This window comes from Spodoptera frugiperda, chromosome 3 (genome assembly GCF_023101765.2).
Source record: "Spodoptera frugiperda isolate SF20-4 chromosome 3, AGI-APGP_CSIRO_Sfru_2.0, whole genome shotgun sequence".
Classification (NCBI taxonomy): domain Eukaryota; kingdom Metazoa; phylum Arthropoda; class Insecta; order Lepidoptera; family Noctuidae; genus Spodoptera; species Spodoptera frugiperda.
Window position 1 is genome coordinate 6,681,365 of NC_064214.1, and position 212,703 is coordinate 6,894,067.

General features: G+C 42.1%; 9 protein-coding genes and 3 long non-coding RNA genes across 21 annotated transcripts; 6 read left to right on the forward strand and 6 right to left on the reverse strand.

The window, feature by feature from the left end:
• Window positions 1–13,562: 13,562 nt before the first annotated feature.
• LOC118274175 (cytochrome P450 6B6-like) lies at window positions 13,563–16,081 on the forward strand. The gene is made up of 2 exons (XM_035591604.2): window positions 13,563–14,987; window positions 15,497–16,081. The coding sequence occupies exons 1-2, from the start codon at window positions 13,622–13,624 to the stop codon at window positions 15,676–15,678; spliced, it is 1,548 nt and encodes a 515-aa protein (XP_035447497.2). The 5' UTR covers window positions 13,563–13,621; the 3' UTR covers window positions 15,679–16,081.
• Window positions 16,082–23,932: 7,851 nt separating this feature from the next.
• LOC118274094 (cytochrome P450 6B6-like) lies at window positions 23,933–25,966 on the reverse strand. The gene is made up of 2 exons (XM_035591457.2): window positions 24,531–25,966; window positions 23,933–24,397 (listed from the first exon to the last, which is right to left on the reverse strand). The coding sequence occupies exons 1-2, from the start codon at window positions 25,891–25,893 to the stop codon at window positions 24,204–24,206; spliced, it is 1,557 nt and encodes a 518-aa protein (XP_035447350.2). The 5' UTR covers window positions 25,894–25,966; the 3' UTR covers window positions 23,933–24,203.
• A 641-nt stretch (window positions 25,967–26,607) lies between these two features.
• Window positions 26,608–30,275, forward strand: LOC118274251 (uncharacterized). The gene is made up of 2 exons (XR_004783466.2): window positions 26,608–28,656; window positions 28,743–30,275. It is a non-coding gene; the product is annotated as an uncharacterized LOC118274251 (long non-coding RNA).
• LOC118274249 (hemicentin-2) lies at window positions 28,763–43,773 on the reverse strand. Of its 4 annotated transcripts, none has more exons than XM_050706917.1 (7): window positions 43,603–43,773; window positions 36,586–36,641; window positions 33,533–33,681; window positions 31,486–31,690; window positions 31,199–31,374; window positions 30,940–31,099; window positions 28,763–28,887 (listed from the first exon to the last, which is right to left on the reverse strand). In XM_050706917.1, exons 2-7 carry the CDS (start codon window positions 36,632–36,634, stop codon window positions 28,763–28,765), a joined length of 864 nt encoding a protein of 287 aa, XP_050562874.1. In that variant the 5' UTR covers window positions 36,635–36,641; window positions 43,603–43,773. The 4 variants fall into 4 exon arrangements, with proteins under 4 accessions (XP_050562874.1, XP_035447580.2, XP_035447579.2 ...); XM_035591687.2 differs by having other exon boundaries at window positions 43,590–43,772; XM_035591686.2 differs by lacking the exon at window positions 43,603–43,773 and adding an exon at window positions 43,434–43,583.
• A 2,565-nt stretch (window positions 43,774–46,338) lies between these two features.
• On the forward strand, window positions 46,339–52,289 carry LOC118274125 (poly(U)-binding-splicing factor half pint). 4 transcript variants are annotated; one of them, XM_035591505.2, is made up of 8 exons: window positions 46,339–46,563; window positions 49,242–49,440; window positions 49,869–49,925; window positions 49,999–50,218; window positions 50,469–50,672; window positions 50,773–50,913; window positions 51,002–51,912; window positions 52,100–52,289. In XM_035591505.2, exons 1-8 carry the CDS (start codon window positions 46,555–46,557, stop codon window positions 52,207–52,209), a joined length of 1,851 nt encoding a protein of 616 aa, XP_035447398.2. In that variant the 5' UTR covers window positions 46,339–46,554; the 3' UTR covers window positions 52,210–52,289. The 4 variants fall into 4 exon arrangements, with proteins under 4 accessions (XP_035447398.2, XP_050562743.1, XP_050562750.1 ...); XM_050706786.1 differs by having other exon boundaries at window positions 46,342–46,447; window positions 49,248–49,440; XM_050706793.1 differs by lacking the exon at window positions 46,339–46,563 and adding an exon at window positions 49,560–49,655 and having other exon boundaries at window positions 49,294–49,440.
• Window positions 52,290–85,582: 33,293 nt separating this feature from the next.
• LOC118267535 (uncharacterized) lies at window positions 85,583–86,795 on the reverse strand. The gene is made up of 3 exons (XR_004782957.2): window positions 86,399–86,795; window positions 86,086–86,174; window positions 85,583–86,004 (listed from the first exon to the last, which is right to left on the reverse strand). It is a non-coding gene; the product is annotated as an uncharacterized LOC118267535 (long non-coding RNA).
• A 3,064-nt stretch (window positions 86,796–89,859) lies between these two features.
• LOC118278919 (putative uncharacterized transposon-derived protein F54H12.3) lies at window positions 89,860–99,152 on the forward strand. 3 transcript variants are annotated; one of them, XM_050706756.1, is made up of 2 exons: window positions 89,860–90,399; window positions 90,613–99,152. In XM_050706756.1, exon 2 carries the CDS (start codon window positions 96,872–96,874, stop codon window positions 97,799–97,801), a length of 930 nt encoding a protein of 309 aa, XP_050562713.1. In that variant the 5' UTR covers window positions 89,860–90,399; window positions 90,613–96,871; the 3' UTR covers window positions 97,802–99,152. The 3 variants fall into 2 exon arrangements, with proteins under 3 accessions (XP_050562713.1, XP_050562723.1, XP_050562707.1); XM_050706750.1 differs by having other exon boundaries at window positions 90,613–94,941.
• A 19,001-nt stretch (window positions 99,153–118,153) lies between these two features.
• On the reverse strand, window positions 118,154–124,150 carry LOC118281523 (uncharacterized). Its single transcript, XM_050706907.1, has one exon. It carries the CDS (start codon window positions 123,781–123,783, stop codon window positions 122,569–122,571), a length of 1,215 nt encoding a protein of 404 aa, XP_050562864.1. The 5' UTR covers window positions 123,784–124,150; the 3' UTR covers window positions 118,154–122,568.
• A 143-nt stretch (window positions 124,151–124,293) lies between these two features.
• On the reverse strand, window positions 124,294–131,290 carry LOC118274095 (uncharacterized; the record flags this gene model as incomplete). The annotated part of the gene is made up of 14 exons (XM_050707561.1): window positions 124,294–124,575; window positions 124,794–124,891; window positions 125,887–125,982; window positions 126,073–126,175; window positions 127,472–127,598; window positions 127,667–127,776; window positions 128,611–128,811; window positions 128,894–128,999; window positions 129,256–129,371; window positions 129,460–129,607; window positions 129,689–129,809; window positions 129,956–130,052; window positions 130,433–130,724; window positions 131,041–131,290. Coding segments are annotated over 14 exons (2,070 nt in total), but the record flags the coding sequence as incomplete, so codon positions are not given.
• Window positions 131,291–145,987: 14,697 nt separating this feature from the next.
• Window positions 145,988–158,137, forward strand: LOC118274309 (WD repeat, SAM and U-box domain-containing protein 1). The gene is given in 13 exon segments (XM_035591771.2): window positions 145,988–147,868; window positions 147,871–148,125; window positions 148,844–149,260; window positions 149,344–149,453; window positions 149,525–149,706; window positions 149,781–149,949; window positions 150,906–151,093; window positions 151,168–151,322; window positions 152,504–152,998; window positions 153,072–153,191; window positions 153,362–153,465; window positions 157,075–157,198; window positions 157,951–158,137. Coding segments are annotated over 13 exon segments (2,688 nt in total). The 5' UTR covers window positions 145,988–147,600; the 3' UTR covers window positions 158,052–158,137.
• A 101-nt stretch (window positions 158,138–158,238) lies between these two features.
• Window positions 158,239–202,168, reverse strand: LOC118273985 (lachesin). Of its 2 annotated transcripts, none has more exons than XM_035591289.2 (9): window positions 201,938–202,168; window positions 179,016–179,105; window positions 161,037–161,176; window positions 160,704–160,844; window positions 160,430–160,523; window positions 159,780–159,973; window positions 159,580–159,685; window positions 159,237–159,456; window positions 158,239–159,157 (listed from the first exon to the last, which is right to left on the reverse strand). In XM_035591289.2, the coding sequence occupies exons 2-9, from the start codon at window positions 179,083–179,085 to the stop codon at window positions 159,124–159,126; spliced, it is 999 nt and encodes a 332-aa protein (XP_035447182.2). In that variant the 5' UTR covers window positions 179,086–179,105; window positions 201,938–202,168; the 3' UTR covers window positions 158,239–159,123. The 2 variants fall into 2 exon arrangements, with proteins under 2 accessions (XP_035447182.2, XP_035447183.2); XM_035591290.2 differs by lacking the exon at window positions 201,938–202,168 and adding an exon at window positions 201,688–201,923.
• LOC126912821 (uncharacterized) lies at window positions 176,722–188,929 on the forward strand. Its single transcript, XR_007707468.1, has 2 exons — window positions 176,722–176,941; window positions 188,489–188,929. It is a non-coding gene; the product is annotated as an uncharacterized LOC126912821 (long non-coding RNA).
• Window positions 202,169–212,703: the final 10,535 nt, after the last annotated feature.

Sequence of the window (212,703 nt, forward strand, 5' to 3'; positions counted from 1 at the left end):
TTTCTTACATATTTAAAAAAACGAAGATGTTAGAGAACACTGTACATTTGGTTTGTGAGGTCCACCACAGCCGCGTGCAGTGAGCGCACCACGCGCTCTCTATTATGTTAATGAGGAAGGTTCGGACAAACAAGCGACGCAAGCAATCAATTACTTGCTGTGCCACACTGTGCCACACTGTGCCCCACTGTAGCTCGCATGCACTTTAATTAGCACAAGGTAAAGGAGGCGGACTACATACAGTCACAGAGGACAAACTCCATCAATACTGCGTTATGACCCGCGACCTCTACTGCACTGTGCTGTGTTGTATATGTATTCATAAACGCAAACTTAAACTTATTAAGTGTACAGTACTACCATCACACGCACCACTGGTGTTGTTCCTGATATCTGCACGACACTAGGTAATCCTACAAGCGACACCTACTCGCGCCACTCAATATGATAATCATTATGGTTGCTGATTGACTAGAAATCTATCAATTGAAAATAAAATCGTTCTCTGGGAATTCGATCCATGATCTCATGAAATTAACGACATTTATATAATTAAAATGAAAAGTTCAGAGGTTTCTCAGACAAGGTATGTTTACATAACCGATAATTCATTCTCTTACTTCTACAAAAGGTGAGAGAAATATGACAACTGAAGACGCGTATGGCTTGAATGATTTTAGTATTTTATATACAATAGTATACATACATACATACATACTACGTATAAATATAAATATGCTCATATTATTCATTTGTGATGTACATGTACTAGCTCCTGCCGGCAGCTCCGTCCACATTCAGACGTATTGTGTAGCGCACGGAGTGACACCACTATTGTGACCGAGACCGTGTCACCATAATTACATACAATTGTCGGTGGCTACTGAAATAAGCATACTACATGAATGGCCGGACAAATGGAAGGTTCCGCTAATTTAATAATGAGTGCAATTTCAACACGAGGCCGTGCAGCGAGCAACGGGAGCTTGTGCCACGCGTAGATACCGCGGGACACAGTACAACCAATACACCAGTGTATCCTCTGGTGTTCCAAAACATCTGTAATAACACTAACACTGGAAATGTACTTCGTGTACATACAGCAACGGGCTCGCGCCCCGTAGTATGAACATTAACATGGCTGTAAAATTTTGTATAAATATCTTTAAATATTTATAGTTAAAATATTTTATCATATGCTACTTCTCTATGACTACTTTGTGACTACATGACAATGAGCATTGAACACATTACTTTTCCTACAGCAATACTCCGCCGTAGGCTGTAGCTGTGCATGAGTGTGCATGCAGTGTGCGCGCGGCCTAAACAATCACAAGGCAATTAGCACGTGTACGTACAACTACCGCACACAGTCACTGAAGGGGGGGTCCTCCCCTCCACGCTGTGCTAAGCTGCGCGACGCCGCCAACTGATTTACTACAAATTATTCACAGTTTTAGCCATGAGAGGGTTAATTGGTAAACAATTGTGTTGCCTTAGCATAGATTTATTGTGAGCCCGCGATTATTCAATGTTCCAGCGAACAGGCGAGCGCGCGCTACAACACACGGCACCAATTAACTGAATGTGAAAACTATTTATTACTCACATCATAAGCATTTGATTTATGATTACTGAGTCAGGGACGCGGCGGTCGAGATCTTTCGTAACTTGACTGTGACAGAACTCGTGCTGAGACTACAACACTGTACGAGGAGAGGAGCGCGCTGTCCCCTGTACCTGAACGTCTACAATTACGCATATGACTAATTTATCTAAAATGTCGATGCCTGTGGCTTTGTTTGCCGGAGTTTTGTTTTTACGGGAATCACAAAGATTATTTGATAGCAACGGTAAATAATAAGGTTCTAATCCATTGCAAGGACTGACGCTTGTATCTGTTGTACCAATGAGACTACACATGCTTATGGAACAAAAAACGAAATGTACAAATTTTAGGTTATTGGCTCTTAATACCGGAACAAAGCTGGAGTCTAAGGTTTGGCATCAAAGTTCCACGTGTTGAATGATATATTCACAATGTCGTGTAATGCGTGGTGTGTCGGAAGAGGCAAGCTAATTGAATGCGTCGCCTGACATCTGTCATTTACATAATGAGACGCAACGGCTCGCTGTTACCTCGGCCGTGGCGCTGGCAGACTGCAGTCACGCGGCGCGGTCAGCAGCGGGCGACGCGACGCTAAACGAACTACAACACTTCCACGATCTTGTTTCTGAATTAGTGTCCTCTAGCCTCTAGGAAGCAACAGCTTAATAGCTTGCCAAACTAACTCTGCAGTCGCAAGGAGCCCTAATACTACAGAATAAAGTTGAAAGTTCTCTGTGTGAGTGGCAAGTATAGTTTGGAGGAATTATCTTGAGTGGGACGTCATCTCAGAAGTTAGGTTTAATTAAAGTTGCCACTGAGAGCCGGTCGCCACTTAAAGTCTCCGATTTCTAGTTTAGAATTGCAGTTCGGTAACTATTTGCATTTTGTACCATTCTCATTTATCTCGAGGTCGCTTGTTTACGTTGCCAATATCGAACACGTTCACTCAACATTTGCGACCAACTCACTTCTGCCATTACACAATCTTAGCTTCAATCAGACCATTTGGTGTTAGCGGCAGCAGGGAGCCAGTTTTCATCTGAGAGACCATGAAATTTTGTGACACCTAGTCCATTGTCAAATATGTATAATTGTGCTGGTGTCAGGCTTATAGTAGTTAACGAAATAATAGAAAAATTGTGATTCGTTTATAAATATATGCAGTACAGTCTGTCGCACTAGTAACAGTAAATGCAAATATCGTGGGAGGCAATTAGCGCACGACAGTATTATATTAGTCGCGCAGGATATCCGGCGCGCTGCCGTCGACATACAATATATGACGCTACTCGTACTCGCGACACTAGAGGGCGCGATACACGCGAAGCGGGACAGTCTGATCTAACTTACGTAAAGTAAATAATATTTTTGTAATAACTATCGTGAGACGTACTAAATTGACTAAAAATCACGGTTGACTCACGTACATTAATGGAGAAAAGCTCTACTAGTTTCAAGTCACGGAGGGACTCTTCATCGTGAGTAGCGTGCGCAGATGAAGCGACGTCACGAAACCTGTAAGTCAGCCACTTTATGTAACTCTCACTGAAGAAGCGGACAAAATACTGCTACTCCAACTGTAAATCAAGAAGAGAAGATAGACTTAAGGTTTGGGCTAATGGTGCATGTGATTAAACCACTGACAGATACCCACTCCGCATCAGCTCGCACGATGCTAAGGTTTGTCTCTAGTGATATAGTGTCTATACTGCAAGTATGTGAAGGTGTCAGCCGGACCCCGCTGCCGCTGCATCGACTACTGCTGTACCACCGGCGGGTTTGTTATTGTTTCTAACCCTTTATCTAAGTAGAGCACATACAATGTCTAGACAGAATAAGTTCGCCGGCTGAGTACTACTTAATGATCACAACATTACATATGTTTACCAAGGGTTATACAAATAACACTCCGTCTTACATGACGCCCACTTCACGCTCATTATGTAATTGTGGATACAGGCCACTTTTACACATTTATAAATCTATCAGTAGAAAGTTTGAAACTGAATCAGATCTATTTACTTTTTTAATAAAATGGATCTATAAATGCAAGTCTATTTGTTTTTGAAAAAAATATGATGGCTTCTTTCATGAAAGTGTTTCCTTTAATGGACTATGTATCGCAGGTATTTTAATGACATCCAACATTATTGTAAGTACGTAGCAGTCAACGCTAATATAGAGTATTAAATAAGTGGTAACAAATATAATTTGTCTCAAACCGCGACCACTGGGTGATATCTTAGAAGAATTTTAGGAAAGCTATTTCCTGAACAAAATATTCTAATAAAAGTAAGGAACTGTAACAGATAATTATGAGCATTATCAAATACATGATGATAATATTCAGATATTTACAAATGTAAATAATCAATTAAACTAAATATCGGATTATTACTTCAGACATTCCAATTTTTCCTGTCAACCACCGATAAGCAGTAGCCAACAACCTGAACTTACCGTTATCTCATCTAATGCTGGGGCCACACCTGACTCAACCTGACTCAATTACCTTGAATATCCCCATTCTCGGAATCCTCAACAATCCTCAAATTTCTAACCCCAAAATGCCCGCAACGCACTTTTGTTCCGGGTGTCCATGCGCGGCGTCGATTGGTTACCATCAGGTGATACGTGCGCTCGTTTATTGGTTTATCTCATAAAAAGACTAATGTGTTGCTTGTGTGTAGATGTGGACTCAACCTTATATATTATATATGTGTGATATTATGTCGGTACACATCCTTCACCTCGGCACAGACCTCCACCCTCCACAACCCGATATTGGTGATACCCACCACTATTCTCAATTAGAGATATTGTTCGATTAGTATCATCACGTGTGGTCTGTACCGGGTGCACACAGAGTGCAGACCATTATGCAGCCAGCGTTGCATATATCTGAGGTTGGCGAGAGTGAGTACAACCTATCATTGCGAGTAATGAAACAACTGACTTCTTCTATTTTACGACTCTTTTTATTTTGTTTATAAATGTAATAATTAGCTATCTCGGTGTTTTAGGTAATTAGGTAAGTTGTTGTTATTCTAGTTTAGCTACATCTAGACCAAAGATAATCCCATGTAATGCTTTGCAACTAGTTCCAAGTGGGTCGTCGACCTGACGCCTGACACACCGATATCTGCTGAAATATTTCGCCAAACAAAATGATTATAATTATGACGTACCACATCCACTTCCACATTTGAAACCTAATTAAGCAGATTAACGAGATAATCAATTAAATTACTTTGATTAAGTACAAGGAAACCAATGAAATGAGCACACATAGTAGGTAATTACAAGAAGCACACAATGTATTGCAGCATGATGTCGGCGGGAGCGGGGCCGCGGCCGCGCCGTAACGACCACGCAGGAACACGTGAGCGACACTTAAACTCCTATTATCACAAATAACGTGAACAATCCGCTAATGTCACACCCCCCCCCCCCCCGCCACGGCCCCGCGGCTCCAGATTTACATATAATTGCGCACGCGGCGTCATCACCCTCACCGCTGAGCACATTACGAACGACACTCCAACTAATGAACTTCGTACTACACACACACACACACACAGACAACGTACCGTGGTCCGTTCTCAGGAAAATGTCCGGCGACCCCGCCACAGACCCCGCGGTCTCCCAGTGGTGCCGCGATGTACCCTGAGCGTGTGTGCGCGGCGGTCGGCGGCAGTAGTTGGCGGAGTACGGCGCGGTGTCACAAAGTGGGCCCTGTGTGCTGTGTGTCCGTGTACTAGTGTCCGCGGCGGCGGTTATTGTGCCGGCCCTGAAGAGTTATGTGCCGCTACATGTGTCGACGGTTTACAACACAACTGTCTAACAGTTTACGCAATAAGTGGCTGTTACTTACACCCGGACCCTCCCGCGGCCGCAATGACGCTGTGTTCGTATTCATAGATACGTTGCTTTTTGGATACTTAACAATGTTGTCGTTTTCATTATTATTTTCTGTTGCAATTTCCGCCAGAATAACACACGCCTGATGTCAGGGCCTACATATTGATTTTGTTAACGTTCGGAACTCAGACGATGATGACGACACGATGACTGCTGGTAGTGCTGGTCCTACAAACTATTCTATTTACCGACTACATTCAATACATTTGTTACTCCATGATTTAAGAGTTGTATTAGTTAGTGAATGTGTATGGTGCAGTGAGTAGATACATACATATAGTATTACATAGACTCACCAGATAAATGTGCCACGTACTTACTACGCGTGTTGACTAGCGGCTACTCTAACCTCACACTTCATTATATCCGCGCCATTTTCATTTAAATATACAAACGAGTGCACTACACATTGCATTCAACGCCAATGCTCACTTAGTAAGGATCTGCTTGTTGTGGCGAAATATATGGAACCCACGAAACATTTAGTTAATAATGTTCATTTATAAATGAAGATCAGGAAGTACCGACGGGAAGAGATTATCTGTGAGAAAGTTCTGAGCCAGCTTTGTAGTTGATGCGATCTGCAACTCGGCTCCTGGCAGTCCATTATTATACAAAGTTATACAGTTAGCAAGCTCATTTAATAAAATAATAATAACTCCCCACAAGTGCAGTAGCAATGTTGGTGCACACTTGTCATATAATTACCCGCGCCATGTTCTTACTTCCACCAACCACGGCTTGTTCTCCCCTAAAACACAAGCACAAGTCGCATTACCAGAGCATTAAAAATAATGAATAATATTTCAAGCAAGTATCGAGTACCGCTGTGGAACGCACTGAATGGTCATTAGTGGATGTAGCATGCAGCAATAAGTACGTCAGCCGCGGGGTCGTGTAGACGCCGGCGGTCGGGAGATTACGGTAACTAGGTTGGAGCGAGTGTAAATAGCCGCCGCGCCCTGGGAATAGCCGAACGAGACCTCTTCGGAAATTGGAGTTCCTCGTGGAGGTCTCGTAAATTAGTGGAATCCGAAGCGATGGGAACAATCAGCATAATTTGCATTATAAAGGCCTCGCCTCCTCCGCTGCGGGCTCCTGGCTGCCGGCTCTCGGCGAGAGATTGGGAATTTTTCTTATTTTCTCAGCGGAGTTTGCTAAATCACACCTTGATCCGCGCAATGAGTTCGCAAATTACGTGGATATTCCATGCATACGAATAGCTGGCACGTGGCAGGCGATGACAGTGGGAGGGGGGCTGGTAACGACTGCGTTGGTGTACCATCAGGAGAATCACAGCTTTTCACACTCCAACTAGTGGACGATATTGATAAAGCACCGAGACAGTGCACAACAACGTGCCAACACCAGCCGCTAATTAAATCACTCTGCTCTCTCAATAATATAGTCAACATATATATACATTCTGTAACTATATCCATTTAACCATATAACTGCGTTTTTACATCTTTACACTCGAGTATAGTTAGATGTTTGCATCGTACGATCACCGCTAGCATTAATTTCATCAAAAACTTAATCCCACCTCGACACATAATGAAATTGCCGCGGAATTAATTTCCAGAGAAACTATTTTATCCCGGTATTGTGAGTTATTGTGCTGAGATAGTGTGTAGCGTGTACTATATGACATACTCTCACACCTTAATGTTCAGATTTATTTTTCTTCTGCTGGAGATCGACGTCCAGCAGTAACGTCCACGTCAACGAGTACAACAACAAACTATATAATAATATACCTTTCGTACTCGTCACAGTGAACCTCGACGAAATAGTTTGTTTTAAGACAAAACGGAGCACAATGAAGGTGTAGAGCATAGACGCGGTTGCGGCACGGCGGCGGCTCAGCTGCGGCGCGGCTGCGACACCGTAGCGTGGCACCGGCGGCAGCGCGGCGGCGGCCCGCAGCGCTTATAAATCACGCCACTTTATCGTCTTATATTTTTATGATATTTCGCCACAAACAAAGCCACTTCGCATTTGTCTTCCGCGCCGTATCTTTGCTCTGTTATTTTTCGTGAACAATGGCCGCGTGAAATCAAATGATAATTTAAAATTTGAGTGAGCTGGGTATGTGCGGGTGTGCGCGGGGCGGGGGCGCGGCGCCGCGGGGCGCGGAGGCAGGGGGCGGGTCTAAATAAATTGTTTAAGATAGAACATGAAGTCGTTGGCGGTGAGTTATGGCGACGCAGCCATTGTACAACATCTCGCAGTGCGCACACACACTACTCTCTCCGTCTCGAGACACAGCCACTCGTGTCTGCTGCGGGCAGCGCCTGCCGCGACACTACAATACTACACTTTACTGCATACAGGACCATAGTCGCGAGCCACGCGTTTCTACTTCCAGCAAAGAGTAGGAACGGTGTGCTTTTTGGTCGGTAAGAGTCCGACTCTCTCTCCCGCCTCACCCAAGGCAGGAACAGTCTATACGAACTTCTTACATACTATACGATCTCATTAACATTCCGGTGTTTTAAAACAATACTCTGGCAATATACTTCTCATACACATTATTATTTATATTCAAGATATTATCAACAGTTTCAGTAATCAGTTACCTAATTACTAAATATATCAGTTCAGCCGCTTTATCACTTGTTTCTGTGAAATACTGATGATTCATCATCGGATATACCTAATAATCACATTACCGGATTAATCAATAAACACAGCGTGTAGCTCGTCATCCTGTTCAGCTTTACATGAATATGGGTACCAGTGACCCTTTGGGCTGTTTCCAGCAAGTAGTGGCTGCAGCCTGAGCCTCCACGGGAGCAAGAGATTACATCACTTACAACGCAGGACTTGCTAATGTACAATGCAGTTTTATGTTGTTGGGGCTGCCTCGATTCTGTAGCGCATCGGGGATGTTTGCGCTTTATCTATTACACCGACGGTTTCAATGCCATCGTGCGCAAAAAGTCGGCTTCCCTGATGTACAGAGTGCGGGACGGCCAGAATGAAATCCTGAAGACGATAGCAAACAGGCTCTCATCCCCGCTTTGGAGGCCATTGATTGAGAGGGTGCTTTAATATTGTTATTCTTTTTCTTATAATTATGGGAGGTGTAAAGTCTTTTATATGTACATAATAACTTATAATCATATTTATAGCATATCATAAGCTATAAATATAATTATAAGATATAAATGTTTATATTGAAAATCGGTCCTCGTTACGCGTATACTGGATACAACGTAATCATTGTAATAGTGCATTTAGTATCAAGCAAAAGCTTTGAATTCTTCCAAAACTACATGTATTGTCATATTACTAATATGTATACTAAATTATCGATACAATACACCAAATTAAATAGATGACTCAGGGTTTGAGGAAAATTTAATTATCAAGTAACGGATACAATGCGTCATATAATAGTTTTATATTATTAGATACTTATCACAAATCATAGAACACTTATTTACTATTAACTCTTATCGTGAATTATAAAATCTGTGCCTTGTCAACTTATCGCTAATATCTTCGTTTTATCTTTCTATTATAAGTGAATACCCAAATCATCGGAAATAGCTAGTATTTGGGGAAATCACTCCATATCACTATAGTTGATATGTAAAATAATTGAGGAAAAATCTAGCAATATATTAAGTAACATCAATAGCGCACAGATCGCGGCGAACTGGTACGTTCACACGTCGGTAAAGTACTGTATTCTAAGCACTCTCTGCTAGGAGTTTGAGAGTAGGAGACACAATGATATTGGACTGATTTCTTTTAACACGATTTTAGCAGACTAGGTACGAAACGATGCGTTCACTTACATTCATACGACTACAATAATCACGATGTCTTAGCTCTTTGCACTATTTTGGCTCCGTGCTACGCCGGCTACGCTGCTACGCCGGCTACGTAGCTCTGAGCGCTACGCGTCGTAGGCCATAGCATACAAAATAATGCAACCGCGTATAATCTACGACGCAATAGTTGTTCGATTGCACTAGCGCGGAACCGAGTGTCACCAAAAGTAAAGAGAAGTTCTCTCGACGAGCGACAGGTGAGAGCAATAAATACTGAACGCAATAAAAGTTGCACACGGCATCGCGCGCGGCTCCACTGTACAGTTCCCCGGCCATGGGGAGGGAGGCCTGTCTTTTGTTGTGTTCAATGACAAAATCTTACACACGTTTGTCACCCAAAGCACACAAATACTGATAGTTAACTACCAAAGAAAATATTCAGAAAAGTATTTTTTTAATAATTGTACCACTGGCGTATATGGAGCCGCGCTCGCCGTCGTCGGGTCAATTGTCACTATTTAAAATATCCAACACAAAAAGAGGGGTATTATAACGAGCAGACGTATCACCTGATAGTAGCCGCCGCCCATGGACACTTGAAACACCAGCGGCGTTATAAGTTCGTTGCCGGCTTTTTGAGGGTCAGGAATTTAAGGGTTGTTGTTCAGAAATCGGGGATTGGGAAGATTGGGAAGGAGAGAATTGGGCCTCCGGTAACCTCATTCACACAACGCAAGCGTTTCACGTCGTTTTTCTGTGAAGCCGTGGTATCACTCCGGTCGAGCCGGCCCATTCGTGCCGAAGCATGGCTCTCTCACACTTAATTACTACGTTACATAATTATTAACACTTATATATCTGTCTGTCTATGTAATGAACTAATTTGAGTGTTCTTTTTTAAATCAAAGGTCTTCAGAATTCTTATTTAATTTTATCTATGAAGCATGAAAATTGGATCAGTAATTTAGAAGCTACAAAGACCATGTCAAGACGCAAGGTGACAATATATATAACGTGTTATTTCAACGACGCTTAGTTTGTTAGTGTTACGTAAACGTATTCTATAACAAGTTAGACTTGATCTACGGAAATGCAGTGACATGACCTTGAGATGGCGGCGCAGTGGTACTCGTGTTGGTTAATTTCCTGCTCGTCTCGTGACGTCACCCTGTTCCGGGATCACGCTCGTGTTCTGCCGATCTCATCAACTGTCTGTCTTCTATACATGTGCTGCTCCAAACTGCCAATGAATACATAATTATAATAATAAATAGATATAGCGAGAGTTTTACCTCTGTAGAGAGCGGCGCTAAGCTTGTCTTTCAACTACGCACCATGAATTTGGTAATGAAAGTCCACTTGAAGTTTTGTCTCATACGTTCATATAAATCCCAATTCGATACAACGATACTATCCTCAGATTAATGGCCTGTTATCGCGCAGCTGGCAACTCTTCTTATCTTTAATGTTCCAAAAAACACAGATTTCCCGATAAACACATTAATATTTATTGATACGTGAATCTTGATTCGCGAACAATCTACGAGTAGTGCTATAATTGAGTAAGTCCTTACTCTTTGTATACTCACAGACAGTGGACAGATACCTCAGCGCCAGGATTCATGTATTTTTGTTCTAAATGTCCTTTTGGAATGTATTTATATAAGTAGATACTCGTATGTGGAACATTATTACTAACTGTAATCAGATCGACAATGGCGGTTTGTTTCATTGAAACCTATCAATCGCACTTTGTTAACATAATGTCAGATTGCAGTAAAATAATCTGCTACCACCACTTTATGGTAGCATGTCGCGAAAACTCTTTACTTTGTGATTCACACCCACTTTCATCCTGAGACTGACTGATATCCGCTATTTGGACACATTTCGTACATCCTTCCCTTCTGGATGTACAAAGAGCATAGTGTTACGCCATGAACATTAGAATTATAGTAGTGGTGAATGTAAGCCACTCCTTTTACATGGGAGTCTAGATTACTGACGAGCGTGAGTGTTATGATTAATGTAAAGTCTTCCTTAAATATGTTATGAACATTGTAGCTATACTTAGTTTCTCGGCTCCAAAAAACCCAGTGTCAGTTGTAATATGATGAATAATGCGAACCTTTATCCGATAACATAATCATGTAATAATACTTATTTTTTGCTAATGCTACTTGTTATGTCACAACTAAATATAGCTATATCAACTGAATCACATGTTGTTGAACACACAGCTAGGTATAAGTGCTCATCGTTTCCTGTCGCATACTGGGACACAACTCCAGATTCCACGCTACTTCCGAGAATTTTTCTGAAAAAGTAACAAAAAAGTTCCAATATTTTTTTTCCTAATCCAGGAATCAATCATTATAATATCCTTTATTATCAAGATTCATGATTTTCTTTAATATCATTGCTATGTACTGAACATTCAATATTTTAAGTGTGAGAGATCCATGCTTCGACGCAAGTGGGCCAGCTCGACCGGAGTGATACTACGGCCTCCTTGTGTGAGTGAGGTTAACGGAGACCTAATTACACCCTCCCCAGTATTCCTAATTCCACAACCACCAAATTTCTAACCCCCAAGAGGCCGGCAACGCACTTGCTAGCCCTTTTTTGTTTGGGGTGTCCAGGTGATCCGCATGCTCGTTTACCTACTTATGCCATATAAACAAAAAGCCGTAATATATGAGTAAATAAAAGGAACAAGTAGTTAATGCTCTCTCCACGAATTGATTTAATTAATACAAATTGATTGATTGTGTTATTCCTTCAACGATGATAAGACAGGACACATACAGCCGTGACGCTGAGACAGGCAGCCGGCGACACCCGCGCACCTGTCACTGCAGCGGGTGCCACCACTGCTGCAGCCTGGAGACACATCTATACGGCATGGAGCTGTTATACACATGCACCCTCGTGACGGCAGATAAGTTATATTTACAAATCCAATACTCGATGAAACCTAGTATCTGATCCTTTCACTCACGCAGGATGGAATCGTGCCCTTCGCACCAACGAGGAAACAAGCCGTTATTACTCGTGACTCAAGTGTACGCTATCTATTTTAATTCAGTATATTTTTACAAACATGATTCATGTCACAGTCTGTGGTTATCATTGTTATCGTTAATATATGTTTAGAACTAAGTAGTACGACATATTTGATGGTCATTGTTATTTTTGTATGTATTTATATTTAGCCGCAAGTAGGATGCGTCACGCGACCCTACGACACTACACTTTCGTAAGTACAAGGGACTCAATAAGTATCCATGAGCAACGAGTGCGATCGTCGCCGACAAGCCTGCTCAGTTGTAGAGCTTCTCTCAGTCATCAAACCATTACGTAAATTAATCAGTAGGTCTCGTGATATTTATTATTCAGAGTTCCCGAAATCATCATCATTACGTATATTTGGTAAGATTATAATGACACAAGCAATGAATGGCGACACTCGACACCGTCGAGGAACGTATTACCTAGGTAAAGGTAAAGGTACCTTGTTTTAAAATAGGACCTATTTTTCGTACGAGTCACAATTAATTTTTAATTAGTTACTGTAATGAGAAATCTTGCTGTATGATAAAGAATGTGACAAAATGGACAGGTACTAAATAATTGTGTTTTACGGCTTATTCGTGTAACCGATTGACAATGTAACTCGACTAGATTCAAGCTCACGAGTTTGTAGGTAAATTGTAGATGTGTGCTGAATAGATTTAAAGCAGAATTATTGTTTGTGTTTCAGGAAACAAATATCATCCATTATAATGAACCATCAGCCTGTCCCGGTACATGCACGGACACCACTTAGATGTAGTTTGTCTCTCAAGTCAGACAGACATGTCTAGTAACTTCACACAAAATTAATTCTTAGAGTCTTAGAAGCTGGCGCCTAGTTCTCGAAAAGTAAAGCTTTACAAATACACAATTGGATATGTTAATCAACGCAGTGATGTCTATGACTAATTATAAAACATTATCTACACATTACATCTCTAGATTGTAGCGACATATCAGAGCGCGCATTACTCATTAACAAATATCAATTTGAGCGATCAGTTTTTATTGCAATCACTTTTAAGTCGACTTTTCCTTGGCACATGATTCTTTGTTTTATGAACGCCCAATATTAGGAAACCCTTCCAAATAATATTTTCTAGTGACTGTGTCGTAACAGTGCGTGGTAGGCGGGCGCGCGGCGTTATCGGATCGTGCCGGATACAGAACACTATTTAATCAGCGGCTTGATTGGATTGAGGCATTCGCTAGTTAGCACTCAGCCAGCAACATGATCGTAGTAGCGCTCTTACTCGTGGGAGTGGTGGCCCTGTACCTGTACGGGACTCGCAACCATAACTACTGGAAGGAAAGGGGAGTCAAACATGACAAACCGATACCAATCTTCGGTACCGATGCGAAGCGGTACCTTCTCCAAAGCAGCATCGCACAGAGGGCAGCTGACACATACTGGAAGTATCCTGGAGAGAGGTTCGTGGGGTACTTCCGCGGCTCTATACCCGAGCTGGTGATCCGCGACCCCGACCTAGTCAAACGCATCATCACCACAGACTTCTCCTACTTCTACTCCCGCGGTTTATCGCCAGCACATAAAGTGATCGAGCCTCTGCTGCGTAATCTATTCTTTGCTGACGGCGACCTCTGGCGCCTGCTCCGGCAGCGCATGACGCCTGCGTTCACGAGTGGCAAGCTGAAGGCGATGTTCCCACTGATCGTGGAACGAGCTGAGAAGCTGCAGGCGCGGCTGCTCGACGCTGCCGCCGCTGGCCGCCCGATAGACGCCCGCGAGCTCATGGCGCGCTACACCACCGACTTCATCGGGGCTTGCGGCTTTGGTCTCGATGCCGACTCACTTAACGACGATAGTTCACCCTTTAGAAAACTCGGCATGAAAATTTTCAAAATAGACTTAAAGCGCTGTATCGTCATATTCTGCAAAACTATTTTCCCCGACATATTTAAGTCACTTAAGTTTTTGGGGCAGGAACTCGAAGATGATATTTTAGCTCTCGTAAATCAAATTCAAAAACAAAGAAATTATAAACCGTCCGGCCGTAACGACTTCATAGATTTCTTGATGGAATGGCAACAAAGAGGAAAGATCCTGGTGGAATCCCTCGAAGAAACGAACCCAGACGGCACACCCAAGACTGTGGAACTGGAAATGGATGATGTACTGGTGGCAGCGCAAGCGTTCATCTTCTTCGCGGCTGGTTTTGAGACTTCCTCGTCGGCTACAAGCTTCACGCTGCACCAGCTTGCTTTCCACCCAGAAGTGCAGAAGAAGGCGCAGGCCGACATCGACCGAGTGCTCGCCAAGCACAACAACCGCCTCAGCTACGAAGCGGTCAAGGAGATGACTTACCTGGACTGGGTGCTGCAGGAAGGCATGCGCATCTTCCCGTCCTCCGGCATGTTGCTGCGGCAGTGCGTGCGCCCGTACACCATCCCGGGGACGGACATCACCATCGACAAGGGCGTCAAGATAAACATCCCTCTAGTTGCACTACACAACGACCCTCAGTACTTCGACAACCCTAAAGAGTTCCGCCCCGAGCGCTTCGAACCGGAGGAAGTGGCCAAGAGACACAAGTTCGTGTACCTGCCCTTCGGAGACGGACCTCGCTCTTGCATCGGTGAGTACTGCAATATTTAGCCAAGTTATTAGACAGATACAAGCACCAAAAATATATATTCCTAGTTCAATATTGCAAGGCAATAGTTTAGTGATTGCTGTGTACCTGATTGACCTGATTCTGTACCTACTCTACTAAAAGTGACATTAAAACTGTCAACACCAAATAGACCCATTCCTTCTCAGCTTACGACAAAAAAATCACACAAAGATTTTTAGGCCCACATTCGAACCCAAGGCAATAATATTAACCTTTATTTTTTTTTTAATCGTAAACTTTGCAAAGTGACATCTGTAAGAAAACGTAGGAACCATTTTAAGCACATACTGAGTGCGTTTGGAGTGGTTCATTCGACTTCCACCAGATGTCACTTTGCTAAATTGCTAAGTTTGAACTAGATTATCGTGTAATATTTACAAGTAAGTAAGTAAGCAAAATAAAAAACAATAAACAAATTTATATTATCCACGAAACATGGTTATTGACGATTTGGTTTGTTTGCTTTCCAGGAGGCCGGCTGGGTCAGATGCAGTCGCTGGCGGGGCTGGCGGCGGTGCTGGCCAAGTTCTCCGTGGCGCCGGCGCCGGACACCAAGCGGGAGCTGGAGTCGGACCCCACCTCCAGCATCGTGCAGAACATAGTGGGCGGCATCCCGCTCATGTTCCACGCGCGACACGCGCCGCCCGCATAGCTACTGCTACTCTAGTTACTGTTAGTGCGTATTGCGACTGAAACTATTTATTTATTTAGTTTAGGTTTAAGTTTGTTTTGTAAACTGATCTTCTCTTATGCTCGACTAAAGATCACAAATTAGATTATGCAGAAAAAATAAGTGGTAGAACAGAAGTCGGCGAGATCTGTGGCAGACGTTACAAGCAGTCGGAGGGGGGGGGAGTTTGACGACAGATCTAAGTAGACAAGATATACGTAGGATTAAATATTGTGTAGCTGTGATACGTGTGTAAATGTAGACTATGTGTTATGTTGCTGTAAATAGATAATTATTATTTTTTGTTCTCAGTGTTTAATCTCTTTCGATAAGGTGTGTTATGACTGTTATCTTCTTAAAAACAATAAATATATTTTTTAAATTATACTTGTGTTTATACTACTACCCAAAACTTAATAAAATGTATTAATTGTAGCCGCAATGACATAAACGTATATGAACGAAGCACGTTGTGACACCATATTATCATATGGTTTTTCGTTTCTTCATTGTACATTGCCATCCATGGGCACGGCTGTCAAAATCCCTTCGTTTATTTTAAAGTCAAACAATTTATTTCAATTAATCCTTAATAGGCATTTGTCTGTCAGTCTGTCCGTCAGCGAAGCTATGTGCTCATTCCAATGCTTAAAAAAAGCTGTTGTTGTCCCAATTTACAAATCAGGGAGTAAAGACCAAGTGACGAATTATAGGCCTATTTCCTTACTGCCTTCTATATCTAAAATATTGGAAAAGATTATAAACAATAGGCTTTATAAATATTTAGAGGATAAATCTATTCTATCTAAGCGGCAGTTTGGATTTAGACCTAAAATGTCTACAGATACACCATCTAACCGCCTATCTAGCTCAGGAACTTGATAAAGGTAACCACACAGTAGGAATTTTCCTGGACCTCGCCAAAGCTTTTGACACAGTTTCTATTCCCATTTTATTGCGCAAGCTTGAAGCCATAGGCATCAGGGAAACTCAGCTGAAACTATTTAAGAGCTATCTAGAAGAACGTACGCAATGTGTAAAGATTGGGAATATTATTAGCGATGATGAAGAAAGCACAGCTTACGGAATTCCTCAAGGAAGCATTTTGGGGCCGTCACTCTTCTTAATATACATAAACAATCTCTGTAATATAAATTTAGATCACGGCCATATCGTTTGTTATGCCGACGACACTGCACTTTTGTTTTCGGCTGACTCGGAAGAAAATGTCTACAAGTTTGCGCAACACGGATTCAATGTTATTAATAAATGGCTTCAAAATAATTATCTAACCTTAAATGCTGACAAAACAAATTACGTCAAGTTTTCAATGCGCAAGCAAAAACTAACTAGCACTACCACAACATTATATGCTCATAACTGCACATTTAGCATAAATAACCAATGTGTTTGTCCTAATATTAAAATGTCTAATACAGTAAGGTACCTTGGAATTATAATAGACGAAACACTTTCATTTAAACATCATATAGAAGCTGTAAATATTAGAATTCGTAAATTGATATTTGTTTTCAGAAAATTACGAAACATTGCAGACCCAAAAATAATTAGACAAGTGTACTTTGCTCTATGCCAATCGATACTAACATACTGTATTACCACATGGGGTGGAGCAGGTAAAACATTGTTACTAACTACCGAAAGAGCCCAGAGGGCAATTCTCAAAGTGTCTACTTTTCGGCCTTTCCTTTTTCCCACTAACCTACTATACAAGAAATGTGAAGTACTAACGGTCCGACAGTTATTCATAATGGGTATTGTATTAAAGCAGCACTCAGATCTAATATATAGCACGGATGTTACTAACAAAAGACGTAAAGATCAAGTCTGTCCTCAAAATCACACCAAACATGCTTTCACATCGAAATTTTACCTGTTTCTTGGTCCTCTACTTTACAATAGATTGAACGCGAAGGCAAACATTTACTGCTTAAATAATGTTAACTGTAAGAGAATTCTTAAGGAAACTCTTCAAAAAATGTCCTACGATGATACAGAGAAGTTACTACTTGTGCTAAAGTGATTTTGTTTTTATTTTGCTTTTTTAACAATTATTGGATTTTTTTGTGTTTTTAGACAATTTCTAATTTAAAAATATTGTTAATTAAGAATGTAGAAGTTAAGAATTGGTAATATTATTATAATAGTATAAGATAACTTGTCCACGTTTACAGATCATTTAATTTATTGTATTATAGAATCCTTTTGATTATTTGTTAATTTTAAATTATTTTAGCTCTTCTCGCCTGAAACACAGGATTTCCTAGTTCAGGCATGTAAGACTCGGATTTAAGTTTAATATTTAAGACTACATGTAATTTATCCTGTAAAGAATTTTTGAATAAAAATTTATTATTTATTATTATATTAATGTAGCTTTTAATGGAGAAGAACAAGCAAGAAACTCCATAGTTACTGTTTTCAAGAAAACATTTTTTTTACCATCTCACTGATACATTATTTGATCCTTCACCTTTACCTATGAGAACAATGTATCGACAATACAGCGTCAAAAGTTATGGGAGTACAAAACCAATTCTAAAGACGAGGTAAAGAAACAAAATCTAAAGACGATTGTTTCGAACATAGTGTGTTGTACACCACCACACATGTACGCTTACAATTTGAAATAATGCTGCTATACCAATCAAAATCTTTGTATCTTTCGAATCGAAAAAGAAATGCTAGGTGCCATAGGATACCTGGTTTACATTGGAAATAAATATTTTTTAAGTTTATGTAACTACTGATCGTATTTGCGTATTGTCTAGTGAGCGAGTGTCCAGTGGAGCCGGACCGACATGCTGCCAAGCATTTTTATCATCAACTAGCTGCCTCGGCGAATTTCCTTCAAACCTTCTCCTCTTTTAAACCTTCCCTGGACTTCCACAAATAATTCAAGACCAAAATTTGCCAAATCGGTCGAACCGTTCTCGAGTTTTAGCGAGACTAACGAACAGCCATTGATGTTTATTTATATGTTTATAATGTGCCAGTTTACATAGTTCACGCTTTATACAACTTTTTTTTTCAGTTAAGATTCAGTATAGTACTCGGTAATTTATTAAAGATTATAAGTACATTTAAGATAATTATAATCCCATAAAGGATTTCGGCACTTTGGACAATCGGAATTGCGGAATAGCAACTTATTACCTCTCGTAATAAAATTGTCTCTGTCGCTTCTTTTTCAAAAAATTGAAGATTATTTCCCACGTACACAATTTTAGTATATGAATTGAGAAGGCACTGTAAGGATATTATTGTTTTAAATAGTTCTCTCAGAGATTTGCGACGGAGTGGGTAAGTTATATATTGCTCGAATAGCTCGCTTTTGCAAAATAAAAACTGATTCTATCCGTGGCTCGACCCCACAGCATAATGCCGTAGGCCATATGCTATTCACGTCCGTGAGCTGCCTAATAGATCTCACTGCTTAAGCAGCCGAGCTTAATAAGTCCAATAGTACAACAAGAGACAATTTTAGAAGTTAGTAAAATAACAATGTTTTTGTGTATCGGTAGGTACTTTACTACTCATTCGATCCCAGATGTAGTGTCCAGGTTGTGAGGGGAAGGGGTAAACAAGGAACAAACTTCATAGTTCTCTGTTCACACAGTTCCACGATGGGGGCTGTCAGGTGGCGCTATAATGGCGAGAGATCTACTTCATTTTGTCCAATCACCGTAACTGTCAAAAAGCTAACGTCCAATGGGGGACGGAGACTGGCACTGATGTGATACTATAATTAGTGCCGTCTAGTGAACAAAAATAACCGACATTAGAGGTTATATAGATGATTCTGTTAACTACCTACATTATCTAGTCATACAGTACTTAAAACTTTAAATAAAACTTTGAGCAGAATTAAAGTTACATCATATTTATAAAAGCAATTTGCCATAATCTCCACCGTTGGCAAGGGGGTTGGAGATCGCCGTCTAAAAGGTTTCTATGTTGACTCTTAACACCTCCGGGAAGAATATTATGGAACAATGGCAAAGTACTTGCAACCGCAACCCCATATTGCAGGGAATCGAATGATGTATTGCCCGTGTCACTGCTAATACAACTTCATGAATGCGAAAGTATGTTTGTTACTCAATCATTTCAGAACGGCTGAAGAGGGTCGGGAAGAAATTTAAAATCGCCGAAGCCACTGGCAGAAGTACATTATTATAGTCTGGAATAACACATGGGTAATTTTTATGCCCGAGGAATGGCTATGACCAAATATTACGCTATGACCAATATCAGCCAAGCAGAGCGGGTGAAACCGTATGGAAGTAGCTAGTAGTTATATAGTTATTAGAAAGTGTAAGTTTAATTTATCCACTTTTTGATGATATTTTAAATGAGGTCCTTACACAGAGGCCTCGGTATCAGATTGATTGACTGCGTGACTGGGTGACTGGCGGCATGAGATACGACACGCCTGCTGTTATTCCGGCGGCAAACGACGTGCGCACGCTTCATTGCGAGTATATCCTTACATTTTATACCTATACATAAATATACAACCTATACACTAGCAATGGGAGTACCTGCCTGGGTGGAATGATGGTATGTTGTTATGAACACATACATATAAACAGGTGAACCTGTTACTGGCCTAAAATCTGAAAATAACTATATATGTACCTACATAATTCGATGGCATTAAGTATCATATTAGATTGTTAAATGAGCAAATTCTAAACTTGCCTCGAGCAAAAACATTTTTTTCCATTTCGTTAAAGGATCATTGAACATTTTCTAAAAGAAAAAAAAGAACGATATTAAAGTAAATTGTTCACGACTTTTATAATTGATTTGATAAATAATGGTTTTAATTTTAAGCACGTAGTGACACCTGTCGCCATACTAAAACAATATAACAAATAATTTGAAAGCGATACCGATAGATGGCATGATCGTCGTCATTAATCATCTTCATATTCATCGTCAAACCTCAAAATAATTGCGCAGGTAAAATATTTACGCCAAATAAACATAATACAGTATACATTAGTATAGTTATATTATATATACCTCCGAGGCAGTACCCACCAGACACGAACACCTTTACAGAGCAAGGGGAGGACTCAATAAGAAAGAGGAAAGAGTTGGACACAATACATTATTTTTGGAAACAATTGAATTGAATTTATTTTTATCTGTCTCTTGCCTATATATTCACACATCACGCATAAACTACCGATCCGACTACGATTAAACTTGGTATAATTATACTTTAATATCCTGGGCGCAACACTGGGTACTTTTTATCCAAACAGACTTGATTGTGCGGCTCGATCCCCTTTTTTGAGGGGCATAATCATCCAATGACTTCTCCCGCCTTGGGTGAGACGAAAGGGAGTGTCAGACTCTTACTAACTAAAAACCAACCTGTTCCTTCTAATGCTTTGAGCCGCAGCCACAGAATACCGCAGCCCCGTTAACCTGTTACGTAGTCCACAGCTCCGGATTAGACATCCGCCCAGCTGGGTCCCATCTGTGGTGGTCTTAGCGCAGCATGCACGGGTCTGATTCTGGTCGGGCGGCGAGCTACCCTTGCTCGCCGTCCGCAGACCCGCACTTGTCTCCTTCACGCGCTCCGATTCCTCCTTAGCTAGCATGATTGCTTCGCTGAAGAAGGAGTCGGCGGCCCATTCCCATGACTTGGACCAGAGCCGCGAGAGATTAGCTTCGCGAATCACAACCCAAATGACGGCGTTGCTCAGTCTATGCAGCCTCCAGCATATCCTAAGGGTGATCCTCGCAATAACGACACCCGGGCGTTTCCTCCCGCCGAATACGAAACAGGTACCTACCGAAACTTCCGGTAAGCACCTGCATCAGGCGGTAGGTGAGGACAGCAAGCCTAGCCCTCAGTGGCTGTTGCTTCCATTCCGCCATGAGATCGCGCCGGAGCTCGTCCCGCCACGCCCTTATCTGGCGGCGGCTCGATCCCTAGAGACGATTACTGTAACTTTTATTTAACGAATCATTAATCTGCTGCGTTATTAAGCATCGCGGTAACTTATTATCATCCTAATTTTCATTGGATTGGTTGAGAGTGGTGTCACAGCTTAATTTATCGAAACCAAATTTTGTGTTTTAATCTGCAGAATTGTTAACGTTTGGTTGAGGATAATGAAGCCGTTAACATTGTGTGATTTTTTCAGAAAATCACCCACCTACCAAACGCCAATATACATTTGTCGAATGTTAGAACTTTACGCTACAACTATAGAGCCGATATGATCGAAAGTACCTTAAAACGTTCGCAATACATGCGTGGTGCGGGACACAGCGCCAGGGACTGTCCATGTACTTTGACGTCTATGTCGCAGGAGAATTGTAAAATCCGCCAGTTTACATATTGGATGTCGGTTTCGAGGTTTTCAAGGTTGGTAAAACAGATGGTGCTGACAAATGTAAACCCAAGATGGCCACTGCACGGATTTAATACTAGTTTCAGGTGGGTCAAATATTTTCTCTTTTATTGTGTTTTTTTTTATTTATTTAAGTTTGGCATAGGTAACATGAGTGAGGATTAATATCCAACTTTCGTTGAAAGTTGTGAAACACAAAATAGGTTTTTATCCCAGAATTCCCGCGAGATCGAGATTTACGCAAAAAACGTTACTACGCGTACGAAGTGGCGGGCACAGCTAGCGATGTAACATTTGCCCACTCACCGATATAACAACACGTCACTGATTACTTGATAAGCCGCCATTGACAATGTTGCACGATATGGTGCTCACTGTTATTGTAAACAAACGGATTATTAACCTTTGGACCGCAGTGAGTGACCGCCGCGGCCGCGCCGTGATGTAGCGTTGCAGCTCAGCGGTAACCCGCGGGGAGACACCACGTGCGTTGCTGAAACCTACGCTGAACTTTAAGATCAAGAACTAAAAGAAGAATTAATATTTACAGGCGCCGAATTAACCACGGAGCAAATTTACTATTTGCTATGGGCGCATACGAAGGGTCTACACCGCAGATGAGCCCAGTAGGGCTGCTGCCCGATCTGGAGCTGCCGACAACGTAACTGGAATAACAACTAAGAACGGGATGGTTTTTAATTAGAAAAAGTTTGACACTCCCTCTCGCCTCAACCAATGCGATGCGGAAAAAGTAAATAGATGATTTTCCCCTCCCAAAAATATTAAATAAAAAAAGAAAGGTGCTTAATTGCCGGACTCATTGTCATCCAACCTAAGAACCCAACCGAAGAAACACTGAGGTCACGGCATGCTTCCACGGATATTGTATAGGATTGGTCGCCGTCTCTCGCAGTGCACTGCACGCGGTGGCGCGGGAGTATTCTGTGGCGCGGGTGGTAGTAGGAACCTCGTCGAAGAATATGTCAGACAGTGTTACATATCTACTCTATTTAATTATATTCTCCAAATGTGTTATCAGTACATTTGTCGGTGATTACAATGCTGTGTGATATCGTTATCATAATTACAAAGATATGAGATAAGAGGAATGCCTCCATACTACACTGTACCTTGTTCTGTACAATTCGGTGTAAACATGTACTTTGCCCGCGACTATAGACTGCAAATACTCTCAATCTATGTATCTATATTTTATACTTATGTTTAATTTCTAACAACAAAACCCATTTCTTTCTTGCCGTGTAGAGTCTATTGAAACCTACTATTTTACTATTTATTATTCAAACCTAAAAAACTGTAATGTTACGTTAATCATGATAAGACTTCTTATTAAAATTAAAGAAACATGCTTGAATGACGAGCTCTTCTCAGACAGGGCATACAAACTTTGACTTTAAAAAGTTATTTTACAATTTTAACGTTAGACATCGTTAGTCAAGCATATAGCATGCCCAACCGATGTTGGCTTTCTGCAACCAGGGCACAAAACATTCACGTTTAAAATCGATGTTGTACTCCAACAGATTGCTAATACCAAAATACGGTGCATCCACGCACCTCGGTCTGCTGTAGCACACGCTGACTCCACCTTTGACTTGACTGAAGAGGCAGGAACAAAGGAATTCCAATGACGCATACTCTTTGTTGGCCAACAGGGAGACGTTGCACGTGGAGGTTTTCGACAGTTAATGTAGTAGAGCGAGCCGGCTGTTACAGTGAAATATAAAATGTGTGAGACGTGGTAGCCTCCTCGGCTTCTCATCAAGTTTTGTTCATCAACAATGTTTGTAGTGGTAAAGTATAACACAATGAAAATATTTACTTCTGTGTATAAGGTAAATTATTTATTGCAATCATGATACACTATATACAATTGTTATCACTATATACATTATTATTTATAACATTTTCATCCATCAACATTCAGACTTCCTCGAATCTTTCAAAGCACATAGAAACACGCCAATGATTAGACTGCAACCACTTTTACAAACACTATAAACGACTATACTCCACACAATATATCACCCTGTCTCACACATAGTGTCCAACCCCATTGTCCATCCCTGCCACTACCCGGGAGTACCATCACACTGTCGGCGCCACTGACGCGGGGTTCCTCGCTGTGAACGCGAGCGGCAGTCCGTGTTTGATGCTCTGTACGATGCCGGACTTCGGCTCCACCACCGGGTGGCGCAGCGTGGAGGGGCCCGGCGCCACCGTGAACCGGGACAGCAGCGCCGCCAGCCCCGCCAGCGACTGCATCAGGCCCAGGCGAAGCCCTGCAACACGAGACAACACCACATGAACTCCGGGTCACTACATAATAAAATGTTCTATATATTGTTAAAATATATAGGTAACAATATCTAAATCAGATAATGAAAAATAATAATAGCCAAGAAAAACACTCACCTATACAAGCCCGAGGGCCGTCCCCGAAGGGAAGGTACACGAACTTGGTTCTGTCGTCCACCTGGTCGGGCAGGAACCGCTCGGGGCGGAACACGTGCGGCTCCTCGAAGTACTGCGGGTCGTTGTGCAGAGCTTGCAGGGGAATCACCACATTTACATCTGGATCTATCGTGAGATCCAACTCTGGGAATGTATATTTGCGCGCTGCTTGTCGCATCAAAAAGCCAAGGGATGGGAACATTCTCATGCCTTCCTTGAAGGCGCACTCCAAGTATGTCATCTCTTTGATAGCGTCGTAGCTGAGCTTATTGTTGTGTTTCGCCAGCACCCTGTCTATCTCGTCCTGCACCTTCTGCTGCACCTCCGGGTGGTACGCCAGCTGGTGCAGTGTGAAACTGGTCGCGGAGGAAGATGTCTCGAAGCCAGCTGCGAAGAACACAAACACTTGCGCCGCGATCAGTTCGTCTGTCAACTCCATGGAAACTGTCTCCGCACTACCATCGGGGTTAACTTTTTCTACAGATTCCACCACCATTTTTCCTTTCTTTTTACACTCAAGCAACAAATCAATAAAATCGTTCCTACCCACTGGCTCGTAATTCCTCTGTCTTAGTATTGCTGTAACCAAGTCAAACATCGGCTTTTCTAATCTTTCTAAATATTTTAAATTCTTACACGCTTCCGGGAACATTTCTTTAAGCATGGCTACAAAAACATCTTTTGCTTTAAAATCAAATATGGACACTCCCAATTTTCTGAAAGCGGAATCTTCTTCGTTGAGTGAATCAGCGTCTAGACCAAACCCACACGCGCCGATAAAGTCAGTAGTATAGCGCGCCATCAGGTCCCGCGCGTCCATCTCGCGGTTGGCGGTGGCGGCGGACAGAGCGCGCGCCTGCAGCTTCTCCGCTCTCTCCACGATCAGTGGGAACATCGCCTTCAGCTTGCCACTCGTGAATGCAGGGGTAATGCGCTGCCGCAGCATCCGCCAGAGGTCGCCGTCGGCAAAGAACAAGTTCCGCATCAAAGGCTCAATGGCTGTCTTATGCACGTTTAAGCCTCGAGGATAGAAGTATTGGAAGTCGGTTATAAGTATGCGTTTTACTATCTCTGGATCACGAATCACGAGCTCTGGAGACGTAGATCGATAAAATCCCACTACCTTCTCTTTTGGATATTTCCAGTACGCATCGACAGCCATCTGTGTAATACTTTTCTTCATGAGGTAGGCTGGCGCGTTGTTCCCGACGAAAGGAATCGGTTTGTCATGTTTGACTCCTTTCTTCTGCCAGTAGGAGAAGCTGCGCGTGCCGTACAGGTAGAGCGCGGCGAGCGCAACCAGCGCGATGGCGACTGTGATCATGCTGAGCGGCGGAGCGGCGGCCGGCGTGTGAGCGGAGTGTGCCGCGGCTGTGCAGTGTGTGCCGCCGCCGCGCCGACCTGTGCTTATATCACTCGCTACTCGGCGCTATCTCGCGATTCGCTTATCATCAATCTTGCAATAATACCTATGTATTGTTACTGTAGGTGGTAATTAACAATAGAATAATATGGAGTGCATAGAGTGATAAACTAGAAATATTTTTAAGACAAAGTTTCTAAACTAAAATGGCACCAATAATATAATTAGAACTTAAAACGGGATATTTACCATGTTTATTAGTTTTTGAGAGTTTCCGATATTTCGGCACTGTTGCAAGTGCCATCACGGATGAACTCACTCATGCGCCATGATAATGCCATGAAACTCACAAAAACTAATAAACGTGGTAAATATCTCAATTTAAGTTCTAATGATGCGTTTAAGACAAACCTACTTTATGTAGATACAATACTTGTGTATATTTTAGTTATAGTTTGACTTGTTACCAACAGATTGTTGCGCGGGAACATGTTCCAAGCTATCGGTGGTTAGGACTTAAGAAACCTCACGTTATCGTGTTGGAAGAACTGCCTTTTGTATCAGGCCCTTGCATTCGTCCATCGACGGCTTCCCGTGTAAAGAGCCTTGATTTATTCGTATTACGTCAGTAAGACTCTGTTGTCATCATACTCGTCCAATTGCATCTAATCTCGTTTTCATATTATGCTTATCTTAAACTTTCCATCTTGTTGTGAATTGAAAAATAAATAATCCCTTACACTATAGCAGTTGTAACTGTTCGTAGAAGTCTCTCAATTATTACAAGCACACGTGTAAAGCTGTTGCCATCAACTTCTGCCGAAGGTAATACATCCTGCATAGTACAAGCACTGTGCGCTACTGTACTTGAATACTAGAGGGGGGGGAACACATTCCCAGCCCATGCTTGTGTATATTTCCTCACATAGGCAAGTAAGTTCGGGCACCGGGCACTAGGCGCTACGCATTGGGTGCAAAGTAAATAAATCAGAAGTATAATATGACTCCACAGACAATTTGCTAGCCGCTGTTTCATTGAGTAAGTACTTTATTTTTAACTTTTTTATCTAATCACTAATTATGTTATTTCTTTCATAAAATTGAACGCAAAATCTCGTGATAACAATGACTGAGCAAATTATTAATTTATATTTGCCCTTTGGAACGTGAATCAGCGGTACGTGCAATCTCAGTACAGCTTGCATCACCTGCCAGGGCAAAGATTGCGCCACATACTAAAACCACTTTAACTTAGACCCCGTGTCCATGTGGTTTCGGTTTCCATTTGCGGGTCAGAAAAGTATTATTTTAGTTAAAAATATAATTGATGTATAATAATTTATGAAATCATTATTAAGTAATTTAATATTGTACAAGCATCGGAGGTAACACGGCTACGCGGCACTCATTATACAAAACTGAAAAAGGCATACAAAGATCAAATTAATTGAAATTGTCTACCTATCTACATCATGAAAATACATCGATGGTATGTACATAGACATATACATATTGGAATTGGAATAATAAATATACCTACGCCTTACGGACTACGTGATACGACCTACGAGCTACGCGCTACGCGCTACGAGCTACGCGCTACGAGCTACAGGCCTCGTGGTGCGCCATACGAATTACGCGCTATTGTCAGTTAATAATAAAGTAATTTTGTTGAAATCACCCCCTATTACATGGAACTTATAACACAAATGGTGAAAAGTGGGTGTATAAAATTTATTTCGTTACAAGTGCGTTGCCGGCCTTTTGGGGGTCAAAATTTGTACCTATGTTTAAAAATAAATGATGTAGCCCCTAGGCTGTAGTCAATATTTGAACGAAGCTATAATCATGGGAGACGGCAAAGCAACAACCGCTAGTTCCCTGTAACTAATAAAATGTTAACTACTTTGGAAAGTAAACTAAGCTACATCAATTTTATTGTAAAATAGATTGATAGAACAAGGGAGGAGCGAGTGTAACATAGTATATTGTACAGCAGTCGGACTTTGAGCCCGGTCCGCCAGTCACCGTGACCAGCCAGCATGCAACGACCTTCGAGCGATGACGTTTGACGATTTAGTTTGTTCATGCTTTGCCCTGACGATGTATTGCCGCCAAGAACTACGCACATGGACCTACATGACCTGCGCCCCGCCTGGTGCCTGCTGTCCACGGGGTCTCCCGGTCCGTGCTCCGTTGGCGCCGCAATATTTTTCCTCATCAGTCGTCTTTGGACGTTGCATCACACACTTGTTTCGTTTCCCAGAATCAAGTTCCGAAGGTTAATTATTTGTTGTTGTAAAAAGTGCTAGCTCAGTGTTACAGTGCGATTTATTTTTATTTCATTACTTTACCTGGTACTATCTCTCGCGCGAGATATTGGAATTCAACCTACTAGATAATACAATCGATAATATGTAATAATGAGTTGATTATTATTTTAAAAATAACATCAGCTCCGCGATATTGAGTGCAGATAAGAGTATTAAGACTGAACAGTACAAAATATAACAAACAAGAGCACGCGGCAGTGCTCGCGCGGACACACAGACACTCGGAGCTATTTATATTGTGGTGTACGTGCGCTGTGCAGTGTACGGGTCCTGGCTGGTTCGTGTCCCATGTGCCGTCTACTGTAGAATCAATCTAGACAATCAACTCCATCACTGCGCATGTTGTAAATATTTGGTGACAAGTGCCTGGCACGGGGTCTCGGCTCTCGAAGTAAGTAAATGTAAACGATTGTTTCACTTGTCCACTGAGTATATTACACATATATTTACAATATTTACAAGACTCAAAATATACAGAATGCAAGACAGTTCCTCCATCAGCGCAGCAGCAATAGTATCACAAGCAGTGCGCCGCACCGCGCGCCCCCAAATGCGCCCCCGCCCCCTGCGCCCCCGCCCCGTGCTGCCTCCTGGTCCCGCTGCATTGCCTCAGCTCGATCGTCTGCAAATAAGTATAAGTACTCAGTATTTAATTTAATACACGATTACTTTTGTTTTTTTATTTTTTTTACTTTTCATCATCAATTCAAAGATTCAATCAAATGAATTGGGAGCGTGGGGATGAGGGTAATAAAATACGTGTTGTCATATACAAAGTGAAAGTGCTCCATGTTTCGTCTGTCGGCATGCAATGTTAAATATCTTGAACCTCGTCGTCATCGTCATTCTTCTTTTCTGCGCTGAACATTTGGAATTTCTAAACTTTTACAAAGTAAGTATACAATTATATAAACTTTAACGTTCTAATGCGATTCTATTATTTACTACTATTTCAGCACGAGTTAATCTCGTTTCCAACCGTTTTGTAACGTAATTGACAAATACATAATTGCACACATTACTAGGCATCTTGGAAGTCTCTTCATATTAAGTATGACGGTATGTATATAATCGTGCATCGTCATCTAATTTAGATAAACGTATGTAAAAGATATTAAAACTTCTCTACATCTCCGATATCAGGGAACGTCACAAAGAGGTAATATGTTATCCTACTACTGTAGGTACAATTAGATACATGATATAATTGATAGCACAAGTAGTGAGACGTTTGTAAGTACTCGTATATGTACTTATACTTAGGTATTGTAGAGAGGTGTTAATATCTACATCTATACATAGTATAAAACAAAGTCGCCCATTTTGTCTGTAGTCCCTTCGTATGCATAAAACTTTAAAACTACGCAACGGATTTTGATGCGGTTTTCACTAATAGAAAGAGTATTTTCTCCGACAGGTTTTTATATATAATTGAAATACATTAAAACTATATTAGCTGAGTTATAGCGATTTATGTCCAAGAAGTCAGAAAAAAATCTAATTGAAGATTGCATTTGTGCGTGCGCCGCTTATACCGTTGGATACAAGTAAGAACAATGTATAGCAAAAACATTGGTCTTTATTAGTTCTACAAAAAAGTCCGCGATGACATATATCCAGCTTTTTTATTTAAGTCACAAAAACTACTTTTCTGTATTAAAAAAACATTTAATTCGTTGGGTGATGTTTAACTGGTGATATAACCAATAATACATATATCCTTATCATAATAAGTAAGTTCATCATCACGAGCATTTAATTTAGATTATTTTTGCAGTTTACAGTGTGTTATTTAGACATATAGTTTAGGAGATATCACGATATTAGTATTGCGGCACGGTACGGGCCGGCCGCGGCGGCGGGGGCAGCGTCCCTATAAATAGCGCGTCGGCGGCAGCGGCTCCCCATTAGCACTTTGAAATTGGAAGCGATCGGACGCGTTTATTTATCGCAGCTCTTTGAGAAAAATAAAACGTGCTTTTCAGCGCGACAACAATAATTGTATGATAATAATAGGTATTGTATTCTAAGGTTAGTATTAAATCGCATTTATTTTTGATATTTTCTATTAAGATTTTGGTTAAAATTTAAAGTTAGGTCAATTTAATATTAGGGAAATAATTAAAAAAAAAATCGTAATTTAAGGTAAGATAAGTTCAGAAAAAGAACTTAATAGAATAGGTAGGTACACAACGTTAATCTTCTAAAAATTAATTGTTTTAAGTAAATAAAAAGTAAGTAAAAGTAATAAAATGTAGAATGTAAATAATTTAAAAAGTAAACAAGAAAATAATAGTTAGATGTATATGTATAACAAAAGTAGGTAAGTACATAAAAAAAACAAAAAATATAAAAAAACGGTACATAAAAAATAAATAATATTAAAAAGTAGGTACTACGACTTTGATCTATACATATAAGACAAAAAAAATCTGTACATTACTTAAATATTTTTTCCAAAAACTGATAGGGGGCGATCAAAGAAGAGTCACAGAAACCAAAAAACATTTTAATATTTTAAACGCGGTTAAGGGAAAGAGAAGTTATTGTGAATTGAAAATTAGTATCCAATATGTGTTGGTGCGTTGACTGTATTTGTCGAAGTAGCGGGATACACGCAAACGAAGTTGCGCGGGTCAGCTAGTATTTCATAAAGTAATGAGACAAGTCTCACCATCGCCGAGGCCATCGACGTGCAGCGTGAGCGAGGCGGCGCGGCCCGCGGCGCTGCACGAGTACTGCCCCGCGTCCGCCGCGCGCAGCGCCGCCAGCGTCAGCCGCGACTCCACGCGCGCCGCCCACCGCGCCGTGTCCAGCGCCACGCCGCGCCCGCCCTGCACACACAATTATAAGTAAACCTGCACACACGACGCTCGGTACTCCGCTCGCCTCGCACTGCTCGCACGCGTGCTCACTCTATAGTCTATACGGACCTGTAGGCTGATGGGCAGATTTCCCTTTTGCCAACGAATGTCAAGGTCTGGCAGCGGCAGCTGCTGCGGCGGCGGCTCGTACCGCGCCTGGCAGGCGAGCGTGGCGGCGCCGCCCGCGGGCGCGCGCACGCTGCCCGCGCCCAGCACCGACACCACCACCTCCGGCACCGGCTCGTCTGCAACACACGCACCCACTAATATTGCCCTTGCATTTTAAACTTCAACATGAGATTGGCATGTATTATGTTGTTGTACCGACCAATATAATCATGGCAGACGGAACTCACCCACTACAGTAAGATTGAAGAAGAGGCTCATCTTGGGCTCCGTGTTGACCTGGCACTCGTAGCGGCCCGCGTCACTGGTGCGCAGGCGCTCGATGCGCAGCGAGTGGCGCGCGCCGGCCGCGGCCGCCGACACGCGCGCGTCCGCCGTGAACACAATGCCCGCGTGCGACAGGATCTGCAGGTCCCGCGACCGCACCCACGACACCTGCACACACACACACACACATTACAGGTCACTGTACACGTTGAGCACGCCGACTTAAATTAACACTTTAAACGCCACGGGGGTCACCGGTGACCGACGTTAGCGGAGGATTTGCGTTCAACAGTTGTCTATTGGCAGTCAAAGACATATTTTTTTTTATTTTTTTAGAGTATCTACCCTACATGTACAATGGGAATGATAATATCTTTTTTATCTACACCGCAGTGAGCGATATTGTTAAATATTAATTTTAAATATATGGACGCGTGGAATAATGTACAAGTTGACACTACAAGTGTAAAGTTCTAGTCGACTTATATTACATGTCTGCTGGCGCTATATCTGTCGTCAACTAATGGAACTATAAAGTTCCAGCAAGAGATGGATTAAACCTAGCGCCCTGCAATATAAGCACGGCAATGGCAATTTATTTTGGCAGTGTAACAAGGGCAATATTAGCTCTGTAACCTGTAATTTAATGGTGATCCCTTACAACCCTACAACCTTAGACCTTACAACTCCTGCAGCAACTATTTTCGGAATAAAATGTTTACTGAGGAATAGTCTAAGTAATTATCATCATAAATATAGGTACCGCACTTAAACGGATTTGACTTATTTAAAAGTTCCTATTTAAATTGATGAATGACGCCTAGCGCCATCTATTGACCAGATAAGTCGAGCGAGTGACCAGGCGCTGAGCGGCAGTTGTATCTGCTATAGCAACGTTGTACCCACCCACACGCTTCATGAGTGTAGAAAATGATCAAATGATCTCGATGTTACTCCGTGCCGGCCTCACTGTAGTGTAGCCTCACTTGCGACCTCCTCTCACCCGCATTTATTTATTATCTTGTTATAAACAATTTTGCCGAAATGGTTTCTTTAAAGCTTCATAAGAATTTGGAAGATTAAAGTTTATGATAGTGATATAGTGAGCGGTATTGGCAACGCTAGCTTCCGGGAGCGCAGCAGTAGGCGGGCGGCGCGTGCGCAGCGGTCGCTGGCGCGTGCCGCGTGCCGCGGGGGAGCGAGTCGATGACCGGCATTTTTGAAATCGCTCGCGATCACTGTCAGGAGGACAGTAATAGCCGCGCGTGACGTCACGCGAGAATCCATCGCCCACACCCCGCACAGCACGGAATCATCGAGCGTGGTGTCATCGCGCACCGTCGGCAATTCATTCCGGTGATATTTCGAGACCACAAATAAAATTGTTTACGATACGATCGGCCTTATTTCATTCGGAACGAGTAATACGCCACAATGTCGCATTCATAAATATATAAGTATTATATTGCTACGAAAAAAATGTATCGTATTTATCGCAGACAATGTGTACTTAATTCATTCTCATAAAATTTATTTAGGGTTACATGCACATTTCATATTTTTTAATTTAAGTACTATTACTTTTTTTAAGTACTTCAAAGGGGAATATCAAATAATTTTATGAACCCAATTACACCCCAGCGCGCCACTGCCTGCCCCTCGCTTTACATTCCACACAACATTTGGTCACACAAACTTGCACCAGTACGTACACCAGAGTGCGTCACATCTGCTGGCCTCTGCCAGAACACTGTTCTAACTCTATTAAATTAAACGTAAACACAACATACTTATAACAGACATATGCATAATTATTATATCTTGTCTGTAGTTGATCTTGTTGTGCTGTTCTTCGATACAAACCGTTGACAAGTTCGCGCGCTTCTTCTTATTTGTCATTGGAAAGACGAAAGTTGACAACGAAGTTAATACAACGATAAGTACCAGTAAATTAATTTGTAATCGTATTTCATGAATGTGTAGCGGCAGAGATGGAAGGCATGCACTGACCGACTTGTCACGCAGGCGCAGCACGCGGCAGTCCAGCGTGGCGGCGTGGCCGGCCGGCGCCAGCACCGCCGTGCGCTGCTGCGGGGCGAAGGCCGGCCCGCCGCCCTCCAGCGCCACCACCTCGCCCTCCGCGCACCATCCGCCCTGGCCTGCGAACCACACATCAATGTCTTTATCTCCACTTCTCCTTTTATAGAGTTTCGTAGGCAACAAGGAACCGTAATCGTTTCTTCATGCTTAGCTCACCACTATTGGAACTAGCGAGTGGTAATTGGGCCTGAGTACACGTTGATCACCCGACATAAAGACTTACTTTATTTTAATATAGACTGACTGCACGGTTGGTGCGGTGGCTGGGCAACTGGCTGCCGCGCAACGGGTAGCGGGTTCGATTCCCGCACGGAGCAACTCTTTGTGTGATCCACAAATTGTTGTTTCGGGTCTGGGTGTCATGTGTATGTGAACTTGTATGTTTGTAAACGCACCCACGACACAGGAGAAAATCCTAGTGTGGGGCAACGTTGTTTAAAAAAAAAAAAAAATATGGTACAGTAACTCGCGCACTCAGAGTCATTTAATGGTTACTTAACCTAGTCCTTAGCAATTGTTTTCCATACAAAATCGTTACTAAAGAATAGTTTAAGTAAGCATTAAATGACTCTGAGTGTGGCAGTAAATGTAAGAACCTAGTCGTTCTTTCTGACGTGTCACGTGTCGTACAGTGTATCTAAACTATCATCAACATGTTCGTATCCTCCATGTGGCCTGGCGCCGCGCAGCAATCCATGCGACATTCAATTTAGTATATTCAGAGTAGTTCCAAGAACCGCATAGTTTACATTGTTCCCGGCGAGTGAGGGCAGTGAATCAGAGCCGAGCCATCTGGTGGGCAGTCGGGCCGCGCCCCGGCAGGAGTACGGAGCATGACGTCACGGCCCATTCACGGGCAGCGGATGTATGTCACATGCATGTGTAGGTAACTACTTGCTTACACGACTGTAATACATGCGAAATGCAGGCGAAAGTATTTTTATTACGGATGCCGCGAATATTCCGCGACTCACGACTGAAACTGCGGCAAAACATGCGTAGGTGCTGCGTCATGTGTGGCGGTCGCTACATGCAATACTAGGCACGTTGATGGTCACATATTGTCATCAGAAAATTGTGTCGCAAATCAGATTGACTCTTATTGAAAACTGTTTCCCTAGTACTCAGATAGTTCACATACCTAAAGAAGTGTCAAGAGTTACCCGGAATTAACTAGCTGATCATCAATAAGGGGTCGATTGCTGGTGCATTCAACAGCTGCAGTTATATGCACGTGCTCTAGCTGAGTGAGCACTGAGTCAGGCGGATGCGGGCGCAGCACACGTGCGCATGCGCCCCGCACGCTGCAGGTGCATTGTACTGGTACAGCGACAGGGTAACGGTGCAACAATGAACAGCTGACACATCGAAGTGCTCTGCATACGGAGGGTAGCAAGGGTGCAAATTAAATAATTCATAGAACTTAATGAAATTGTTGGCTTTTTCCAAAACGTTTGTCTGTCCGTCAATCGGACATGTCAATGTTACTAGGTACGAGTGGGTATCTAGTATTGTTTATGGACTGGGCCCTAACCCATAAACGTAATTACCGCAACAATTTCAAATAATTTGTGACCGATCTCGTATTTTTTCTTACACATTATTATAACATTAACCTTAGGTAGTTAGGCCTGGTCGTAAGTGGCGCCAAAATAGAAGCAATTAACCGCATTGTGACATTGCCGGTTCAGATAGTGGAGTAACCGCCCGAAATAACGCCACGACCGCGTCGCCTCCGCAACTAGCACCAACTACGAGCGCCCAGCGACCAGCGCCCCGCTACACCTCACCACACGAAGCACTATGTTACAAATATAACGTATCACTTATTATATTAAAAGTGAAGCCACATTGTATGCAATTTAATTATAATTCATATTATAAAAAATATATAATATATAATGAAAGAAGAACAAAAGAAACGCGGTGAAAATAGTATGTGATGATTTGTCCGACGACTTACACCAAACATGTTGAAGGGATATTTCAGGTCACAAAGTTTACGTGTATAATTCCGTCATTTGTGATGATAATTACTCGTATATTTTGGCACTTTCGACATACAATCTACGACTCCACTGAATAGGGTGCTTTGCAAAGTAGCTTAATTAATAAAGCTGGACGAGGCACAAAGATGGATTGTAATCTGGAAAAGCATTTTTGTATGGGATCGACCGTTAAACGAACAGACGAATCAATGCAATTAGGCGAAGCATCGCAAGAGTAGTTCCACGCCGGTTTCTGTGAGGCCGTGCTCACTTAGGACTTATACTATGTTAGCCTGTTACCCGAAAGGAATCTACTGCTTACGGGGCCGCCACGTCGCGACATCGGTCCCTTGTGAGCCGTGCGTGACCCACTTCACCCACTTCTAGAAACGTATTTCTCTGTTTTGTGATAGAAACTACATACCTATTACTTGTAGGTACATAATTTCTACAAGTGCCTATAATAATATTCCACAACAAGGCAATGGTATAACTTAACAACCTAAAAAGATTAGCACATAAAATAAGAACTCATTTCTTCGAGCAATACAAAGACAACACGGTGAAGATGAAAGGAGCGCTAGCTAAAATGTTTACACGCAGACATATTGCGGCGCCAGCGCCAGCGGCACACTTTGGAACTAATGCTGTGCCGACACTAGTGTGTGATGAAACCCGCTGTCACCAGTGGGGCGGAGCGGGCGGAGCGGGCGGGCAGAACTAGTGTTCATTGTATCAGGTTCAAACATATCTGTGTTATTTTGTTACATTCTTCAAGTGTGAACAATCAAGAAACCTTGTACCTAGCTAAGTTTTTAGCCCCTAAAATGACCCACTGACCAAATAATCAATACTAATTGATGTAGGTTTTCTAAGGCGTGATATGCGATCAATGACCGCGACCACTGACCTGACTACAAACAAGTTGGATCACTCGCTAAGGGTGCATGCATGCAGTATAAGTGGCGGCGGTACCTGTGAGCGCCGGCAGCGCCGCCAGCAGCAGCAGCGTGGCCGCGCACATCCCGCACCTGCACACACACACACACACATCACGTGTTTATGGAATACGAGCACACTTCATGCACTTCTTTACACGTCACACGTAACGAACAGATGGGTCCCTGCAGATAAGCAATCGCACTCACGCATAGACAACCACAACACCATAAAGTTACCTACAAGTGCGTTGCCTGCTTTGTAAGGGTTGGGAATTAGTTACGATTTTTCATTTCTACTTTTTGTATATTTTTTTTTAACAATCACTTACTTACACATTACGGCACGTGATGCCGCTATACAATGTATACCCACTTTTTCACCATATGTGTTATAAGTCCCATGTAATAGAGAGTAAGCCTATTGCCATATACCGGGCACATTTCCAGACTCCGCGCTACTACTGAGAAATTTTCGAAATACCGAAAAAAGCCCAGTAATACTTTGCCCGACCCGGGAATCGAACCCGAAACCCCTCTTCCGGCAGTCGCACTTGCGACCACTCGACCAATGAGGCAGTATACAATACACTACTTACTTACAGTGTACAATACTTTTTGTAGGTATATATCTTATATTAATGTTGAATAGATAGGCTATAATGAAAAAATATTATAAATCTGCGTTTAAAAAAACCGACTTCTAAAAACCAAAGAAATAACTATTATTAGTCACTGATAATCTGATAAGTTACCCACCCACCATAGCATACTATGCACCCACTGATAGGTTACAAGTCGGTGCCACAAGCCCCTTACAATATATATGTCGCAGTAAGTTTATCAATTTACGAAAATATGGACGTAAAATATTACAATTTATCACCCGTTTAGAAACCTACGAAAGTTTATAAACCTTCTAGTAGATTGATAACCATACGGATCTTGTTATTTTCCGGTGACATATATAAAACTTAGAAAATGGTCACAGTCACAGTGATACTGTGTGATAGAGTTGTATACAGCTCAATATAAGGTAACTATTCCATGTTGCACGAAATGGAAAAGGAGTGGTGAACGTTTGTACGATTGTTGAAGGTGACGTTGATGAGAAGAATGAAGATATTTCTACAGTCCGAAGTCTCTGTGCTCGCGAGTGGACACTGCTTTAATTACCGCCTCGTCCGAAATATATACATCCCACAAAAACATTTCATGTTAAATGTTGCCAAGACGAGACCATATAGCTCGCACTGTCAAAAAGTAATCAGATCCCGTGTAGAGCCAAGTTTCTAACCTATAGGGTTAGAAACTTGGCTCTACTCTCTCTCTTTTGAACTGGCGAGTCGGCCGCACGGACTTTTTGCTATTCGTCATATGGGCTTGAGCTTAAAAATCTATTCAATCTTCTAAACTCTTTCCGTGCGGCCAACTCGCCAGTTCAAAAGAGAGAGAGAGAGAGCCAAGTTTCTAACCCTATAGGTTAGAAACTTGGCTCTACACGGGATCTGATTACTTTTTGACAGTGCGAGCTATATGGTCTCGTCTTGGCAACATTTAACATGAAATGTTTTTGTGGGATTTCATTTCTTTTTGTAGGTTGCTTATGATAGAAAGATAAAATGAGCGACAAATTCACCTACTAAACTACTAAATTTATAAGAAAATTGCAAACGTAATCCTAATACTTTTTATCAATGAAAATTAAAACACTAGTATCTAAACCTTTACCTACTAAACTACTAACAATTAAATATTAGGCAAATGGTTTTTTTCTCCGCGATAGCAAACTTTTAAATCACCGAAATATTCCGAAAACTTTTCATTCAACGAGACAACCGTCAACGACGTCTGCCCTCGCGCGTCTGCCCGCGTTCGGGTGCCGCGCTCGCTGACGGGCCGATTATTTTTAGCTACTGCGCGGGGACGAGGAGGCAGGCGGCGGGCGTTGGCGCATACTATACTTACGATGCTTATGTTCAAAAGTATAGGTTGATTAATAAACACTTACCGAAGTGAAGTGTAGTAATATTATTCATATCTAAGTACTTATGGGTAGGATAATGTTTTGATTTGATGTAAAGTTTGTGTTCTATGTACTTGTGTATAATTTTCAGATCTCAAGCAGGAAATAGGGAATTAAGTTTCCCTATTTCAGATTTTTACCCTTCCGCAGCCGCATTCAGACCTCTAGCGTCAAAAGTTGCGGAAGTCTCGAACAAACTTTCACCCCCTAGTTTAAGGGGTTGGGGGGTAAAAGTTCCAAGTTTTAGGATTTTTTTGTTGTTTGGGTACTAATACTAGCTTACATACCAAATTTCAGTTTTCTAGGACTTCAGGAAGTACCTTAAGAATTTTGTTGATCATCAGTGAGTGAGTGAGTGAGTGACGAAATCGGGGTATTTTAGATATCAATAAAATCTAAAGTATAAGAGCTATGCAATTGAAACTTAGGAGGTTTATTAAGTCTACCACTGACATTATATCCTGAAAATTTTGTTTATCTGGTATAACCCAAACTCAAGTTATGAAGGTTCAAAAATACGACGAACCGCTTCGAGAAAAGGTAGGTAGTGCCCTTGCGCTTGCGCTTCGCTTGGCTCGTCTTGGCGGGCACTACCGTGCCCCCAGATTGTTACGCAGCACGCAGCTTGAAAATTCGAACACCTGCACCAGTTCTTCAAAAGTCTGGCTTCATTTAGGAATTAATTTGAATTCAAATCGTAACAAATCACAGCAAACTGAATGGGGGCCAACAAGTCCTGCGTCAGCATCGACTTGATAACGGACAGTATGGAAGCAAGTATTTCAAGTAACAGGTATAAATCCCGTGACAATCCTGTTGACTTTCATGAGAAAATAGTGAATAAGTGACGTTTTATAAAGCCTTTTTTCTCTGTAAATGTCCCAACATATGTCTACTCAAATTATTTTTAAAACTTTCTTCGTTTAAACGTAAATCCCTGTAATGGTATTATAGTGAAGCGACGGGACTACTTGATGGAACTACGAGAGCAACCGCAGCAACAGCACGGCCGCGCGGTGGCGCCAGCGCCCGATAACGCGATGTTTACGACCACACTCGACACTCGACACTCGACACTCGACACTCGACACAGCTCGCATGGGAAGCTCGTCGGCCCTTTACTACTCATCTCTCTGTCACGACAGAACACTATCTAGATGGATCTCTGGAAGGATGTCATTATTGTAATCACATTGGTTTCAAAACCACGTCATTAATTTGTTTTTAATATGTATTACGTGTTGTGGTTGTGGACTAGCTTCTGCTCGCGATTACGTTCGCGTATAAAAGTGACCATATGATACATAAGTATGTACATACCTACACTTATGCAGATTTTTCATCTACCTTTGTTAATTTCACATGCAAGAGCCATACTTCGTCATGAATGGACCGACTCGACTGAGAAGACACCTCGTGTCTTATAGAAAACCACTGAAACAACAATTGTGTTTTGTGTGAGTGAGGCTGAGGGTACCGGAGGGTCGGGCATCCCCATCATCATCTCGGAAGTACCTAATACAGTTCCTCGTCAGTTAAGAGTTTGCAAGTAGTATTTTACCTGACTGTTTTGATTTTTAGGTTTGCCATCGCCCGTATTCTAGTGCCACTTATGAGCTTACCTACATATAGGTAATGACGTTTAGCGTCCTGTTCGTTTAATTACCTTAAACCGGTATTACGTGAGTGGCAGTAGTGTGTGTGTGTGCGTGTGCGTAGTGTGTGCGTGGCGGGTGCGCGTGCCGGCTATTTCAGCGCCGCTATCGGAGGGCCTGCAAATAGCGCGCCCAGAATACCGCGCAAAGGTTAGCTAAATATCGCACACGGCAGCGTGCCACGCGCCCGCGCCCCACGCGCCCCGCGCCCCGCCCGCGCCCCGCGCCCGCCCGCGCTGGCACGTACACTGCTGAAGTTCCGCCTGCTTCCGCTACTACACCTACGCGGAACGCTCCACACGACGTTTACGTTCGTTTGCTACAGTATTTACTACGAATCTCATCTCATGGACTCTACAAAAATGCATAGAAAATAATGAGTACCATTGCTGCTACTCGTATAGAATATAATAATCATGATTACATACATAGTATGTGTATTGTGTGTATCATGAATTCATGATTTCATTTTGGTCGAACCTTAGAACGGTACCAAATCCATTTCTCTCAACGTTGCCTTTTGTGAGATTTACAGGTCACCAAACCTCACGAGCAAAATGTAGAACTAATTACAAGATTTAGGGACGTGGGATTTTAATGTATACTGAGCCGCTTGTTTCATATGGAGACAAACATTAAGAAGTTTGAGTAGATAGTATTTGCTAATTGTAATACGCCTTGAACTGGATCACGCAACATTAAATAATTTAGGACTACAATTGTTTGGGTCGGTTGTAGTCGATGATGTTAAGCTACGCTAGGTAGGTACCTATTAAACAATTATAGTCAAAGTCAAAACTATATCTGCCGGTCAGTCCTCTACTGTATCTTCCAAAGTGTAGATTCCTACGGAGAAGAAGGAGCAGCGCTCCATACGTTACCTTTTTTCAATCAGGTTCACAATACAATTGTTTAATTAATTCCTGTCTCAGAGGTCGTTACACCCCGGCCACCATACAACCATCTCTCACTGATGATACTATGGAAAGCCAACAATCTACATCGAGTCTACTCTTAGTATGAAGTATGGGTACCGTAGGTACACACAACCCAATGTATGTATAGTCCTTAAATAGCTGTGGAGCGCAGATGGCAGTCTCTCTAATAAATATATTTTAATGTAAAACAGAGTTGGGAAACCGCCAGGAGAAGAAGGAAGTAGTTTCTACGAGTGTGGGAGGACTGTAAGCGTTTAGTGAGAGTTGTACGAGTAACGACATTATTTATCAGATCTCCTCAGACTCTATCATCCGATAGAGGCATTTCTTAATTTTCTAAATTACTGAATGTAAACAAGTATCTATCTATATCGAATGATTTTTCCCGCCCTATCTCTCGACCCTCAAAGAGTGGACTTATCTATTCTAACAGCAGCCCATGGTTGGGGACCCTTATAATGACGTAAATTTTTCTAAAGTTGCTGCCAACTTTTGAACGCATGCTTTACGTGGGAAAAAAGGAGTCGATTATTGGACTTTTGTAATTTCTGCCCCCACGGCCAGGGGGCCTCGTATAATTGATACGGCAGACTCGGCGCTAGCTTCGCCCCTGGGTTTAGCTAATAGTGTTGTATATGTGCCAACTAACTAACTACTAACCAACCACTTCAAAATAAAGTATACATGAGAATTAGTTATATTTTTACATCGATGTGTCTTTTATGCTACCGGTCTAGTCAGTCCACGAAAACGGTGGGGGTCGTTATTTGCAATCCTCATGGACGCACCTTTGCTTTGAGAGGATGAAAAAAGAACATTTGACCCCTACTGGGTCTACGTCAGGCTGATAATAATCTGGGGCTGTGGACTACGTAGCGGGACTTCGGTTCGAAAAAAAGGAACGGGGTGGTTTTTAGTCAGTAAGAGTCTGGCACTCCCTCTCACCTCACACAAGGCGGGAGAAGTTATTAGATGATCCCCCCCCCTCGAAAAAAGGTTGATAATAGTGTTTATAAAATTAGAAGTACTTAGTTACTTCTACGCCTAGTGCAATAATGTTCAAACAATATTACTGTCGTTACACTATACCTGTCCCTATTGCTGACACATAAGTATTACTTTTAATGTCCAATAGTAGAGTAATAAAAGAAGAACTTGTAATTTTTCCCCAGTCACTTGGATGGGCTTGTAGAGTTATTCAGATATACATACACAATACGCATGTCATATAGTTAATTTATCATTACCATTACCTAATCTCATTTATTTTATTGCTTTTCTTATAACAGGTCTCGACTTGTGTTAGGTGATGTGATGTGTGATCCTTTCTCCCCGCGGCCTTTCTCTACTCGCCGACTGTGGCTATTACATGTGGAGCTTGCTGCACTCCTCCCCTGATCGCTCGAGATGCAATGATACAGGCCCCGACATCAATGTTTATAGCCTAGCTCTCTACAGACATTGCACGACTCAAGCCCGGCAGGTAGCAGCCCCTGCTAGTGCACGCGCGAAGAGCCTCCTGCCTGCTCGCGCTCGGAGTGCACGAACTAGTACGGCTCTTCTCCCGGTCGTATCGATCCACAGGTTCATACGTGCGTGGACATAGTGCGAACAAGTTACTAGGAGTTCAGTCATCAGCCAAAAGATCCGACTCCCCTTGCTTGGCAGTCTCACTTGATCAACGAGGCAGTCAGCCAAGCGTTTTTGTTTTTATTTTCAGTTTTTTGCAAAAATCTCAGTAGACAACAGCTCGGAGAGTGGGATTGTGCCATTATTACCATATATAATAGGCTCTTCCCCTATTACATGAGACTCGATAACATAACTGGTAAAAAGTAAGAAGGGGTGAAAGCCTTTGCCGATCTCTTTAGTCAATTGTTGTATTTTTACAAATTTAACCCAACGAACACCAAAGGACCGCGGCAAGAGGAATGTCTGCTAAACCAATCTGTCCAACCACTCCTAAATTTAAGGAACGCCTAAGCTATGTCACATATAACAGTACGGGATTAGTTTAGGTGCTACGACACGCTAACGCTAAGTAACTTTTAGTTATGGTTTGGGGATGGTTAGTGAAAACGGCCATAAGAGTTTTTATAGACAATAGTATGCTTCGTATATGGAGCCGACTCGCTTTATGTAATTGTCAAGCTCTTAGAAAACCACGTATACCCGCCAGATACAATGTAATAAAGTGTATTATTAATTTATTGCCTTACACTGTAATGTAGTGCTAAACTTATTAATTTACGTTTGTATTGTTTACCTTATTAACTGTGGGTACCGAGTGTGCCACCGCAATAATCACAATTATCCATTCACACTTCGTTTGCACAGATTTTTTTTCAATTTGAATGTTTCGCCTGACCAACAAAGTAGGCAATCCACTTGGAACCCGAGCGTCGCGCAACACATTACTCACAGATAACATTTACCGGATCGCGCGCCCGCGCAAGCTCCGCGCTCCACGCCACTAATACGCCCGCTCTCGCTGCCCGCCGACCCGCGGCCCGCGGCGCACGCCCGCGCCCAGCCGAGCGAGCCACTAGCAAGTAGCTGTCCCGCTTACACCCGCTCGCACCGCGGCTGCACGACACTCTGCCTTGTCTTCGCAGTTACGACATACTCGACAACAGCAACACCCTTCAGCTGAACTGTTAGGCATCTAACATTAATAATTATATACATCGCGCATTTCGTGATGGATGAAACAACCGACGTTTGGCGCCCGACCCTCCAGCATGTAGGGATAGGTGCAGACCTGGCAAACCGCAACATAACATTTTCCGAGTTACTTACCTATACGTTCAAGAGAAATAGTGGCTTCTGGTAGAGTACGGGGCTTTTAACATAATTACTGCCTTTTCTAGGACTAGTTATTCTATGATTGTATAAAATGTCATTAGAATCGATGCAGCGCTTATATTATCTTATTGTGATACAGAATCACGTGAAAAGACTAACAGAGGTACAACTATTCGTCCGTTTTCGTCTACTGCTACAAATGGGCCTCGAATATTACATCACTTTTTATCTTTTTGCTATTAAATTATTTCAGTGGTTTAAATTTAAATAAGGATCCCAAATTGTGATCTATTGCGATCTCAAAAGTTACCTATATTGGTCCTAATAAAAACAAAATAATAAGATATTTTTGTGATATATCGTCGGCTAATTGCAACAAGTCATTATGTGACATATCCACAATACTGAGATAAACGGTATTTTAGTTTGAATCAGTTAACTATTGGTTGGTTGTTGATTTGCCCATATTATCCTAAATGTACTTACGTTGATGAAATTAGATTTTGTTTTGTCCACTATAAATAAAAACGGATTAAATATTTTTTTGCAGTTAATGATTTCTTGCTTCTTCTAGCCAACGATATTTTCGATGTAACAAAAAGGGGGTATACATATCAAATGCACGGTTTCTAGATAACATAACAAACGATACGGGAAGGGTTTTTTAAACTCATGTTTTCATGGTACCAAGTTATGAAATTGAAAATTCTATTTGAAAACAAGCGCTAAATGGCATTTGGCTCATAGCACATACCTACGTTAAATAGAGTCTTTTTTACCAAAAACTTAGTTACACATAACTATGTTTAGCAAAACTTAAGTTTAAACACCCGCATAAATCCGGGTTTACGTCAAATCGATTTCATCAGCGGGCGGCACCATCACACCTAAACTAAATAACAACAACTAGTTAGTAATAATAATAATAAGTCCGCAAGGCAGCTTGTGGCGAGCTGTTGGGCAGTGGCGACCCCACGGACCTGACTCCTGGGAGAGGCCCTACTTTTTAACTCCGGTTAGTACTCGTGACTATCCGGAGTGGCCTCTCCTACCTCACTCTTGCCTTAACCGGTTGGTTTGAGTGGAAATTCGCAAGAGTAGAGTTGCCTTCAGCTCCACTTGGGGGAAGGATGTATCCCAGTAAGATGCTGGTAGGGGTCTTGACCGTACTTCCGGGATTGCTCTGATAGCCGTGGGATGCCTCTCCTTCCTCAAGCAGCTCAACGTATGTTGCCCCCTTGTCGCTACATGCTAGCGGCCGTTTTCGGGGGCCCAGTAATTGAGTTTGCGAGTCACCCCCTGCCTGTTTATCCGTATGTATCAATATTGGTCAGGGACAGGGGCCATAGTTAACCGGTTAACTATTCCACAGCCACCTACACCCATATCCCTATCAATTCTTTTTACCATATCTCACAATAGTCCTGCATCAACCGGGAATTGTCCTTTGGTGTACTTCCATAGTGCATACAGGGATAATCGCCGGCTGATGTCCCATTACATTAAGATTAAAATTGTTCAACGGGCCTCTGCGAGTTGGCTTCGGCCCCTCGTACGCCTTCCAAAGGTCCGGGACCCTGTGGTCCCGTGATTATGTAAAGAACAAACATAATAATAAAAATAAATCTTTATTCGCCGAAATATGGTACAAAAAAAGGTGGTAACAGAATAATAAGAGAAGAGAATACTTAAAATGATTAATGACGTTTAGCGTTTTGTTTTTACAATAATTATCAGCAAATTCAGCGACCTTCTGCGGTTTTCAAATACATATATCTATTTCTAATTTTACGAGTAATAACGAAACGGACTGTCATTTATTCACAGTGTTACAAGCTCACAAAAAGTTTGCATATGAAGTAGGTAATACCAAGGTAATACAATACAAGGTAATTCTAAAAATAAAATAGTATATCATCTAATGTTAGGGAATTATATATAATAACGCCACGCTATATACTATGCTTCTTTGGTACTATGTAACTGTTACAACCACTTTTCTGAAAACCGCATTTAAATCTGTATAACCAAACGCTAGTTAATTATTGACTAGTCAAATTGAGAAAATCTTTTTTTAAGCCTGTTAAAATTATGAATATTTTTAAAAAGAAAAATGAGTGCATTTCTAAAGATGTAAATGCTTATTTGCTTTAATGTGTTTTGAATATTTTATTATAATACTGTATGTCTGGTAAGCAATGAATAATATATAAAAGTGATTTTTAAATATAATATTTGCATGCCTACATTTTTTTTGTAATCCTGTTTTTTTGTTTCTTCAAGTTGGCAACATTGCTTCCGTAATTCTATTATCTGTAATTCATTCATTCGATCATTCATTCGGTCATGTCATGTCATTGATCATTATTCAATTCATTTCATTCCCTACCTGTGCGTTGTACGGTTGTTGTATCTCGTAATAATTATTTGCTTGGGTCCGGTGTGGCATCGGTGTGGTGTTGTGAGCTTAGCGTGGTATTATTTTTTGATGAAATCAAAATTACATTTGGTGGATTTATAGTTTTGTTTGTAAATTAGTGTTTATTGTGAATCACGTTACTAATAAAGCCTTATAAACAATTATGGAATTGGTAAGTAAACTTCAGGATTATTTAGTTTGACAGATCCAAATATTAGTGACTCTTCATCAATGCCATCAATTTGGAAGTTACTAACCTAGAAAAGTGATTATGTTGTCTTTTCCATTAATATTATGTATGTCTTTTGGATGGAAATCGCCCGAGTAAGAGAATAGGTTAATGAGAACTGTAAGTGATGCTTAAATTCACACAAACAGCTAATGGTATATTCTGCATAGTTTTACTTGGTACAGAAGTCTCTTTGGTTTCACAGTAATTTAAATTTATTTGTAAATGCCTAGCTCGTGCCGGTGGTGGCGTCGTTACTTCTGTTAAAGCATCATGTGTTATTATAATTTTTGGTTGTACGGATTTTCATTCTAATGTGTTTACGATTTTGGGTAAATTCTGAAATTGACAAAATATTAGTATAGATCACATACTATAACAAACTTGTTCAGTAAAATTTCATCGTTTTCTATTTCATTGCACAAGTGATAACCTACAATTAGGTTAACTGTATATTTTGCTAAGTACCTTATTACTACTAAATATACCACGCATGTTTTTTTACTACAATGAAACATTTCGTAATAAGTCAAAAAGTGAAATCTATAACAGTACTCAAGTTTATAAATAAATATTATAGATTTGAACATTGACAGCTAATAAGTGTTGAATGGTTAAAGCAAGTTGTTTGTATGTCCCACCTATTAGTAAAATAACTACTCATGATGAGTTACTAGCAATTTCAAAGTAAATTAAATATTATAGATGACTAGCTGTACAATGTTATTAGGTGAAAGATAAAATTTATGTTTTATTGATACTTGTCGTTCTATGTGGAGGACCAAGGGGGAGGCCTTTGTTCAGCAGTGGACGTCTCTCGGCTGATGATGATGATGATGATACTTGACTTACCCGGAGAACATAGTTTTACCATTTGAGCTATTGGAATGGAGTTCAAGTTATAAGTAGTTAACATAGTGGAGGAGTTTTGCTACAAACATTGTGACACAAGAATGTTTGAAGTGTAGATTTATTCAGACTCTTTAGTTAAGATTTATACTAACTACTCCTAGTTTCACCCACTGCTCGGCTTCTAATGATTGTAGCATGATGTTTCATAGCCAATCTATGAACAGAATTATAATTCTGTCAGCAATGCTTGCTATAAACTCAGATATCTATGAACAATTTTTTTTAATTACCAAAGTCATTGGCAAAACATGCTGTTTGAAAATATAGATTTCTATTATCAATACTTTCTGCATTAAGTTGTGTTAAAAAAATCAATTTCCAGACATATATGTTAGTTAACTTCCATACTCATACTTTTCATAGAAAATCTGGCTATTATAAGGGCAGGCACTAACTGCCAGCATGAAACAGTATGGTACGGCAAAGTTGTAACTTCTGCAGCAGTCATGGCAGTTGTGGTATTTTAGCAAATTGGCATGATATATACCATGACACACCTATACATACGACATTTTTTTCAGGCTTACTTTGGCATGTCGTCACATAATTCGGTGTGCCCCGCTGGCCAGTCAGTGAGCACCGTCACTTCATCTACTACTCAGTTTCTAGTAATAAAAGTGTGATGTTTTAGCCTATAATAACCATCCTCAATAAATGGGAGTACATAATACAAAAATTAAAACTAGAATGTGTTGTGCAGTGTCTGGCTGTAGCTTATCATCACCATGAAATCAGCCACAAGTTTAAATACCACAAACCAGAAACTAGAATGATTGCATTATAGTCAGTAAATATTTTACCTGGATTCTGTATTTGTATTATTAATTACCTATTTCAATAATTAGGTTAAGCTCTTTAGCTTATATAAATGATGTAAACTCATTTAGTTTGTTTCTTTGAAATCATTTGTTTAATCAAATTAAATATTCAGTATGCTATGATTTTTTACCAGTTACTTTTTGTAATTTTGTTTTGTAGATAAAGTTATCTCGCATAGCTAATTTCAATATTTTTACTTTCTAAGCATTGGTTACTTTTTTGTGAAGTACCTATGTAGCACAAGCAGAATAACTTTGTTCATTGACATATACATTTTTAGGCATAGACTGAGAATCCTAGACACCAGCAATGTGTGTCACTGAATGGGACAAAAAATCTATGTCTCTATGATGTCATCCATAATTCGGGGTTACTGCGATACTATAGAAAATGATACATAATTATGTAAACTGAAAAGAAATAACCTACTACTTCATTGATTTTATCAGCCTAGTGTTAACATGTACGGGGATAATTAACACTTAATTAGTTATAACAATAAAAAGTATCGAAATAGTTTTCGAATTTATGCACAGGTTGATTTTTATTTTACATAATGGAATTAACTACTGGTTTGAATTGAAACATTATTTTTGAGTTGGATACTTAGTTCGTTTATCGAGGAAGAAGCTTTTTATCATTACGCTGCCATCAATAGGAGCTGAACAGTAGGTGGGTGGAACTGCATGGGAGTAGGTAGTCGATGAATAAAGTTTATTTGAATTAAAGCCTAGGCCCGGATTTTTAGCCCGTGTACCTAATATTCACGAATCACATCACTTTCACAGTTGTGAATCGTCCAACATTAAATCGTCCAGCATATTGGAAAGAGTTTAGTTCATTCCTGTCAGCTTCCTGTCACCTTCAGTAAAGTGTGTCGTTGTTTCCAGTTGCAGGGCGGCAACCCCGGAGCGCTGCAGCCGCCGCTCCCCCCGGGGATGATGGCGCCACCCGCCGCGCCCGGCCTGGCCGTGCCCGGCCTGGCGGGGCTACCCACGCTGGCCGGGTTGCCCGGGTTGACGGCCGGCTTGCCCGGGCTGGCGGCCGGCCTGCCCGCCGGCCTGCCCGGCCTGCCCGGTGGACTGCCCGGTGAGTAGCGCCCGCAGCGCAGGAGGCGGGCAGCGCGGCCTCGGAGTCTCTCCCGAACCAATTCGTTGTGTCGATTCGAAACCGTCCTCAGTGATCAGTGTTTCTGCTTTCTGTTTCAGGCTAGATATAAGTTAGGTTATTGCTATACGCTAGGGCGCGCCGGTGACGCGTCGGCAGCGGCTGCGGCGCCGGCTGCTCCTCGCCGCTCTCACAATGTACCTACTTCATTATACCGCATTGTTCCCCGCGAGCCAGGGCGCGCGCCCCGCGGCCCGGCGGTACACCCGGCCAGTGCGCCCGTCCATGTCCGCCCGGCCGCGGGGCGCGCGCGGCGTGCCAGCGATGTGTGTCTGCGCGAGTGCCTGCGTCCACTACTGTTTGCCACTTGGACGCAATCGACACTGACTAATCGAGATTCGCATTTACAGGTGGCTTCCCTTCGGCGCCCATCTACGACTTGCAGCAGGTCGGAGATGTGTTCACAGGTGAGTGGTCGCGGATAATGAGAACCGCTCGCGTCGGGAACCGTGTCGCATTCTAAACGTTACGCCGTTGCAGGTCCGGGCGCGAAGTGCTCGACGCTGCCCGCCATACTGGGCGGCTCGCTGCCGCGGCTGTCGTCGGAGCAGGCCGAGGCGGTGGCGCGCGCCAAGAAGTACGCCATGGAGCAGAGCATCAAGATGGTGCTGATGAAGCAGACCCTGGCGCACCAGCAGCAACAGATGGCGTCGCAGCGGACGCAGGTCCAGAGGCAACAGGCGCTCGCTCTCATGTGCAGGTAGATATATATTTATATATATACAGTGTATGTATGTGTATATTATGCGCGTGTGTGTGTATATTATACACATACACGCGCGCGTACATATGCACAGATTAGTATGATGACAGCGATATGTTAGAGGTTCCCGCTATGGGCTGGTCGAGCCTGTGATTTTTTGTGCTGAAAAGATCTGACTACAGTTTGATAATGATTATGGGTAAAATACTTAATTCGTGTAATTTCAATGTGCCATGTTTTTCTTCAGAGTATATGTGGGCTCGATATCATTTGAGTTGAAGGAGGACACGATCCGGCAGGCATTCCTTCCGTTCGGGCCGATCAAGTCGATCAACATGTCGTGGGACCCCGTCACACAGAAGCACAAAGGTTTCGCGTTCGTCGAGTACGAGATCCCCGAAGCAGCGCAGCTCAGCCTCGAACAGATGAACGGAGTCATGCTGGGCGGCAGGTGATTACCACTTCTACTTAACTCATACACATAACTACATTCTGTTGTAAACAATCTTGTCCTGTTAGTACTGTTCTAACCGAATGTCTTGCTTCGCCAGGAACATCAAAGTGGTCGGCCGACCCTCGAACATGCCGCAGGCGCAAGCTGTCATTGATGAGATCCAGGAGGAAGCCAAACAGTACAACCGCATATATGTTGCATCCATCCACCCGGAGCTCACTGAAGATGATATTAAAAAGTAAGTAACTTTTTTACAACTTTTGTGTTGATCATAACTTGTGGAAAAAAAAAACAATTTAATCAATATCTATTTAATTTTTTCGTAGTGTTTTTGAAGCTTTCGGGCCGATCACATATTGCAAACTGGCGTACGGCGCGTCCGCGCACAAGCACAAAGGTTACGGGTTCATAGAATACGCCACGCTGCCCGCCGCGCTCGAGGCCATCGCGTCCATGAACCTGTTCGACCTCGGCGGCCAGTACCTGCGCGTGGGCCGCGCCATCACGCCGCCCAACGCGCTGGCCGGCCCGCCGCAGCCCTCCGCCATGCCCACGGCCGCCGCCGTCGCCGCCGCCGCCGCCACCGCCAAGATCCAGGCCATGGACGCCGTCGCCAGCAACGCCGTCGCGCTCGGCCTCACCAAGCTCAACGCGCTCGGCGTGTCCCCCGCCGCCGCGCTGCCCTCGCTGGCCGCCGCGCTGCCCGCCGCGCTGCCCGGCGCGCTGGCCGGGCTGCCCACGCTGCCCACGCTGCCCACGCTGCCCGCGATGCCGGCCATGCCCGCGCTGCCGGCGATGCCCGCGCTGCCGGCGGGCGCGGCGCCGCTGCCGCCGCCGGGCGTGGTGATCCCGGCCGCGCCACGCGAGGCGGGCGGACCGGGCGGGCCGGGCGGGCCGGCCGGGGCCGAGGCGGGCCAGCAGGCGGCGCTGCAGCGCAAGTTGCTGGACTCGTCGCCCGACACGCTGCAGCAGCAGGAGTCGCTGAGTATCTCGGGGCAGTCGGCGCGCCACCTGGTCATGCAGCGCCTCATGCGGCGCCGCGCCTCGCGGACCGTGCTGCTCTGCAACATGGTGGAGGCCGAGGAGGTGGACGAGGCGCTGCACCACGAGATACAGGAGGAGTGCTCCAAGTGGGGCCGCGTGGAGAGACTCGTCATCTACAACGAGAGACAGAACGAGGACGACGACCCCGCGCACGCCAACGTCAAGATCTTCGTACAGTTCGCCGAGCCCGACGGTGAGTGCCACGTACATCGATATTATTCAGTGAAAGAGGCACATGATAGTCCTACTTTTTATTTTCATATTGAAATTTTCTGAGAACCACACTTACATAATTCAGAAATGTTGTACTAGTTTAGTGTAGCACTCGTATTCATGAAACATTTATGTACGTCTCACAATAAAGTTTGATTGTTCCACAGAGGCCATGGCGGCGGCGGGCGCGCTGAACGGTCGCTACTTCGGCGGGCGCACGGTGCGCGCCGCGCTGTACGACCAGGACCTGTTCGACCACGGCGACCTGTCCGGCTAGCTACGCCCGCCTCGCTACCGCGGGGACTATACATAACTTCTAATGTGATAATTCTTTCGATTAAATACTGCTCATTTGTATGCCTCGCTTTTTCTTTTCCTCATCCCTGGCCTAGACATAGTAGTATTTCCTGCCAACGTACGTGTACATGTAGCATTTCAATATTCCCTGTGAGTGAAACGAAAAAAGTAAAAAAACAGATATGATATTATGATAATGAAAATATGACGCGATTGTTTTAAAGTACGTACTCACACATGAGTACTTCGAGATAGCACGATCGATGACGACTGTTAAAAATGACATCTGTTAACATGACAAGAACATCTGTCATCAATGACATCTGTCAACAACGAAATCTGTCATCAAAAACAACTGTCAACAATGACATCTGTCATCAATGACATCTTGTCAACCAGAACTTCTGTCAAAAATGACATCTGTCAAAAACGACATCTGTCAACAATGACAACGAAATCTGTCATCAAAAACAACTGTCAACAATGACATCTGTCAAAAACTATATCTGTCAACTAGAACTTCTGTCACCAATGACAACTGTCATCAATGACATCTGTCATAAATGACGTCTGTCAACTAGAACTTCTGTCATCAATGACAACTGTCAAAAATGACATCTGTTAACATAATAAGAACATCTGTTGTCAATGACATCTGTCAACTAGAACTTCTGTCATCAATGACATCTGTCAACAATGAGATCTGTCAACCAGAACTTCTGTCATCAATGACATCTGTCAAAAACGACATCTGTCAACAATGACAACTGTCAACGTTACAAGAACTTCTGTCATCAATGACATCTGCCACCAATGACATGTGTCAAAAACGAAATCTGTCATCAAAAACAACTGTCAACAATGACATCTGTCAAAAACTATCTGTCATCAATGACAACTGTCATCAATGACATCTGTCAACAACGAAATCTGTCATCAATAAAAACTGTCAACAATGACATCTGTCATCAATGACATCTGTCAACAATGAGATCTGTCAACCAGAACTTCTGTCATCAATGACATCTGTCAAAAATGACATCTGTCAAAAACGACATCTGTCAACAATGACAACGACATCTGTCAACAACGAAATCTGTCATCAAAAACAACTGTCAACAATGACATCTGTCAAAAACTATATCTGTCATCAATCGACATCTGTCAACAATGACATCTGTCAACAATGACATCTGTCAACAATGACATCTGTCAACTAGAACTTCTGTCACCAATGACAACTGTCATCAATGACATCTGTTAACATGACAAGAACATCTGTCATCAATGACATCTGTCATCAATGACATCTGTCAACTAGAACTTCTGTCATCAATGACAACTGTCAAAAATGACATCTGTTAACATGATAAGAACATCTGTCAAAAACCATATCTGTCATCAATGACATCTGTCAACAATGAGATCTGTCAAACACGACATCTGTCAAAAACGACATCTGTCAACAATGACAACTGTCAACGTGACAAGAACTTCTGTCATCAATGACATCTGTCACCAATGATATGTGTCAAAAACTGTCATCAAAAACAACTGTCAACAATGACATCTGTCAAAAACTATATCTGTCATCAATGACAACTGTCATCAATGACATCTGTCAAAAATGACATCTGTCACCAATGACAACTGTCATCAATGACATCTGTCTAAAATGACATCTGTCACAAATGAAATCTCTCATCAAAAACAACTGTCAACAATGAGAGCTGTCAAAAACTATATCTGTCATCAATGACATCTGTCAACTAGAACTTCTGTCATCAATGACAACTGTCATCAATGACATCTGTCAAAAATGACATCTGTCAACAACGAAATCTGTCATAAATAACAACTGTCAACAATGACATCTGTCATCAATGACATCTGTCAAAAATGACATCTGTCAAAAACGACATCTGTCAACAATGACAATGACATCTGTCAACAACGAAATCTGTCATCAAAAACAACTGTCAACAATGACATCTGTCAAAAATTATATCTGTCATCAATGAAATCTGTCAACAATGAGATCTGTCAACCAGAACTTCTATCATCAATGACATCTGTAAACAATGACAATGATATCTGTCAACAACGAAATCTGTCATCAAAAACAACTGTCAACAATGACATCTGTCAACTAAAACTTCTGTCACCAATGACAACTGTCATCAATGACATCTGTCAAAAATGACATCTGTCACCAATGACAACTGTCATCAATGACATCTGTCAACTAGAACTTCTGTCATCAATGAAATCTGTCATCAATGACATCTGTCAACTAGAACTTCTGTCATCAATGACATCTGTCAAAAATGACATCTGTCAAAAACGACATCTGTCAACAATGACGACTGTCAACGTGACAAGAACTTCTGTCATCAATGACATCTGCCACCAATGACATGTGTCAAAAACGAAATCTGTCATCAAAAACAACTGTCAACAATGACATCTGTCAAAAACTATCTGTCATCAATGACAACTGTCATCAATGACATCTGTCAAAAACTATATCTGTCATCAATGACAACTGTCAAAAATGACATCTGTTAACATGATAAGAACATCTGTCAAAAACCATATCTGTCATCAATGACATCTGTCAACAATGAGATCTGTCAAACACGACATCTGTCAAAAACGACATCTGTCAACAATGACAACTGTCAACGTGACAAGAACTTCTGTCATCAATGACATCTGTCACCAATGATATGTGTCAAAAACTGTCATCAAAAACAACTGTCAACAATGACATCTGTCAAAAACTATATCTGTCATCAATGACAACTGTCATCAATGACATCTGTCAAAAATGACATCTGTCACCAATGACAACTGTCATCAATGACATCTGTCTAAAATGACATCTGTCACAAATGCAATCTCTCATCAAAAACAACTGTCAACAATGAGAGCTGTCAAAAAGTATATCTGTCATCAATGACTTCTGTCAACTAGAACTTCTGTCACCAATGACAACTGTCATCAATGACATCTGACAAAAATGACATCTGTCAACAACGAAATCTGTAATAAATAAAAACTGTCAACAATGACATCTGTCATCAATGACATCTGTCAAAAATGACATCTGTCAAAAACGACATCTGTCAACAATGACAATGACATCTGTCAACAACGAAATCTGTCATCAAAAACAACTGTCAACAATGACATCTGTCAAAAATTATATCTGTCATCAATGAAATCTGTCAACAATGAGATCTGTCAACCAGAACTTCTATCATCAATGACATCTGTAAACAATGACAATGATATCTGTCAACAACGAAATCTGTCATCAAAAACAACTGTCAACAATGACATCTGTCAACTAAAACTTCTGTCACCAATGACAACTGTCATCAATGACATCTGTCAAAAATGACATCTGTCACCAATGACAACTGTCATCAATGACATCTGTCAACAAGAACTTCTGTCACCAATGACAACTGTCATCAATGACATCTGTCAAAAATGACATCTGTCACCAATGACAACTGTCACGAATGACATCTGTCAACTAGAACTTCTGTCACCAATGACAACTGTCATCAATGACTTCTGTCAACTAGAACTTCTGTCACCAATGACAACTGTCATCAATGACATCTGTCAAAAATGACATCTGTCACAAACGAAATCTCTCATCAAAAACAACTGTCAACAATGACATCTGTCAAAAACGACATCTGTCATCAATGACATCTGTCAACACCGAAATCTGTCATCAATAACAACTGTCAACAATGACATCTGTCAAAAACGACATCTGTCATCAATGACATCTGTCAACAATGAGATCTGTCAACCAGAACTTCTGTCATCAATGACATCTGTCAAAAATGACATCTGTCAAAAACGAAATCTGTCAACAATGACAATGACATCTGTCAACAACGAAATCTGTTATCAAAAACAACTGTCAACAATGACATCTGTCAACAAACATTTTTGATGACAGATGTTCTTGTCATGTTAACAGATGTCATTGATGACAGTTGGCATTGGTGACAGATGTCGTTTTTGACAGATGTCATTGTTGACAGTTGTTATTGATGACAGATGTCGTTTTTGACAGATGACATTGATGACAGAAGTTCTGGTTGACAGATCTCATTGTTGACAGATTTTGTTTTTGACAGTTGTTTTTGATGACAGATTTCGTTGTTGACAGATGTCATTGTCATTGTTGACAGAAGTTCTAGTTGACAGATGTCATTGATGACAGAAGTTCTTGTAACGTTGACAGTTGTCATTGTTGACAGATGTCGTTTTTGACAGATGTCATTGTTGACAGATGTCATTGATGACAGATATGGTTTTTTTATGGAATAGGAGGCAAACGAGCAAACGAGTCACCTGATGGTAAGCGATCAGCGCCGCCCATGGACACCCGCAACACCAGAGGAGTCACAGGTGCGTTGCCGGCCTTTTAAAAAGGAGTATGCTCTTTTCTTGAAGTTTTGAAGGTCGTATCGGTTCGGAAATACCGCCGACGACAGCTCATTCCACAGTTTTGCTGTGCGAGGCAGAAAGTTGCGCGAGAAGCGCACAGTTGTGGCCTGCCAACCATCTATATGGTGGGGATGGAAATGCTGTCGTGTGGGTCGATGGCGAAAAGAAGCGGCATGAATAAGACCAAACAATTCCTCAGAGCACTCCCCGTGGTATAAGCGATAGAAAATGCACAACGAAGCTACATCTCTACGCATTGCCAAAGTGTCAAGTCGGTTTGAAACTTCCTGACACTCAACAATCCGAACCGCACGCCGCTGAACGCGGTCCAGAGGATGAAGCTGGTACTGGGGTGCCCCCGCCCAAAGATGAGAGCAGTATTCCATATGGGGCCGAACTTGCGCCTTATATAGAAGCAGGCGATGGGCTGGAGTGAAATACTGCCTCGATCTGTTGAGCACACCAACCTTTTCCAAGGCTAATTTAGCCTTATCCTCCAGATGACCACGGAACTGGACGTCGCTCGAAATGTTGATGCCAAGTATTCCAATACCGGCTGAGGCAGTCAGAGGGGTACTTTGAAACTGAGGTGAGACGACCAACGGTAGTTTCTTAGCGGTAAACACGCAGACCTGTGTCTTAGTAGGGTTAAACTGGACCAGATTAAGTTCACCCCAATCTGAGATTCTCTGCAAAGAAGTCTCGATTTCTGACACAAGTCTGTTTCGGCTTTCGATGACGTTTTCCCGAGAAATGTTAGCGCGGCCGGTATAATAGGCATCACCTGTACTGTCATCCGCATAACAATGAATTCCGCTGATTTGCAACATATCATTGATATGGATGAGGAACAGGGTAGGTGATAGCACGCAGCCTTGAGGGACACCTGCGTTCACAGACAGAGAGTCGGAGCATTCCCCGTCGACAACGACCTTAATGCTTCTGTCTGTAAGGAAGCAGGAGACCCATTCGCACAATTTCTCGGGAAGCCCATAGGAAGGAAGCTTCGAAAGAAGCGCTTTATGCCAAACCCGGTCGAAGGCTTTCGCCACGTCCAAGCTCACTGCCAACGCTTCCCCCTTAGACTCGATCGCCTGTGCCCAACGGTGTGTCAGGTAAACCAGAAGATCCCCAGCCGACCGACCTTTACGAAAACCGTATTGTCGGTCATTGAGTAGTTGGTGATCTTCTAGGTACCGCAAGAGCTGGCAGTTAATAATGGACTCCATTATTTTCGAGAAGAGGGAAGTTATGGCTATCGGTCTGTAGTTGGACGGATTTGTTCGATCGCTTTTTTTAGGGATCGGGTAGACCAAGGCCGTCTTCCAGGATTTCGGTACTACGCCTAAAAAGTAAGAGAGCCGAAAAAGACGTGTTAAAACTGGTGCCAACTCCGGAGCGCACATCTTTAACACAAGGGGTGGAATCCCGTCGGGCCCACTCGACTTTTGGACATCAAGGGACAGGAGCGCCAAACGCACCGAACGCTGGTGGAATCGGATGTCTGGCATATGCCACCCACACCACGGCACGGCAGGCGGCCCACGCCCCCCGTCATCCAGTGTCGAGTTGGACGCAAAGATTTTACCCAAAAGTTGGGCTTTATCCCTTGCGCCATGAGCCAACGAATCCCCCCATGTGCAGAGGTGGAAATGACGGCCTGCAGAAATTGCCTTCGATAGCTTTGGCGAGCGACCAGAACGCACGAGTTCCCGAAGGAAGGCGTTCAAGCTTCTCGCCAATTCTACCGATGTACTGAGACTTAGCCCCTGCAATAACTCTTTTGAAGGACTTGGAAGCAAAGTTATACTCCTTTTTAAAAGTGCTGGTATTTACATCCCGTGCCACCACCGCATCGGCCCAGGCTCGATAGGCTTTACGCTTCCTGCGTGAGGCCTTTCTGGAAGACGAATCAAACCAGGGCCGATACCTGCCACCGACAGGGACCAGAGAGGACGGGACGAACAGCTCCATCCCCTGTAGCACCACATCGGCGACAGAATCGGCAGCGGCGTTGGGATCATCCTGCAAGAAGTAAACCTGTCTCCAAGGATAGGATGCAAAAAAGGACCGCATCCCATCCCAGTCTGCCGACCTATAGTGCCATACGCGGCGAAGACGTGCATCTTCTAGACGCGGCGAGCGCGTCCAAGATACAGAGCTCCGGACGAGACAATGGTCCGATGAGCCTAGGGGAGCAACAACGGACACACTGTAGCCGTCCGGGTGAGAGGTCAGCAGAAGGTCCAACAGTGAAGGCCTCTGGTCTTCCACATCTGGGATGCGCGTAGGCGCGGTAACCAGCTGTGTCAGGCCAGAAGCAAGGGCTAGGTCGTGGACAGATCTCCCCGCGTGGTCAGTTCTACTAGAACCAAGCCAGTCGGCGTGGTGGGCGTTAAAATCGCCAAGTAAAACGACTTCTGCAGAGGGTATCTGCCCTTGTACAGAGTCTACAGCCGTCTGGATGTGTTCCATGAGTCGGTCAGTCTCGCTATCACCACTATGGGACCTGTATAGGCACGCATAGACACGGGGGTGGTCGTCGTTATCTACACGCAGCCATAAGATGGAGAGGTCCCTACCTTCAAGATTTCTGAGGCGACGAAAGCTGATATCGTCTCTAATGTACACGCATACCCCGGCCCTAGGCAAGAAGGAATGCTCCAGTCCATACCCAGGGTAGGTGAGGTACGATGTGTCCAACGGAGACGATATCTGCGTCTCAGTTAAAAAGAGCAAGGCGGGCTTTGCTGTCTCAAGATGGTAGTGGACAGCGTTAAGGTTGGAATGGATTCCCCTGATGTTGCAGAAGTCCACATTCAGCGTGGCAGGGGTGCCGAAGTTATTTTGCTCTTGCCTCGAGCTGTAATGCGCGCAGTTTTGCCCCCCCCAGAGTACGATGTGGGGCGGCCTAGACGTCCACGCTCAGGGTGGTTAAACTCTGAGTATGGACGTCCAGAGAGGGATTCTCCAGTGTAGTTGGTACCCTCCTGGGGTAATCGAATTGAGTTGAACTGCGCCATTATGTAGGGGGGATGGTGGGCCTCCGGTACCCTCACTCACTCGGTGAAACACAACGTGAACGTTGTTTCACACCGGTTTTCTGTGAGGCCGTGGTATTACTCCGGTCGAGCCGGCCCATTCGTGCCGAAGCATGGCTCTCCCACGGTAATAATGGTTTTTGACAGATGTTCTTGTCATGTTAACAGATGTCATTTTTGACAGTTGTCACTGATGACAGAAGTTCTAGTTGACAGATGTCATTGATGACAGATGTCATTGATGACAGATGTCATTGATGACAGATGTTCTTGTCATGTTAACAGATGTCATTGATGACAGTTGTCATTGATGACAGAAGTTCTAGTTGACAGATGTCATTGTTGACAGATGTCATTGTTGACAGATGTCATTGTTGACAGATGTCATTGTTGACAGATGTCATTGATGACAGATATAGTTTTTGACAGATGTCATTTTTGACAGATGTCATTGATGACAGATGTCATTGATGACAGATGTCGTTTTTGAAGGATGTCATTGACAACAGATGTTCTTGTCATGTTAACAGATGTCATTTTTGACAGTTGTCATTGATGACAGAAGTTCTAGTTGACAGATGTCATTGTTGACAGATGTCATTGATGACAGATGTCAATTTTGACAGATGTCATTGATGACAGAAGTTCTGGTTGACAGATCTCATTGTTGACAGCTGTCATTGATGACAGATATAGTTTTTGACAGATGTCATTGTTGACAGTTGTTTATGATGACAGATTTCGTTGTTGACAGATGTCATTGTCATTGTTGACAGAGGTCGTTTTTGACAGATGTCATTGATGACAGTTGGCATTGATGACAGAAGTTTTAGTTGACAGATATCATTGATGACAGATTTTGTTTTTGACAGATGTCATTGTTGACAGTTGTTATTGATGACAGATGTCGTTTTTGACAGATGTCATTTTTTGACAGATGTCATTGATGACAGATGTCGTTTTTGACAGATGTCATTTTTTGACAGATGTCATTGATGACAGATGTCATTGATCATAGATGACAGAAGTTCTAGTTGACAGATGTCATTGGTCATGAGGTTAGGTTGATGTTAGGTTAGGTTGACAGATGTTAGGTTCGATGACAGGTTAGGTTAGGACAGATGTCAGGTTAGGTTAGGTTAGGTTAGGACAGATGTCAGGTTAGGTTAGGTTAGTTCTTAGGTTGACAGATGTTAGGTGGAGGATGTCATTGATGGTTAGGTTAGGTTTGGTTATGTTAGGTTGACAGATGTTAGATGACAAAGGTTAGGTTAGGTTAGGTTAGGTTAGGTTAGGTTAGGTTAGGTTAGGTTAGGTTAGGTTAGGTTAGGTTAGGTTAGGTTAGGTTAGGTTAGGTTAGGTTAGGTTAGGTTAGGTTAGGTTAGGTTAGGTTAGGTTAGGTTAGGTTAGGTTAGGTTAGGTTAGGTTAGGTTAGGTTAGGTTAGGTTAGGTTAGGTTAGGTTAGGTTAGGTTAGGTTAGGTTAGGTTAGGTTAGGTTAGGTTAGGTTAGGTTAGGTTAGGTTAGGTTAGGTTAGGTTAGGTTAGGTTAGGTTAGGTTAGGTTAGGTTAGGTTAGGTTAGGTTAGGTTAGGTTAGGTTAGGTTAGGTTAGGTTAGGTTAGGTTAGGTTAGGTTAGGTTAGGTTAGGTTAGGTTAGGTTAGGTTAGGTTAGGTTAGGTTAGGTTAGGTTAGGTTAGGTTAGGTTAGGTTAGGTTAGGTTAGGTTAGGTTAGGTTAGGTTAGGTTAGGTTAGGTTAGGTTAGGTTAGGTTAGGTTAGGTTAGGTTAGGTTAGGTTAGGTTAGGTTAGGTTAGGTTAGGTTAGGTTAGGTTAGGTTAGGTTAGGTTAGGTTAGGTTAGGTTAGGTTAGGTTAGGTTAGGTTAGGTTAGGTTAGGTTAGGTTAGGTTAGGTTAGGTTAGGTTAGGTTAGGTTAGGTTAGGTTAGGTTAGGTTAGGTTAGGTTAGGTTAGGTTAGGTTAGGTTAGGTTAGGTTAGGTTAGGTTAGGTTAGGTTAGGTTAGGTTAGGTTAGGTTAGGTTAGGTTAGGTTAGGTTAGGTTAGGTTAGGTTAGGTTAGGTTAGGTTAGGTTAGGTTAGGTTAGGTTAGGTTAGGTTAGGTTAGGTTAGGTTAGGTTAGGTTAGGTTAGGTTAGGTTAGGTTAGGTTAGGTTAGGTTAGGTTAGGTTAGGTTAGGTTAGGTTAGGTTAGGTTAGGTTAGGTTAGGTTAGGTTAGGTTAGGTTAGGTTAGGTTAGGTTAGGTTAGGTTAGGTTAGGTTAGGTTAGGTTAGGTTAGGTTAGGTTAGGTTAGGTTAGGTTAGGTTAGGTTAGGTTAGGTTAGGTTAGGTTAGGTTAGGTTAGGTTAGGGTAGGTTAGGTTAGGTTAGGTTAGGTTAGGTTAGGTTAGGTTAGGTTAGGTTAGGTTAGGTTAGGTTAGGTTAGGTTAGGTTAGGTTAGGTTAGGTTAGGTTAGGTTAGGTTAGGTTAGGTTAGGTTAGGTTAGGTTAGGTTAGGTTAGGTTAGGTTAGGTTAGGTTAGGTTAGGTTAGGTTAGGTTAGGTTAGGTTAGGTTAGGTTAGGTTAGGTTAGGTTAGGTTAGGTTAGGTTAGGTTAGGTTAGGTTAGGTTAGGTTAGGTTAGGTTAGGTTAGGTTAGGTTAGGTTAGGTTAGGTTAGGTTAGGTTAGGTTAGGTTAGGTTAGGTTAGGTTAGGTTAGGTTAGGTTAGGTTAGGTTAGGTTAGGTTAGGTTAGGTTAGGTTAGGTTAGGTTAGGTTAGGTTAGGTTAGGTTAGGTTAGGTTAGGTTAGGTTAGGTTAGGTTAGGTTAGGTTAGGTTAGGTTAGGTTAGGTTAGGTTAGGTTAGGTTAGGTTAGGTTAGGTTAGGTTAGGTTAGGTTAGGTTAGGTTAGGTTAGGTTAGGTTAGGTTAGGTTAGGTTAGGTTAGGTTAGGTTAGGTTAGGTTAGGTTAGGTTAGGTTAGGTTAGGTTAGGTTAGGTTAGGTTAGGTTAGGTTAGGTTAGGTTAGGTTAGGTTAGGTTAGGTTAGGTTAGGTTAGGTTAGGTTAGGTTAGGTTAGGTTAGGTTAGGTTAGGTTAGGTTAGGTTAGGTTAGGTTAGGTTAGGTTAGGTTAGGTTAGGTTAGGTTAGGTTAGGTTAGGTTAGGTTAGGTTAGGTTAGGTTAGGTTAGGTTAGGTTAGGTTAGGTTAGGTTAGGTTAGGTTAGGTTAGGTTAGGTTAGGTTAGGTTAGGTTAGGTTAGGTTAGGTTAGGTTAGGTTAGGTTAGGTTAGGTTAGGTTAGGTTAGGTTAGGTTAGGTTAGGTTAGGTTAGGTTAGGTTAGGTTAGGTTAGGTTAGGTTAGGTTAGGTTAGGTTAGGTTAGGTTAGGTTAGGTTAGGTTAGGTTAGGTTAGGTTAGGTTAGGTTAGGTTAGGTTAGGTTAGGTTAGGTTAGGTTAGGTTAGGTTAGGTTAGGTTAGGTTAGGTTAGGTTAGGTTAGGTTAGGTTAGGTTAGGTTAGGTTAGGTTAGGTTAGGTTAGGTTAGGTTAGGTTAGGTTAGGTTAGGTTAGGTTAGGTTAGGTTAGGTTGGGTTAGGTTGGGTTGGGTTGGGTTAGGTTAGGTTAGGTTAGGTTCCTAACCCAACCTAACCTAACCTAACCTAACCTAACCTAACCTAACCTAACCTAACCTAACCTAACCTAACCTAACCTAACCTAACCTAACCTAACCTAACCTAACCTAACCTAACCTAACCTAACCTAACCTAACCTAACCTAACCTAACCTAACCTAACCTAACCTAACCTAACCTAACCTAACCTAACCTAACCTAACCTAACCTAACCTAACCTAACCTAACCTAACCTAACCTAACCTAACCTAACCTAACCTAACCTAACCTAACCTAACCTAACCTAACCTAACCTAACCTAACCTAACCTAACCTAACCTAACCTAACCTAACCTAACCTAACCTAACCTAACCTAACCTAACCTAACCTAACCTAACCTAACCTAACCTAACCTAACCTAACCTAACCTAACCTAACCTAACCTAACCTAACCTAACCTAACCTAACCTAACCTAACCTAACCTAACCTAACCTAACCTAACCTAACCTAACCTAACCTAACCTAACCTAACCTAACCTAACCTAACCTAACCTAACCTAACCTAACCTAACCTAACCTAACCTAACCTAACCTAACCTAACCTAACCTAACCTAACCTAACCTAACCTAACCTAACCTAACCTAACCTAACCTAACCTAACCTAACCTAACCTAACCTAACCTAACCTAACCTAACCTAACCTAACCTAACCTAACCTAACCTAACCTAACCTAACCTAACCTAACCTAACCTAACCTAACCTAACCTAACCTAACCTAACCTAACCTAACCTAACCTAACCTAACCTAACCTAACCTAACCTAACCTAACCTAACCTAACCTAACCTAACCTAACCTAACCTAACCTAACCTAACCTAACCTAACCTAACCTAACCTAACCTAACCTAACCTAACCTAACCTAACCTAACCTAACCTAACCTAACCTAACCTAACCTAACCTAACCTAACCTAACCTAACCTAACCTAACCTAACCTAACCTAACCTAACCTAACCTAACCTAACCTAACCTAACCTAACCTAACCTAACCTAACCTAACCTAACCTAACCTAACCTAACCTAACCTAACCTAACCTAACCTAACCTAACCTAACCTAACCTAACCTAACCTAACCTAACCTAACCTAACCTAACCTAACCTAACCTAACCTAACCTAACCTAACCTAACCTAACCTAACCTAACCTAACCTAACCTAACCTAACCTAACCTAACCTAACCTAACCTAACCTAACCTAACCTAACCTAACCTAACCTAACCTAACCTAACCTAACCTAACCTAACCTAACCTAACCTAACCTAACCTAACCTAACCTAACCTAACCTAACCTAACCTAACCTAACCTAACCTAACCTAACCTAACCTAACCTAACCTAACCTAACCTAACCTAACCTAACCTAACCTAACCTAACCTAACCTAACCTAACCTAACCTAACCTAACCTAACCTAACCTAACCTAACCTAACCTAACCTAACCTAACCTAACCTAACCTAACCTAACCTAACCTAACCTAACCTAACCTAACCTAACCTAACCTAACCTAACCTAACCTAACCTAACCTAACCTAACCTAACCTAACCTAACCTAACCTAACCTAACCTAACCTAACCTAACCTAACCTAACCTAACCTAACCTAACCTAACCTAACCTAACCTAACCTAACCTAACCTAACCTAACCTAACCTAACCTAACCTAACCTAACCTAACCTAACCTAACCTAACCTAACCTAACCTAACCTAACCTAACCTAACCTAACCTAACCTAACCTAACCTAACCTAACCTAACCTAACCTAACCTAACCTAACCTAACCTAACCTAACCTAACCTAACCTAACCTAACCTAACCTAACCTAACCTAACCTAACCTAACCTAACCTAACCTAACCTAACCTAACCTAACCTAACCTAACCTAACCTAACCTAACCTAACCTAACCTAACCTAACCTAACCTAACCTAACCTAACCTAACCTAACCTAACCTAACCTAACCTAACCTAACCTAACCTAACCTAACCTAACCTAACCTAACCTAACCTAACCTAACCTAACCTAACCTAACCTAACCTAACCTAACCTAACCTAACCTAACCTAACCTAACCTAACCTAACCTAACCTAACCTAACCTAACCTAACCTAACCTAACCTAACCTAACCTAACCTAACCTAACCTAACCTAACCTAACCTAACCTAACCTAACCTAACCTAACCTAACCTAACCTAACCTAACCTAACCTAACCTAACCTAACCTAACCTAACCTAACCTAACCTAACCTAACCTAACCTAACCTAACCTAACCTAACCTAACCTAACCTAACCTAACCTAACCTAACCTAACCTAACCTAACCTAACCTAACCTAACCTAACCTAACCTAACCTAACCTAACCTAACCTAACCTAACCTAACCTAACCTAACCTAACCTAACCTAACCTAACCTAACCTAACCTAACCTAACCTAACCTAACCTAACCTAACCTAACCTAACCTAACCTAACCTAACCTAACCTAACCTAACCTAACCTAACCTAACCTAACCTAACCTAACCTAACCTAACCTAACCTAACCTAACCTAACCTAACCTAACCTAACCTAACCTAACCTAACCTAACCTAACCTAACCTAACCTAACCTAACCTAACCTAACCTAACCTAACCTAACCTAACCTAACCTAACCTAACCTAACCTAACCTAACCTAACCTAACCTAACCTAACCTAACCTAACCTAACCTAACCTAACCTAACCTAACCTAACCTAACCTAACCTAACCTAACCTAACCTAACCTAACCTAACCTAACCTAACCTAACCTAACCTAACCTAACCTAACCTAACCTAACCTAACCTAACCTAACCTAACCTAACCTAACCTAACCTAACCTAACCTAACCTAACCTAACCTAACCTAACCTAACCTAACCTAACCTAACCTAACCTAACCTAACCTAACCTAACCTAACCTAACCTAACCTAACCTAACCTAACCTAACCTAACCTAACCTAACCTAACCTAACCTAACCTAACCTAACCTAACCTAACCTAACCTAACCTAACCTAACCTAACCTAACCTAACCTAACCTAACCTAACCTAACCTAACCTAACCTAACCTAACCTAACCTAACCTAACCTAACCTAACCTAACCTAACCTAACCTAACCTAACCTAACCTAACCTAACCTAACCTAACCTAACCTAACCTAACCTAACCTAACCTAACCTAACCTAACCTAACCTAACCTAACCTAACCTAACCTAACCTAACCTAACCTAACCTAACCTAACCTAACCTAACCTAACCTAACCTAACCTAACCTAACCTAACCTAACCTAACCTAACCTAACCTAACCTAACCTAACCTAACCTAACCTAACCTAACCTAACCTAACCTAACCTAACCTAACCTAACCTAACCTAACCTAACCTAACCTAACCTAACCTAACCTAACCTAACCTAACCTAACCTAACCTAACCTAACCTAACCTAACCTAACCTAACCTAACCTAACCTAACCTAACCTAACCTAACCTAACCTAACCTAACCTAACCTAACCTAACCTAACCTAACCTAACCTAACCTAACCTAACCTAACCTAACCTAACCTAACCTAACCTAACCTAACCTAACCTAACCTAACCTAACCTAACCTAACCTAACCTAACCTAACCTAACCTAACCTAACCTAACCTAACCTAACCTAACCTAACCTAACCTAACCTAACCTAACCTAACCTAACCTAACCTAACCTAACCTAACCTAACCTAACCTAACCTAACCTAACCTAACCTAACCTAACCTAACCTAACCTAACCTAACCTAACCTAACCTAACCTAACCTAACCTAACCTAACCTAACCTAACCTAACCTAACCTAACCTAACCTAACCTAACCTAACCTAACCTAACCTAACCTAACCTAACCTAACCTAACCTAACCTAACCTAACCTAACCTAACCTAACCTAACCTAACCTAACCTAACCTAACCTAACCTAACCTAACCCAACCTAACCTAACCTAACCTAACCTAACCTAACCTAACCTAACCTAACCTAACCTAACCTAACCTAACCTAACCTAACCTAACCTAACCTAACCTAACCTAACCTAACCTAACCTAACCTAACCTAACCTAACCTAACCTAACCTAACCTAACCTAACCTAACCTAACCTAACCTAACCTAACCTAACCTAACCTAACCTAACCTAACCTAACCTAACCTAACCTAACCTAACCTAACCTAACCTAACCTAACCTAACCTAACCTAACCTAACCTAACCTAACCTAACCTAACCTAACCTAACCTAACCTAACCTAACCTAACCTAACCTAACCTAACCTAACCTAACCTAACCTAACCTAACCTAACCTAACCTAACCTAACCTAACCTAACCTAACCTAACCTAACCTAACCTAACCTAACCTAACCTAACCTAACCTAACCTAACCTAACCTAACCTAACCTAACCTAACCTAACCTAACCTAACCTAACCTAACCTAACCTAACCTAACCTAACCTAACCTAACCTAACCTAACCTAACCTAACCTAACCTAACCTAACCTAACCTAACCTAACCTAACCTAACCTAACCTAACCTAACCTAACCTAACCTAACCTAACCTAACCTAACCTAACCTAACCTAACCTAACCTAACCTAACCTAACCTAACCTAACCTAACCTAACCTAACCTAACCTAACCTAACCTAACCTAACCTAACCTAACCTAACCTAACCTAACCTAACCTAACCTAACCTAACCTAACCTAACCTAACCTAACCTAACCTAACCTAACCTAACCTAACCTAACCTAACCTAACCTAACCTAACCTAACCTAACCTAACCTAACCTAACCTAACCTAACCTAACCTAACCTAACCTAACCTAACCTAACCTAACCTAACCTAACCTAACCTAACCTAACCTAACCTAACCTAACCTAACCTAACCTAACCTAACCTAACCTAACCTAACCTAACCTAACCTAACCTAACCTAACCTAACCTAACCTAACCTAACCTAACCTAACCTAACCTAACCTAACCTAACCTAACCTAACCTAACCTAACCTAACCTAACCTAACCTAACCTAACCTAACCTAACCTAACCTAACCTAACCTAACCTAACCTAACCTAACCTAACCTAACCTAACCTAACCTAACCTAACCTAACCTAACCTAACCTAACCTAACCTAACCTAACCTAACCTAACCTAACCTAACCTAACCTAACCTAACCTAACCTAACCTAACCTAACCTAACCTAACCTAACCTAACCTAACCTAACCTAACCTAACCTAACCTAACCTAACCTAACCTAACCTAACCTAACCTAACCTAACCTAACCTAACCTAACCTAACCTAACCTAACCTAACCTAACCTAACCTAACCTAACCTAACCTAACCTAACCTAACCTAACCTAACCTAACCTAACCTAACCTAACCTAACCTAACCTAACCTAACCTAACCTAACCTAACCTAACCTAACCTAACCTAACCTAACCTAACCTAACCTAACCTAACCTAACCTAACCTAACCTAACCTAACCTAACCTAACCTAACCTAACCTAACCTAACCTAACCTAACCTAACCTAACCTAACCTAACCTAACCTAACCTAACCTAACCTAACCTAACCTAACCTAACCTAACCTAACCTAACCTAACCTAACCTAACCTAACCTAACCTAACCTAACCTAACCTAACCTAACCTAACCTAACCTAACCTAACCTAACCTAACCTAACCTAACCTAACCTAACCTAACCTAACCTAACCTAACCTAACCTAACCTAACCTAACCTAACCTAACCTAACCTAACCTAACCTAACCTAACCTAACCTAACCTAACCTAACCTAACCTAACCTAACCTAACCTAACCTAACCTAACCTAACCTAACCTAACCTAACCTAACCTAACCTAACCTAACCTAACCTAACCTAACCTAACCTAACCTAACCTAACCTAACCTAACCTAACCTAACCTAACCTAACCTAACCTAACCTAACCTAACCTAACCTAACCTAACCTAACCTAACCTAACCTAACCTAACCTAACCTAACCTAACCTAACCTAACCTAACCTAACCTAACCTAACCTAACCTAACCTAACCTAACCTAACCTAACCTAACCTAACCTAACCTAACCTAACCTAACCTAACCTAACCTAACCTAACCTAACCTAACCTAACCTAACCTAACCTAACCTAACCTAACCTAACCTAACCTAACCTAACCTAACCTAACCTAACCTAACCTAACCTAACCTAACCTAACCTAACCTAACCTAACCTAACCTAACCTAACCTAACCTAACCTAACCTAACCTAACCTAACCTAACCTAACCTAACCTAACCTAACCTAACCTAACCTAACCTAACCTAACCTAACCTAACCTAACCTAACCTAACCTAACCTAACCTAACCTAACCTAACCTAACCTAACCTAACCTAACCTAACCTAACCTAACCTAACCTAACCTAACCTAACCTAACCTAACCTAACCTAACCTAACCTAACCTAACCTAACCTAACCTAACCTAACCTAACCTAACCTAACCTAACCTAACCTAACCTAACCTAACCTAACCTAACCTAACCTAACCTAACCTAACCTAACCTAACCTAACCTAACCTAACCTAACCTAACCTAACCTAACCTAACCTAACCTAACCTAACCTAACCTAACCTAACCTAACCTAACCTAACCTTAACCTAACCAGTCTGCGTCCTGAAGCCGCCGCGAACACCACGTTTTTGTGTCGCTCCGCAGTCAAAAATCAAAATAAGTGGTAATTTTTACGCGTACAGTGACGTGCGATATATCAAAATACGCGGAATCTTTCAGCGCATACGTTAGTGCAAATTGTTTCATCCGGGAAATCCCGGAAAAAGTTTTACAGTGAATTTACTGAAAAATAAGTACATTTTGCAACATATAAACGAGAATAACTCTGAAACCAGATCGGTGACCTACAAGTTTTTTATTGCCATAACATCCGGCTTATTACGGCGCATAAGGTGACGTATCAACGGCGAAAATCGGCCTACGCATCTCGGAGTAACAAGTGGATTAGTGAAAAATTTTTCCTCACCACGTGCCACGAGGTGCTGGAAGGAGAAGCGGCAGGACGCTGAAATCTTTATCACGTCTTAAGGACAGCCAAAGAAGACATTTGACGCTTTCAGAAAAATTTTACATCTTCTGAAAACAAAGTTATAAAGCAACAAAGGCGTAAACTTCAGGAGCCTCTACAGCGGAATCTTCACGCGGTACCCCTCAATTTTTTACCGAATCCAGTTGCGCGCAGCCCTCTTGAAGACATAGAACGTAAGCGCAGATTTATAAGATTAAAATCAGACAAATTATTAAAAAATTCCTAAAAATCTTAGTTTTTCAGAAATTTTATTTAGCATTTTTTTAAAAATTTTCAGTTTCTAAATTGTATTTAAAAGACCTCTATTTTACATATATTTAACAATTTTTTTCATAATTTTTGGTTGTATGGCACGTAAGTTATAAAATTTTTTGTGAAATTTCCTTATAAATAGGAAATAAATAGTTTTAAAATTAATTTGACCACTGGGTTGTGTCTGAGACACCTATTCGGTATAGCTGGAGCCCAAACTCGCGCCCAATAGCTTCAAAAACGACCAAAATAGCTTTTTTCCGCCATTTTGTTAACAGTGGTTACAATTGATAACATTTAATAACTCAGAGGCTATTGGACGCAGAGAACCCGGATTTTTTGTAGACTCTGGGGCTGATAGAGGGCAACCAGAAAATTAGGTTTTCAGGCGTTTTCGGGACCTGAAAGTTTTCAGCCCTGAAAGTACATTGGGAGGATAGCAGAAGTCGAGCTGAGTGCAGCAATCGAGACCGCATCTCTCTACGACCAACGGTTCCGGAGTTATAGCCTGTCAAACAGAGCGTTTGACAGCTCGGCGGCCATCTTGGCAATCTTTGAGCGGGCATAACTCCACTCTCCGGGGTCGTGGAGATTTGGGATTTTCGGAGCAGTGCTTGGGGAGGCAGAACCTATCTGTCCCATCGGTTTTCAGGCAAATTGGGGCTGAAAATTTTCAGGACCCTGAAGAGCGCTTGGGGCGATAGAGCGGAGCAGGGCAAGCCTGATGAGCCCAAACACGGGCTTTCTGCGACAACTGTGAGGAAAGTTGTCCCGGGTCAAAGATTGATTTTGACAGCTCTCAAACTGTCAAACCAAATTTGCGACTCGGATAGCTTCTAAACCGGGGGTCGTAGAAGGGTCGGGTTTTCTTCGGGTGCATGGGCGTAACCTCCTCCGCCAGCTCCATAGGATTTCAGGAGCTTTCAGGAACTGAAAATTTTTTCAGTCGGAACCCACACCAGAGGGTAGAGCGCGCCGAGACCGATCAGGAGACTCCAAGCACGGCAGTTTTTGGACGGATGGTTCGTGAGAAAACGGGCTGTTAACAAGGTCTGGCCGCCATCTTGTACAGGTTACCAGATTTTTGGATCGCCATTTCTCCGGAACCCCTTAGGCTGGGACAGTCGTGTTTGGGTTCAATCGAAAGGGCTCGGGGAGAGCTATCTTCAGGTATAAACGAAACGACTCTATGTAGAGTCGAAAATTGTTGGACAATTATTTTAACATTAAAATCGGCTCCTGGAAGCTCATACACGCCAAACAGAAACTGAAGCAAATATCTATAGTTAAAATAACAAATAGAGCCAGACTCTATAAAATTAATTGTTAAAAAGGGTATATATAACCTCGCAGAGGCCCCGGATTGACTATTTTAACACAATAACTCGGCCATTGTTTACAATTCTGCGAAGCGTGCCCGTCGTCATCTGGTCGCGCACACTGACAATCCCCTGACTTTATTTGACCAGATTCTTTTGAATCTCCTTTGTATGTGTCATAGTTTACTTTAAATAATTATACATTGATTCCATCTTATCTAAACTTTACATTAACCGGGGTATCCTATACAGCACCCTAAAATCTTTTGACGTTGCACTCATCCTCAGCGAATAATTGCTTCCTAAAAATGATGGGAATTAGGACACCAGTTAAGAAAACACAAACCAGCCCGCAGAGTAAGAGCCCAGAGAAAACAGGGGAAGAGGCAGGAACCTCAAACGCTGCCAATGTTGAAGAAGGGTACCGTACCACTGCTAGCCCAACAAAACAAGCAGGACTATCTAAGCCATCAATAAAGCTAACACCAACGCGCTTAGATCAAAATGCCCAGAGCAGCAAGCCAACCACAATCGTACCTCGTAGACCACAAAGCGTACATTTGGCTTCATCAAAAGTCTACGAGAGCCGCACGAAAGAAGCTAGGTCCTGCCTTATCAAAATCAAAGGGCAACTAGAGGAATCTAGAAACTTGAAAAAGGAAATAAAAGCAACAGTATACGAACTGATAGAGAGGCTCTACCACCTTGTAAAAGAAGCGGAGCAATATACAGGAAACATTAAAAGGCCAAAAGGAAAAATTAAAGGAAAAAGAGCAAGGAACGATTGAAGCGGTAAACTCGACCCTGCACCTAAGCAATCAAGAAGCCAACAAACTAATAACGAGAATGGAGGAGTACTCAAAATTGCTCCAAGAGAGCAACAAACATATAGAAGAGTTGAAAACGGCAATCGAAACCCAAAAAGAAAGGATTGAGAAAGCGGAGATCCAAACTTATGCGGGAGTGAGAGCGACGAGCAGCAGGGCGCCTGATAAGCGAATGCTGCACTTCGTCGTTGTCACCTCTAACAATGACGATGATACGGGAGAGGAAGTGTATGACAGGGTAAGAAAGGCGATGGATGCAAAAGAAGGATGGATAAAAGTAGAAAAGGTAAGGAAAGCGAAGAATAGAAAGGTGATAATGGGATTTGAGACGAAGGATGAAAGAGACAAAGTGAAAGAAAAACTGAAGAAAAATGGAGTCTGTCTGACCGTGGAGGAAGTCAAAAACAAGGACCCAATGTTGATCCTTAGAGACGTCCTGTCAGTTAACACTAATGAGGATGTACTAAGGGCTCTTAGAAATCAAAATCGGGACGTCTTTTACGACCTCGACGGAGAAACAGACAGAATAGAGATTAAGTATAGGAAAAAGGCAAGGAATCCGCACGCTGGTCATATCATCATAAGTACTTCGCCAATCATCTGGCGAAGAATAACGGAAAAGGGATATGTCCACATTGACCTTCAACGTATTAGGGCCGAAGACCAGACCCCACTGATACAGTGCACGCGCTGTCTAGGTTATGGACATAGCAAAAAATACTGTGAGGAATCGGTGGACATGTGCAGTCACTGTGGAGGACCACACATGAGAACTGAGTGCGCAGACTGGCTGGCTGGAAAACCAGCCGCGTGTAGAAATTGTAAGAAAGCAAACTGTCCCCAGGTGGAGCACAATGCCTTCAGCGCGGGATGCCCGCAAAGACGGAAGTGGGACCAGTTAGCAAGAGCAACTATTGCATACTGCTAAAGGCCCACAGGGGACCTCGGCGCACAAACTGGTCCAGGCTAATCTGCAAAGAAAGAAACTTGCTATGAACGAGCTGTTTGTGGAGGCAGAAAAACGAGGAATAAAGGTGGCCCTAATCCAGGAGCCGTATGTCGGCAGCGCAAAGGCAATCAGAGGTCAGAGGGGGATAAGGGTGTTCCAGAGCACTGATATTGGAGAGGGAATTGTCAAAGCGGCAATTATTGTCTTCGACAACGATATAAACGTCATACAATACCCAAAACTCACCACGAATAACATCACAGTGGTAGGAATCCAGACTAGCGCTTGGGAGATCACACTGGTCTCACTCTACTTTGAGCCGGATAAGCCATTAGAGCCGTACCTAGAACACCTAAAGAAAATAGAGATAGCCAATGGCCAAAAACCAATAATCCTCGGAGGAGACATCAATGCTAAGAGCACATGGTGGGGAAGTCCCACAATCGACAACAGAGGTGAGGATGTTTGTGGCGCGTTGGGAGAGCTAGGGCTCCACATACTAAACAAAGGGGAAATCCCAACCTTCGACACAATTAGAGGAGGACAAAGGTATAGCAGCTTCGTAGACATCACAGCCTGCTCAACAAACATCCTTGGTATGGTTGACGACTGGAAAGTTGATGAAAGTCTAACGAGCTCCGATCACAACGGTATAACTTTTAATATAAAATTACAAAAAACAAAAGGCATCAAAGTCGAGAGAACAACAAGACTTTATAACACAAAAAAAGCAAATTGGCAAAAATTTACTGAAAAATTTAACCAATTGACAATAGAATACAATATTACCATTCCCGAAATAAACGATATCAAAAACCCAAATGAAATAGATACACTAGTCAATAACTACACCAAAGCTATCAAAATTGCATGCGAATCATCAATGCCTACTAAAAAATCGAATGAAAAACTTAACTTACCGTGGTGGTCGGAGAAACTCGCGAGGATGAAGAAGGAAGTCACCACCAAGAAAAGGAGAATCCGATGCGCTGCGCCTGTCCGAAGATCGAAGGTCATAGGAGACTACCTGAAACAGAAAGAAGAATATGAACTGGAAGTAGTAAAGGCTCAAACAGAGAGTTGGAAGGAATTCTGCCACAAGCAGGATAGGGAAGGGGTCTGGGAGGGGATATATAGGGTCATAGGAAGAACAACATGCAGGAAAGAAGATCTACCAATGGCAAGGGATGGGGAGGTGTTGGACGCAAAAGGCTCAGTAAAATATATCACGGAAACTTTCTACCCGGAGGACCTATATGATGCTGACGATGATTATCATCGTCACATCAGACTAGAGGCCGAGAGAGTTAACACTGAAGAGTATAGTGAAAACGCTGACCCACCGTTTACAACATCGGAATTATTAACTGCTAGTGAATCCTTTAATCCCAAAAAGGCCCCGGGAGCCGATGGACTCACCGCTGATATTTGCTCCCACGCCATAAACGGTTCACCGAACACGTTCCTAGCGCTTCTAAATCAATGCCTAAAAATACACTATTTCCCACAGCCCTGGAAAGAGGCGACGGTAGTTGTGCTAAGAAAGCCGGGAAAAACGGACTACACCACCCCCAAGTCATATAGGCCCATAGGGCTACTACCAATTTTGGGCAAAATATACGAAAAGATGCTGGTGGCCCGCCTCAAGTTCTATATTCTGCCAAGGATGAGTACTCGCCAGTACGGATTCATGCCACAAAGGAGCACCGAAGATTCTCTCTATGACTTAATGCAGCACATCCGCAGCAAACTACAACAAAAGAAAATAGTTCTGGTCGTATCACTAGACATAGAGGGAGCTTTTGACAGCGCCTGGTGGCCAGCTATTCGTGTCCGACTGGCTGAGGAAAAGTGTCCAGTAAACTTGAGGAAAGTCATGGACAGCTACTTGAGTGAGAGAAGGGTTAGGGTGCGCTACGCTGGCGAGGAGTTCGTAAGGGGAACTACTAAGGGATGTGTGCAGGGTTCTATAGGGGGCCCCATCCTTTGGAATTTGCTGCTGGACCCCCTCCTGAAAAGCCTCGAAAAAAGAGGAGATTACGCTCAGGCATTTGCGGATGATGTCATCCTGGTCTTCGATGGTGACACAGCAGGTGAGATAGAACAAAAAGCTAACCCTACTCTAGAACGTGTACGGGGGTGGGGTGTCAAAAATAAACTTAAGTTCGCACCGCATAAAACAAATGCCATGGTTATAACCAGAAAGCTTAAATTTGACACCCCACGCCTGGGCATGGGTGGAGTGGATATAAGAATGACTAAAGAAATCAAAATCTTGGGTGTTACCATCGATGACGGTCTGACATTCAATGCACACATCTCCAACGTCTGCCGAAAGGCAATTTCCATCCACAAGCAGCTATGCAGAGCGGCCAGGGTTAGCTGGGGATTGAATCCAGAGGTAATCAAGATTATATACGTGGCAACCATTGAGCCAATCATCCTGTATGCTGCAAGCGTCTGGGCTCCGGCGGCGACAAAACTAGGAATCATAAAGCAGCTGGGCGTGGTGCAGCGCGGAATAGCACAAAAAATGTGCAAAGCCTACCGCACCGTCTCCCTTAATTCGGCACTTCTGATTGCCGGGGTGCTGCCCCTGGACCTTCGAATTCGCGAGGCAGCCTCGCTATATGAAGCGAAAAGGGGGGTACCCCGGCCGGAGCTGCGGGGCGGAGAGGTGGAGCGGGTGGTATCCGCATTGAAATCCCCGCACCCGGCGGAACGTATCAACCTGGACTTCGCAACTTTGGCCAACCGTGAACAACTCGACGCAAGTGCTGAATTCGACGTCAAAATATTTACTGACGGGAGTAAGATAGGGGGCCACGTCGGAGCCGCCCTATCTATCTGGCGAGGTGACGCGGAGACGCGAACAACAAAGCTGAAGTTGTCAGATTATTGCACAGTATACCAGGCAGAACTCCTGGCCTTATGCCGAGCAACTGAAGAAACTTTGAGACACTCAGCATCTAGTTTCGGAATATACAGTGACTCCATGGCAGCTCTTCAAACAGTGAAAAACCATAGTTGCCTTCATCCCCTCGCAGTAGAAGCAAGGGATAACCTTACAACTTCGTCCCACCAGAACAAAATAATAAACTTGTTCTGGATAAAAGCCCACGCAGGGTTTGAGGGTAATGAAAGAGCGGATAAGCTGGCAAAAGAAGCCGCTATGAATAACAAAAAGAGGCCTGATTACGACCTATGTCCGGTCTCATACGTCAGGAGATACGCTCGAACGGCGACGCTTGATGAGTGGAATCGGAGATACGTTTCGGGACAGACGGCCTCGGTTACAAAAATATTCTTCCCGGATGCAGTTATGGCCTTCAGACTGATCCGTAAAATGAAAATAGACCACGTAATTACTCAAATATTGACAGGACATGGTGGGTTCTCCGAATACCTGAACAGGTTCAAGTGTAAGGAGAACCCATCATGTATCTGCGATCCCCAAAAAATCGAATCTGTCCCCCATTTAATAACAGAATGTCCAGTGTACGCGGCTGAGAGATATGATATTGAGGCACAAATAGAGGAAAATATAAGTCTGGCAAACTTAAACAAAATTATGTGTAGCAAAAATAGAGACAAATTTATTGAATACTGTGTAAAATTATGTTTAAGAGTAATAAATAGGAATAAGGATAAATAAATCTATGTTCGAATATATTATGGGAATATATTGACTGTAACATAGAATATAAGTAGGTAAGAAATGTAAACATAGAAATAAGTAGTATAAAGCATTATAAATGATAACATTAAAAAGTAAGTAAGTAAGTAGCATAAACATTAGAAATGTATAAGGTGTGGAAAAATATAAAAGCATTATTAAGCATTGTAAACGTTAAAGTAGCATAAGCATTAGAAATGTATAAGGTGTGGAAAATTATTAAAAATTAAAGAATACCCTTCCCAACTCCCGATGTACGAAATGAGAGATGGAATGGAAGATGATGAACGAATGAATCAGTATGAGCGTGAAAGCGCCAGAATAAAAAGTGTGTGAACTGGAATGAAAGAAATATTGTGAATACGGTCTCCGACAGTATGTCAGAGGTAGGAAGCAATGCCCTGCGATGACGGGTGCATATATAAAAAAAAAAAAAAAAAAAAAAAAACCTAACCTAACCTAACCTAACCTAACCTAACCTAACCTAACCTAACCTAACCTAACCTAACCTAACCTAACCTAACCTAACCTAACCTAACCTAACCTAACCTAACCTAACCTAACCTAACCTAACCTAACCTAAACTAACCTAAACCTAACCTAAACCTAACCTAAACCTAACCTAAACCTAACCTAAACCTAACCTAAACCTAACCTAAACCTAACCTAAACCTAACCTAAACCTAACCTAAACCTAACCTAAACCTAACCTAAACCTAACCTAAACCTAACCTAAACCTAACCTAAACCTAACCTAAACCTAACCTAAACCTAACCTAAACCTAACCTAAACCTAACCTAAACCTAACCTAAACCTAACCTAAACCTAACCTAAACCTAACCTAAACCTAACCTAAACCTAACCTAAACCTAACCTAAACCTAACCTAAACCTAACCTAAACCTAACCTAAACCTAACCTAAACCTAACCTAAACCTAACCTAAACCTAACCTAAACCTAACCTAAACCTAACCTAAACCTAACCTAAACCTAACCTAAACCTAACCTAAACCTAACCTAAACCTAACCTAAACCTAACCTAAACCTAACCTAAACCTAACCTAAACCTAACCTAAACCTAACCTAAACCTAACCTAAACCTAACCTAAACCTAACCTAAACCTAACCTAAACCTAACCTAAACCTAACCTAAACCTAACCTAAACCTAACCTAAACCTAACCTAAACCTAACCTAAACCTAACCTAAACCTAACCTAAACCTAACCTAAACCTAACCTAAACCTAACCTAAACCTAACCTAAACCTAACCTAAACCTAACCTAAACCTAACCTAAACCTAACCTAAACCTAACCTAAACCTAACCTAAACCTAACCTAAACCTAACCTAAACCTAACCTAAACCTAACCTAAACCTAACCTAAACCTAACCTAAACCTAACCTAAACCTAACCTAAACCTAACCTAAACCTAACCTAAACCTAACCTAAACCTAACCTAAACCTAACCTAAACCTAACCTAAACCTAACCTAAACCTAACCTAAACCTTACGTTCCTGACACCAGATCTGGATCTGGGAATTGAACTTTTTATTTATTTATTTATTGACGTTTACCCCCTTTACAGGGAGTTATCCTTATTATCTATTCTTAGTATAAGTAGACAGTCCCCTCTTTACAGGGAAAAATATTGACACCTGTATCCCCCTTTTACAGGGATACAGTTCAATTTATTATAAACCGGGTGCTCCTATTTCTTTGAAATTAGAATCCCTATTTCTCCAACATGTTTCACAGTCCTGCAACGTTGGCGACTTCCAAACACGCCACCCGAAAGCTGGTCTACGAGACCACCACTACACCTGCGAAAATACAGCGCAGTGTGGTTCCGGCAGGCATGCTACAGAGCTCGGAAGCTCGAGACTATGAGTCTCCTGAGCTCGCACCCTCGCCATAGTCCCCTACGCCAACTCGAATCTTCGAGAACCGCACGGTGGAGGCGCGACACTGGCTAAAACAAGCCAAACGTCAACTGGGCCTTGCAAGAAACCTAAAAACGGAGATCAGGACCCAGGTGGCATCGGCCATCGAGCGCCTCTACCAGATAGTGAAGGAGTCAGAACACCAAAGGCTCTCTGAGGGCGGAGGGATTGTGAGCTTGGAAACTGCTGCTCCCAAAATGATCGGCACGGAAGACGACTTCCTCACTAAAATGGCGGAGCATGGTGAGCTGCTAAAAGCAGCCACCGTACAAATGGGAGAACTGAGGGAAATATTAATTGACCAACGGAGCACAGCTATGGCGCCTGTCGTCGAGGGACTCGGTAGGCAGGAGCTTCTTGCAGAGATACAGGAGATCAAATCCACAACCCAGGAGATCGGAAGACGGGTCTCCGACCTGAGAGCAGAAGTGCCTTCGTATGCAGAGGTCCTGTCGAAGCCCAAAAGAAGGATCGCGAATATAAAACACTCGGTGATCGTGTCCTCCGGTGACACATCGCATACCAGTGGTGACGTAGTGGGCCGAATCCGCCAGGCGCTGGACGCGAAAAAGAGCGGCTTTAAATTAGACCGGGTCCGAAAAGTCAAGGACCAGCGGGTAGTCCTGAGTTGCAGCAGCAAGGAAGAGCTGGAGAGGACTGCAGCGCAACTCAGAGCCGACGGACAGTTGCGAGTGGAAAGCGCACGACACCGGAATCCGCTCGTAATTGTCCGTGACCTTCTGGCCTATAATACAGACGAGGATATAAAGGCTGCTCTAAAGACCCAAAATGCGCGACTCCTGGAGGGTTTGTCGCCCGAAGAATCGGCCGTGGTCATCAAATACCGAAGGTGGGCGCGAAACCCGCTCGATAACCACGTCATCCTCCAGGTCTCTCCAAAGATGTGGGAACGGCTGACGGCGGCCGGCAGGCTTTACATTGACCTGCAGCACGTTATGGTGACAGACCAGTCTCCGCTAGTCCAATGTAGCAGATGTCTGTCCTACGGCCATGGACGCAAAAACTGCATGGAATCGGTAGATTTGTGCAACCACTGTGGCGGACCACACATGAAAGCGGACTGCCCTGCCCATGCAGAGGGCAAAACAGTCACATGCCGTAACTGCCACTTGGCAAAATAAACAAAGACGGACCATAGCGTCTTCAGTGGAGAATGCCCAGTCCGCCTAAAGTGGGATGCATTGGCACGGGCCTCTGTGGCGTATTGCTAAGGTGATCCCTGCTGCTCCCAATGGATATAAAGTGCTGCAGGCAAACCTGCAGCGAAGCAAGCTGGCCACAGGTGAGCTCCTCATAGAGGCTAGCAAACGCGGGTGTGCCGTGGCTCTGCTTCAGGAGCCCTATGTCGGTCGAGAGAGGAGAATGCGAGGATACCAAGGCGTAAGGATCTTCCAGAGCTCTGATGCAGGAGGAGGGACTGTAAAAGCGGCAATAGCCGTCTTCGACGCAGACATAAACGTCACGCAGTACCCGCAACTCACCACACAGAACATCGTCGTGGTGGGAATCCAAACCCACGCCTGGAAGATAACGCTGGTCTCTCTCTATTTTGAACCCGAAACTCCCCTAGGGCCATACCTGGAGCGCCTTATGGCATAGAAAACGACCTGGGTCCCGGAGGGCTCATCGTGGCGGGCGATGTAAACGCCTGGAACATCTGGTGGGGAAGCAGTAGGACAGACGACAGAGGAGAGGAGGTGCTTGGAGCTTTCGATCAGCTGGGACTACAAATCCTCAATCGAGGGGAAACTCCGACTTTTGACGTGGTGAGGGGGCACCGGCGCTACACTAGTTGCGTCGATGTCACTGCTTGCGCGGCATGTTAGCGGTGGTAGACGACTGGCGGGTTCTCGAAGATCTGACGGAGTCGGATCACAACGGCATTGAGTTCAAACTCAGAATAGAGAAGCAGAAAGGGCAAAACATTAAAAGAACAACTAGAATCTTCAATACCAAAAAAGCCAATTGGAGGCAGTTTCTTGAGAAACTGTCCCAATTCCTAGCAAATAGGTTAAAATTAGAAGAAATTGAAATAATAAATAGCACCAGTGAATTAGAACAAGTCATAAGCACATACACACAAGCAATAGTAGAAGCAGCAAACAATAGCATACCAAAAAAGCGCACAAAGCAAAAACTCACAATGCCGTGGTGGTCCGAGGAGCTAGCCAGACTGAAGAAAGGCGTTGCCACCAAAAAGAGGAGGATCCGTTGTGCAGCACCCGTCCGTAGAACCGCAGTCGTCGAGGAGTACCTGAAACAGAAGAAAACATATGAGCAGGAAGTGGCAAAAGCTCAGGTCGAGAGCTGGAAGCACTTCTGTGAGAAACAAACCACCGAAGGCCTGTGGGAGGGAATATACAGGGTCATGGGTAGGACAACCAGAAGGGAGGAGGACCTGCCCCTGGAAAAGGAGGGGAGGATTTTGGACGCCGTGGGATCAGCCGAGCTGTTGGCTGAGACTTTCTATCCGCGGGACCGGGGGTCGGAGGACAGCGAGGAGCAGAAGCTCGGGCGTCGGATGGCGGAAGCGGTCAAAGGCGGAGATCAGGAACCTAGTGACCCGCCATTTCAACCCGATGAATTAACGCGGGCGCTTAGATCTTTTAACCCCAAGAAGGCCCCTGGCCCCGACGGCCTGACAGCGGACATCTGTGCGCAGGCCGTCAGTAATAACTCCGCCTTGTTTCTGGGGCTGCTAAACAGGTGTCTTGCCTGCCACTACTTTCCTCGCGCATGGAAGGAGGCCACGGTGGTAATCCTACGAAAACCAGGGAAGGATTCATACACCGCCCCAAAGTCATACAGGCCGATTGGGCTTTTGCCAGTGCTGGGAAAGGTGTATGAGAAGATGTTGGTCGCCCGACTCAAGTTTCACATACTGCCCAGGATGAGTACTCGCCAGTACGGTTTCATGCCACAAAGGAGCACCGAGGACTCCCTCTACGACTTGATCCAGCACATCCGATCAAAGCTGGATGAGAAGAAGCTGATCGTGATCGTGTCTCTGGACATAGAGGGAGCCTTCGATAGCGCATGGTGGCCTGCCATAAGGCTAAGACTGGCTGAAGAAAAGTGTCCGGTGAACTTGAGGAGAGTTATGGACAGTTACCTGAGCGAGAGGAGTGTGGCGGTGAGGTACTTGGGCGTGGAGCATAGACGGAAGACCGAAAAAGGCTGCGTGCAGGGTTCCATCGGCGGACCCATTCTGTGGAATCTGCTTCTGGATCCTCTGCTAAAAAGCATGGAGCAGCGGGAGTATAGGTGCCAGGCGTTTGCTGATGACGTCGTAATTATATTCGATGGAGACACAGCCACCCAAATCGAGTGGCAAGCCAACGACGCCCTCGAGCATGTTCGGGCGTGGGGTGTCAGAAATAAACTCAGATTTGCACCGCACAAAACCACGGCAATGACCGTGACGCGCAAGCTGAAGTACGACACACCACGCTTGAAGATGGGCGGCACCGACATTAAAATGTCTCAAGAAATCAAGCTGCTTGGTCTCACAATCGACAGCAAATTGACTTTTAACACCCACGTTAAAAACGTATGTGTCAAAGCTGTCGGCGTGTACAAGCAGCTGGCCAGAGCAGCTAAGGTCAGCTGGGGTCTCCATCCCGACGTCATCAGGAGCATATATACTGCAGTGGTGGAGCCTATACTCCTCTATGCAGCAGCAGCATGGGCCCCCGCGGCCGACAAGCGGGGAGTCCAGAAGCAGTTTAATACGGTTCAACGAAGCTTTGCACAAAAGCTCTGTCGGGCGTACCGAACGGTCTCCCTGAACTCTGCCCTGGTCCTGGCTGGTGTGCTACCCCTGGACATTCGTATCAGAGAGGCCTCGACCTTATACAAGGCCAAGAGGGGGTACACCTGTCTGTACTTGGGGACCGGGAGATGGAACGCATGGCGCTGGCAATTGAGAGCCCTCACCCCAGTGAGCAATATGAGCTGGAGTTGGGACGCCTGGTAGACGAAGAACAGTACCAAAGCCACAGCGACTACGCTGTGCGCATTTTCACTGACGGTAGCAAAATCGAGGGAAAGGTCGGAGCGGCATACTCAGTATGGAACCAGGACAGAGAGACCAAAGCCCGGAAATTGACCCTACCGTCATATTGCACCGTCTACCAGGCCGAACTCCTAGCCTTAAAAGAGGCGGTGGAGGAGGTCTTCAAGGGGAAGAATACTGCTCATGCCATCTACAGCGACTCCATGGCGGCGCTACAAACAGTTGCGAATCACGGTGCCCTCCACCCCTGGCCGTGGCGACGAGGGACGCCTTGCGCCGCTGCGCGGACCGGGGTAAGTGCGTCTCTCTATTTTGGATAAAGGCCCATGCTGGACTGGAGGGCAATGAAAGAGCGGATGTGCTCGCAAAGGAGGCTGCACTGAGGTCGAAGAGAAAGCCGGACTATGATCGGTGCCCGATGTCATTCGCCAAAAAGATGATTCGACTGGAGTCTCTCGGCGAATGGAATCACAGGTACAGGACCGGTACCACGGCATCGACCACAAAACTGTTCTTCCCCGAGGCTGTGGACGCGTATAAAACTATAAGAGGGCTCACCATGTCCAAGGAGCTGACGCAGGCGTTGACGGGTCACGGTGGGTTCTCAGAATATCTAGCGCGCTTTAAGTGCAAGGAGAGCCCATCGTGCGTCTGCGACGATGACGTCCAAGAATCCCTCCCTCACCTGCTACTAGAGTGTCCACAACATGAGCGGGCACGAAACGCGCTGGAAACAAAAATGGATCAGAAGGTGCTGCGGGATGAACTACCCAACCTGATCAGAGACTAGAAGTGTAGGACGGACTTCATCAACTTCTTAACGATGGTGGTAAGGTTCGCCAATGCAAGAAATAGTGCCAGGGACGGAAGAAACGAAGCTCTTCGCCGGGCGCAGCGCAGTGATAGGAGTTCAAACCAGCAAAATCTAGAAGACCGCTGAACACGCCGAAACGACCCATGCCATGATATTCATGGCAGGGCGTTTAGAAGGACACAGAACACATCACAAATGGCAGTACCCCGGTGAAGAGCTGATATGCGGGACGACGCTTAGTATATATATTGAAGTGATAATATATGACAGTAGCGTTGGTACGACTACATAATTATCTATTTATAAACAGTTTATATATATATTTATTAACCTACATATAACATTGACAGTGAAACATTCGAATGGCACTGAATTACAAACACAGGATATATAGATCTCTGATCACGTCAGAGGAGACACTCGGCACAGGAGGAGCAGGAGGGGTTTTTAGCCGGTAAGAGTCCGGCAGTACTCACACCTACCACTCGTGGGGAGGTGTGAGTCTCCATGAGGAATTCCCCTCCTGCTGTATAAATTAAAAAAAAAGTAGGTTGAAATTGGGGTTTCTGGATCAGATGGGATCCAGAAACACCCAATTTCAACTATCATTCACATATTCGAAAGTAGGGGTTCCGAGATTAGATCCAGAAACACTCAATTTCAACCATCATTCATATATTCGAAAATAGGTGCAATGATTTAATTATTCATGAAATTAATATTAAGGTATGTATTCTGCGACGCACCTGTATACGTGTAATGAGCAAGTGTGTATCTGTGCTAATACAACTTATCCATTCAGTATTCAATTGTGTATTCGATAATTCAATATCATCTATTCAGCACATTGCAGTGCAAATAATTGAATGCGGTTATACGTTCTCCGATGTCGTCTTATATAAAGCTTACGATATACGTCAGTGATGCGATAACTTATTTATGTCATTTCCACAAACAAGGTACACAAATATCATTATTAAAACTAGGGAGGTCCTGGGTTTGGTCCTGATTCGAAACAAGTATAACTAAGTATAGTTTTCTATTAGTAAAATATAAACACGGTTACACAGATATAGCTTGGTATGTAAAATGATGTATGTATGTATATATGTATGTCTTGATATGTTAGACCTTATCAAGGTATAGCACCCTATCTACTTCTACAGGAATGATCTATTTACTTAAAATTTTATGACGTAGAAATAAAAAGCAAATAATATTTAGAATGATTATATTTTAAATATCAATTACATGAAGTTGAACTTAACTTTTTAACTATTTTAGTAACTAAATACTCAGTTTCACTCATGATTTCATCAATATCGCTTCGCACTAAATATTGTATATTGACGCTTGCACTATCTGGATCACTGTCTATTTCGTCCATATGACGACCATCCACATCATGTACAATTATTTTTATTATTCGGCGAACGGTCCCGGACTCTTTACGCATGACAAAGGATTTGTTTTTAAAAGATTTTGATTTATTTTTTTTCTTCTTTAATTTTTCCTTTTCTATTTCTTGCTGTCTACTCTCCTCACATGCCTGTGCCGACACTTCGGCGTACCAGCTCTCTCGGTCTTGAGCATAGTAAAATGGATTAAAAACTGGATCTGAGCTCTCTATCAAATTCTGAAATAAAAATATGCATGATTTTAATTGCGTTATTAAATAGAATTCATTGTTAACATCGATAGTCGTTTAGATACTTACGTTACGTTGTTGGTCAATGTTATCTAAAACAGGACTGTAGGAAGGTGAGCGTGACATATTCAATTCTACGTCTAGACTTTGTTAAATACCTAGAAAAAAAAAACACTCTAAATTAATATTTCATTTACTATTATTTTATCTCAAAAAGATAAATAAAAATAAAAACAACTATGATTAAAACATAGTGTTATGTAGAAATAAATATTGACTTATGTACTAGACATATTAAATAATGATTGTACCGTCTGATAATAATGTTGGTAATGTTTTTTAATTGTTGGATAAAATACTGAGAAATAATATTAAAACTTACCGATATTACACGATAAAGACAGCTGCAACAGTCAGGTGTGAAATCAGATTAGATTTTAAATAATTTTTCTCTTTATATATAATTTAATTGTAATCTATAGAGTTCAAAATCGTACGTTTTTGCTAGGTATTACATCCTATACGAAAATGGTGTGATGAAATTGAAAACATCTCAACACGTGCCCAACAACTTTGCAATGTAAGTTGTAATTCTTTTTAAGGGATGGATCAAAACATCAAAACGAAATAGCAATATCGATATACTATTGTTACGCCTGGCTTTGCCCGCTATTATTAAACATTTTTCAAAGTTATAATTTTTATATATAATAAAAAGATAAATAAAAATAAAAACAACTATGATTAAAACATAGTGTTATGTAGAAATAAATATTGACTTATGTAACTAGACATATTAAATAATGTTTAAAGGGAAAAACGTGATAAAGTTTACATCAATCAAATACTTTTTTGAAATTTGGTATGCTTAATATTTAAATACTCATTGTAATATCATATTTATACTTTCCTTAATTATTTTAGCGCAAGTTAGCCGTATATAAACGTAATTCATCAAAAAAAATTACATCTTATACACGTCTAACTTATGTTAGCGTAATGTGTACGGGACGTCGTAGTGCATGATAATCTGATGCATATTTCAATATTTTTATAAAGAACATGTACTTACTTACAAAAAGAATAGTCAGCGTACCATTAAACTAATTAATACGTTAACAGCTATGTAAAAGTCGCTAAGTCGTTCATTTTACAAACGAACAAGTATACACACGAACGCATAAATACGCTAACTATGAGTTAGCGCAGTGTTGCACAGATAAAACACTCCGCTAATAATAGATAATATAAATCGAGTGATTTCAAAAAGTACCTTTAAATAAGATTTGTAATATTTTTGCATATTTCTTCTCAATTTTTTTATGACGTATGTAAACACACATTTTAAGCAACTTGGCATCGAAAAAGTTTTTTCCAAATTTGAGTTAGCGTATATAAATCGAAACATTGACTTATGTACTAGACATATTAAATAATGATTGTACCGTCTGATAATAATGTTATAATGTTTTTTAATTGTTGGATAAAATACTGAGAAATAATATTAAAACTTACCGATATTACACGATAAAGACAGCTTAAATAATTTTTCTCTTTATATATATAATTGTAATCTATAGAGTTCAAAATCGTACGTTTTTGCTAGGTATTACACCTATACGAAAATGGTGTGATGAAATTGAAAACATCTCAACACGTGCCCAACAACTTTGCAATGTAAGTTGTAATTCTTTTTAAGGGATGGATCAAAACATCAAAACGAAATAGCAATATCGATATACTATTGTTAATGCCCGTATTATTTATTTATTTTTTATTTATATATGCTTTATTGTACACATTTAGGTAGCCTAGGTTACATACATTTCTAATAATATTACAATGGGCGGTCTTAAATTTCTTACAACCTTTGGATGGAACAAATTAAAAGAAACGATAAAAAGAAGGTTATATAATACACTAGCAAAATACTAAATATTGATATATACATACATTATAAATATTGGGTTGTGTGTGTATGTGTGTGTGTGTGTGTGTGTGTGTGTGTGTGTGTGTGTGTGTGTGTGTGTGCAATGTGTGTGTGTGTGTTATTATGTGTGTGTGTGTGTGTGTGTGTGTGTGTCAATGAAAGGAGAAACAGAGACTTACAAAGAAGAAAGTACTCCTTTACAAGGTTTTTAAATTGATATAAGGTTTTGGCACGCCTAACCTCAATAGGCAAGCAATTCCATTAATGTATAGTACTTTACTTATCAGAAGGAAGAGGAATGTATGTAAGATTTTCCGACGACCTCTCGAATGTGAGTCACCGAGAAACTGAAAACGCTCAGTAAAAAGGGGTTGAAGGGTGAAAAGAATGTTGTACAGCAAATGAAGATGAAGTTCCGGCGAAGTTAGCCATTTGAGCTTCTATACATGATCATATTTGCGAAGACCAAATATGAAACATAGTCGGTGGGATTGAGCAATAAGAGAGCCAGCAGAAGCAAACAACTTGCGATGACCATCTCCAATTGCTTAGTCCAAGAGAGAGAACTGTCCAAGAAAATCCCCAGGTTCTTGTCGAGAGTAGTTGTATAAGAAAGAAACCTGAGGAAACTTGTCCAATCAATTTTGGAAACAGTACGCGCATTTGACGGTAAGGGATTTACCAAAGCAATGGAGTGGCCTCAAATTTGGAGATCATCAAAACGAAAGAAAAGATAGAATTAATATAGCGCGAAAAGTTTATTGTTACGCCTGGCACATGCTGCCCGCAGTCAACCACCGATGGACTATGTTAGCAGAATGTCGAAGTCAACAGTATTAAAGGCATTGCTAAAATCCAGCAGTAAGTACCGTTAACTTCCCCATCTCCATGCCCGACCTGATGTCGTCCGTAATATTTACGAGGGCCGTGGTAGTGCTATGACCTCGCCGAAAGCCAGACTGATAGGGACTGAGGAGGTTGTTTTTAAATAGGAACATACTAAGTTGGTGGTGTACAAGTTTTTCAAGGATTTTGGATAGGAAAGGAAGGATAGATATTAGTCAGAAAAAAAGTACATAGGTTTTTTAGGAAGAGGGATATGAGCGTCCTTCCATCCCCGAGGGAAGACACCACTGGAAATGAAGAGTTAAAAATATATAAAATAACAGGTAGGATCTCCTCAATGGGGACAATCATCTTCCGGCTGATACAGTCACTACCAACGGCGTTGTATAGACAATATGCTTCTCTTAACATCACATGCATATCAGGTATCGGAAGTTGTGAAAGATAATTTAGTGTCACCTGATGTCAATATTTTTAGGGGACAAATCTTGAGTAGATTTTCCGATTCCTAAATTTTAAGAAAATTCCAGATTTTAGGATCACTGTTTTTAATGGACTCATGGATATATTGTTTAATTTAAAGAAGGTAATATTTTTATTAGCTTTTTTTATTACGGAGTCGGAGGATTTACTTATATGCTTAAGAAGTGTAAAAACGGATACATCAGCATATCTGCTGGGATCGAATACAAGATTGAGTGAAATCGATATATATTCGATTCACTTAATCTTATGTGGTGTGGTTTAAAAGGAAAAGTAGTTAATGCGAAGGGAGGGACCTTCAAAAAGATCACCAGCATCAGGTTAATATATTGATGAATCAGTACGATCATTCTATATGAAAAAGACAGGGTTTTAACCATACTTGACACAAGTATTGCATCATTAAAATCAAAGTATTTTTATTCACCTGAAAAAAGAAGGTAATATTTTTATTAGTTATTAATTTACTTATAAAGAAGTGTCGGTACATCTTATCTGCTGGGATCAAAATACAAGATTGAGTGAATCGATATATATATATATATATATATATATATTTTATATTATAATATATATATATATATCCATAAATATTCTATTCTCTCTTAAAATAAAAGTTTATGAAAACATCACTGTCTTTTGCTTGACGCAGTCGGGTAAAAATTTTTACAGTAAGCTAAACTTATTGTAACCACAAAAGAGATAGGCACAGAAGGTTGGCTCCATACAACGAGTGACGACAGATGCACGTAAACATAGACGGGTACGTACATCAGTTGCATGGATCCATGGCAAGTCGTGAGCCAGTGCCCGCGCTTCGCTTTTATGTTCGTTGCATTATTGCTCAATATAGGGAGCTGGCCTTCTATACTTATCTATTTTGTGACTTGTAACCGTGTAGTATTACAATATTGAAGACAATGTAAACTATCGTATTTGGATGCAGTCAACTGACACAGCATTTTGATTACACGTGCCATTTTTCATATTTGGGATAATATGACGTAGATTTACCACTATTTAAGAGGGTAGCAGTTGAAGTTCGATTGCAATACATTTCTACAAGGGCTAGTAGAATCACTGACTACCTACGAGATTACCAGTATCTACCAGATCTACAAGATGTAAGTAACCTTGGTTTACATAACCTTATTATCTATTATACAATTACGCTATTGTCCAATCATTCTACTATTCGATTATTCTACTACTCGATCATTCTACTATTCAATCATTCATTAATTGAGTAATATAATAAAACATACAAAACAATTATTTATCCACTTAATAATAAAATACTAATACTGTTTATTTAATAAACTTTACTTTACTTTCAGGTCCACGCAAATGGCCGATCAGTTGTTCCCGTCTTCAGATGAGTCAATAGTTGACGCTCCAGTCCCAGTCAAGACCAGTAAAAAGAAGCGGAAGACTGCAGAGAAGGCATCGGGTAGCCAGCCTACCGCTAGTAAGAAGACTAAGTCGAGAGCTACGGTGCGTGATCTCTTCGGCACGGATAGCGACGATGACGAACTGGATCACAGCGTCGGTAAAAAAGCAGCACCTATCTATTCCTATGTTACGCGTAGGCTAGCTAACGGTTTCTCACGACAAATTGATGAAGAGAAAACTGGGGCTTTTTATATTGAGCTAAAAGTTTATAATAGTGACGAAATCGAGCGGGTACCACCAGTCAATCGATGGCGGCACTCCGTTATAACTATCAAAAATAAAACTAATTCGGACACCGAGTCCTGGAGGCATTTAAATGCATTCATAAAGGAGACAAGGAAAGAATTTAAAAACCGTACACCTACTTTTATAAGCTCGTACCAGTAGAATTAAACAGCTGTATAATAAAGAATAGATAATGAAGTACGTAATCATAACTCTCAATTAATCATTTATATGGACCTGTATAATCATTAAACTGTATTTACTAATTAACCTAAGACAACTATGTATTTTAAATGTAGTTTTGTTTAATTAAATGTATGTATATCTTATAGTATGTATCATTTTTCTTTTCAGTGAAATCACCCTCTACTGATTCACCATCAAGTTATATGTATTGTGATAAATGTAAAACAGAGATACCGAAACCTGAATTCAGATATCATAAACGAACTAATATCCATAAATCGAATTGTTTGATAAAGTCAAAGTTTGAACATATTGATATAATAGCTACAGCATTTAAAAACAGAATAATGACATATCGCTTAAACCCATCTATAGAAGACGAGTACCTCCTGCCGGAGGCGTTCTTAGATGGAAAACGAGACGATGTTTATAAATTAATTGAGTTATCATTATTAAAACATACATGTATTAAAGTTAACTTTGAGCTGTTTGCTTACTTTGTTTTACCTAAATCAGGTGAGCAGCAGCTGAAGTCATTTAATACAAAATACGAAGTTATTTATAAGAGTACTGATTTTGATCAGATTTATTTAAATATGAGAGAAACTTTTAAGATGAAATTAACTGAATTTGAGCACTGTGAATCGGGATGGTCATTCACATCACTAAGTCATTTAGAAATAAATATAAATAAGTATTCTCCCATGAGAGGTGGATCTTATATAGAACTACCCGTTGTTATTAAAAATACGAAGAGCTGTATAAATGTCTACAATAACGATGAATATTGTTTTTTATGGAGCATCTTAGCAGGATTATTTCCAGTCAAAAACAATGTCTGTAGGACAAGCTCTTATCCGCATTTTAATTCGATATTTAATATAAAAGGGATGTCATTCCCACCATCCGCCAAAGACATCAGGTTGTTTGAAAAGAATAACAGTAATTTAAGTATTAATATTTACGGATTGGATCAACATTACACTGTAACTGGTCCTCTTTATGTGACAAATTTTAAGAAAGATAAGCATATTAATTTATTGTATTTCGAGAAAAATGACAGAGCTCATTATTGTTTGATCAAAGATCTTTTACGCTTAGTGAGACGTCAAGTTTCCCGTCATAAAGGTCGAATGTATTTATGTGAGACATGTTTGCAATTTTTTACTAGTGAAATGAAATTCCACTCTCATGCCTGTTCTAAAATTATAACATTATTACCAGACAAAAACAGCACGTTACAATTTAAGCATTTTGAGAGACAGCAAAAAATCAATTTTGTTATATACGCGGATTTTGAAAGTCTATTATGCAATTATGATGAAGAAAATACTAATAAAAATACTATAAAAAATAAATTACACCTGCCTTCATGTTTTGCATATTATGTATGTTGTTCACATGACACTAGTTTAAATAAATTTGTTACTTACACAGGGACAGACTGTGTACAAGTGTTTGTCAAAAAATTAATTGAAGAAACAAAATCAATACATAAGGTTTTGATTACTAAAAAAGCTATGAAACCTATGACTCCAGAACAAATGAATAATTATCGTAGTGCAAGTAGATGTCATATTTGTAAAAATTTATTATTTGATGACAAAGTGCAAGATCATGATCATATTACATCAGAATATAGAGGTGCAGCTCACTCACACTGTAATTTAATTTATAAAGTCTGTCCATTCATACCTGTCATATTTCATAATTTATCTGGCTATGATTCCCATATATTTATCAAGGAATTGTCTAAATATGATGGTGAAATAAAAATAATTCCAAAAACAAAAGAAAAATATTTATCCTTTACAAAAATTATTGAAACTGATAAATGTTATAAACCTTTGCAAATTAAATTCATAGATTCATTCCAGTTTCTTAGCACAAGTCTCGATAATCTGAGTAAAAGTTTAACAGACAGTGATTTCTTAAATTTAAAATCACATTTTCCTGATGACAAAAAATTCGAGTTAATACGAAGGAAGGGTATATATCCATATGAATATATTGATTCATGGCAGAAATATAATGAGACACAACTTCCACCAAAACATTGTTTTTACAATAGTTTGCAAATGAAACATATAACTGATAGCGAGTATGAACATGCGCAAACCGTTTGGAATTACTTTAATATTAGTAGTCTTGGTGAATATACTGATTTATATTTAAAAAGTGACGTATTATTATTATGCGATATATTTGAAAATTTTAGAAAAATATGTCTACAGCATTATAATCTCGATCCTGCACACTATGTAAGTTCACCTGGTTTAAGTTGGGACGCCATGCTCCTTTACACGGGTGTTCAACTCGAGTTGATTCATGATTTAGAAATTTATAAGATGATAGAAAAAGGAATACGTGGTGGACTAGCACAGTGCTCTCACCGATATGCTAAAGCCAATAACATTTACCTCCCTCATTTTGATGATTCTAGACCGTCGTCATATTTAGTATATCTTGACTGTAACAATCTTTATGGATATGCAATGACTAAAAAATTACCTATATCAGATTTTAAATTCATGACAAGTTTCGAAATGGCCAATTTTTGTTTGTTTGATATTCCTGACGATGCTGAGTACGGTTACATTTTAGAAGTTGACATGATGTATCCAGATAATTTACATAATTTACACAAAGATTTGCCTTTCGCTCCGGAAAAGTTCATACCCATAGGAGGGAAAACAGAAAAGTTAATCGCGAACTTGTATGACAAGTACAACTATGTTATACATTATATATATTTAAAAGAATGTATTAGACATGGACTTATTTTAAAAAAAATTCATCGGATACTCCAATTTAAACAAGAAAACTTTTTAAAAAAATATATAGACTTAAATACTCAATTACGTCAATCAGCTAAAACATCATTTGAAAGAGATTTCTTTAAACTTTTGAATAATTCAATATTTGGAAAAACTATTGAAAATAAACGAAAACAGGTTGATGTTAAACTGGTGACTAAGTGGAATGATAATAAGAATAGAACAAATAAAACATTATGTGCTGAGAAACTAATTGCAAAACCAAACTTAAAAAGTATTAGTGTTTTTAGTGAAGATTTTCTTGCAATTCAATTGGATCCTGAAAAACTTGTTTTAGATAGACCCATATATGTTGGCTTTGCCGTACTGGAATATGCTAAACAACATATGTATAATTTCCATTATGACTTTATTAAAAAAAAGTACGGTGACAATGCAAAACTGTGTTATACCGATACTGACAGTTTATTATACTTAATACATACACAAAACTTTTATAAAGATTTGAATGATAATATATTGAAATTTGATACTAGTAATTTTGACATTAATAATCCTTATTGTATACGAAAGTTAAACGATAAAATTCCCGGCTTGTTTAAAGATGAATTAGGTGGTGATGTAATAACCGAATTTATTGGATTGAGAGCAAAACTGTATTGTATTAAATCACTGAAAACACAGATTAATAAAGCTAAAGGTGTATCAAGGCCAATTACAAAAAGTTTAAAAATATCTAACTATAAGAAAGTTTTATTTAAGAATATTACTTTTAAATGTAAGATGAATATGATTAAATCAAGCAAACATGTACTGTATTCACAGGCAGTTAATAAAGTAATTTTAAATAGAATAGATGATAAAAGATTAGTTCAACCAAATCAAATAGATACATTACCTTGGGGTCATTGTGATTACATATGCTAGAAATTTTGTATTATACAATGTATACTGCTATGATTCAAAATATATAGTTGTATCTTAAATAAAGATAAGATTTGCCTAATAAACTATACATTTGGTTTATATTTGACTTTTATTTCCTACAGACTTATATAAATCCTGAAACCTATAACAATCATCATTTTGCAATGAGAATCTTGTACTCAACACCTGTTTGACTTAATATAACAAAATAAAACAAGTATATATGTGTCTGTTAAGTAGTTTTTGAATTAATAGGTAAGATGAAGTTGATCAAGCAACCCATATCCCTCAGTGTTAATAATATAAGATTAAATGACTCCGTTCACCATATCAGACATAGCGCTTTATTACCGAATACCATTCGCTGTATAATGTGTGGTCCATCAAACTGTGGTAAAACGAATGTTATGATTAGTTTACTACTGCATCAAAATGGGCTCAAATTTAGAAACCTTTATCTTTACTGTAAAACTACTTTTCAACCAAAATACCGTTTCTTGACTGAAGTTTTAAAAAGAGTACCGCAGATTAACTTCTACGAATTCAGTGATGATAAAGATGTAATTTCTCCGAGTGAAGCATTAACGAATTCTGTATTTATTTTCGATGATGTTGCATGCGAAAATCAAGTAAATATCCGCAATTATTTTTGTATGGGTAGGCATAAACAAATAGATTGTTTCTATTTATCTCAAACCTATTCAAAAATTCCAAAACAATTATTACGTGACAATGTTAATTTTCTTATTATATTCAAGCAAGATGATGTGAATTTAAAACACATTTATGAAGAGCATGTTAGTTCTGATTTACAGTGGAAAGAATTCAAGAATATTTGTCGAACTGTTTGGAGTAAACCTTATAATTTTCTACTTATTAATAAAGAATCGTCACTAAATAATGGAAGATACCGACAGAATTTTGATATATTTTTTAAATTTGACTGACTGTTTTACATATAAGTAATTAACATGCCAAATCAAATTCAGTATAACTTGTTCTTTAGCTGAACGTAGTTGTTATATATAATATAACATGGAGAAAAATATTAAAATAGAATTAATGAAGTCTGTAGACTCCATAAAGAATAAAATAAAACAAATGAAAAACCAGGAACACTCAATGAATTTGTCACTTGATAAAATGTTAAAACCTGTCACAGATCCCCTTAAAACCCTTGTTGATTCGAATAAGACAATAGAGAAAATACAAACTTTTGAAAATACACACTCTAATTTTGAAGACATGGAATTGGATGACATTAATACTAGTTCATCAACGAAGTTTGAAGAATGCTACGATCCACAACCGAATCCTATACAGATCGTTAAAAAGTCTCCCCAGACGGAATTAGTGGATGATTTAGAAATATCATTAGAGGGTCGTGATATCCATGATATTTATGATGGGGTAAATATACCATTTGGAATAAGGAGTGCAAACAAAAAATTACTAATGGGTAATTCAATAGTTTCATTTTCTAAAATAGATAGTGTGAATGATGACAATGTCGTTTTAATTAAAATTGGTGACAAAAGCTACAATTTAACCCCTGGTTTAAAAGAACTTTTACTTCGAAGAAAACCTGATTTGAAACTAATATCGAGCAAAGATAAACTTGTCTATAAAGATATGTTGCATTATACAAATGCACATAAGAGAGATTTTAATCCCAATGGGCAAATAAGAGGCGATAAAGGTATAAAATATCGTGAAATAATCAAACCATTGTTTTCTGAAACGTTAAACAATAATGTTGTCACTAAATTTGGAAGAAGCTTACCAACCCTAAAGAAATACAAAAATAACACTGACTTGGTATATTGGGATGATCCTAACGAACTGGTTGACAGATTGAAACTATTAATTGCTTCGCGAGATGCCGGTAATACAAACCATGATAATGAAATTTTATCAATAATCGAAGAATTAAAAGAAGCTGGCATAATTAAATAATAAATAGTCATATTAACATGCTTTTTATTCAGTATTTTAGCTGAATTCAAGGCAAATATACTAAATTGTGAACATGAGTAAAGCTGACGTGGTAAACGAAATTCATAAAAATGCGAGGGTGAACTATCCACGAAGACGTGTTATCATGAAAGATATAGACGACTTGTGGCAAGCAGACTTAATTGATATGCAATCAATTTCAAAAGAAAATAAAAATTACAGATATATTCTTGCTGTCATTGATACATTTTCGAAATATGCTTGGGCCTTTCCTATGAGAAGTAAAACCAAAGAAGATATGTGTAACTCTTTCAAAACTTTGTTAGATAAAGGACGTGTTCCTAAAAATCTGCAAACAGATAATGGAGCAGAATTTTATAATAACAAATTTCAGAAGCTTATGAAATCGTATCATATTAACCATTATTCAACTTTCTCAACAAAAAAGGCTTCAATAGTTGAACGATTTATCAGAACATTGAAATCGAAAGTCTATAAAGAATTTAGTTTAAAAGGCAATTACAATTGGGTAAATAATACCCTCAATGATGTTATTTACAAATACAATCACACTCACCATCGCACTATTAATGAAATCCCTGCTAATGTGAACAATATTAATAAAAAACTGATATTAGAAAGGTATATAAAATTGTTAAAAAATGATAATTTAAAAAGCAAGTACAAAGTAGGTGATTATGTACGTATCAGTAAATACAAAGGAACATTTGAAAAAGGTTATACTCCCAACTGGTCAACAGAAATATTTAAAATTCGTAAAATACAAAATACAACTCCTATAACTTACTTAATCGAAGATACTATCAGAGGTCAGCCTATTTTAGGTGCATTTTATACACAAGAACTTCAAAAAACAAAACATCCCAATGTATATCTAGTCGAGAAAGTTCTTAGAAGAAAAGGTAACAGGGTTTTAGTAAAATGGTTAGGTCTATCTTCAGCTGAAAGCAGTTGGATTGATAAATCGAATGTAATATTATAAAACTCGAATCACGTAACTATTTATTACAGTATTCAAAGCAGAATCATCAGTCTTATAATGTGTTTTGGAGAGAGTAGTCTTCTCAATTGGCTTATTAATAATATACCATTTGAATTACATTTACCAGGATATAATTACTGTGGTCCTGGTACTAAATTAATAAAAAGACTTACACAAGGAGATAAAGGTATAAATAAGTTGGACGAATATTGCAAAGATCACGATATTGCATATCACAAATCATCAAACTTAAAGGATCGACATAAAGCTGATTTAATTTTGTTAAAAATGGCAAGAGAGCGAGCTGTTGCTTCCGATGCCAATATAGGTGAAAAACTCGCAGCTCGCTTAGTAAGTAAGGCTATGTTAGCAAAAATTAAAACTGGTTCTGGTTTGAACAAAAAGTATTCTCCAAAAATTATACCTGGAAAAGGGTTAAAAAGTAAATTAAAATCTGTTATTACAAAAGCAAAAAGACACATAAAAAAATTAAAACCTAAGACCAAGAAAATGGCTATAGAATTAGCTATTGCCGCTACCAGAGAATTAGCTGATGATTCATCGATTAAGCTCCCTCGTATTATTCCTATTCCAAAAACTGGCGGAGTACTACCTTTGATTCCTATTTTTGCGGGATTATCAGCGGCGGGGGCTTTAGCAGGCGGTGCAGCTGGTATTGCTAAAACCATAAATGAATTCAAAATGGCTAAAAAGCTGTATGAAGAATCGAAGAGACACAATGAAAAAATGGAAGCTCTATGTATTGGGAAAGGACTACACCTTAAACCACATAAAGGCGGACTTGGAATTTTTGTATCAAAAGAAAAAAACTAATAAATCGGCTACCCAAACGGGCCTTAACTAACTTTGACATTTTAAAGTACGGAAATAGAATTCCTTATTTTAGAGGTGTCTTTATGAGAGATGAGCTCCCTAAATATCCTAATAAAAAAGAATGTGGAGTTATTAATTTAGATAGTTCTAAAAATCCTGGTTCTCATTGGGTAGCCTATGCAAAATATAATGATTATGTTGAGTATTTTGACAGCTATGGAAATCTAAAACCTCCGAAGGAATTCATAAAATATGTTGGTTCCAACATACAATATAATTATGAAAATATACAACGTGATCACCCCTTCAATTGTGGACATCTATGTTTAAATTTTTTAAAGAATTTTTGGTATAATCAAGAAATAAAATAAACAGGATCATATAAAAGAGTTCAGTATGCAAGCATGTCTACTACGATTACAATCTCTGGAAATAAATCAGAACTGGTCTCGTATTTTCAACCACCTCTTCATTTATCTGATCAATACGAGTGCGGTTTACTATACTTTTCAGTAATAAAAAAGACCAAACGTGCCCGTTAATAACAACAGTTTAACAGCTGTAATCAGAATCGAATGTGATCTTGTGCACGGTTCATATTACAACGGATTACCGACTCATTTTATTCATGAATTTATATCTGATACTGCTCCAGGTCGCAGCTACACAGAAATACCTCAGAACGTTATTTACTTCCCAGTGAACAAAAATATAATTTCATCCATATCTGTCAGGATCGTAGATCAGTTTGGTTACTGCATTGACTTTGGTGAAGAACATATTCAATTACGTCTTCATTTAAGAAAAGCAAAATGATAGTATATAATAAAAACCCTCCAGTGAAAATAAAACGTCCTATTCCGTCAACAACCGTTAAGGTGCACAGACGTAAGAAAAACGTGAAGAAATTGACTAAATCAAATAAAGATTTTCTTAAAGCTTTAGGGTTTAAAGTATGAGTATACTACAGATTACTGATTTACCACACTTTGATAGTTCAATCGAAAGCTATGAAGTCCATTCATACAATCCCTACAATAACAGCTTTAGAGAAAACGATGAAATCAGAATCCCCATACATCAGCAAGACATATACGTGCTACCATCAGCCAGTTCAATCTACATCGAAGGCCAGGCAAAGCTGTTCGGTAAGGATGGGCATCCGAGCAAGAAAACTGTTACGTTCACTAATAACCCTGTTATGTATTTGTTTCAAGACATCAGATACGAAATGAATGGAATTGAAATAGATCGTATAAAAAATTCCGGAATAACATCAACAATAAAGTCATACATCTCATTAAATGAAGCAGAAAGTAAAGTTGCTGCATTGTGGGGTTGGAATTTAAACGGGTTCCAAAGTGATGGGCATTTTAGCGTTGTGGTGCCATTAAATAAGATTTTAGGGTTTGCAGAGGATTATAATAAAATTGTAATAAATTGTAAACACGAACTTATATTGAATAGGAGTAATTCTAACTTAAATAGTATTATTCTTACTGATGAAAACGTCCAGCTTCAAATAGATATACAAAGGGTTCAGTGGAGAGTACCACATATAAAAGTTTCAGATAGAGAACGTTTAACACTTTTAAAGCATTTAGAAAGAGATAAACCTATTCAGATGGCTTTTAGAAATTGGGATTTATATGAGTATCCTTTACTACCTAAAACCACAAAGCATTCTTGGTCAGTAAAAACTGCTTCTCAATTAGAAAAGCCCCGGTATGTAATTTTTTGCTTGCAGACTAATAGAAAAAGTAATAAATCAAAAGACAGCTCAGTATTTGATCATTGTGATGTGACAAATGTAACGCTATTTTTGAATTCTCAATATTACCCTTATGAACCTTTAGGTTTAAAGTTTTCTGAAAACAAGTACAGTATATTATATGAAATGTATGTGAAATTTCGTCAGTCGTATTATAGCAGCCCAATCGATCCCTTGCTTGATCTGAAAGATTTTAAAGAAAAAGCACCACTTTTTATTATAGATTGTTCAAGGCAAAATGACTGTTTAAAAACAGGTCCGGTAGACGTAAGGTTGGAATTTGAATGTTCAACATTAATACCAGATAACACAACTGCCTACTGTTTAATTATTAACGATCGACTTGTGGAATACAAACCGTTAAGTAACATTGTGCGCAGGCTATCATGACTGCAATTGTAGATGTTCAAGGTTTCAAAACAGAAGCTAATGAATTTATAATAAAGGAGATTGCGATATTATGCGATAAAAAAATACAGGTATTTCTAATAAAACCTCCATTTCCATTTTACAATTTGACTAAACAAGAACGGCGACAAGTAAGTTGGATTGAGCGCAATAGAAAGATACACTGGAATGAAGGAATTGTGCCTTACTCAAATTATCAGAATTTGGTTATAAATATTTTAAGAGATAAATGTGTTTATGTCAAAGGTTCAGAAAAAGTGTCATGGTTAAGAAACATTGTAAATAGTACTAATGTTAATAACTTAGAAGATAAAGGTTGTCCTAGTTTATTAAACTTATATAAAGAATATGAAAACTCTCATGATCTGTATAGCTGTATTAATCATGATTCAGTATGTGCATTAAAAAATGTTTTCTGTTTAAATAAATGGCGTATAGACAATGTAGTATAAACACTCTAAGTAACTAATAAATTTTTGAAATAAATATTTTCTTGTTTTATTCCTTAAAGGTCGATTATATAGTAATTCCCACAGTTCATGGTTTATTTCTCGAACAGATGATCGAATCAAACGTATTGGCTAAGTGAATACAATGAAAACCATATCAGGAAGTGCATCGAATGAATGATGAGTGATGTCATACAACATGCTTATCGTTAAAGTAAACAAAGGGCATGAAGTAGTCCGCTATTTTGTTACATATTTGATGACACGTTTGTGACGAGTGATTGAATATGAGTACATAGTACCTATTTTTGAATACAGTAAATAGTAGGGTAAATTGGGTGTTTCTGGACATGCATATTAAAATGAATAGATAAATATAGGAGCCACTAGATCATTCTTTTCAATTAAATGAATGATAGTGAAAATTGGGGGTTTCTGGATCTCCTCTGATCCAGAAACCCCAATTTCAACCTACTCCCCGATAGCACCTGCGTCACCCTGAACGACAGGGAGCCGTGCTTCCTCCCGAGCCAGTCGTCGAGTACTGGCCGGATCGCCTCGACGGTAGCGAGGCCGGCGGCAGGGCGCAGAAGCCTTTGCCGCCATTCCGCCACCAAGACCTGACGGAGCTCTTCTCGGCGTCGCTCGATCTGCCGCTGAATCAGCGTCGAGCCCCGTGCGCGCTCTTCCTCGCGCCATCGATACAATGACGCGAGTACTTTCGCCTCTAGGTCCCAGGGCGGGGATCCGGCCAGAACGCAAGCCGCCTCGTAGGAAATCGTGCGATACCCGCGGACGACTCTAACGGCCGTCGCCCTCTGCGGTTTGCGCAGAATGGCGAGGGTGTTGGCCGTCAAGTCCATTGCCCAAACAGGGGCCCCATACAGGGCCATGGATCGCACGATTCCCACGTACAACCGCCTACAGGCGGCGCTCGGGCCCCCCAAGTTGGGAAGCAACGTTGAAAGCGCGCCCGCGGCGCCCATCAGCTTGGGCGCCAGTCGCCGGAAGTGAGGCCCGAATTCCCATCGGCTGTCGAGAACCAATCCCAGGTATTTCATGGTAGACTCGACAGCTATACGGGCCCCACTGACCACGATGTGCGATCCCGGCGCCGGCGCACGCCGGGGGCCATGAAACACCATGGCCTCCGACTTGTTCAGGGCCACCTCCAGGCCCAGGCGCCGGATGCGGTTCACCACCTGTGACACCGCAGCCGTAGCTTTCAACGTCGCTTCCCTGTGCGAGCTCCCCCGGGCAGTCACTAGCGTGTCATCCGCATAGCACGTCAAGTCAGCGCCCGGCGGGAGTTCGCCTCGCAACACCCAGTCATAGCCGATGTTCCACAGGAGCGGTCCCAAGACCGATCCCTGTGGAACACCGCAAGATACGAGGTGCCGACCTGCACCGTCACGTCCCCGATAAATGACGCATCTACCCTCTAGGAAAGCCCCTACTGTGCGGCGGAGGTAGGAAGGCACGCGATGGTAACTTAGTGCCTCCCTAATACAACTCCAGGGTAGGGTGTTAAATGCGTTGGAGATGTCGAGAGACACCGCCAGCACCACCCCACCCTGGGACACCGTCTCCTCCGCCAGGGTCCTCACGCGCATGATGGCTTCTATGGTGGAGCGCCCCTGACGAAACCCGAACTGATTGTCGTCCAGGTTCGGCCCCTCTCTGCACAAGTGGCTGACGAGGCGATTCGCGATAATGCGCTCGAAAAGTTTGCCCGCCTCGTCGAGCAGCACTATGGGCCGGTACGCGGACGGTGAGTCCGCTGGGCGCCCTTCCTTCCTCAGCAGAACCAGCTTCCCCTCCTTCCATACACTGGGAAACTGACCCTGCTCGAGACATGCCGTGAAGATCCCTCTCAGCTGGGGCTCTAGCTCCTTCAGAGCAAGGATGAGAGCACGTCCAGGAACTCCGTCGGCTCCGGGCGCCGTGTTCTTTGCCCGGAGTCGCAACACGGCCGCTCTCATCTCTGCTTGCGTCACCTCGGGGACGTCGGTGCTCTCTTCTGCTAGACAGTCTGTGGCTGAGGGCGGAGCCATCGCCGGGGGAACGTACTCAGCTCGCTAAAATTAGAAGAAATTGAAATAATAAATAGCACCAGTGAATTAGAACAAGTCATAAGTATGTTCTGTCAGGATTGTATAATTAAAGAAGCTATAGTATGTCAACCATTTTTATTGCGAAGTACTGAATATACGCTGCCTTAATTGGTACGATAACACTATTTATTATATGGCGTTAGACAATAAGTAGATACGGTATAGATGCGATATTTAAGAATCGATACATTCGCATAGACTAATACAATAGATAGTTATGTGCCTACGGCACATTACTTCCCCCTTCAAAAAAAATAAAAAAATGTAATAAAATTCACCTACTGAGATATAAAAGGTATATAAAGTGAAATATAAAAGGTATATAAAATAAAAGGTATATACAAAATATAAAATTAAACATTAGTAAAAAAATCTCGTGATAACAAACCAAAATCTAGGTATTTTTCACTAAAGAATTAAACAGTGTATACGGTAACTATAAAACGGTCCATAAGTATTGAACAGTCCATTGAAACGATACGGTCACTTTGTTACTTAATACTTTACATATCACTAATTATATATGCACTTTTTTTACCAGTGGTACACAATAACACACTTAAGCGATGATTTGCTGGGTGGTCGGGCCGTTAGGACCCTGATCGCCTCGGCGATACACAGCCATTGTTGGTAGCTCCTGTAGTTCTCTTCTCATGTATCGACCATATCTAGTCTTACAGCTCTTCCAGAGAAAATAAACCGCGATTGCCAGGATACATGACAGAATTAGTAAAGAGTAAGTTTCGACTCTGTCTCTCCATTCCACCGCAGCTGATGCAGTGGCGCTGTTACCAGCACCATTTTGAGCGACCACGACGGTTTCTTTATTCAAGGTGCTTTGTGACTTTCCCATTTTGATTGAATTTAGATAACGTTATTAAATTAATTGAGGTGATAGATACGTAATTATACTGTGAAGCGCACAACAGGTTTGACAACGCGTCCCGATCTCGTTACTATCGGCCCGTTGTTTACATTCGCTGATTCCTTATTAGGCGCCTCTTTGCATTCTTCGTCGGTTAATATATAGGCCGGCTTAAGGCGATCTATACTAACATATTTTTCTGTATCTGTCTTTAATATTTTGAAATATTTTTCATTTCTTTCTATCACCTTGAATGGACCCAAATAGGGTGGCGACAAAGGTTTCTTTACCTTGTCATCACGTATAAACACGTGAGTGCAACTCTTCAAATCTGCATGGATAAAAATGTTGCCTTGTCTTGCGTCCCTCCGAGGCACGGCGGCTAATTTTTGTATTCTTTTTCGCAACCCTTGAACAAATAACTCACTATCTGAAATGGTTTCCGTGGTCAGTTGAAAGAAATCGCTCGGTAATCTTATTAGTTTTCCATAAACTAGCTCTGCGGCGCTTACTTGTGTGTCATCTCGTAGGCTTGCCCTTAAACCGAGTAGTACAGATGGTAATTCCGAAACCCATTTCGTAGTGTTACCTCTGCACATTAGAGCTGACTTTAGTGTACGATGCCATCTTTCTATTAACCCATTAGATTGAGGATGATAGGCGCAGGTTCTTATTCTTGAAATACCCATTTTCTTTGTAAGATGACTAAATAGGTTAGACTCGAATTGACGACCTTGGTCAGTTGTTAGTCGAACAGGACATCCGAATCTACATATCCACCCAGTGTAAATGATATCTGCAATCGTTTCGGATGTGATGTCTTTTACTGGATACGCTTCTGGCCAACCTGTACTTCTGTCCATCATGGTTACAATGTATCGATACCCTTCACAGTAGCTCAAAGGACCTACTATGTCCATATGTAGATGTTCAAATCTGTTGCTGTTAATGAACTTTCCATGTGGCGCGATCGTATGTCGTTGCACTTTGGACTTCTGACAATTAAGGCAAGTCTTAGTCCAGATGGTAACGTCCTTATTCATACATTTCCAAAAGAATCGCTCTCGGATCATATTTCGGGTTGCGCGTATGCTCGGATGACTAATTTCGTGTATAGCTTTGAAAGCTGATACGCGAAATTCTTCGGGCAAATAAGGCCTGGCTGTGCCCCGTGACATCTCGCAATATATGGGTATGTTACAATGTGGTAAGTATATCTTTTTGAATACCAATGTTTTCGTCTGCATCAGCCCTTTCAATTCTATGTCATTTTGTTGTGCTGTTGCTATCCTCTCATAGTCAAGAGGTGACAACGCCTTTACTGTTGAGATCCGGGATAAAGTATCCGCCACTATGTTATCTGCGCCGCTTATGTGCTGTATTTCTGTACAGAATTGCATGATAATATCGAGGTGTCGAATGCGTCTTGGAGTGTCATTTTTGCCGATAGTATTTTTCTTCAACGCATGTACTATAGGTTTATGGTCGGTATAGATCGTTAGAGGTCTCCCTTCAATCAGGTATCTAAAGTGTTTAATTGCCATGTATATTGCCAATAGTTCTCGATCAAAAGTACTGTACCGTTGTTGTGCTTCGCTTAATTTAGTAGAAAAGAACCCTAAAGGTTTCCAGGTATCACCTTCTCGTTGTTGTAGGACTGCGCCAGCGCATGTATTGGAACAGTCAGTCATCATGGCAATAGGCGCCTCGGTCGACGGGAATGACAAAGTAACTGCTTTTAACAAGCACTGTTTACTTTGTTCGAAAGCTTCGATACTCTCTTCAGTCCATTGAATTAAACTCTTGTCCTTTTTCTTGGCGTTGATCAAATGCGCATTTAAGGTTCTAAAAATATCTGCTGCTCGCGGGAGATGTCTTCGATAAAAATTAGCCATGCCGAGAAAACGTCGTAGCTCGTCGACGGTTTTCGGTCTCGGGAATTCTGATATTACTTTAAGTTGCTTGTCTAAGGGTCGTAGCCCTGCCTGGGATACACGAAACCCTAGAAAATCTAGTTCACTCTTGCCGAATTCGCATTTAGCTAAATTAATTGTGATTCCAAATTCATTCAGGCGCTCGAATACTTTCTTTACATGCTCTTTATGGTCGTCGGCATCACCTGACGTAGCAATTATTACGTCATCGACATACACGTAAATAAAATCTATGTCTCGTAGGACAACATCGTTGAGAAAACGTTGGAATGTTTGTCCTGCGTTTCTCAAACCGAATGTCATTCTAGTGAACTCGTATAGGCCAAAAGGAGTCGTTATGGCGGTTTTCTCTATATCTTCTTCCGCGATAGCGATATTGTGGTATGCACGCTGAAGATCAATGCGCGAAAACATGGTTTTTCCACACAACAAATAAGTACAATCCTGTATTCGAGGCATTGGATATCTATCGGGCGTTGTTATAGCGTTGAGGCGGCGATAGTCACCACAAGGTCTAATCTCCCCGTTTTTCTTATTTACGACATGCAGTGGACTTGCCCAGCAACTTTTCGATGGTCGGCATATACCCATCTCCTGCATGCGTTGAAATTCAGCCTTTACTTTCTTGTATTTATCCGGCGGTAAAGGTCTAGGTCGCGCGTGTACGGGAGCACCCGTCGTCTCGATATGATGGACTATAGAGTGGCGTGGAGAGTCTTTAAAACACAACGGCTTGGTAATGTTCGGAAATTGTGTTAAAAGGTCACTATATTCACTATTGAGATCTATTGTCCGAACTGATGGCTGATTTGATACCGATAGTGAAGCGACGGAACACATATTTGTCACTGAGTCTATAAGTTTCTTATTATATATGTCAACTAATATTCTGTGGTGAGTTAAAAAGTCCGCACCGAGGATCGGTTGTTGTACATCCGCAATTACGAATGACCAGCTGTACGGTCGGCGTAATTTAAAGTCTAATACCAGTGTTTTAGTACCGTATGTCCGAATTTCGCTACCATTAGCAGCGTAAAGTTTATATTCACTACACTTAACGTGATAATATGGTCTTCTTGTCACGGGTAGCACAGAAATATTAGCACCAGTGTCTACTAAAAATTGCATCCCGCTGTTATTGTCCATAATACATAGGCGGCTAACTGGATTGATAGCACATACCTCCGCCTGCAGTTGTGCCTGTTTCAGTTTCCCTTGTTTTGTTCATTATTTTTCCATGCGCACGGCTCTACGCATTTCCTTGCTCGATTATGAAATTTAAAATGATAATAACACAACCAATCCGGCGAGTCAGGTGTACGACGGCTCAGGTTACGTCCGCGTGACATTGATCGAGACTGTCTCCGATTAAATGGTCTATTAAAATTTCGAACTCTATTTCTGCCTCTCTCCATGTCCCTGATCTTCATGCTGAGTTTAGCTATTTCAGCTATAATATAAGATTGGTCATTGTTCGTATTGGACGCAGTTTGAACTTCCGATACTTGCAGCGGTTTTGAAGTTTCTATTACCTTATCGGCAATCACGGCGAGATTGTCCAAATTTGTGACCTCGGTGACAGCGAGTACGGCTCTGACTGGTGATGGAAGATGACCTTGCCACATCAAACGCAGCGTCTCATCAGGAACTTTGTCACGCGCGAGATCTTTCATGCGGCGCAAAAGCTGCGAAGGCTTCTGGTCGCCTAACTCCATCTCACCGAGAAGCTTCTGGAATTGCCGTGTTTCAGACTCCTCATACACAGACAAAAGACGGGTCTTCAGCGCTTCGAACTTTTTTGTTTCAGGTGGTTTCAACAGAATGTCACTGACTTGTTGCACTACTTCCTTCCCGAGTTTTGTAACAACGAGGTTGAAACGTGCTTCGTCGCTAAGTTTCTGTGGGCCTAGGACTGCCTCACACTGCACAAACCAGAGGCGAGGCTGGTCGCTCCAAAATTCAGGGATTCTGGATGATACAGTCACAGTGGCTAGTTCCACGACCTCAGGTTGCGGCTTTGGTTGAGTGGCCATTGTACTTCAGAATCACGTAGGGGTCACCACTTGTTCCGTCAGGATTGTATAATTAAGGAAACTATGATATGTCAACCATTTATTATGAAGTACTGATACACACTGGCTTAATTGGTACGATTAACACTATTTATTATATGGCGTTAGAGACAATGAGTAGATACATTATAGATGCGATAGTTAAGAATCGATACATTCGCATAGACTAATACAATAGATAGTTATGTGCCTACGGCACAAGTACATACACACAAGCAATAGTAGAAGCAGCAAACAATAGCATACCAAAAAAGCACACAAAGCAAAAACTCACGATGCCGTGGTGGTCCGAGGAGCTAGCCAGACTGAAGAAAGACGTCGCCACCAAAAAGAGGAGGATCCGTTGTGCAGCACCCGTCCGTAGAACCGCAGTCGTCGAGGAGTACCTGAAACAGAAGAAAACATATGAGCAGGAAGTGACAAAGGCTCAGGTCGAGAGCTGGAAGCACTTCTGTGAGAAGCAAACCACTGAAGGCCTGTGGGAGGGAATATACAGGGTCATAGGTAGGACAACCAGAAGGGAGGAGGACCTGCCCCTGGAAAAGGGAGGGAGGATTTTGGACGCCGTGGGCTCAGCCGAGCTGTTGGCTGAGACTTTCTACCCGCGGGACCAGGAGTCGGAGGACAGCGAGGAGCAGAAGCTCGGGCGTCGGATGGCGGAAGCGGTCAATGGCGGAGATCAGGAACCTAGTGACCCGCCATTTCAACCCGATGAATTAACGCGGGCGCTTAGATCTTTTAACCCCAAGAAGGCCCCTGGCCCCGACGGCCTGACAGCGGACATCTGTGCGCAGGCCGTCAGTAATAACTCCGCCTTGTTTCTGGGGCTGCTAAACAGGTGTCTTGCCTGCCACTACTTTCCTCGCGCATGGAAGGAGGCCACGGTGGTAATCCTACGAAAACCAGGGAAGGATTCATACACCGCCCCAAAGTCATACAGGCCGATTGGGCTTTTGCCAGTGCTGGGAAAGGTGTATGAGAAGATGTTGGTCGCCCGACTCAAGTTTCACATACTGCCCAGGATGAGTACTCGCCAGTACGGTTTCATGCCACAAAGGAGCACCGAGGACTCCCTCTACGACTTGATCCAGCACATCCGATCAAAGCTGGATGAGAAGAAACTGATCGTGATCGTGTCTCTGGACATAGAGGGAGCCTTCGATAGCGCATGGTGGCCTGCCATAAGGCTAAGACTTACCTGCTACTAGAGTGTCCACAACACGTGTGGGCACGAAACGCGCTGGAAATAAAAATGGATCAGAAGGTGCTGCGGGATGAACTACCCAACCTGATCAGAGACAAGAAGTATAGGACGGACTTCATCAACTTCTTAACGATGGTGGTGAGGTTCGCCAATGCAAGAAACAGTGCCAGGGAAGGAAGAAACGAAGCTCTTCGCCGGGCGCAGCGCAGTGATAGGAGTTCAAACCAGCAAAATCTAGAAGACCGCTGAACACGCCGAAACGACCCATGCCATGATATTCATGGCAGGGCGTTTAGAAGGACACAGAACACATCACAAATGGCAGTACCCCGGTGAAGAGCTGATATGCGGGACGACGCTTAGTATATATACATATTTAAGTTATAATATATGACAGTAGCGTTGGTACGACTACATAATTATGTATTTACAAACACTATATATATTTATTAACCTACATATCAGTATATGTAGGTTAATTAAAAGTTCATTCAAGTTGAATTTCATGATTCCATCAGTGAAACTAGTAGCAGCACTTTAAACATTCTTCACCAAAATATCGCGGGCTTGCGGAGTAAAAAGGAAATATTAGAAACCACGATTGAAACTTTCCTGAATAAAAGGAAAACTGTAGACGTACTGTGCTTAACAGAAACGTTCATTAAATCAGGTGAGGAGAGTAGTGTAGTATTAAATAATTACAAACTAGCGGATTGGTATTCAAGGAAAAATAAAAAGCGAGGTGGAGTTTGTATATTCTGCCTAAACCACATTGAATATAAAATATTAACTCAATTAAAGAAATACGCATCAGAAAACGACTTCGAATGCTGTGGCATTGAGCTCACTCAATATAATATAATAATAATAACTCTTTATCGTACACCAAACTCAAATCCCTTCGTTTTTATAAGGAATCTCGAGGTAATGTTGTGTAATCTCCGTAACAAATCGAAAAAAAAAATTGTTATACTAGGTGACATGAATATAAATATATTAAGCAACAAACACACTATGAACAACAAATGTAGGGAAGAATTATTAAGAACGGTGACCCAATTTGGCTTAGAAATCCATATAAAACAACCAACAAGACGAAATGCATGCTTAGACCAAATAATAAGTAATTGTAAAAACTCAACATGCGAAGTTATACCACTAGGACTATCGGACCATGAAACAGCACAAATGATATTGGTACCAATAGAAAACAAAAATCCACCTGTACGTTTCCGCACCATTTACAAAAATGATTTCAGCCTAGAAAATAAAGATAAATTCTATAATTGCTTATCAAGTCTTTCGTGGTCAGAAATATATAATGATCAGGAAGCAAACAACGCCTTTAATAACTTTCACGAAACACTCGTATTGTTCTTTGATTTGTGTTTTCCAAAAATTGCTATTAAAATTAATCTCATAAAAAAGTATACGAAATGGATTTCTAGGGGTATTAAAACCTCGACAAGAACAAAGAGAGACTTGCGTTTTAAATACTATACTAAACCCAATACAGAAAATAAATTAAAATATTTAAAATATAACAAGTTACTTAGGAAATGTCTACAAAAAGCTCAAAAACTACATTACACAAAATACATTAACAAAGCTAAGAATAAATGTAAAGCGTCATGGGATCTAATAAAATATAATTCTAATAATAATAATCATACTAATGAATCGAATATTAAAGAAATTGAAACAGAAAATGGATCTATAAAAAACCCTAATGACATTGCAAATTATATAAATGACTACTTCATTAAAATTACAAATAATGACTTCGACCTAGACAATAACAATTATAACATAAATTCAATTAATTCCAGTATATTTCTAATGCCTACTAACTATAATGAAATACAAAAAGTAATAAAATCACTAAAGGATACTAATTCCACAGGCTATGATCAAATACCCACAAAAATCATAAAATTCATAAGCCCTATCATTGCCCCTATTCTTGCACACCTTATAAATTTATCACTATATACGGGAGTGTTTCCTGATAAATTAAAGATATCAGTAATTAAGCCAATTTACAAAAAGGGAAGCAAAAAACTTGTTGACAATTATAGACCGATAGCTCTACTACCTATACTCGCAAAGATCTATGAAAAAATTATGCATTCCAGATTGACCAGTTTTATTGATAAATTCGAAATACTGAAAAAGGAACAAAACGGTTTTCAAAAAAACAAATCAACAACCATAGCGGCATTTACTTTAATGAACCTAGTTTCTCAAAATATTGACAATAAAATTCCAACAACAGTTATATTTTTTGATATGTCAAAGGCCTTTGATTTTGTTTCACATGATTTGCTCCTAAAAAAATGTGAAAGGTATGGAATACGTGGCAAAGCAAATGCATGGTTAAAAAGCTATCTTACAAATAGATCACAATTTGTTGAAATCACTATAAATAAAACAAAACAAAACGAAGTCGTATATAAGTCTAGCTTAGGTTACAGTCGCACCGGTGTTCCCCAGGGCAGTATATTAGGTCCCCTACTGTTCCTACTGTATATAAATGACTTAATTGAAGTGACAAACTATCCTTGCATACTTTTCGCAGATGACGTGTCGGTTATAATCCCGAAAATAAATAAAAATTACAACATAGAAATAAATAACACAGTCAATAAAATAATTAAATGGATGGAGAGTAATAACTTAAAACCTAATATAGGAAAAACCAAATACATTCAATTTACCAACAAGAACTGGGATAAAATCAATTTAAATATAACCTATGAAAACAAATTAATTGAAAAAACAGATAATACAACTTTTCTTGGCATAGTGGTAGATGAAAAATGTTCCTGGAGTAATCATATTGATAAAGTATGCGAAAAGCTTGCTAAGTTTGCTTATGCTCTGTGGCGCCTATCCAATCTCACAACTAAGCAAGCCACGTTACAGGCTTATCATGCATATGTTGGCTCAGTATTACGCTATGGAATATTGGTATGGGGCAACTCGGTGCATATCGAAAAGGCTTTAATATCCCAAAAACGATGTGTACGTGCCATATGTAATGTCGACCCACTTACATCCTGTAGGCCATTATTTTTGTATTTATATTGAAGAAATCTGTAAATTTACCAAATCTCACTCCGAATTGTTTGGAAAAGTGGGAGATAACTGCAACTGTAAAACTAGATTTCTAAATAAATTAACTCTTCCTAATATGAGAACGGAATTGTACAAACGAAGTTGTTTTCCCATGTGTATCCAAATTTATAATAAACTTCCTGACAAAATTCGGGAACTACCGATGATTCGGTTTAAGAGGGCATTACGCAGATGGTTAATTGATAATCCCTTCTATTCCATTAAAGAATTCTTGCAATGTAAGTTCCCGAAATAATTGTATACTTAAGATATATATTATGTATTTTGCATGTCATTGTATTATGACTGAATACTGTACTCATAAACATTTTGTAACACCTTTTATATACCTGTATTCATTAGCAAATAAATCCTTTGACTTTGACTTTGACTTTGACTTTGACTATATAGTTATACATGAAACAATTAGAATGGCACTGTATTAGAAACACTGAGGACATAAAGATCTCTGATCACGTCAGAGGAGACACTCGGCACAGCAGGAGGGGTTTTAGCCGGTAAGAGTCCGGCAGTACTCACACCTCTCTACTCGTGGGGAGGTGTGAGTCTCCATGAGGAATTCCCCTCCTGCTGTATAAATTAAAAAAAAAGCCTAACCTAACCTAACCTTCGTTCTGCACTATCATCGGATTTATAATGGAACTACTTTACTATGTTTCATTAAATGTGGAAAATGAAACAATTTATCACACTGTGTTTTAATAATCTATCTCTCTATACTTATAATAAATCTGTAGAGAGGTCAATTCTGTATATGAAATATATTTCATGTATGGAGTGCCTCCCATTAATTGTTTTTTATTACTTTTTATTCGAAATTCGTATAGCCGTTACCAGAATACATCAATTTACAAAGTTTCAATTATGTAGATCCAACAGTTTCGGAAATAAATGGCTCTGACATACGGACGGACAGACATACAGAACATGACGAATCTATAAGGGTTCGGTTTTTTGCCATTTGGCTACAGAACCCTAAAAAACGTAACGTTACCTAACCTAACCAGAAATGTTTTCGATATTTACCATCTCCTCTTGGCTCCCTCAATACATCCAGGAATTTTTTTGTGGTCAAGGTTGAAACCCCCTCTTTATTTTCAACCCCTAAACACTAGTTGACTATTTGGTCAAAATAATTAGTTACAATCAAAGGAATATGAATCATGGTTGTGGTAACTAATTAAAACGTATTTAACTTTATTAAATGGAAGTTTATTTCACTTGTGAAAAAACGCGGCAAAACAAATTAAGTTAACATGACAATGACATTACATGTAGACAGCGCCACGGACACAAATTACTGATATGGTTGCGTTTCTATTTACTAACAACAATTTTATTGTAATGAATATAAAAACAATTAACTAACCGTGAATTAGGTACCGTATGGAATGTTATCAGCTATCTTTTGGTAATGTGTGTGTTTCAATAGTTATCTTCATTCAAATAAATTATTTTTAAAGGCGGTTGGGCGTACGCCCGGGTTAGGCGTTATTTAAAAAGGTTTTAGAGAACAGAGAGTCGGAGTTGTACGAGGGATACAAGGCGACAAAGGCCGCCCTCAAAGCGGAGATCTGGCGGGCTAAGGAGGAAGCCCGTCGGGAGATGCTGGAGACTCTGAACAGAGACCCGTGGGGGCGCCCCTATCGGATGGTGCGTGATAAGCTCCGCACTTGGGCTCCCCCACTGACACAGAGTCTCCGGCCAGAGGTCGTGGAGGAAGTGGTCGGCGCCTTGTTCCCCCGACTACGGAGGGGTTTCACCCTCCATCCATGACTCCGCCCCTGCGGTGCCCAATGCGGGCCACAGCGACGACGACGACGACATCGTTCCGGAGGTGACCGAGGCAGAACTGAGAGCGGCGGTGCGCCGGATGGGCGCTAAGAACACCGCCCCAGGACCCGATGGCCTGCATGGCAAAGCGTGGGTCCTGGCCTGGCCTCGGAGGCTCTCGGGCCTCGATTAATAGGTCTCTACAGCGCATGTTTGGAGAGGGGCCAGTTTCCACTTCAGTGGAAGACGGGGAAACTAGTCCTCGTGAAGAAGCCGGGGCGCCCTGCGGACTCTCCGTCCGCGTACCGGCCCATTGTGCTGCTCGACGAGGTGGGAAAAGTCTTCGAAAGGATCATTTCGAACCGCCTCGTCGCGCACTTGTCCGAATTTGGGCCGGACCTCGCGGACGGCCAGTTTGGCTTCCGCAGAGGGCGCTCTACGGTGGACGCCATCATGCGCGTAAGGGACCTCACGACGGGGACTGCAGTGTCCAGGGGCAAGGTCGTCGTGGCGGTGTCTCTAGACATCGCCAACGCCTTTAACTCCCTACCCTGGAGCTGCATACTAGGGGCACTTCGGTACCACCGGGTGCCTACCTACCTTCGTCGTGTAATCGAGGCCTACCTGTCAGACAGGTATGTTACGTTCCCCGGTCACCAGGGCGAGTGGAACAGGCGAGAAATGTCGCGCGGTGTTCCACAGGGTTCGGTTTTGGGGCCGCTCCTGTGGAACATCGGTTACGACTGGGTGTTGCGCACCGACCTCCCGAACGGCGTCAGCGTAATCTGCTACGCCGACGACACGCTGGTGCTAGCGCACGGGAGGTCGCACCAGGCGGCGGCCAATTTAATGACGACAGCGGTTGCGATAGTCGTTGCAAGGATCCGGCAATTGGGACTCGAGGTGGCGCTCCACAAGTCCGAGACCATGTGCTTTCATGGCCGCGGGAACGCGCCACCTCCAGGTGGGTCCCAAATAACGGCAGGAGGGGTTACCATCGGCGTCGAGACGACGATGAAGTACCTAGGACTCGTCCTCGACAGTCGATGGAACTTCGTGGAGCATTTCCGACGTTTGGCTCCTAAGTTGGAACGGACGGGGGCTGCGCTTAAGCGGCTCCTGCCCAACCTCGGGGGCCAAATGCCTCCTGCCGGAGGTTGTATGCGGGGTCGTGCGGTCCATGGCCCTCTACGGCGCCCCTGTGTGGGCGCCGAACCTGATGCGGCGGCCAACTCGGACGCTGCTCACGTCCCAGAGGGTCATGGCCATCCGGGTGATCCGTGGATATCGCACGATCTCCGGGGAGGCGGCGAACCTCCTTGCCGGATTACCGCCGTGGGATTTGGAGGCGAAAGTGCTCGCGCGCGTCTTTAGTCTGCGCGCCGACGCGCGTCGCCGGGGCGAAACTCCGCTGCCGCGCCAGATTAGTGCGTGGCGGGATAAGCTCCGGCGCGATCTCATGGCGGATTGGCAGCAACGACTGTCGCAACCGAGGGCTGGGCTCGCTGTCATTGCAGCGGTAAGTCCCCTCTTTGAGGAGTGGCTAGAGAGGCGCCACGGCGTCCTCACCTACCGCCTGACGCAGGTGCTTACCGGACATGGGAGTTTCGGTAGGTTCCTGTTTTTGATTGGGCGGGAGGAAACGCCCGGGTGTCGTTACTGCGAAAACCGCCCGGAGGAGAAGGTGGAATATACGGTGGCGGTGTGCCCTGCAAGAGCTGAGCACCGCCGTGTCCTCAGGGAAGTAATCGGCGACGGCGACCTCTCGCGTCCGGCTTTGGTTCAGACCATGGTGCGGAGCGAGGGGGACTGGGATGCCGTCTCCTCCTTCTGCGAAGCAGTTATGCTAGCTAAGGAGGAGGCGGGACGCGTGAGGGAACGAACTTCCTCACGCCCTAGCCGACGCGAAAGACACTCCGGGCGTCGGGGATCGCGTGACGATCTCCGGCCACCGTAAGTGCGGGTCTGCGGGCGGCGAGCAAGGGTAGCTCCCAGCCCGACCAGAACCAGACCCGTGCGTGCGGCGCGTTGCGTTCCGCGCGCGCCTCAAAGAGCCATCAGACCACCACAGATGGGGCCCAGTAGGGCTGATGCTTAATCCGGAGCTGCGGACTACCTAGCGGGTTTACCGGGGCTCCGGCTCGACAAGCAGGAGTAGGAACGGGGTGGTTTTTAGTCAGTAAGAGTCTGACACTCCCTCTCGCTTTGCCCTGGCGAGAGAAGTCATTGGATGATTTTCCCCATGAAAAAAAAAAAAAAAAGAAAAAGGGAACAGAGAGTAAAGTTCCCTAAGAAAAGGAGGATCCTCTTACCAGGCGAGGTGATCATGCCTGGCGGGCTTTCTGCCCAACTGTTGGGATTTTCTATCCGTGTTGATTCGCATGTAAACTTCATATGTGCGATGCAGCTTCATATTTCCATGTCAATTTATCTATGAAAACAATATGTATGTTAGGAAAAATCTAAACTTGTTTGGTAAAGTGTCTGACAGACTTAATTATCAAACTAGACATAAGGATAGATTGAGTTCATAGGATTCTGTGTTAAATGTTATAACAAAACTCCAGAGGAAATAAAACACCTAAATGAAAGACAATTAAAATTATGTATTAAAAAAACGATGTGTAGACTAGCATACTACAAATTGAATGATTATATGAGGATAAAAATGCTTGGAGGCAGGCTGGTCCAGCTCCACAGGGTAACGAAAAAATAAAGTAATTCCAATAATGTAATAATATAACCATGTTATTTCAATTTGTTCTGTTAAACTTTATACAATTATTGTAAATGTGAGAGCCCTGTAATTAGCTAAAACTGAATGAGACTAGTAGAATGCACTTGTGTCAGCTTAGAGTTGTCATGCTCACTCAAAGGTCCCATTGGCGGTGGCACGGGCATTGGATCGCTCGATTCCCTGCAATATGGTTGAGTTGGGCGGTGCTGGTGTACGTGTCATGTTCGTGAACAGGCGCTGTCAACTGGGACTGGTCAGGTCCAGACTGCATTAAGTTTGTTGTCAGGGTTATTTTCTTTTTCTATCACTTTGACTAAATATTAGTTTTACATTGTTCTCACAAAGTTGAAGCAATCGAAACAATGTAACCATGAATTGTATTGTGAAACTGATTGGAAAAGAGTAACCTATGGAGTTTCTTGCTCTTTCTTCTCCATAGGAATCTACACTTTGGAACGAGCAAATAGCTTCACTAGAGAACTGACCGACAGACTGACGTTATTAATATTATTATATTTGCTTTGACGTTCAAAAGTGCCTTCGTGGTCTAATTGAAATAAATAATTTTGACTTTGACTTTGACTTTGCAGGATATTTATGACGTCATCCGTTGATTTGCTCGTCGATAGTCTATGTGCGACTTCTGTCATCTGTCACTTATCAGGTGTCGCCACAAGGTAATATTATTCGTTCTTTTAATAGAAACTATTGCGATCTTAAGTATTGTTGGCTTGGCTTGTGTACACAGGCTGTGTCCTACATTTGTTATTGTTTTCAAAGAACTAGCCTATCCTGCCTCGTTTGGACTTTCTGTACTGAACGGTCTGTTTATATTGGCTTTTCTAGCCACTAGCACATCGCTGCTCCGAAATCTAGGTGCCTAGTTAATAGATGTGTAAAATTTGTTACCGAGGTCCCTATATTGATCTTAGTTAATACGCGAATATTTATTAAAGTTTTAAAATAATTGATTCGTTTATAAAAATGAGGTAGGTACTAGGTACCTAGTTGCTCAAAACTATGAGAACGAGGTTTTATTTTCCAAAATAAATAAATAAATAAATTGTTTATTATTACTCCATTTGTACAAAAATTTTACAATAATTTGCTTACTTCTAAATAAAATGCTAATGTGTAAATTGCCTGAACTAGGTAAAACCTGTGCTTCAGGCATAAAAATGCTTATTAATATATAGTAATGGTCAGCAACAAATTAACAACTACGTAATAACTATCAAAAAACTAAAAACTAGGACAAAGTTAAAAATATACATAAAGTTATTATAAGTGTAATATTGCTTACATCGATATTTTATTTATATCTCTAGGTAATTTTATTTACATACAGTCAGCAGTTCTTCGGTCTGGTCATAAGACAAGATTTAGATTTAGATTAGATTTCAGCCATGATCGTCCCACTGCAGGGCAAAGGCCTCCCTACCTTCCTTCCACTCCTCTCTGTTTAAAGCTTTTTGCGGCCAATCCTTGTCATAGCTGTTGAGTTCGTCCCGCCATCTCCTTTTGGGCCTGCCGCGACGTCTGTGGACGTTGAGCGGGCTCCACTCAGTAGTGAGTTTTGCCCACCGCTCGTCCGACATGCGGCAGACGTGACCAGCCCAATTCCACTTCAAGCTGGCGGCTTTATGACCAACGTCGATGATTTTAGTCATGGAGCGCAGCGTGGTGTTTCTTAGTCTATCCGACAGGCGAACTCCTAAGATACTGCGCTCCATGGCCCGCTGGCAAACCTTGAGTTTGGACTTCTGATGTTGTGTCAAAGACCAAGTTTGAGCGCCATAGGTTAGGATGGGCAGAATACACACGTCCATGAGTTTCTTCTTAAGTGCTAATGGAAGGTTTCCTTTCATTAGGTCCCCCATGGACCAATAGCTCTTCCAGGCGTTTTCGGTGCGTCTAGCAACTTCTCTTTCTTGTCTCGCCTGGAAAGAGACTATTTGGCCCAGATAGATGTATTCATGGACGTATTCTATTTCTGCGCCATCTACTTCTAGCCTATATTTTATACTGTTGGTCATTAGTTTGGTCTTCGACATGTTCATCTTCAGTCCAACCTCAAGGCTCGCCCCGCTGAGTTCGTTGATCATGCCGCCTAGCTCAGATGCTGAAGAAGAGAAGAGTACTATGTCGTCGGCGAAACGGAGGTTTGTTAACCTTTTCTCCCCGACGACAACGCCCTTCGTACTCCAGCACGCTGCAAGTTTTTTGAAGACCTCTTCAAGGGTTGCGGTGAAGAGTTTCGGAGATAGCGGGTCGCCTTGTTTGACTCCCTTAGAAATAGGGAAGGATTGGCCGAGTTTGTGTAGTTTTATTGCTGCGGTACTTTTGAGGTATATGTTCTGAAGCAAGTTAATGTAGGTGGGGTGGATGTCTTGGTTGTGTAGTGCTGTAAATATTGATGAATGGGTGAGACTGTCGAATGCCCTGGAATAATCTATGAACGCTATGTATAATATATAAGACAAGCCTTGCAAATATTTGGAGACATTATTTTTACACAGAAAAGAATTCAAATTATAAATATTTAGCATTCTATTTAATCTATTGTACAACAAGGGCCCTAAAAACGTGAAGAATTTATTTGAAAATGCATATATAGAGGTAGTGGTTGAGCTGCAGACTATATCGTTCCGTCTTTTGTTAATTATGTCAGCGTTGTAAGTAAGTGTAGCATGCTGTTTTAGTACAATGTGCAGAATGTAAATTTGACGAACAGTCAACACTTCGCAGGATCTAAATAGCTCGTTGGTAGGAAAAAGGAAAGGCAGAGAATTTGCTACTTTTAGCACAGCTCTTTGTGCTCGTTCAAGGGAGAGAATAATTGTTTTTGATGCTCCGCCCCATGAGGTGATACAATATTGAAGGATTGATTGACATAGAGCAAAATAAACTTGCTTGACTAATTTAGTGTCTGCAATGGAGCGCAATTGCTTGAAAACAAACATTAGTTTACGAACTCTAGCAACCAAACTGTCAATATGCTGCCTGAAGGAGAGAGTGTTATCAACAAAAACCCCAAGATACTTGAGATATTTTGTTTCCAGGATCGTAGGACAGGTACAAGAAGTGACTGACGGATCGTTACATTGGTGTGCATATAAGCGAGGATTATTAGTATTGTTTTTAATATTGCGCATGTTGAACTGAATATATTTTGTTTTGTCTGTATTCAGTGTTAGTAAATTACAACGAAGCCAGTCTAGAACAATGTTAAAACCAGCTTGTGCAACATCGTATAACTCTGAAATGGTTTTTGCAGTGAAAATAAGCGCAGTGTCATCGGCGTACGATATTATTTTGCAATTTCCTACATTTAAATTACATAGATCGTTAATATAAATGAGGAATAATGATGGACCTAGGATACTGCCTTGTGGAACTCCAAAACTTAGTGTTTTTTCGTCGTTACTTGTTATATTGTCTATTCGAACACATTGGGATCTATTGGATAAATAATCTTCAAAGAGTTTCAGCTGTGTACCTCTTATACCTAAAGCCTCTAGTTTATTTAAAAGCAAAGGAACAGATACGGTATCAAAAGCTTTTGCTAAGTCTAGGAAGATAGTCAGGACTTGGTTTCCATCGCCAAGTTCTTGTGCAACGTGATCTGTTAGTTTTTGAACCGCATCTGCTGTGGACAATTTGCTTCTAAACCCGAATTGTGAAGAAGACAATAAGTTGGTCGTTTCTAAATAACTGACTAGTCTTTTATTTATTATTTTTTCTAAGATTTTGGACAAAGAAGGCAGTATAGATATTGGTCTATAATTATTCACTACATCTCTAGATCCAGATTTAAAAATAGGGATGATCACTGCTTTTTTTAAGCATTTAGGAAAAATTCCTTCACTGAGGCACCTCTGAAATATATATGTTAACGGTCGGACTAAAATGTGCTTAAAGCGCTTAAGGATTTTATTATTAATATTATCCCAGCCGGCCGCACTATCATCTTTTAGTGCTGAGATAATTTGTTCTATTTCACTTTCGTCGGTATCCAAAAGTGCTAAAGATTTAGAACATCTCTTAAGAGAAGTCTGATAGTGCGCGGGAGACTGATAAGATGATTGTGTCAGAAGTGGTTCAGCGAGGGATTTCCCCACATTAACGAAGTAGTTATTTACATTATTAGCTGATGATAGGGGTGATGGGTTAGTGAGCAGTAAACTTGAAATGGATTCCCGTTGTTTTGAACTGTAAGTCAAGTTTTTAATGTGTTTCCATATCTGTTTACTGTTATTGCCTGCTTTCTGCAATTCGCTTTTATCGTAATCAATTTTAAGTTTTTTCAAGAGATTGTTGCAATAATTTCTGTACCTCTTATATATTACAAGAAGCATTATATTATCAGGGAATCGTTTGGTTTTCTGATGTAATTTGTCTCTGTGCCTTATACATCGGACAAGGCCCGGAGTAATCCACGGTTTAATATTATAATGCTTCCGATTTAATGTTATAATGTTCGTATTATGTAATATTGCTTGCTGGACATTTTTAATTAAATACGATAAAGACAAATTAGCGTCATTGGAATTGTAAACTGGGCTGAAATCAATGTTATGCAGGTCATGTTCTAGTTTGTGCATATTTAGTTTGGACTTTGTCAGGGGACGATTTTGCTTAGGCAGCGTTAAGTTGATTGTTAGTAGGACGGCTTTATGATCGGTAATTGTTGAATTAGTTACTAGGGTAATATATGGTAGGCTAGTTTTTATCATCATGTGATCGAGACACGAGCCACTTTGATGAGTTGGTAGTATATGACCAGTGAGAAGCCCATGGTATGAACACAAATTAAGGTAGTTTTGGATTCCTACATCGCAGTTTTCAGCAGTGATGTTTATGTTAATGTCACCTGTTAGTATGATATGTTTAAAAGCGGAAAGATTATGACAGGTCTGGTTTAATAAATGGTGAAAGGATTCCAAATTACTAAATGATGGGGATCTATAGATAGCTATTATTGCTATATTTGATCCTATTTTTATTATAAGGCAGTTACAGTCTTGTTGATTCTGTTCTTCGACTGTTGCTATAAGCGATTGTTTTGCGTAAACCACGACTCCATCATTTTGATTCTGGTTAGTTGTGCTGTGGAACATGTTGTATCCCGTCATAGTAGGGATGTTGTCTAGACGTTTTGATAACCAGCATTCGGTTAGTATTATGATATCGCAAACTATGTCTAGTCTATGAAGAAAAATGTTAAAACTGTCAAAGTTCCTGCAAATACTACGTATATTTTGTGTTAGTACTGTAAATGGATTATGGTATCCGGAAATATATTGTTTGCAATCTTCCACCTCACATGTTTTTGATTCAGACAAAAAAGTGTTATCTATTTCAGTAATCAAACTATTCATAAGTAAAAAATAAAATAAAAAATAAAATAAAAGTATGTACTTTGTAAAAATGCGTTAGAGCTAAATGTAACCTAGTTAATGGCGCTCTTAGGCGCCTTCATAATCTATGGAGTTGATGTACCTGTATTCAGCGGCTTTTCTAGCTGGGCACTCCGAATCTCCTGTCTTATGGTTGTGGGGTTTTTTATAGCGCTTACAGGTTGCACATTTCGGTGGTTCTTCCTTCGAAGAGCACTCTTGAGTTGCGTGTCCTTCGGTCCCACAGTGTCCGCAAGATGAGGTGGCAGATTTGCAGGTCTTCGATGCATGACCATACTGCTGGCACTTGAAGCACCGAGTTACCAGGGTGAAATCTCGTACCGGGCATGACGTCCAGTTTATGTAAATTCTGTTCTGATTTACTAGGGCTTTCCGTACGCTGGCCGGTACCTCAACAATGTAGTTGCAGCTGTCAGCATCCCTTTTTCCTGACTTATGGCTTAGTTTGACTGCGGTTAAGAAGGTCTCTTTGGTCAAAGTTGGGAGTATGTCGACTATATTTTGTTCGTAAATACATTTGAATACCTCTTTCTCTGCCATATCAGTAGGGACCCCAATAATTAAGATGCGGGGCTTCCGTTTTTGAGGTTCATCGACGGTAAGTCCAGTTGTAGAACGCTCGACTGTCTGCTTCAGTTTTTGGATGTCATCCTTGGTCTCCGTGCTTATTATAACTCCTCCGTTTCTTATTTTTCGAAGTCCACGAACCTTTAGCTTCATTTCTTCAGGGCATACTATTTTTTGTACTAAATTTTTGGTCTCTTCACTGGTCTTGGTATTGTCACTGGGATATATAGCGACTGAGCTAGTTGCTTGAGGACGAATAAGGCTTTTTGTCCCCTTTACCATGTCTGCAAAAGAAGCGCTTTCCTGAGTTTTTTTGGTCAGAGTCTCGTGTAGTTTCTGCTTGATCTCACTCAAACTGGTAGCGAGGCCTTCGTTATCCTTTAAAGTTAGCAGGGTGGCGTAGTTTTGTAGGGCTTTATGTTTTAATGACTGGTATTGTACAGCCATTTGAGAAACTCCGTGTCCCACTTTGCGACATAGGCTACTAATTCTTAGCTTTTGTTCGGCATTCATTTTACCCTCCGAAGCTATGGTCGACACCTCATTCAGGCACTGTTCAATGCTGGACATCCACGTTTGAATTTCCGACGTAGAAATAGTCTCTATGGTTTCGTCCTGAGTTTGATTTCTGGTGGTTGCTGCTGATGGTGAGGAGCGATGCGGTAGCCCGCCACGATTAGAGGGGCTACTATCCATATTTGCAGATAGTCACTTTTTGTCCATATTCGCAATAACAACTTGAATGATTACAAAACAAAAACTCTGTGTCTTAAACTAGGTCACAATTAAAAACTGTTAATTTTTGCTATAATTAAATTGCATTGATGAGCACGTCTGTATACGTCGAGCGCAATGCACTTGTCTCGTCTCGAAGTATAAGTTTATTTTCGACCATGAGATACCTTCCGCCCTCCCTACTTCAAATTCCTGTACACGGCCCTGGTGGGCGACCGTAGTTTCCGTACTCATTTTGTTGGGAGACACTTCCTCTACTTTCTGTATTCCATGCTTTAACAATGGTTTTGACTTTGTTTGTCGACAGATATCATTTTTAGTTTTGACAGGTGTTTTTGACGATGTCCGTTTTGACCTGCTAAAACCTACATAGCTTGCGTTAGACGTTTAGTGCTGTGTGGAGTGCCTACTTTTATTTGAGTGGAAGGAAACAAGGCCAAGGTAAAACAGGTGCAAGGAATAACAGAGAGGTACAAACATTTTCTTAACGTTTAATGACTAAGATGAACAAGTAACAAGGTAACAACAGGGCGGCGCCGCGCGGCGAGCTAGCCTAGCAGCTCCGTCTCCTGCGGCAGCACCGGCACCGTGGGCTGCTGCAGCACGCCGCACGTGTTGGTGGGCGCGCGCATGAGCACGTACCCCGCCTCGCCCCAATTCTCCGACCACGAGTTCTTCAAGATGAAGTAGGTCTCCTCTCGGTGCACTGTCCAACCCACTGCTAGCACGGCGTGGTTAAATTTTCCTTTTCGACTGGAAACACAAACGCATAGTCAGCGCCACGTCACGCAGTTTATGCTCGCAACCAAACATCTGTACACGGTTAATTTCCGAGACCATTACTTTAAATGTAAGCAAGTAAAAAAAATATTTTAACTTAATCATTTTCCTTTAGATAATATTAGTAACCAATGTGATTAAGACTATTGTTAAATAATAATTAATTAAAAAGTACAATCAAGCATATTTACCATCGGCCATCATAGTAATAGCCACGCTTGTAGCTGGTGAAGGACAATGTCTCGCCATCGATAATGACCACCGTGGGCCCGTACTTCGAGATCGCCATCTGCCACAAACGAACGTATTAATAATAATATATCAATAAATCTTGCTCTGCCTAAATGTATTAATAATAATATATCAATAAATCTTGCTCTGCCTAAATGACTGCCTCGTTGGTCGAGTGGTCGCAAGTGTGACTGCCGAACAAGGGGTCTCGGGTTCGATTCCGGGTCGGGCAAAGTATTACTTGGATTTTTTCGAATTTTCAAAAATTTCTCGGTTGTAGCACGGAGTCTGGAATTGTGTCCAGTATATGGCTATAGGCTCACCCCCTATTACATGGGACTTATAACACAAATTATGTGTAGGGCGGCCGTAGTGGAGAGGGAAGAGGTTGTCACGATCAATGAACGGGAGCTGATTTATGTCACCAATTAGCAGGACCTCCTTGGCTAAAGTTATTCGGGCGGCCATCACCACGGCTCCAAAGTGGTTCATAAGAGCCTCGTCTACCATTAGTCGAGTGCAGCTCTCTCGCCCCTTCAAGCCGTTTACTAAGATGGACACCATTGTTCGAACCCTAGATTTGACTAGTACAACTTTTAACATGTCGTGCGCAAAGCACACGCGGCAAGTGAGGACCCGCAAACCCAAGATGCTCAATACTGAGCCCAACGTGACCCGGAGACTTTCCTCTTGACATTGATTGTAGGATTTGTTTGATGTCTTTGGCAACGATTCTAGTTCGCAGTGCACTTTTGGGCTCAACATTGATCACCATCCGCGAGGGACCTAACGGTGACCTCATTTAAAATTTAGATTTAACAACTTCCGCTATCTCCTGAACATCACACCTTCGATGCACACAGGCAGGCCAGGTGTGTGGTTGATATTATTGGTGTTTTTCCAAAATGCACGAAATTTGATGTCAAGATATCCGTTTGTCTTGTCTATCTTGGCACCATTATAAGCGAGATTTAAAAATTCTCTTCTTAAATTAAGGCGCGCGATATCTAGTCATACAGACTCGCACGTGTTCGGTATGTATCCCGGTCTTACCTTCAGCGCCACAATATTGTTAATGGTGACGTTGACGTGGGTACTGATGTGTGTGCGTTGGACGGGCCTCACACTGTTAGCGCGGCACAGCTGCTCCTGCACACACACAAACACATTAGCGGTACCGACCACCACGGCTGAAGCGATAGACAACGCATGTTCTCTTGATTTTGAAAAACTTCATACTTTGCCTTCATATTTGTAATCTGTGAGTGCAGGTATTCCTTCTGCCTTCATATATTCGTAGGCGGCAGTCGGCCACGTGCCAGAGCATCCGTTGCCACCATACCTGCGACACGGGAGCGACGATGTTAACGAGTATTCGATTAATGTCAAGACGGAGGGTCAGGTCACGAACAACGTTTCAAAATTAGCAGGGAACTGTTCCCTGCAACACGTTTCCCGTTAATTAGTACCACTCGTGTCACCTAGGCGTCACTACGTGCATTTTACATGCATGCTACGAAATAAATACAAATACGTTGTACAAATGGTAACATATTCCATACAATTATGGCGACATTATAAAGGACGTTTAAAGGGTAGTAAACAGATCACTTATCTATGGAGGAGTTATTAAAAATTACAATTATGTTGTATTTGTTTTTGTCCTAACCAATTGCCGCCGTATTTTATTAATGTTGCCAATTTTTTTTTCAATCTTCCTACTCATCATCGCTTTCTTGTGAGGAAAACCTAAAATAATAATTTTATTATTTATTGCGAGTACATTTTCACTTACCTACTCTTTAATGTACTTAAACATTTATTCTAACCAACTTAAGTAAAGGAGAAGGTTCGTTTCCATTTTCTACAGTTAGTTTGAAACGATTAAGTCGATTTAGTAATATTTTTTGGTGGAAACCATGTTTAATTGGTTTTATAGAAATAATGTTAACAATGTGAATATTGAAATATTGTAATCAAGCAAAAACAACCAGTATTTTGCCGAATCAACACGTAGTTTGTAATGTTCACGGTCTTAGATATATTTTTTTTTTTAAGTGGGAGAGCCATGGTCCTGCGCCAATGGGCCGGCTCGACCGGAGTGATACCACGGCCTCGCAGAAAACTGACGTAAACGCTTGCGTTGTGTGAGTGAGGTTACCGGAGGCCGAATTCCCCCCTTCCCAAACTTCCCAATCCCCGATTCCCGAACAACAACCCTTAAATTCCTAACCCCCAAAAAGCCGACAACGCACTTGTAACGCCTCTGGTGTATCAAGAGTCCATGGGCGGCGGCGATTGCCTACCATTAGGTGATACGTCAGCTAGTTTACCGATGTTTCATAAAAAAAATCATCTTCGATCCATAATAAGGCGTATAATCAATGATTGGTTTACAATTTGGTAATTTTGGCGATATATCGTGTGTGCGAGTGTCAAGCGAATTTGCAAGTGAATGAGGCGCGCCGCGCGGATGAATTCTATTTTATTGACAACGCAGTTATAGGTGATCGAAATTGGCCTGAATCGCTTCGAAGGAAGGATGGTACGGCCGTGCCGCTTTTTAATCGACTTGGCGTAATACACAGATAGTCAAAGATACCAAGACGAGCCAGGGCCAGCTCGATACAGTACTCACGGCTTGGCGCAGTCCACGAGGACTTGTTCGCTGAGCGGCACGAGCCGATTAGTGACACGGAACAGCGCGCCTTCCAAGGCACCCACCGTCGCGTGGGCCCAGCAGGACATACACGTTGTTCCCTGAACTGCAAGAGACAGGCGACTGAGTGCATGCGCTGTAACGGGGAGGCGGGGGGGGACAGCTTGTACTCACTGCGCACGTGGGTAACGGCGCCGAGCTCGCGCCAGTCGAATGTGCGGCTCAGGCGTCCCCGATTCGCGTTGATCTCGGAGGGCGAGTGCGGGAAAGGCTTGCACGGCGAGCTGAAAATCGATTTTCGATAGTTATTAAATTTAAACTTTTACTCATTTTCAATTTTTTTGTTTATTGTGAAAGGCTGCTAACGACTTGTCGGCAGTCATGAATATATGTCATTAATAAAAGTTTCTTTGCGAGACCGAATAAAAAACGAAGAGATCCGCGAAAGAACACAAGTCGCCGACATTGAAGCTGGCAGCGGGCACACAGCGCGGAGAACCCACGGCCGCTGAGGTAGAAACGTTGTATGTGGCGTATACTCCAATACGCCACATACAATGTGGACTCACCTGATTAAGGTCACAGGGAGCCGCTGGATGCAGGTGGCTTCCTCCCAACCTATCTGGAAGTCATTAGGGGAACCCTATTCAACAGAGAATTCAATGGTTTAAAAGATAGAGTCCCAGTAATTTAACGCAGTTTCCCTTTCCGTGGACCAAAAACTATCATACTTATTTTCCCAGATCCAAACTTTTACATGAGTTGCTGTTTTATTCACCATCGCACTATTTCGCAGTTTGTGACTATTTTCTGTTAAAAAAACAGTTCCAACGAGGAGATCATTCTCGAAACCAATGCCTATTCCAAGCGTTAATTTAAAGTTAATTAGTACTTTACGGAAGGGATCGAAATGTTTGAGAAAACCTGGATGAAGTGCTAGAGTTAGAGGGAAAATTAATCATAAGTTTTAAATAAAGTTGTCTGGATGTTTCATTATCACCTGACTCTGCGCTCGTATTTTCATGACTGCTGAAGTCATTAGTTAGAACCCTTTCACAATAAAAAATGTAAAAATGAGAAAAACGTTTTAATGTCTAGGAAGATCGATAGAAGCCTACTCTGTGCTGAAGTTGGGCTCCACGCCCAAGAGGACGCGGCGCTCTTCTGTCAACCGGTCCGATAGAAAGTTGAGTTCCAATTCGAAGGAGGCCCCCTGTCGGTTGGCGGACGCTACAAATCGGGAGTTCTGTATAAAAATGTTCTTGCGTGTTGCTAGCTCCCTGTCATCGGCGTAGAGGCGGGTGTACGTCTCCATGTACCTGAAGGATGATGATACACCGGGTGAAACACTTATTCGTTTGTGAAGGTTACTCCTGCGTTGACGCACTCAGTGGCACTCACCGCTTGAAGTCGACGTCGTGGTGCTGCGCCCGGTGCAGCGACGTGAACTCTCGCAGCGGCTCCACGGTCTCCATTTTTTCTGTCCATTCTCGGTAATCACATGCTTCTAAAGAGTACATAAATATTATCTATTAGTGCTCAGTGCGTGACATAACGTCTATATTCAAATAAAAAATAGTTTCAAATGTAAACTTACAAAATAGTAATTGAAAACACCACACTACACTTGGTAGCCATGGCGGTATTCAATAATGGAGACTAAGAATAAATAAACCTAAGTGAAAAGGTAGTCTCTCTTATTTTACTAAGATGATAGAAATGTTTTTATCTCAGGACAAAAAAAGTAAATAAAGCGCAAGTACCATGGCTAAGATGCAATATTGAAGGGTGGTGATGCTCTATCTCTACTTTATCGAACTGATGTATGTACCCGTCGCAATCAGGACCCAATAGCGAGCTGTCCACTCGCACGGAGTATCTGCAAACGGAGGAGGGAGTGGGTGAATTAGATGGCAGGCAGGATCGTCAGTGAGCGGAGAGCGACACACTGGGAGACGAGCACTGACCGCAGTGGTATGGTCGTGTACTGGTCGGCGGAGCGCTTCAGCAGCAGCTCGTGGCGGAAGGTGAGCTGCTCCCCCCGCGCGGCGCCCAGCTCCCCGCTGTGGCCCGACGCAGTGTGGCGCCACACCTCGTTGCCGTGCACGTCGCGGCCTGCAACATGCGCGCGTCACTCTCGAGCCCCACCCGCCCGCACCCCACCCGCACAGCTTCGTTCAGGACAGCATCACTCACCCGCGAAGGAGAAGACCTCCAGGTTAGGCAGCGCGGGCAGCTCCCGGTCCGCCTTCGAGGCCCGGCTCTGATGGTCTGTACAGCGACGAACGTTAGATTCCCCCGTTCGATCGAGGACGAGCTGTAAGATGTCACTCGCTGTATTTATGTCGAACATCCGTACAAAAAGCGAACATCATATTAGTGCGTTTGTACCTACTGTGTACATTAGAAAATTGAAGTTTATACATATAATAAAGCGGTGGAATGAAAATATGCAGTGCCCACCATGTGTCGGTACACGACGTCGCCGACAATCTGGCGGTACGAGGAGGCGGTGCCGCCGTGGTAGTCGATGCGCGCCGCTCCAGTCTCCGCGTCCCACCTGCGCCACACACACACATGCTCTGAATAAATCAATTGTGTCTGAACGTCGAATAGTGCGTACATACTGCCGCACTCAGGCTTAAAAAAACGGTTTTGTTCCGAAACCAAGTCCTAAACCTGGCTTAACTAGCCATTGCGTGGCTTAACTGGCTCTGAGTACGGCGGATATTAATATGTATACAAGAATGCTGCGCTATAATGGATCGTGCGATACATTAGTTGGCAGTTTGTCTCAATCTCAGTCCTCGAAATTTGAGAACTTAATGGCTCTTGCTCTGTTCATTGCTGTGTATCGAACTCCACAACCTTTGATTGGTAGTAACATTTGCGAGCAATACATTGATTGCTGATTGATTATAAACGGCGTGAAGTTGAGACCTGACTTCGTAGGGCTCGGTGTAGTCCGCGCGCGGCACGGTGAGGTTCGCGCGGATGTACAGCGAGCGCGGGAACCGCGGCTGCGGCGGGGGCGGCGTCGTCTCTGTCGTGTTAAGCGGCATGCAGCGCTTCTTGTACTGTCGCCTCCGCCATACCACGCCGTTTGGCGACCATTCTTCCACAGTGTTGTCATCGGTGCCGACGGGGCCCACTGGGTCAATCACGACGGGAGGTAGCTGAGGCTGTTCACCGAGTTGATCGAGGAACTTCTGTACTAAGACCCCTGGATCCTCTGTACGTGATGGACATATTATTTATGTTATTATTTATTTTAACTAAATGGATGGCTTATAGTAAACTTAAACAACTATATGTATGTACAATACTTGCCCACATATTGTATATCATCATCATATCAACCACAAACGACCACTGCTGAACATAGGCAATGACTTCCAGATAGGCCGGTTGGAAGCGAAAATAATATTATAATCGTTCCCATATTTTAGGTGTGAGTGACGTGACCATTAAATAAATGTGTGTAATAAAAATATTGGTCCTTTGTGATTTCTTTGTCGTTAGAAGGCATACAAAATTAGATGTCTCACCAACTGGTGGAAAGGAGGGCGGCGCGGAGTAATTGGAGTGCGGCGGCAATGTCGGGTTGGGCTGGCCGTACGGGGGAACAAAGGGGGGCGGCGGTGGTGGCTCGACGCCCGGCGGCCAGGTCGGGTTGGGCTGGCCGTACGGGGGAACAAAGGGTGACGGCGGTGGTGGCTCGACGCCCGGCGGCCAGGTCGGGTTGACCGGGGGTACGGATATTTTGGTGGAAAGTAGTCCAGCGGTGGTGACGTTCCGTCAGGAGCCACGACGCCCGGCGGCTGTCGCGTATGGGGCGGGCCGTACGGTAGCGATGGTGACGGCGGTGGTGACGGCGGTTGTGACGACGGTTGTGACGGCGGTGGTGACGGCGGTTGTGACGACGGTGGTGACGACGGTAATTGCGCTCCGTCAGGAGGCACGACGCCCGGCGGCCGTGGCGGATGGGGCGGGTCGTACGGTGGCGGTGGTGGCGCTCCGTCAGGAGCCACGACGCGCGGCGGCTGTGGCGGATGGGGCGGGCGGTACGGTGGCGGTTGTGACGACTGTGGTGACGACGGTGATTGCGCTCCGTCAGGAGCCGCGACGCCCGGCGGCCGTGGACACGCCGGCGGAGCTTCGCACTCTGTAACAGGCAGCAGCGTGACCCGTGCGTGTTGGCGACTGCGTACGCGTGTGTGCGTGCGTGTAGTACTCACGTGCGGGAACCTGCACCATCAGCACGGACAACGAGCCGCGGCCGCAGCTGTCTCCTTCTGCAGTCAGATGTCAATACGTTGATACGAGAAAACAAATATGGATCTTTACTTTTAATGGTGTCATAAATCATCCGGGTCAATATACTTACTTATTCTGGAATAAAGTATGTATACTAGTTGTGCTTACATAATAATAATGTTAGCAAAAAAGACATGGTCATGTATGTACTCACGCAGCGGAACAGAGAAGACTTTCGGGTCCAGGGCCCCACCGCCACCGGCGCCTCGCGAGAACTCTGCACACATACAATATTGTCTGACTCACACATACCACATACAAAACTCATGTACCTACACATGTCGTAAAATGCAATGATACGAGTATAACCAGGTAACCAGGTGATGGAGGACTGCACTGGGAATAGTGAAGAAAAAGATATCAACTTTTGAAAATGTTACAGAGGATTTGAATAAAAAAATCTTTGTCAATTTTGACTAAACAATGATGTCTTCTTTTCTTATTTTTTTTCTCTTAAAAAATGTATATTATATTTATAATATAATATAAAGTTATATTATATAATATATAATATAAAAATAAATATAATATAACTTATATTAGGTATATATAATATAAATTACAGATTTCGTTGAGATCGTAATGAGCGGGTCCAGTACTGACCTGCTAGCCGTTTGCGCCAGCCTTCGGCGGTGAGGTCGGTGATCGCCGTAGTGGGCGCGCGCCGCAGCCGCGCCTCCAACGCGGCGCCGCCGTCTCGTCTGGCGCAGGCGCCTGCACAGACAACACAGTACACGTACACTTCATCATGCCACTGTCTAATTTATAACATGAACACGTGTTCAGAAACATGCATTATTTACTGCTTTCAAAAAAGGAGGAGGAATTATGTTCGGATGTTTCTTTTTTTTTATTTGTTCACCGATTACTTCGTCAATTATGAACCGGTTTTAATTTTCTTTTTTGTTTGAAAGATTATACCCCCGAGGCTGTTCCATTTTCACCAAGTCAAGTCAGGAGGTTATAGAATCCGAGGGAAACCAAAGGGAACTTTCGAAAATTGTAGGGGCGAGTAAAGCGTTTATTGTGTTGTTGAATAAAGATGTTAAAACTTAAAAAATTGATAAGGGTTTGAAGTGTATCTGATGATGGAGTCAACAGACAGTCAATGGAACTCCTCAACGGTTAACAGAAACTACCTTGTGTTTGGGCTTGATTAATTTGTGTTGATGAGAACTTTCGGTATGTAACACCGTTTTTGCGTCGACCCGGGATTCGAACCCAATACCTATGTAGCCGCCGGCGAACGAGTCTAACGTACCAACATCGTCGCGCGCGTCAGAAAGTGCGCGTGATTCCAGTCGCCAGTAGCACCGCGACAATGGCTGCATCATGCATCATGTGTCACGGAATGCTGCTCATGAACATGAGGCCAGCTCGCCAGTTACACTAGATCTGATTACTTTTTGACAGTGCGAGCTATATGGTCTCGTCTTGGCAACATTTAACATGAAATGTTTTTGTGGGATTTCATTTCTTTTTGTAGGTTTTAATTAAGTTTCATTGTTTCAGATTTTACTTTTTTAGCCCCCTCAACTCAACATGATCCCGTAATAAACAGAATTCTTCAACGTGCTGTTATTTGTGAGATACATTTGGGTTTCGGATTTTTTTCGTACACACTGCAGCATTTTTTAAACGACGCTATCAAAAGATTTACCTCTCCGCCGCCGCATTCAGACCTCTACCGTCATAATTTGCGGAAGTCTGAAACAACTTTCTTTAAGGGGTTGGGGGGTAAAAGTTCCAAGTTTTAGGATTTTTTGTTGTTTGGGTACTAATACTAGCTTACATACCATATTTCAGTTTTCTAGGACTTCAGGAAGTACCTTAAGAACTTTGTTGATCATCAGTGAGTGAGTGAGTGAGTGAGTGACGAAATCGGGGTGTTTTAGATATAAATAAAATCTAAAGTATAAGAGCTATGCAATTGAAACTTTAAAGGTTTATTAAGTCTACCACTGACATCACATCCCGAAAATTTTGTTTATCTGGTATAACCCAAACTCAAGTTATGATGGTTCAAAAATACGACGAGCTTCGAGAAAAGGTAGGTAGTGCCCTTGCGCTTCGCTTGGCTCGTCTTGGCGGGGGCACTCCCGTGCCCTCAGATATATGTTTCTGACTTATCATTTGAATATATTATGAAATCAACAACAGAAATCCCAACAACAATTTTCTTATCATTAATATGCTTTTTATAAAAACACAAGGTTCCAATTTACTTTTGTTGAATCCTAGATTATACAATGTTTCGTCAACTCTCTGATACCAGGCCAGTGCCGACTGTTTTAAACCATACACAGCCTTTTTGAATCATAACACTTTGCTGGAATCTTTAATAAGAAACCATTCAAGCAAATGCATATAAATAGTTTCTACATATGCATATATTTCATTATATTATATCTTTTATGCTTATGAAAGAACCGATCCATTCTAAAATAATGGCGAAACCTATTCCTTTTTTAAATTGAGACGTTTCCACTATTTATGTCACATAATTCGTCATGTTCGCATTGTTTTCTAACCATATAGATATAAGATGACGAAGTAAACTTATCCTTCTTAAAAATTCTGGATCGTCGATCTTTCGTAGTGTTAGTTTCCTTTATGTGCACAAATAAATATTAGTCAATCGTCAAAATCAGCTTCGCTCGTGCTTTTGTATCAGCCGCAGCTGCTGCTGCATTGATTCCTTCTTGTTTCATTTTATCCGCGCCTTCCAAGACTAATAAGTTTTCTACAGCGAACGCCCAATCCTAAAAATTGTCGCGCTCTTTCAGCTTCGGCACATTTGCAAGATAACTGGAATTAATTTTCTTGCTTGCACGACACTTTAATTATCACTATTTGAGTAATTTATGAATATTGCCCATAGCCCATTAGACGACAAACTAAACTTTAATTTTTAATTTGATCTTTCCAACACTGGGACTAGGGGCATTCTACGCGGGCTCAGGCACCGCTCATCTCACGCATGGCCAGCCGTCTCAACAGGATTGACCTCCGGTCTTGGAGGAGTGAGGTGGCGACAAGTGACAGATGATACAAGTCGCACATTCACTATCATAGACGATCGACGAGCAAAAATCAACAGGTGACGTCATAAATCCTACATCGCACATTTGAAGTTGACAAGCGTATACACATGGATAGAAAATTCCAACGAACAACAAAGGGCAGAGAGCCTGCAAGGTATGATCACCTCGAGTGGTCGGAGGATCCTTCCTTTATTAGAGAACTTAAACAACTGTTTCCCAAAGAATTTTCTTTTCGTTGTTGTTGGGATGTGATTCTTTCGTCAAATCTTTAGACAGTCTTTTGAAGTATTCAACAGAACAGCAGCTGCGTAATATTTGATCGCCCCAAACTGCCTGGGAGGAGCTGAAATTGAGAAAAAAATAACACTACTGTTCTTTTTACTTTTAACACTGGTCTCCAAAACGTAAAATAACACGACCGGGACATGTCTGATGCAGCAATTGTTTCTCTGGCTGTATGACATGTGGCGCCATCTTGTGGAAACCACATGCCCTCCAAATCCATTTCGTCAAATCGAGGTACGAAAAGACTGGTTATCATTTTACGATACCGAACACCATGATTGACTGTTTGCGCTTGACCTGCCTCATTTTTAATCGTGTAGCGCTCCATTTTTACTAACCTCGTACCTTGTACTAATAAGGAAAAATAACACGTGTTCAAATGTCAAACAATGATACTTCGAATGCCGCCAAATTTAAATCTTGCGTTCTTATTGGGACACCCGTTATTTATTTCTAAATTAGATTACCTTAAGTATACTCAAATATTTTAGAAAAACGACAATCTTGCCTTAACTTTATCCATCGCAGTATGGCTGGATGGCTACTAGCTCATTAATGAGACGTGGTGGTCTCGTCGTTCACTGACAGACCATTACTTACGTAATACTTCAAGTACATCAGTAGTTGTTACACATACGTATTCTCAAATTTAACTTTAATGTTGCTAGAAAAAATAAATAGACAAAAAACTGACTTGTTTATGGCTACTGGGACCTTAATGGGATTATATACCTTATGTTGCCTTATCTATACTTATAATAAATCTGTAGAGAGGTCAATTCTGTACATGAAATATATTTCCAAAATAACTATCAGCGGGTGATTAGTGATCGATACTGACGCCAAAACATGCAATCAGATTTTTTTTTGTCTGTCTGTCTGTCTGTCTGTCTGTATGTAAGTTATAGAAACAAAAACCACTCGACAGATTTCAACGAAACTTAGTACAATTGTTCTTCATACTCCTGGGCAGGTTATAGTATACTTTTCATCACGCTACGATCAATAGGAGCAGAGCAGTAAAGGGAAATGTAGGGAAAACAGGAGAACTTACTCAATTTTTTAAGATTCCGTCGCGTGTGCAGCCTTAATGGTTAAAGTTACACAGAAATCATGTATGACGGAAATGTTCTCCTTAAATTTATTTAAAAAATATTCAACGACAGCAAATGTCTATATTTTATGGTTGACTCACAATAACACGTATAACTCTCGATAGCTTAGCAGTTCGGAGCTTTCTGATTATATTTGTCTACTCTTACGTTTATAACACTCTCATTCATCCCTAATTAAGAAATGTTAACATTATTACCTATTTAATAAAAAAAGAATCATAGAAATCGGTACAGAAACACCAAAGATATACATGAATTACGCTAATAACCCATCGTGCGTGGATACTGAATCTAGGGGTCGTAATACCGGATCATTTAAGCAAAACTGGTATTTTCGGTATTGGCTCTAGACCAATACCGGTAATCCGGGATTAAGCGAAAGTTAGCAAATTTAGTATAAGTAATAACGTTCGTTTGCGGCGGAATAGTAAGTAGGTATCCAACCTAAATGATCTATACATATAATAAATCTGTAGAAGGGTCAATTCTGTACATTGAAAATATTGAAAAAATAAATAGCAGGGGGTGTTACTGGATCGATACCAAACCCAAATATGTGATTAAATTTTTTTTTCTCTGACAGTCTGTATGTTCAGGCTTTACGTGAAAACTATCGGTTCGATTTCGAAGAAACTTCGGGCGGAAGCTAGTAATAGTAATGTCGGCGACGGCGACCTCTCGCGCCCGGCACTGCTTCAGACCATGGTGTGGAGCGAGAGGGACTGGATGCCGTCTCCTCCTTCTGCGAAGCAGTTAGCTAGCTAAGGAGGAGGCGGGGCGCGTGAGAGAACAAACCTCCTCACGCCCCAGCCGTCGCGAGAGACACTCTGGGCGACGGGGATCGCGCGACGATCTCCGGCCACCGTAAGTGCGGGCCTGCGGACGGCGAGCAAGGGTAGCTCACCGCCCGAATAGAACCAGACCCGTGCATGCGGCGCGTCGCGTTCCGCGCGCGCCTCAAAGAGCCATCAGACCACCACAGGTGGGGCCCAGTAGGGCTGATGCCTGATCCGGAGCTGCGGACTACCTAGCGGGTTTACCGGGGCTCCGGCTCGAAAAGCAGGAGAAGGAACGGGGTGGTTTACTTTTTAGTCAGTAAGAGTCTGACACTCCCTCTCGCCTCGCTCAAGGCGGGAGAAGTCATTGGATGATTTCTCCCCCCCCCCAAAAAAAGCTAGTAATAGTAATAATTCTGTGCTTTAATTAGTTTTTACCTTTTGTTTTGTTTTTAGAAAGATCTACAAAATGAAACAAAAGAAACAATATTTACCAGAAAATTAAAAAAAATCCTGATACAAAAATGCTTCTACTCAATAAAAGAATTCTTCGAAGAAAAACAGAACAACAAAATTAAATGCCAACATAATAACATAATACACCCATACATAACCGCTTACACCTATAATTATAAATAAATACTACCCTCCTCTTTTACACTAACCCCCATAACATATTATAAGATTTACATACTACTATATATATATGCTCACTACATAATATACTACAATATATACACATAAGAAATTAACACTACTATTAAGTTTGTATTAAGTCCTAGGTTAAGTAAATGTAATCTAGGATAAGTTAGCCCTCAAATTTGCAACGCCTGAAAAAGGCAGTTAAGGCAGTTAAATTAAGACCTGTATGTAATACCTACCTTAACGTGCAAATAAATATTTTGAGTTTGAGTTTAGTTTTTGGTTTTTTGAAGTTTTTAAAAGGCAGTTTTTTATTTTCGCAGTGTTTCTGAAATTAGTTAGCTTATAATTTATATATACATATATATATAGATTAAGTATAAACAATAGTAATGAAAGTCGGGCGCTTGTGATCGAGTTAATGAGCAAAATAATGGCTAAATCACTATTGTAGTGTGTAATACACCTCGCCCCTATAAGTAGAGTAAGTTAGTCGTATAAGATAGTCAATTAAAGATATTCATAAGATCAAGACGTCTCCTTAATTGCTCCCTAACTAACGTCATTGCACTATCACTGCATAGTATAAAACAAAGTCGCTTTATCTGTGCCTATTTCCCTTTATAAGCTTAAATCTTTAAAACTACGCAACAGATTTTAAGGCGTTTTTTTAGGTTCCCGTAGCCAAATGGCAAAAAACGGGACCCTTATATATTTTTCATGTCTAATGTAATAATTATATTAAAAATAAAACAAATAGACAACAATGTAAAAAGTAAATATGTAATGTAGGTATGAATCTTGATATTCCGAAGATAGTAGGAAATCTTCATGATAAATACAGGGAAAGGGGAATTGTTTTACTCAAAATTTAACGCGTGCGGGCCACGGGCAGTAATGAATAAATCAAAATTACTAATTTTTTCAGTGAGTGACATAGGCTATATATGTATGTAATACACGTGCGAAGCCAGGGCGGGCCGCTATGTTTTTATATACAACGTTCACAGTTTTTCTGTAGTGTATTTATTATCAGCATTGCACCTGTGCGAAGCCGGGGCGTGTCGCTAGTACATATAACATAGTGGCTTATAGCCATTATTTCCGGGGAACAAGGTTATCGATATCAGAATTTTTGGACAAAAACTCTCGTTAAGAGAACAACAACTAGTCGCTATATGTCCGCCTTGTATATTTTTTCGTTAATCAGCTTTCTTCCATCCTTTCTACATCTCGAAGCCATCGTAACATTCCCGTTTCTATCGTTACCACTACATTGTCTTTCAAGTCACACTTTTCTCTAATAACACTATTTTTTACTTGATCACCCAATTTTGCTCCACCCATACTTCTTAAGGCTCTCATTTCCACCGCATTAATCCTGCTTTCATGCTTCTTCTGCCACACCCATGACCCACTACCATACAAATGCGTAGGTGCTAGTACACGCTGTATTACAGCAACTCGAGCTTTGCTGGATATCATTTTACTCGACATTGACACTATTTCCCGCTTTCGCTCTCCTTTCAATATCCCCCCCACGCTTTCCATCGCTTGTAAATAAAGACCCCAGGTATACAAACTCATTCACTTGTTCCAATGTGTCATCACCTATCATTGCCTGGCATTCTGTTACCACTTCATTCCATTATATTACCAACACTTGCGTCTTTTTGATATTTAATCAAAATTTTGTTCACATTGACTTTCATACCTTTCCTTTCAAAAGCATCATTCATCACAATGATCATTCGTTGTAGTTGTTCGTTATTTCAGCGAGTAATCAATAAATCCTAACATTTGTCTATTCCCACTCTTAACTCATCTCGTGTGGGAGACAGAGTGGAAGGAAGGTAGGGAGGCTTTTGCCATGCAGCGGGACGACCATGGCTGAAAATAAATAAATAATTAACTCAACTCATTTGAGTTGAATCTTACATAATGTTAAAGTTATTTTCCTTATGTAAAAGTAAATTCCTTTTGTAAATATATTTGTTAATGTAAATAATGTAATATAAGAAATTAGTGTAATTATACGTGAGATTTAATGTAGAAAGCATGAATTCATTGATAATAATTAATAAATAACCGAATATATGTGCTGATAAATGGCAGACATGTCGTGAGCTACCATAATTTAAGATCCCACATGTATTTTTTAGGGTTCCGTAGCCAAATGGCAAAAAACGGAACCCTTATAGATTCGTCATGTCTGTCTGTCCGTCCGTCCGTTCGTATGTCACAGCCATTTATTTCCCAAACTGTTGGGCCTACATAGTTGAAACTTTGTAGGATGGTGTATTTCGATAACCGCTATTCGAATTTTGAATAAAAATTAATAAATTTAAAAATTAGAGGGAATGGAATGGGAAACTTTTTTGAAATTTTTTTGATTCAAAAAAATTTTTTTTTCAGCTAACATATCCGTGGTGGGTATCTATGGATAGGTCTTTAAAAAAGACATTAAGGTTTCTAAAACCATTTTTCGTGAAAATCAACTGTTTGAAAGTTAGACGTTTCCAAAGTAGAAAAATGAGTGCCCCCCCCCCTCTAACTTTTAAAATAAGAGAGTGACAAAACTAAAAAAAATATATGCTGTAGATTTCAATAGAAACTAACAACGAAAATTGGTTTGAACCAGATATCATTATTAGTTTATAAGAAATAAAACATTTTCAAAAACTGCAAATATAAGTTTGTTGTTCATACAAACACTATGTAAAACCAAATTATTATATAACTTTTATAATATGTCATTTACTTCCTGTTACGGAACCCTTCATGGGCGAGTCCGACTCGCACTTGGCCGGTTTTTTTAATTCAGTATGTTTGAGTAAGTAAAATGTCTTATTTATTATTATTTCTGATGCATCAGGGATCCTGATTTCTATATAAAAAAATACAAAATAATTTAATTTAATTTAATTTAATTTAATTTAATTTAATTTAATTTAATTTAATTTAATTTAATTTAATTTAATTTAATTTAATTTAATTTAATTTAATTTAATTTAATTTAATTTAATTTAATTTAATTTAATTTAATTTAATTTAATTTAATTTAATTTAATTTAATTTAATTTAATTTAATTTAATTTAATTTAATTTAATTTAATTTAATTTAATTTAATTTAATTTAATTTAATTTAATTTAATTTAATTTAATTTAATTTAATTTAATTTAATTTAATTTAATTTAATTTAATTTAATTTAATTTAATTTAATTTAATTTAATTTAATTTAATTTGCTGAATACGATTCCAATCTCTCAAATAATCCATTAATTGTTTGCTCGGCAAACACCGCCCGCTCCTCGGCAATGAAACCTAAGACCCCTTGCTCAGCAAACACACCACCACTGTGTGACCACTCAACCAACGAGCAACTAACCTATTTCAAAGTATATAATATAGTTTGTTTACTTTGTTATACTGACTTTACATGTTATAAATATTGGTTGTCCGAATCATTATTGAAATTGTCCCAGACATGACGGAACATAATTACCAAGACTCGCGAGCAACAGCAGCGCGAGCAGGCGCGCCATGCTAACACTGTACTGACACTGTACTGATATTGCACTGACACTGACACTGACACACTGACACACACACGCGTGGGTCACTAGCTTGAGTGCGTGCGCGCCGCTCCGTAGCCGGCACAGTAGTGTCGCGCCGCGGTCGGAGGCTGCGGGCATCTCCGAGAGGTCGTGCCCCTCCCTTTATCTCGGCGAAGTATGACCGCACTGCTCGCGTCATGATAATGTAGCGTAATCGTTACAATCGTTTCGTACCGCTGCTAACATAACATTTTATTACCTGCATAGTAATTATTATACAGAGATACCTCTGCCGCACTCCAATGTCCACAGCCGTGGTGTCGTGGTGTTGTTATAAATGAATGCGTTCCTTTAACGGAGTGTGAGGTTTGGTAGCAGTTTGTTTCATTACTGGTAGAGTATACGTTCGAGTACGGCAGTGAGCACAAGCCGGCGGATGTCTCGCGCTGGCACGTGCCGATACGACTGGCATGAAACAGGGTGACATTGAACACGCGCGACACTGCCACACAGCGCACCGCGGGGCCATCTGTCTCACGACTTCCTACTTTTGTAGGCACAATAGAACAGGGATGTGCCGCGGCACACACATCGACACATATCACCGAGCTGACCGACGGATGCGGCCCTACTTCCGTTGATTACAACTGATTAAGACGTACAGTGAAGGGAGGAACTTGCCAAACTTATGCAGGTTCGGCCCCATATGGAATACTGCTCTCATCTTTGGGCAGGGGCGCTCCAGTACCAGCCTAATACACTATGGCAATGCGTAAAGATGTAGCTTCGTTGTGCATTTTCTATCGGCTATACCACGGGGAGTACTCTGAGGAATTGTTTGGTCTTATACCTGCCGCTTCTTTTCGCCATCGTTCTACACGACAGCACTTCCATCCCCGTCATATAGATGGTTGGCAGACGACAACTGTGTGCTTCTCGCATAACTTTCTGCGTCGCTCAACAAAACTGTGGAATGAGCTGTGGGCGGCGGTATTTCCGAACCGATACGACCTTCAAACCATCAAGAAAAGGGCATACTCCTTTTTAAAAGGCCGGCAACGCACCTGTGATTCCTCTGATGTTGCGGGTGTCCATGGGCGGCGCTGATCGCTTACCATCAGGTGACCCATTTGCTCGCTTGCCACCTATTCCATAAAAAGTCTAAGTAACTGACTTACTTATATCCTCCAAACATTTGTTCCCGCTCTTATGACAGATTACGAGTTTTAGTGATTTTGATATGAGTTGAAGCTACACTGGGGTATTTGTGACTGTTTTGTGGCAATGTCATTGCGATTCATTCATTTTAGGGATGGTAAAAAGTATTTTAAGATTAAAATTTATTAATGTTCCACGAATTGGCCACATTGCATGTTGTGCAAGTCACGCTTTGTTCTCCACAAAAGACATCAACGCGCACACGTATTATTGCACATTGATTCAGCAAGTATAAAATGCATGGTCGCTGACCGGTATATCTGTGTATTACAATACAATATTAGTTACTTTTAGACATTACATTAAATTCTTTATCAAAGTGCTTAAAGTTGTTTTTCAATGTGATGAGTCGACGTTTGGCCATTATCTCGCCTGGTACTAAGCGATAATGCAGACTACGAAACAGGCTAATATATTACTAAACATGCTTGCACAATATAAAATACAGACGATATAAAATATGCACAAAGAACATATATAAATAGAGCTTATTTTTGGAGGAATAAACAATGATTAGTTAAGTAAGTACACGTTTGCGGAGTGGTAGCAGTGCCAGTAACACACTACTGGTCACTCCATAGAGTGAGCCGGACGTGGCCGCCGACGGGAGACAGTAGCGGTAGCGGCGGTCGCTGGCGGGGCCTCGCCAGGTAGTCGGACAAAGGCTGGCCTTGGGACATGTTGGTTGACAGGTCAATCGATCTGCGCGGTACTTGCCAGGGCGTCGCGCGTCGGCGTGGACTTGTGGTGGACGTTACTCACCAAGTATGCCACGCGTACGTCACGCGCTCACTTAAGGTCACGGCGCGTCGCGTGCTCTATTTCACATTAATTAATTGCGCGATTCATAATTATATGCACCCGCATCCGATGGTTGGATTTCTTCAGATTACGCTCTCAATCTCCCTCTGTATTTGGTATAATCCCCGCGATCGGTAGGAGTCTCAAGGATTGTATTGTATAAAAACATGGCCTCCACTAGGAGGTCCTCGACGGCCTCCACTTTCTTCATACGTGGGTGTGCCGCAATATCGTAGTTAAGTCTTCGGAAAGCGCTACCTATTGAGATTACTTCCGATTTAATTTCCTTGTGGACATTAGGCTTAGGTTGACCGAACTCATTTAGGTCACAATGCTTGCTTCCTCTTGATTTGAGTTGTTTTTGGATATGCACAATATAGTTTCAAAAGACCCCATAGGTCCCACTAGTCGTCGGAAGTAATTTAATTGGATCAAATGCATTTTTTATATTCAGATTTTTGGGTTTGGACAAAGACCGAAAGGTATTTGAAGAAAATCCAAAACTTTCAAGGTTTATGGATTTTTATTGAAAGTCTGCGAAAAAGCCAATCCTGGACCATTACGATACAATATAACTTAGGACGATGGGATCTGTGCTACTTTATACCTAGTGGTGAACCCAACGACAACGCTAAAATTGAGTAGTTTTGACTTCCGAGAATAGTAAAGTACCATGTTTATACTTCCGTTTGAAAATGTTTATTTTAAGTTCAAATACTGGTAAGATAAATTAGTCAGGTTTTCTGTACGTAAATTTTCTTTCCGTAGCCAATTGGCAAAAAAACGGAGCCCTTATAGATTCGTCATGTCTGTCTGTCCGTCCGTCCGTCCGTCTGTCACAGCCGTTTATTTCCGAAACTGTTATTGCCTTTTTTTTTTTGAGGGGGGAAAATCATCCAATGACTTTTCTCGCCTTGGGCGAGGCGAGAGGGAGTGTCAGACTCTTACTGACTAAAAACCACCCCGTTCCTTCTCCTGCTTTTCGAGCCGGAGCCCCGGTAAACCCGCTAGGTAGTCCGCAGCTCCGGATCAGCCCTGCTGGGCCCCATCTGTGGTGGTCTGATGGCTCTTTGAGGCGCGCGGAACGCGACGCGCCGCACACACGGGTCTGGTTCTGTTCGGGCGGTGAGCTACCCTTGCTCGCCGTCCGCAGGCCCGCACTTACGGTGGCCGGAGATCGTCTCGCGATCCCCGACGCCCGGAATGTCTCTCGCGACGGCTGGGGCGTGAGGAGGTTTGTTCTCTCACGCGCCCCGCCTCCTCCTTAGCTAGCATGACTGCTTCGCAGAAGGAGGAGACGGCATCCCAGTCCCTTTCGCTCCGCACCATGGCCTGAACCAGTGCCGGGCGCGAGAGGTCGCCGTCGCCGACCACATCCCTGAGGACTTGGCGGTGCTCAGCCCACGCAGGGCACACCGCCACCGTATGTTCTACCGTGTCCTCCGGGCGGTCCTCAAAACTGTTATTGCCTACATAGTTGATACTTGGTAGGTTGATGTATTCTAATAACGGGTTTTACTCCATAAATGGAACTAATTCAAAAAACCTTTTTTTTCATCTAACCTATCCGTGGTGTCTCTGGATAGGTCTTTAAAAAGACATTAAGTTTTCTAAAATCAATCATTTGAAAGATAGACGCTTCCAAAGTGGAAAAATGAGTGTCCCGCCCCCTCTAACTTTTAAAATAAGAAAGTAAGAAAACAAAAAAAGATATAATGTGGTAGATTTAAGTGGAAACTTTCAACGAAAACTGGTTTAAACGAGATCTCATTATTAGTTTTTAAGATATAATACATTTTCTAAAACCGCAAATATATATCTTTGTCGTTCATACAAACACTATGTAAAACGTTATTATCCGACTGCGCCAGAAGGGGAGGGTTATATTTTTCGAGAGTATGTATGTACATACTCTTTATCTCATTTATTTTTATAACTTTTATATTAGGGGCCATCCATAAATTATGTCACACGAATCTCATGATTTTTGACCCCCTCCCCCCGTCCTTGTCACAATTGGTCACATTTGTGAGACCACCCCCTCCCTAGTGTGAAGTCACATTTTATAATTTTACCTACATAATTTTACATACATACATAATAATGTTTTAAATAAAACAGCATTTCCGAAATTTGTTTTATTACCCGACTGCGCCAGAAGGAGGGTTATGTTTTTTTTTTCGAGAGTATGTATGTACCTATGTATGTATGTATAATTGTTTGGCACGCTCTGCAGCCTAAACGGCTTGATGGATTTTGGCTTGAGATGTGTCGTTAGATTCGTATTTACTGTGAGAGTGACACTGGATATATCAAAATAATATAAAAACAAAATGGCGGATTTTTGGCGCCAAATTCAAATATTGCTCACTCTCTAGCCTGAACGACTCGATGGATTTCAGCTTGATAGGGGTCGTTTGATTCGTATATTCTGTGAGAGTGACACTAGATAAATCAAATATAAAAATAATAAAACTAAACGAAAATAAAATAAAAAAGTAATTTAAAAAACTAAAAAACTAGACTGCGTTTTTTTATAATATGAAAATAAAAAAAACCCTAAAATAAGAAAGTCATCGTAAAATTGAAGTAGTCGGGACCCATTCTAAATAATTATGAAGACTTAGTGAGGGCACATACGGCTGGCTTTCTAGAATGGGTCCCGACTGCTTAAATTTTACGATGACTTTCTTGTTTTAAGGTTTTTTTTTTATTTTCATATTATAACAGTCGGGTAAAAAAACGCAGTCGGGTTTTTTAGTTTTTTTTAATTACTTTTTTCGATAATAGTTCCAAGTTCGTGTTTTAAGCCTTTCACTGCCACCAAAAAAGTGTTAAAGGTTATTCCTCCACTAGTGTCGGATAACGTTGTCCGACATGGCGTCCAATGTGTCAAGGAGTTAGATTATAATAATTGAAATGTGATGTCACAAAATTTAGGAGCCCTCCCACCCCCTTGTCACACAATGTCACATTTCGTCGACCCCCTCCCCCCCCTTAACGTGTGACGTAATTTATGGATGGGCCCTTATGTCATCTACTTGCTGCTACGGAACCCTTCATGGGCGAGTCCGACTCGCATTTGTTCTGTTTTTCCCAGTTTGGTAAGTTGTAATAAAGAATTGATTATTCACTGCACCAAATGGTCACAAATACTACAGTATTACGATTTTAAGACAGAACAGAAAATAAGGTTTTGTAATAAATATAAAAGAACGTATTCCTCTACTGAATTTAACTTTCTGTAATAGAATATTGTTTATGACGATCATATTCGCAATATTTTCATTAAACATTACGAATGCGAATGTCAAAAAGTATGCGAATATATTGGAATTCGAATATTCGTTACATCACTTGTATGTATGTAAGACGCGCTTTTGGCTGACTCGATGTTGATGCGGTTTTCAGAAAAGTATTTTTTAGGCTTAGGAGAAGGTTTTAGGTATACCCAACTTAAAAAAATAGAATCGGTAAAGAAATTGAAGGTGGTCCCCTTAATTTAAAAAATCCATCAAGCCGTTTCGAAGATATAGGTAATATTAGGCTCATACATACAAGATACGCGCGAAAAACATAACCCTTCCTTGGCAGTCGGGTAAAAAAGGAAAAAAGGTTATACAATAAATATAGCTTCGGTACTAAATCGATTCCGTTACCATTTGTTAAGTCCAAGCCCTAATTATGGCAAAAGTCATTATTCTACGAGGACGAAGTCGCGGGCTACAGCTAGTTTAGAATAAAATTTCAAAGTTAATTAATTTATTCAGTGAAATGAATGTGGTGAGCGTAGTGTCCTGCTGTAGCCTGAGGCACGCGATGTCCGGTAGCTTTTGCGTACGTGTGTGCCTACCGCCAGTATTGACGAGAACCAATCATACCAGTCCACAGCTTGCGATCGATACCATGTGATTTGTATCCACATTAATACAGTCACGCACCTACTGACTGTTGATGGTGGTGCTTACATGTAATGGTGTTTGACGATGTTGATTAATCGTCAAATGATGAGATGTAAACGTTGGAACGTAGTTACAATGTTTGCCTCGCGTAGTCAAACGGCTTATTATAAAAAAATAAAAATAAGTGAAGCAGCTGAAGTGGAGGACGGCGTCATGCGTCCACCAGTCGGCTTCACACGGCATTCGACGGAGGGTCGAAGCCTCATTATCGATTACCAATACGTCGCCGCGGCCGGACAGCGAGGCCACTCGCGGCACTGCGCTGTCACTGCCACCGAACTCTACACGTCTTTATTATGGACCGCGTAACGCCAAGTCTACAATTTAATGATATGAATCCTGTCTTGTGAGACTGCAATCTAACAGATTCAGCGAGGAGCCGACAGCCATGCAAGAAATAGAAGAACCGACGCTCTTGCAGACAGTGCGCGGCCACAAGAGCGAGGTGACGTGCGCGGACGCGAGCGGCGGGCGGCTGGTGACCGGCGGCGGCGACCGCGCGCTGCGGCTGTGGCGCTGGGAGCGCGGCGCCGGCTGGGACGAGGTGGCGCGCTGCGGCACCGCGCACCGCTACGGCGTCACGGCGGCGCGCTGGGCGGCCAGCGGCGTGCTGCTGGCGTCGGGCGGCGTGGACGGCGTGGCGCGCGTGTGGAGCGGCGCGACCTGGCGCCGCGGCGGCTGCTGGCGGCGCCCGGCGCGGCGGCGGCGCGCGCGCTGTGCTGGGCGGGCCGCGCGCGGCTGCTGGTGGGCCATGACGACGGCGTGCTGTGCGTGTGGCACGCGGCGCGCGGCGTGCAGCTGGCGCGCCTGCACGCGCACGAAGGCGCGCTGCACGCGGTGGCGGCGCCGGCGCGGGGCGCACTGTTGCTCTCTGCTTGCACGCACGGCGTGCTCAAAGTTTTCGATCTCGCGGGTGAGCTCTTAGTATTTAATATCCGCAAAGGACTGCCTATTGCGAATAATTCTAATTCTTTAGGCATAGTCTCTATTCAAGAACACCTTAACCCAAACGGATTCCCGAGAAAGATCGGCCCAGTCCACTTCAGCTTGTTACCTGGTAAAATTTCCGCAGCTCGGATTTGATCTCTCAGAGAGACTATGAGCATACCTTTATTAATAGATCACTGCCTGACCATGGAATATAACCATGACACTACGCAATCTGTACGATGGTCTAAGCTAAGGAGATTATTTGATGGTCATGATTTGATTTTGTTGTGTGGTATGTTATATTGTACCACTATTACCATATGTTACCAATATATTACCATATATTGTGGTTTTTGACAATTTAAAAATTATCATTTGTTACAAAATTTCATGTGTTTTTTTAATTGTGACTTCACCCAGGCAACTAGCACTTAGGTAGCGACCCATACAACTCCATTTCCATACTTACTCCTTGAAAGGCCCGGGCCATCTTAGGGCACCACATTGTGGGCCTTGTTAGGAAGTACTCTCGATTTTGAATAATTATAATCTGGTAAAAATATAAAACGAGAAATAACATAACAGTCACGTATGATTCGTTGTTAAATAGATGAATTTTTCATTTTAAGAAAGACTAAGATTTTATTGGCGACTGTACCTTAAAAAAATACAGGAACAATGTAATGTTATGCGGTACACAGAGGTATGTCGGACCGGATGTCGCGGCGTGACGTCGTCATCAGTGGTACCCCTCGCGTGGATGGACAACGTGCACGATCTGGGCGCACTGTGCGCCGACGCCACGGAGGACGGCAGCATGGCGGCCACGGGCGGGCAGGACGCGCTCGTGCGGGTGTGGCACACCCGCGTGGAGGACGGCTGGCCGCGCGGCCTGCTGCGCGGCGGGGAGCGGCTGAGCGGGCACAGCGCGGCCGTCACGGCGCTGCGCTGGGCGGGCTGGGGCGCGGCCGCGCTGCTGGCCTCGGCCTCGCTGGACCGCACGGCGCGCCTGTGGCTGCCGGCCGGCGCGCGGCTGCACTGCGTGCGCGTGGTGCACGCCCACTCGCGGTACCTCACCTGCGTGGCGCTGGCGCACGACATGCGGTATATGGTCACTGGTCAGTCGCTCACTGTTTCTCGCCATGTGAACACTTGCTGCACTGCACCCACTACTGCAGATTAAGGCTTCGTTGCTTTGCAGGTTCGAATGACAGGTCACTCAGGATGTGGTCGCTGGGTTCTCTCACGCTCGACGATCAGTTGGATATTCCGTGTGAAGCACTCTCTCACTTTGGTCTCGGCGACCTCAAAGTAAGCCTTAATCTATAAATATTATATTGAGTAGTATGTGAGGTGATCGACGACGACGTGCAATTTTAAAGGGCATCGGGCCACTTGATGACGAGGTGATCGACGAAGACGGTATTGCGACGCAGACAGCAGTGGCCGGTCGGGCCGAGAGCAGTGACCACAGCTGTCTGCAGCGCTTGTGGAGCTCGGCCACACATGCCGGTGCCATCAACGACATCGCCACGCACGGGGACCTGGTGGCCACCGCTTCTAGGTAATGATTAGGAATCGGGCGGCGTAGACATCAGGCGGGGTGGACGTGTGACTCGGTGGACTGTGATGTTGTAGCGACGGAACTGCGCGCGTGTTCCGCTGGAGCGAGGAGCGCGGCGAGCTGGAGGCGCTGCACGAGCTGGCGAGCCACGAGTACCCGGTGCTGGCGGTGGACTTCGCAGCCGCCGGCGCCGTGCTACTCACCGCGGGACTCGACGGCCGCGCCTGTCTCTGGGACGTTGAGGTACCCTACTCAATCTGGGTGCACGAAGCACCCGAACGAAGCACCGCCGCACAGTGTACCTGTTGTGTTTATCAAACACATGCCATAGACTTTTAAACATTTTGGCAAAAATGTCCAAAGGAGATCGACCAATTCAAACCTCGACGAACAAAAATAAAAGACTGTGGGTTTTCAAGGACTAATATTACTAATAGGACTAATGTAATATGTTGCAGCTGATGGAAATATATCAACATTTTTAGTTTAATTTATTGTGGGGGAGCCATGCTTCGCCACGAATGGGGGGCTCGACCGTAGTGATACCACGGCCACATAGACAACAGACGTGAGATAACGCTTAAGTTGTGTTTTCTTGTGTGAGTGAGGTTATCGAATGTCCAACTACCCCCTTCCCAATCCCCAATTCCCCAAAACAAATTACGAGAAATACTAATATTAGTCCTTGAAAACCCACGGGATTTCATTCTTACATTTATTTCACGGTTTAATTACTAGACTCCATTTGTCCTTGGATGCCTACACCTGCCACTTAAAATTCCATCGCCAAATATAAGGTGTTTATACAGGTGGTAATCATTCCCGTTAAGTGGTTTATAGGGATAATATTTTTTTTACGGAACAGAGAGTAAAGTGCCCTAAGAAAAAGAGGATCCTCCGACCTGGCGAGGTGATCGTGTCTGGCGGGCTTTCTGCCCAACTGCTGTTCGTTGGAATTTTCTATCAATGTTACTCGCATGTAAACTTCACTTCAGCCATTCAGGATTATGACGTCACCCGATGATTTGTTCGTCGGTCGTTTATATGCGACTTGTATGTGTCATTTGTTATGTGTCGCCTTAAGTTACCAGGCACTAGGTGAATACGGAAAAGGTTAATGAAACTTTTATTTTACGGAGACACTATTATTGCATATGAGTATGGTATTATAAAATGAAATACTAATTATGATGCGACAGACGGGCGTACAGCTGCGGTCGCTGTGCGTGCCGGCGGGGGACGACAGCGGCGCGGGCGGCGAGGCGGGGGGCGGCGGGGTGCGGGCGGCGCGGGCGTCCGCCACCCGCGCCGCGCTGATACTGCTGGGAACTGACGACGGCCTCACGCCGCTCTGGAGCCTCGACGATGATAACCCACAGCCTCTGCAGTGAGTACCGTGTGTGCGTGGTGCAAGCCATGCGACACACGGCTGTGTAGTACAGTGTGTACGTGTGTGCGCAGCGTGTACAGCGCGCACAGCGCGGCGGTGACGTGCTGCGGCTGGTCGTGCGACGCGCGGCTGTGCGCGACTGGCAGCGCGGCGGGCGAGCTGCGGCTGTACGCGCCGCCGCCGCACGCGCGACTTCTGCACTGCGAGGCGCAGGCACACGACCTCGGTACTCTACGGTTGATAACCGACTTCTCAAAAAGGAAAAGTTTTATTAGGGTTGGACCTCATCACGCATCGCACGGAATCACATTTGTTCCGCCTGTGCTACCACGTGCTGCAGTATGCTGACGCGCGTCCGCATGCGGCAGCACACTGCAGTATACGGCTGGCATACTGCCGCGTTCTCTCATGATCATTTTAGTTTCAAGCGCGAGATGGATAGGAAAACGGAAGAGAGAGCAGTGATTCTAGCGTGTATTTTGCAAAAAAATGCAATAATAAAATGTGCTGAGGAGCGGGCGCGTGCGTCTTTATACGATAGAGTGAGACAGCGGTCATCGGCGGTGAAAGCATACGTTGTCATGCTATCGCGCGCTTCAGCGTTCCGGAGTCTCCCTGCCGACCATTGCATTTTGTCCGTGATGCCGATCGCCTCGAGGATTCCGCCGCGTGCTATTGCATTATGCTTTCTGTCTCGGTCTAGCAAATGGCAGTTCTAAGCGACAGAAAGAGAAAGGGCGACGGAAAAAGGCGATTCCGTGCTGCCAGATTAGATCCAACCCTTAACCACTTGTCTGTCGGTATATGTATAAGACACAATAGAAAACACATTGTGTCTCGCGTAGATCTGTGGCCCAATTTCATTTACTTTACACCTCTTCCATTGTATCATATCGATGTACATATTTAATTAAAAAAGTAAGAAATAAAACTACATTTAAAAACCAACCTAAAATCACAAACTAGAAACCAAAAAAATATTATTGTTAATTTAAAATACATAAATAGTACTCAGTACGTGTGTGGACACACTGAAAGTCAACAAGTCGGTGCCATAAACCCATAGCAGAATATTTAATAGAAATTCGACTAATTTCAATGTCTCGCGGAACGCTGCTCATGAATGAAGCTATGATGCCTCTAGCACGGCTTGACACTAGTCGAGTTCCCCGTCAAACAGTTACGTGGGTAAGCCGATAACATATAATAATAATTATTAATTTAGTATGTCTCACGAAAGTTGCAATAAAATACAAATTATAACAGCCCAAACACAAGATACTGTAAACCGTTGAGGAGTCCCCTTAACAATTACACGTCAGACGCTTGATGACAGTCTCACTAGATCTAGTTATATTAATATTTGTGTTCTATCTACTGTGACCATAACGCAATTAACTTGAACAGAGGGCGTGCAGAGTCTGGACTTCGCTCCGTCTCCGAGCTCGCTGGAGCTAGGCGAGCGGCAGCACGTGCTGGCGACGGCAGGCGGGGACTCGCTCATCAAGCTGTGGCTCGCGAGCCAGCTGGAGGACGGCGTGGCGGTGCGCGCGGCGCTGGAGCTGCACGGCGGCGGCGGCGGCGGCGTGCGCTGGGCGGGCGCGCTGCTGGCCGCGGCCGGCGCCGACCACGCGGCGCGCGTGTGGCGCGTGGCGGCGCGCGGCCGCGGCGCGGAGCTGCTGGCCGTGGTGTCCGTGGGCAGCGCGGGCGGCGTGCTGGCCGTGGGCCTGCTGGGCGCGGCGCCGCTGCTGCTGGCCGGCTCGCTGTCCGGCTCGCTCGCCGTTTGGCAGCTGCCGGCCGAGCTGCCGGACGAGCGGGACGACGAGGAGGGCACGGCGCCGTGTTTCTGGACACAAGAAGGCGTGCGGCGGTGGCTGCGAGACTGCGTCTCGCGAGTGCCCGGTCAGTGCCCCGCGCTGTGTAGCTACTGTGGACACTTGGACTACTGAGGCGTCATAGTTTGTTTCTGCCGCAGGGTCGGAGCTGCGACGCAACCAGGAGACGTTTCTGACCCAGAGATGTCAGCAGATGGAAGTAACGGGCTCCATGCTGCTCTCTACACCCATCGACTCACTACTTGAAACATTTGGATTTGGTACTAATAAAATGAATCCTGAAAGTTAATATGTTATCGAATAGGCAATTAGCCCATTTATTTATTTCTGTCATTCTCCAAATGACTATTTCCTTTTTGTTGGTCGTCTCGTAGTTATCGGAGGAGGATGATTACAAACTATTATATAACGCTGACTTTGTGTTACGTAGATACAAACAAATCAGAAGAAGGCAGTGAGGACGTGGAAATGGTGAGCATGCGCATGCGTGAGGAGCTACAGTGGCTGCAGGCGCCGCCGCCATCCTACCAGCAGGTAAGCGCAATAAGGAAATAGTTTTCGAAATAAATCAATATCGGCAGACAGATGCTCGCAATCTGAAACTTAAAACCGAACAGTTCATGTCGCATGACGTCATACGTCGGTACATTAATGATATAATACAGTCTCTCTCTCTGTAGTCGGTCCCTCATGACTGAGGATCGTGGTCATCATTGGATTCGCATTTGGAGCGAATTATTTGCCTCCATCGCATCGTGAACGAGTTGGTGGAACCCGGTGGTAGACGATTCCTTGATCTGGTCTGTCCATCGCGTTGGTGATCGGCCTCGTGATCGTTTGCCCTCTGTATTGCCGACTATGATGAGTCTCTCCAGATTTTCGTCGTTTTTTCTTACAACGTGACCGAAATATGCAAGGATACGCTGGCGACACATTGTGGATAAACGCGGCTTCACATTCAGCTGCGAAAGGATCGACTCGTTTGTGCGCATGGCGGTCCACGGTATCCGCAGCATCCGCCTCCAGCACCACATTTCGAACGCATCGATCCTCTTCCTCTCTCGAGCTAAAATTTTTTTTACGTTTCGACTCCATAATTAACGATCGGGATTTTAATATTCCCGATCTTTCTTATCTATCTATTGCTCTGATGAGTCGCCTTTTGGTATTGATGGTGATACTCCTCTTCCCCCACATGCTTTTGAGTCGAGCCATAGCGTTTCTGGTCATGCCAATCCTCCTTATTATTTCGGGAATGCAACTGCCATCATTGTAGATTAGGGACCCAAGGTAGATGAAGTGGTCAACGGTCTGGATACCGGGGATGACGTTTCCCGCATCTGGTAAAATCCCCGCTCGGTCAACGACCATGATATTCGTTTTGGCCTTGTTTACTGCGAGTCCGATGTTCCCACTCTCCCTCTCAAGCCTTCCAAACAACTCCTACATATCCTCGCTCGAGGTAGTCAGCAAGACAGTGTCATCAGCGTAACGGAGATTTGATATGCGTTTACCACCTACGTGAAATCCAGCCCAGTCTTCCAGGGTTTGTCTCATTATATATTCCCCATATATGTTGAAAAGAGCTGGGGAGAGAATACAGCCATGGTGCACCCCTTTTTTGTGCAGAAGGTATGAGAGAAATCTGTCCCTATCTTCTCTGAACAGCGATTGGTGGCGTAAAGCTGCTGAATCAGTCCGACCAGATGACGAGGCCCTCCCATTTCTAAGAGAATGTTCCATAAATGATCCCATTGCACACAATCAAAGGCATTGGAGTAATCGATAAAACATAGTATTACAGTGCTATTAAATTCCCTACTCCTCTCTACAATTTGCCGGACGTTGTGAATTTGCTCCCGGCTGCCTCTCCCCTTCACAAAGCCAGCCTGCTCCTCGGGCACGTGATATGACAGATAATTGTTAAGTCTCTTGTTCAGGATGTGCAACAGTATTTTGCTGGCATGTGAGATTAGTGCGACTGTTCTATAATTCCCACATTCATTTATTAAATGAATTTGAGCTCCCACTAGAAGCGGGACCTCGCAACTTTAGTTCGCTTAAAGCGTTCTCCAAAAATATTTAACTAAATATTTATTTTTCCAAGTTAACTTTTCTCGAAGCCATTCAGGCCAATTTCGACCGCCTATAACTTTGTTGTGGATAAAACAGAAAGCCTTAATTTTCAGATACTAAACATGGCATATTTCAATTTTCATTAAATTTTAATCAATTTTATTAATTTTCTTGAACTACTGGTTTGATTGCATATTAGCATTTGTGCTTTATGCACGTGGTGTCGATTTTAGGAAACTTAGGCATCGAAAAACACTTTAATAATCCTTATTACAAGCCGAATGTCAGTTATAAGCAGATACCAAAAAATCCAAGTTATAGCCGGGGTCAAGTAAATCTTTTTTTTTCTAAGCCTTACTTTGTTACCTATGACAAAAAAATCCTAGTATCCATATTATGTGTATAAAGCAAAAATGTAACTATAACGTAGAAATAGCATTACTTGGCTACTGATAAAAGGGTCTACCTTTATTAGTAGAATTTTTTTGGTCATAATTTTATTTTGCATAACAACGCATGGCAGAAACTTCAATTCGCAGAAAATCATTTGGTATACCATCATTTGTAATACATTAAAAACGCATAATTTTATAAGTCAGAATCATCTTTAGGCATAAATTGATACGCATAATAATTGCAAGGTAGAACCATCATATTGCAGAATGTTCACTGGCGGAATCGTCTTTTGGCATAAATTTCATAACCATAATAATTAAAAAGTAGAACCATCATATCTCAGAATGTTCACAGTTAGAATCGTCTTTTGGCATACTTTTAATATCCATAATAATTGAAAGACTCATCTATCACGCAAGCATGCAGCATGCAGCATGCCAGCAAGCATGCAAGCAAGCATGCAGCATGCAAGCAAGCAAACAAACATGCAGCGTGCAAGCAAGCAACATGCAAGCATGCAGCATGCAGCATGCAAGCAAGCATGCAAACAACCAAGCAAGCAGCATGCAAGCAAGCAAGTAAGCAGCATGCAAGCAAGCAGCATGTAAGCAAGCATGCAGCAAGCAAGCAAACAAGCATGCAGCAAGCAAACAGCATGCAAGCAAGCATGGTTTCTGTCACGGCTCCGGCGCTGCGGGGCTCCGGCGGTCCCACGCGTGCTAATCGTCGCAGACGGCTTTCGCTCGCCACTGCAACTTCGGCTTGTTGGCCGGCTTCGCCGGCCAGCCTCAGCTGCGGCGGCTCGCTCATAGCCGCCTGCTCCTCAGCCCGCGGGCCGCCTCGCCCCTCCGCGCCTACGCGATTTTAAATTGCACTCTAGGGGTAGGGCAGACAAGACTACGTGCAGTCGGTTTTGCAGCGATTCGGTTCTGTCACTTCACTAACTTTTATTCTACCATCTTCTTAATATGCCAAGTGAAATTATGCCAAACAATCGTCGCTCTAAATAAACGTTATGTGAAACAAAATTATGCAAAATTAAGCTTTGCCAAACGTAATTATGCCAAATAAAATTCTACCATCTTAAAAGTATGTCTTTGTAAATTCGGACATATAAACATTCGACAAAACAATAATTATATTAAATGATTTTTATGCCATATGTATATTCGTTTAAAGAAGATCCTGCCAAGTGTGTTATGCCAAACAAATTTCGGAGCATTAAAATTCTGCCAGATAGAGGGAACCCCTGATAAAACTACCAAAACTGCCATGTTTAATGAAGAATTACTCTGAACGGACTAAGATTTGAAACTTGGCGCCATAATAACTTTTATTCAGCTTAAAATTACCTATCCAATGATGTAACACACATAGCTATTGGAAGGTGGGACCAAAATTTGCATTCTCCAAAATCAGTTCATGTAGGTACATAACACTGGTAAAATTAAGAAACATGAATGAAATAATAACAATTTTCGTAATATGTAACTTAGGACAGAAGGTACCTTAAGTATTGATCTCAAACCTTTTTTGGGTAGAAAAACTGAGGTGCAAACTTGGCTTTTTTACAGGATGTTTTTCATGACATTTGTCTTATAATTTTGGCTTTGCATGACTGAAGCAGTAAACTGCTCGGTCCTACAACTACATGTAAGTCCGTGCCGGCAGGAGGCGTCGGCCCCGCACTGGCTGCGGTGTCCAGTGTCGCACCGATTGCTGCGGGAGCCAGTGTTCGCGGCCGACGGATACACGTACGAGCGCGCCAACATCCTCGACTGGTTCCTGGCTGCCGGTACGTAGGACGGCAGTCGCCACCGGGCCTCCGGTGGACCGTGTCCACGTTGTGTGGTGGTGTGTGTGCCGTGTCCACGTTGTGTGGTGGTGTGTGTGCCGTGTGCACGTAGTGTGGTGGTGTGTGTGCCGTGTGCACGTAGTGTGGTGGTGTGTGTGCCGTGTCCACGTAGTGTGGTGGTGTGTGTGCCGTGTGCACGTTGTATGGTGGTGTGTGTGCCGTGTGTGGTGGTGTGTGTGCCGTGTGCACGTAGTGTGGTGGTGTGTGTGCCGTGACGACGTTGTATGGTGGTGTGTGTGCCGTGTGCACGTAGTGTGGTGGTGTGTGTGCCGTGTCCACGTAGTGTGGTGGTGTGTGTGCCGTGTGCACGTAGTGTGGTGGTGTGTGTGCCGTGTGCACGTAGTGTGGTGGTGTGTGTGCCGTGTGCACGTAGTGTGGTGGTGTGTGTGCCGTGTGCACGTAGTGTGGTGGTGTGTGTGCCGTGACGACGTTGTATGGTGGTGTGTGTGCCGTGTCCACGTTGTGTGGTGGTGTGTGTGCCGTGACGACGTTGTATGGTGGTGTGTGTGCCGTGACGACGTTGTATGGTGGTGTGTGTGCCGTGACGACGTTGTGTGGTGGTGTGTGTGCCGTGTGCACGTAGTGTGGTGGTGTGTGTGCCGTGTGCACGTAGTGTGGTGGTGTGTGTGCCGTGACGACGTTGTATGGTGGTGTGTGTGCCGTGACGACGTTGTATGGTGGTGTGTGTGCAGGGAGCGCGGTGTCGCCGGTGTCAGGGCGGCGCCTGCTGTCGTGTGCTCTGCAGCCCAACTATGCGCTGCGGAACCAACTTCGTGACTTCCTGCGCAGCTGAGCTTCTACTACACCACCGTAATACCTCTATTATCTCCGGATCTGATTCCGCTTAGCAGAATGTATTAAACTCGGATATGACATCAATTGGTGCATGTTGTTTTATTTTGCTGCTCCTGCTACTAAGACAAGTTTAACACTCTCCAGATATTCGTAGGAATGTGGCAGCAATAAATGATACAACTACAAATGTTTCAACGATTTCATCTTTATTTTGTATCACTTAAGATATATATTTACAAAGTGGGCAGTAACAGTGTCAACGAATCAAACTTTTTAACTCGGAACCACTGTTCAACGATATCCAAATAACAAACTGAACAAAATATTATAATATATTGGTCGATGCGGCCGGTTGCGGGGCCCGCTTCCCACTGCATGCTGCGCCTGCGCCGCGCCCCCGTTCGCACCGACCACGTCGGTCAAACAATTACAAAGTTGATCGTTTTCAATTCAACCAATTCACAGATTATCTTACAATTCCTTGCAGCTTTGTACAGTTCAGCAAACAATATGAGTAAGTACCACGAGTTGCTGGCCAGTGGATGCAACGGTTTCGATGTCGTAATGAGTAGTCGAGCTAGTCTCCGGCGGCGCCGAGCCCACGGCCCCACCGGGTCGGACTGGGGCACGGCGCCGCCGGCCTGCCGGATTAGTAATTTCCTATCGATACAATTAATTGTAATCATTTATAATAATTATGTACAACTTTACAAATGTGAAAGACGCCTGAGCAGCGGCCAGCCCGCAAGGCGCCGCTTCGCTCGCCTCGTCGACCTATTTACATAGTTTTGTTTCCCATAATATAAACTTTAATAGGTAGATACCGATACGAATAATTTCGTAATTTAATTATTTACTGTTCTCACATCGTTCATATCACAACGCGTACGACTGACCGTTCCTTTATCTAAGTAATACATCAGAATTTTTACATTAAGTTAACACCCCGCATCGCATGCGGCGCGTGGCTGGACGTGAGGGCGCGCTCGCCCGACACACGCACACATTCACACACACACACACACACACTGTGTCCGCACTGAGGCCGCGCGCGCTCACACTTCGCTGCGCTATTTGCCGTCGTCCTCGTCGTGACATAGCACCCTGCAATAGACAGCCGCCGTCAGTACACAGTCACTAGTGGAGGGGGGGGGGCAGTGACTCGAGTGGGCGCAGTACTCACGGGCAGAGCAGCGCCAGCGCCAGCAGCAGCAGCAGGCGGTGCAGCACGAGCTGCGGGCGGACGTGCGGCGCGGCGGGCGGCAGCGCGGGCAGTAGTGCGGGCAGCGCGGGCAGCGCGGGCAGCGCGGGCAGCGCGGGCAGCGCGGCGGCCGCCAGCAGCGCGCGCCGCGGGGAGGCGCCGCGCGCCCCGTTCCCGTGCTGCATGGCCGCCGGCTGCTCGCCTGTAACACCCACATGTACCGATGTACTACACTCTGAATAAATCATGTCCAAAAATATACGCATTGTTAGCATGCCCCTTGAACAAAATGTGCTGGTCGTACGATAAAGTAGAGAGTACTGACCGCTGAGCACGTGCAGCATGACAGACGCGGAGTCGAGGTTGGAGGGCGAACACGAGTAGTTCCCGGAGTCCTCGCGCCGCGGACTGTAGATGATGAGGTTGCCCACCTGCAACACATGCATGGCCGGTGAGAGTGCCTGGCCGGGTGTGGGGGAGTATGGGAGCTATGGCCAGTGTTCGCCGAAGTCTGGGCAGCCTCACCGTGGTGTCGGGCGCGACGCGCTCCATGCGTATCTCGACAAGGCTCTTGTCGTAGTTGAGCACGCGCTCGTCGTTGTGGTACCAGAAGATGTACGCCGGCTCCTCCAGCGCCTGCGTGATCACACACTTCAGGCTCACCGTCGTGCCCGCCTTCACGTACAGCTCCGACTCGCCCACGATCTCAATCTTTGGCACTGCGGAAGCAAGTAACAAAGCATTGATAATACAAGGAGCTATCTCTGTTGAGGACCTTTTACATGTAGAAATTGTTCAGAGATTCCGAGAGAAACCGCGTCGCATTGTGTTTTCCAGTTTGAGATAGGTTGAATAAAAAGAGTACGGTATATGTTACAAACATGTCAACAAGACCTGTGTGGACATTAAAGCAGTTCTCCCAAGCCTGACTATCATCTAAGTAGTCTTTTTTTATAACGTACAGTTTTTCTTTGATAACATTCTCTCTCTCTCTCTCTCTCTCTCTCTCTCTCTCTCTCTCTCTCTCTCTCTCTCTCTACTTAGGCAAACATTTGTCTATCTGTCTACTTAGGCAAACATTTTAAAAACTACCGAAATCACAGTTTAAAAATTATAAGTTGTTCAACTTAAACGAGGTTTGTTTGGTTGAGAATAATGTTGGCGATGAGACTTACCTACAACATTAAGCTGCACGAAGTGGCTCATCTTGGGCTCGGTGCCGACCTGGCACTCGTACACCCCGGCGTCCCGCGCCTGCACGTACTTCACCTGCACACACGCGCACACGCACACATTCATTGAGTGCCACACTCACACCGCTCCCTGAGAGCGTTAACTATTCATTACAAAATGTAGACATTGAAAGCTAGACTGCAGTAGCCAAAAGTGATGCCCTGTGATCGAGAATGGTATTGTAGAGAATGTGCGAGTATGAGCGCAACAACGCACCTGGAGTGTCCAGGTGTCGGTAGCCTCCACGAGGAAGGCCTGGAAGCGCTCGTCGGCAATGAAAGTGAACCGGTCCACCGTGAGGATGTGCGCGTCGCGCCGTCTGATCCACGACACCGACTTGTTGCTCAGCTGCCGCACCTGCACGGTTGTATTGTCAGCAAACTGTTCCCTTATTCACATTCACTAGTTAGTAGTTCACTAGTCTCATGCCACGGTAGGGCCTTGATTGAAAATCGACGAAAAGGAAATAAACTAGGTCAAGTCAAGGGCTACTAAAATAAGTAAGTTGTTGTAACTAGTACAGAATATAAAGACACGCGTGGCATGTACCTTGCAGGGCAAGTAGGCGTGAGTCCCGAGCTGCGTGGTGATGTTGTTGGGCGCGGAGGGGTCGAAGTAGGGCCCCGTGTACAGGCCCACGTAGCGCTTGGTGAGCCGCGGCCCGGCGCCCGCCTCGCCACACGACAGCACTGCAAAGTAAAAAAAAGTCAAAATCATTTATTTCAAATAGACCAGGAAGGCACTTTTGTACGTCAAAGCAAATATGTATAATAATATTAATAACGTCTGTCTGTCGGTCAGTCCTCTAGTGAAGCTATTTGCTCATTCCAAAGTGTAGATTCCTATGGAGAAGAACGCTAGAATTTGTCCAGTCACTAAACTAGAAACAATATATACCTCGACATCAAGACCAATTAAATATGGTGTGCCTCAAACGTGGTAGTGTTTCGGGGCCCCTGCTGTTTCTAATTTATATAAATGATTTACCAAAAATAACAGAATATGAAAATTAAATGGTACTTTTTGCTGATGACAGCACAGTGATAATAAAATGCAAAAATCCAAATACCTACCAAATGGACATAAATAACACCCTCTCTAAAATAATTAACTGGCTAAATGATAATAATCTCATTATAAACCTCAATAAAACTAAAATAATGCACTTCCATCAGCGAGTGGAAAATACTCCAATTAATATCACGTACAACAATTCGAAAATAGAAGAAGCCAACATGACAAAATTCTTAGGTGTTACTATGGATGAAAATTTTACTTGGAAACCACACTTAGATGAAGTTCGTAAACGATTGAGCAAGTCAGCATATCTTCTGTTTCAATTGTCGAAAAAAGTTAACGTTGAGACGCTTCTAATGGCGTATCATGGATTGGTATCCTCGGTTTTAAGGTATGGCGTTGTTTTTTGGGGCCAGTCAACAAATAGAGAATTTGTATTTAAATTACAAAAGAGATGTATACGGGCGCTATATGGGATAAAAAAACTGACAGCTGTGTTCCATATTTTAAAAAATCAAAAATTTTAACTCTCAAGCTTTGTATATTTTAGAAACCGCAATTTTTGTCAAAAATAATCCTAATTTATTTAAAAAAATGGCTGATGTCAAAAAAATACCCATTCGCTCTCAATACCTAAACACTTTATGTAATTTAAGATGTAAAACATCATTATATAAAAAAAGTTTTTTCGGTCTTGCTCCTCAAGTATATGTTACGGTAAATCTGATAAATTGAAAATTATTAATAATTTTACAATATTATTAATAAATATCACACGTTTTGGTAAATGTGAATAATCGATCGAAATTTATTACTTTTAGTAGTGATTATTAATAATTCACGACACATATTGGTGAAAGTAATAAAATAAATATAAACCCAATGTTTTTTGACCAGTAGGTATTTATTTATAATATTAAACACTGTCTTACGATTATATTAATTAGAGATCACACAAACAAGGTTACTTGTACTTGCTTTAAACCGAAAGGACAACAAATTCACATATTCCGAACTAGAATATTAAATAGTGTCCTTCTAGGGCATATTTATCTGGGCTCGCTGTCATTGCAGCGGTAAGTCCCCTGTTTGAGAAGTGGCTAGAGAAACCTCACCTACCGCCTGACGCAGGTGCTTACCGGACATGGGAGTTTCGGTAGGTTCCTGTTCCTTATTGGGTGGGAGGAAACGCCCGGGTGTCATCACTGTGAGGACCGCCCGGAGGACACGGTAGAACATACGGTGGCGGTGTGCCCTGCGTGGGCTGAGCACCGCCAAGTCCAGTCGGGGATCGCGTGACGATCTCCGGCCGCCGTAAGTGCGGGTCTGCGGACGACGAGCAAGGGTAGCTCGCCGCCCGAACAGAACCAGACCCGTGCGTGCGGCGCGTCGCGTTCCGCGCGCGCCTCAAAGAGCCATCAGACCACCACAGATGGGGCCCAGCAGGGCTGATGCCTGATCCGGAGCTGCGGACTACCTAGCGGGTTTACCGGGGCTCCGGGTCGAAAAGCAGGAGAAGGAACGGGGTGGTTTTTACTCAGTAAGAGTCTGACACTCCCTCTCGCCTTACCCAAGGCGCGAGAAGTCATTGGATGATTTTCCCCCCTCAAAAAAAAAGCCACTAAATGGCGTATAATAATAAGATTTAAATTTAGAAATTGAATCTGTAATTTAGGTACCTACTTATCTGATTAATCCAGCCTGAATCCACCACCCAAGTCAAGATTTTGTATCGTGTTGAGGACTGTGTGGCGTTAGGGTGGCTAAAAATGATACGTCGTTAGCGGTGCACCACCCAAGTTAAGGTGAAAGGTTAAAACGTGCCGAGAACTGTATGGCATTAGGGTGGATAAAAATGATATGTCGTTAGCGTTTTCCCCTCAAGACTCAGGCGCATCTTGAGAAGAATGTTGCCTTTAATACTATCACGGGCTTCTACAATACATAAAATGCAGGGCAGCACTGTGGATCACGCAGTCGTATACTTAGGTGCGAAACTGTTTGAAGAAGGTCAAGCCTACGTGGCTCTTAGTAGAGTAAGATCTTTGCAGGGACTATGTATAGAGGAGTTGGACTGCAATAAACTAACGGGCAAGAAACCTTGCAATAATGAAGCACTAAATGAATTAAACAGAATGCGAAATAAAAACTAAAAACTAGAAAATAAAAATAGGTAAAAAAACTTTTTAAGTTAAATGGTTTTATGTGAAACATACATTGCAATGTTTAAGATAAATGTACTAAAAACCAAAAATAATAAAATAGATACAGTCGTGGGAATTATAAACATATGCATAGACTAGACTAAAATAAAACCGTGGGGCACGTCAATTGTCTACAAATTATCGACTTAATGTGCGATAGAAGAATCGTTTAATTCGTCGTTAGGCAGTTGGCAGACGGTGAGGAAATTACTTACTTACTATTTTCTTGCTCATGGATGTTCCAATAGTTATACACTCCATGTAAATAAAACAGATGTTTCAACTAGTTTATTGTTGGACATTCACACTGCTGGCTGGCGAGGAATCGTTTCACTGCTCGTAGTTTGTCTTTAATCGACAAAACATACGATAAAAGTACTACTCGCTCAACACTATGAAGCCCTAAAACTCGCTTATAATCGAGCTTGCCAACTTGTTTCCAAATTCTAGCCCTACTTATCACACGTCCATCGTTGTCGGTTGAACAACTGCCTAATTATAGTGTAACATTACAAAACAAACATTTTAATCAACGATTGTAGACAATTGACGTCAGTCAGTCAATTGACGTGCCCCACGGATTTATTTTAGTCTAGTCTATGCATATATTTATAATTCCCACGACTGTATCTATTTTATTATTTTTTGGTTTTTAGTACATTTATCTTAAACATTGCAATGTATGTTTTACATAAAACCGTTTAACTTAAAAAGTTTTTTTACCTATTTTTATTATAAGGTTTATTTTCTTTTTTTCTTATTTTACTTTACTTTGACTAAATACAAACCTTCGTAACGCATTTTAGGTCGGTACGACCATTGGAAGATATAGATAATTTTTTTGTTTTAGTTCCTTAGGGGTTTGAATTTACACCTTCATTATTTTTAAAACCGACTCACACTTGGCCATTTTCAGAAATTTTCCTTTACCTTGACCTAATGACCTACCCTCCATGCCAAATTTCAAGTCAATACGACCATTGGAAGTGGTCTAGGTTTTTGATGAGTGAGTGAGTGAGTCAGTCAGTGAGTGTATAGTAAAAATAGCGATTTTCTGACGTCAATATCTCAAGACCTACAATAGGTTCATTAATGAAATTTTGTATTTTAGATAAGTAAGTAGATCTCGACAGATACTAGAAATTTCATCTGCGTAGCTAAAATAGATTTTGAGATATAGGTGGGTCGAACTTGGCCCGAAATGGTTCGTGTAATATAACCCACGGCCGGTGTCGGTTTTTTTGCTCGAACTTGGCGGACACACTGCCGTGTGTCTAAACCAAAGAGTTTGGCACCATCTGCAGAGTTTAGACATAATAGAGGCGCGAATCGCGATGGACTACAATGTGTACACACGACGAGCTGGTGCAGTGTCGCATAACAGAACCGGAAAGAGGCTGCGGTACTGGAGGAGGTCACAGGGTGCCGGGAGGCTGCGTGCTGCCCACCGGGGTCCAAGGGGATGGCGCGGTGGGGAGGGAGAGGAGGCGGAGGAAGAGGAGGGTCCGACGTGTAATTAAAGCTGCAATCAGAATCGTAATCTGTCCCGACACATTGACGTTTGTTGGCAGTGACGACGTCAGTAATTATATTTTGCAATCAATATAATAGTTCAGTGTGCCTGTGTAACCCACAGGGTGTACTCTCTTGTACCGGGTCTCTTGGTGATGGCGGGGATAAGCTGAGTATTATCAGGTCGGGCTAATACGCTGGGATTGCTCTTCCAATGCTAAGCAGCCACTGTACTCGGAAGAATGTGGCCTCCAGTACTCTGAGCTTATTAATAAGTGTTTTCTTATTTATTTGGAAGAAAAACAAATGCCACTTCGACAATACCTATCAAAGTCAAAGTCAAAGAATTTATTTCAATTAATCCTAAATTAGGCACTTTTGAAACGTCAAATTAAATTGTCCGTCAGTCTGTCCGTCAGTGAAGCTAGGCGCTCGTTCCAAAGTGTTGCTTCGAATCTGTCAGTAATCTATGTTTGTATGTTTGACTACGCAATAACGGCTTAATCTCAGAAACAGCTCCGGAGCTACGGACTACCTAGCGGGTTTACCGGGACGCCGGCTCGAAAGGCAGGAGTAGGAACGGGGTCTTCGCTCGCCTCGCCCTGGCGATAGAAGCCATTAGATGATTTCCCCCCTTAGATAATCTCAGACACAGCTTAACCGATTTGTTTACATATTGTGACGAGTTTCACTTGACATTTAGTGTTTATTTCATTAAAATTGGTTAACAAATAAAGAAGTTATGAAAATGTATGTCGTCACATATTTAATACATAATACTACGCAAAACTGAGCTCCGATTTGTGTGGTCAATCATATTACATAGGGCTTTTTTTGAGCAGGTAATCATCCAATGACTTCTGCCGCCTAGGGCGAGACGAGAATGTTAGACTGTTACTGACTTGGACGTTCCTACTCCTGCTTTTCGAAGCTTCGCGTCAGCCTCAGCCTGCGTATGTACGTAGTGAATACATATTGTGTATGCCGGAGGGGGGGGGGGGTGTCAGGATGATCGCATGCCGTGGCCACATTCAGTCCACTGCGTTGTACACAGAATGTTCCCTTTAATTTGCAACACACCACATCGCCGTAAATCACTCGGTTGGCTCGAGAGCGATATTAAATTCATAGCGCGGCGCGCCGACATTATAACATAACAAATATCGTTCCTTGTTGTGCCACGCCTTATATTTCTTACTATCGAACTATATACATATACCTATATCTATTATATAAAAATAAGTCGGGTTTTCCTTCCTGACGCTATAACTCCAGAACGCACTAACCGATGTCTACAGTTTTACATTCGTTGGAAAGGTATCGGGCTCCGTGAGGTTTAGAGCAAAGAATATTCGGGAAAACTTCAAGAGAAAAGCAGGAAAACGGGAAAACCATTGGTAGCGAAACGGAGTTCGCCGGGTTTGCTAGTATATTTATATTATAAATATATATAAAGCATTTTGTACTACCACATTATAGGGGCCCGGTAATGTACGACTCGCCGTAAGGTGAGTAACAGTATTCTTCAAGTTTTTGGTGGTAAACTAACTTAAATTCTAAGGTGCCTTCCAAGCGATGGGGTAAACAACCCGTGGCGTATGGGATAACGCCAACAGCTGTGGATATCAAAATTATTACTCAACTCTATAATTAGGATTTTTAATGCTCGTTTGGCCTTATTGAGCGGGATTAAAGTTGATCGGAAGGTGACTAGGAATCCAGAAGTAATGAATGACGAGCGCTGTATTACGGCGAGTGCGGCGCAAATAAATGTTATTTCTATGATGTTGTTGAAGTTTGTCGCGGCTCGAGCGTGCGGCGCACGTAACCCAGTATCCACAGCTTGCACCGCGCCGCGCTACCCCGCCCCTCCGCCCCTCCGCACCTCCGCACCTCCGCTCACTTTGAACTGCTCTAAAACGGATTCTCTTTACAATATTTCTTTTCCAGTTCGAATGTGAATATCCCGCGGCGATGTGAACTATACATTCGCTCCAAGAAGAAAATTTGTTGCGAGATATTATTACAAAGTTTTACTATCACAATTATATTAATGACAATTTAAGACTGCACGGTTGGCGTCGTTGGCGCGGTTGGCGCGGTTGGCGCGGTTGGCGCGGTTGGCTGGGTAACTTTTTTAGTTGATTCCCGTACGGACCAACTGTTTGCGTGATCCTCAAATTGTTGTTTCGGGTATGGATGTCATGTGCGTGTGAACTCGTATATATTTAAACGCACCCACAACACAAAAGGCCCGCACTTACGGTGGCCGGAGATCATCTCGCGATCCCCGACGCCCGGAGTGTCGCGACGGCTGGGGCGTGAGGAGGTTTGTTCTCTCACGCGCCCCGCCTCCTCCTTTGCTAGCATGACTGCTTCGCAGAAGTGGGAGACGGCATCCCATTCCCCCTCGCTCCGCACCATAGCTTGTACCAATGCCGGACGCGAGAGGTCACCGTCGTCGACCACATCCCTGAGGACACAGCGGTGCTCAGCCCATGCAGGGCATTCCACGACCGTATGCTCCACCGTATCCTCTGGGCGGTCCTCACAGTGATGACACCCGGGCATTTCCTCCCGCCCAATCAGAAACAGGAACCTACTGAAACTCCCATGTCCGGTAAGCACCTGCGTCAGGCGGTAGATGAGGACGCCGTGGCGCTTCTCAAGCCACTCCTCTATGAGGGGACTTACCGCTGCAATGACAGCGAGCCCAGCCCTCGGTTGCGACAGTCGTTGCTGCCATTCCGCCATGAGATCGCGCCGGAGCTCGTCCCGCCACGCACTGATCTGGCGTGGCAGTAGAGTTTCGCCCCGGCGACGCGCGTTGGCGCGCAAGCTGAAGACGCGCGCGAGCACCTTCGCCTCCAAATCCCATGGCGGTAGTCCAGCAAGGAGGTTACCCGCCTCACTGGAGATCGTTCGATATCCGCGGATCACCCGAATGGCCGCCGCATCAGGTTCGGCGCCCACACAGGGGCGCCGTAGAGGGCCATGGACCCCTGAATTTGGCCCCCCGAGGTTGGGCAGGAGCCGCTTAAGCGCGGCCCCCGTCCGTGGGCCAAAACCGAACCCTGTGGAACACCGCGCGACATCTTTCGCCGGTTCCACTCGCCCTGGTGACCGGGGTACGTCACGTACCTGTCCGACAGGTAAGCCTCGATTATACAACTTAACTATACCCTACATACTTAGCGTGAGAGAGCATTTAAAGCAACGCCTTACTTGTACCGCTAGATGTCATTTAAAGGTTGGTGAATGAAAACAAGAAATGTCTTTAATGTCACCTATATTAGCTTAAAGACTCCTTTTAGGAGTCTCTTACCCATCCAGGAATCAAGCCTTGAACACCTCGGTAGGCAGCCACAGTTGCGATCCACCACCGACGACGCAATTGTTTGACAGACATAATGTTTATGTATTGATCGATTTAAAGTCGTCTCGCCTTCACAAATGCGCGGCTTAATTTTAATGCCATCGTACCGCGTGAATCATTTAAGATTTCAAACGATAATTTATGAAAAGCGTGGCGGAGGCTGGCGTACCGACAATTCTGCTCCTTTTATATATTTTCAGTTAAAGCTATTGAATGTGGTGGCCGATGTAGTAATGCGGTGGAGGGGGTGGTTGTGAACTGAAGGGATGGGGGGTGGAGCCACGTCAGCAACATCTCGCAGTCGTATGACGAGTGACGAGGAGTTTATTTGTAAGGACTCAGTGATCGCAGTGCGCGAGGGTCGTTTGCTATCTGGAGCACCGGCGCACCGCGCGCCGCGCCGGCTCGGTAGAGCCAGTAATCTCTGCTCCTGCCTACTCGATAGTAACACGGCACAGCAGTAGTTGTGGTAGCAATAGCCGTCCTTACGTATTAGTGATTTGTTGCACTATGATTTTGACCTGTTCCCTTGGTGAGCTTGCGATGGAATCGAACCCACGATATTGCGTAATTTATAGAATACACGATGACTGGTAAAAGGACGTGGTCCTGTTAGGATAATTTCTGTTAGATGGTAGGTAAAGGTAAAAAAAATAAGAAAGAAGGAAAGAAAAATTTGCTTCGTTTGATTCGTGTCACGCGCCGGCGCGGATTCATTCCACCACCAGCGAGCCTTTTATAATTTAATCTTATACAATGTTACAATGAACATGATAAAAGGGCGAGCGACGCGTGCGAATATTCATGAGTGACGCTTTTCTGTGTCAATGACAACAGTGGGACAACGGGGAAAGCGGTAAATTGGAGGGCGGCTGTGCAGCTCGCGTCCGAGTTAATTCCATTCGGCAAATTGCTCAGTAAATAACGAGGCTGACGGACACATAATAGTTTTCCAATTTGTTCGTCGCTCTTATAATTTCATTGCTTTTTGATGGCAGCGCTTTGTGACTAACGAACCGGGACTTGATGAATGTTTTATTTTCTGGCAGACCGCCGCGCGCCGCTCTCTAGCTCGAGGGGAGCTACTTACTGCTCTGTGGTGATTCTACTAATCGAACCCGACTTACATGGACTATCGGCCTTACAATAACAGTGCAAGGTCTACTGCGGGTTCAGTGGTTAGATAGAAAGTGGTTAAGTAAAAAAAATCGAATCCCCCCCCTTTTTTTTTCTCTCTTTGGTGGGGATTTCCAAAGAATTTATTTTAGGGCTGATTTCAGCTGACTGCCTCATTGGTCAAGTGGTCGCAAGTGCGACTACCAAACAAGGGGTTCGATTCTCGGGTTCGATTCCCGGGTCAGGCAAAGTATTACTGGGCTTTTTCGGTTATTCGTAAAATTCTCAGTGGTAGCACGGAGTATATGGCATTAGGCTCACCCCCTATAACATGGGACTTACAACACAAAATGGTGATAGGTATAGCGGCATTACGTATCGTAATGAGCACCTCTGTCTACCCCTTCGGGGATAAAAGGCGTGACGTTACTACTATTGCTAATATCAGTGGTTTAAGATATAGATAGGTTTTAACGCCTTGGTTCTGTTCTTTTTTTTATGTTAAATGGGCCGACGTTTGGCCGCTATCTCGCCTGATGGTAAGTGATATTGCGGCCTACGGTGGAGCACGTCTGCCCATAAGCAACCTATTCACTCGGGCTTTGAAGATACCCAGGTTATACACATCAGGAAACACAGACTCCGGCAAGGAGTTCCACTCCCTAGCAGTTCGCACAAGGAAGCTTGAAGCGAAGCGCTTCGTGCGTGTGGGTGGGATATCCACCATGAATCGGTGACGCCTCGCCGATTGTCTTGTGGTTCGATGATGGAAAGGACTAGGAGGAATCAAGTTGTGCAATTCCCCCGCACACTCTCCGAAATGTATCCGGTAAAAAACGGAAAGGCTTGCGACCTTGCACCTGTGTTCAAGGCTTTGAAGCCGGGCCTCCACAAGCGCATTATCATTGATGAGCTTCTTGGCACGCCTTTCAATGTGTTTGAGCGCATCCAGCTGGTATTTAGCCGAGCCATCCCAAAGATGAGAACAGTACTCCATACATGACCGAACCTGCGCTTGGTACAGGCTCAGCAGTTGTTCTGGTGTGAAGTACCGTCTCACCTTCGAGAGGATACCCAACTTCCTACCAGCCAGATGCGCCTTCGACTCTATATAAGAGCCGAAGTTTAGTGTTGGCGATAGAGTTACGCCAAGAAGCTCTAGATGATCCGATATTGGAACGGATACATTTCGGAAAGTAGGAGCCAGCGGAAATTGGGTTTTGGTAGCGTTGAACTTGACCAAGTTGGCGTCACCCCAATCGGAGACCGCCTTCAAGGACGAGTTCAACCGTTCGACCATGGATTCTCTTAGAGACTGGATCTGTGTTCCGCTAGTCCGCGCATCGGACACATACCTTTCAACAACTGGTTAAGCAGGTCGTTGATGTGCAGCAAAAAGAGCGTTCCCGGGAGATTTCCGGGATAAAAACTATTCTATGCTTTTCATAAACATCCTATTAGACACAAGACGTCTACTGCTGAACATAGGTCTCCCCAATGACTTCTAGCTAGTTCACTGGCATGTGACCTGCATCCAACGGCTATCTGAGACCTTAATCAGGAGGTATACGGATTCTATTTGAGAACCTCTCTGCCCCAGCGACTATCGGTTCTCCGAGCTATTTGGTGCGCGTGCCTGTGGCCCACTGCCACTACAGCTTGCTAATCCGCTGGGCTATGTCGGCGACTTTTGTTCGTTTGCAGATCTCCTTATTTTTTAATCGGTCTCGCAAAGAAACCCCGAGCATAGCCCTTTCCATAGCGCACTGAGTGGCCGTGAACTTCCTTATAAGGCCCATAATGGGAGACCACATTTAGTTCCATAGACCATAACACACATTGGCAATAGACGTCGAGACTGAGGTATGTTGGACGAGAAGATGTTGCGTAGTTTCCCGAACACCACCATCCAAGTTGGATTCGCCGACTGACCTCCTTCTAGTACACGTGGTCTTCAACAATTTCGAGGGTAGAGCTTCCAACTGAACCTACGAGCGAGACGATTCGTGATGACCCTCCCCAACAGCGTATAGAAATAGCTGAGAAGTTAGATTCTAATCTCGTACAAGCTGATGTCCGGGATGTCCTCGGTATAGTATCGGGTAAGCTTAGCTCTTGGATCTGCGCCTGAGCTAACAGGTTGAGTGGATTGTGAGTTGAGTATAACTTCCATAAAATCTCTTGGAATGCTGCTGCCCATTCCTCGGTGTCTGGTTGCAGTTTTAGGACATACCCGGATCCTTTCAGGATATATTCGGGTCAATGCTATTATGCTCATAGTTCTATGCTTATCTGAAACTATTTTAATATCAATTTCACCCAAATTGATTCAGCTGTTTGAAAAGTCCCGATCCAGTAGGATTTTTAGGATAAAAACTATTTCAAAACCCTGGTCTGGTATTTAGACCATATCTGTTGTTACGACCACCAAATGTCGTTTAAATCAGTGGTTTGATAATAAGAAGTTTAGTAAAAATTTCGGCATTCTCGTCTTTGGAGGAAGGAGGGAAGGAAGGAGGCATTTTCCGAAAAATCCTCTCTTAGTGTTACCCTACATGTTCCATCGAACATACATACATGCTAAATTTCAGTTCTCTACTACCAGTAGAGTTGTTATGCACGGTCGCAGTCTTAGAGAACCGGCCACATAATACACATGCACTCATACACATACATCATAAAAAAGAAACACAATGTAGGTCGGAGCTCGTGATTAATTAGAAACAATGCCAGCGGTCCGGGGTCCGGGGTCCGGGGCCCAGGGCCCGGCTCGACCCGGGGCCCGGTCTCCTCGCGAGCGAAACAAAGCTCGCAATCCCGCCGGAACCGGCCGCTCCACTTCCCAGTCGATTCACAAAAACTGTTCACTTTTGTTTCCACAATTATCTAAGACAACCTGTAGTTACTGTAGCAGCCTACCCAGCGCACTACCTACGGTGGGATATACAATAACAGCGCTATGGAAGTTGCCAATTAGTCAGTTACAATGGACTTAAAATTATTTTTGTGCACTCATTGTAAGACTCACTCTTTCTTCATATATCGTACGAATACCACTAACTTTTGTTGATGCATCAACACGCATGAAAGTCCCAATTTTTCCATTTCCGTGAGAACGTCGACAAATCCTTACTATGATATAGGGCCTTATAAGTTTCAGTAAGTATAAATTATTCAGTACACCCGAAGGAGGGGTTTTGTATATGTAGGTGTACGCTGATTGATAGCGATAACGTGTACGTGACATTATGGGATTTCATAATTTCCTAGTCGGTGGTACCACGCTTGCGCGCTATGTACGCTGACGCCGAACAAGTCGGTCAGTCCGTCGGGGCTCAATAAACAATCAGAGTTAGCATGGTAAAGTGCGTGCAGACGGGCGCGCGGGCCGCGGGCCGCGGCAGGCGGTGGCGGCGCTCGGTCGTCGCGTGCCGTCGGCGCGTTAGGCCAGTGTTCCGGTCTTACTCTGCGAGCTGATTGATCGTTGCGATTACGCGCTCATTCACGTCTACTTTGTACCGCGGCCGGCACCGCTCCGCCGCCGCCGCGCGGCCCGCGCCCGCCAGCACGACTGGCGTGTATTAACTACGCGATCGCAACTTCACAACTACTACCGCTACTATTATTGGACGCATAATCGCTGTATAGAATTAGAATAGTTCAACTTTTAACAAAGACCTTTCGTATATCTGTGTGAGGCATAACAATACACACACACAAACAAGTGTCCGCGATACTTACATACACGTCATCATGCAAACTGAATATGTACGGTGGAAGTAACGTAATGAGACCACAATGGTATCAACCAATTAATATAAAATTAATTTACGGTTAAAATTATAATTACGACGTAACGGGAAAACATATAGATTGTAATTATTATTTGGCTATACTAGTTGCTCGCTCCTAAGGTAGCGAACAGGGTTGAGGGGGTGGTCTGCTGCAACACATATAGTAGGAGATTGGTCAATGTCGTAAATTTATGATATTGTTCAATTATTGAAACAAGACAAATGTTACTCAACCTGGATATCGAAAATGCCAAGTACCGTCCAACTTGAAGTATGTAAACAGATAGTACTTCGTGTACCAGCAGCAGCGTGCCGGGGCAGCTCCATCTCTCTCATATTGTTTTAATAATCGTTAAGCGAAATTACAATGGGAGAGGAAAAAATCATCATCAGTTAAATCTCAGGTCAAACGATTAATATTTATCCGGCGTAGGCGAGTGTTTTATTGTTTGCGCTACGAACTACGGCGTAGCGCTACGACACGGGGCTACGATGTAGAGCACCGTCAATGTTATCGATATATGTTTTATACATTTCAGTCATTTTCTTAATGTAAAAATATTTTATTGACCGTAAAAAATACATTATTATATCTGTATAGTAGTAATCTAGGTAACCTCGTATAAAATAATCTCAACAAGTTGCAGGTTTTTAAGGATTACATTACCTACATATTATTATACTGGCACCAATTTAATATTATTCAATATAGCTTTTGCCCGCGACTTCGTTCGCGTGGAATAGTGACTTCCGGCAAATTTTTGGTTTTAACCACATAGTTCCCGATCTCGCGGAATCTCTTCAAAAATGAGATGTAGAAGATATTCCAGGGAACTCTTCAAAATGGCATTTTCTTTGTACTAAAAGTTTAATTATATTGATATTATTTTTTTCATACCTTTTTACTATTTATTTACTTTTTTTCGATGAATTAAAACAATAACATGAACCGAAGTCGTGTAACGATCGACATAGAATTATCTATACTCCGTTAGAGCGTTTTCTTTGTACTAAAAGTTGTATTATATTATATTTTTCATTGCTTTTTACTATTTTGTAAAAACAAATTTCCAATGAATTAAAACAATAACATGAACTGAACAATTGTAATGACATCATTGCGCGATCAACGCCATCTATCTACGGAGTATAGGAACAGCCCGACATTGTTCAATTCCGTACTATATGAAATAAAAACCGGCCAAGTGCGAGTCGGACTCGCTCATGAAGGGTTCCGTAACAGCAAGTAGATGACATAATATAAAAGTTGTAAAATAACTTGGTTTTACATAGTATTTGTATGGACGACAAAGTTATATTTGCGGTTTTTGAAAATGTTTTATTTCTTAAAAACTAATTATGATATCTCGTTCAAACCAATTTTCGTTGTTAGTTTCCATTGAAATCTACAGCATATATTTTTTTCAGTTTTCTCACTCTCTTATTTTAAAAGTTAGAGGGGGGGGACACAATTTTTTCCACTTTGGAAGCGTCTAACTTTCAAACGATTGATTTTGACGAAAAGTAATTTTAGGAACCTTAATGTATTTTTTAAAGACCGATCCATAGATACCCATCACGGATATGTAAGCTGAAAAAAATTTTTTTTTTGAATCAGTTCCATGTATGGAGTGCCCCCTTTAATTGTTAAATTTATTAATTTTTATTCAAAATTCTAATAGCGGTTACCGAAATACACCATCTTACAAAGTTTCAACTATGTAGGTCTAACAGTTTCGGAAATAAATGGCTGTGACATACGGACGGACGGACAGACAGACATGACGAATCTATAAGGGTTCCGTTTTTTGCCATTTGGCTACGGAACCCTAAAAACTATCCTATGTCCTTTCTAAACTATATCTGTACCAAATTTCAACCAAATCCGTCAAATACTTGCGGAGATTAATGGTATAAGCATAGAATAGTGTTCGACGTGATTCTTTAATTTGACATAACTTTTTTATTTATGAACCGATTGACATGAAACAAACACTAAATGTTAATTGAAGCATACCACAATATATTCGTGAAAACCGCATCCAACTCGGATCAGCCGTTTCTGAGATTAGCGCGCATAGACGCATAGACAAACAGACAAACAGACAAAAAAAAAGTTAATTACATTTTTGGGTTCGACATCGACATAACAATAACCCCTGCTATTTTTTAAATTTTTATTTTCAATTGGTTGAAATTTGGTACAGATGTACAGACAGCACTTTTCTACGATTTTATTATATGTATAGATCATTACGACAGACGAGGCTCTGCAGCTTATGCTGTCTGGAAAATCCGACTGTTAACCGACACAGACACGGCAAGACTAGTGTACTTCAGTTACAGCAGCATTAGCATCATGTCGTATGGCATTTTACTGTGGGAACAGGTTGCTGACATCAATCGTCCATGTTTATCTACAATCTTGGTCGTCGCGAATCTCTCAGGGAAAAGTTTAAGGAGATCAATATTATGACCGTTCCATGTCAATTTATCTATGAAAATATTATGTATGTTAGGAAAAATCTAAACTTGTTTGGTAAAGTGTCTGACAGACTTAATTATCAAACTAGACATAAGGATAGATTGAGCCAGCCATTCTTTAGATTGGCAAAAATAAGTAAGTCGTTCATGGAATTCTGTGTTAAATGTTATAACAAAACTCCAGAGGAAATAAAACACCTAAATGAAAGACAATTTAAATTATGTATTAAAAAAACGATGTGTAGACTAGCATACTACAAATTGAATGATTATATAGAGGATATGGAGGAGCGGGGATTTTACCAGATGCGGGAAACGTCATCCCCGGAATCCAGACCGTTGACCACTTCATCTACCTTGGGTCCCTAATCTACAATGATGGCAGTTGCATTCCCGAAATAATAAGGAGGATTGGCATGGCCAGAGACGCTATGGCTCGACTCAAAAGCATGTGGGGGAAGAGGAGTATCACCATCAATACCAAAAGGCGACTCATCAGAGCAATAGTATTTCCGATCTTTCTTTATGGAGTCGAAACGTGGACTTTTAGCTCGAGAGAGGAAGAGCAAACGATCACGAGGCCGATCACCAACGCGATGGACAGACCAGATCAAGGAATCGTCTACCACCGGGTTCCACCAACTCGTTCACGATGCGATGGAGGCAAATAATTCGCTCCAAATGCGAATCCAATGATGACCACGATCCTCAGTCATGAGGGGCCGACTACAGAGAGAGAGAGATTTGCTTGGAGGCAAAATGGTCCAGCTCCACAGGTTAACGAAAAAAAAACTAATTCCAATAATGTAATAATATAACCATGTTATTTCAATGTGTTCTGTTAAACTTGATACAATCATTGTAAATGTGAGAGCCCTGTAATTAGCTAAAACTGTATTAGACTAGTAGAATGCACTTGTGTCAGCTTGGAGTTGTCATGCTCACTCAAAGGTCTCATTGGCGGTGGCACGGGCATTGGATCGCTCGATTCCCTGCAATATGGTTGAGTTGGGTGGTGCTGGTGTACGTGTCATGTTCGTGAACAGACACTGTCGATTGGGACTGGTCAGCTCCAGACTGCATCGATTTTGTTGTTCTCAAGGTTATTTTCGACTGAATATTAGTTTTACATTGTTCTCACATAGTTGAAGCAATCGAAACAATGTAACCAAGAATTGTATTGTGGATCTGATTGAAAAAGATTAACCTATGGAGTTTCTTGCTCGTTCTTCTCCATAGGAATCTACACTTTGGAACGAGCAAATAACTTCACTAGAGGACTGACCGACAGACTGACGTTATTAATATTATTATATTTGCTTTGACGTTCAAAAGTGCCTTCGTGATCTATTTGAAATAAATAATTTTGACTTTGACTTTGATCAATGCCATCTATTGAGCACTATTCAACACTTCAACCGCGTCCGCGCACACCGTGTTATTTGTTATTTTCTTACCTCTTCAAAGTTTTAATATTAAGATTAAGAAATATTAAGTTGTTCTCTCACATTATCCTCTATTTCATTGTCTGGACTTTAAAAGAGAGTATGACTTCTGAGTTTGTTTCGGCATTTCTTCTCAGAGTAGTCGGATAGGAAATGCCGGCCTCATCTAGCTAGATTTAAAATATTGACGTGTAAAAGTATTATTTTATAAATACTTACTTACAGAAAAAAAATATATAGATATATTTGTGATTAATATTAACTAGTAGATATTAAGTTGTAGTGTTTAAACGTTTTGAAGCAGTGCTTGAAGTAAATTTTCAATAATTGACAATAACTTCTTTTTCCCTTAACCGATTTTGACGAAACAAAGTTTTGACAATTCCTAATTATATGTAATCCAACCGTGACCGCGTTCAAATCAGTTGAGTAGTTTCGAAGTTATAACGTACCAGACAGAAAGTCTGACAGACAGACGACAACAAAATCCAAAAATTGTTCCTTTACTTGCCTCCTATAATTTTTTTGGAAAAATATTTAATGTACAGACATTCGATTTTTACTGTCTTATTATACATATGTGTTGATAATTATGATGCTATGTGACGCTTGGCTAAGACAGATCGCAGCAGATAGAGCGACGCACACACACAGCCGCGGCGGCGTGGTGCCGCACACACACAGCCGCGGCGGCGTGGTGCCGCACACACACAGCCGCGGCGGCGTGGTGCCGCTGTTTGATTTGTTGATAGCTCCACGTTAACCACTGAGCCACTCGCTCCATTGTTCCCGGCGGACATTATTTTACATTGTGTTCTTAACTCTGATATATCGATCGTTTATTCTTTATTTATAAATTATACTATTTGTCTGTTTCCGTGTAATTAGCGCAGTTTTTCAGAAATCACTTGCTAAATTGGTTTAATATAGTGGCCAGGGTCTAAGTTACGTCGATAAAGTAAACGGTATGTGTCATGTAACCTTACAAAGCCGTTAGCGAACGGTCGGTCGGCTCGTTGCTCAACTAAGACTAGCGATGTCGCCTGCAGCTGAACTCGCGTCTACTTACAAATAAATAAGTTTTCGACAAGTCGTCGTCGCAAATTGTCCGAATTGATGTGTCAACAAACGTTTTAGTTATTCATTAAAACAGTGCTGAGCGGCACCGACTATTGCCGAGTGTTGCCGAGTGGTGCCGAGTGGTGCCGAGTGTTGCCGAGTGGTGCCGAGCGCCGCCGAGTGCAGCCGAGCGGTGTCGAGAGGTACAGTGAACACCCTCGTCGGGTGTTTACACAGCTCCACTTAACGAAACATCCATTAGCTACAGTAACAAGTTGCGCAAACTCGATCCGGCCTCGATAACTATGCGGTGTTTACAATACACTGCCGCATTTACATACAGATTTGTATCTGTGTTGAGGGAGCGCGCGCCTCTGTACGTACTTGGAAGCCCACACGTCGTTATTTATACAAAAACAGGTGTGTTTTGCGTTTTATTCGCGACTGTCCGAGCAATCTGACTTATGTGAAATGTGAAATGAAGTAAGAAGTATAGTGATGGCCGGCGCGGCAATACGTACCTTTGATGAGATGCGCGGCGAGCACGAGCGCGGCGGTGAACACGTGCAGCCGCCACGCGCACGCGCACATCCTGCGCGACTGCACGCACCCTGTACACAACGTTCGTCTGTTACTTGCAAGACATTCAGATATACACGGTGTAACAAAAAGGGGTATACATATCAAGTGCACGGTTGCTAGATAACATAACAAACGATACGGGAAGGGTTTTTAAAACTCATGTTTTCATGGTACCAAGTTATGAATTTTTCCAATACATAAAATTCCAGAAACCGAACATCAAAATTAGGTAGATAGTGGTACTAGGCGATCAGATTTACAGAACAAATGTTTCGTAATATTAGCGAGTGACCCTTGTACTGTTGTGACAAGTTTGTATGATTTAAAATTAAGATACTACGAGTACAGTCGATGCAACCAACCGAAGTTCTCCGTGAATAACTTTAGCTACCGGGCGCGTTAGTACGATCATTGCGTCCCGAGCCTGCGTTCGATGCGCAGTTACCGTAACTACACGCCACAGGTGTCGACTTTGGCAGCACTCAGCTTGACATCTCCTACTTTGACTGCGATACGGATGTGCACTTGTGCAGCAGATACCCGCCGCTAGATAGTTTCGAAAGTCTCGGACCTCGTGCATACATTAGTATCCATTAATTATTACACACCCGTAATCTCTAACACATAATATCGTATTGTATATATTACCTAACCAATAACTGGCAATGTATTCCAATTACCTACCAAAATTTTTAGTTAGTGTTGGAACAATTTTTCATTTAGGTATTTTATTTCCAGAGTTCTGGAAACATTCAAGTAATCAGATATTGTAGTTATGATATTCATATGTATACTAGCTATTTAAATATTACCTCGCAGGGTTTATTTTGCAGCACAGTGCATCGAAGCAATGTGAAGGAATACAGCGTGTAGAGGAGGGTACAGAACAACTCCCGCGTGGTGTGTGTTGCGAGTGCTGAGTGGTGGTGGTTGTCTCACCCATTACACATTGCAAACTCATTAGTATATAACTAAAAGAAATAACATTAGTATATAACTTTAGGCCGGATATAGTTTGTTTAACAAAATGATTGAAGTAAATAAACAATCGTGCGCGACTCGTGTACGGCTCGTGAGCGGTTCGGGTGCGGACCGCGCGGCCCACAAGTTGTCGCCGGCGACCGCGCGGCCCACAAGTTGCCGCCGGCGACCGCGCGGCCCACAAGTTGCCGCCGGCGACCGCGCGGCCCACAAGTTGTCGCCGGCGACCGCGCGGCCCACAAGTTGCCGCCGGCGACCGCGCGGCACACAAGAACAATGCAAATGTTTGTACAACAATAAACTATCGCCACACGCGGAATTAATGTGCCGTATTGTAACAACTTTTGTAATATCGCCTTGTTACACAAAAGTTACGGGAGACGTAGGGCTGTCGGGTTGATACATCGCCAGTCAGCCGTCCGAGTACACTGTACAGATCTATTATACTATGTTTTATATAAGCAGAGCTTCAGTTAATTTAGGATTTATTGACTTTACAAATATGTAATTATAATAGCTATTGGCCGCGACCTCGTCTGCGTACAATAATGACTTCTGGCAGAATGTGGGTCTTTGAATTAGTCTTTTCCAGGGTATAATGCTATGGCTGTAACGAATGTCACCAGAATCGATTCAGCACCTAAGTTATATTTATTGAGAAATGAATTTATTTTCGTGGTTTCAAAACAAAATAATCAAAGTGGTTTAAATTATAGAGTGCTGGGATTTTAACGTATAGTTCCTGTTCTCATGGGATTTCTGGGTTGATAACTATCGTTTTACCGAATATCACCCAAAAAGGTTCAGCAGATATACATTTCGGGATAAAAATAACTATCCCACATCCTTCCTCAAGTCTCAAACTAGGAACCTTCCTCAATTAATGGACTATCCAATACAAAAAATATTATCCAAATTGAACCAATAGTTCAGGAGTTCAGTGCGTTCAAACTCTTTAGCTTTATATTTATACGAGCTGTACGCGTGGTAAATAATATTAAGAGAATGAGAATTATTTATTATTTATTTATTTTATTAAAAGGTACATGTTATGAACTTATAAACTAGTATACAGTCCGACAAAACTATATATGTAGTTTGTCTGTCGGATCCAAGAGGTATATATTAGATAAATATTATGTAATTAGTAGTAAATTTTTACACAGTAGTATAATGTATAGTAATTATATATAATAATATGTGTAGTATAATAAGTTTTATATAATAATCGAGGACGGTTCAGGAGATTGATCCAAATCAAATGTACCAAAATATAATTGTTCTCAAGCTCATATTGAAACAGTGTTTGAAGTGTCGCCGGGCGGCCGGTCGCAGGCCCGCGTGTCCTCCGCTCCATTGGAGCGACCTCTGCTCGAGGCTGCGGAGGGCGAGCGCTCATTAACTATGTGCTAGACAAACAGGCGACGTGTGCCGGCCCCACACTGCCTGGCGTTGGGCAGACACCACGGGACCTGTGGCTGTATGACAGCCCACTTACACGCCTTTGTTGCTCATTATTAGGATTTTCAATTATAATTGATGCCGATCTTCGGTCATTTAGCAATACTTTAAGACAACATTACTGCTCTGTTACTGCCTTACTAAGCTTGAAGAAAATGATTTAGTAACTTAGTATCAGAATGAGTCAGTGTCGCATACATTAGTTAGTACGTGCACGGGTCAGTACACAGTGACTAGTCGACTGCTCCGTAGGACTGTTTAATATGACGGCGGCTGTGTTTCAGTTGACCTTCTACGCGCTACTGTGTAGTGGAAAAAGCAGCCATGTTTTTCTACGGCACTAAACTTTATTCCCGACTCAGCTCCATAAAAAGAATATAAATTGAGACACATTCCAGTTAAGGTCTCGTTCTTGTGACAAAGGGGCGTATTAATCTTGCTGCGATGTTGTCATCAAAAATAACTTAGTGAGATTATTCAGCGTCGCACGCCGGCTTCGCCTAGACAAACACGATCCAACGGTTTAGCCGATCATTGTTATTAAAGCTTCGTATTTGTAGGAAATATAATACTCAATACTCGATTCTTTATTGCATTCCACAATGTGGGCTTAGGTGGTAAACACTTGAACGTACGACTGCTGACGTTTTTTAGTATTTTATAATCTCTCCACTCAGATGCTGGTCGTGCCTTGCGCCAGCGTACTATAGAACCTCAGCTAACGGCTCCAGGAGAAATGTGCTGATATATTTCAGCGAGGTGTGTCGTGCAGGCGACGGGAACGTTCCAGCATTCAGTATCCACTGCAGGAACAAACGGTAGAACGCGACGCATACTATTGTACACTCTCTGCATAATGCAGTAAACATAAACCAAATTCAAGTGAGATAGTATTTATAATTAATATCCGCGCATAACATTCATTCGTTTTTAAATGAACATTAATACTGTAGACTTGTATAGCGAAAGATAGATTACTGTGGAAATCTTTAGAGTCAGAATCATTAATATACAAGTGCTTACGTCATAAAATAAATCAGAATTAGAAATATGTTTTAATCAAAATAACTAGGTTCATTAAATATGATAATGCGGTGAAATCTACAGCAGTTCATGGTTCTGCGACTGTGTTTTACTAAGCGACACGACAGCACACCGACGCGACGTCGAAATGACGAGAAAACATCGAGAGTAAGTTCGCCATTCGTGGTAGAAGATAAAGAGTAACGGCGGTCAGTTTATGGTCGCCATCAGAATGTGTATGAAGCAATCTCATCCGTAGCGTCCGTGGGATTGCAAGCGAACATATTGCAGTGTACGTGGAAGGTTAGGTTGTTGACAGACTTCTAGACACAACTCGTGGCGTTTGGATGTCGCTCAATGGGTTGTGTATTTAGAACAATTAGTCACAGGCTGGAATGTTTATGGTCAATGTTCCAACAAACAACGTGGAGTCCCGACAAAGCAATATTTGGAATATTTAGGTGTGCGCCGTCCATTTGGTATGAGTCAATCTTGAATGTTCTACCGATTTTCGCATTATCTATTGGATTTTTTCTTCCAATAAATTGTACAGCTAACTGTGTGTACAACTAAAACTAGAATATGTTTGAACTAGAATACCGACGAGTGTGTGACAGGAGCTACGCGCTGTCGCATAGCGTCGTTTGTACCATAAACTGTACCTAAGGGTTCAGTTTGCCTTACGTTTGACGAAGTCGAGAAGAGAGCGAGTTCGGTACTTTGAATGGTTGGTTCATTCCTGCCGACCAATCATCCGATCGCGCTCGTTTCTCTCGTTTCATTTTCGTTCAACGTAAAGTCAAAGCCAAAACATTAATTTAGTTAGTCCTTAATTAGGCACTTTTGAAACGTCGAATTGAATTGTCTGTCAGTCTGTCAGTCAGTGAAGCTAGGTTCTCGTTCCCAGGTGTAGCTTACAATGGAGAAAAACAAGAAAGAAACGCTATGCATTTACTCTTTACAAAATGTACTGTGTACGACCAAATTAATGGGAGTACAAGTACTGAAGAATGGAACTGTTTACGTCGTCAAAATTATTCGTTCGTCGACCTACTTTAAATATTCATGATGTATCATCTGCAAAGTCAGCGCGTACTAAGGCTACGTTCCGATATCGTCAGATGTAGAGACCGTACCTGCCGTAGACAACTATCAAACTATATCAATGGACTTACTTTTAGGGTTCCGTAGCCAAATGGCAAAAAACGAAAGCCTTAAGAATAGTCATGTCTGTCTGTCAGTCCGTCCGTCCGTAAGTCACAGCCATATATTTCCGAAACTGTTGGGTCAACATAGTTGAAACTTTGTAGATTGATGTATTGTAGTAACCGCTATTCGAATTTCGAATAAAAATTAAAAAATTAAAGGGGGACACTCCATACATGGTGCTGATACAAAAATAAAATATGCTAACATAACCGTGATGGGTGTCTATGAATAGGGCTTTTAAAAAGACATTAAGGTTCCTAAAACCATTTTTCGTCAAAATCAATTGTTTAAAAGATAAATGCTAACTTTTAAAATAAGAGAGTGAGAAAACATAAAAAATATATGCTGTAGACGACAGCACAGCGACGCAAAGTAGAAATTTCGAGAAAACATCATATACCTATATATGCTGTAGATTTCAATGGAAACTTTCAACGAAAATTAGTTTAAAGTCAAAGTCAAGTCAAAATTATTTATTTCAATTAGACCAGGAAGGCACTTTTGAACGTCAAAGCAAATATAATAATATTAATAACGTCTGTCTGTCGGTCAGTCTTCTAGTGAAGCTATTTGCTCGTTCCAAAGTGTAGATTCCTATGGAAAAGAAAGAGCAAGAAACTCCATAGGTTACTCTTTTCCAATCAGTTTCACAATACAATTCATGGTTACATTGTTTCGATTGCTTCAACTATGTGAGAACAATGTAAAACTAATATTTAGTCAAAGTGATAGAAAAAGAAAATAACCCTGACAAGAAACTTAATGCAGGCTGGAGCTGACCAGTCCCAATCGACAGCGCCTGTTCACGAACATGACACGTACACCAGCACCGCCCAACTCAACCATATTGCAGGGAATCGAGCGATCCAATGCCCGTGCCACCGCCAATGGGACCTTTGAGTGAGCATGACAACTCCAAGCTGACACAAATGCATTCTACTAGTCTAATACGGTTTTAGCTAATTACAGTAGGGCTCTCACATTTACAATGATTGTATCTAATTTAACAGAACAAATTGAAATAACATGGTTTTATTATTATTACATTGTTGGAATTACTTTATTTTTCGTTACCCTGTGGAGCCGGACCAGCCTACCTCCAAGCATTTTTATCCTCTATATAATCATTCAATTTGTAGTATGCAAATCTACACATCGTTTTTTTAATACATAATTTAAATTGTTCAATCTATCCTTATGTCTAGATTCATAATTGTGTCTGTCAGATACTTTGTCAAACAAAGTTGGTATGAGATATCATTATTGGTTTGTAAGAAATAATACATTTTCAAAAACCGCAAATATAACTTAGTCGCTTATACAAACACTATGTAAAACCAAGTTATTTTACAACTTTTATATTATATCATCTACTTGCTGCTACGGAACCCTTCAAGGGCGAGTGCGACTCGCACTTAGCCGGTTTTTTAGTTTAAAAAATTAATATAAGTAAATGATATCTATACATATAATAAAATCGTAGAAAAGTGCTGTCTGTACATCTATACATATAATAAAATCGTAGAAAAGTGCTGTCTGTACATTGAAAATAAAAATAAAAAAAATAGCAGGGGTTATTGTTATGTCGATGTCGAACCCAAAAATGTAATTTTTTTTTTTGTCTGTTTGTCTGTTTGTCTGTTTATCTGTTTGTCTGTTTGTCTATGCGCGCTAATCTCAGAAACGGCTGATCCGAGTTGGATGCGGTTTTCACGAATATATTGTGGTATGCTTCAATTTACATTTAGTGTTTGTTTCATGTCAATCGGTTCATAAATAAAAAAGTTATGTCAAATTAAAGAATCACGTCGAACACTATTCTATGCTTATACCAATAATCTCCGCAACTATTTGACGGATTTGGTTGAAATTTGGTACAGATATAGTTTAATCAAAAAAATCAAAAAATAAAAAATAAATTTATTCCGGACATACAGCGCATGTTCAATTCCGTACTATAAGTACGAAATTGAACAATAGTGGTCCTGCTGTTTCGTATATTCTAAATTGGTTTCGTTGTATTTGTCAATTAATAATTTTATTAGTTGGGTTTTCCTGGTTTTCTGGTTAAACTATTTAACGTAGGTTTAGTTTGATATCGATTATTAGTAGTTACTGTAGTTAGTTTGTTTAATAAAATTGTAAGTCTAATTTATAAATTAATTAGATTAGATTTCGTCGTTTCTTTTAAATTATTTATTTTAAGCTTGGTTATTATAGCATAGAGGATAGGTTGTAATATAATTTCTTTTTTAATTGTTATAAATTCGTAATTCGTAGCTTTCTTTAGTTTTAAGTTAGTTTTCATCTTAAGTTCGGAAAGATTATAATATTTCTTTAGTTTAAGTCCGTTTTTAAACTATTTTTTCAATGCCCTAAGTGAGTATACATCTATTAAATTCAAACGCAGAGCTCATTATGTTGATTTTTTAAGAGTTCCCTGGAATATCTTCCACATCTCATTTTTGAAAAGATCCCGCGAGATCGGGAACTATGTGGTTAAAACCAAAAATTTGCCGGAAGTCACTATTCCACGCGAACGAAGTCGCGGGCAAAAGCTAGTAAATAATAAATGTTACTTGTATAGATACGATAATCTATACAAGTAACCTTTATGAGTGTTATTGAGTAAACGTTGAAATTCGGAAATAAAAACAGTATCATATTCTGGGAGACAAGCAGCCATTACGCACCCGCGAGACCATAATAGACGGGTTGCTGTGGCGAATAACTGTAATTAAGTATAAGGATAGTAAGGCGAGCCCTCCGTCAACTGTTTGTTTTTCATCCCAGACCTGCTTGAGCCACACATATCGAAAAATATGTCCTCTGAGGTCAATACCTCACGGCGGATGGCTCAATGCCTGTGTTATGAAGGGACGCCCACTCATAGTATGCATACGTTTTGGTGCACGTGTTCCTCAGCAAACAGTATGGAGGCAGCCTTGAAATCATCTCCAACACTATCTATAGATATTCTTAAAAAGAATGTCGAGAAATGCTCAATAGATTTTCGATTTCAACACACAAACCCCCAAACAGTGATAAAAGCGTTCAAAGATATTAAAGTTAAGTCAACTGAAGATCTCTGGGGAATGTCGGTTAGGGTGTGTAAGTCTTTTATAGAGACTATAGCACCTTACTTAGCTTTAATTTTTAATAAAAGTGTAGATCAAGGAATCTTCCCAGACTTAATGAAACATAGTAAAGTTGTTCCATTGTTTAAATCCGGTGATAGTGCGGAGCCCAATAACTATAGGCCGGTTTCTATCTTACCAGTGCTCAGTAAAGTGTTTGAAAAACTGATGCTTACTCAAATGCTGCATCACTTTAACACAAACTCTATCTTTCACAATCAACAATACGGGTTCACCAAGGGACGCTGTACAACTGACGCTGGAGTAGCTCTAATTAAGCGGGTGTTCGCCTCGTGGGAAGACGCACAGGATGCTATCGGAATATTTTGTGATCTTTCGAAGGCATTTGACTGCGTTGAACACGAGACTCTATTGCTGAAGCTGGAACATTATGGTATTCGGGGTATATCACTAAATCTATTGAAGTCGTACCTTCGGGATAGGCAACTTAAAGTACAAGTAAATAAAATAAACTCACCGGGTGCTAGCATGTCTATGGGCGTACCGCAGGGCTCAATACTAGGCCCATTCCTATTTTTGGCATATATAAACGACTTGCCCCATTTATTTCAGAATGAACCTCAGATGGTATTATTTGCTGATGACACATCATTAGTTTTTAAAATAAATAGACGAAAAAATAATTATGACGACGTAAATAATGCTCTAATGAAGGTTCAAAATTGGTTTACATCAAATAACCTAGTATTAAACGATAAAAAGACAAAATGTATTAGATTTGTTTTGCCAAATGTTAAGACTAACCAATGCGATGTATTATTAAATAGTCAGAAATTAGAATTTGTAAAAGAGACTACTTTTCTAGGAATCACTGTAGATGACAAATTGCAATGGGGTCCTCACATTACATCGCTAGCGGGACGATTGAGCTCTGCAGCTTATGCTGTCTGGAAGATCAGACAGCTAACTGACATAGACACGGCAAGACTAGTATACTTCAGTTACTTCCATAGCATCATGTCGTATGGTATTTTGCTGTGGGGACAGGCTGCTGATGTTGATTCTATCTTTATCCTACAAAAGCGCGCCGTCAGAGCTATTTACAACCTAGGTCGTCGCGAATCTCTCAGAGAAAAGTTTAAGGAGATCAATATTATGACCGTTCCATGTCAATTTATTTATGAAAATCTTATGTATGTTAGAAAAAACCTACATTTGTTTGCGAAAGTATCTGACAGACACAACTATCAAACTAGGCATAAGGATAGATTAAGTCAACCATTTTTTAGATTGTCAAAAATAAGTAAGTCATTTATGGGATTCTGTGTTAAATGTTATAATAAAGTTCCAATGAAAATACAGAATCTGAATGAATCAAAATTTAAACTTTGTATTAAAAAACGTTATGTAGACAAGCATACTACAAACTAAATGATTACATAGAAGATAAAAATGCTTGGAGGCAAGCTGGTCCGGCTCCACAGGATAACGAAAAATTTCTGTAATATAACCATGTTATTTCGATGTGTTCTGTACGTTATACAATTATTGTAAATGTGAGAGCCCTGTAATTAACTAAAATCAAATTAGATTAGTAGAATGCATTTATGTCAGCTTGGAGTTGTCATGCTCACTCAAAGGTCTCATTGGCGGTGGCACGGGCATTGGATCGCTCGATTCCCTGCAACATGGTTGAGTTGGGCGGTGCTGGTGTACGTGTCATGTTCGTGAACGGGCGCTGTCAACTGGGACTGGTCAGCTCCGGACTGCATTAATTTTTATTGTCCTCTAGGTTATTTTCTTTTTCTGTCGCTTTGACTGTATATTAGTTTTACATTGTTCTCACATAGTTGAAGTAATCAAAACAATGTAACCAAGAATTGTATTGTGAATCTGATTGAAAAAGAGTAACCTATGGAGTTTCTTGCTCGTTCTTCTCCATAGGAATCTACACTTTGGAACGAGCAAATAGCTTCACTAGAGGACTGACCGACAGACAGACGTTATTAATATTATTATATTTGCTTTGACGTTCAAAAGTGCCTTTCTGGTCTATTTGAAATAAATGATTTTGACTTTGACTTTGCAGCGCGTGGCTCTCCGTGGATCCTTTTGTATTGGCCGGCGTGTGTCGGCGAGTGTGTGTAATGTGAGAGCAGGCGCAGGTATCTATTCTACCGCGACTGTGCGGATTACTTTATACTCGGTTCCATAAATATTATTAGACAGGTTTGATATGGAAACAAACTAATCGTTTTAGAACAATTCATTAAATTCATTTACATTCACCGACATTGCACATTAGCCGTCCGCCATTAGGTGAAATTTGTAATGAACTTAGCTTAGCTAGCTATTACGTTTATACCTTCGTCCTATAACTAAGTACTCGCGTAATGTGCAAACTGCTACAGGGGCCGTGTCTGTGTGTGTGCGCGCGATATTGGTGACAGACATCTATAGCTTCATTCACGATTGGTGGATATCCCGATATTAGTATCGATGTAGTGAGCAGAGTAGAGCAACAAATGACGAGCTTCTCAATCAAGCGCTACAGAAAACCTGCAGCAGTTCTAAATGTTATTGAAGTAAGGAATGATATTTATCATCCTATGTTCACCGAGCAGAGATTATGATTATGCTACGACGCAGTTTGACTGGAACTGACGCGGGCCATACAGACGGTACAGACAAGTACTTGTATAGCACACACACACGTACAGCAGCACTGATCTTGCTTTCACGTATATGAACTGTTACCGCGAGATGACGAGAAGCCAGGAAAGTTTTGCGCTTTGTATGTAACAACAATTGTTTCTTTAACTAATTCATTTTCTGTTGTGTACTTCCGGTTATTATATGCAAATTAATTTTATTATTTGTGGTTACACTTGATAAGTGACAGAAGTCGGACATAGGCGATCGACTAGCGAATCAACTGATGACGTCATAAATCCTACATCGCACATATGAAATTTACATGCGAATAAACATGAATAGAAACATTCAACGAATAACAATTGGGCAGAAAGCCCGCCAGACACGATCACCTCGCCAGGTCGGAGGATGCTTTTCTTAGAAAACTTTACTCTCTGTTCCCTAAATGCTGTCTTAGCAGTTATCTATTTGGTCGCTATTCGTGTGAATGTATAAGTGGCTCGTTGTTATTGTTACTATCATTTTCTGTTAAATTTGTGTAATGTACCAAGCTGCTGATTCAAGCTTTGTTAAATAAAAAGAAACAATGCAATCAGTCAAAATATTTATAAACAAGTAGTTAAGCTATAGCATTTACATCTGCAGTAAAAAGTGTTTAGAGTTTGTAACAGCAGGGGAAATTACACTTAATATTAATTTCATACCAATTTCATCAGACGCTCTCCGCCCTTCATTAAGGTGGCACGGAGCAGAGTTCAGCTCATTATACTAGCATCGGGGGTAGGTCACTAGCACAGTACTATCTACAGGACGGAGCACTAATTGCAGTTTGATCTGTGACTTGTAACTTGGTGACTCTCCTGGCTTGCTTAATATTTACTTTGGGAACGTTTCAAATGTTGACTCCGGAACTGTACGGAGCACTAGCTTGTGGTATGGACAAGCGAAAGAGAACTCATATTCATTGATTTCTTCTAATACGTTGAGAATATTTTCAGAGTTAATTCGAGGTGCATCTCATTCTGGTCCCGTTCACTTCCCAGACGTATTGGTTCAGTGCTACAGAAGTACTAAGTTTGATACGATCGGAATGACGTTTTATAAATTTCTTAGCTTTTCTTTATGGAGTATGAGGCAAACGAGCAGTGCATCAGCTGATGGTAAGTGATTTGCCAAAAAAGTAAATCGAGCGTCAACATCAGCGACCATCTGTGTTGATAAACTGATGCTTGTTGTTCTGTGTTCGCGGAATGCTTCCTCCGGCGTAATGGAATCCAAGTAGCGGCGGAAGTAGTAAAAGGCTATTTGTGTACCGCGCGGGCGGGGCGAGGGGGCGCGGGGGCGCGGGGGCGCGGGGTGCGGGTGCACGGGCCTATCCAACGGACGAACAAAACAACAATATAGTCATGTACCATACGGAACATTGCCGCTGACAATGATCACACTCATTCGGTTTCTCCGTCATTATTACGTAGGTTAACACTCAGGCAGCGAGCGATTTCGTGTATTACACACAACTTATAGTATACCTAGTTGAGGTGAATGAAAAGGTTGTGTTACATTAATGAATACGTTCGCTTTGAAGAAGTGTGCGATGTTATGTACGTATGTATTGTTTACATGTGGCATTGTTTCTATGAGTGAGTATAAAACTAGGATATGAGGATAAAACTAGGTACATCACAGATATAAGTAGGCGACAGGAGTAAGGAATGCGACTGTTACCGCAATATATCGATGCCGTGCGTCCTGTGCGCCTGAAATAGTCGCGCGCGTAAATACCCGCTTTGATGTAGCGCGGCCAGGTGGCGGGGCGCCGCTGTACGTCCATACAGGGTGGCTTGTAATGCGACGTGTTCCTCTCGGGAGCTGGTAATACAACTAATATCCCACAAAGTTAGCCCTGAGGTCGCTGATACGAAAGTGGCTAGTTTCGTTAGTTGAGATATTTGACAATTTTGGTGTTGGTCAAATTCCCGAACTAACTACAAAAACATCAATATATGAAAGAAAGAAAGAATGCACGATGTACCAAAAACAAAACACAATAAAGAAAAGAAAAAAAATAGGTAAAATTAATTAAAACATTCAAATACAACAATAACAACACAAAAAAGTAATGTACAATTTAAATAATATAAAAGTAAAAACATATACATAATAAGATAATTATTAAAAAATCAATGGTTTATTAGCTACTCAAATTAATTTTTTTTATAAAAATCTCATAAATAAATTAATAACTTGATGATACTCAAAGTGTGAAGAGAAAAGGGGCAATTTAAAAAATATCTTTGTTTACAAAATTCTGTATAAAATAACCGACGACGTTACCACGGATACGAACAAATACAAGCCCGCGAATGTTTCGATATCGCTGTGGCGATCACTCTTCAACTGAATCTTATTTGTTCAGCCATTTCAATGATGAGTCGCATATGATACGCGCTTCCTTAGGCGAATAATGGACACTTCCAGATCTCGTTATTTTATTTGATTCACTTGTTTTACTTAAGAATGCTCTACTAAAGAAATGGCCGAAATAGAAGGACGGGTAATGTCCATGCTTGCTTCCATAACATTAATTTCAAGCTGAAATTGATGAAGTTTAAAAATATATTTAGTAAATCAGGCGGGGCAGGCAGGGAGCTCTATTTTAGTGTAGGTGGGGTGTAGTGTGTAGTGTTGTAGCCCGGGCCGGGACTCAATTAGTGATGTCAATGTTGTAGCGGCCGATGTTTACTGCCGCCAGTTTTGTTAATCGTCTGTTGATGGTAATGCTGCCCGCGGCCGCACTGCCCGACTGCAGCATGCTGGACATGTTAGTTCCGGCGACGAACCACTCTATGTAAGTGTATTCAATTTATACGTAAGTGTATTCAATTACACACCAAATAAAGACACAAGATGCTATCATTCTAGTAGTAAACTGTCGAAAGGGTATACATATAGACAACATTTTTAGATGTGGCAACATTTTAATATAAAATAGAATAAATTTAATAAACAGATTTGTTTTTTTTGCCGTTATGACCGATGAAAGATATCCAATTCAAAACATTTTGTAAGCTGTAATATAGATAAAAAGTAAAAAAAAAACAATTATTTTAACGGTGGAATCGTATTCTATTCCTTTTTTAGATGAATACAAGACGGTTTGGTCACACCAGAAGAATTACCCGTACATACGGAGACCCGCGACATGTACTATATGTTTCATTGTTTCGCACCTGTTATGTAGTTACGTATTTATGTTGTAATGCAGTTGTTTGACAGGTGTGTCATGTATCCACCGGCTGTGTGACGTCACGCGTCACGTCTAACATTACTCATTATTCATATATACGCGCGGGATTTGGTGCTCGGTACATAATAAAACAATGTTTATTTAGTGTTTAGTTAAGTTCTTTCAAACTTTAAATCGTGTGATGTTGCATGTCAGGTGAGTATAGGAGAATTTAAATACAACTGGTTAGTATGGCAATATAATGTTACGATTTATGTAGTCGGTGGACACGTGACGCCTGTGATTCCACTTGACATAATGCACTCATTACAGGTCACGCGAGGGTAGGACGAACGAACCGCGAACCGATCACATTTGTACCACAGCGCCACAGTTTTTACCAAAGCAGAGGTCACACGGTGACATCGGTCACTCCCTGCGTTACTCCGTGCCGGGTTGTGTCTGTCTGTCGCTGACCATCTCACTCGTTTATATGTAACTGCTTGGAAAGTGTTTATTGTAAGAAGTGCGTGAGACTGTGTGACTGTGCAAGTAGCGGTGACGTTATATTTTGCTATAAACACGGTTTTGTTTACTAACTTTGTTATTCAGAAAAGTAATTTAATCACGACCTTTATCTTGGCATTCTGTATTTTGAATGTGCTCTTTAAGTAAAGCTTTTAATTTAAGTCACGTTGGCAACAGTGGAGCGTAAATCAATATTTTTCCAAAGTTCGCCCAGTCTCCTGTTTGAATAATAAACCGAGAAATCGCATAAAACCTTCATTGACCGCGCCGGTAAGTATGCTCAGTGTGTGAGCGTGTGAGTGTGCACACAGACAGACACACAGACACGAGCACTACTGAGTGGAGTCGGTATAATGAAGTCGAGCACTCCGGAGGATTCCACACAATGACACTCGGCCCGAGCCGCGCGGCACTCGCGGGTCGCGGCGACGACGCGGTGTCGCGCGGGGACATTACACCAAACGTAGCATCATTTACTTGTGTAATTCTGTATTTTGTTGCGTTAGTGTAAACCAGTCACTGTTAACGTAATGGTAGGTAGGTATAGGCAACATTATAAATGACATACGTAGTAGTATATCATTTGGTGTGTGAATGTGGTACAGGTGGTGAGTGAATAAAATAGGCATTTTAAGAAAATAGCTAACAGTCAGTCATTACGGAATTAATGTAATAGCACTGGAACCTCGTCAGCGACCAGGCTGAAGGTCCGACACATTTGTTCTATGGCAACAGTTTGCAGACAATGAGAGCTGACAGTGTAAACGCGACGCGACGCGAGGCACTCCGCCCTCGCCGGGAGGGCTCTAGAGGGCCAATCGAGTGCACCCTAATTATTTGCAGAAGCCACCTGCCACGCTTCTTAATTTTGACAGCTAAGAGGTTGACACTCTTTGTCAAAGTTGTGAAGGAGGGCACTCATCGCCCCTCCCCCCTCCCGCGAATAAAGTGGCGAGACGTGCCTCGATAAAATAATCCGAGCAGCCTGCAGCTATATATTGTACACGTGGCGTCGCCCGCAGCCACCGCCGCGTCACGCAGCGCCAGCTCCGTGCGCCGCTCACCGGCGCGCGGCGAGGTAATGTCTCGACACTCGCCACAACTTGTTACGCCAAATCTTTGTCTGCTTTGATAAATAAAATCTCTCTTCAGTTTCAGATCCATACACATTTGGAAATATTCAAGTTAGCTACAAAATACTTTAGTATTTTAAAATGGGGCAGAGAATACGCAAATTGTATTCAAAATAAACATGGCAAATGTAGTTCCGAGCGGGATGCTACAAATGTTCCAAATGGAGGGATTTTGGCAGTATTTATATAAACGTAGCGAGCTGCGTACATGAAGTTTGGCAAATGTTGGCAACAGTTTGCGACCAAGTTGGTGCCCGCCAGGCGCCGCACCAAGTTGCCGACATCCTGTGTGCGCCTGCGCCGCTACACGCCCCGCACAGACACAGCTCACACAGTTGTTCATTTTTCAAAACCTGTCCCATGGAGGCATTACTGCGGGTGAGTAAAGAACACGACAGCGTGGAGTGATGTAACGGTCCAAAATCCCGTTAATCTGATACAATGAGCGTGTACTACATGAAACCGTACTTAGTTGGCGAGCTGTAATGCGGGATGAGCCGGTGACTACGGCCGCGCCACTGCTGCGCCACTGCTACGCCACCGCCACGCTGTTGCTGTGTCACGTCATGTGACATGCTCGTACATGGAGCTTAGTACGGCCGATTGAGGCCATGCAACACTCAACAACAATAATTGGGGAAAAGAGCGAGATAGAATAAAATATACATATATGTATGTACCTCTTTGCGCTACATTTGATAAATCACTTTAATCCGCAGTAAGAATGACGTAAACGGTATATAAACGCAGCGGTCAGTATGGTATCAGCGCGTGGCTATATGTATGTATCGCGCAGTACGGCGCGGAGTGTGGCGGCTGAGCGGCCGCAGCCAAGGGCGCGCCATTACTCAGATCCCAGATAAAACAGCCACGCGAGCATCGGACACAAAGCGCGCTTTAATTGTAGCCTGTTATTAATAGTGGAGCGATTACATCGGCCCATTGTGGACCAAACAATCAACTATTTACGACCGTTTAATTACCAAATCAATTACCTTAGATGGCGAATACACAAGTGTAAGCAATCGGGTTCGGTCTGGAGCTTCATTACGTTCAATGTAATTAGGAGTCGGAGACATTATTCTTGACAAACCTAACTGTAAGTGCTAATATGGGCCATCACAATACACACACACTGCTTAGATACCTCGGCAATATTCAAAGCAGGCAGGCGACTACATCCGCAGACTGGTTTGAAGTCAAGTACGGTATATAAATGGTAGTCTAGTGACTGAAATTGTCATTGTGTATCTGTGAATGGTATAAACAAACGAAGACTAACATTTGAGACTAAATCGCAGTATCACGTATCCATCGCTACATCAAAGCGATTAATGTCCAATCAAGTGGCAGTTGGCCGGCAACAGACGATCCATCACGGCGGCGCATCGCTCGCGGTTCGCATTAGACTCGGATCGGGTGGCAGCGCTAACCACGCACGTATTTCCATACGTAAATGATCTGTGGACACGGCACGGTACTGTCCTGGGCCTACAAGAACAAGCACTCGCTTGCTTGAGGCGCGACACTGGCTGCAGCTGTTGGTGATCACACGCAGAGCGGCGCGACCAATGCGCGACCAATGCGCGACCAAACGAAGCCATCGTATGAAGTAAGCCAACGAGCACCATTCTGCACTGTATATGCACTTCATCAAAAGTACACACATTGTTTTATGATTTAGAATCGTCATGTGAGTGAGTGTTGTAAATGGTATTGGCTTCGTATTAAAATCTTGTCAAAATCTCACGTGCTTTAAGTGCTAGCTATAGTAACAGATGTCTGGAAGCTCTCAATCAACTGGGGAAGTTCTGCATCAGTTCTGGTTGGACGAGCATTGCCAACCACTCCGCATTAGACGGCAGCTAATAACTATTCACTCATTACTCTCAACTTTCGTACTGCTAAACAAGCGCAACTTCGTGAGGGAGAATATTTAGTTTTACGAATTAGGTAGATTCAAAATTACATTAACTATTGCAAAATGAAATTCTCTGCAAATAGATGTAATGTAAGTCAGAAATGAACAACATCACAATTCACACCTCACTAGTAAGTATTACGTTAAATGGTCACAATCCTTTCTTTATGATGGCCTGTTCTATATAAAGTATGTAAGAGGCAGAAAATAAAGTAGTTTTATATATAAGTCCCATCTCATTTATATGCATGGCCATAATTACTTCGTACCACACTGCTGATCTCATACTAAACAGTAAACAATTTTTTGAAACAATACACTTGATTACGACGATTAGGTTCTCGGAGAATTTGACAATTTTAGGTTCACACGCGAATAGAAAAAAGGAGACGCTATTTTCTATTCACAAGCCATAAACCGAGAATGTTTGTAGTGAACTACTACAGTTACATAATTCTCTTTTTGAAATATTTTAATGAAACAAACTAAAAACTACTACTAAATGACTACTAACTTTTCTTTGGTCCGGCCAAATAGTCATATATCATCTATTACGGAAATAGAACACGTTTTCACCGATTCACTTTTTATATTTACGCTATGATTTCGTTAAACCAGTTTCGTAGTGATCCTACGAGTCGTCCGTTGGACGTCGCCTGCCTCTGCACTGGTCATCCACTAGTCGCAGTACTTATGTGACTCTCTCTACTGACTTAAGCATTAATGTTTGTGTTACATTTATTTGTATATAAGGGGTTTTCATTTCGTAGAAGAGCTTTTAGTGTTGTAATGAATGATCGCGAACTGTATCGACCAAAGATGGGCAAAAATTCCGCAATTAGTGGTGACGCAGTATTCGAACAATACTTTTTTAAATTTGATATTGGTTTTAAGTTTTTTTTACTTTTTTTTTCGATATTTGAATCTTATTAACATCGTCCAAAGGCTTACATTTATGAAAAAAGTACCGTACTTAAGTAGTAGTAGTAAAAACTTGAAATGTTGGACTTTTGGTTCAAATTACTTTCGACTCACACATGGGATTTATGGGAACTTTTGACACCTTATTCCTAATGGTGAACCCATCACCCATGGGAGATAGGCGTAAGTTATGTATGTATGTAATGTTGTGATGTTTACTTAGAGAGTACAAGTTGATGCAAACAGTTACCTACAAATGTGTGTAAATGCGCGACTCGCGCGTCAAGTAAACTGTCAAAAAAAGTCAAAGTAAATAATTGGTCCAACTCTAAGGTAAATATTCCCATTCGCGAATGTCTATGATATGACATCCGTTACATCGTTACTATACGCTATACTTGGCGACAATACAAATACTACACAGTTCAGCTTGTGCTTGTTACTGCTAGGAAACTGTACTTCCACGAAAGATGAATAATTGTAGTTAAATAGTTTCAGCCGTAAATGGAATCTCGGAAACATTAGGAAGATATCACAGATACAGTTTGCGATCGTTAGTTAACGTTGGAATTACAACAAGTATTATATAAGTTTATCTGCAGCCAAGTCTCTTGGATATAAAGCTTGACGAATCGAGTGGAGAATGCCAATATTTGAAGTAAGACAAAACAACAAACATAACTTTATCTGGGTTTCCAGAGTAGCGTTAAACCGCGCCATAAAATAGTGAAGGTTTATAGAACGCAGCGGGATTGGCTTATCTAGTCCCCAGGGAGCGATCCTCAACGACGATCGAGACGACACACGACAGCCTCGCTCGGTGTGCTCCGCGCTCTGAGCAGGCATTCAGCTGTGATGTGACGTGTGCGTCTACTGGCCAGCCACATATTGCGTATGTTTCAGGTTCATTGAACACAATCACTCCTATGTGTACTCAACAAGTACAACACAGTATTCGTACACAGTAGTCGGGTGATTCTTCAAAAAACTTTAACTTTTATTTAACAAACCATTATTCTCCCGCGTTATTAAGCATCATGGTAGCTTATTATTGTCATCCTTATTTATATTTGATTGGTTGAGAGCAGTGTCACAGCTTAATTTATTGAAACCAAATTTTGTGTTTCAATCGCTAGAATTGTTAACTTTTGGGTGAGGATAATGACGCCGTTAACTTTTTGTGACTTTTTTTGAAGAATCACCCAGTCGGTAGAACGATAAATAATAATATAATGTCATCAAGCAATTGTCTCAATGCTTGGCAGACCATCATCCTGTGTATCTTGTCTAGCCCGCACCGCAGTTACTCGAGTGGACCAGTAGTTAACAGAGACCCCCGGAGGGTTTCGAAATATGTAACAATCTGTTTATTGTCAAATATTGTAAAACCGTGGCAAGATCAAAATCAAGTAAAATTGTGAAACCATATTATATTAACTTTTGTGAGTACATATAGAGAGATGTTGCTTTCGCGAAGGATTTGGAAATTAATGCATAGTTACGATTATTCTACCGATCAAACGAAAACTAAAAATGAAATATTATAAGTCGGTCTATCTCAAGCAATCCATGGCGGACAATCCATACTAACACATATACACAGTGAGGCTGAGTGCTAACATACAAAGTTTCTGACATTTGCTGGAATATTATGGTTCGCAATCAGCTCACCTCTGCTGCGGCCGCGGAATTACTGCAATGTTGGCGAATATAGCGAGTTAAACACACAACGCCTGCTGTTTGCATTCCCACGCACTACCTACTACGAGTATCCACCAATTCAAAAATGAGTTATTTTCTTACAGAAATAGCTATAATTAAGTCAACAATTGCGTAATCAAACTATCTACCGTAATGCTTGTTATCCTGTCATAATTATAGTTCAATGTACTGAGAATTACCGGTTACAAGCCCCATCATGGTTTTCGTAGAAACTGTTCCAAGTTATATATATCATGACTAACAGAATGCGTAAGTAACCGCGTTGTATTGAATCAAAAGAGTTCAGAACAGTACTTTTAAATAGAATAAAACTATTTTCTACATTGTAATTAATAATAATCCGCGATGGACCGGAGGTTTCGCCCGCTTCTCAGGTGTGAGAGAGCGGATTCGAAATCTACCAACGGCAGGCACCAAGTCACTTTTTCCGAATTATATGTACTTTCTAACTTTCGACACCACTGACAAACGGCTGGGGAAAATATCGCAAGGAAACCTGGGCTTCTTATTTCTAATTAGTTACTTATATGTTTGAAATTGCCAACCCGCATTATGCAAGCGTGGTGATTAATGCTCAAAGGGAAACTTACTATAAAATATAATTATGTATGTATCAATAGAGTCATATTATGTGATAGCTGATAAGTTTGTATTCACTGTTTGTGGTTGTTATAAATTGGTAGATTATTACTTGCTGTGCTACTAAAACTTGTTCAAACCTGGTTTAAGTAATACTTGTTTGTAAGATTGTGTGAAGTGAGATGAATACGTATCATTTATTCATATTCAGCAATTTATTTTATTCATACTCGAGTCAGGTTTGGTTAAACCACTACCTCAATGAGTTAAAAGCAATATTCGTCGGTATATCAAAATGAGAAGTTTGGTGCAAATGGACGTGGATAGCGACATTTGTTTGTTCGACATACTCGCGTTTCATTACGTCACTCAGTCCATAGAACAATTATGAAGTAAGTTCATATAATAAATGCCAATGGGTGGCTGAGTAATAAAACGGTCAACTAAAGGAAGATTATTTATTTATACATCTCCTTATCGGTTACATTACAACGAACAAAGACAATGTGACATCGACTCGACACAGAGCTTGTATATCGGATGTATCAAAGAGCAACATGCTTCATTTTATTTGTTTCGGTTATAAAATATTGTAAATGTGTGTATTTAGTTAGTTGTGAGTGTGTGTAACTACAAGCGCCTGCTAGATAGTATCACTCTTGTAGTGGCGGTGGGGTGGGCAGACAACTTGGTGGTTACTAGTTGCTACAACTATCAAATTAATTTGATCCCATGTTTGAATCATATTTATTAATATCCGTTTGATGACCGTTGGAACAAGTACATGTAAAATGGCTACATCCTTATATTTGATGGTATTTAAAACTTGACAATTGGTTGAGTCTCTAGCTTGTGTTATTATCACCTCGACACTCGAGGCCACTTTTAATACTGGTAATGTAATTTTAACGTAGAAATAGAAACAAGCATAATTATACATTAGGAGAGTCTCGTACACGGGTTCTTGTGTAGTTGTCTGTTATTCAATTCAAATCATTAATTTCAGACTTATTGTGTCCATGAATGTTGATAGTAACAAGAAAACTTATTTTTCCAACGAGCTGTGTGTCGATGATTGGCTGATTGGCCACCGTTGGCCTGTTGTGTGGTGAGAGCACATCTTCCTCGGAGTTAGTGACAGCAAATATTAATCACAGATTTTACTGTTGACTCAAAAATTTATTTAATATTAGAACTTGAGTTGTGCTTAATTAGGTATATCATGTTTTGAGATAAAATCATTTATCGTATCATTGTGTTAGCCGTGGGTCCCGGTTTCTCTCGCACTGAGCATATCGCCGGATATTGGGAGCCAATTCGAGTCCACATATTAGTTTATCGCATCCCCTCTAAAGGGCCTAATCCCATTCAACCCTCAGTAAAGCGATTCCGTCGCCTTGTCTCAAATGTTCCCTGAATGCCTCGAACCTAAGAATAAAATTACAACTATTTCTGGGCCAGGGTCGCCCTCGACCTACTCAACTTGTACCATTCAGCCGCATGCAAGGATTTCTGCGAGCTCAGTGAGCAGCACGGCCGTCGGAGGAACAGCGCAGAGTCGCGGTAAACTCGTTCGCCGAACTTTGAATAAATGTTTCCAAACTTGACACTGGCAACCAGCTCGTCTTTGTTCAGTAAGTGATGGTATTCGCCATTATTTAAAGCAATGGCCGTCGGTACGTTCGGAAGTGGAGGATCAGTCGCTCCGAGACGTCTACGAAGTTATATGAGTAATTACGACGTTAATCAAATAGAGTGGCTTCTCTCGGAGATTGAATGTTTTATTCAGAGGCCGGCGTTATCTGTGCCGAGTGCTCGCCAGCTAATATTCGCTTTAAACCGCTCATAAACTTTTACGCGGCTACAGTGCGGCGCGGCGCGATGTGGCGCGGCGCGGCGCGGCCGGCGCTCGACAGTCGTGCCGCTTAATTAATGCAGCGCCGCGCCGACTCCGCGAGATGCAAATCAGACTCCGTCAACACTTTACAATGTCTTTGCGGTTTTGCTTCAATTACTTATCTGCTAGCCGACAGCTTCATGAATAAAGTGGCGAACATAAAACTTTGCGTCAGAACAATACTCAAACTATTAAAACGAACAACTTTTCAGCAATAAACTTCTGTATTGCACGGTCCCGCTGACTCGTGACACTACCTAATGAGATCGTCTGCTGGTGTTCCGGGGCCCGATCCGTGGGAGATGGGAGATAACTCGCGTCACTTAGATGTCAGACAGGTAACGTTCGTCAACCTACGAACGCTTTGTGTGACAATTGTCGACACCACTTGGAACTCACTCGGCCCCGATCGGGCGCCAGATAAATCAAAACTTTGTCAACTCGAGCAAGTGTCCGCGGTCCGCACGGCGACTGTGCATTTAAGTCGCAAACAACACTGAAACTTACGGTGGGTACAAAAATCTTTCGCGACAATCGCATGCGACTCAACGCGTGCGTCGTCGCGCGATCATCGCGCCACAGTTGCGGAAGCGGGCGTCCACATAGAGCACTCACTGCGGTCACAGGGCACGATCACGCGCGAGTTAGCGGGAGCGGGGCTCGCGGGGCAGGCGGGGGGGCATCGCGCGACACACGTGCGGCGGACGCGGCCGGCCCGGGACACTGCCGGCGGCGCGGCAGCGCGCGCACCGCGCCCCCGCCTCCGCGCCCTGCGCCCCCGCGCCGCCCCGCTGCACCCCGCGGCGCGCGCACCGCCCAACGATCGCCGAGCGCCCCCGATGGCGCCCGACCGCTCCCGACGCCGCCCGACCGCTCCACGATTTTTACATCTGCACTGTTGTGACATTGAAATTCAATTTTCGATTGAGCGGCCTTCGACGTGGCGGCGCGAGCCTCGAATGAGTTCCGGAATCGTGTTCCGGTTTCGTATTTGAATAACGAGAATCGGAATTTTTGTCGGGGGCACGAAAATTACTCGATTCGACGAGGGTTTCCTTTGTTGAGCCTCAATAATTATTTTGAAAATTTATTGATATGCCACCGATTCAACGATAACAATTATTGATAAATGTTGAGACAGAATTGAATTCAGAATCGTCTACTCCCTCCTTGCAGAATAAATAACGTATTTAATGCTTGATGTACTTTTTGTACAATAATAAAAAGTTGGCATAAACAAACCAAATATTTAATGGATGAATTTATTTTTAACAAAGATTATACGAGTACGGGGCAGTACTACCCGGCTAACAACTTGCAACTGGTTGTGGTATATGTGTGAAAAAAGTTGCAGCGGTTCGTAGCAGCGGCCGTAAAGGTGACGGCGTGTCGTAGCCGCGTAGCAACGTAGCGACGTAGCGGAACCGTAGAGGCGTAGCAATACTGTAGCACTGTAGCGGTGTGTGGACGGCCGCTAATCCGTAGCGCGTAACTGAGCGGTGCTTTACAAATGTCTACGGTTTGGAATTTAATTTCGCGCATTTCTTTTACGCTTTTGGATATTGCAAAGATTTGCGGCTTCCATATATCCGCTGACGCTAAGTAAATGTGATGTTTCCCTGCAGTTTATTTGAAAAGTTAGTGTGTCTTGAGTTGTCTGAGTTATATATCGGAAGCCATTAGTTTGGTTTGTTGGCCTTCAACAATAAATAAAAAAATATTGGTTGGATTTTAGAAGTTTTGGTTTTAATCGGTTGCCAATACATCAGTTATCATTTATAAATACTAATAATGGCAGAAATATCATTAGTTTTAAAATAGCAAGTAATTTCTTATCAAATTTTGTTTTGTGTCACTAATTTGGTCGATAGAAAATTGGATTTATTTCAAAAAAAATATATTACTACACTATGAAATTACAAATTATAAATTAGTTTATCAAGAGAAAATCCTAGTGTGGCGCAATGGTTTTTAAAAAAAGAGGAAATGAAAGAGTTATTTCTTAGTAACGATTTCAACAAGAGAAAGTTTGAGACAGTCACGGTGACCATACAGTACCTAGTGTATTACTGAGCCTGGTGGCTTGTGTTGTTATTTACTTATCCCTTTATCTCAGAGTGCATGCTATGTTTATATTTCTTATGAAACCCAAGAATATCATACTTTACTTATTTAATCATAATGAACATATGTCAACATTGTTACTCTTTAAAAAAACCTTGAATTGGAGAAGCAACATAAAGTCATTAAGTGATCACTAATCCGGACAAGATCCTCTTTGAGCCATGACTGCTTTTGGTCGCTCTTGCTGCATGTGGTGAATACATCCACCAGTTTCTGTGCACAGCGAGAGTGTGCACCATGCACCGTGCACAGCACACCGCCATTCTGTCAAGTATTATATAGAAAGTTTCGGTAGGTTCCTGTTCCTTATTGGGCGGGAGGAAACGCCCGGGTGTCATCAATGTGAGGACCGCCCGGAGGACACGGTAGAACATACGGTGGCGGTGTGCCCTGCGTGGGCTGAGCACCGCCAAGTCCTCGGGGATGTGGTCGGCGACGGTGACCTCTCGCGCCCGGCACTGGTTCAGGCCATGGTGGAGGGACTGGGATGCCGTCTCCTCCTTCTGCGAAGCAGTCATGCTAGCTAAGGAGGAGGCGGGGCGCGTGAGAGAACAAACCTCCTCACACCCCAGCCGTCGCGAGAGACACTCCGGGCATAGGGGATCGCGAGACGATCTCCGGCCACCGTAAGTGCGGGCCTACCGACGGCGAGCAAGGGTAGCTCACCGCCCGAACAGAACCAGACCCGTGCGTGCGGCGCGTTGCGTTCCGCGCGCGCCTCAAAGAGCCATCAGACCACCACAGATGGGGCCCAGTAGGGCTGAAGCCTGACCCGGAGCTGCGGACTACCTAGCGGGTTTACCGGGGCTCCGGCTCGAAAAGCAGGAGAAGGAACGGGTTGGTTTTTAGTCAGTAAGAGTTTGACACTCCCTCTCGCATCGCCCAAGGCGGGAGAAGTAATTGGATGATTTTCCACCCTCAAAAAAAAATAAATTATATAGAAATCTTAACATCAGTAAAACCCTTGTTCCGCTTCCATCCCGCGGTGGCGCGGTCATGTCCTTACAGAGCACAAAACCATTTCTTTTACTTGGAGTAGTACTACCTCATACATGACACGTCAACAGCAGAGTGGAGGGGCGACGACTAACGTAACGTAACGTTACAGGTGTTGAGTAACACGTCACACACTGCATGTGTCTGCGAACACATTGCACCCCCAACATCACTCGACCAGGAGCTACGTGCTGCGACTTGTGACCTTCATGCTGCGGGGACGTCAGCGAGCCAGCGGGGCAGTCAGTGGCGCCTCGTTCACAAGATTGATAATGTCGAAAGTGGAGCTATTTGGGAAACTTCCAGAAACTTGGTAATGTCGTTAAAATATATTATTTTAAAGTCACGCGACTTTTATTGAGAATAATTTTGTATTGAGAGTTGTGAGTTGCGAGATTGGCAAGATGTTGATAAGAAATAATCCCATGTTAAGTACAGGCACCACAGCTATTTACTGTGCAGGTTAAATAATAAAGATGGTTTCAGTACAGAGTACAGAGAGTAACCGTTGGTTGGCGACTGAACCGACCACTGGTTACGTAAGATGTGGCTTAAAAACTATAATACTTGCTACTGTCTCTGTTGATTTGATTGATTACGAAAATCTTTATTTCCTCGTCTGCATGGTAAGAAGCTGTGCTGACTGTACATACACATGTTGATCTACGTGGCATTCAAGAACAAACTGATTTCGTAATAAGAAGATTTCGTCAGTATTGTAGCGCGTGATCCGACAATGACAGAGTAATGGTGCGACGTCACTTACTCCAACAATAACACTAACTTATTTAAACTTTGGCAAATTCTATTAAAAACTTAGCTCCAGGCCAAAACGAATTCCTTTCGGCTTAAATAAATTTCGAAAGGGAATAAAATAAACATGGGCCCGTCCGTCACGTAGGATTAGTCGGCGTCGGCTGCGCCGGCCGGAGATTAGCGAATGAAAACGTTGCCGTAACCATCGGCGAGCTGATTTTTTATTGAGTGAAGCGAACGCCTCCTTGCTTGCCCCCCCTCCCCTCCGGCTCCCGCACCGCACACCGCACCGCGGACACCTTGGCCCCCCGGGTACCTACTCGCGGAATACTTTAAAAAACAATCCGACTACAATTGGAAGTTTGAACAAGTTCGAGCTCCGAGGAAATCAAGACTTGGCAACTTTTTGTTTTATTGGTCAATTTGTTTCGGAAATATTAAGCGTCGTTGTGTCTGCCGCTAACTACTGCGGTATCGCTATCAATGTCCACTGGTCCGGAAGCTCGGCCGCCGGACTCAGTGGGATCACACTTTGCAATCGAATACCAACTTAAGTAACATATCGGGACTGCTACTTGAAATGTTAGTGCAGGCAGCACGCGAGCATAATAACATCGAGGTTACTGGTTCCAGCCTCAATGGCGTTAACTGGTATTGTAGCCGGGACTATTCAATATTTTATTATCTTCCTTACACCATGTCGCCTGAAGTTTAGATCCATTATTCGCAGCTTCCGTAGAAGTCATTTCATTCATCGTGCATCGCTTTGTCGCATATCAAATGCACGGTGCACCGAGACGAGCGAAAATCTTAATTGGCAGACTTAATTTAATATTATCCAGACAATAGTTAGGCACGTCAGCGGCACACGGAGCCTGCAGCACTCCATTAGAGCAAATAGACCGGCATATGAATGAGTAAACGCTGAACCAATTACTCAAAGACCGCAGCAACTTAAATTAACCGGCTGGGGGAGCCGCGAGCCGGTTCGAACTGGATTGCGTTCAATGGAACTGGGTGAAACTGGCGCGAGTGCCGGCGACAACTTGCGAACAATGACAGCTCCCGGTGACGTCACCGGCCTCTGCCCTCCACACCAACTCAGTCGCCGCTCGTGGTACTCCGGTGTAGCGAGTTCAGTTGACAGTACGCGATTACAGTAACCGCGCACGTACAGTACGTACATGCCACAACACAGCTAAATATTTAAATGAGTAAAAAAGCGCACCGTGCGGTCACTGGTCTCTGCAGATGTAATAATAAAAAGGCAGATTAATCTGACATTTCCATATTCCAACGAGATGTGATGTGAATATTCATAGCGGTTATTGGAGTAAGTCAGTGTGACGAGGGCAGCTTTATATTATACACTTACACACATTGAAGTAAAGGGATTTAATAAATGTAAGTTAAACTGAAACATTAGTAGCTAACGTGTCCCACCAGATGGCCAGTAACTACGCATTACGAACGCAACACAAACAATATTTGCCCCAGCATCCATCTCGCCGAAGAGCTCACCGAGCGCCGCTCTATTGTTGACTGCGGCACCTGTTAATGAGCACAGGAACAAGTCGCTACTACACGTATAGTATACAGCCCTACGAGACTATGCGATAGTATTGATGCCGGGAAGATATTGGTGATGTACAGCTTCGTTAAATGCTCCACACACGTACAAAAGTTAGTAAGTTGTCGTAGAAATCAACCGTTATCGTGGTGAGTAGCGCGGGTGCGAGGTGCGCATTCGATTCTCGCTGTAATTAATAAGAGATTGTTAGAAGAACCTTTAGTTCGGTAATAATAGAAAACTTTGGTAAACAATAACTGGGAACCTTTTGTGCGGCTGTCTATTGTCTGCGGCTATAATGACGGATAATTTGGATTACTTCAAGCTTTTCACTGACTTGCGAGGTGGACTGCTCCACAACTTCAAGTCGCTCCAACTCATTAACGTTTCAAGGAATTTAATTACTTCACAAATTTAGCGTTTCTTAGAAGTGGTCTAGCTAAAGTCAGACTTTGACTTGTTTCAAATCCAAACTGTACTTGAAAATGCCAAAGAAATTTTACAAAAGATATTACGATATGGTTGTAATTGTCTAAAAACTTATTTTGGAATACATTAATTGATTGCCATACATTGATTGTTTCTATCGTATTTGTGTTGGTTTCAGTTTAATTTTGGCGAGACATTATACTCAAGGTATAACGCTAAATACTTTGGCACAGACTAGTCTGGGACAGCTCTCCTTAACCTAGCTCTAAATAAACCCAAGTCGCCGGCGGCCAGCCCCCGCACCCCGCGCCCCGCGCCCCGCGCCCGCACCCCGCGCCCTGCCTCGTCCCTCCTGCGAGTATTAAATATAACACCCCATCAAAGAAAGTTACACTTTGTTACATTTGATACTCTATAAACTTACACTTTCCTTGAGAAAATATTCCTTTGGATTGATTGGTTCGGCTCGCCTCGTGCTTGTGTAGTGTACGGCGACGGCCGCGTGACGGCGAGTACTGTACTGTTACTGCCGCTGGTAACGTCAGCGTAGCCAGTGTTGGCACTCGGATACCATTTTGATGAGTCATTATTTACGAACTAGTGTTTGGTTATAAATCTTCGATATGAGATATATTTACAATGTTCCGATCTGTATAGTTGACAAATGGCTGTGATTTGGTCACTTTTTGATGACGTAATTGGTCGGATGTCGCCGTGCGGTGCTCGGGTTAAATTCGATTGGTCCACGGCTCGGCCGCGCTCGTTGCGGTGCCGCCGTGTGGTGTGCAGCTCAAATTCTCCGCTATTTAAGTTACGTACTTCCTTTGACAATTAATCGGGAATTAAATGCTCAAGTTAAGTCCTTTTTGTTCATATTATTGCACAATTTTAATGTGCTGAAAAAATACCCACTGGTACTGGTATCAGTAGGTATTGTTCATAGTATATTCTGTAGATATTTCTCTCTCACCAACAATATAATCATACTAGGTGAGAGACAAATGTAAAACATCAAATTGTATTAGTAAACTAAATTATTAACAGTATCAGATTATATGTGGTTGAGGTATGCATGGTTTATTTACAATCGTTAGTTTGTGGTAAAAATAATTTCTCTGAACCACCGACGCGCGGCGCTGGGAAACTTCCAAAGAACAAAGTTGTAATACAATTACGTGAAAAATGTAATTAGGTTTCAGTTGTTCAAATACGCAGAGCTCAGAGAGCGACCGATTCATTACCAACTTTATTTTTGTTTTAGATTAACATTCGCAATAGAAGCTGCGACCGTACTCGTACATACGTTTATTTACTTCTGCTTACATTATGTACTAACCTGTGCATTAATGCGGACAGATAGAATAACCGTGTTAACACAACACGACATTTTTCTGTCTCTGAATACCTCATTTATCGTTCAATTGTTAGCCCCGATACGAAGATTTAGGCGATACTTTGGGAATGGAAATACGTTCACACTGTATTATTTAGGGGCTGGAAACATAACTGGTGCAACGTTTCTTTCATCGAGGCAATAAAAAGGATTTTTATGTTTGGCAGCATGTTATAATTACGCGTAGTGCACCTGCGAGCACTCGGCAGAAGTATAAGTTGGTCGCTGACCGCCAGGACGGGAACGTGACCCTGCATCGAATTACGTCATTTTTTGTAACCTCCTTCGTGTTAAGTGCGGATCATCTTTGTAATATTTCTATGCTGTGTTAAATTATTTTCCTGTATACATACAAACAATGCCTTATGATAATTTATAGTCGTTGAGAAAATAGACAACCATTACACATCGTACTTCAATACCACACACACAGGCAATTTGAAAGAAGTGTCCATACAGCCTCGTCTTCATACATCTCGAACTTATCTTTATTAATGCAACTTCATTAACTCTATCTATCTCTATTGTGCATCAAACTGATTTGATTCTCTCAAAACATTCCATAGTCTACATAGTTTGGGAGCAAATAAACAGTTATCCTAAATTGGCTGCGAAGGAATACAAGTAATCTTCTTTGAAAAATTTTCCCATTTTCTTTAAATAAATGCAGATGAATTGTATCTCACGAAGAGATTTAATAGATCATCTAACGTTACAACGAACTAAGAAAATAAAATAAATTCCCAGACTACAAGTCCTGCTAGGTCCTCGCACAGCTAGCGCTGGTGCTGCACCAGGCGTGTGCGCGGGCGCAGTGTGCTGTGGACTTACGAGACAGTTGGACACTATCAGTGAACCGGTGCTTGGACAAAGTAACTTAGCAAACTGTCAATACCGTGAATTACCTCTGTCAACAAGCTGGTATTTTGTTTGCTTTAAATAATATATAAACGGACACGAGTGTTCCCACTAGTGGCAGTAACACACGTTGCCACAACGAATCAATATTGCAACGACATTCTTACAGATGTCGATGTTAATGCAATGTCAGCGCCCACCATACCCACCAGCTTCACTTTGCGTCTACCATAGACCCTATCGACACGCGTTAATGACCAGTTTCCCGTGCTCCAATTACATCTGGCGTGCACACACCTCCAGGGAATGGAGTGCTATCTATGGGGGAACTGGCTCAATTTCGGCAAACGAGGGGCAACTGTAAGTAGGCGAAGTTTTATGGAGTTCACACCGCCATGCATTTGTTTGTGCAACATCGTTTGCTGGTTATAGGGAGACATATTGCGGCCCATAAAGCTGCGTGCTTCGTTCTTTTACTTTCGAGAAAAATCTTTGTTTGATATTCTTGAAGACTAACATGGCCGGGACTGTGTTAGCAAACAAAACTGTGTCTTTAAGACATTTAACTTCATTTTAAAATACGGCTTCCACATTTAATTCTGTTTTCAGCCGAGATTCATCATTTTACGTCTTTTGTAGGTAAAACGTCTTCAATTGGAAACTGGACTTTGATAGAAAAGATTAAGGTAATCTCTTCCATTTCCATCGCACGGGCTGATTTCGAATCAAAGCGCTAAATCAGTCAAACGGTCGCCGAACAAAATTCTTCTCTCCTTATAAGATGTTTATGTGTGAGTTAATACACACACACATTCGACTACGTATATGTATTCTGAGCTAAAAATAACTCGTCCTCCACAGCATCGTGTCATAAGGAGATTAAGGATTATCACGAGATTATTCCAGACAAACGTAATTTTAATACATTTTATTTCACATTACAGTCTCGCACTAAATGTAGGCAGTAGTCAGTCAGTCAGTCAGCCAGTACAAACAATATGAATAATAAAGTGATCTGGTAGTAGTAGAGGCGCGCGGAACGATGCTATCTCATCCTCGGAGAGTATTAAATATGTCGGTAATGCAATCGTTGGCAGGTTGTTTCTTTTATTCATCCCTCGTATCTTAACGCTGTATCAATTCATCCCTCCCGGCTCGGGCAGGACATCTATACACACATGCGCACCTACACACACACACACGTCTGCAGCGGGATAAAGATGAATACAAGGGTTCAATCTTCCTCTGAGTATTCATTAAAGCCGTGTAGCGCTTCGCTGGAAAAAGTGTAATGGAATTATTGTGAGATCCAAAATAAGTTCTGATCTCAAAGTTGAGGTAATTAAGTATTGACTCCATTTACTAGTGCTTGGATAAAGAATCCATATAGTTTACATATTTTTTCTCTTTATTAACATTATTGATTTATGCCAGACTCATCGTAGCCATAAGAATAGAAAGGAAGTAGCGAGAAGTATTGTGATGTATCCAAGCCGCATACGAACTTATTTATCACATCACAGCGCCGTCCCTGTGTGGTTCGGACAGAATGGACTGGTAACCTCTGTAGCATTTATGTTTAATTCTTGAATTAATATTTCTCTCTCTCTTTAGAATCGGACGCCACCACTGACAAGTGTTGGACATCTATACAATACTCATACATCACAATTTGGACGGAACCGGACTTGTAGGGAGCAATGTGCCCAGACCTTAATCTATGCGCAATCACAATGTATGTTCTACTTATTCTAACGTCAGCAAATATTTGTAAATGAGAATGAATTCCATTTCGAATTCATACGCAAAGTGTGCTCGCCTGCGCCCAATTAATAGGGTAGATGACTAATTTTTATTTTAATGTCCGTCTTGTAGATTATTTAAAAATATTAGACACGTATTTTTTATTTTCTTACGGAAACAAATACGAAAGTATACGTATACGGTATTCGTATACGGAAACAAATACTTTCGTATTTGTTTCCGTATACGAACGTATACGAAGATATATCCATTTTAAATATCGCGTGACGTCACTTTAGAGTACGTTTTATACTCTATAGTGACGTAGTTAGCTCCCACTCCTAAACTTTGATTCGTTTTATCTAAGTATTGTTATCTTATATGACAAAATAAAAAAATACGTGTCTAATATTTTTTTATTACCTAACTTACGGACTAATTAGATTTTTAATTTTCATACCCTGTCATCATCCCTATTACCAAAGTACTCGCGTTCTCAATATAGTTGTTATTAAAAATCTTTTGTTTCGCCCGCTATTCATTAACTTTAGATTTAGGGTGCTTTTCTACCAGCAGCATTACCACCGGCGGCGCATCTTCATAGCACATCTTCCTCGCACTGCTACATAGCTTAGTATCAGTGGAAATGGCCACGTAGTTTCACAGTTTAGTTATTAGATCCTCGCAGCATAGTCCATCTCTGGTGGAAAGGCACCCTTATTACTGACTAGCGATGTGTCCTGGCTTCACTTGCGCATCATCCAAATTGTTGAATTTAAATACATATATTTTGAAATTGCAGGGAACCTGTACACAGTCTGTCGTTTGTTTCAATGTTTAAAAATTTACTTAATAAAGCGTTACTCGAGAAGAGTTCTCCAACAAACAGACAGATATAGCTTAAGTGCTTGCTATATTATTACTTTGTCCCGACGAGTAATGCTTCTAAGAAATTCACATATTCCAGAGTGCCAAATATTGTTATCAAATAAATATGATTTTTGTATTTAGAAGGTTGGGGACAACCATTCGCAAATTAGCCACCATCAACTGGTTACTGGCTGAACAGGTAGCATTTACTTCTATATCTTCATTTGAAATCGTTTTATATCTTCGTGTGCAAATTATTATTATTAATTAGGTTCTATATGTATTAAATAGACTTGCCGTGTCGCCCGGAATCTCCCACACGCAGTACTGGCGCGGGTGGAGTGAGCCGCAGGTTGTCGCCTGCACGAGCTGTACAAGCTGGAACTACTGTATCTTATACTACACGCGCTAGGAAAGTATATCCCTCGAATAATATACGTTGTTTATATTAATCAAGCGCAGGGTGTGAGGGGGGGGCGGAGTGTTGAGGGTGCACGTTAAATTGAGTTGTCTCCCGCGATGCATTGCACACCT

Bases quoted from the DNA above. Each gene is read 5' to 3' on its own strand.
- LOC118274175 (XM_035591604.2), top strand. From the start codon at position 13,622: ATGATCGTAGTAGCGCTCTTACTCGTGGGAGTGGTGGCCCTGTACCTG. The intron at 14,988-15,496 runs GTGAGTACTGCA...TTTGCTTTCCAG, and splicing joins CGGACCTCGCTCTTGCATCG to GAGGCCGGCTGGGTCAGATG.
- LOC118274094 (XM_035591457.2), bottom strand. From the start codon at position 25,893: ATGATCACAGTCGCCATCGCGCTGGTTGCGCTCGCCGCGCTCTACCTG. The intron at 24,398-24,530 runs GTGAGTGTTTTT...CTCGTGTTGCAG, and splicing joins CGGCCCTCGGGCTTGTATAG to GGCTTCGCCTGGGCCTGATG.
- LOC118274249 (XM_050706917.1), bottom strand. From the start codon at position 36,634: ATGTGCGCGGCCACGCTGCTGCTGCTGGCGGCGCTGCCGGCGCTCACA. The intron at 31,100-31,198 runs GTCCGTATAGAC...TTGTGTGTGCAG, and splicing joins ATCTGCCCATCAGCCTACAG to GGCGGGCGCGGCGTGGCGCT. The intron at 28,888-30,939 runs GTGAGACTTGTC...ACTTATTTGCAG, and splicing joins CGTCGATGGCCTCGGCGATG to ACGATCGAGCTGAGGCAATG.
- LOC118274125 (XM_035591505.2), top strand. The intron at 50,673-50,772 runs GTGATTACCACT...TTGCTTCGCCAG, and splicing joins GGAGTCATGCTGGGCGGCAG to GAACATCAAAGTGGTCGGCC. The intron at 51,913-52,099 runs GTGAGTGCCACG...ATTGTTCCACAG, and splicing joins ACAGTTCGCCGAGCCCGACG to AGGCCATGGCGGCGGCGGGC.
- LOC118278919 (XM_050706750.1), top strand. From the start codon at position 91,342: ATGTATTGTGATAAATGTAAAACAGAGATACCGAAACCTGAATTCAGA.
- LOC118281523 (XM_050706907.1), bottom strand. From the start codon at position 123,783: ATGGATAGTAGCCCCTCTAATCGTGGCGGGCTACCGCATCGCTCCTCA.
- LOC118273985 (XM_035591289.2), bottom strand. From the start codon at position 179,085: ATGTGCGCGTGCGCGTGGCGGCTGCACGTGTTCACCGCCGCGCTCGTG. The intron at 159,457-159,579 runs GTCAGTACTCTC...TGGGTGTTACAG, and splicing joins CATGCTGCACGTGCTCAGCG to GCGAGCAGCCGGCGGCCATG. The intron at 159,158-159,236 runs GTGAGTACTGCG...TGTCTATTGCAG, and splicing joins GCGCTGGCGCTGCTCTGCCC to GGTGCTATGTCACGACGAGG.